This window comes from Acinonyx jubatus, chromosome B4 (assembly GCF_027475565.1).
Source record: "Acinonyx jubatus isolate Ajub_Pintada_27869175 chromosome B4, VMU_Ajub_asm_v1.0, whole genome shotgun sequence".
NCBI classification, from domain to species: domain Eukaryota; kingdom Metazoa; phylum Chordata; class Mammalia; order Carnivora; family Felidae; genus Acinonyx; species Acinonyx jubatus.
In genome coordinates, this window is record NC_069387.1 from 76263777 (window position 1) to 76507569 (window position 243793).

The 243793-nt window shown below is 46.2% G+C and overlaps 6 protein-coding genes, 1 long non-coding RNA gene and 1 pseudogene across 28 annotated transcripts; 3 read left to right on the forward strand and 5 right to left on the reverse strand.

The window, feature by feature from the left end:
- The first annotated feature begins 12389 nt into the window (after positions 1-12389).
- On the forward strand, positions 12390-16478 carry DAZAP2 (DAZ associated protein 2). Of its 2 annotated transcripts, none has more exons than XM_027036175.2 (4): positions 12390-12555; positions 13591-13709; positions 14101-14269; positions 15024-16478. In XM_027036175.2, exons 1-4 carry the CDS (start codon positions 12543-12545, stop codon positions 15344-15346), a joined length of 624 nt encoding a protein of 207 aa, XP_026891976.1. In that variant the 5' UTR covers positions 12390-12542; the 3' UTR covers positions 15347-16478. The 2 variants fall into 2 exon arrangements, with proteins under 2 accessions (XP_026891976.1, XP_026891975.1); XM_027036174.2 differs by having other exon boundaries at positions 12397-12555; positions 14101-14346.
- A 1386-nt stretch (positions 16479-17864) lies between these two features.
- SMAGP (small cell adhesion glycoprotein) lies at positions 17865-34725 on the reverse strand (the record flags this gene model as incomplete). Its single annotated transcript, XM_027036177.2, has 4 exons — positions 17865-18624; positions 19341-19421; positions 33477-33535; positions 34427-34725. Coding segments are annotated over 4 exons (618 nt in total), but the record flags the coding sequence as incomplete, so codon positions are not given.
- Positions 34726-38898: 4173 nt separating this feature from the next.
- On the reverse strand, positions 38899-73474 carry BIN2 (bridging integrator 2). Of its 8 annotated transcripts, none has more exons than XM_053226256.1 (15): positions 73342-73474; positions 73006-73129; positions 64848-64928; positions 54617-54671; positions 54231-54325; positions 53506-53601; positions 51725-51832; positions 51326-51411; positions 49884-49959; positions 48352-48434; positions 43933-44653; positions 41895-41975; positions 40210-40281; positions 39268-39403; positions 38899-39212 (listed from the first exon to the last, which is right to left on the reverse strand). In XM_053226256.1, exons 2-14 carry the CDS (start codon positions 73084-73086, stop codon positions 39380-39382), a joined length of 1659 nt encoding a protein of 552 aa, XP_053082231.1. In that variant the 5' UTR covers positions 73087-73129; positions 73342-73474; the 3' UTR covers positions 38899-39212; positions 39268-39379. The 8 variants fall into 8 exon arrangements, with proteins under 8 accessions (XP_053082231.1, XP_053082232.1, XP_026891972.1 ...); XM_053226257.1 differs by lacking the exon at positions 73342-73474 and adding an exon at positions 64319-64484 and having other exon boundaries at positions 73006-73022; XM_027036171.2 differs by lacking the exons at positions 73006-73129; positions 73342-73474 and adding exons at positions 64319-64484; positions 72400-72900.
- Positions 73475-73506: 32 nt separating this feature from the next.
- Positions 73507-87794, forward strand: LOC106969210 (uncharacterized). The gene is made up of 6 exons (XR_003413114.2): positions 73507-73780; positions 76610-76667; positions 79307-79427; positions 83453-83539; positions 86376-86492; positions 86927-87794. It is a non-coding gene; the product is annotated as an uncharacterized LOC106969210 (long non-coding RNA).
- Positions 75930-93506, reverse strand: CELA1 (chymotrypsin like elastase 1). The gene is made up of 8 exons (XM_053226259.1): positions 93361-93506; positions 92598-92680; positions 91362-91462; positions 90143-90268; positions 89211-89347; positions 87789-87934; positions 76884-77033; positions 75930-76087 (listed from the first exon to the last, which is right to left on the reverse strand). Exons 1-8 carry the CDS (start codon positions 93398-93400, stop codon positions 76070-76072), a joined length of 801 nt encoding a protein of 266 aa, XP_053082234.1. The 5' UTR covers positions 93401-93506; the 3' UTR covers positions 75930-76069.
- A 3090-nt stretch (positions 93507-96596) lies between these two features.
- Positions 96597-138547, reverse strand: GALNT6 (polypeptide N-acetylgalactosaminyltransferase 6). Of its 7 annotated transcripts, none has more exons than XM_053226254.1 (12): positions 136360-136572; positions 128272-128394; positions 122911-123504; positions 121185-121357; positions 110280-110429; positions 108981-109215; positions 106678-106795; positions 105084-105284; positions 104446-104577; positions 103537-103638; positions 102373-102525; positions 96597-96743 (listed from the first exon to the last, which is right to left on the reverse strand). In XM_053226254.1, the coding sequence occupies exons 3-12, from the start codon at positions 123399-123401 to the stop codon at positions 96720-96722; spliced, it is 1779 nt and encodes a 592-aa protein (XP_053082229.1). In that variant the 5' UTR covers positions 123402-123504; positions 128272-128394; positions 136360-136572; the 3' UTR covers positions 96597-96719. The 7 variants fall into 7 exon arrangements, with proteins under 7 accessions (XP_053082229.1, XP_014921195.3, XP_053082228.1 ...); XM_015065709.3 differs by lacking the exons at positions 96597-96743; positions 136360-136572 and adding exons at positions 100807-101121; positions 138234-138547; XM_053226253.1 differs by lacking the exon at positions 96597-96743 and adding an exon at positions 100807-101121 and having other exon boundaries at positions 136360-136565.
- Positions 138548-140676: 2129 nt separating this feature from the next.
- On the reverse strand, positions 140677-153990 carry LOC106969249 (actin-related protein 2/3 complex subunit 3-like; annotated as a pseudogene).
- Positions 153991-163659: 9669 nt separating this feature from the next.
- Positions 163660-243555, forward strand: SLC4A8 (solute carrier family 4 member 8). 8 transcript variants are annotated; one of them, XM_027036180.2, is made up of 25 exons: positions 163660-163884; positions 178982-179063; positions 189611-189778; positions 190279-190414; positions 192157-192317; positions 195842-196030; positions 196838-196929; positions 197886-198043; positions 198977-199064; positions 200230-200376; positions 201215-201315; positions 207191-207365; positions 207965-208098; positions 209123-209368; positions 212805-212910; positions 213516-213677; positions 216555-216668; positions 219044-219205; positions 220089-220340; positions 223949-224017; positions 225304-225477; positions 228518-228655; positions 234650-234741; positions 236887-236994; positions 238162-243555. In XM_027036180.2, the coding sequence occupies exons 1-25, from the start codon at positions 163840-163842 to the stop codon at positions 238172-238174; spliced, it is 3312 nt and encodes a 1103-aa protein (XP_026891981.1). In that variant the 5' UTR covers positions 163660-163839; the 3' UTR covers positions 238175-243555. The 8 variants fall into 8 exon arrangements, with proteins under 8 accessions (XP_026891981.1, XP_026891985.1, XP_026891986.1 ...); XM_027036179.2 differs by lacking the exon at positions 163660-163884 and adding an exon at positions 178655-178855; XM_027036181.2 differs by lacking the exon at positions 163660-163884 and adding an exon at positions 178655-178855 and having other exon boundaries at positions 236899-236994.
- The last annotated feature ends 238 nt before the right edge of the window (positions 243556-243793 follow it).

Consider the following 243793-nt stretch of genomic DNA (forward strand, 5'->3'; position numbering starts at 1 on the left):
TTTCTGGAGAACATATTGGTTTCCCCACCAGATGTGGGGCAGGGCCTTCTGTTTCCTTTTTTGTCTGGTCTCCACCAAGCACTCAGCACATCAGGGGGATAGCAAGAGTCTGTTGACGGCTCCCTTGGCTTGGTACTCCATTCCTAGAAAGCTCTGGGAATCGAAGCAGATAGTCCCAGGTGTCCTATCTTCCCTGGCTTGAGAACTCACCCAGTTTCAGGTTTTCAGAATTGTGGTAGAACAACCAAATTTCCCCAGGATCCATGCCTGTTTTCCCAAACATCTTCCTCGTGTCCATAGTTAATCTTGCCTCTCCCCCCCGCCCCCCCCCCCCCCATCACCAGATTAAAGGCATCACTGCTGTTGCTAAGGGAATGAGGTTTGGGCAGGTGGGAGTGAGTTGGAGGATGATCCAGCAGGGAGTCAGGTTGGTCAGCAGGAAAAAAAACCCTCAATTGGGAGGAGACAAAAGACAGCCAATGCATTTCCAAGTGCTTCTCCACCAGTTTTTCCCCTCTGTGTGCTACCTGTTTGTTCTCTCTGAAAGCTTTTAGAATTTTTTAGAAAAACGTCTCTGGAATCTTAGATTTTGCCATGTTATGGCCGGTCGCGGTTGGCCAGTTTTCACGAAACCAGGAAGCTGCCGTCCATCTTGACTGGTCCTGTGGAAGCCCTTGGGAAGAGAATAGGTGGGAGAGGGGAAGGTCGCTGAGTACTGTTAACAATGCAGGGATATTTTAAGGTGAGAAGCCAGAGGTATTTTGCTGTCGTTGTTTGCTTGTTTTCTGAGAAGCCAGAGTTTTTGAAAACTTGTATGTGACAGAGTGTGGCTTGCAAACTCCAGTTTTTACAGACCTCCCACCCTGAAATGCATGTATTTTATTCTATTTACTGTAATCTTAGCAATGATGTAGGACTGTATTACTAAGCTGCTGTCACTCTGACGGATCACCCTACCAGCTCAAAGGGTAAATATGTTTTTTTTCCCATAATTTTTGTACAGTAACAAGGTGAGGAACATTTTAGCTCATAAATTATTTACCAAACCTCACAGGCATAATAGGCTGTGTGCATATTCATCAGGCCATCATCCATTATTCATAAGAAGTTCACTTCAACTGTTAGAAGAAAATGAGGTTGTTGATTGAAATGCAGAAGAAATGTGGTCTTTTGTTCTCCTCCCCCCCTTTTCTCCCATCTGAGTAAGTCTAGAAGTTTCCATCAAAAAAATGATATTGTAGGAAACAGAAATTTATTTCTGACATGCAGATGTGTAGATAAGAGGGAAAGAAAAGCCTGGAGTAGGAAATAAATTGGCAGAATCAACCACCATTCATTTAACTTGGCTAAAGGCCCCTGATTCCTGCTTGCACAGAGATTGTGCCCAGGAAGTGGCCAGAGGGGGGTATCCTTCCTTGCAATTAAAGAGCAGCTTCAGTAAATCTGATAGAGTTAATACTTAGATTAACTAAGATACAGGCTGATTTCTATAGCTCCAGAAGTATTTATCATTTATCTTCTTATTTGACCTTCACACCATATCTGTGAGGTAGGAATAATATTCAAGATGAGGAAAACTGAGGCTCAGAGAGGTCAAGTGACTTGTCTAAGGCCAAATATCTGGTAAGGAGCAGACCAGGAGTAGAGCCTAAATTTTCTTTTGTGTTTCATGTTCTTTATATTCTGTCTTCCTAAGTCCTCTGGGTGATAAAGACCACCAGTCCCAAGATAGAGGCATTTTACAATGTTTTCCGCAAACCATTTTTGATTATGCCCCTCCCTTTTAAAATATTTTTATTATTTCTGTGAACTACAGAAGCAATATAGGTTTGAAAGCATCGAATAATACAAAGTTCTATAGAACAGAGAATAACGAATGTCTCTGGGGCATGGACAGGCAGCCAACCCCCATTGCCACAGGAACAACTAGGAGACATTATAATCCAATCAGATGCATAGATTTGTGTTCAGATGTGACCATGGTCACTTACGAGCTGTGTAACCTTGGACAGGTCTTTAAGCCATAGCTTCCCATTTGTAAAATGGGAATAACATTCACTCCTAGGGTTTTTTTAAGTGTTCAAGGAGATAATGTATATAAATCCAAGTGTCAGCATTTTCCTCCTTCCCCCCCCCCCATATTCTTCCATTTTAAGGGTCACCTGTCTCTCTCTAGTGTATTTGGGGAAGTGGAATGAAAGGCAAGGTTTGTCTCATGCCTGTCTCCCAAGTCTTCTGCTTGACCTTCTGTTCCATTCGGTCCTGGGCCCTTCACCTGGCTGCTGGCCATGGTCTAAAACTCCTGGTGTGGTTCCTCTGGATGAAATGCAACTATATTCACAGTGGAGCAGAGCTGTAAGTTCTCCTCAACATGACTGTACAAAGTGTTCTTTGCCAAAGGGTTGGGGGAAGACTAAGGAGAATTGCAATGAATAAGGGAAAACACTAGAAATTTGCCTTTGGGGGGGTACCTGGGTGGCTCAGTTGGTTGAGTATATGACTCTTGATTTAGGCTCAGGTCATGATCTCATGGTTTATGGGATCGAGTCCTGTGTTGGGCTCTGTGCTGATGGTGCAGAGCCTGCTTAGAATTGTCTCTCCCTCTCTCTGTGCCCCTCCCCAACTCCTGCTGTCTCTTGCGCGCTCTCTCTCTCTCAAAATAAAAATAAACTTTTAGGGGCGCCTGGGTGGCTCAGTCAGTTAAGCGTCTGACTTCAGCTCAGGTCATGATCTCGCGGTTCGTGAGTTCAAGCCCCGTGTTGGGCTCTGTGCTGACAGCTCAGAGCCTGGAGCCTGCTTCAGATTCTGTGTCTCCCTCTCTCTCTGACCCTCCCCTGTTCATGCTCTGTCTCTCTCTGTCTCAAAAATAAATAAACGTTAAAAAAAAAAAATTAAAAAAAATAAATAAACTTGTAAAAAAATTTTGCTTTTGGGTGCCTGGGTGGCTCAGTCGGTTGAATGTCCAACTCTTGATTTTGGCTCAGGTCATGATCCCAGAGTCTTGGGATTGAGCCCCACATCAGGCTCTGAGCTGAGTGTGGAGCCTTCTTAAGGTTCTCTCTCTCTCCTTTTGCCCCTGTCCCCCGCTCACACTCTCTCTCTAAAATAAAATAAAATAAAATAAAATAAAATAAAATAAAATAAAATAAAATAAAATAAAATAAAATAAAATAAAGTAAAATAAATAAGTTTGCCTTTAACTTTCCCTATAATCCAAGTGAAAAACAGCTAAGAAATTCAATCTTTATTAAAGGGTCTGTACCTTTCATGGATGTACCCCAAACACTAACCTGGCTCCCTGTCCTCAGGTCTGCTTCCCTCCCTAGAAACTCTTTCAAACCTGCACTTCTGGGGCGCCTGGGTGGCTCAGTTGGGTAAGCATCCGACTCCTGGTTTCGGTTCAGGTCATGATCTGGCGGTTTTCGTGAGTTCGAGCCCCGCTTCGCGTCGGGCTCTGTGCTGACCGTACAGAGTTGCTTGGGATTCTTGGTCTCCCTCTCTCTCTCTGCCCTCCCCCACTCAAGCTGTCTCTGTCTCTCAAAATAAATAAAGTTAAAAAAAACCTTTTTTTTTAAAAACCTCCACTTCTTTCTGGGAAGCCCCAGGGCCTTCCTCCCTCATGTTCCTCAGCTACTGTCAGCAAATTTCCCTAAATCTGACAAATCCAGTCTGGAAGAGGTGAGTGTTGGGGGGGGGGGGAGGGTGCGTGGTGCTATGAGATGGACCAGGGGAAAGGCGCCACAGAGCATGTGTCCCAGTGAGCTCTGGCACACAGAGTTCACCCAGCAGAACTGTCTAGGGGCCGCTGGCACCCGAGTCCAGAACCCTTCCAGTCTCTTGGCCAGACTGAGATGCAGATGAGGCTTTATTCTTCTGACTGTCCTTTGGGAAGTAAGTAACCTTCGTGACACATACCCGTACCTCGAAGAATAAAATGAGATCTCAACCCCCAAACAGGCGAATGTGTGTTAGTATCACTGCATTACTTTGCACTTTTAATGAGCACGGAATGATTCTGGTGCAGGTGGCTTGGGATTTCACACTGAGAAAAATTGGTCAAAACCCCCAAAGAAGAGCCGCTGCCCCCGCCACGGTGGAATTAGCCCTTTGCATTATTATGCAGAGCGGTGTTAGTGCCTCTCCTACAAAGCCTTGCCTGGAGTAAGAAAGGAGGGTCCATTTCTGAGTCATATATCTTGTAATCCTTGTTCCCTTAGTTACACAAAAACCAGCCAAAGCTTTGAAAAGGCTGCTTCAAAGAGCCTGATTGGATTCTTCCACAAACCACTACCCTCCTTCTTTGGGCTGGGAAATAGGAGGTGGTTTTGTTCTTCCAGTTACATAAGTCAAGAGCACAACACATAGTAGGTGTTCAATTAAGGTACATAAAAAGGGGCGCCTGGGTGGCTCAGTCAGTTAAGTGTCCAACTCTTGACTTAGGCCCAGGTCATGATCTCACAGCTCTTGGGTTTGAGCCCCGCGCTGGGCTCTGCACTGATAGTGCAGAGCCTGGTTGGGATTCCCTCTCTCTGCCTCTCCCCGACTCATGGTTGCTCTCTTGCTCTCTCTCAAAATAAATAAACTTTTTAAAAAAGTTAAAAAAAAAAAGGTACATAAAAAAGCTCTACTCGGCCTAATTGGAAGCAGGGACCCAGCAGGAAGAGGCAAGGCCATTCTCTGAACCCTCAGACCACGGCTTACCCATCTGTACTCTAGCATTTGCTAACTTCTGCCCTAATTTTGCTCCACATCCAGCTCGGAGCCTGATGTGAGGCTTGATCTTATGACCTTGAGATCATGACCTCAGCCAAACTCAAGAGTCCAATGCTTAACCAACTGAGCCACTCAGGCACCCCTAACATACCTTTACTGAGGTATAATGACACACAATAAACTGGACATTTAAGATGTACAATTTGATAAATTTTGACACACATATACACCCATGAAAACCATGATCACAATCAAGATAATTAACATATCCATTACCCGCCAAAATTTTCCTGGAATCCATCTTTCCTTCCTGTCCCTCCCCCTCCCCCAGGCAACCACTGATCTGCTTTTTGTCACCGTAGATTAACTTGTATTTTCCAAAATTTTATATAAACAGAATCCTACAGTATGCATTTTTTATTTTTCTTTGGTCTGGTTCCTTTCACTCAGCATAATTGAGATTATCCAGTTTGTGTGCATCCATAGTTCCTTTTTTTTTTTTATGTTAAAAAACCTTCTTTCATGTTTATTGAGAGACGGAGGTTGAGTGGGGGAGGGGCAGAGAGAGGGAGACCCAGAATCCGAAGCAGGCTCCAGGCTCCGAGCTGTCAGTGCAGAGCCCAACGCGGGGCTCGAACTCACAGAGTGCGAGTTCCTGACCTGAGCCAAAGTTGGATGCTTAACCGACTGAGCCACCCGGGGAATTCCATAGTTCATTCCTTTTTACTGTATAGCAATACTACAATTTGTTTACCCATTGGCCTGTTGACAGTCATTTGTGTTGTTTCCAACTGGGAGCTGTTACAAATAAAGCTGTTATAAATACCCTTGTAAGTCTGTGTGTGCCCATGCGCTTTCATTTCTCTTGGGTTAACAGGATTGGAATAGCTGGATCATATGGTATGAACTTTTAAAAAAATTGTTTTGTTTATTGTTTGTTCATTTTTTATTTAAAAAAAATTTTTTTTAACATTTATTTATTTTTGAGACAGAGAGAGACAGAGCATGAACGGGGGAGGGGCAGAGAGAGAGGGAGACACAGAATCTGAAACAGGCTCCGGGCTCTGAGCCATCATCGACGCAGGGCTCGAGCTCAGGGACCGTGAGATCGTGACCTGAGCCGAAGTCAGACGCTTAACCGACCGAACCACCCAGGCGCCCCTATTGTTTGTTTATTTATTTCAAGTTTTTGTTTAAATGCCAGTTCGTCAACATATAGCGCAGTATTAGTTTCAGGAGTAGCATCTAGTGATTCATCACCTACACACAATACCTAGTGCTCATCACAAGTGCCCTCCTTAATACCCATCACCCGTTTAACCCATCCCCCCCTCTCCAGCAACCCTCAGTTTGTTCTAATTAAGAGTTTGTTTTATGGGTTTGCCTCTCTTTTTGTCTCCCTATGTTCATCTGTTCTTTTTCTTAAATTTCATATATGAGTGAAATGACAGGGTATTTGTCTTTCTCCGACTGACTTATTTCGCTTAGCATGATACATTCTAGCTCTCTCCACATCATTGCAAATGGCAAGATTTCATTCTTTTTTATGGCTGAATAATATTCCATTGTATGTATATGTGTGTGTATATATATGTGTGTGTGTGTATATATATATTTAATTTAATATATACATGTGTATATATACATGTGTGTGTGTATATATATATATATATATATATATATATATATATATATATATAAAACAACTTCTTTATCCATTCATCAGTTGATGGACATTTGGGATCTTTTCATAATTTGGCTACTGTTGATAGATGCTGCTATAAACAATCAGTTTTTTGTATCCTTTGGGTAAATACTTAGTAGTGCGATTGCTGGATTGTAGGGTAGTTCTATGTGTATGTTTAACTTTTAAAGATCCTGCCATACTGTTTCCAAAGTGGCTGGACCATTTTATACTCTTACTAGCAGCATATGAGAGTTCTAATAGCTATACATTCTAACACTTGAAATAGTCAGGCTTTTTATATTAGCCATTTTATTGTATTTATTTAAAAAAATTTTTTAAGTTTATTTAGCCATTTTCATAGGTGTGCCAACATTGCTTTAATTTTTTGACTTGGTAAGCATTCATATGGTTCAAAAAATTTTATTTATTTATTATTTGTTTATTTTGAGAGAGAGAGAGAGAGAGAGAGAGAGAGAGCAGAGAGGGGCAGAGAGGGACAGAGAAAGAGAATCCCGAGCAGGCTCTGCACAGTCAGCATGGAGCCCAATGTGGGGCTCAAACCCATGAACTGTGAAATCATGACCTGAGCCGAAATCAAGAGTTAGACACTTAACTGACTGAGCCACCCAGGTGCCCCAATTTTTAAAAATTTTAGAGGTTATACAGTGAAAAGTCTCACTTTTCCTTCTGTTTCCCCATGCCAACCAGTAGCCACTTTTTGTAGGTAGCTTGTATGTTCTTTCAGAATTTCTTTACTCAAATACTAGAGTATTCTTGGTTTTCCTGCTCTTTTACCAAAGGCATCATGCTAACCACACTGTTCTGAAGCTTTCTTTTTCTTTCTTTTTTTTTTTTTAATTTAAAAATATTTTGGAGAGTTTTCTCATTCTTTGTTACAGCCACGGAATATTTAGCTGTATGGCTGTACTAGGATTTGTTTTACTGCTTCCCTATTATTGGACATATGGGTTATTCCTAATCTTTTGCTATTACAATGCTACGGTGAACACTTTATACGCAGTGTTTCTCACGAGTGCAAATATCTGTAGGAATCATTCCTAGAAATGGGGATGGTATGTGTATTGATAGATAGATATCGTGTATCAATAGATATTGCCAAATTAACCCAGTAGGAGTTATACCAATTTACATTCCCACCAGCAAGAGAGTGTAGTCAGAGAAAGACAAATACTGTTATGATTTCACTCATGGGGAATTTAAGAAACAAAACAAACAAGCAAAATGAAAAGATAAGGGAGAGCAAGACAAATCAAGAAGCAGACTTAATTATGGAGAACTAATGGTTACCACAGGGGAGGGGGGCTGGGTGAAGTAGGCGATGGGGATTAAGGACTTGTTGTGCACTTGTTGTGGTGAGCACCTAGGGTCATAGGGAAGGCTTGAATCACTGTATCATACACCTGAGACTAATATTACACTGTATGTTAAGTGAAATTAAAATAACAGCTTAGGAAAATAAAAACAAAAAAATAAATTAGAGTGTCTGTTTGGTCACGGTCCTGCAAATTGAGCGAAGTTAGCAAATGTTTGGATTTTACCAATCTGATAATGGTGTCTGCACGGTTTTCGTTTGCCTTTTTCTTATTAAATAGAATGAAGTTGAGGGGAGCCTGGGTGGCTCAGTCAGGCGTCTCTTGGTTTTAGCTCAGGTCATGATCTCAGGGGTCATGGGTTCAAGCCCACATCAGGGTCTGTGCTGACAAGCGTGGAGCCTGCTTGGGGTCCTCTCTCTCCCTTCCTCTGTCTCTGTCCCTCCCCCACACTCACTGTCTCAAAATAAATAAACTTAAACCAAATAAGTGAAACTGAACATCATCTCATATGTTTAAAAGCCACTTATTTATATTTACTTTTCTCTGAACTGTCTGTAAATGTCATTTGCTACTTTTTCTAGTGGCTTACTGATCTCCGTGAGTTCTAGGACAGGGAGCTTAGCCGCTTGTGATACAAACTGCAAATATCTTTTCTCCAATTTGTCATTTGTCTCTTCACTCTCTGTAGTTTTCATCCCTCACGGTATTTCTCTTAACTAATCCTGGACGTTAATCCTGAGTATTAGCCTGCTTGTTTCTGCCTCGTAAAGAGTTCTGGAACGCCCTCCCCCCACCCCTGACTTCTTTCTACCCCACCACTATTTCTGTGGGCAGTCTGCTATCATCACTCACTTAAATTACTCATTGGTATTCTGACTGCTCTCCCAGACACACTTCGACTCTTGTCCCTTTCTAATCTAGTCTACATTTTGGAGGCAGAAAGCTATTTCTAAAATTAAAACAGGATCGTGTCACTTTTCTCTGAAAGCTCTTCAGTGGCTAACTGGTGCCCTTAGATAGAATCCAATGTCTTAAGATAGGATCCTCTGTGAGTTCCAAGGTCCCTCGAGTGGTCTGGTTCCTGTTGACCTCTTCAGCATCACGTCTTACCAGTTCTCACCTCCCATTCTACGTTCCCGCCATACTGAACTGTTTTCATGTCCTCCCTCTCTGTAAGCTCTCTCACTTCCCAGGCCTTTGCATAAGCTGTTCCTTTGAGGAATTCCCTTCACTTGCTTAACTTCCGCTCACCCTTCAGATTTCATCTCAAACATCACTGCCAGCAGGAAGCCCTACTTGACCCCAGTAGAGGAGATTAGGTACCTAGTCTATGTGCTCTCCTAACACCCCGTACTGTCCTCATGTCAGCGCTAGTCACACTGCATTATGATTATCTGTTTACTTCTCTGTCACTCCCATTAGTTAGACTAAGTTCTGGGAAGGTAGGGACTAAGCCTGCTTCTTCACTGTTGTGTCCCTAGTGCCTATCACAGGGCCTGGCGCATAATAGGTGCTCCATAAATAGTTGTTAAATTAATTCAAGAAAGGATGTTTGATAAATGACAAAATGAACATTTCATCTTGGTTGGGGGACCCTGGAGAATGAAGAAGACAGAAAGCCTCTTGACTCTTGTACAAGAAAGTAGCCACTTTCTCTTTAAGCCCACCTGCCAGAGAAGCTGTGCTTGTACCCTTCCATTTCTCTTGGGAATCTCATTTGGCTCTGCCCTGGCTTGCTCTATGCCCAGGTCCCAGAGTGGTAAGCAAAATACCTAACATCTTGTAGAGGCAGCACTGACCAATCTGAGGGCAGCTTGCCTTCGCTGGAGGTAGGGCCTGGAGGCTTCCTGGGTGTCATAGTTTACCTTTTCATCACTGGACCATGGAGAGATCCTGGGCAGGAGATGGATTCCAGTGGGGGTCAGAGCAGACAGGTGTGCTTGGGGAGACAACTTAGGACAATGGCTGTTTACCATCCACTAGAAGTATCTGTGTGTGTGTGTTTTAATGTTTATTCATTTTTGAGAGACAGAGAGAGACAGAGTACAAGTGGGGGAGGATCACAGAGAGAGGGAGACATAGAACCCGAAGCAGGCTCTAGGCTCTTAGCTATCAGCACAGAGTCCGATGCAGGGCTTGAACCCATGATCCATGAAATCATGACCTGAGCCAAAGTCGGATGCTCAACTGACTGAGCCAGCCAGGCTCCCCTGTGGTTTTGTTTGTTTGTTTGTTTGTTTTTGTTTTTTAAAGTAGGCTTCATGCCTAGCACAGAGCCCAACATGGGGCTTGAACTCATGACCCTGAGACTGAGCCTGAGCTGAGATCAAGAGTCGGACACTTACCTGACTGAGCCACCCAGGCACCCCAGTGTTTGAGTTTTTAACACTGGTAGGGCCTGAGCAAAATGTACAACCTGATTATCAGTTCTGCCCACTTCCCCTCTGTCTTCTCAGGCTTCCCTTTGTTCACGTCCTTCCCTAAAACAGTCTAGAGCTGGAGGTGACACAAGGATTGTGTGACCTTTTTGGCAGATGATAAAACTGAGACTCTTGGGAGGCGATGGAATTTAAAACAATGTAAACAGGTTAAACAGTGTAAATAAATTAAAAACGACGTTGGACGGTCACACAAACCTGAGTAGGACTACTGGCTTTGCAGCTGTGTAACTTAGTTCAACTACTTAACCCGAGATACTGTTTCCTGACCTGCAGCTTTCTTCAGTCTGCTAAAGGCCTTCAATGGATTACACCTGTAAGGTCACCGTTGCAGGATCTGATTAAGAAATAGTAGGGAAGGGCGCCTGGATGGCTCAGTTGGTTAAGTGTCCATCTCTCGGTCTCGGCTCAGGTCACGATCTCTGGTTTCAAGAGTTCGAGGCCTGCGTCAGGCTCCGGGCTGGCAGCGTGGAGCCTGCTTGGGATTCTGTCTCTCTTCCTCTTTTTCTGCCCCTCCTCCCACTCATGTTATCTCTTTCTCAAAATAAATAAACTTTAAAAAAATTAAAAATAAGTAAGTCATGGAGAATAAGTGGGAGCTGAGTAGAAGAGGACTAAAGTCAGTGGGTGACAGAGTGAGAACAGAACTAGTGTCTTGATTTAGGGACCATATACTCTCATTGATGCAGACTGCTACAGTCAACACACTTTTAGGGTCTCTGAGAGCCCACAGAGAGAAATAAGGGAAGTTCCCTTTCCTAGGTTCAGTTCTGTATTTTCTGACACCTTGAGCGTGAGTAGGGGTTGGGATAGATTAGTGACTTCTCCAGTTTCAGGCTCTGGGGTGGAATCAAGTTGGGATTTGATTTGGAAAAGTTAGGGCACAGGGAAGGTGTGATCTGACCTTCAAGGATTTATTCACTCCTTGACTTCCCAATTACTGATCGCAAACTTCAGCCTAAAAAAAGGTGCAAGGCTCTGGAGATAAAAGTCTACTAAAAAAGGTGTTTTTCAAACTGTGGGTCCTGACTTGTTAACGGGATGGGAAACTGCGACCAGATTTGAAAAAAATAAATAGAATATAAAAGACTACAGTGCAGTTGTACATACAAGGATAAGTACGAGGTCAAAAAATTTTGTTGTAAACGTGTGTGTGCTGAGTCATGATTTAAAGCATGTTATTGTGGATTTGTGGCCAAAAATTTTGCAAGCCCCTGCATAGGAAGGTGAGCTTCAAGAGTGCAAGAGCCTTGTTTTGTTTTAGAACAGTGCCTGGCATTTGTTAAGCGTTTCACAAAGAGGCTGAAGGAGTGAATGTCTAACACCACCCTGCCTTCAAGATTAGAGGCAGACATACAGGAAAAGGTAAATATAGGCTTTTCGATACTAGTCTTAATCTGAACATTAAAAATGTCTTGCTCAGTTCCATCTCTGTACTTGCACATTGTTGGCATATTTTAAAATGAAAGATGGAAGGAAAACCTTAATTGCTGTCCTGAAGGATGGCATCTTTGCTCACCAGGAAAATAAGGTTAGAGGCGAAACACCGATATAGAGAAAATATAGACAAAGCACCATACAGGTCACCTGTAATAAGTGCCGAAGTTAAGGGCAGGGCCACAAGCACTCCTTGGGGACCGCGGGCGTGCCAGTTTTAGTGCTAGCTGCCGTGGGGGACGCACGGCAGAGCCTGCATGCCCTGCCTTTTAGTAACAAAGAAAGGACACAGAAGTAAATACTGACAGCCTGTCGGTAGAACAGACAAGGCAGCGAAGACTGGACTGAGAGTCTACCACAGAAAAGGCTAGATGACAGCTGGACTGGCAAAATACATCTTGACCCAGCTGAAGCTTAAGCTGGGTTTCCTAAGAGGGAAACTGCGCGATAGGCCAAGGTTTGGGGAGCACATTTCAGGGCGGTAGAGAAGTAAGTAGCAATCTATGCCCTTTATGGAAAGGCTGTTAAGGTGGGGTGACCTTGAGTTGCTGCGCGTAGGTGGAAAAAAGTTCCGGGGAACAGTTTCATGGTCCTGCCTCCGAGCGCCCAAAAGAGAAAAAAAAAAAAAAAAAAAATCCTGTTTTGAGACAATACCTGTATTTGGTTTTCTTCGCGTCTTGGGACGCGGGTGGGGGTTGGAAGACAAGACACAAGGGGCGGAGCCAACGCGCGCGACGGGCGGGACCACGCGAGCCCTCCCTCTAGCTACTGGAGGCCGGGCAAAGGGGCGGAGTTTCCGGTAGCAGCGGCACTCAGGCGTCGGGTGACGCTAGGCGGACGAGTCGTCACGTGACACGGAAGTGACTACGAACAGGAAGAGGACGAAAAAAATAACCGTCCGCGACGCCGAGCCGAACCGGACCAGCAGCCACCATGAACAGCAAAGGCAAGGACAGGGGGCGGCTGGGGCCGTCGCGGGGAACAGCGCTAGCTTGGAGCGAGCGGGCCCGGACCCCAGGGTCGCCAAACGCCAAGCTTGGGGCGAGCTGAGCCTCGCTCCTGGGCCGGCTGCAGTTCCGGGGGCTGCGCCAGAAGCCTTCGTCATCCCCGAACTACGGCTGCTCGCTCCTTCCCGGCCCTTTCCCCCTTAAACTCTGTGGCGCAGTTTGGAGCTGCGGGCTCGGGTGGAGGGGTGGGGGGTGGGGGGAAAGGCTTGTCATGATAGGCATGTGCAGGAGCAAATGGGGAGCTAGAGCAGGGATTTGGGCAGGCCAATGGAGAGCCAGCGGAGGCGGGGCGCCGCGCTCCGGAACCAGAGGCTGGCGCCCGGGCTTAACTAGTGAGGTGCCGGCGCTGGTGGGCGGGCCAGGGGGCCAGAAAGGTCTCTTTCGCCTTTCCCTCCGATGGAGGCCTGGACTTCTCCCGGCTTCTGTGATTGCACTAGTGTTTATCAGAATACGATCCTTTGTTGTTCCTCAGGACATTTACCTTCTCTCGGGTCTGAAGGTTCAGTTCCACCACTCACTTTATTTGGAAGTCGACCTTGAGTAGGAAATCGATGGGGTAAATAATCGTAGCCACTGTGACTCAACGAGGTCTTGGCCAGTTACAACCAGGCCTATGAAGACCACCTAGAGCAGAGGCAGGATAGACCGTTGGTACACTGGCAGGCACGGGTGCCCAGACCTGCCCTGCATTGTGAAAGAAACTTGGGCCCAGCTAGACTTTCCCTTACACCAGTATGCTAACGGGAAGAGCGCCTTCCTGTCGATTGAGAATCCAGCATCTTCGGGTATAGGCCGGGAAGAGGGTGCAAAGAGAATGCTTATTTTCCTGGTTCCAGAAATCAGGCCCTCCAGAGCAGTCTGTTCCCACATCTCCTGCTTGTTGCCGCTAGGTTAGTTACCCAGTATGCTCTGCCCCATTTTGGTGGTTCTGTGTGATAGGCAATATGCATTTTCCCCCACCCCTTGTCTTCCAGGTCAATATCCGACACAGCCAACCTACCCTGTGCAGCCTCCTGGGAATCCAGTGTACCCTCAGACCTTGCATCTTCCTCAGGCTCCACCCTATACTGATGCCCCGCCTGCCTACTCAGAGGTGCTCCCAGTTTATTCGACTTGAACTGAATACTCTTCGGATCACATTTTCAGCCCTGAGCTAAGCCTGACTTCACATATTTATTTACGCTCCACACACAGGAGAGAGTGCTGCCATGAATAACTGAAACCCTGTACACTTCAGCAGTTGCTTTTGGGGTTGAGAATGCGTTATCTGATTATATCTTTTGGCACAGGCTGAGGTTAAGAAGATGAGTGTGTGTTCCTTGAGTCTAACATTAGCTATAGCAGGAAGCGATCCAGGAGAATATTGAGTGGCAATGGAAAGGCAGCCTGTGTAACTTAGAGTGTAATCTACCTAAGGAGAATTAAGAGCTCTAAAATTGGAATGTCATGAAGTAACATGTGGCCTTCTCTTCTGCCTCTTGTAGCTCTATCGTCCGAGCTTTGTGCACCCAGGGGCTGCCACAGTCCCCACCATGTCGGCTGCGTTTCCTGGAGCCTCCCTGTATCTTCCCATGGCCCAATCTGTGGCTGTTGGACCTTTAGGTTCCACAATCCCTATGGCTTATTATCCAGTTGGTCCCATCTATCCACCTGGTTCAGCAGTGCTGGTGGAAGGAGGGTACGATGCAGGTGCCAGATTTGGAGCTGGGGCTGCTGCTGGCAACATTCCTGTGAGTATGACCTTATCAGAAAAACTCAGCTCTTGTGTCTTCTAACTTTCTGAAAAGATTACATATTCATCCTTTCGCCACGCCTGGGCAGTAGCTGTGGTACTGGTGTGAGCACTGATATCCAGGAGTCAGGTGTGAGGGGGCAGGAGAACTGTGGCAAGTCAGTAGCCTCGGGCACATTCCCTGGGGTCTCCGTTAACCAGATTCCTTTGTTTTCCTGTCTTAGGAGTGCTGTCTGCTGCTCTTCCTGCTCCATTCTGGTACCGGGCTAGTAATACTCCTTATTCATTCCATAAGCATTTACTTCGAATTTGCCATAATCCCTATTAAGTAGCATTTGGAAAGATACTGGAGATTTTAGTTATGTTTCCTGCTTCGCTCCCCCTTGCATAAGAATTAGAGCCCAAATGGCTCTTGCTAGGGCCAGCCACTCAAAACCATATACTAGAAATGAGGTGGGAATGCCTTTGGATGAGTGGTAGGCTCTTTCCTGTTTGCATCTTTGGGTTCACAGAAAATCCAGACCTGCTTTACAATCCAAATTGGTGGCAGAACTAGCTCTAAGATGTGATTGGTCAGCATACTGCCGTCTTCTTAACGGATCCCGTTTTCACCTGTGCCCACTTCCCTCGTCTCAGCTGCCCTATGCCCAGTCAACCTTTGTGTTTTCCTTTCAGCCTCCACCCCCTGGATGCCCTCCCAATGCTGCTCAGCTTGCAGTCATGCAGGGAGCCAATGTCCTCGTAACTCAGCGGAAGGGAAACTTCTTCATGGGTGGCTCAGATGGTGGCTACACCATCTGGTGAAGAACCAAGGCCACCTCTGTGCCGAGAAAGACATCACATACCTTCAGCACTTCTCACAATGTAACTGCTTTAGTCATATTAACCTGAAGTTGCAGTTTAGACACATGTTGTTGGGGTGTCTTTCTGGTGCCCAAACTTTCAGGCACTTTTCAAACTTAATAAGGAACCACGTAATGGTAGCAGTACCTCCTTAAAGCATTTTGAGGTAGGGGAGGCATCCATTCATAAAATGAATGTGGGTGAAGCAGCCCTAAGGATCTTCCTTGAATTCCTCTGGAGTAATACTGTACCATACTGGTCTTTGCTCTTAGTAATAAAACATCAAATTAGGTTTGGAGGGAACTTTGATCTTCCTAAGAATTAAAGTTGCCAAATTATTCTGATTGGTCTTTAATCTCCTTTAAGTCTTTGATTTCTATCACTTGTTATAAATGAAACGCATTAGTTGTCTGCCTTTCCCTTTCCGTCCTTTGCCCCACGTCCCACCCTCAACCCTAGTTTTCCAGTTCCTTCCCGCCAATCTCCATTGAATCAATGGTGCAGGACAGAAAGCCAGTCAGACTAACTTCCTTCTCTCCTTGCACTTCTCCCCACTTGCCATCTTCTAACTAGTCTTTCACAAGGATCCTCTGAAACCCCTTCTGTGCCCCAAGCACGGACCCCATCACTTCTGTGTCTTGCGTCTCCTCAGGCAAAAGTGGAGGGTGCCTCTCGGACCTTCCTCGTAGGCTGTCTCTTCATCCGTGAACTAAACCCAAATTTGCTTCGGTGCCAGAAAACCTGAGAGCTGTATTTGAACAAAGGGCATCAATGCAAACTGTACTGTAAACAAGTTTGTTTAAAATGTCGGGGCAGGGAGGGGGATGCATTTCAAAAGCCTGATGACGTTAGAGCCAAATTAGGGGACGGTTTCCCATCCAAAAATTGGCCACCGTTTATCGTCAGAGCATCTGATGTAGGCACTCACGCACGGCTCCCAAGAACTCCTAAGCTGGGTTAATGGGGTCATATTAGGAATCCCTCACTACAAAATGACTTGAGTCCAGTGAAATCTCATTAGGGTTAAGAATATTTCAGGGATCCTTAATATTTTGATTTTTGTTTTCTGAAATTGGGTTTTATTTTATCTTATAATTTCAGTTCATCTAAATTTTGTGTTCTGTACATGTGATGTTTGACTGTACCATTGACTGTTATGGAAGTTCAGCGTTGTATGTCTCTCTCTACACTGTGGTGCACTTAACTTGTGGATTTTTTATACTAAAAATGTAGAATAAAGACTATTTTGAAGATTTGAATAAAGTGATGAAGTTGCATTACACCTCACTTCAAGGATTCTTTACTCAGCTTGTTTTTAGGTTTCTTCTCTATATATCGTACATCCCACCTAAAATTCAAATAGGTACTGTTGTCATTCTGTTGGGTTTTGTTTTGTTTTTTAACGGAGCCTTTGAAATAAATGCAGGAGTGTAAGGCCAAGATTTGACCGTTTTCATGAGTCCCGTTCTAGATGTTTTCCTTTTCTTTATTTCCTAAGCTCTTTCAGATTTTTAGAAGCCTGTTATGTCAGAGGTATTCAGAACATAAACTTAAGGGGGCGCGGGCGCCTGGGTGGCTTAGTCAGTTAAGCATCCCACTCTTGGTTTTGGCTCAGGTCATGATCTCATGGTTCTGGAGACTGAGCCCCAAGTCAGGAGCCTCGCTGACAGCGAGAAGCCCGCTTGGGATTCTCTCTCCCCACTCCCTCTCTCTCTGTTCCTCCCCTTCTTGCTCGCTTTCAAAACGGGCTTGAGCTCACCTGATGTAGAACTCGAACTCATGAACTATGAGATCATGACCTGAGCCAAAGGCAGATGCTTAATGCCTGAGCCACCCAGGCGCCCCTGAGAAAAATGTTTTAGTGTAACAGTTTTTGTTAAGTTCGGGGTGACCTTTCAATTTCACCAAAGTTCTGTGTGGAGAAATACTGAAAGCAGATTATCAAGACTGATTCCTCAACACCTGGGTCTTAACCGTGGGAGGAACAGAGTTTGGATGATGGAAGCAATACAATTTATAGACTTCAAAGGAGATTTAGCTTAATTCCAACTAAACAGTACCTGGGGAGCCAGGATTCCTACTGAAACACTGTATCTTTTAAACCCCTCTAATTTTTGGGACTAAGATCCAAGAAGCTTCTCTGGGCTTGATTCAAAGGACATTGGTGGGTAAAGTGGTAGGGACGTAGTTCCTGGTGCCCTCTCTGTATACATAGAATGGGTCTGAGAAATTCTGGCCCTTGCCAGGATGGAAGGTAAACCAACTCATCACCCCAGGGATGTTTCTAATGACACGCCTCTGGGACAAGCTTCCCACCACCATTTTTGTTTCAATCTCGTGAGATGGTTCTGGAACTTCTGAAACTTCCCTGGGGTTCTTACTGCTTGGGAGAGAACATACGCAAAAGAGTTAAATAAGCAAAAAAAAAAAAAAAAAAGCCTGGGGGTACCTGGGTGGCTGGGTTAAGCGTCAGACTTCAGCTCAGGTCACAATCTTGCAGTTCATGGGTTTAAGTAAGCCCTGTATCTTCGGATCCCCCGTCTCCCTTTCTCTCTGCCCACCCCCACTCTCTCTCTCTCTCTCTCTCTCTCAAAAATAAATAAACATTAAAAAAATTTAAGTCTGGATAAGTCAAAATATAAAGGTAGTTATTTCTTGCACACGAGAATTGGATTTCTATTATCAATAAACATTTTTAATTGTGAAAAAACAGTAGCATCAGTGTAAGGTTGTTGGGGAATATGGAAAGGAAGAAGGCTCAGGAGATGGAGCACATTCATCAGGAGGTGAGGTCTCCATAGTCTGTCCCTCCTGGTCTGGCCTTTTACTGTGGTATCCAGCACCTGGCAAGAACTAGTATGACTAGACACTATCTCTGCTCAGGCTGTCAACTAGTTGACCAGGTAAGGGATAGGGGAGCAGCCAGCGACTCTTAACTGTCCTTCCCTTCAACCTTGAAAACACTGAAGATGATTGGGCACATACTCATGTTGTCTGGTACAGCACCACCTTCTTGGGCAGCCACAGAAACCCGCCATATTAGAAAGGCCTGGCTAACGACAGCATGAGCAGTTTCCTCTGTGTCCCTGGTGTCAGTGACGCTGGCATTCATTTGGGCCTGTGTCCTAGAAAGAGCTCAGGTTTGCCTATATCGATCAGTGCTTCTCACTGGTTTCAGATAAAACTTGCGCCTAATAAATTAAATAGTGTGTTAACACCGGAGCCTGGATAAGCTCCTTGGGGCCCGGGAGTCATTAGATGAAATATTCCTCCTTCTCCCTGCCCTTGGCTGAGTCACTCTCCATTTGGAGGATGGCGCTGGGCTCGCCTTCTGCAGGTTCGTAGGTGACGTAGCTGCCTTTGTTCTTGTACAGGTAAAAGAAGATCAAGATCACGACCGAGAGCAGGGTGAGGAAGACCACGGTGATAACAACTTGAGAGGGAAAATGCAGACATGTTTCAGGACTGAGGATGTCTCAGCAATTCATGGGGCCCCCTGAATTCGGCGATTCCCTCACTATTTATAAGCACCCTCACTATTTCTAAGAACCAGGGTTCTAATTAACTGGTGGCCACTTGCAAATCCATATTCCCCAAGTCCAACTTCCATGGTGCATGACCCCCGGAGTACCTTGGTACTTAAGCTAAGGACACAAGGCTTTTGATTTCTGACAAAACAACTCCCTCTCAACCGGTTCCTGATGATTAGGATAGAAACAGGAAGGAGGGAAACAGGAAATACCTTATCCCAAGAGGAAGGCATTTTAAAACCCACAGCCTCCTGCAGGGATTTCTCTGATCCCTCCCATCCTCTTCCTCACCCACTTGACAAACCACACACATCCTCATCTCTCCCCGCACAGTGGAGTGTAGTGCCCGTACGCGCTTACATCTGTTTGTGGCCGCTTCCCACATTTACCGGCAGTGTCTCTGGCACAGAGCCTCTAAGAGTCTTTTACAGCCTTGCATGTGTGCGTGTGTAAGATAACCTATGTGCCCAAACGAGCCCATTACTGGATTTGGTCTCCAATCTGTGGTGCTTTCCTGCATAGGGAAAATCCTAGTTCAGCCACTGGGTTCCCCATCTGTGGAGTGAGATAGCCGTGGAATTCAAGAGGTCTCTCGGATTTGGCTCAGGGCGTTTGTTACCTGCTATGAGTGCTGTGCTGGCCTCGGCTTTGGGGGACAGGGCTTCAGTGGCCTGCAGGATTGGGGTGGTCATCGGCTCTTCTGGAAAATTTAGAAAAGTGAAAAGGGAAATGGGGTGAATTCTTCTGTCCTAAAACATACATCCGTCCTTCAAATTTTACCACCCCACCTCTTCCCTAATAAAGAAGTTATCATTCAACTCCTGTAGTAAATCCGTATAGAAAAACCTGGAGAATAGAAGAGAAAATAAACTACCATCCAAAGACCATGAACAAGTTGATGGGTTTCTCTCTGCCTAATATAGTGGTTAAGAGTATAGGCTCTAGAGCCTAAATGATGAGGTTCGAATCTGAGCTCTGTCCTTTACTGGCTGTTACCTTCAGAAAATTACCTACCCCCCCCCCCCCCCCGCCCCGGATGTGCCAGCTTCCTCACCTGCAAAATGGAGATAAAAGTATCTACTTTATAGGCTTGTTGTGACAGGTAGTAAGTAACTCAATAAAGGTAAGCTATTGTAGGGCACGTGGGTGGCTTAGTTAAGGGTTCAACTTTGGCTCAGGTCATGATCTCACAGTTCGTGAGTTTGAGCCCCGCATCGGGCTCTGTGCTGACAGCTCGGAGCCTGGAGCCTGCTTCAGATTCTGTGTCTCCCTCACTCTCTGCCCCTCCCACACTTGTGCTCTGTCTGTCTGTCTGTCTCTCTCAAAAATAAATGAGTGTTAATACATGGTCTTACAAACTCTTTGTAAACATTATTTTAAAATAATGAAATGAATGCTCCTCTCTTATTAAAACCCTTTCCTACACTTCCAGAGTAGGCCCTGTAATTTAAAAGATTCCGAAACAAGGCCTCTCCTACCCTAAAATACATCTCCTACCTCCTCCTGCTATTGTTCTATCCGTCCTTTAGAGCCTGAAAGTCCCACCACTAAGGTCATTACCTAGGGTGGGAACACTCAGAACTACAGGTCTCCAGAAGTCCCTTTTAAGTGTTTATGCGGGCAGTCAGGGAGACGGAGCCCGTTTAGTTCTCGCCCCAGTTAGCATTTTCATGTAGGGATTTGAAAAGGCACCAGGTTCAGTTAACTGCAGGACAGAGGTATCCTGGAGAAAACAGGGGGCATTATTCAATATTCATTCAATAAATAATAGCAGCACTCATTAACTGCCTACCCTTTGCCAGGTACTGTGCCAGGCACACTGGAGATGTAATGGTGAGCAAAATGGTGTCCCTTCCCGGAGCCTACCCTCCACCATGCCACGGTTCACAGTTAATGACTGCGATACATGAAACAAAGGAAATTGCCGGGCACTCGGGAAAGCATGTGACTTGGGCTTGATCTAGTCTTCCAGCAGGCGTAGCCTCCACAGGAAGTAAGATTTGAGGTGGGAGCCGAAGCAGGGGTAGGTGTTTACAGGGGAAGAGGGACAAGAGATGGGGCACATTCTAGGCAGAGAAAAGAGCCCAGGTCAAAGCTCTGAGACAAGAGCTGGTGCGGCTGGACCACAGGGCAAGAGCGTGACTCCTGTCTAATGCCTGACACCTGCGGGTTTCCATTCAGGGCAAGTGAAATGAAGTCACCAGTGGTGGGCCTGGGAGCCTGGGAGCAGTGTTGAAAGGGGCCAATGGTGGTGAGGGGTCTTTTTTTTACACAGGCCAAGAAGAGGCCTGATGAACCTGGTCTTGCAACAAAGCAGAGGTGAGTCGCCTACAGCACCCACCCTCCCCACGCCAGGCCAAACCCTTCTCCACTATTCTCCACTCTTTCTTTAGGAATGGATAGCTCAGCCACTCCATGGCCTTGGGCAAATGGTTACATCCCTCCCATTCACTCAAGTGCTCTAGTGTTGCTGATGGGGGGTGACATTAACCAACTTTGCAGGGTGAGGGTGAAGCCTGAAAGAGCTTGGACGTGTCACAGAGTGCTTACTACTCAATATATTATTTAAGGTGACTTTGTTCATGTGCTCAGTGATTAAAACCTGCTCTCAGTTGGAACCCTGCACCGACAAATTACTAGGTGACCCTTAAGGAAGTTACTAAATCTCTCTGAGCTTCAGTTTCTTGATTTCCAAAATGGGAGTATGGTGGGCAGCTGGTGAGATGGCTCCAGACGATCCTTGCCACCTGGTATTTACACCTTTGTGTAAGCCCCTCTCCCTGTGCGTGGGCTGGACCCAGCGACTTCTAACAAACAGAATACAGCAAAAGCAATGGGATGTCATTTCTGATAGACGCCCTGAACTTACCCTCCTGGTCAGACTCTGACTGCTGCCTCTTAACACGTACACTTTCCTCCCCCAAACGTCCCAGGGCTGGCTGCACTCCTTTGCACTCCACCTTCTAGAATTCTGTACAGATGCTCTTAGTTTTGACTCTTTCTTTCTTTCTTTCTTTCTTTCTTTCTTTCTTTCTTTCTTTCTTTCTCTTCCTTTCTTCTTCTTTCTCCTTCCTTCCTTCCTTTTTCTTCTCTCTCACTCTCTTTCTCTCTTTCTTTTAAGTAGGCTTCATGCCCAGCGTGGAGCCCAATGTGGGGCTTGAACCCATGACCCTGAGATCAAGGCCTGAGCTGAGATCGAGTTGGACCCTTAACTGACTGAGCCACCCAAGCATCCCAGTTTTGCCTTTCCTAAACATGAGAAAACATAAGACATACAAAAAGCCCTGAGAAGAACAGTTTATGTACAGAATCTTAAGTATAAAAATTAAGAGGATTCCGTTCAATCCACCAACAGCAATTTACTTTGTACCTACTGGGTACCTGAGGCAGAGTCATAGATGCTGGGAAAGGTGACAGTGATGAGGTCAACCAGGGACCGGACCACGGAGCTCAATCTCAGTGAGGGTTCAGTGGACAGATACATATGACTCCCTGGAAAGAGTCTGGGGCGGAAGATGATTCCTATTTGGGAAATTCTGCAAACAATCCGGATTATGACAGCTGCTATTTCCTAAGTCCCTGCTTTGTGCTGGGTGCTTTATATACATGCTTATTAATCCTTACAACATCAATCACTTCCAAGTAGGTGTTTTTATTTGCTAATGTGGACCCGGAGGCCCTGGGGGAGTTAAGTGACATGAGTCACGTCACACATGAAGGAACAGTGCATGGAGCCAAGCTCTGAATCCAGGACTACCCGCTCCAAAGCCCGAGCAAGGTATTTACACTAACACTTCCTACTACCCTCCTTTGCTCTTTTTTCCAATAGTGAAGGAGAGGAGGAGATCATGAAAGGTAACCATGAGGCAGCACAAGAAACTTTCCAGAAAGTTCAAGGGTTTAAAAGATACGGATAAAGGCGGAGGAAGAACCAGCGGGCCACAATCAACGACACACTGTGGTGCCACAAAGAGTGCATCCTTAAGGGCAACTGGTAAGCGGGGAGTGAAGTCAGCGTGATGTGGGAGCCACGTTGCTTCATATGCAACCTCCCTGACTTTAATGTTGGATGTGATCAGAGGCAAGCTGGCTACAACTAAAGGGTACATTTCAGCAATAGACCTTCACAGACAGAAGATTCAACAGAAGTGCCTTCCTTGGATGCCGTTCTTGGTCGGTTTCCATTTACGCAAAGCCATCTGGTGAGGCAGGAAGTACGAATGAAGGAGGTACAAAGAAATTTACCTCTCTATGAAGACAATGGATTAATGAAGAAGGCAGACCCAACATCAGATTTTTACTTCTGATGCAAATGGTCTCTTTTGGAAGTGAAGGCTCTTGGGAATCTACTTCTAAAAGGAGGAAGCACACCTCTCAGGAACAAAGGCTCATCCATTTTGTTGCACGTGTCGGAATTTCCTTCGTTTTAGGGCTGAATAATGGGACACAGGAAATTCTGACACGTGTTACAAAATGGATTCCACTTATAGGAGGTACCTAGAACAGTCAAGTTCATAGGGACGGGAAGTAGAATGGTGGTTGTCAGGAGCTGGGCAGAGGAGGGATGGGGAGTTGTTGTTTAGTGGGTACAAGAGTGTCAGTCTGGGAAGACGAGAAATTTCTGGAGATGGATGGTGGTGATGGTTGCACAACAATGTGAATATACTTAATATACACAATATTGTAAATGTTATGTATAATTTTACGATAGTTAAAAAAAAAACCCTTTTCTTTATACAGTTTACATTCTGAGAAGGGAAAGATGGACAATAAACTAAGTAAGTCAAAGATATACTGTATTAGATGATGATTGGTGTTATGTAGAAACAAAGAGCAGGAAGGGGGTTGGGGCATGGCCTGTGGATAGGGGTAGACGGAGAGTCTTCCTGATGAAGTGACTGGAGTAAAGACCTATGGAAGGCGAGGAAGGCAGCCAGGCAGAGATCTGGGCAGAGGGAACAGCAAGTGTGAGGTGAAGGTATCCACAATATTGGAAAGCACTGGGGCTGTAGAACGCTTGGCATGCGTTAAGGCATGGCATGGAGGTCATGGTGGAGGGGAGGGTGCCAGCAAGAGGAGATGGAATTAAAGGGGCTGTATATTTTGGCTTTTTCAGTGACTGAGATGAGAACCTTTTAGAGGTTTTTGAGCAGGGACTGGATTTATATCTCAAAGCAGTGCTTTTCAGCCTCTGTGGTGCATAAGAATCTCCTGAGGATCTTGTTAAAATGCAGATTCTGATTTGGTGGGTCTGGGGACGGCAGGGGGGTGGGGTGGGGCTGAAATTCCTAAGACCACACTTCTTCTTCTTCTTTCCTTTTCCTTCTCCTTCTTCTTCTTCTTTTTAAATGTTTATTCGTTTTTGAGAGAGAGCGCTCAAGGGGAGGGGCAGAGAGAGAGAGGGAGATAGTGGATCTGAAGCGGGTTCTGCACTGACAACAGACAGCCTGACTCCCGGGGGCTCGAATTCATGACATGAACTGAGCTCATGAACACGATTACATGACCTGAGCCAAAGTCTGTCGCTTAACCAACCGAGCCAGCCAGGCGTCCCCAAAGACCACACTTTTGAAACGATGAGACCACCATGTTGTGAAGAAGCCCGATGTAGCCCACAGGAGGATGAGAGGCTCCACGTGGGGAAACCGAGGCACCCCACGCTCAGCTGACAGCTAGCAGCAGCTGCTAGATGTGTGAGGGCGCCTGTTTTGGACCTTCCAGCCTGGCAGACCTTCCAGCCAACTGAAGCTGCGGGAATGGGCACAGACGAAACCAGCAGAAGTATGCCAGCAGTCCCACAGAATTGTTAAGAAATAATAAAATTGTTCCAGTTGTAAGCCACTGGTTGTTGAGGTTTGTGATGCAGCAATGGGTAACTGAAACAGAAGCTGATTTTTTTTTTTTAGAGCCCCAATGTGGGGCTTGAACCCACAACCCTGAGATCAAGGCTTGAGCTGAGATCAAGAGCCGGACCCTTAACCAACTGAATCCCGACCCTGCAGGTGCCCCCAAACAGAAACTGATTTTAAAGGATCCCTTTGACTGCCGTGTGGACAAGGGGCTGTGGGAAGATAGGACAGGGGTGGAAGCAGGTTGTTGTACCCTCCCCAAGGCCACAGCTGCATCCACCCAAAAGGGGTGACTTTTTCTACTGGCTTGAAAGCACTGACTGGGTCTAGCGGCAGCCCAGTGAGAAAGTGGTGGGATTCTGGCAAGGGCAAGGTTTTGGGACTGAGTAACTGGAGGGAGGGAGGGCATGGTGTCACCCGAGATGGGAAGCCTGCAGGAGGAACAGATGTGGAAGGGAAGATCAGAATTCAATTCTGGACACGACTGCTTATTAGACATCCAAGTGCAGATGTTAAGACTGGAATTTTGGGAAGAGGATCTGGACTGGAGGTTTAAAAAGTCAGCATATTGAAGCCCATGAGAGTGTGTGAGATCACCAAGGGAACAAGTACCAATCTGCAGGCCCAAGGGCTGAGCCCACAAAGGAAAGAGCAAAGGAGACTGAGGAGTAACAGCCAAACAGATCAGGTACTAGCATTACTGGGTTTGACCACGCAGGGCTCACATGTTGTCATGACCCGGACAACACAAGCTGTGGTGAAATCCGGCGTCAAAGGCCCTGGTTTACAGTGGATTCAAGGAAAAAAAAAAAAAAAATGGAAGAGGAGGAACTGGGAGCAGAATATAGATAAACTTTTTCCTGTAAATATGAGCAGAGTAATGGGGCTGTAGTGGGAGGGGGATGGGAGTTCAGGGTTTTTGTTTATTTTTTTTAAGGATGGGAGAAATGACAGCATGTTTATTTATGGATAGGAATAACTCAGAGAGGGAACAGCTGGTGATACGTGAGGGAGGAGAGTGGCTCCAACCACGTCCTTGACGGGGACGGGACCCAGTGCACAGAGAGACTGGCTGGCTGCAGGAGGAGCAGAGATCTGGCGTCACTGACACGCACAGGGGCACGGGGGCAGGCGGCAGGTGCGTGGGGGCGGTGGGAGCCTCTGGCAGAGTTCTTTCTGAGAAGTTTAATTTGCTCAAGAAAATAGAACGCAAGGTCATCAACTGAGAGTGAGGATGGGGACTGGAGTTTAAGGAGAGTTGAAAGGTGCTGTAGGAGTAAATAGCCTCTTATCACAGAGCGTGGGTAAGACTGTTTCTAACGTCCTGCGGAGCAGTACAGGCTGGCTCTAAGGCCTAAGTGCAGAAGTGACTGACCATCGAGGAACGAAGCGATGCACGTGTAACCACAGGGCCTTCCGCTGGGATCTGACCTCGGTTCTTTCTGAATTGATACTATTATGTCAAACCACGCCGGTTCTAAATTTAAGGTCCCTCTGTAATTCAAAATAAAGATCTTATGTCGTAAGATAGGTATAAGAAAGTTCAATATCATTTTTCCCTTCTGATAGTAACTCTGCCTTTTTTGTTTGCCTTGTAAGACACTGCACGGTAAATCCTTTGCAAGATCTTTAGGATCTTTTTTTGGTGATCCGCGTTACTGGTGCCTTCTACACGAGCTCAGTGTTTAAGGGCTCAGTGCCCTTTGGGTAAAGGCAGACTCCTGCAGGCCCAGGGAAGGTTCCACAAATTTGTGCAAGTCTCCAAGCAAGAGGGGCAACCAGTAAACTGATGAACAGAGAGATTTCAACTGACTGCAGAAATGGGCCAAATTGAACAAGATGAGAATTCGACAAGAGTCCTCGGTCTTAGGTTCAGCAAACCAACTACTCACGAAGAAAGAAGGGGGGCTCCATGGCTTAGCAGTAGCATATATAAAGACTTACAGTGAGATCAGTGGAAAGCAACTGGTACTAGAAGGATATACCCCAAAATGGCAACAAGAGTGATAGCTAGGTGGTGGAATTTTCGATGATTTGTAATTTCTTCTACATGCTTTCCTTTATCTTCTCAATCTCTTACAGTGATAACTACAGTTGACCCTTGAACAACACAGGTTTCAACTGCGTGGATCTACTTCTCAGGAGGACTCCCCCCCCAAAATACAATATAGTACTGTAAATGTATTTTCTCTTCCTCATGAGTTTCCTAATAACATTTTCTTTTGTCTAGCTTACTTTACTGTAAGAATACAGTGTATAGTATGCATAACATACAGAATATATGTTCTGTGTGTGTGTGTGTATATATATATATATATATATATATACACACACACACATATATACATATGTTATATGTATATACAATGGACTATTATTGGTAAGGCTTTTGGTCAACAGTAGGCTATTAGTAATTAAGTTTGGGGGGGGGGAGTCAAAAGTTATACATGGATTTTTGACTGTGTGGAGGTTGGTGTCCCTAATCCCCATGTTGTTCAAGGGTCACCTGTTCTTTTACAATCTTAAAAAAAGTTAGGGGCGCCTGGGTGGCTCAGTTGGTTAAGCATCCGGCTTCAGCCCAGGTCATGATCTCACAGTTCATGAGTTCGAGCCCCGCACTGGGCTCTCTCTCTCTGCTGTCAGCAAGAGTCTACTTTGGATCCTCTGTCCCCCTCTGTCTCTCTTCCCCTTCCCTGTTCATGTATTTTTTTTCTCTCTCTCTCAAAAATAAATAAAATAAATAAATTTTTTTTAACTTGCTGTCATCTTAGGCCCCCGTTAATATAAATATGGTCTCTAATAATGGAGGTAACAATGTGGACCTACTTTGTGCCACTCTTAGACTGCAGAGCTGCATCAGGGTGTGACAATTATGTGGTGAGCAGCCAAAATAATGAAAGGCTTGGAAACTGTATCAGATAAGGAAAGCCTGTAAGACAAAGTCCAGACAGAACACTTAGGGAGAGCCCAAAATTTGAATGCTATCTTCAAATATGCCGATGGATGGCCTGTGCAAGAGGACCACTGGCGGAAACTAATGGGAGAGAGAGGTCTCCCCTCCGGGCAGGAAAAGCAAAACGGGTCACATGCTTCATGGGGTACTGGAGAGAGAATTTTAGCACAGAATGGGTGGGTGAACTAGCTGACCCGCAGGAACTTTCTCAGCCTTAATTTTGGAATTAAAAAAAAAAAATTTTTTTTAATGTTTATTTATTTTTGAAAGAGACAGAGCACAAGCAGGGGAGGGGCAGGGAGAGAGGGAGACACAGAATCCGAAGCAGGCTCCAGGCTCTGAGCTGTCAGTACAGAGCCCGACGCGGGGCTCGAACTCACAAACCTTGAGATCATGACCTGAGCCGAAGTTGGGACACTTAACTGACTGAGCCACCCACCCAGGCGCCCCAATTTTGGAATTTTTATAAAGTGAAAGTGTTCCTTTAGAATTTTCTTCGAAATCAAATTTCTGAACTGGTGAAATCTCAGTGAAGTCTCTAGTTTAGTTATCAGGATTATACCGATGTTGATGTGTTGGTTTTCGCAACGTGCCATGGTCGTGTAAGATACTGACATTAGGAAAACCAGCTGAAGAGTACATGGGAACTCTCTGTATTATTTTTGCAACTTTTCTACAAATCTAAATTCCTCCAAAATAAAATGTTTACTTTTTTTTTTTTTAAATCAAATTTTGAACTCCACTCCACTAAAGGTCACGGGGTATCCTAGGTGCTAATGAGCTAGGGTCTTCAGGCTTCAAGTGTCACAACTGTAACCTATGGGGGTGCCTGGCTGGCTCAGTTGGTAGAGCCTGTGACTCTTAATCTCAGGGTTTTGAGAAAGAGAGGGAGCAAGCAGGGGAGGAGCAGAGAGAGAGGGAGAGAGAATTCCAAGCAGGCTCCGGCCTATCACTGCAGAGCCCAAAGACGATGTGGGGCTCAGACTCACAAACCTCGCGATCATGACCTGAGCCCAAGTCCAAGAGTCAGACGCTTAACCGACTGAGCCACCCAGGTGCCCCTTAACCTCAGGGTTGTGAGTTTAAGCCCCATGTGGGGCATGGAGCCTACATAAAATTAAAAAAAACAAAACTGTAGTCTATATTTGCAATTTATACTTTATAAAACGTACATTATTTTCTCTCCACCCCACGGTGGTGATGTAAGCAGGGTTGGTGTTATCATTATGTACGAGCTCAGCAAACTGCATCAAGCAGCCCAGAGTTACTCGGCAGTTGGCTGAGTTGGGCTTCAAATCTATCTCCTTATTTCAAGGTTCTTTCCACCGCACAGTACCAGCTCTCCAGGTTCTGGAAACATCTCCGCTCTGCTCCCAGCTAACCATTTTGTTTACATGTCCACTGGGTTTGGTTCCCGGAGTTTTACTGCAGAACGGAAAGGGTGTTCACTATAGCACTGTTCGCAAGAGTTGACACGTATCTGAATGTCTATCAGCAGGGGGATGATTAAATAAATTACAGGCCATTCATTCTGGAAACACTATACAGTTGTTAAAAGGAATGTGGTTAGATCTGCTATTACTGACACAGGATATACGGTTAGATGAAAGAAGCAAATTGCTAGGGCAGTAATGTGTAATATGATTACATGTTTGAAAAAAAGTAAATTAAAATGAAACTATAAACGTACACACACACACACACACATGTCTGCGTATACACAGAAAAGGTCTAGAAGGCTACTCCTTAAGTGGCATGGCACAGCTTTTTTTAAAAAAATAATTTTTAAAATTGTTTATTTATTTATTTGGAGAGAGAGAGAGAGAGACAGACAGACAGACAGACAGACAGAGCGAGCACCAGCAGGGGAGGGGCAGAGAGGGAGAGGGAGAGAGAGAATCCCAAGCTGACTCTGTGCTGTTGCCGGGACGCAGGGCTCCATCCCACGAACCATGAGATCACGACCCGAGTTGAAACCAAGAGGTGGACGCTTAACCGACTGAGCCACCCAGGCGTCTTGCATGTAATAGCTTTTTAATGAAAAAATAAACAACAGGGGCACCTGGGTGGCTCAGGCAGTTAAGCGTCTGACTTTGGCTCAGGTCATGATCTCAAGGTTTGTGGGTTCGAGCCCCACATCGGGCTCTGTGCTGACAGCTCGGAGCCTGGAGCCTGCTTCGGATTCTGTGTCTTCCTCTCTCTCTGCCCCACCCCTGCTTGCACTCTGTCTCTCTCTGTCTCAAAAATGAATAAACATTAAAAAAAAAATTAAAACAAAAGGAAAAGGAAACAACAACCAAGTAAACTTAAGTTCAGGAAGCCTGGCAAAAAAAGGGGGTAAATGGCTTATAGCTTTCCCACCATCATCTCCTGTTCCTACCCTGCTTCTCTCCTGTCTCCCTGTCCAAATAAAGGAATAATGATGTTACTCTCTTCCTTCCCTTCTCAGACATGGAAGGACTGTAACACCATTTTTCGTTCAGGCGGGAGGCTTAGGGTATGGGACCACAGTAAGATTTGAGGCTCCACCCAAATCCTAACCAACAGCAAATGAACTTCAAGATCTATTTTGCCTATTTACCCTTTTTTGGTTCTTGTTAACCCAGATACCTGTCGGTTTCCTTGTGACCCCTGTTTCCAGGCTACATCTCTTATCACTGAGGCATCAGATCCTTTGCCACTTCAGTCTGCCAACCTACTTATTTGCTCTAAGCTTGCCCAACAAAGGGCGGCTCCCCCAGTTCTCCTTTCTATGGGAACCCGCCCTGGAAGTCTGCTCCCTTTCTCCTTCCTTCTCTTTCATGTGCCTGGGCCCACAGGGTGGAGTGAGACTCTGAGAGCGATGTACGATGGCAGAAAAAACACAGGCTTTGGAGTAAATCAGACCTGGCACAAAATCCTGCCTCGGCCTTTATTAGGCACATGACCTTGGGAGAATTTAATCTCTGTACATTTCTTCATTGCCCCGAAAGTCAGTTTTTGCTTCTCCAAAATGAGAATAAAACCTGTTCACAGGGCTGTGAGTAGGAATAAGCAAGATGAAAAAGGTGGGGGGGGTCTGATTCAGAGTGAAGACAACCTAGGATGTGGCTGTGTAATTAGGTGGCAAAAGAGATGGGCTTAACCTGGCGAGGGGCAGGGGGAGACACAGCCCACAATGCCAGTTTCCACTCCACCCTGCTTTCAATAGGGCGGCCTGTGTGCTGGGCACAGCAGGCACAATGCCTAGGGTCTACAGTATTTTAGGGGCCCATCAAAGTGTTTTCTGAGGATTTTAATTGTAGCGATTTTAATTTCTTTTAAAATCAGAAGAAAAAAATGGAATGTTAGGTCAAGGAAACTGTCATATTGTTATATCAATCAATTATTAATTATAAATATAAAATAATGGTTTCATTATATCAATATTATGTTCTTCTTTATACCAACACGGTTGTAAAACAATTTTTCAATTAGCAATAGTCACACCTTCAATATCATAGCATTGGCTGTGATACAGCCACTATGCAAGCTTAAAAACTACAATTTTATGTAAATGTAAATATATTTTTTAATGGAGGAATGGGCTCACAAAGGCAAAAGTACCAAGGGCCTCTGAAAGCCATAACGTGTCCTCACTTTCAACACTCCCAAAGGATCTCCTTTAGGACATCTTTATAGATTAGGGAAAAGGGATGTGAGGCGGCATAGGTGGGGAGGCGGGGAAGCCACAAGCAAGACTCTCAATTATCCCATCCTTCAAAGTACAAGCCCTCCCCCTGTCTGTAATTTCCCTGTCCTTGTCAAGGAACTTTTGTTTGCTTGAACCCCATGAATGGGGGGCTGTATGATACATCCCAGAATACCACTTCATTCATGTCGCTCGTTGGGTCAAGAATACAAATATAAAACTCAACGACAACCACAAAACCAGCCAATTAAAAAACGGCCAAGGACTTGAATCGACATATCTGCAAAGGAGATATGCAAAAAAAAAAAAAAAAAAAAGAAGGAAAGAAAAGAAGAGTGCCATTAAGGATGCAGAGAAATTGGAACCTTTGTGCGTCGATGGCAAACAGTATGGCCGCTCCTCAAAAAATTAAACAGAATCACCACATGATCTAGCAATTTCACTACTGGGAATGTACCCAAAAGAACTGAAAGCAGGTACTCGAGAAGTCATTCATATTCACAGCAGCCTTATTCACAGTAGCCAAAAGGTGAAAGCAATCTATTGATGGGTGAATGGATACACAAAATGATGTATCATATATATATGCATAATGATGTATGCGTGCTATTATTCAGCCTTAAAAGGAGAGAAATTCTGACACATGGTGCAGCATGGATGAACCCTAGACATGTTAAGAGAGCCAGACAGAAAAGGACAAATATTGTATGATTCCACTTACATGAGGTACCTCGTCAAATTTCTACAGATAGAAAGTATATTGCTGGTCATTAGGTGCTGGAGGGCGGGGCAGTGGGGGGTTATTGCTTAATCAATACACAGTTTCAGTGTGGGAAGATGACAAAGTTCTGGAGATGGGCCGTCACGATGATTGCACAACAGTGTGAATGTTAATCAGTATTTAATACTACTGGGCTACCAAAACGTGGTTAAAATCGTAACATTTATAGTATCTGTATTTTACCACAAATTGAAAAAAGGAAAGAAAAGAATTTACCCAGGTCCTAATTCCTCAGTTAGCTGCCCAAGCATCACCTCTTTTCCCTCGGGGAGGTTTATTCTCGCGGTCCTCTGCCCTCTCCTCCAGAACAGCGTCCAGGACAAATGCAGTCTTGGTGGTTTCGCACAAGGCACGAACCTGATCCAGAACACCCACTGTGCCCTTCTTGCTGTGTACAAACCTCATCGATTCTTTAAGCGTAAGTACTCCATCCCATTCCCCACTCACGAAGCCTTTGCTGACCAATCTGGACTTCTAGCCACTTCTCCCTTTCCTCATCTCTCACTGGACAACGAACATTGTGAATAGTGCGCATCACCAGTTACAGAGGACACTGTCTTAGACTTCCCTGGGGTTGTCACATGCCACATCAGTATAGTAGATAATGTCGGTCCTAATGACGAATGAGGCTGTGTATATGAAAACAAAGGTGTATAGACCAACCAAGGTTTTGTCCCCCCCCCCACCCCGACCCTAAATGAGTACACAACGAAAACACAATCAGTGACTATCTGATGTTTTGTCTGGCTCAGCTTGGTTACGGAACAAAAGGCGGGAATCTGTTCTCAGAGTGAGGAGAGGTGGATCCCTGCCTGCAAGAAACAATGGGTTTTGATCCTGGAGCGTAGGATCAGAGGAGTGGAATTAAAAAGCAGGCAGGGGCACCTGGGTGGCTCAGCTGGTTAAGTGTCCGACTTCGGCTCAGGTCATGATCTCACTCACGATCTGGGAGTTTAAGCCCCACATTGGGCTCTGGACTCTGGGCTGACAGCGCAGAGCCTGCTTGTCTCCCTCTCTCTGCTCCTCCCCCACGCTCTCTCTCTCAAAAATAAATAAACATTTAAAAAAACAAAACAAAAACAGACAGAATTCCTTTCCAGGAAAATGTGGGTCTCTAACAAGCACTTGTTTGTTACCAATGTTACTGAGTGCTTACTAGATATGAGACACTGTTGCTAGGTGTTTTATATGTGGTATCTCATAATAACCTTGCAAGATAGGCACTATTTCCCCCATTTTACAGATGAGAAAACTGGAGCTTTGAGGGTAGATCACTCACTCAAGGTCACAAAGTTTTAAGTGGCAGTGTCAGGGACCAGCGCAGGTCCCCATGATTTCAGATTCAAACCGCACCAAAGTAACCACTCTGGTTGCCCTCTGGGCCTTCCAGGCCCTTTGGAGGTGAGCACGGGAGATCTGGGCTGAGGCCTCAGGGAATTCCAGGCCTGGGCTGGGGGTAGACGAATGTCTCTACCATTAGTATTAGAAAGGCCTTCACCTACCTCCTGGAGAAGGCGTGGTTAGCAGGCTAGTCATCGCAGCAAGTGGAGAGAGAGCAGATCTGTAGGAAGAGGGACAAAGACTGGCATGAGGTGGATGGGCCCCTACCTGGCGCTGGAGAGCCTTTGGGGCCAGGTTTTCGTGGGTCCCTTCCCTCATCGGGCTAGTCCTAAACTCTTCTCTTTGGGTTTCCCTGAGCACATCTTCGGGCTGGAGGTACCAAGAGCAGAGCCGAGATCTCTGGTACTTGGCGGACGCTGCCTTTGAACGTGCCACCCCGAGATCCTTTCACTCGGCCACCAACCACATTTACCTAAAGGATCTCTCCCGGCCTGAGAAACTTAGGGGAAGGTATGCAAATTAGCAGCGCACCCAGTTTCGACCGGCCACAGGCACGGGTGCTCTGCGCTTCGCGAGCCTGGCGGCTGCGCCCAGCCGTCCACTAGGGGTCAGGAGAGGGCCGGGAGGGCAGGACGCACCGGCTCCCGGGCCCGCGTGGGGGCAGGGCCGGGGCCTGGGGGCAGGGAGCCAGGCACCAGAACGTGGAGGTGAGGGGCCTCAGTCGCCTTCGGGCCCGTCCCCGACCAGCCGCCGTCGGGCCCTGGCCCGCTCCCCTGAGTCGTCCCTTCCCCGTCACGCTGCGCCGTCCGCGCACCCCCTGCCGCACCCCGCCCGCCTGCCACTAACGCCGAGCCCCTCTTGGCCCCGCGCGGACGTCGGGGCTGGCGCGGCGTGGACCCGGCGACTCGGCCTCGGCCCCGCCCCTCCAGCGTTACCGGCACACGGCTCCCGGGGCAGCCCGCGGCGGGCGTTTCCGAGCGGCCGCGACGGGAGGCTCCGGCCGCTCTGGGCTGGCGTCGCTCCCGCGGCCGAGGCGACTGCCGTGTGCTCGCGGCCCCCGGGTTCGGCCGGGCCTCCCGCCCTCCCCAGGTGCCCTCCTCCGCGTGCTCACCTTCCCAGTCGGACGGGCTGCCGCGGAAAGGGCCCGGCGCCGCTCCGCGCGTCCTTTTGAACTCTCCGGGGGGCGGGAACGGCGGAGATTCGCCGAGGGCCGCCGAGGGACACCGAGCGGGAGGAAGCCGCGGACCGGGGCGCGGAGCTAGCTGCGGAGGCCGGCCGGGAGTGGGGGTGAGGGGGCCGGCCGACTGGGTGGGACAGGAAAAGAGGAGAGAAACCGCCCTCTGCAGGTTCCCTCTGCCCGCCCGGCCGCCGCTGCTCCCCCGGGAGGAAAGGCTGCTTTTCCTCGTCCGATTGTCACTTTCCTCTCCATCCGGAGCCGCTTCCTCCCTCGTCCCGAGGCTCCAGACGGCGTGGGATCGGAACTGGGATAACTGAGATCTGTCCGCTTTCCCCCGATCGACGGAATTTGAACTCCCAGCAAATGCGGAAAATCACGTTTACTTGCGTTTGCGTCTCATTTACGTAAACAGGTCCGCGTCCAGAAAGCTTGGAGCTTCCCGCGGCCGGGAAGCCGGGAGGCTCGGAGGGGGAGGGAGGGAAGCGGGGCCCCATCCGGATCTTCCTCCTCTGACATTTCTTCCGAGGCTGCATAGTACAGAGGGTAAGAGCGTCACGGACTTTCGATTCAAACGGTCCCAGCGCCGCGGCTTGTTAGCTGTATGACTTTTGGGCGAATTACTTAACATCTCTAAAATCTGTTCTCTCATCCCTGAAATGAAGCCATTTCACGGCCACACTTCTAGCACCTGGTAAGAATCTCAACCTGTTAATCAGTGCCACCCTTAAGCCATCTTGACTCACTTCTCTGTGGCAGGAAATGTTCTCATATTAATGAACTCAATGACTAAGGATGTAATAGTATAAACACAGGCTCTGCCATCCGCCCTGCTGTGTGATCTTGGACAAGCGACCTTGGTTTCATTTCTCCATCTAGGGCAGTACCTCTTTCCTGGAGTTACTGGGGGTGGTGGAGGATGGAATGTTAATACACCTAAAGCATTAGAACATTACCTGGCACATAGTAAGTGCTCAATAAATGGTAGCCATTTTTATATTGACTTCCTACTTAGAACTCAAGTGGTTTATTCTGCCTTCCATTCCAGTGATACAGACTTCCTTGCTTCCTTATTCCGGTGAGGAGTTCTCTGGTTTTGGAAATCAGTATTTATATAGACTGATGGACCGATCTTGTGCATGTTCATTTGGGGAACAAAGACTGACGGAGAAAGTCTCAGAATAGAGGCATAGTGGGAGAAAAAAAGCAAAGACACAAATAAGCAAGGGTAGTTGCTTTCATTCCTAAAGATATTATTTGGTTGGTAAAAAACAGAGGGAAAAGTGTAAGTTGATGAAATTCATTTTATTTAAATATGTCTTTAAAGGCACAGTAGGTATCAGTGAGGCAAAAGAAAGCCCATGTGTGGGAAAACTACCAATCCAGCCAAGAAAGACAAAGAAAGTCACATGGAGGCAAGATGTATATAAGTTAGCCGGTGCCTGGGTGGCTCAGTCGGTTAAGAATCTGACTTCGGCTCAGGTCAGGATCTTATGGCTCGTGAGTTCAAGCCCCATGTCCAGCTCTGTGCTGACAGCTCAGAGCCTGGAGCCTGCCTCGGATTCTGTGTCCCCCTCTCTGCCCCTCCCCCACTAGCAGTCTGTAACCTCCAAAGGTTTGCAGGTACGTGATTTTATCCGTGTTGGCACATACCTACCATTCATTTTAAAAGCATAAACATGCAGAAGAAGGAGATCCAATATGCATATGCTCAGCACCTAATTGAGCATAAAACAGCAATACCGTAAGCATCAGGTGTATTCTGTTCTTCGGTATAGCCTATATATCCTGGATGTGTCATGTTTCCAGTGTTCTCTAGGTATCTCACCTAGTCTGTCAATACTGTCCTTCACATTACTGGAAGGCAGGGACTGGGTGATGTTCTTGCAATTGATTTTATATGGAGATGCATACAGACAGATGACGAATGGAGCCTCATTGGTGGTGAGTGTTCTCTAAGGATTAAATGCTAAACTTCAGAAACTGGAGCAGCCATTCTTTGGTCAACAGACCTCAGGGGCCTCAGGGCAGGGAATAAGAGATACTCATCTCTGCCCAAGGTATTGGCTTCTAGCCCCTTCTTGTGCTGCTGCCAGGATGGCAGTCTTCTCAATCGTAGCCTTTCCCCTGGACAACTTTACCATTTTGTAAATCAGGGTAAACGATTTGGTTCTTTGTCGGGACTATCTTGCCTAAATAAGCAAAATTCTTCGTTAATGCCCAGCATACTGGCCCTTTCCCCTGTCTTCCTGGAACCTCCTGTAGGACCATATGCAGATCAAGTGTCCATCTCACAATCTAGTAAATATCTGCATGTCAGTAGTGCCTCTGTGGTACCAGTTACTTTGGGTGCTTCCCCCCGCCTCGCCCCCCCCCCCCCTTAAGACTATAAGTCCCTAGAAGTCCTCTCTGGCACACCCCTTTCCTAGGCAGGAAAGCCTTGCGGAGAAAAGGCATGAATTGGATTTTGCCAGATGAATGTGGGAGGGGCGAGTCCAAGCAGGTCATGGAAGGCCTTGGACAGCTAAGGGCCTGTATTCCCAGCGTCACCCCTGCCGGTAGCCTTGGAGCATCGCTCCTGGTTGTGATTCTGAGTGCCACAGGGATGGGATGCCTTCTAGGAGAGGTGTCAAAATACAGGCAGTAGGGCTCGTACAGGGCGGCATGCAACCTCTTGTCCGTTTTGGCAGGAGCGACCTTTTGAAGGCTTTCAAATAAGACCAGCAGGATTAGCTCTTAGAAAAACAACTCCTAAATACAAACACTGATTTCCAGCTCCCCAACAGACGTATTTACTGGAAGGTCCTGCAAGTTCTCGAGCTCCTTGTAGCCCGTGGTTGTAGGGGACACCCAATAAACCGCGCAGAAAGCATACACTTTGATCAGTTCTGATGCATGTGGGTACTCATTAAACGATCACAATACTGTGGATGTTTCCATCGCTCTAGAAGTGTCCTTGTGCTTGTCTTCCATCTTCATTACCACCGCCTCGTCGTCCCACCACCCCCACTGGTCTCCCTGTCATCGTAGACGCTAACCTGCCTCTCCATCAACTGGGCCAGATTCTTTCTCCAGGCGGTCTGAGTCTGGAAAGGACACAGTGGCGGAAGGTGGTGGAGGCTGAGTCCTCCCTAAAGGACAGTCCACATATTCCTGCCACAGACACCCATGGGCTGGCTCTTGTCCTTTCCTGTTCTTTCTGTTCTGTGAGCTGCCTGATATCCCTCCAACGTTGTGGGGTTTTTTTTGTTTTTTGTTTTTTTTTTTTTTTATGTGGAGCTTGAACTCACAAACCATGCGATCATGACCTGAGCCGAAGTCGGATGCTTAGCCGACTGAGCCACCCAGGCGCCGCCCCCTCCCACGTGTTCTTTATTGCTCAATTGTGGCCGTTTGTTGTTTGCAACCAGAGAACCCGCACGCAGCCACCACCTTCCTCCCGTGATCACCATTTCAGAGAATGGCACCCCCAAATCTTTGTCTCTCAAGCCTAACCCAGAGTAATTCCTGAAAAACTTCAGTCATGTGTCCTCCTCTAACCCATTGCTAAATGCTGCCCATTCTGCTCCCTGATCAATATTCTGTCTCTATAAAGTTTTAGCTTCTCCCTCATCATTATTTGTCTAGTACCTAGTACAGTACTTGGTGCAGAGTAGGTACTCAGTAAATGCTTGCTGAATGACTGAATTGTGCCGTTGTCCATAACCCCAGACACAAAAGCAAAGATGTAGGCGTGTGTGTTTTTAGGCTGGCAGGAAGTCGAAGTGAGTTTTTAATGTTTTCACAGAAGTAAATGATAGGACGTGAATCCTGGATTTCGGACTCTAAATTCAATGCTGTTTCCGTTATATTATTGTATTTTGTCGGGAGTTCCATTTCTTCTTCCATCCTGCTGAGATGCCTTTTTTTTTTTTTTTAAGTTTGTTTACTTATTTTTGAGAGAGAAAAAGAGCATGCAAGCCAGTGGGGGAGAGGCAGAGACGGGGACAGAGAATCCTAAGCAGGCTCCGCAGAGCCCAACGTGGGGCTCAAATTCATGAACTATGAGATCACGACTTGAGCCGAAGTCGGAAGCTCGACCAACCGAGCCACCCAGGCGCCCTTCAGATGCTTATTTACGCCAAGGACCACATTGTAAACACTAGACACAGCTCTAACTAAAATGCAACCCCTTTCCAAGGGCATTTGCTTATTAACTGAAAGTGAGAGAGGGCATGCAGTAAAGCGTCTGGATTGAGGAAAGGAACCTGTGCACCCCCCCCCCCCCCCGCCCGCAGCATTCTGACCGAGCTGGGGGTCAAGGATGGGACTGACGCTTTCTGAACAAGGGGTACATGCAATACGACCTAAGCGGAGAACAGTGTGCTGGGCTGGAACAACTTTGTGTTAAAATAAGGATCCACACACGGTTCGAATGATACTTTTATTTAACTGTCTGCAAATCTGTTCTTCTGGCTGGAGGTCTTGCCAATGAGTGGTGAGTCAAAGATTTGTCCGCTGTTCTCTGAGTACGTGTGGTTATGGGTCTCTGTGCGGACGTGTCTGTGTCTATAGATGCTTTTGCTAATGTATGGTCATTTTCCACCTACTTTAATTAACATATAAAGTCTTCTTATTCTGACAATGCTAAAGCCTGAGTTCAATACTCCCCGAGTCTAATGGTTTCTTCTCCCAAGCCTGCCTCCCTCCCTCCCTCCCCTAAGTCTGCTCCTCAGCCCCCATTAATGCTAGATCTTTAGAGACCATCAGCATTCACACGGGTGGAGAACCTAAAAATGAATGCTAGATCTTAAGTCCCTCTGACCTGTATACCCTTGAGCTGAGGAGCTTCTTGGGGAGGTGTGTGCTGCGGGGGGGGGCGGGGGGGGGCTCGGCAGTCCCTCTTCAGAGTTAGTCGTTTTGCACTGTAGATACCTGGAGAACAAACAAACGTGATTGGGTTAGATGCCGACCTGCCCTCTCACCAACCACTCCCGGGGAGGAGGGGGTGGAGGAGCTCAGTTTGCTTCTAGCAAATTGTATTTCTTGTAAGGCACTGGGCTGTACTCAGGGAGGCGATGTAAAACTGGTTGCTGGGATTACTGTAAAGACTGGGTGCAGATACTGTTCATCGCATCATTTGCCATCTCTTTACGAGGACTCACAGGGGAAACTTCTTTTCGTCTTAGTAACAAGAGCGGTTGCTCTCTTGAGGAGTGGGCAGCACGAACTAAATGAGCGGATCATGTTTTCCTCTTCTCCTTGGATGTTAGAAAGTGTTGCAACCACCTTTGTGGTCCATCCTTGGTACTTTTATTTTATAGAATGATTTTTGTCTTTCCCTAGTTCATGGCTCCATTTTATGTCATGGTTACTAATATACTTCTGAGTATGCTGTGCGTGTGTACGTATTTACCTTTTTGTGTGCCTTTTATATATATCTCAACTCCTTTTTGAAATAAGTTCCCATACAACTAAACACATATTTAGGAGATAAGGCTACGGCGAGAGGTCCAGAGGTTCAAGGTCAAGGGCTGGGAAATGGGCACAGAAACCACAAAGGCCCAGGTTATTCTTGGTTCCTCTGGCTCCCACCTGCCTGACTTTGCCCGGAGGATACTGTTCACTGCTGGCTTCCCCCTGTAGCCCACGGTGAGGTTTCCAGACTGTAACCAAACCTCTGTCCACCCCTAGTGCCCAATCTTCCCACTCATCCCATTCCGTGGATCTGGCCTCCTTACCTCTTCTTGAGGCTCGGGTGCCATGACGTCGCTCTTTTCTGGAACTGCGGAGACGTGAAGCTGATCTTGGCTCTACAAAAAGAAGAGTTCTGCTGGTTAAGAGGTGGATCCACCTCCCCAGCCTCTCCCCAGCTTAGAAGGGTCTTCTGTGCCCTACACTTTACAAGGGGCAAAGACAACACAAAGGGCAAACGTACAGTGTTGTTTCACTATGGCCTGAGAGCATCGGGGAAGGCTTTACTGTCATGCTCTGTTACAGATCAAGAGACCCAGATTCAAAGGTGAAATGACAGGGAACCGGGTCTTGGAACTCCCGTTGTCTCCCTGATCAGACACTGTGTGATCCGTGTGACATGCATCTGTATATAAATCTATGTGGGAGTCTAGGAGGGTATAAATGTAGGTCTTTTTTTAAAAATTTGTTTTGAACGTTTTATTTATTTTTGAGACAGAGAGAGACAGAGCATGAATGGGGGAGGGGCAGAGAGAGAGGGAGACACAGAATCGGAAGCAGGCACCAGGCTCTGAGCCATCAGCCCAGAGCCCGACACGGGGCTCGAACTCACGGACCGCGAGATCGTGACCCGAGCCGAAGTCGGACGTTTAACCTACTGAGCCACCCAGGCGCCCCTAAATGTAGGTCTTAAAAACACAACCCACCACTTTTAGACTAACCCTCCTTGAGAACGCACTGCTGCTCTCACGCTGAGATGATCGTCGGCTGTGCCAGTTTGGAAAGGCCAAGTGGTATGATGGTTTCTTTGGGGAAGAGTTCTGGGTTCTGAGATGGGAACCCGAGGTACGGAAAGCCCTGTCCAGGAACTGCTAAGCCAGGGGGAGACCTTGGCATTCTAAGGTTTGGAGTGAATGTATTTTTTTAATTGAAATTTAACCTACACACTATAAAATTCACTCGCTCGAAAAGCAGGACCAACTTCTAACAGTCTGGGACAGCCACTTGGAAGTCTGTGGTTTCTCCTTTCAGGGATCTTTCTTCTTCTTCTTCTTCCCTCCTCCAGTTCCAGGCTGTGAATTACCCCAAAGGTAATACTGCTTCCCAGAAAAGTACTATTCTTTCAGAGAACCTTCATTCTCTCTCAGGCGATTAAGCAAAAATATGCCTCCTTAGCTGAGGACTGAGCAATCCCCCAGGAGAGGCTGGGAGTAAGGAAATACTATAAATCTCAAACATAAGGAGGGGAGGAGCGGGGAGCAGGTTGCGTCCTATATCTCTTTCCCAAGGAGGACAGTGTTACTAGCGCATTCCTCAAAAATAGAGAGCATCTCAGCCCCTATAATCGCCCCTCCAATAAGATTACTCCAAAGAGGCAAACCTGTTTTATCCGCCAGAGCCAAAGAGGCCATTCTATTGTTGACCCCATACCAAAATCATGTAATATGTTACAGTCACACTTAAATTGATCTTGGACCTTCCATGCCATTGAATTGCTCTTTGTGGTGCAGGCAAGTGAAAAGTGGCTACACTTTACCCATTCAAAATCCCACGGTTAGCCTGCACTTATTCACCGTCCACAAGTCCTGCCTATTTCTCCCAGTCAGCATAGCTTCCTCACACGAGAAGCCAACAAGGGGCAAGTTCTAGATCTTGCCCCGTTAGGACCTTCAGTGGCTCACGTGGATCAAGACCGAGAGCATAAGGGCGTTGACGACTTAGATGTTAGTACCTCAGGGGAGTCAGTGAAGCCCAGCTTCTTGTTCTCTTCCTTGTCTTCTATCTTCTTTGCCTTGTCAGACTCTGAAAAAACCTGTGGATCAAAGCGGACAATGTATGAGGAAGTCCCACGCCTTCACACCCTGGATGCCACCCTGGATGCTTTGTCTGTTAGCTGGTGCCCACAGTACTGGCATGGTGCCTATGTCCAGATACCAGGAGGCTCTCAAGGTAGCCTGGTCAGCCCTCAGTGAGGCACAGGCAGTCACGGGGTGGTGTGAACCGAGGGGCACCAGGAATCTCAGACTCCCAGATATCCACATGGCTCATGCCCCGGCCTCCTTCATTGCCCAAATGTTTCCTTTGGCCACTCTGTTTAAAACTGCAATTTAGCCGGGGCGCCTGGGTGGCTCAGTCAGTTGAGCGCCTGGCTTCGGCTCAGGGCATGATCTCATGGCTCCTGGGTTTGAGCCCCGTGTCGGGTTCTGTTGCTGACAGCCCGGAGCCTGGAGCCTGCTTTGGATTCTGTGTCTCCCTCTCTCTGCTCCTCCCCCACTCATGCTCTGTCTCTCAAAAATACGTAAACATTAACAAAAATTTTTTTAAAAAAAACCTCCAATTTAGCCTTCGCTCCCTGTGCCTTCCCCTACTTAATTTCTCTCTAGATCTCTTATCAACACTAAATTGTAATTTACTTATTTATCGTTTCTTGCCTATCTCCCTTATTTTCCCTACCCCCTAGCCACTAGAATGTAAGATGCAGGAAGGCAGAGAATTTTGTGTTTTGCTCACTGTAATATCCCACCTCCTAGAAGAGTGCCTGGCACATAGCAGGGACTCAGTAAGTAATTATGGAATGAATGAATGAATGAACCTCGGTGCCATCTAGTGAGGTGTCTCACCATAATCTTCTCTATAATGCACCTGACAGGTGATCATATATTCTTAGCTTTCAACAGCAAGGGACGGGGGCTATTTCTCAAGGTGGCCTATCCTATTTTGGTTTTTGGAAGTTTCTGTGCTTCCTTCTCCCTATATTTGAAATGGGTTTTCCATATCATTTTTTAACAGAGCTAATCACTGAACGTTTACCTTATATTGATCCAAAATGTACTTGAAAAAAAAATTACACACAGTTCTGCCCTCAGAAATCTCATAGAACAAGTCAAATCTCTCTTTGATATGATATAGCCTTTCCGTGTAATTTGAATACAATACAACTTGATTTCCAGATCCTTTACAGAACTGGTCGCTCTCCACAGGTCTCTTTCTCTATTTTAACACAAGCCTTTTCTCATCCATATCCTCACCTTTCAAAAGACAATCCCTTTTGCCTTACTTTCCCCCTGTGAGTTCCTTCTTCTATGCCTCTCTCATCACAGAAGATGCACCTTGGAAATTGGCATTTTTCTTACTGTAGTCACAAGTATGATGAACTGGAATGAGACCCTCCTCCCTGTCCCTACTAAAAAATGTAAAGCCCAGGGTGCCAGTTGTAGATTCTTTTTCTTTAAAAAAATTTTTTTTTTAATCTTTATTTATTTTTGAGAGAGAGAGAGACAGAGTGTGAGCAGGGGAGGAACAGAGAGAGAAGGAGACACAGAATCTGAAGCAGGCTCCAGGCTCTGAGCTGTCAGCACAGAGCCTGACACGGGGCTCGAACCCACAAACTTTGAGATCATGACCTGAGCCGAAGCCGGACCCTTAACCGACTGAGCCACCCAGGAGCCCCGTTGTAGATTCTTTACCTTGGGAACTCCCAGAACTTGGGAGCAAAAGAAAGAAATGAATAAGAATCTGTTCATAACAATAATAATAATATGAGAGATAAGCCCTTTGCAGAAGTCAACCACCCTGAGAGTACAGGTCACTAAATTAGTCGCTATGAATCTGTGAAACGATGCCCAGGACCAAAAAGGTGTCCGAGAATATCCTTGAAACTGTGACCTAATGACAGAAGATCTTATCACCTGGGGCAAGCTGACTGTAGTAAAGGTGATCTACATGGAGGATGTAAAAGGGAATAAAGACTCAACCAGACCCAATCTCACCTCAGAGGACATCAAGGTAGGGGAAGTACAAAGTTCTTCTGGGTTCAGATTGCTGATGTTCTCCTTTTCTCTGGCCTCAGGAGTTCTTACTGGCTTCTCTGGTGGCTGGGGGTCAGGAGAAGCCTCCAAGAGGGCCCTAGGACTGGTGGGCGAGCCCTGTTCAGAGGCTGGAGGGCTGGAGGGGAGGTTCCCCAAGGAGTGCCTGGGGCTGGGAGTGGCTCTGGGCGGAGGCGGCCTATTAGGAGGTGCGGAGGTCCTCTGGACAGGGGCTCTCTTCTTCGGTTGTTCGGACCCTTCACTTGAGGTGCGGGTTCGGAGGACCACTTCTGGGGGAGATGAGGGCTGTTCTGAAGGGAGAAGGGGTCCGCCTGGTGATGGAGGCGGGGAGCCGGGGAGCGCTTCCTCTTGGGACTTGCCGTCCTCAATGGTGGGAGAGGGCTGGGCCTGGGCGGGGCCGTTGCAAGCTGGCAGAGGCTCTTCCTCCTCGGAGGAGCTAGCTTCAGACTCTTCCACTTCTTCTTCCTGGTCTTTTAAGGGCTCTTTAATCTCAGCATCATCTTCTCGCTGGGCCAGATCAGATGCCAGCTCTTCTTCACTTGCTGAGATGGAGTCCCCTTCATTCTTCAAAGCAAGCGCGGAGGGACTGGTAGGTGAGGTGAGAGGGCTGGAGACTGCGGATGTTCGAACTGGGGAAGAGATGACTAAAGAGCGTCTGCTGCTGCTAAAAAAGTAAGAGCGTTCAGATTCAGAAGAGCTGAGACCTGGAAGCAACCTAAATACCCCCACGTAAATAATGATGCATGCACATCATAAGAAAATAGAACAAAGCCATCTAAGATATGAGAAAGCTTGGGGACAGCCAGGGTGGCTCAGTCGGTTAAGCGTCCGACTTCGGCTCAGGTCATGATCTCACGGTTTGTGAGTTTGAGCCCCGCGTCGGGCTCTGTGCTGACAGCTCGGAGCCTGGAGCCTGCTTCGGATTCTGTGTCTCCCTCTCTCTCTGCTCCTCCCCCCGCTCGTGCTCTGTCTGTCTGTCTCTCTCTCCTTCAAAAACATTTAAAAAATTTAAGACATGAGAAAGCTTGTATACTTTGCGATAATGCTTCTGTTATATGGTGCAAAAGAGGCTATAACATGTTATATATATCACGATCTCAATTACGTAAAAAAATATATAAAGAAAGCAAGACTGGAAAGAAACATAGCAAAATGCTGACAGGATGTTTTCTCTGGGGAAAAGATTCACAGGTGATACACAGTTGATTCTTGTGGACTCTCTATTTGCAAATTCACCTGGTCCCCAAAATTGATTTGTAACTCCCAAATGAACACTCACGATGCTTTCTTTTGCAGCCAGCCACGGACACGACGCGAGCTTTGAAAAGTGGGTGCCTGAAGGGCACTTTCCCAGCCAAGGTCTAACCAGGCAACCCTCCGCCTGGTTTCAGCTCTTACAACCGCAAACATGTCCTTTTTGCCATGTCTCTCACAGTGTGCTTTTCGTTGGTGATTTTGCTGTTAGAATGGCCTCCCAAGTATAGCAGTAAAGTGCTTAGAGCGAGACGACTGTGATGTGCCTCACAGAGGAAAAAATGCCTCAGATAAGCTTCCCTCAGGGAGGAGTTATGGTGTTGTGGGCTAGGAGTCAACAACAAGGTGTCTTTCAACAGAAACACACACAAGACAAGGTTACGTACTGATTGGCTGATGAAAATGCTAGGAGTGGGGTCTTATGGGAACCTAACTCCGTGTCTCCCTTAGGAGTAATGGTTCAGTATTCGCTAATCCAGTGGTCACGGTGACTTTATGGAACACAATGACCATGAATAATGAAAACTGACTCTATGTATTCAGTAGGCTGGACACTGTGCCGAGTGCTTGTATGGCCAACGTCAGCTTGAGTCCTCCTCACCTCAGGGGCCTCCTATGTACTGTCTACAAACTGATTAAGCAACCCACAGATATTTACTTGACAGATACCAATTATGTTGGTGCAAGGATGTGAGATGGGAATAGGCAGAGAAAGAGAAAAACTTCGTTCTGGCCTTGTGGCAGTTTCTGATGTGAGATAATAAGCTGAGCAACAGAGGTTATTTCTAACACTGACATTCTAGGGTCAGTAGCTTTAGAGGCCCAGGACATAGCCAGAAAAAAACCACATTTCCCTACGAGGTTCTGGGACATCTTGGTGTCAGTGATAGTAAGTTTCAGACAAATGGACCACTACAGAGAATTCTGTCTCTAAATGCTGAGAAATGGAGAAACAGAATTTTTGGAGCAAAAAGGGAATTTGTCTAGGAAATCTACATTGACCCTTTAGTGATGATTTGTAATCACTAAACAAATTGCTGTAACAGATTGCTAAATGGATAATACAAATAACAAATGTGAGCCTGATGCTTCCTTTAAGTCCCAAGATCAGTTTCACCACCTCCTTTAAAAGTCTACCCTGACCATCCCTGCATTGGCAGATACTTACTTCTCTGGAATTCCTACTGGTCTCATTGAGTACTTATGTGTGCAAGCTTATATTGTTCCTTGTCTCCATGGGTACATTTTCTGTCCTTTCAACTTTTGGTAAATCACTTCAGGGAAAGGACAAGTCTCCTATGTCTTTGGGTCTCTAACTCTCAGCATAAAACCTTGTACGTAGAAGGAATCAAAGGCTTCAGAATGAGAAAGTGATCACATTCTGAGGGACCACTGAACTGCTTATGTTTACCAGCATAAAGAATGTATGAAGGCAATAGACAACACACACACACACACACACACACGAGAAGAAAGTCATAAAATTGAGAAGATATTTGCAATGCATAGCATTAAAGTATTAATATCCAGAACAAACACAAAAAATACCTCCTACAAATCAATTTTAAAAAAGGGTAAACAGGGGCGCCTGGGTGGCTCAGTCGGTTAAGCATCCGGCTTTCGCTCAGGTCATGATCTCACAGTTTGTGAGTCTGAGTCCCACATTGCGCTTACTGCTATCAGGGCAGAGGCGGCTTCAGGTCCTCTGTCCTGGTCTCTCTGCCCCCTCCCCAGCTCACGCACTCACTCTCACTTTCTCAAAAATAAATACACATTAAAAAATTTTTAAGAAAAAGGTAAGCAATCCAAGTGAAAAATGTGAAAACAAGGTTAAACTGGAAAGTCACAGAAAGGAACCTTAAACGGCCAGTAACACGAAAAGATGCTCAGGGTAACCAGCGATTGTGGAGTGTGAATTAAATTGCAAAAATTCCACTTCATACCCATTAGTTTAGAAAACTAAATAGGTCTGACAGTGTCATATGTAGCAAGAACATGGAGCACTGGGGGGCTTTTACTACTCCTGGTGAGTTGTAAATTCCAGCAGTCACTTGGGAGAGCCATTTGACAATGACAATCCCTAGCAAGGCTGAAGAAGCCCATGCGCAGACTATGACTCAGCAATTCCCCCCCCAAATGTACACCCTAAAGAAACTCTTGGTGATACACACAAAGAGAAATGCAAGATGTGTCCGCTGTAACATTATTTGTAATAGCAAGAAACTGGAAAACAACCCAGATGTCTATCAGCAGGAGGACAGAAAAATAAATTGTGGACAGCCACACAACAGCATCCATCACAGTCAGGGGAAAGGAAAGACAAGAGCTGGTAACACGTAGCAACAGGATAAACGAATGTCACAAACGGTACGAAGAGAACAGAAAGAAGTTGCAAAAGAACACGTCAAGTATGATTCCAGTTTATAAAGTTTGAAAACCTGCAAAACGGTATTTTCTGTGCGTGCGTGTATGTGTATAAGAAAAGTAAAAAGACATGCATGGGAAAAAGAAATACGAAATTGAAGACAGTGGTCACCTTTGGAGAGGGGGCAGGAAGAGAAAGTGAGTGGGGAAGGGACACCGTGTGCTTCAATAATACATATAATAGCTGATTTCTTAAATCTGGTGGTAACTGCATGGCTATTTATTGTATTATTCTTTTTTTATTGTATTTTTTTATACCTTTAGTGATAGCTGAAATATTTCATACAAAAAAAAAAGAATTTATAGGAGGCATAATACAAACAACAAAGTGGGGCGCCTGGGTGGCTCAGTTGGTAAGGGTCTGACTTTCGCTCAGGTCATGATCTCGTGGTTTGTGAGTTTGGGATTCTCTCTCCCGCTCTCTCTGCCCTTTCCTCCCCTCTTCCCCCCCCCCCCCCCCCCCCCCCCCGCTCTTTTTCTTGCCTGTGTGTGCACGCATGCTCTCTTTCTCAAAATAAAAACAAAAAACAAAAAAACCAAACCCAAACTCTTTACAAAAAACAAGTAACAACCAACATCATGCACATGACCGTGAAGGGAAGGCCAGGACCGGGGATGGAAACGGGAGTGCTGCGAGTGTTCACAGGACAAGGGAAGCAGCCAAGAGTCTCAGAAGTTGCTCACCTTGATACTCCCTTCACCACAAAGACCTTGTTGGAATGTTGCTTCTCCAGTTTGCTCATCACCTCGTAGAGACTGTGGTTCAGCTAGAGCCAGCAAGAGAGACGGTTGCTAGCCAGAGGGAACCTGAGACTGGCATATCCCTTCTCTTCTCCCTTTCAGACAGTTCCCCAGATAAAACCTCCCCACGCTTAACTATAAAACTCCTCCTCATCTCTTTTGCACTAGTGTCCAGGGTCCTGTCCTGCCACCCCTTCTTCCTTGACTTGTCTGTGTCCTAAGTTCTGTCTCTTCCATCAGACTGGCAGCTCCCTCCCTCAAGGCTGGGTCCTTGATGTCTGACGTTTGATTTGAGGTTCTAGCTTCTCTCAGGTAATCCAGGCAATAAAAACCCACTGTAATATTAACGAGGCAAACCATAATTTAGCTCAAGAAACTGCGGACAGGAACATGTGGATGTGTGCACGAATTCAGTTAATGTTGTTAATAGCAAAGAGTCTTGGAATCCCAGGACTAGAAAAGACCCCATGAGGTCATGTTGTGTGGCTGCCTGTCACTGCAAAGGACTGGCCTTCTCCATTCACGCCCGACTACCTGAGAAACCGACCTGTGTTTAAACACCGCCCTCCTTGGGGCGCCTGGGTGGCTCAGTCAGTTGAGCGTCCGACTTCGGCTCAGGTCATGATCTCACGGTCTGTGGGTTGGAGCCCCACGTGGGGCTCTGTGCTGACGGCTCAGAGCCTGGAGCCTGCTTCCGATCCTGTGTCTCCCTCTCTCTCTGCCCCTCCCCCGCTCTCACTTTGTCTCACTCTGTCTCTCAAAAATAAATAAATGTAAAAAAAATAAAAAATAAATAAAAAAACCCACCGCCCTCCTTGCTCCCTAGCAACAGAAGATAAAGATTTCCACAGCCTGGGACTCCTGGCTGGCTCAGTCGGTAGAGCATGTGACTCTTGGTCTTGCGGTCGTGAGTTTGAGTTCTGCATGTGGCACAGTGTTTACTTAAAATAAAAAATAAAGGGGCGCCTGGGTGTCTCAGTCCGTTAAGGGGTTCGTGAGTTCGAGCCCCACATCGGGCTCTCTGCTGACAGCCCAGAGCCTGGAGCCTGCTTCCGATTCTGTCTCCCCCTCTCTCTGCCCTTCCCCTGCTTGTGTGCGCGTGCTCTCTCTCTCAAAAATAAATAAACGTTAAAAAAAAATAATAAATAAAATAAATAAAAATAAAAGATTTCACAGCTTGGTTCCCCAGGTCAGCTATTCCTTCCAAAGGCCTACCTCCTTTATTCATCTGAAGCTCAAGTTTGGCTGCCATTATTCAGTTGTTAATGGAGATGGGGAGGGGCCTCTGAGGTTGTGTACAGGTGCTTTAACCCAGTTCAACAATGTCAGTCAAGTGCTATTATCTCCTCATGAGAAAAAGGTAAAAACCCGTGCTGCCAATATCAATATTTAATGAGCTTATGTAAGTTAGGGCTACTTTCACATTTCCTAGGAAGACCCACCTAGCTGTCCAAATTCGCCATGATGTTTCTCACCTTGCTCATCTCCCTGTAGAAGACATCCCTCAGGTTGGAGATGTTCTGGAAGATGGTCACGTAACAGCCAATACGACTATCAGGGGCCAAAAAACAAAAACAAGACCACATGCAGGTGAGCGGTGGTAAAGGAAGTCTTTGAGATACAAGGGAGGAGCTTAAGCCAACACCAGTGGACACGAAGAGTCCTCAGAGAAAAGCACCCTGCACCCTAGACTCAGGATGTGATCTGGATTTGTCAGGGTGAGGCCAGCAGCACACTGGGCTCTCAGAAGAGTGGGAAGGTCAGGGGAGACACTTATCGGCCCAGCCTGATGCCAAAACATGAGACCTCTAGGTGCGTGAAGCTATCTTGATCCAGGCCCTTTAGGTACTAACGTAGATACGAAAGTACTCTAAAGACTTTTTAAAGTGCTGTAAAAATATAAGGCCATGCCATTATAATTATTATCATAAATAATTATTCTTCTCATTGTGCAATACCTGGGCTTCGATGAAGCCGAAGGCACATTGGCAGAATTCTACTGTGAGTGAATGGGGGAAATTTACATTTAAAGAAACTGTATGAAATTGCAACGCTATTTATATTAGGAGTCACATAACTGGTGTCTTAGAATATGTGTAGTGATTAAAAAGTCTCCACCAGGGGCGCCTGGGTGGCTCAGTCGGTTAAGCGGCCGACTTCGGCTCAGGTCATGATCTCGCGGTCCGTGAGTTCGAGCCCCACGTCGGGCTCTGTGCTGACAGCTCGGAGCCTGGAGCCTGCTTCACATTCTGTGTCTCCCTCTCTCTCTGCCCCTTCCCTTCTCATATTCTGTCTCTCTCTGTCTCAAAAATAAATAAACATTAAAAAAAAAAAGGCTCCATCATACAGAGACTGATATTAAGTGGCAATATAAAATACCGACTACAGCTGCCATTACAGCATATCTTGTACAATGAAAAGTCGGACACAAGACAATTTCTACTCAGACGCCTCCTCCCAATGTGGGAGATTTACGTCTACAACATGTTTACCTCCTGTGAAGCAAAGACATCATTAATAGAAATAATCAGCCCGTGGCTTAGCGTCTCCATCGAGCCGGATGTTCGTGAGGCAAGCCGGCTTAAGACAGCACACACCGAGGCACGGAACCATATACTCCTGGCTCGCGTGATGACGGCCATCTACTTGCCAAGATCGCTCCTGTCCAAGAAGCACCTTGCCTTTAAACTGGAAAAGCTGGCAGGGCAGGCGTGGTTAGCTCCGCACCGCGGGTGAAGTAAGCAGGGTCTGGGGCCATAAGGCAGCTTGCCTAATGTCACCCAGCAAGGCAGTGGCAGGGCTGAGGCTACACATCCCACGCTTGCACCAGAGCTCAGGTGACACGTTTGGGTTGCCAGGTAACCCGGGCCTCCAGCGGCCCCGGGGGTCCAGGCCTTTTCTGAAGGTCAATCATTACCTGTGATACAGAGCAGGCAGTTCCTCCAGCAGTTCCTGGTTCAGGTCTTCAAACACACTCTGGGCTTTGTTGAACTCTTCCTCTGCCTAGGGGGTGAAACAGACAGGGCCGTTGCCCTCAGTCCCGGGTCTAAGGCTGGAGAGGCTGTGCCTCCTTGATCCTCTGCGGCTTTTCAGGGACTTCCTGGGAACCGAGCCTCTCTTTCCCCAGACCCGTGCCCTCCCAAGCCATGAGTGTTTGACTATCCTGAGAGCATTGGTGTCAGGGAACACAGGATTTCCTTCAGGACACGCTGGATGCTGGATTTATCGTTTCTTAAACCCAGCCTGGCCCAGCAGGAGGGCAGGAAGGTTTTATCAGGTTTTTTTTGTTTTTTTTTTTTTGTTTTTTTTTTTTTACCTTGGCAGTCTTGGCCTCATCTTTCTTCTTGGCATTCTGCAACGCCTCCAGGTGGTGTCGGGCACTGTCATAGTCCACAAGTTTCCGACCCCGCTTGGCAATTCTTTCCTAGCCCAGAGGTAGGAGAGAGGCCTCGAGAGTCACTTTTCGGTGGCCAGGATGCAGGTGACAGAGTGTCAAACACAGAGGCACGATGACTGGCTCCTATTATCGCACTGCACTTTCTAACAGTTTTGTGCCCAAGGGATCTCCCTCGCTCTTTGGAAAGAATGGGAATTCTCGGGAAGGGGGGCAGAGTAAAGGGAAACCCTACAGAGCATGTGGAAGCCTGCACTAAACATCACTACTTCCTATAAACCCACTAGAATCTGGTTCAGCCTCCAGGAGACATGGCCTTGAGAATCTAACTAAATTCAAAGTCAGGGGTGCTGGGTCTTACTCCCAGTGCTGCCACTTATTAGCCCCGTGATGGAGGGCAAGGCACGTCTCTTTTGGAACATCAGCAGCCTCATCTGCCCCTACGGTGTTATTTGAAAGCTCAAACGCGGACTATAAAGTGCTTTGCAAATCCTGAAGCATAATAAAAATGGTAACTTGTTATGTGCACTGAGAGACCGTCTACTCAGTCTCATCCAAACTACATATTCAATCATGGATTTTATTTTATTTTATTTTTAATTTTTTTTTAACGTTTTTATTTCTCTTTGAGACAGAGAGAGACAGAGCATGAACGGGGGAGGGTCAGAGAGAGGGAGACACAGAATCTGAAACAGGCTCCAGGCTCTGAGCTGTCAGCACAGAGCCCGACGCGGGGCTCGAACTCACAGACCGCGAGAGCATGACCTGAGCCGAAGTTGGCCGCTTAACCGACTGAGCCACCCAGGCGCCCCTCAATCATGGATTTTCAAAGGACTAGTGATGATCTGGCCCAGCTTCCTACTGAACACGTGGAGCTGCAATATCCCAAATAAGTAGTTTACCAATTTCTGCTGGAACAGAGAATGGACAATTCCCAACTTCACAGCAGATTTCATTTTTTGAAAGCTTGATGACAGACTGAAGTCAGGACCCCTCTAATTTCTCCCTATTAATCTAAAAGCAGTGCAGCGCCTGACAGAGTAGATGGTTAATAAATAGGAGTTGGGGCGCCTGGGTGGCTCAGTCGGTTGGGCGGCCGACTTCGGCTCAGGTCATGATCTCGCGGTCCATGAGTTCGAGCCCCGCGTCGGGCTCTATGCTGACAGCTCAGAGCCTGGAGCCTGTTTCCGATTCTGTGTCTCCCTCTCTCTGATCCTCCCCCGTTCATGCTCTGTCTCTATCTCAAAAATAAATAAACGTTAAAAAAAATTAATAAATAGGAGTTGAATGAATAAATGAACTCTAACTCTGCTTTCTGGAACAGCTTAGAAGAGGTTGCATCCCTCTTTTACCTAGCAGACTTCCAAGTATCGGATGTAGTTATCATGACTCCTCCAAGTTTCTTCTTGTCTACAATATACAGATGGGCTGGGTTTTTTTTCCACAAGTAAAAGGGATGCCCTGACCTAGATCTAATTCAAAAACAGCTCCAATCTTCTTCACCCAAATCTAATTCTAAACATGCCCTTCACACAGCTCTAACCTTCCACCTTAACCTCCCGTCTGACCCCAGACTTTTAATCCTCTTTCCTGAGCTTCATTCCCGACTGTGGGCTCAAACTCTACGTAGGACGTTTACCCTGTATGTTCTCTAACTTCCAGGGGCCACCCGTGACCCATCCTGGACTCTGCAAACCGATTACCTTGATCTCGCTGAACTGGGCTACGTAGTTTTCCATGGTTCTCACTGCCTGGTCAGCTAATTTCTCTTCGTAGTCTTCCCAAAGGAGATCATTGTTCTGTGGGGGCAGAGGCAGAGGGCAGTGGTGAGGGCCCCACTTCTCAGCAACAACCGCCTACCAGGGGAAAGCCCAAATTCTGCCTGCCACAGACTTCCTTTTTTGGAGCACTGTATTTAGAATATCACGTTGGGTTCCGGTGAAGACGTCAGGTGAAGGAACCGCCCTTCCCGAAGGGGCTGCCCTATAAGACACTGGACAAGTGAAGGAACCGCCCTTCCCGAAGGGGCTGCCCTATAAGACACTGGACGTACATTCAGGGATTAAGAACAGGAAGAGATGGTCAGAGTTTTGGACTCTAGAGCCTGGAGGACAGGCAAATTTGGGAGCACAAAACTGCATGAAGTTAACTTTCAAAACCAACCACTTGGGTTTTATGGAACGGAAACTTCCGTAAGGTTTTAGGAGGGGGAGAAGGGCAACAACGGAGGAATCTGTAGACTAGGGAAAACTTGTTTTGACCTCCATAGTTATTGCTTTTTGCTACCGCCCGTGACCGAGGCTACATAAATGAACGATGCGGATTGGCTCCTTTGTTTATCCATTTGCTGGGATACAGAAGCAAAGATGAGGCTGAGATGAGGGCAGGAGTCAGTGCCAGAAGAGGTGTCTAGTCCAAACGCTCTTACCCCTACGATGGCCTTCAGCTCGTCGTGACCGTCCCACTCGTTGCTGTAGATCTCCTGCAGGGTTTCTGACACTCGTTTTGAGCTTTCATGCATCACTGAGAGGAGAGAAGTCACATCTACCATAAAGTTTCCCCCAAAGCAGGCTGGTATAATCATACGGGTGGACAGGCAAAATCAGTGGGTCTACTTCAGAAGGACGCAGACCAAGAAGGTTTGGGTTATCCGTGAGGAAGGTTTGGGTTATCCGTGAGTTGCTCTTGCTCTGCCCACAAGCCCCAGGACTCAGGGGCAGGCAAGTAAGTGATCAAACACCTGAGAATGGTTGTTTTTCTTTCCGCACTCAGACTTCTCAGGAGCTCGAATCCCCTGTGCTACGCAATACCCACCTTTGACGGCGCTAAGGAAGTTCTTCAGGTCCTTGTAGAGCTTCTGGCCTTCTGCCTGAAAGGGGGAAGTGCTTTCAGTGACTGAACAGATACGTTTGGAAAGACGCCTTAGAGGTCAAAGTTGAAAAGTAGGTTCAAAGCAGACGTCAATCCTGGAATCCGCAAATGTTATAAATGAGCCTCTGTTCTCTTTACCAAGAAGTTGTAGGTTATCTTTTTGGGGGCGATCTTTAAGTTGGGAGATTGTTCCCATGGCACTGGAAGATTTTCTTTCCTCTGTTTGTTCTCCCATCCAGTGAACAAAAGCCTACGCCCCGGGTTCCTCTGCTGGAAATATGTGTCCTCCGTGACCCTGTGGGTTATACCTTCCTCTCTGGGTTAAGTACATTGCTACCATCTTCTTAAGACAGTAGGTCTTCTCCCTCCTGTGCACGCTGACCATTCCTCTCCTCTCCTGATGTCCTTCTCTGCCTTGCCTCATTTTACCCTTCCCTTCCATCAGTCACATGCTTTACACTCTCCTTCAAACAGCCTCATCACTGATTCTCCTCCTGTTCCAATATCAATAGCTTCATCCATAGCTCTATCCATCTACCCAATTCTTTCTTTGTTCCCGTGTCTGAACTCTCATTTTTTAAAAATATTTAATCTTGAGAGAGAGACAGAGATAGAGACAGAGAAAAAGTGTGTGAGTGAGTGGGGTAGGGGTAGAGACAGAAAGAGGGACAGAGGATCCAAAGGGATCCAAAGTAGGCTCCGTACCGACAGCAGAGAGCCTGATGTGGGGCTGGAACTCATGAGCCATGGGATCATGACCTAAGCCGAAGTCGGATGCTTAACTGACTGAGCCACCCAGGTGCCCCTGAATTCTCATTTTTTAAGGCTAGGACTCCCAAGCACAGATTAGATCTCCTCCCTAAAAAAAAAAAGGGGGGGTGTGCCTGGGTGGCTCAGTCGGTAAAGCAGCCGACTTCGGCTCAGGTCATGATCTCACGGTCTGTGAGTTCGAGCCCCGCGTCGGGCTCTGTGCTGACAGCTCAGAACCTGAAGCCTGTTTCAGATTCTGTGTCTCCCTCTCTCTGACCCTCCCCTGTTCATGCTCTCTCTCTGTCTCAAAAATAAATAAACGTTAAAAAAATTAAAAAAAAAAAAGGGGGGGGGGAGAAAAGAGAGGAAGGTATCATTTAAGTTTGGAAGTTTTTCTCTCAACCCCACAGGTGACCCACTTCTGTTTTAACTCTGACAAATGTTCACTGAGCCTCTGCTTCTTGAATCCAGCAACCAGAAACTCGTGACTTCTTGCTGAGACTGTGCTTCAATTTAAAATAGCCCTAGGGGCACTTGGGTGGCTCAGTCTGTTAAGCGTCTGACCCTCAATCTCAACTCTGATCGTGATCTCTCGGTTCATGAGCTCGAGCCCCGTGTCGAGCTCTACACTGTCGGTGTGGAACCTGCTTGGGAGTCTGTCTCTGCCCTTCCCCCTGCACTGTCTGTCTGTCTGTCTGTCTGTCTCTCTCTCAAAATAAATAAATAAATTTCAAAAAAAAAGGTTCTATTAGAACTTTTGCCCACTGGTCTTAGGCTGGCCTTCTGTACTCAGAATAGATCTGCTTTCTCTTGCACATATGTTTGAAGACATCTGTCACATACCCTGCACCAAGTCTTCTCTTTCAAAGGCTTCCTCTGTTGTTCCTCATGGTGTTATTTAAAGCTCCTTCCGACTCTGGTCTCTTGCCTCTGTGTGAACTCCAGTTTCTGGGAGTTGAGGCTAGACCATTGACCTCTTGGAGCCTGACTTCAGGAACGTGGGCTTGGACTGAAAGGTGCAGTCCATTTGAGGGGGTTTCCTGGGGCCAGACCTGTGGGTCAGGACAGTGACCTTCACGCCAGCTCAGGTGAAGGGGTATTTAAGTTGCGATGCATTATTATGAAGTATACCCATAAGCTACTTGTGAACTTGCTCATTTATTTTATTTGTTTGTGGTCATCACTAGATAGGCTATTGAGCATACCAAAAGTATAAAGAAATGTATGGGAGGAAAAACTGAAAATTCAGAAAAGTCTAACAACTTAAACTTTTTTTTTTTTAATCTGTGGAAATCTTTGCAGGAAGGATGATTACTGTGAACACAGCAGAAAATCTAGGTCAACTCAGTGTCATAGTAAACTGGACTAATTATTTCATCCATCTTTTTGCCTCCAGCGCTTACTTCTAAGCCAGTCCAAACTTAAAAAAAAATTTTTTTAGCATTTATTCATTTTTTGAGGGACAGAGAGAGAGCATAAGCGGGGGAGGGGCAGAGAGAGGGGGAGACACAGAATCGGAAACAGGCTCCAGGCTCTGAGCTGTCAGCACAGAGCCCGATGCGGGGCTTGAACTCATGAAATGCGAGATCACGACCGGAGCCAAAGTCAGACGCTTAACTGACTGAGCCACCCAGGCGCCCCAGCCAGTCCAAACCCTTCACCATACTTCAGGTTGAAAGTCCTGGGAGCTGGGATGCCTTTAAGCATCTGACTTCAGCTCAGGTCATGATCTTGCAGTTTGTGAGTTTCAGCCCCACATCAGGCTCTCTGCTGTCAGCACCGAGACCACTTTGGATCCTATGTCCCCCTCTCTCTCTGCCCCTTCCCTGCTTGTACTCTCTCTCTCTTAAAAGTAAATAAACATTAAAGAAAAGAAAAAAGAAAAGAAAAGAAGAGAAGAGAAGAGAAGAGAAGGGAAGAGAAGAGAAGAGAAAAGAAAAGAATAGAAAAGAAAAGAAAAGAAAAGAAAAGAAAAGAAAAGAAAAGAAAAGAAAAGAAAAGAAAAGTCAAGTCCTTGGAGCTGAATGCCAGGGCTCTAGGGACATGAACACGCAGTCTCAAGGGCGTCTAAGACACTGTCAGGGAAGTGGGAAAAGAACCTGCATTGTGCGGTATTTCACAGCAAGTGAGGATCAGGAGAACATCAGAGAAATGACCGGCGGGGGGGGGGGGGGGTGGGTTCAGATGTTATAGAGAGGTTAGAGTGCAGGAACAACTGGTCACAGTAACTGGACTTGGTAACTGGAGGTCACTGGTAATCTTGAGAAAGTGCTTTCAATAGCATGATGGAGACGGTCAGTCAGCCACCAAAATTCAGAAACACTCAGCATTCATCAGGAAGGATGTTTCACTTCCTTCTTGCTTTTTCATTCATGGGAAAAAAGTTGACACAGCCTAAGATGTTAAACGTGCATAAAAGCTTTTAAAGATGGAAATGGTAGGTGGGTGTAAGTTTGAGAGTTTTAAAAATGTGACAGCCAAGGTTTGAAAGAGTTTTGAGGATTATAAAAATTAACAAGGATTTCAAGTTCCTTTTTTTTTTTTAATTTTTTTTTTCTTAATGTTTTTTATTTATTTTTGAGACAGAGACAGAGCATGAGCAGGGAAGGGGCAGAGAGAGAGGGAGACACAGAATCGGAAGCAGGCTCCAGGCTCTGAGCCATCAGCACAGAGCCCGATGTGGGGCTCGAACTCACAGACCGTGAGATCATGACCTGAGCTGAAGTCGGATGCTCAACCGACTGAGCCACCCAGGTGCCCCTCAAGTTCCTTTTTGAAAGAAAACAAAATGAACTCAACTTTTTACTTCACCATGAAGATTTGGTCTCTAAATATTGGAGTAACAAAACCTGTTAAACCATCTTGCATAATTTCTTTTTTTTTTTTAATTTTTTTAAATGTTTATTCATTTTTGAAAGACAGAGACAGAGCACAAGCAGGGATGGGGCAGAGAGAGAGGGGGGACACAAAATCCAAAGCAGGCTGCAGGCTCTGAGCTGTCAGCACAGAGGCCGACGCGGGGCTCGAACCCACGAACTGCGAGATCATGACCTGAGCTGAAGTCGGACGCTCAATGGACTGAGCCACCTAGGCGCCCCCATCTTGCATAATTTCTACAAATGAAATTCAAATTGTTTTTATCCCATTAGACATTATATGGCCCAACAAATCCGACCAGTAATCAAGGCTACCATGCATGACCATGCACTTGTATGTATGCTGTTCAAAACCAGGGGGTTCTACTGATACCAGAGTCCATAAAATGTGAATGCCTTCTGCCTTCCGTGGCACCTCACAAAAGCCTAACTCCCCTTCTGTGTTTTAGGATCAAGCTTCCAGGTCAAAATTCTTCCTTTAGGCTCTTGCTCTTTCCTTTGAGGAGATGAAGTGTGTGTGTGTGTGTGTGTGTGTGTGTGTGTGTGTGTGTGTGTATGGGGGGGGGGAGCGGTAATGGGAAGTGGGGTAGCGGGACGCCTGTGGGTGTCATTTTATTTCACTGACCTGTCTGCCCTCCTACCCTGAAATGTCTCCAGGCTGAAGAATCCTAGCCTTCTTCTTCAGGTGTGACTTTTACGGTCTTAGCTTCCTCCCTGTCTGTGAGTCAAAGACTTGCAAGTTATTCCACTTTTCCGGTTCCAGTTTCCTCATCTATAAATGTCGGGTCAGACCATTTCTAGCCCTAAATCTTATCATTTTAGCACTTCCGCTCTCTGAATACCCGGCCAAATTCTTGGCATCACCATAAAGAGTCTGACTTGGTCCTTCCAACCCCTATATAAACAGCCCCAGCACTCAGGTAACGGACCATTCGCTGTGGAAGCTTGTCCTAAACCCTCAGGTAGACAGAGCTGTGTCCTAAGAGACTGCGGTACTGAGGATGGAGAAGAAAGTCCCTGTCCTGGGGCTCTCCACTTGCTGGAGAGAAATGGACTCAGAGAAACCCAAACGCTCAGCACAATAGTAAGTAGCCTGAAGGTCCAGGAGCAAGCTCTAGAAATGCTCCATCTAATGGAGGCCCAGAGGGGAGACGAGAAGCTGGATTGTTGGGTTTGATTTTAAAGGCAATGAATTGGAAGCAGCTGTCACTACCAGAAATAAGAGATTAAAATGCTGCTTGGGGAAAACAATTCTTCCTCTATAATATGTTTTGAAGGGGGGAGGGGGAAATGGGGAAGTAAACAAAGCCTTCAAAGAAAACTTACCTATGGAAATTTGATTAGGAACCTGGGCAAGCGGCCAGGCCCTTGAAATCAGGCTGGGAAGTTTGGGAGTGATATTTATTTATTTATAAAAAAATTTGTTACGACGTTTATTCACTTTTGAGAGACAGGGAGAGACAGAGTGCAAGCGGGAGAGGGGCAGAGAGAGAGGGAGACACAGAATCCGAAGCAGGCTCCAGGCTCCGAGCTGTCAGCACAGAGCCCAATGTGGGGCTGGAACTCACGAACTGTGAGATCGTGACCTGACCCGAAGTCAGATGCTCAATGGACTGAGCCACCCAGGCGCCCCTGGGAATATTTATTTATTGATAAAAAATATACCTACAAGCTGATTGCGGTAAGGGACTGGGTACATGACCAACTGGTCCAACTTCTGGAATACTTCACTTTCAATCTCCTTGACCTTGTCTTTCCCCCCTCTGTTCGTCTGAGCTATCCGAGGTCCCGTCTCAGAGCTGACTGTGTTGTTACTGTCTTTTTCCTTAAACGGTGAATGCCTGAGGGCAGGCGTATTGTCTTCTTTGTGTTGAAATACCAGGATCTAGCCTGGCATACAGCAGGCTCGCTTGTTAAGTGAACTTTTCAGGCAGGCTCAAATACCAGTCACTACGGGTAAATCATTCTCTCAGGAGAAAAGCTTCCCTTATTCCTAATCTACCTCCATTTCCTTTCTCAAACAGACCTCCACCCCCCCTTCAAGTGATGTTCAGCTGGTGGGCTCACCCAGGAGATTCTGAGGGGACTGTCTCATCTGATCCTCTTATTCTTCTAGATGGCCCTTCCTTCATCGCTGACCCTTCCTTCCCACACACCTGCCATTGGTAGATCCAGCCTTTAAGGCCGAGAGGAGGAGAAAGGACCGAGCTACAGAAACCTTTCAACGTGGGTGTTGACTTACTGACTCCTGTTCTTTTCATACTGGGGTTAAAAGCTGAAGGGTAACCTTGATTGAGCAGAGGCCCAGGGAGGCCTCCTCGTGCGGTCCAGGGGGAAAAGCACAGGGTTCACGTTTGAATCCTCGCTCTGTAGCCCTTGTGCTTTACCTTGATTGAATCACCTCCCTCTCAGATCCTAGTCCCTGCCCTCCATCCCCCTCCCCCCCAATTCAGACTAAAGTCAGTGGTTGCCAAATGCTGTTCTCAGACTGGCTACCACCTCATAATTACTAGAAGCTTAATATACAACATAGACTCTCCAGTTAATGATCAACTATGGCTGTTAGTGTCACATAAAAAAAAGATAAGAACATGTTATGTGCCTCCAGATGAGAGAATATCCCACCTAGAAAAATATCAAGTATTCCTGCCACCCAAACAAACAAAATCTGAATCTCATCAAACCTCTAAATCTATTCATTTATGGAAAATTCAAGAGACAGAGGATCATGTTAAACAGTACCACGGGGATTCAGTCAGCCTGCAGGAAACTTCAGGAAAACAACCCGGGATCAGCAAGTAAACCACAAAAAGGGAGGGATTAGAAACCTGCAGATGAAGAGATTTAACTTTAAGGGACTTAAACATGTCCACAAGGTGCTGATTTAAACAAATCAGGGGAGGGGCGCCTGGGTGGTTCGGTCGGTTAAGCGTCCGACTTCAGCTCAGGTCATGACCTCGCACTCCGTGAGTTCGAGCCCCGTGTCGGGCTCTGTGCTGACCGCTCAGAGCCTGGAGCCTGTTTCAGATTCTGTGTCTCCCTCTCTCTCTGCCCCTCCCCTGTTCATGCTCTGTCTCTCTCTGTCTCAAAAATAAATAAACGTTAAAAAAATTTTTTTTAAACAAATCAGGGGATTAAAAAAATAGGGGAGTGAACATTGGACATTTTGAATTATGAAATTATTGCTATTTTTTTTAATTTTTTTTAACGTTTATTTATTTTTGAGACAGAGAGAGACAGAGCATGAACAGGGGAGGGGCAGAGAGAGAGGGAGACACAGAATCTGAAACAGGCTCCAGGCTCTGAGCGGTCAGCACAGAGCCCATGCGGAGCTCGAACTCACACACCGCGAGATCGTGACCTGAGCCGAAGTTGGACGCTTAACCGACTGAGCCACCCAGGCGCCCCCGAAATTATTGCTATTTTTTAAAGGTATCACTTAATCTTATGTTTTAGTGGGGTGATTAACCTGAAATATCTGAAAAGATATTTGTATTATGTTGTTAACTGAAAAGGGCAAGTTATGAAACCGTTACAAACAGAATAATCTCACTATTGTGAACCTTATATTTATTTATTCTGGATTTACTTGGCTACCATACACATACATAGCACAGTGACCGTAAGGATATGAAACAACAGTGGTTGTAGCATGGGAGGGTGCAAAATCATGATTTTTTAATTCATATTTTTCTTGTCCTTTCTGGTTTGTTGTAACGAGTAAACGTCTTATAGAAAAATATTTTTAGGCGTGATAATGGCTTTGTGGTTATATTTTAAAAGAGTCCTTATCTTGGGGGCAACTCAGTGGCTTAGTCAGTTAAGCCTCTGACTCTTGATTTCAGCTTAGATCATGATCTCACTGTTCGTGGGTTTGAGCCCCATGTCGGGCTCTGTGTTAGCAGCATGGAGCCTGCTTGGGATTCTCTCTCTCCTCTCTCCTCCCCTCCCCAGCTCTCTCTCTTTCTAAATAAATAAATAAACTTAAAAAAAATTTAAAAAACTGGGGTGCCTGGGTGGTTCAGTTGGCTAAGCATCCAACTCTTGGTTTTGGCTCAGGTCATGATCTCACAGTTTTGTGAGATTGAGCCCCACATCAGGCTCTGCACTGACAGTGAGAAGCTTGCTTGGGATTCTCTCTCTCTCTCTCCCTCTGCCCCTGCCTCTGCCCCTCCCCCTCCCCTACTCACGCTGTCTGTCTCTCTCAAAAAAATAAATGAACTTAAAAAAAATTAAATTAAAATTAAAAAATAGAGTCCTTATCTTTAGAGATTAATAATGAAATATTTATGGATAAAATGATATGATATGCAGAATGTCCTTCATAGTAATCAAGGATGGGGGAAAGTGGGTGGAGACATAAATGAGTTGATTAATTATTAAAGCTGGGTGATGGGTACATGTGGATTAATCATACAGGTTTTCCTATCTTTGTGTATATTTGAAATCTTCCATTAAAACAAGTTTAAAACTACGGATTCCCAAGCCCTACTACAGGTGACCTTGCATTTAAAAATATTTCCCAAATGATCCTGATATACAATCAACTGCTGAATTAGATTATAGCTAGGGGCGCCGGAGTGGCTCAGTTGGTTAAGTGTCTAACTTTGGTTCAGGTCATGATCTCATGGTTCACGAGTCTGAGCCCCCCATCAGGCTCTCAGCCCTTGGGGCAGAGCCCGCTGCAGATCCTCTGTCCCCTTCTCTCTCTGCCTCTACCCCGCTCATGCTCTCTCTCTCAAAAATGAACATAAGACAAAAGATTTCTATAGGATATAGCTAGTGTCCCTTTAATAGCATCATAAAGAATTACTTTCCATATAATTCGATGCACTGATATTGTGCAAGAATGAATTTGGCTGGTCTTTGTCCCCAGTCCTGGGCAGTTAACTTCTAAATCCTTGGGAATTCCTGAGTGATGGGAGTGTGTTCATTTTTCATGGTGGGCCTCTTTAATCACGTGTGACTTTATAATAAACAAATGGCTCAGGATGGTGGCTGGTCAGGCTGGAAAGATGAACCATGTGATTAGAGGGCTGGGGCTTTGAGACAGGTGATATCAACCTGACCTCCAGCAGAAGGGAGGGAAAAGGGAGCTACGGATTAAATTCAATCATGTGGCCCATGATTCACCATGTAATGAAATCACAACAAAAAACTCTAGACACCTGATGCTTGGGTGAGCTTCCTTGCTGGGTAATCCTATATCAACGTGCTGGGAAGGTGACACATCTTGAGAACACAGAAGCTTCTCGTTTGGAATTCTCCTGGACCTCACCTCATGTCCCTCTTCACTTGGCTGGTCCTGATTGGTGTCATTTACAATAAAAGTGTAATTGTAAATAGAGCGCTGTCCTGAGTTCTGTGGGTTGTTCTTGTGGATTACAGGAACTGAGTGGCTAGTAGGACCCCCCCCCCCTCCCAAAATTTGTAGCACTGGTCAGCAGTGTGGGTGTCCTGGGAGCTCTGGAGCCTGCAGCTGGTGTCCGAAGTGAAGCAGTCTTGTTGGGGATAGTGCCCTTAACCTGTGAAATGTGGCCGAACTCTGAGCAGTTAAGTGTTAGGACCACATTACAACCGGGTATTCACGTGAGTCAATAACCCCCTTCTATTACAAAGAGGGGACTGCAATCTCCAGGGCTCATGTAAGAATTAAGTGAGATCACGTGTGTAAAGCACCATGCACAATGCCTGGCACGTGGAGATGGAAAGTGAAATATCTTGGGGCACCTGGGTGGCGGGGGGGGGGGGGGGGGGGGCTCAGTCGGTTGAGTGTCTGACTTTGGATCACGTCAAGATCTCATGGTTGGTGAGTTTGAGCCCCGCATCAGGCTCTGCACAGACAGGGCAGAGCCTGCTTGAGATTCCCCTCTCTCTCTCCCTCTCTTCTGCCCCCCCCCCCCATTCGTGCTTACTCTCTCTCAAAATAAATAAACTTAAAAAAAAAAAAGTGAAATATCCCATGGAAGCCTACACCTATTGCCCACTTCTCAATGTAAATTTTCTGTAAGAGAATTACCCATAGCAGCCAGTGAAGGTAGAAGGAACCGAGACAATAGGAGGTTTGCTGGTGAGAATGACAGGTGAAAGATGGACGGATCATTTAGAATTCTGGGCTTCGGCGAGGTAGATGTAGTGGCCAAAGAGGCAACAAGGAAAATCGGGGGCTACTACGATGGGAGAGCCTAGTAGGGTGGGAGAGAGGCACCCTGAGGAAGTGATCAGCCAAAGACTAAAGTGGCAGGGGCTCATTCCAACTTTGTCCAAGGACCTAGGGATGCCACTGTACCCCGGGGGAACCACTAAGAGGAAAGAACACTTGTCTGTCTCCCAAAACCCAGGGTCGGTGGGAACAAGAAAGGGAAGTGTCTCTGGTTCCCAGAGAAACAAGAAGCAGCAGGTTACTCCGTGGCCCTTGCCCCCCAACCCCGGGGGGGAGGGTGGGGTAGGAGGGATGCCTGTTGGCTTGCCCAAACCTACTGTTCTTCTGCTACCCGGCCCTCAGGTCTCCCTTCCTCCAAGCTCCCCCTCCCCACCCTCCAGATTACCTGTTGCTGGTGGAAGTTGTTGGCACTTTGTTCAAACCGTTCATCTTTGGTTTCCACAGTCTTCCCCAACTTCTGCAGAACCTGGGAATATAAGTTGGAAAGGTCAGTGAGGTGGAGTCAAGTCCCTCTCATCTGTTGGCCTCCTATGACCCTAGCTTCTCAGAGTCTCGGATGCAATTAAAGGGCTGTACTCATATCAGCCCAATGGAATTTAAAAAATATAGAGTGCACTGTTGGAAAAAAAAACCGTATTTGGTGGTTCTTCTCAAATTGGGGTATGCCTGAGGGTATCTGGCAGTGTGCAGGGGTGTATATACAAAGCCCAGAATAAATATGGCATACATGCCTGGAATTACATTATTATTTACCGTGGGGTTCCGGGGGTGGGCTGGGGTAAAGTATTATATTAAAACAAGGATTAATAAGAATGTAAAATATGCAGCCCTAACGATAAAATATGAGGCCTTGAAGGTACTTTTCACTTGAGAGATGGTGTTCCAGCCACAGCCCCAGATTCCTCTAGATAGATGAGGTTAGAGGCAGGCAGGAGACCGTTCTCTTAGGAGAGCCCTTGTGGAAAACGCTGAAGAAGACCGACACAACGCATTTAGAACCCAGCTCGAAATGAATGCTCTCTATCTCCTCTCTCCTGGGAGCCAACCACCATATTGGTCTCAGCACTAATATAAAGGACAGGAAAATGAAAAAGATATGGTGCCTCTTCACACAGGGGACACTCACTTGTATACAAGCAAGAAAGCCCTGCATCTTCCACCTGTAGCCCCCATGTTGGGAGGAGGCACTGTCATCACGCTGCCCCTGGGCCGAAGTTAGAATCTCAGAAGTTGCCCTCAACTACGTCTCCCTCACCTCCTTCATCAAATCCCTCAATATGTCCATCTCTGGAAACCGTCCCATGCTTTGTAGTCTCGCGGTCATAACTGTGTTCCAGGCCCTTCCTGTTACTCTCCTGCATCTGCTTAAAACCTTCTAATGATTCTCCACTTGCCTGCTCAACAAATTTGCATGAAATGCCCAATACGTGTCTCAGTTACTCTTGATCTTGGGGTTGTGAGTCTGTGCCCCACGTTGGCTATAAAAATTATTTAAAAAATTTTTTTGAACATTTATTTATTTTGGGGAGACAGAGAGAGACAGAGCATGAGTGGGGGAGAGGTAGAAAGAGAGAGGGAGACACAGCATTGGAAGCAGGCTTCAGGCTCTGAGCTGTTAGCATGGAGCCCAATGAGGGGCTCAAACCCATGAACTGTGAGATCATGACCTGAGCTGAAGTCAGATGCTTAACCGACTGAGCTACCCAGGCGCCCCTAGAAATTATTTACATGCATACACACACTTTAAAAAAATTAAAAAAAAAATTCATACTCTATATCCTTTATGACACTTAACCGCTTTATCCCATTAATCGAGTTAATCACTCCCTTCTAAGTGTTTGCAACTTCTACACCTTGTAGACATTTCTATTACCGTTTTTTTTTTAATTTTTAAATGTTTTTATTTATTTTTGAGGCAGAAAGAGACAGAGCATGAGCAGGGGAGGGGCAGAGAGAGAGGGAGACACAAAATCCGAAGCAGGCTCCAGGCTCTGAGCTTAGCACAGAGCCTGACGCGGGGCTTGAACTCACAGTCTGTGAGATCATGACCTGAGCCGAAGTTGGACACTTAACTGACTGAGCCACCCAGGCGCCCCTCTATTACCATTTTCTGATTTAGGTTTATCTAGCTATGTCTCCTTCTAAACTGTAGGCTCCTTGAGAACTGGGTACTTGCCTTACTCATCTAGATTTCTCAGTACCCAGCAAAGAGATACTTAATACTTCTAACGGGAGGGAGAGTGGGACTGACAACGGGAGGGGACTGACCAATGGGCTGGGACTTGAATTAAGATTTCGCTAGACTGGAATAGAGTATAAGGGGGGGAGGGTGGAAAGAGGACAAAGTCACAGAAATACCCACCCACATTCACACCCCTTTGTGAGATGACTCAGCACGGCTGGTTTAGGGTGTGTTATGGGGAGTAGTGGGTAAGGGAGCCAGAAAGGGAAACTGGAGTCTCGTCATGAAGGGCTTTGAATCACGTGCAAGAGTGCCCAGGTCTTGGGGAGTGAGGAAGGCTCTACATAGATACTTGGGCCCACATGTCCCCATTCTTTCATTTTTTTTTTTTAGGGAGAGAGAGAGCACACGCAAGCTGGGGAGAGGGGCAGAGGGGGACAGAGAGAGAATCTTAAAAAGGCTCTGTGCTGAGTGTGGCTCCATCCCACTACCCTGGGATCATGACCTGAGCCAAAATCAAAAGTTGGAGGCTCAACTGACTGAGCCACCCAGGTGCCCTGACCATATGTCCCCATTCTTTTTTTTTTTTTTTTAATGTTTATTTATTTTTGTGAGAGAGAGAGAGAGAGAGAGAGAGAGAGAGAGAGACAGACAGAGTGTGAGCAGGGGAGGGGCAGAGAGAGAGGGAAACACAGAATTGGAAGCAGGCTCCAGGCTCTGGGCTGTCAGCACAGAGCCCGACGCGGGGCTCGAACTCATGAGCCTTTGAGCCATGAGATCATGGACTGAGCAGAAGTTGGCCGCTTAACCTACTGAGCCACCCAGGCGCCCCCACCCCGCCATGTGTCCCATTCTTTTTTTTTAATTTTATTTTTTATTTTTTAAAATTTACATCCAAATTAGTTAGCATACAGTGCAACAATGATTTCAGGAGTAGATTCCTTAGTGCCCCTGACCCATTTAGCCCATCCCCCCTCCCACAACCCCTCCAGTAACCCTCAGTTTGTTCTCCATATTTATGAGTCTCTTCTGTTTTGTCCCCCTCCCTGTTTTTATATTATTTTTGCTTCCCTTCCCTTATGTTCATCTGTTTTGTCTCTTGAATTCCTCATATGAGTGAAGTCATATGATTTTTGTCTTTCTCTGACTAATTTCACTCAGCAGAATACCCTCCAGTTCCATCCACGTAGTTGCAAATGGCAAGATTTCATTCTTTTTGATTGCCGAGTAATACTCCATTGTATATATATACCACATCTTTATCCATTCATCCATCGATGGGCATTTGGGCTCTTTCCTTCCATACTTTGGCTATTGTCGATAGTGCTGCTATAAACATTGGGGTGCACGTGCACCTTCGAAACAGCACACCTGTATCCCTTGGATAAATGCCTAGTGGTGCAATTGCTGGGTCGTAGGGTAGTTCTGTTTTTAGTTTTTTGGGGAACCTCCATACTGTTTTCCAGAGTGGCTGCACCAGCTTGCACTCCCACATGTGTCCCCATTCTTAACCCAGTGGTTAGCATCTCCAACTTCTGGAGCTCTCTCTGTAGTGGTTACGATCAAGGGCTCTGGAGTCTGACAGATATATGCCCCATCTTGGCCTTTCAATTTATGGCTCTAAGCCTTTAGGCAAATAAGCCTATCCGTCTCTTGAGCCTCTGTTTACACAACAGCATCTCCTGGCGTTGTCCGGAGAATTAAATGACATACATTCTCAGTGCTGCCCTTTGGTGAGTGCTCAATACAAATCCATTAGCATTATGTCCAATTGCACTCCCTTCCCTATGAGTGCGTATTTCCTTCTCAGTTCAGCCATATGTTTGTGTCTCTGACTCCAGCTCATTGAACACCTGACCCTGGGTACACCCGGTCTGCCATCTTCCCTGCACCCCCACCCCCCACCCCCACCCCAGACAACAGAAAGTTGCAAAACCACCTTGTCTAAGTGGTAATTGCAGCGCTCACTTCCTTCCTGCTACTCCTCCCTTCCTTTGCCTGGAGGGGCTGGGGGGTGTTCTTAGGTAGAAGGGGCTGAGAAAACCCCGGCTAGAGTAAATGTGGCATGCCCAATATCCCCAACCCCCAAAAGGCTCAAGGCAAAAAGGCTTAGAAGGGGTGTGAGCATGTGAACTGAACACTCCCACCTTCAACTGTGAAACTGAAAGACGAGTGTGATCGCCCTCAGAGCATAACCAGTGCCCTGGGCCCAAAGTCCTTTGTTGCCATAAGCAACAGGGCTGCGTATCGAGGCACTTACGCCGTGTTGTAGATGTTCTCCCGCAACGAAAGTTCTCTGACGGAAGAGAATGTAGAGTGCTGAACAAACATCTGAAAGAATTAATACATTCTACCTTTGGTTCACTTCCTAATGACAGTGCACCCAATGCCAGTTCTCTAAAGTTCTACACTAAGAATTCTGCGTTTAGAGAGAAAGAAGAGGAACAAGAGAAAAAGCGATTACAAAAAAATTCACCGCAGATGTTTCGTGGCTATAGGTCCCTACCAGGACCCTTCCCCCTAATCATTTATTATATTTTAGTTAACCCTCTCAATTGGGGTCATTTGAATAGGGCCTGGCTATTAGGGATGACAGGTTTTTGTTAAAATTTTTTTCTTAGGTGTGATAACAATATTGCAGTTTCTGTGAGAAATCCTCATTTTCGGGATATACGTTAAAGTAGGCTTTTCCTGGGGCGCCTGGGTGGCTCAGTCAGTTGGGCGACCGACTTCGGCTCAGGTCATGATCTCGCAGTCCATGAGTTCGAGCCCCGCATCGGGCTCTGTGCTGACAGCCCAGAGCCTGGAGCCTGTTTCAGATTCTATGTCTCCATCTCTCTCTGACCCTCCCCCGTTCATGCTCTCTGTCTCAAAAATAAATAAACATTAAAAAAAAAATTAAAAAAAAAAAGTAGGCTTTTCCTTAGCGTGGTCCTAAATTTCCTCTCCCGTCTTTTCTGCCACCGATCCCTGTACTCCAGCTCACCTGCATTTCTCACTATTCTGCCTCAACGGTTTTCCACACTCCCTGCCTGGCTCATGCTGGCATTTCCTCAGCTAGAATGTTCCATCCCCCCACTTGCCTGAGGAACTACTAATCGGCCATCATTCCTACCTCAAATTCCGCCTCTGCTATAAAACCTCGCTCAATTCTCCTCAGTCTTTCTCTCCTCTGAATTCCCACAGACTGCAGACCTCTCAGGTGACTCATTTCACCAATTTTTTTTTTCTTTTTTTAACTAGACTGTAAGCTTCTGGCAGGCGAGAGTGCCTCTTATTCATCTCTAAATTCCTTCCTGGGTCCAGCCCAGTATCCCGGGCAAAGGAATTTCTCGGTTAAGTATTGTTGACAGAACCCTCTGGGAGACCGGTTGAGTAAAAGTCAGTAGAGGAAAAGACCAGCAAAGGAGGGGTAACACAATGCCCCTTCCGAGCCATTTGCCACAGAGCAATTGTGGATGGTGAAAGCACTCATCTGAACTGTGAAGACACATCTTCCTGTAAAGACACAACTCAGTCTCATGTTGCGTCTGGGTGGAGACTGGAAAAAAAAACAAGAAGAACGCTTCATCTCCCTCGTGTGTGACGGTCACTGGACCTTCATGCCTAGATTTTCAGAGGAGAGGGACTGAGCAAAAGGTGTTTCTACTCCCAGCTTTGCTCCTGAGAGAGAGGGTCAGCAGGAAGTGGGCAGGCACAGATGTCACAGTGGTTTATCAGGAGGCTTGTAGAGAGAGCGGGCCTGAGGTTGGGATCCAAAGGCGGGACACCTGGGTTTCAGTGACAGTTCTGCCATTTGCCGATCTCTTTTGAGCCTCGCTTCTTCATTTCTAAAATTGGGATATTAATAACATGCACAAAGGGCGGCAAAGGTGAAATGAGATCCTATCACGAGAGCGTTGGCTCCATAAAGAGAGAGAGATCGTGTCTTTCCTGAAGTCCTCTGCCTCGACCATAATCGGCACTCGATATCTGACACATCTATTTGACACTGTGGTTACTATGTATTACTTAGATTACAGCCAACTGCTTATACAAAAACTACAAATTGTTCCAGGGAGTCCTTTGTTTTGACTGTAACTTTCTCCCTCTCTCTCTTGCCTTCAATAACGTGTCAAGACTCAAGGACTCTGGCAGGCTGGGCTGAGCTCCTCCTCACATTCCAGGCCATTCCCACTCTATCCAGGCAGCAGCCGCTGCCTCTATGGTGCCAACTGTACTGCTCCAAGTTCAATGTCTGCCCGCCCTTGTGTTTATGTCTAGGTTCAGAGCATCCTCCCGTTTTCTGCCTTAACCTGGAAAGGTCCCCAAGGCAGAGGTGAGGTAGCTCCTCTCTCTGCATTCTCAGGGTTCAGACCAGGAAGAACAGGTTACCTGGGTGGCTGGTTCTCTCTTTGGGGAATATTTGCTTCTGAGGTTCAAGGAACCCTCTACCCTTCTCACTCTTGTATCCTTACCACGTTGAATTTCCAAGTCACTAAGCAATCACCACTCTCATTTTTACATGTGCAGAACCTGAAGCCCAGAGCAGAGACGTTACTTATCTAAAGCTTTGGAGTCCATGCTTAGAAAAGGAGACAAATCCCCAAGGGCATAGTGTTGATGATAGGCTGGATGAGGACAGAAGGTTTAACAGTGAGCTAAAGTCAACTGCTGTGTCTTTTAAAAATAACTATTATCGGGGCACCTGGGTGGCTCAGTCCTTTGGGTGTCCGGCTTCAGCTCAGGTCACGATCTCATGGTTTGTGGGTTCGAGCCCCACGTCGGGCTCTGTGCTGACAGCTCAGAGCCTGGAGCCTGCTTTGGATTCTGTGTCTCCCTCTCTCTCTGCCCCTCCCCCGCTTGTGTTCTGTCTTTCTCTCTCAAAAATAAACATTAAAAAAAATTAAAAAAAAAACCAAACTATTATCCATGAATTTTTTTGTCTCCTGGGTTTTCTTGTTTTTTCCAACCCGTCACGTAGCTGGTAGCTCCTTCTCTTGCACACCACTTCTAACTAGACCTTCCCACAGGCTCTGATCTCTATCAGATTTGTAATGAGACAGCCTTCGAAGGGGCTAAAATCGTGATCAAGGTGAAATCAGAGCAAGGTGAAGTAATGAAGTCGAGCCACACAAAATCTTGCCTTTTCCTCCACTCTTTCATATGACCCCGGCTTCCTCAAAGGCAGAAAAAGGAGATCCATCTATCAGAGTGTTGCTACGTGGAGAGCAGAGGTTCAGGTTCAAGGGGAAGGACACACCCTGGACAGGTGGAAACAAGAATGTCATGGGGCGCCTGGGTGGATCAGTCAGTTAAGTGTCCAACTCGGGCTCAGGTCATGATCTCGCAGTTTGAGGGTTCAAATCCCCACCTCGGGCTCTGCGTTGTCAGTGCGGAGCCTGCTTTGGATTCTCTGTCTCCTATCTCTGTCCCTTCCCCACTTGCACTCTCTCTGTCTCTCAAAAATAAATAAACACTAAAAAAAAAAAAAAAAAAAGGAAGAAACAAGAATGTCACTAAAATGTGTCGAGGAGCGCCTTGGTGGCTGAGTCAGTTCTGCCTCAACTCTTGATTTCAGTTCGGGTCATGATCCCAGAGTCTGGGACGGAGCCCTGCCTCAGGCTCCAGGCTCTGGGCTGGGTGTGGAGACTGCTTCAGATTCTCTCTTCTTCTCCCTCTGCCCCTCCCCAGCTCATCCTTTCTCTCTCTCTCAAAGTAAATAAATAAATAAAAATAATAATGTGTAGAGAAGTGTTACAGGCGGACAGCCTACCTCAATGTTGACGCTGGAGTAAGGCCACCCAGAGCCAACCAAGGACCCAATCTAAAAAGAGATGCTCCTTCATCATCCTGGACCGTGTACTTTCCAACGCACAGAAAGCAGATACGGGCTACTGCTCACATCAGCTTAAACACTGCCCAGAGGCCAGGCGGGGTTAGGTTACGGAGTCCTTGTGGACTGGGCGGTCCCCGCTGGCAGCACAGCTGGTCATCGCTGTCGTCACTTTGGGGAGAATGCCCTCTTGCAACCTTCAATTTCATCCTCTGTGAAAGAGCACCCTGGCTGGGTTGCTAGGACAAATCTGCCAACGTTGGTTCCTTTCTCCCACCTTTCCTGGGTCGCCTGAGCGGTTACTTAGGGTTCCCGAGGGAGACTGCGGTCTCCTCTGCTTCCCTACCCTTGCCCAAGAACGGGTAGCTTTTTTCTGTTCTCTATCAACTCTTTGTAGTTTAAGGAAAATCCACTCCCATTCCCGTCTGCCTGGGACCTTCTGTTCAGCCCAGGCCCCCCGGACACCCCCCCACACCCCCACCGCACACCGCTCTGTCGCAGAGCCAGGCCGGCCGGAAGGGCAGGTGGTGCGACCCGGCCACATACCTTCTCCTGGGCCCTGCTGAATTTCTTCTGCACCTGCTTGGCGAAGAGGCCGGCGGCGCCACCCGCCTTGCCCTCCGCCATCCTGCCGGCTCCGGGTAGACTGGGCCCAGCGACCTGTGGTTTTCTGGAGGCCCCCAAGGAGGAAGTGCGGTTCCCAGCATGCCTCGCATCCGGCCGTGGCCGCCCCGCCCCACGCCGCTCGAGACCCCCACGGGCTCTCCGAGAGGCCCCCTCCCAGCACCGCCACGGTGGCCCTGAGGCCCCCACGCCCACCGCCGCTCAGCCCCCCGCCCCGAGGCCACCGGGCACTTCTGGAGCCCAGGTTGGGGGCTGCACCTGTTCAGGAGGAGGCTGGAAACTTGGGCCTGCCCTCAGGCGGCGCTCAGTCAAGCCCAGCGTCAGTGCTGCGCAGCCCCGAGGGACAGGCGCGCCAGCCCCCGGGGAACCGAGTTTTCTCCTGCCAGCCAGGACACGTTGGCGCCAGAAAGCCGATTCGCCGAAACCCTCAGCACCTGGAAGCCACTGGAACGATGGGGTAGAAAAGATCGCGATCTCCACTTAGCACGGGGATTGACCACATCGGGGAAACGTGTTTCACGTCCGCGGGCACGTCTCCTGGGTTGTCGAGTAAAATGCGCTTCTGGTGCCAGGGATTTTCAAGATGGAAAGCCTCTGCGGAGAGGTTGGCAGTAAGCCTAGAACTGGTAGGGATAGAGCGCGGAAAGGGACAGGACTCCACAGGCGGATTTGAAAGGGAGCAACAACTGAGCCAGAGGTAGAAATGGGGGTCCCCCGGAAAGGAGAGGATCTTATTGGAAAAGGACTGGGGAGGAGAGAATGGAAGCTCGTGCTGGGGTGGGGGGGAGGGGGCAGACTTTCTGGCTGGACAGACTAGGGCCTGTACTGGGTGGAGGCAGAGTGAAGACAGACCAGGAAAGTGGGGACGAGGCTGCTGAGATTACATCTGTGCCTTCCCGAGGGAGAAGGTTCCCGAAAGGAAGTTACTTCCTGTCTCCCTTGAGGGGATAGCTGGAAATTAGGAACAGTAGGTTTGGAGGAACCATTTACTCACGGATTTTACAGCGGAGGTAACATTCCTCCAGGACAGGAAGAGGATCAAAATAATTTCCTGAGGAGTGTGGAGAGGGAGGCTTGTCTTCGATTGTTTTACAGGCCATTCCCCCAAACAGACATACTGCCCTCTGGGTCAGCTGTGTGTGGGCATTGCTGGGTGTTGGGAAACCAAGATAAAATTTAAAAAAAAAATTTTTTTTTAACATTTGTTCATTTTTGGGGGGGGGGGGGGGGAGAGGCAGAGAGAGGGAGACACAGAATCCAAAGCAGGGTCCAGGCTCCCAGCTGTCAGCACAGAGCCCCACGCAGGGCTTGAACCCATGAACTGTGAGATCATGACCTGAGCCAAAGTTGGATGCTTAACCGACGGAGCCACTCAAGCGCCCCAAGATAAATTTTTAAAAATGCAGTCTCTGACCTCAAGATGCTTGAAGTCTGAAGGTGGAGATGGGCTGGTCATCAGACGATTATACTATTATGTGCTTAATGCATTTATAGAGGTGGATACAAAATTGTCAGGTTCTACATCATTAGGGTTTATTCTGGATGTTCATCGTGGGGCTGTTCTAGAAGGGGTGAGAGTACAGAAAATGGAAGGACTTGATGTTGGATGGGAAGAAGAGGGGAGAAGGCCAGAGGATGGTGGTGCTGTGGGAACACTGAGAGAAGATGGTGATGATAACAGGTCTGTCACTAGCAGAAGGAGGGCAACACACTCACAGGAGTCCACGGCATCCTCAGCCACACAGCCCCCAGCCACTGCTTCCTAAGAAACTCTCTTCCATGCCAGTCTCTTGGGAACTGAAATTGATGATCACCAAATCCTGTGGTTTTAGAGCACGGACGATCTTCAGAAGTTAACTAGAGGAGGAAAGTGAGTCAGAAAAAGCTGGTGACTTGCCCAGAGGCTCCCCAGTTCCTCGGTGTTGGAATTGAGATGGGGACGCAGACGTCCTGACCCAGCTTCTTACAGTGCATGCCTACACTGTTCCAGAGGCCTCTGCTGACTTAGCAGCCTGCACATTCCAGGACCAGTCTTAGCCGGTTTCTCCTGTTATAATGTTAACTACCTATTCCCTCTGGTCTGGTCCTCTGTGATCGCTATGAAAAGCTGCTTCTCAACCTCTTAGCCTTCTTTCGGTTCCCTGTTCGGTTGATTGTAGGCCACTCCAACAGACTGAGCCCCGGGCAGGATGAGGCAGAATTATCAGCTTCCCAGTTCTCTGTGGTTTACAGAACCCTGGATCCGGTGGTCTATTTCAGTCCTGGCCTTGACATGCTGACTCACACTTAGCTGGAGGCCCTGTATTGCGGTCTCTTCTCCCTTTTTGTTCTGCTCAACCCTTTCCTTTCTTCGTTCAGTATCTTCTCCTTTTTTTTCTATTCTCGCCTCCCTAGCCTCCTTTGTAATTTGTCACTTTCTTTGTCTGCTGGCATCTGACCTACTACTGAAGCCTATCCTCCGATCTGTAGTGTTTCCTAGCAGTTACCATCGCCCAGAACCGTGGGGCGAGCGCCTGTTCTAGGCACTGGAGGGGGGAACAAAAGAAGGATGAGCCCACAATCTACCTGGGAGAGTCAGGGCACGCTTCGTCACTCAAGAACATTCGAAAGCACTCTGTGCCTTTGCATATAGCAAATGTACATGGGAGAAAATACCAGGTGGGCAGATTAATGGCTAGGTGGGTCCTAAAAGGATGCAAAAAAGAGTAACGTAAAACCACTCCCACTTGGCGTAGTTTGTGAAATGGCAGTAAACGGAAGATCCAGCACAGAAATGTGAAATCCAACTTGGGTCCTATAACTCCATTTCCTCTAGAGGGCCTAATGGTGAACAAAAAGACTCAGGATGATCATGCATATTCAGTTTTATTTGCTTTTCTGGATCTGGCTCAATGGCCTCTCAGAATGTTTTTTTTCCTTGATGGCCTCAAGTCCTTTCGTGGGTCTAAGCATCATCTTGGGAAGGCCATGGGATTCAGGAAGACGTTCAGTTGGAAGCAATGACCTGAAGGAAAAGCCAATATGTCCACAGTCAGTAACTTCTGCCTCCCTCCCTTCTGTTTTCTTCAGGGCTCCTGGTTGAGTGTAGCCCGGCCCTGGGTTTCTGAGGGGAGTTGAGGGAGTTGGGTGGGCGGGGGGCAGGGGAGGGAGGCTAGGTGTATGGTAGGAAGTAGGTCTCAGCTGTGTCAGGACAATTCAATGTTCTAGGCACATATGTAGCACCTAGTGGCAAGAATAGGCCTTGAAATGGTTGTGAATCAAAGTTCACGCCACGAGACTCCAGAGTGTGTTTGAAGGCTAGAGGGCATAGGTGGGATGATTGTGAAGCTACCACTAGGTCAGTGTAGGTAAAGCCTCATCTAACCTTCAAGCATCATCTAAGGTAGTAAAACCTCTTGCTAAAGGGTAGAGCAGATTCTCATAATGCCCTTAGAAAGAGCTCATGGGAGAAAATGTTAGTGACTCTTCCCTTTCCCAGGTGCACGCAGGACTTTCTGAAGCTGTTTTTCTCTTGGCTTTGACTTAGGACAGCACTGCCATATGTCCGGTTGAGGTCTGCTGTTGTCACCACCTTACCCTAAACAGTAAGCACTCGGGTGATGTCGGCTGAGCGGGTATGCCGAGGGGAACTTGGGATGGCAGCATTATTGAGGGGAGATGCATCATGGAGGCAAGGGAAAGGAGTAAACGAATGTGGTAAGGAAGATGATGGCCTCCCTGTCCAATTATCGCTCCCTAGCCCCGCCAGTGTTTGGGTCTCCAGGTGACCCTGTTTCAACCTGTCATTTGAGAGCACTTACATTATTGATCCAGGAGATGTAAGCAGAGACCCGTGTGAAGACTGTGGGCTTCCTGGAGACGTTACAGCCCAGACTGGACACGAAACTGGTCACTCCATGGACAGCATACTTGCCGTTCACAAGGCAATGGAGAGGGCCCCCAGAATCACCCTGCAGGGAGGAGAAGGAGGGTCCTAAAACTCCATTTAAAAATCTTTGGACCTTTGCTTTTGCTTATACCCCACTTCTGCATGCAAACCCTGTGCAGTTTTAAAGCTCCAATTCAAATCCCTACTTCCTTCATATCCCCACAATCCAGATGAATCTCATCTTCCTGTCCTTTCTTTTGCTGCACTTAGGTCATGTTCTGCCTTGTATTTTGGTTTCATAATTTGTTTCTACCTGCCACACCTATCTATGAGCTTTTTGAAACAGCTTTTTGAGACTGTGTCTTACTGACACGTTCCCTCTCCACAGTGCTGGCATAGAACTTTGAATTCTTAAGCTCAATAGCTTTTATTGACTTAAATTGAACCTGGGAGTGGGGGGAGTAGGGTGTCCTCATGATGTCTTCATCCCCAGCATTTAGACCAGTGGTTCTAATTAGACTTAGCCTTTAGACACAGGGTAAGTAGTCAACACATGAAACTAAACTGGGGTGAAGGGGAGAGAAAATGATACATTGGGTAATGGTTACATGCTCAGGCTTAGAATCAGAGGAACCTGGGTTTACCTGGACACTCTCCTCCTTACTCAGCTCCCAGGATGCCAGTTCTATAATTCCAGACAGAAAATCAAAAGGTAGTTCTCTGGACAATCTGACCAGCACAAGAAGGAAGACCTAAAGATCCTGCCATTAGAGGTCCTCCACTGAAACCACCAGACCTTCACTAGGTCACCCAACAGACCAGTTCAGCGTGGATGAATCCCACTGAAGGCTCACGGCTACTGATCAGCTTTTTATTACCTCACTCTGAAATGAAAGCAGATGGTCAAGGAGTACCACACATCTGAAGAAAGCCTCTAAGATAAAAATAGAATTCAAAACCAAGAGACAAAGAAATAAACAAAAAATGAAGGGGCAGCCAAGGGTATGCAGGGAGAAGGAAACAAGCAATAAAAACCTGTGATTAGTATTGCATCCATGATGCAAGAACAGCATACTGCAAAACGAAACATTCAGAAAACAAAAAGAGCCTTCGGAAATTATGAGTATGATAGTAGAAATGAAATGTTGCAAGGATTGGAAGATATAGTAGAACAAACAAACAAAATATAGAGAAACTAAGAAAATAAGAGGACCGTCTAAGGAGGTAAATAGGTGAATAACAGAAATTCTAAAAAGAGACTATAAAAAATGGAAGGAAAGAAGTCATCAACAAACAAACATTTTCAGAACCAAAGTTCTGGAGTTTCTAAAATGAGAAAACCCACCAAGGCTCTCTCACGACGACTGCAAATAAACCCATACAAAAACACAAAATACTGGGGTCAGGAGAGGGTAAAAGAAGTCACTTAACAAATTAGTGGGGAAGTGTGGGGCCGAATCAGTGATAAAATGGGCATATATTTTACCGATTTAAAGACAGTTTTTAACTCCAGGGAAAACAAAGTCCTGCAGGAAATGAAAAGTGATTTTAGAATACAACATGGATAAGAGTTCAGGCCTTAAAACAGAAGGAAATCTTGCCATTTGAAATGATGTGGATGGACCTCTAGGGCAGTGTGTTCAGTGAAAGCAGTCAGAGAAAGGCAGATACAGGATGATCGCTCTTACTGGTGAAATCTAAACACAAAACAAAACAAGCTCATAGATACAGAGAACAGAGTGGTAGTGGCCAGAAGGGGAGGGGGGAGGAACGGGGAAAAAAAAAAAAACCCCAAAACGCTTCCCTTTCTCATGAACTCACTGAAGGATTTGCAGCATCAAAGAAGAAACAGAAATACAGGAACACAGGACTAGCGACCCACAATAAAGCATATGCGTGCTTGTGTGTGCCAAGCCTGTCTCTGAAAGGATGGAGACAGCCAGGAACAGCCGTCAACTCCATGAAGATATATGTAATCTCACTTATAATGCTGCTTTTGATCACAACGCACTCTTCCAAAATGTTCCAACTGTTAAAAAGGAGACAGCAGGCCCAAAATAAAGTCACTTATGCTAAACTCCACCAAGACTTAATACCTAACCTAACGGTAGCTTCAGTTTCTCCCAGAAATGTGACCTTTAACCAGCCAACCTGGAATTTTTAGGTCAACGCTAGGCGGCAATGTGCTGATAGACCCCTTAGGAGGGCCACTTTGCCTAAAACAAGGCATTCTTTGCCACAGCTCAATGAAGCTGCTTTCTGTTCGCTCGAGGAGATGCTATCTGATTCATGAATCATTGAATGAAGCTACTTTGATCTTTAAATTTACTCAGCTGAATTTTTGTTATTTAACAGATTTGGTGGCAGAGGCCAGAGCAAAGGGCACTTCTGACAGCTTTGGGGACACCAAGAAACAGGCATAAAACTCTGCAAACACTGAGTTTACTGTCTTTCTCACCATTTCCAAGGGCCATGGGTAAGTCCCTTTGTCAATTCCATTAAGAATGAACTCTCATCACATCTTTAATAATGGGCATTTCTGGTCTTTTATCATGTACAGAGAGTTACTGTTTTACAAAAGCTTCCTGCAAATGTGTTTTATCCTCAGAGAAATTCATGGAAAAGAATCTGACGGGTACTCTAGAATACAGGTTCCTGATAACTTTCAGATCAAGCAAGTGAACTGGGTGAGAACTTCCAGAACTAGTGGGAAAAATGGATTCAAATAGGACAGATGTTAATTACATGGGCATGAGTGAATTGAGGAGGAGAGGATGATTATCATTTGTATGACTTCTTGTTTAAAACACTACTGGTTGTCTAATGTTTTCTTTTCCAGATTTTAGGAAACCTTTTTATCTTTTCTCTTAAGCTATCAACAATTTGGTAAGATATACATTTATGACCAAAGGTGAAACATTTACTTGTTTTTTCCCTACCTGATCCCTCCAGAATTAAAAAATTCTCAGGTAGTCTTTTCATGACAATATACAGTTGACCCTTGAACAACATAGGGGTTAGGGACACTGACTGTCCCTCCCTGTGTAGTCAAAAATCCCTGTATAACTTTTTATTCCTCCAAAGTATAACTACTAGTAGCCTACTATTGACCAAAAGCCTTACTGATCAGAGAAACAATTAACACATATTTTATATGTTAGATGTGTTATATATGGTATTCGTGCAGTAAAGTAAGCTAGAGAAAGTAAGATGTTATGAAGAAAATCATAAGGAAGAGAAAATACACTTACTGTTGTATATTTATTGAAAAAAGAATCCACATATAATGGACCCACACAGTTCAAGCCCATGTTGTTCCAGGGAAGCTACAGTTAGTTGTTTACATAGGTTCAATGAGAACCTGATCTCCTTGTAACAAGACACAATTAGAAACATTGGTTATATTACCAAAGCTCTGACTGGAATACCATATTTGAGAACATTATGCATAGACTCAGATATGACCAGACACTTTCAAGAAACTAAGATCAACTTGGGGTGCCTAGGTGCCTCAGTTGGTTAAGCATCTGGCTCTTGATCTCGGCTCAGGTCACGATCACACAGTTCGTGGGATTGAGCCCCACATTGGACTCTGCACTGACAGCATGGAGCCTGCTTGGGATTCTCTCTCTCCCTTTCTCTCTGCCCCTCCTCTTTCTCTCTCTCAAAACTAGAAAGAAAGAAAGAAAGAAAGAAAGAAAGAAAGAAAGAAAGAAAGAAAGAAGGAAAGAAAAGGAAGGAAGGAAGAAGGAAAGAAAAGAAAGAAAGAAACTAAGGTTGACTTTACAGAGCCAATAAAGCCTCATGGAAAGATTGACCTGGCACTTTGCTTGTAAGATTCCAGCAAAGCAGTCTTAAAAAGAACTTACGTGGTCAGTCACTATTCTTGCTGCACTTATGTAAATAATCAGGCAAAGTTTAATGTAAACAAAACTAATTCTTCTGTAAAAAAATGAAGGTAAGTGTAGAGAGACGAACTTATGTTTACACTATCATCTGTATTAGATTCTAATCCTGTTAATTGTCTCCGAGGTTCTATTACATACTTATAAACTGGATCCTGAATTCTTCTAGTTTCCTAAAAAAATCTGGCTCTGGCTCTTCAAATTAACATTTCCAATGTTCTCTCACCGTTTTGATTTGGAATCAATAAGAACACAGATTGCTGCTGAAAGTCCTTGGAAGGGACTACCCCAGGTCCTCCTCACCACCCAGATGGTGGTCAGACTCCAGGGACTTGGACATGCATCTCACAGCTGAAGAAGGTCCCACCTGACATCGGGTCCTACACAAACACTGGAGATGTTCCAGTCAAAGTGACTAGGAAGAGAAGTAGCTGACATGGAGGTAGACTGCTTCCTCCCAAGATGCCAGATCAAGACTTCATACTTTAACTGACTAAATACGAAACCTTTCTTCTTCCCTTTCTTTCCTTCACTCTGGAGCTGGCCTAGAAAGATCATGCCATCATCCATATCTCCTGGGCCATGGCTAAGGGGGATAACCTCTGGAACTTAGAACAACTTTTTATTTCAGGCTGAGAGAAGACCTAACTGACCCCTGGCTTGAATGGACAAATGCAACAATCCCTGAGAATGAATCCATTAACAGTGCCATCTTACTGAGAAGTGTTTTGTGCCCTGAGAGGGGTTGTCTTTGTGGTAATTATCACTCCCCTTGGGCCTATGAATGACAAGATAGCTAGCACATAGCCAGGAAATGCCTTTTAGGTTATCCAACTGTGCCCCTAGGCTCTCCACAAATGAACTAAGACACCTCATTGTACAGTTGCCCTGGATTTACATCACCGAGTTGGAGAAAGAATTGAGTTAGAAAGGAATCATCGAGTTAGATCATTGAGTTAGAAAGGAATTTTTCAGGATTCAGGATTCACTTCCTTCGGCAGGGCTACACTTCCCTGGTTAGGAGTAAAGGTACATGAGCATATGATCAGAAACCTCTCTTTAACTCTTAAAGATACTGTAGAATCTGTTGCCAAGACAATAGCTGCCCAATAAAAATCCTTAGACTCTCTAGCCAAAGTTCTTTTTTTTTTTCTTTTTTTTTTTAGGGAGAGAGAGAGAGAGGGAGTGAGTCAGGAAGGTCAGAGGGAGAGAGAGAGAGAGAGAGAGAGAGAATCTCAAGAGGCTCCACACTCAGCACAGAGCCCAATGCGGGGCTTGATCCCGTGACCCTGGGATCATGACCTGAGCCAAAACCAAGAGTCAGACACTCAACTGATTGAACACCCAGGCGCCCCATAAGTTATTCTTGATGATAGGATAGTCCTTAATTATCTTTAGCTGAGTGAGGGGATGTCTGTACTGTGGCCAATACCACCTGTTATGCTGGATTAACACTTCTGGAGAAGCTGAAACTCAATTACATAAGATCACTGAGCAAGCCAACGTGGTTTACAAGGGTGACTGCTACAACAGGGTCTTTCTTTGACTTATTTGATTTTGATTGGTTTGGATGTTGGGGACCATGGCTCCAAAGTGCATTCTAAACACTGGGAATTATTCTGCTTATAGTAATCATAATAGTCTCCCCTGTCCATTGTTATTCTGTCAAATGTTTTATTTATTTATTTATTTATTTATTTATTTATTTATTTATTTAAACATTTATTCATTTTTGAGAGACAGGGACAGACTGCAAGCAGTGGAGGAGCAGAGAGAGACACAGAATCCGAAGCAGGCTCCGAGCTGTCAGCACAGAGCCCGATGTGGGGCTCGAACCCCCGAACCATGACATCATGACCTGAGCCGAAGCTGGAGACCCAACCAACTGAGCCACCCAGGCGCGCCCTGTCAAATGTTTTAAATGCATGTTCACAGCCACTAACCACCAAGAAAATGATCTCCCCAAAACGGGAACATCAGAAAAAGAATGAAGAGAACGAACAACTTACAGATCGTTGAACCTGAAGTCATGGCCTGTGAATATCACAGAGATTAAGCAAAAAACCATATGACCTGTGAATACCACACAAAGGATCAACAAAATTTCACAAAAAGGTGTGAGAACTACAGGGCAGTTGCTGAGAGTAGCACTAATGCCATAAATTTTTATCATACCTGTCAGCTGAGAATCTGATCAAAAGCGAGGAATTGTTAAGGAGACAGTAGATCCAAAACTGAGTCACTTGTGCTAAACCCCACCAAGCCTTAACACCTAATCTAATTGCAGCTTCAGCTTCTTTCAGAAACGTGACCTTCAGCCAGCCAAACTGGAATTTCCTGGTCAGCACGAGGAGGTAATCTGCTAAGAGACCCTCTCTGTTCCCCTTGGGAGGACAACCTTGCCTAAAACAAGGCATTCTTTACTAATAATTTCCTTTATTCCAGCTCCCTCTGTGCCTTTAAAACCTTTTCCTTTTCTGCAGCTTGATGGAGCTCCTTTCTACTTGCTAGATGGGGTACTCCCCAATTCCTGAGTCCTTGAATAAAGCCACTTTGATCTTCAGATTTACTCAGTTGAATTTTTGTTATTTAACAGGTACCTCTGTGAAAAAGGAAGAGAGGTCCACATCACCCATAATGCCTGAACTGAAAAGTAGGAATACAAGCATTTATTTTTATAGAGGTATGGAGACCCCAAAAGAATCAGCTGACAAGAGTTGAAAGTGGTCCCTTCTGGGGAGGGAGATCTAGAAGAGTGGAAGGAACACAATGATTGTTCTTTTCCATCATTAAACTCATAGTTTTATTTGTCACCTTAAGCAATTTAATACATATAGCCTCGTTAAAAATTGAAGCTTAAAAGGAAAAGACACCAAAAGTTCAAATTGGGGATGATTCTTTTAAAAAGGAACTAGCCGTACCACACCCCAACTACTGCTTAGGAAAAGAGGATGTTTTCTTTAGACTACTGCACTCAAAACAAATCAAACGAAACAACCTAAAAATCTTCCACCCAAATTCTAATAGAGGGTTGAGAGTGTTTCTGGGCTAGAGGAATGGAAGGTAATTAAATTACATATAACACTATCATCTTATGTTAATTGACTTGAAAAGAAACCCAGGCTCTGGAGAGATGGAAGGTGTGGCTGAGGATCTGAGGGCAGAAGGAAGAGCTGGGAAGGAGCTCGGTGGGAATGAGTGGATCCATTCTGAGGTGAAGAGTTGGGGGACCCAGAAGTCTGAAAACCCAGAAGACACACTCTTGGGAAACTCCAGTGGCAAGGGATCTGGAGACACAACTGCCTCAGAGAATTGTCAGTTTAGAGCGGCTGCAGAAAGAAAAGTACTCTACTTATTCAGACTTTTAAGACCCTGAGAGAGCAGAGGGAAAGTGAATTAACTCAGAAAGGTTAAACCTTAAGGTAATAGGGGAAGCTGGCTGGTGAGGACCTGGAAAAGAACTGCTTACCTATCAGTCTCTACCTGCATGTAGAGCTCCCGGGATACAGGACTCCTATGTTTTCACACTAGGAAGGTCCTGGGCAAACTGGGATGAGTTGGTCACCTTACTTCCATGGTTCTAGGTGCTCACCAGAAACCTTTGGTCCTTTGAGTCTACTCTTTCAGTCAGCCTACCATCCTACAGCTGGCTTCTCTTTTTCCACTTAGCTCGGACCTTGCATTTGGTCTGCAGTCTTGTCCTTTAGCTCCAGTAATGCAGGAAAACCCAGCCCTGGATTAACGCATCCCTGCAACTGGCTCTTGAGTGAAATGGAGTGAATCACACGCTCACTTAGTCATTGTGCGGTCTGCAACCTCACTCTATCAGTAACATCTTGGAGGTCAGTCATCGTCCTACTCACTTGAATTAATCCAGACCCATACAACCTTTGTACCTTGATTATCAGCATCCAACCCGACTCCTATTTCACAAGTACATAGACAAAATAATGCAAACACCTGCCATGCTCCAGCCACCCAGCCTGCACACTCTTTCATATCTGCGCACATTTTGGTGTCTCTCTTCCTGTGCTCTTGGTTCCATCGCTCCTCCTCTGGGATCTTGTGCTATCCGTTATTTCCTCTCGCTGACTCTACAAGATGCTTTCTTCTCTGCCTATTAACACACTCAATTTTAACATACTATATTCAGCCCCTCCATGACTTGTCATCCTCCTTAAAGGTACCAGACTTTTATTTTTTTTTTTTTTTGGTCCCTCTCTTTCACCCAAGATTCTTGGAAGAGCATTCTCCATTCCTTACTATGTTTCTTGTTGCCTCTTCATTTCTTACCTTCAGTAAAACTTCTACCCCCTCCAGTCTACTGAAACTGTTCTTGCCAGTTACCAGTGACCCACCAACTGTCCAAGTCGGCACTTCAGTGATCTACTGTGGCTCCTGGATGCACTATGTCATACTGTGTATGACACGTTAGTATTTCCTGAGACTCTGGAAAACCCTTATCACCTCTCATTCCTCTTAGGTCTTATGGGTTCTTTGTCCTCCACCTACCCCTGCAGCATTCAAGTATTCATGTTATCATAGTTTTTCCTCAACTCACTGTTCTTTTCTCATTCTACAACCTTTCCCCTGCAGGATGGGGGTGGCTGGGGTGGGGAGTGGAGCTCATCTGCTGTATCTCTAGCCCAGCTCTCCCCACACTCTCTTCTTCTTTATATCTAATTACTTACTGGTTAATTATACCTGAATGTCCCATTGGGATTTCAGACTCAACTTGTTCAGAATCAAGTTCATCACCTTCTTTCCCAAATCCTATAAACCTTCTGTCATTGGAGGCAGCAAACCCCTCCCCTAAATCACTTAAACCGGATGCCTGGAAGTCACTCCAGATCCTCCTTCTTTCTCCCTCCTCTCCACTGCCCTAGTTCAAGCCCTCAAATTTATTGCCTAGATAATTACAATAGTCTCCTAACCTGTCTCTCGTCCACCCTTCCCCTCTTCAAAGACACGCTTACCTTGTCATTAGACGATACCTCTAAAAGGCACTCTGATAATGCTATTCTCCTTTTTAGAACTCTTCAATGGTTTCCCGGTGCCCAAGAGATAAAGTTCATGTCCCTAAGCATGTGATGGAGATTTAGGGCAGGCTGCCCCAAAATATACCACCTTGGGACATCGATTATTTTGAATTAAAGTTACTGAAGCACAGACAATGTAAGAAGGATATTCTAACCCTACTTTGTTTCTCGGAAAGCAGAAAATAAATGTCCCATGTGAAAGGTACCCCCCCCCCCCACCCCGCACCAGGAGGTAAGGAGACATCCTTATGGCTGGATATAGGGAATTCAGGGCTATAGAACAAACCCTCTTACCTCACCTTGTTGGGTCTTCACTAATTTGCACCAAACCCAAACTTCTTTGTCTTGCCAATGCTTCACAGATTTATTATTTCTTTGTCTAAAAGGTCTTTGAGTCTCATATTTTTATGAGCTCCTGCACATATGAGATTAAATTCGTTTTTCTCCTGCTAATCTGTCCTATGTCAATTTAATTATTAGGTGAGCCAAAGAACCTAGAAGGAAGAAGGAAAAATTTTCTTCCCCTGCACATGGCACTTGAAGCCCTAAGTCATGTGGCTCCTGCTTGCCTTCAGTGTCCTCTCCAGACCTTCTCTGGTATGGTAATAGTTTATTTCTAGCCCAACGGTCAGCCAACTTTTTCTATAAAGGGCCAAATAGTAAACATTTTAGATTCTGCAGCCCGTGGAGTCTTTGTTTCAACTATTCAACTCTATCAAAGCAGCCGTGAATAATATGTAAATAAACAAGTATGGCTGTATTTGTTCCAATTAAATGCTCTTTAATGAACATTAGAATCTTATATTTTTCATGTGTCATGACATTATTTTTGTACATTTATTCCCAACCATTTAAAAATGTAAAAAGCATTCTATAGAATGGTTGCAGAGAAACAGGCCGTGGATTTGGAGGCTTGTGGGCTCTGACCTCTGCTCCAGCTGTAGGGAACGCCCTGTAATTCTCTAAGTGTTCTAGATGGTTTCTTGGCCCATGCCCTCATTCATGCTGTTTCTCTCTCTCTCTCTGAACAGCTTTTCCTCTTTATGCCTGGCTTTCTCCCATTTAACCATCAGGACTCACTACAGGCTCCACTTTCTTGGGGGGAAGCAAGTCTTTTCTGACCCCAACAGGTACAGGTAAGTGCCTATCTTTTGGGCTCCTATATCACCCTACGTGTATCTTTATTATGATGCTTACCCACGTTGTATTACACATTCTATCATATGTCTGCTCCTGCCATTCCTCCACTAAAACACTGTATTTGAGTCATCTTTGTATCCCTAACACTTAGCACAGTGCCTGGCCTCTAATAGGTAACCAAGAACATTTGTTGAACTGCATCAAGAAATCTATAAGATGGTACGCTGCTGATTGATTTTGTCTAAATAGAAGAGGATCCCATGTATCATATATATATAAATGATTATAACACTATTTTGTGCGCTCTCCCCTGCCCCATTCATCCGTATATACTCCTGGAAATACTGCTGAGGTAAAGGGTTGGTGGAGAAGGAGGTACAAGGAAAGCTGGGATCGATGGGAACAGAGCTTTCTTATTCACAGTTACGACCACCACCACTCCAGGCTGTAAAAAGTCTAGGTGACAAACAACTTCCAGAGAACGTACACATACACCAACACGCAAATGTTGGGCCACATCCAAGCCTCTGAGGTCAGGGCATTAGGCAAGGTGAATTTCAGGAGATTCCTTGACTGCCGAGTTCCTGGCACAGACTCATTCTCACTGAGACGCTAGAGTAGCAAGCGGAGTCTGGACAGGGGGTGGGAGCAGGTGTGGAAAAGGGAGTGAGGAAAAGGTTGGGGGCGGGGGCTGGGAGGCCAAGAGGGGAGGGGCCCAGCCTGCGATTCCTGATGCCTCCTGCATGTGTTCACCTGGCATCCAGAGCGAATTCCGTCTCCTCCAGCGCATACCATGGTGCTCTTCACGGTGGAGCCCCAGTAGCTGGAACTGGAGCAGGTGGCGTAGTCCACACTGGGCAGGTAAGCCTGCTGCAGGGCCTGGGCCAGCTGCCCGTTGGCTGAACAGGACACACAGCGTTGGAGGTCAGCCCCAAACCCTCTCGGGGGCGGGGGGGGGGGGGGGCCTTCCACACCCTCCCAAGCCTTCCCAAGCTCCAGTGAAAGCTGAACTCAGGGCAAGCTCCTTCCAGGGCGTGCCACAGATCCTCTCCCCTCCCCACTTTATATGCAAGCTACAGGCCCCTTCCTTCAGGGCTCATCCTTGATCACTGTTCCCAAGCTCCAAACCACCAACCTCCAATCTCCCTACTGCTGCTTAAAAAAAGGAAAGCACTTTAAAGTCACCGGAATGGTCGTACTTGTCGAGAACTCCCCTGCTTTCACTTCACACTGTAAATCCCACGAAGCAGAACCGGGACCATACACCCTTCTTTTCATTTCCTAAGAGCTTGCTGCAGCTTTCCTTTATCTGGCTCTTTGGACTTTTCAAAGCCTTTGCACATGAATTACTGCTCTGCATCCTTACAACGATGCTTTCATGTTATAGAGATCAGGAGGTCGAACCACTATGATATTAAGTGAACTGAGAGCAGCTGCATTAGAAGCATGTCTCTCTCTCTCTCTCTCTCTCTCTCTCTCTGTCAGCTCCAGGTTTTCCCAGCAGACTGGCTGCTTGTGGCAAGGCCTTGCCTCTCCCCCAGAGCTCAAATACCGCCTCCTGGCTGACAGATGTCTGTGTCAGTCCTAATGTCCCTGCCCTTCTTAACCATCTCTGCTCATACCCCGTCCTACCTTTCTGTGTTGTCTGGATGGCATTGCCTACCAGAACTCTTCCCGCGATGAGAAGAGAGCTAGCTGAGTTCTCTTTTGCCTTCACTCCTCTGGACCTACGGCTACCTCTGGTTTATTCACCCCAACCCACAGCCTGGCGACTTTGGAGGTAGTGTGATGGTGTAACGACCACCAGAGTGGGAGCCAGGATACCCGGGTCCTGGCTCCAGCAAACTTGTTACTAACCAGTCATGTGGTCTTAATTTTCTTGGGCCTCAGTTTCCTCAGGTTATAAGATGAGAGGCTTGTAAAAATACGCCGTGAGGGAAGGTGGTATGTGGTATGTTTTGTTTTGTTTTGTTTCTCAGTTATAAGATTCGATGAATCTCTGACTCGACTGTTCCATGGCCTATTCTTAGCTCGATTTCACGCACCAGTTCTTCGATCTCTGGTTCCTCGTCCCTGACTAGGGCTGCGACCTAGGGCTACAGAAAAATGCTCCCCAGAAGCCCAGCTACCTACTCAAGACCCATGTGGTGGATTTTGCCAACGCAGGCGACTTACTCTTGGTCATGCCCCAGCCTGTGATGTAGCAGGGATTGTTGTTGGCCAGGATGGTTCCTGCCGCTGGCAGGACACCCAGCTGCACATAGTTGTTGAGGGTAACTCTCTGGGCCAGGCGCAGCAGGGCAATGTCATAGCTGTGGGAGGAAACGAGCCTGCTCAGGCCTTCCGTCAAGGTCGGCGCGCGGGGCGGCCCTCACTAAGCCTTTGTGTGCCCACAGAATTCGAAAGGAACAACTCGGAGAAGGGCTCGGGAGGCTGGTTTGCTCGGCCTCAGACTCAGTCAAACACAGCTGGATTGTAGGATATTACTTGTCGAACAGCAGCACCTGCTGGTGAGGTCTTGGTGTTGTGGTCTAGCTGTGGCCTCTGTGGCCTCTGCGACCTGGGTGGTGGTAGTGGGGCTTACGTCTCTCAGTAATGAATGGGGAATCAGAAAGGAGCCGAGTGCTGTGATCTTGGCCGTAGAGAAGAATTCTCAGGGAAGAAAGACCTACCGTGCTGCGTGGGTCTGAAAACTCCGCGGCGATATCCCAGCTCCTTGAACCCGCTCCCCGCCCCCCATGCCCCCCAGCACTGACCACCATTTTAACTACCTCCTTTCCCAAAGCGTACGGCTCAGTCTGGCACGAGTTTTCTCAGATCAGATTCATTTTAAGACATTTACTTTTGCTGACCGAGTCGATTCCCTAAAATGAGTACTAAGTAACAGCAGAAATGGAAACTTTGAACGCTGCAGAGGAGTTTCAGGGGACCCAATCACGCAAACCAGCCTAGATCAAACAAGTGACAAAGACCTGCCAAAATTCTCAAGCCTCCCAAAACCTAAATTCTCAGAGTCCTTCCGAATGAACGTGAGGGAAGCCAAGCCCCTGTTGCTGGCCAGTCAGCCCCCTACCTCCAGCCCAAGGCCAGCCCAGCGCTGTCCCTACCCGGCGGCCACGTTATTGCTGTTCCAGTAGGGATGCACCACGATCTTCTGCACACTCACACGCTGCTCGGTGCCATCGTTCTGGCTCAGGTTGTGTTCTCCAGCCACCACACGGAAGGTCATTTTGCTGGAGTGAGAGAAGAGCAGGAAGCCCTGAGTGATCCGGGGGGCTCTTTTCCATCAGAGAAGAGTTGGGAAGCCATCTCACATCTTATCTTTAGAAAAAGAACTCATCGTAACTGGCCCAGGCAGAGGGCAGATGAAAAAGCCTGGAAGACGAGGAAGTAACAAGCCCCCTCGTTCTCGAATTTACTAACCTGTGGCGGTGACAAAAACTACTAGCAACTTCACTGCCCCATTTTTATTTATTTTTTTAATTTATTTTTGAGACAGAGAGAGAGCATGAACGGGGGAGGGGCAGAGAGAGAGGGAGACACAGAATCGGAAGCAGGCTCCAGGCTCTGAGCCATCAGCCCAGAGCCTGACGCGGGGCTCGAACTCACGGACCGTGAGATCATGACCTGAGCTGAAGTCGGACGCTTAACCGACTGAGCCACCCAGGCGCCCCTCACTGCCCCATTTTTAAAGCCCAGCAGCAGAGGCTGAGTATAACCTGGGAGAGGTATGGTGAACATAAATGAAATAATGGCTCTCAGCCCACAGAGAGATTTTGAGGGAAGGATAAAGAAATAGTTTAAAGCATGATCCCTGGGCCAGCAGCGCCAGCATAACCCGGAAACTTGTGAGAAATGCGGATTATCAGCCTTCAACCTGAACCCACCAAATCAGAAACTCTGATTTGTGCCTTCCAGGTGATTCTGATCCATGCTCAAATTTGAGAATAGTTGCTCAAGACACATACGAACAAAAATGATTGCCAGCCAGGCATTGACCAGGCACTTAAATATTTACCTACTTAATCCTCACAATAACTCGGCAAAGTAGGTATTATGACCCCATTTTAGAAATAAGAGAATGAGAGCTCAGAGAAGCTAAGGAAGTCATCCAAAGGCACAAAGGTAGAAGGCGAAGCAGGATGGGAACCTAAGCTTGCCCGATGCCAAAATCTGTACCTTTCATTATAGTCTACTACCTCCCCACAGGCCCCCCAACACCCCCTTAAAGGCTTGTCCTGAGTGCTCAAAGATACATCTTCCTCCAGAAAGGCCAGACTTTTTCCCTTCCAGAGGCTCAGCAAAGCTGGGTTTTGTTTTTCTCACCGGTCCACGCAGTGAGCAGCTGTCATCACCCAGTTCTGTCTGATGAGGGTCCCCCCACAGGTGTGATACCATTTGCCCCCAGAGAGGTACTGGAGGGAAATCTAGAAGGGGAGGAGAGAAAGGAGGGAGAGGTTGGCGTTTCTTAAAAGGCTTTGCCCCAAACTGCATATTACACTTCTTTCCATTCCTTCCATCCTTCCAAACATTCTCCAGCTTTGTGGGCCAGAGATGGCAAATGGGTTTCATTTGACCTGTCAGTTTCTGCTGATCGGTCGCTATTGGCTCCTCGGAGTGGCAGTGAGAAGGGGTGTGGAGACGGCCCCGGGATCAGCATGGAGTGCTCCACCGTTGGGTGATGTTTGCTGTGTACGTGGACGGGGGAGGAAAGGCACACACACAGCATATTTGACATCCCCACTCGGGGTTGGTGCAAAGGGCCGAGAACCCAGGTCCTTTGACCTGCATTCCCTCTTGGAAGGAAACGTGGCCATGGAATGGCTCCATCACCTAAGCCCACAGGCTTAGGTCTCCAGAGCTCCCCCTCCAATGACCTCCAGACATGTCCTGTCCCCCCACTTCAGGGAATACTCAGAACCACCACTGGAATATTCATTTTTATCAGTTCATGTCTTCCTCAGCACCTCGTATTCCACCATCGCTCTACTTCTGAAAATTCGGGTGCAAACTTCAGTGAACTGAATTGAATTCCAATTGGAGTGATTCCTCTCAAAGTGTGGTTATTCACCAGTTAATTTGCCAATTTTACGCATTTAGAATTGCTTAACTCAAAGCCTAGCTGCCCTGTGACGAAAGTAGAAACGCTTTAAATAGCCAAATAAGCTACATGCTCTACTTGGCGGTGGGGTGGGGGTGTGCTTGAATGCAGAGGCACACAGTGCAGAGTGATGTGTGTGTGTGTGTGTGTGTGAGGGTATTGGGACTCGGAGCTGTGGGTCTGGCATGCAGTCTTGCGCGTGCCACTGGGAACATACATGTGGTTTGGGTTTGGGTGCGGGCCTGGGAAAGTAAGTGTGGCTGGTGTTCAGATCCCCTCCCCCAAACCTTTTGTATGCTTTTTCCACCTTAAGCCTGGACCCATTCAACCTTTTACCTCTAGAATCCAGACAGTTAGAGAACTTGTGGGTAAGGATGTGCACAAACACACATGATGTTGTATACCAGCACACATGCAGCTCTCGTTTTGTTGGAAGTCTGGGGCTGTGAAGGAACACCCACCTGCGAGGGCCAGGAATTCTTCCGGGCCTCAGTCCCTCCAACTACCCGGGCGTTGGTTTCTGGAAAGTCCTGGGTGCTGTGTCCTTTGTGGGGCAGAAGAAAAGTGAGTGATGACTAAGCATGGGGTCAGCTCAGGGTGTGGGGCAGGGTGGCTGTTGTGCTTTGTCTGCGAATTCACAGTTCCTCCCTAGCAAGTGAGGGGCCCAGCTGAGAGTTATGGGAGCCCTTTCGCCAAACAGGGGAGTCTGAATGGCTTCTGCTTCCCCCCACCCCCCAGGTGTCCCCAGAACTCTGGCATGCTACGAAGGACCCATCTCACATCACTGGGCTAGGGCCCCAGAGGCTCCCTGTGGTCTCAGCCTTGCTCGGGGTCATCCCAATGGCCCGAGGTGACCTCTCACCCCTCTACCCACACATACGGTGCTTTTGGCAGGATTCTCCAGGGGGCAAGGACGGCAGTGCACATCCCAGCCAGACACCTGCTGAGGATGTCCTCCTGTCGATGAGGGTGGTAAGGAAGCCCAGACCCATGAAAGGGGCTTCTCTGTTTCGTGGCTCAAGGCCCTGCCATCCAGAGGGTCCTGCATGGAGAGTGGCCCTCACTGCTCCTACCCTGGATTCCAGGAGGGTAAAGTTTTTGCTAGACCCACAGGGTGTCCCATCTCACCCTGGGATAGAGAGCAGGCCTGGACTTCAGGACAGCTTTTGGCTCTGCTGTCCAAATCCTCCGCCCTATAGAAGTCAGGCCCGAGGACCCACTTACCATAAAGGACCAGGGTGGCGAGCACCAAGAAGCATAGCATGTTGCCGGCCGAGTAGACCACTGCCCCCTTGCCATGAACCAAGCCCTCTTTGTACTCCTCTTATCAGCAGCTTTGCTGACCGTCTTGCTGCCAGCTGTCAGGGCTGCAGATGGAAGGCCGGGGAAAATCACAGGTGACGTGGAAATACAAATGAAAAGATGTATTTTCAAGTAAACTAATTTATCTGTTGTTCAAAGGCAGAACAAGGTCAGGTTAGGGCTGACTTAAGCATCTGCATTCAGTGGAAAGGCATCCAGTGAACTCTTTTTTCAGAAAAAAGAGAGGGAACCAGGGCTGGTCTTTCCATCAGGGTGCTCCCTTCACAGTCTGTCACTGCCTTACTGTCCTCAGTGACACTGTAAGTGCAGAGATCCATTCAGTGCACCAGGAGGTGGAGGCAAGGGATGTGGAGGAGGGAAGAGTAGTTAGCAAAAAGAAGAGACCACGACCTCCCCCTGCCCAACGAGGAAGGTGGGCTATGCCTCCAGGACAGAGGTGTAAATGCAGGAGGACTAAACCAAGTAGGGATAGTGGAGAGAATTCTGGCGGAAGAAGGTACTAAGAAACGGGTTTGGGGAGACTCAGACAGAAAGCCAACCAGAGAGCTCCCAGAGAAGGAGACCATGAGGTGGGTTAGAAGGGGGAGCTGCAGGATAGGGAGATGGTCTGAGTGCTGTGAGCATGGAGGGCAGAGGGAGCAGGTGAGGAACAGGCCTGGCCTGTAGGTGATGAAGGGCCTTGACTGTCAAAGTCAGGAGAGGAGAAAGGAGGGAGGGGCAGGGCGCCTTGAGGCGGGCAGAGGACTTTGGGTCGGGAGGCCCAGAGCAGAGGGCCAAGAGCGGGGCTGTGATTGAGGCAAAGAGAAGCCAGGAAGCCTGGAGGGAGGCAGGAGAGTCATCTGGTTCACCTGGGGGTCTTTGTGGCCTAGACACTTTCCAGAATCCAAGGTTCATGCCTGCAGTTGCAAGAGAGGCCTGGAAAAAGCTGTAGGAAGGAGCTCTGTAGGCCATGACATAGAGTTCGGGGCCATCACATTATGGCTCTCGGGGCACCCGGAGGACCCCCTTTCCAGTCTGACTGCCAGGATTCCAATAAAAGCAGATGGGGAAGAGGCTGAGCTGAGCTGGGCTGGGGAACTGGGCCTCTTTGGCCATCCTCTCCCCACCTCCCTAGTTAAGAAGCCAGCTCTAGGTCCAGGATGAGAAGCCCAAGAGGAGGCCTTTAGGGCCACCTAAACATGACCCCTCAATATCACATACTCCAAAGTAAGCCTCTAAGGGCGCCGTCGATGTCACACTCACCTGCGTACCCTTGGCCTAGGGCCACCCAATCTGTGTTTGCATAAAAACCAAAGTCTTCAGGGACGACACTTAAGGCCCTCGCAACCAGCAACCGGTGCCTAGTCTGCATGCCCCAGCCTCATCTCCACTGCTGGTCACACTCCCATTTTCACCGTTCGGGCCAGACGTAGACAGTAGTTGTGGTTTAAATGTTGAGGCATTGTGTTTCTTCTGGCCAAGCAATTCTAATTCTAGGATTGCAATCCTTTTGAAAGAGACACAGGCACAAAAATAAATGTACAAGGACGCGGGTTATGGTAGAGGTTGTCACCAAGTTGTCGCAGGATTGGGAAAAAAAATCCCAAGTGTTCATCAGCAGGGAAAGGTGAAAGAAATTAGGTTTAACCAAATGATGGGGCACTCTCCAGCTTTTAAAAAGAATGAGTTAGACTTTAATGAACTGACATGAAAAGATGTCCTTGGGATATTAGATGAAGACATCAAATTGCAAATGATACGGTACTGGGTATGTGTGTACTTGTTATTCACAGAAAAAGGGTATGAAAGGGTTTATACCCGGAAGTTGGTACTTCTAGGGAATGAGTCAAGAGGTATGGAGGCATCGTGAGGATCAATTTCACTTCTTAAACTCATGTTTTTCGGTATCGTTTGGCTCCTCTACACCATTACTTTTGTAATTAACAATAAGAATCTCTCCTGGGGTATTTGGCTATTTTGGGCAATGGCGCCAATATTCTTCAAGTAGGAAATAGAGCCCCAGGAGGGACCAGCCATTTAACGCTACAGTGAGAATCTTCGGGAATCGGGATAGGAGCACAGCATCAAGGTTTTAAGGAAGATGTAAGCAAGGTGTTAAGGTTTTAGGTGAACTCTGAGAATGAGCAGAGGGGTGAATCTTAAGGAACAGTGCAGATACTGGGGTAGGGTGAGGCCAGCCCCAGCTAAGGGGAGGCCACAAAGTCTTGTATCACCCCATCAGTGCCCTCTCCCTCTTCTTGACCACCTATCTCCCCTAGTCCTCCCCTCACTCCCCAATCTGGACCTACTCTCTAGGTGTCGTATGTGGTTTCTTCCTCTCTTCTGCTGCACCTCTCATTCCCTGTGAGTTACTCTTAGCTGGGAGTAACTGCCCCTGGGAGAGATTATACTGCTTTTGCACAGGGGTGAGGAAACTTGGCACTAAACAGGCCACCTTGGTTGGGCGTATATCATAATATTGGCTGGAGAGCTGTTGAGTGAAGCCATAAGAGCATGAAGGATATGGGATAAATGGCAAACAATCAACACCTGATAAATGTTTGGATCCTTAATGCAACCAAAGATAAAGCAAGGATTAGAGTTGGGATCTCTGGCTCCCTATGGTTTACCCGAATTAGCATGGCCTTCAAAGTCTTCTCACTTGGGTCCCAACCCACTGTTCTGCAGGGCGACTTATCCCATAGGCACAGCAGGCACAGTGCCTAGGGCCCACAACACTTTTAGGGCCCACAAAGTTTTCATTTCTTTTAAAATCAGAAGAAATAAAATGAATACCATCAGCCTGGATTATATTCATTTTTATACCAATGCGGTTGTGAAACGTAATTAAAAAAAATTTTTTTTTTTTTATGAAGACAAAAGGGCTTAGGTCCCATGAAAGTCACAATGCGGTCCCCATCCTCTAGCTTCTACATCCACCACTCCTTCACCCTGATGTCCCCTTGGTTTGTCAGATCCACTTGTACCTTTGTCTCTCTGTGACTCTTCTGAGTCTCGATGGTTGCTTGTGTGGGATCCCACCTAAGGACCCACCCCTGAGGTCAAAGGTCAAATGTCACCATCTTTGTGAGGCCTTCCCTGACTCCCCTAAATGGAAGGAGTCGTTCTTTCCATCTCACCTGGCGCATCTCTGAACATCTCCAGGCTGGTCCTGACTTGCTTGCAGCTGCTTCGCCAGCTCTAGGGTATGAGCTCCGTGGAGGAGAAGCCGCATCTTACACCTGCTCGTGTCCACATGGGCTTGACACACACTATGTAGGCTAGATTAGGGGCCACAGGGATGTCTGGGGACAAGAGACAGTGATGTGACAGAACTTTTCAGAGGTGATGTGTGTGGCTCTACACAGCCTGAGCCAACTGATTCTCCAGCAGATCAGCTAAGGGACACTATGGGGGAGGAGGAACCAGTGGTAAGTTTCCTTTACCAATGCCATAAACCCTTTATTTTCCCTGGGACCTCGTGTCCAATTTTTGCCAGCAAGTTTTTACTTTGCCCACCCCTGGCCACATCCTGGCCACATCCTGGCCACTCTCCACTCTCCCTCTGGCTAGGCTACCCCCAGAATGTTTTCTCCACAGGGTCCTGAAGGCTCTCAGCAACTTAGGAGACCTCCTGCCGTGGGAGTTGTGCAGGGAGAGGCAGCTGCGGTCCCATGGCACCCTCTTGTGGTAATGCCCAAGATGACAGCCTGCTATGGAAAGTCAGAAGCCCTTCTGGAAGGAGTGTGAGTCTTCCTCTAGGCAGCTGGGCTCTCTAGTTCAGACAAGGTGGCCACGTATGGTGGGGTCCAACTTGCTTGGAGAAGAGCTGACATGCATGCTGGGTCTGCTCAACGTGGAAACTTCATGTGGGCACAGCACTCAAGGCCAGTTAAGCAGTCCTGCTCAATTCTACACACTGTCCCTACTGCCTCAGACTTCCCAGGGCCTCAGGTTGCCAATACCTTGCTGTGTGGCATTGGACAAATTACTTCCCTTATCTGGCCTCGGTTTCACAATATGAAAACGATAGGGCTGGACTAAAACGATGGTTTCAAATGGTGCTCACAGACCTTTAGAGGTTCAGGGGCTGCTGGGCATTGCCCTCACCTGCCCTCAACTTCACCCATTGCCACTTGGCTTTTCATCTACAGTATAGATGGGGCACTGAAACAAGGCTTCTAGGACTTAGACCTGAGAATCCCGGGCTCCATGAGCTGGCTTTCAACACGAACGTCCCAGGATCCCCAAATATGGCCTCCCTCATGGCTACCTGGCTCCACCGTTCTAGGCTTTACAGAGACCCGCCAGTCAGAAGTGATTGGCATGGAGGGACGAGAGAATGGGAAGGCTGATGGCTAGGTGTCTAGCATTACTGTGGTGTGGTGCAAGGAGCGCTGGCTCAGCCGGCATTCCAAATCAAGTCTCAGTCTCCGCTCCCGCCATCCACTAGCTGTGGGACTACAGACAAGCCCCTTTATCTTTCCCTGCCTCTACTTTCTTATCTGTAAAATGGGCAAGGTGGTTCCCCTCCTGTCTTTCTCACAGGGTTACTATGCAGACGAAGTAAGCTAAAGGATTCTTGTTAGAGTGTTTTCTGTAAATTACTCAGCTCCAATATTCGCAGGGAGACTGCTGTAGACCTCTGTACTATTTCACTAGTTCTGTGGCTGCTCTACATGACCAGGGACCCAGGACTTGGCCTCAGAGGTACTTTTCTTGAACTCAGCATTGCTGCCCTGGGCCCTACCCAGCCTGCCTTCTCTGCTTGGAAGTATGTTTCTAGGACAGAAGGCAAGCTCTAAGCCAAGTATCACATGTTCTGAGTGTTTCTTCCATCAATGTGGAGCAAAGAGAATGGGCTCTGTGATGCTGCAAGGAATAGGAAGGTCCTGCCTTGATATCCACTGGGTTTACAAATCCATCTTTATACTCGACATGGAAAACCCGAAAGACTCCACCAAAAAACTGCTAGAACCGATACATGAATTCAGCCAAGTCGCAGGGTATAAAATGAACATACAGAAATCGGCTGCATTTTTATACACCGATAATGAAGCAACAGAAATCAAGCAATCGATCCCATTTACAATTGCACCGAAAACCATAAAATACCTAGGAATAAACCTAACCAAAGAGGTAAAAGATCTATACACTGAAAACTATCTAAAGCTTATGAAAGAAATTGAAGAAGACACAAAGCAATGGAAAAACATTCCATGCTCGTGGACTAGAAGAACAAATATTGTTAAAATGTCGATACTACCCAAAGCAATCTACACATTCAATGCGATCTCTATCAAAAGAACACCAGGATTCTTCACAGAGCTAGAACAAACAATCCTAAAATTTGTATGGAGCCAGAAAAGACCCCAAATGGCCAAAGCAATGTTGAAAACAAAACCAAAGCTGGAGGCATCACAATTCTGGACTTCAAGCTGTATCACAAAGCTGTAATCATCGAGACAGTATGGTCCTGGCACAAAGACAGACACATAGATCAATGGAACAGAATAGAGAAGCCAGAAATGGACCCACACATGTATGGCCAACTAATCTTCAACAGAGAAGAACAGCCAATGGAAAAAAGACAGTCTCTTTAGCAAATGGTGTTGGGAAAACTGGACAGTGACATGCAGAAGAATGAATCCGGACCACTGTCTTACACCATACACCAAAATAAATTCAAAAAGGATGCAAGATCTAAATGTAAGACAGGAAACCATCTAAATCCTAGAGGAGAGAACAGGCAACAACCTCTTGGACCTCGGCCACAGCAACTTCTTACTAGACACGTCTCCTGAGGCAAGGGAGACAAAAGCAAAAATGAACTATGGGACCTCATCAAGATAAAAACGTTCTGTAAAGCGAAGGAAGCAATCAACAAAACTAAAAGGCAACCGATGGAATGGGAGAAGATATTTGCAAATGACATGTCGGATAAAGGGTTAGTATCCAAAATCTATAAAGATCTTACCAAACTCAACACCCAAAAATCAAACAATCCAGTGAAAAAATGGGCAAAAGACATGAACAGACACTTTTCCAAAGAAGACATCCAGATGGCTGAACACGCACATGAAAAGATGCTCAACATCACTCATCATCAGGGAAATACAAATCAAAACCACAATGAGGTACCACCTCGCACCTGTCAGAATGGCTAAAATTAACAACTCAGGAAAAAACAGATGTTGATGAGGATGCAGAGAAAGGGGATCTCTTTTGCATTGCTGGTGGGAATGCAAGCTGGTGCAGCCACTCTGGAAAACAGTATGAAAGTTCCTCAAAAAACTAAAAATAGAATTACCCTACGACCCAGCAATTGCACTACTAGGCATTTATCCATGGGATAAATGTCCATCAACTGACGAATGGATAAAGAAGATGTGATACACACACACACACACACACACACACACACACACACACACACACAATGGAATATTACTCCACGATCAAAAAGAATAAAATCTTGCCATTTGCAACAATGTGGATGAAACTAGAAACGTATTATGTTAAGTAAAATAGTAAGTCAGTCAGAGAGAGATAAATATCATATGATTTCACTCATATGTGGAATTTAAGAAACAAAACAGATGAAAATAGGGGAATGGAAGGAAAATTAGATAAAAACAGAGAGGGAGACAAACCATAAGAGACTCTTAAATACATAGAACCTGAGGGTTGCTGGAGGGGAGGTGGATGGAGGGGGATGGGCTAAATGGGTGATGGGCATTAAGGAAGGCACTTGTTGGGGTGCACCTGGCTCAGTTGGTTGGGCATCCAACTTTGGCTCAGGTCGTGATCTCACAGCCGGTGAGTTGGAGCCCTGCATCGGGCTCTGTCCTGACAGCTGAGAGCCTAGAGCCTGCTTTGGATTTTGTGTCTCCCCCTCTTTGCCCCTCCCCTGCTCACACTCTGTCTCTCTCCTCTCTGTTTCTCAAAAATAAACATTAAAAAAGAGAAAATGATGGCATTTGTTGGGGTACTAGGTATTATAGTTTAAGTGATGAATCATTAAAGTCTCCTGAAACCATTATTACACTATATGTTAACTAACTGGGATTTATTTATTTTATCTTATTTTATTTTATTTTATATTTATTTTAGTTTAGTTTAGTTTAGTTTAATGTTTAGTTATTTTTGAGAGAGAGACACACAGACCACAAGCAGAGAGGGGCAGAGAGAGAAGGAGACAGAATCTGAAGCAGGCTCCAAGCTCTGAGCTGTCAACACAGAGACCGATGCAGGGATCGAACTCACGAACTGTCAGATCATGACCCGAGCTGCAGTTGGATGTGGCTAAGCCAACCAGGCACCCATTAACTTGGATTTAAATTAAAATTTTAAAAACTTATACAAAACTTGTGGAAAAAGTGTTTAATCACCAAGAAATGCACATTAAAACAATAATAAAATACCTTATTTTACTTAAAAAAAAAAAAAAAAAGAAACCCATCTTTAAGGCCTACTGAGAAGCTGATAATCAGGTTCTCAAACATCAGGTTCCCCAAAGTCCTGTTTCCTGAGAGGCTTGTGGGAACTCCTGTGGGGGTGATGAGGAGCTTAGACGAAGAGCCAGTGCTGGTGGGGGTCACTGGGATTGCAGGAGGCCATGGCTGGCTTTTTGTTCTCAGATGTCAAGCAGGTACCAGATCCTGAGTTCCTGATTAACTGGTCCTAAAAGATGACACAGCAAAGGGTCAGCCTGGGCCTCAGATCTCTAACAGTGCTACTAGGCGGGGAATTAGACAGGGGGCAATAAATAAAAAGCAAGGGAAATGCAGCAAGGCCCAAAGAGGACATTTCCAAATTTCTTTCTTTGGATGCCAGATACCCTGATGGGATGCATTCCTGAGTTTCCACCTGTAGCCAGTGTCAATTCCCCACTGCTGGCTTCAGCTGAACGGCAGGACCGTGGGGCTCATGCTTTCGAGAACCCCTCCTCTGGACGGCCAGGCTCAGAGCCCTGAGCCGCTGCTGCATACCCCCACTTTCTGCCTTTGATCATATTTTGACTCTTCCCTTCCATGCAGGCCCAAAATTAGGTTCCTTTTCCCCTAAGCCAAGGCCTAAAGATTGGGGTAGGGTGGGGTATGGAGGCTCACTGGCGGTGCTAGTCTGGGACCAGTATTGTAGAGATGACATTCGGTACCCTGAGGCAGTGTAGTGTACTAGAAAGAACCTGTGCTTTTAAGCCAGAAGGATCTTGGTCTGAATCCCAGGCCAGCCATTTACTAGTGATGGGGCTCGGGCCAGTCACACACTTGCTGAGCTCCAGCTGGCTCATCTAGACACGTGGGGCCACCACCCACTTGGGAAGAGGGTCTGCAAGATTACCCACACCCAGTGTATGTACCGGCACACGGAGGCCAGGCGGCAACCATAAGTGACTTCACCTTCATCTAGTTGGGTTCGGCCTAAAAATACTGGAGCCACGACAGAGATGGCCATGGACCACAACTCCTAACCCCAGCTCTCTATCAGCTGGAACTAAGACTTCACCGGACGCTACCTGGGCCCTGAGGACCCTGCCTGTGACCGAGCCCACTTTCTCCACACTCCCTCCGTCGTTTTTTTTTTTTTTTTTTTTTTTTTTTTTTACGTTTTATTTATTTTTGAGACACAGAGAGACAGGGCATGAACGGGGGAGGGGCAGACAGAGAGGGAGACACAGAATCGGAAGCAGGCTCCAGGCTCTGAGCCATCAGCCCAGAGCCCGACACAGGGCTCGAACTCACGGACCGCAAGATCGTGACCTGAGCCTAAGTTGGACGCTCAACCGACTGAGCCACCCAGGTGCCCCTCCCTCCGTCGTTTTGATCCACCACACGGCATCTCAGGCACAAGGTGCAGAAAACGAGGAGGGGGTGGGGGGGCAGTCGTGGCCTCAGGTTCTAGATTCCGAGCCTCCCGGGGCTGCTGACTCACCTGGGTCAATTCCCACTCCTCATCCTTGGGGACTTGGCTGTTTTGGCCAGTGAAGTGACAGCTCCGCAGGCCCAGAGTGCCGGCACTGGCGTGTAGACACAGCTGCTTCGCGATGTTATGGCGTAGGTCCCTCTGGGTTGTGTACTCAAAGTACTAGGAGTCAAGACAAGGGGAGGCGGAGAGTTTGCCCACTACCTTCCGGGGCCAACCGCCCTAAGATTCCAGCCAGAGATGACCTCTGAGGGAAGAGAGTGACTGAGTGCCAAGACTGCCGCGATCCCCGCGCCACCTTCGGGTCTCTTACCGTATCGAGGCTTTACCGGAATAATCATTGCGTAAGATTTTTTCTTTAAAATCATTGAAAACTGAACTCCATTTTACATGCGATCTGTGAGATCGTGGGCTTGATATGCTAGTTCCTTGGTTTAAAATTAAAAAAAAAAATGCTCGCCAACGTACCACCTCAAATCATCATGCAGGCCAGCGGTACAGGAAATGGCTTATAATGATTTTGTTTGGATTGAGTATGTTGGCAGCCTGTTCAGTGTCCCTTGCCTTGCTTTGGCTCCGTGTCAGGTGCCTCTTACTTACCCAAACACTGAGGGACTGGGGGTGGGGGAGGACTGAGGACTAATTATTGCTCAGGGAAGCTCTGGGCACTGGAAAGCACGGGGTACATTCCCAGGATGCCAGGTTACTGTGACATGTCGGTAGATGGTTGTTTTGGGGTCACTGCTGGGTGACAGAATCAGAGCGCTAGCTTCTGGGCAGGGGAGGCTTTGAAGCAGAGCGCGGGGGAGAGCAAGTGCTCAGAAAGTTTCCACGGTTCCTCTCAAACTTTGCCTAGTAGCTGGCACCCTCCAGAAGGCCTTCCTGATTGACAATCGTCCCCTCCCACTCCCTCTCTAGCACCTACCACTGATGCCCAGTGCTCCCCAGATGTCCCTGCTTCATCCTTCAGACCTTGTCTGCCTGCATCATATATTCCCCCTCGGACTGGGAGCTTTCTGAGGGCAGGGGTGGTATCTCCTCCTTTCCCTGGATCTCCCTGACCCCAGTCCTCAGGAAAGGATGATTCTGAGCGGAGAAAGGGGTCTGTGAAAAGAGGAGTTGTTCAAGAAGCAGGCTTCTCTGGGGCCTGCCCGGTAAGGTGCGGCTGCGTACCTGGTTGCCACCAAGGCCGTGGCAGGTGTACATGATGAGGGGTTTCCCCCCATGGTTGTTCTCACCCACATCCAGGCACTGATCGATGCCAAGGTTCCTGATCTGCAGAATGGTGAGGACAGAGGGGAACGAGGATAACACAGTTAGGAATTTTCTGGTGTGCGGTGTGGGGCTCAGCTGGAATAAATTTGCAGGGCTGGATTTCCCCTCTGTGATTTTCCTCCTCTGCTCATCAACCCAGATGCCAGGAGTTCATAGCGAAGTGAGGGGCTTCGCCTAAAGTCTGGGCACAGGCAGGCTGGGCAAGCTCCCGGGCTGCCAGGTCTCTGTGAGAAGCCCCTCAGCATGTGTGAATTTCCTTATGAGCAATGGTTCTCAAAGTGGGATCCCCAGACTGTCAGTGCCACCTGAGGACTTGTTAGAAACAGGAACTCTCAGGCCCCGTTCCAGTCCTACTGAATCAGCATTCTGTGTGTGTGTGTTTGGGAGGGGGGGGGGGGCACAGAGGGAGAGAGAGAGACTGAGGGAGAGAATCCCAAACAGGCTTCGTGCTCAGCGCGGAGCCCGATGTGGGGCTCGATCCCACAACCCTGGGATCACAGCATGAGCCAAAATCAAGAGTTGGATGCTCAACTGACTAAGCCACACAGATGTCCCAGCAATCTGTGTTGTAACATGATTCTGATGCAGGTGAATGTTTGAGAACCACTGCTTATGGGCTGTTTCCCCCTTGCAAGGTTTGAGCTATCTCTAGAAGCCCCAAAGTGGCCTTCCAGTACTCCTTTGGATAAAGGAGTGTAGAGAGTAAAAATCAATTCTTGTTTGCCATCCGTCTGTGGGGTAAGTGGTCTTGGACCACTCCCCGGGCTTCTGTGATGATGGGTGGGCAAGCTGGTTTTTAAGACTTACAGCTCCGTAGAAGGTGGGCTTCAGGTCGGGAACAAACATCTCTGGGTAGATGTTGTGCAGGAACCACGAAAAGTTGCGACAATGTAGTCGTTCCTTCAGCTGCAGTCGTTCCGAAATGTCACCGAAGGATTTCTGTCAACCGAGCCAGCCCCCAAAGGGTGAGTACCACCAGCCTTGACCTTCTTGTATGGTTGAAGTAGGCAAGAGTTTCTGGGGCCACTTTCTCCCAGAATGGGTCTCCTGCTCATCCCTGCTCAGATCCTGTTGGGGCTACTGGCTTAGCCCCACATCTAAACCCAAGCTCCCTGTCTTGGCTTTGGGATGCCCACCCATAGCTCCCCTCCTCCTGCATCTCCTGACTTTCCTATCAGTTTTCTCCCAGACCTCAATTCCAAGTCTCTCAGAGCAAAGCCCTTCTTAAAATGCCAAGACTCTCTAGGCGGGACCAACAAAAGCTCCTCCCATTCACTAGCCTTCAAAATCTGGCCTCTCTGGGCTCTAGCTCACAGGGTCTGAGGGGTAAAGGAAGGCACCAGATGGTAGCGATGGGTGGGCCTCCACCACTCAGCCCTTGACTATGGTCTGGGATTCTGCACTTCTCTTCACCCAAACACGTCCCGAGCACCATTTCCTCTCACCTCTTGGGCCATCTTTGCTGCCTGCAGATTTCTCCGATAGAAGATCTCCTTGTAGCTATCCATCCAGACCTCAGCCAGGCGCACTTGGTTGCGAGCAATGACACTGATGCCCTTGGGGAAGGTGTGAGGGCTCTTGGTGCGGAACACGTGGCCTACCACAGAGCAGGGGATGATCTCCATTTGGCCCCCACACTGCCACACCTGCCACAAGAGGACACCAGATAGGGCCTTCAGGGGAGTAGTGGGTCACTGTCCCCTCCCCCAAGTAGCTCTGTTCTGTCCCCAGGGTACTAGGGTCCCAGGTCTAAGAACTCAGGGCAATGTTGCTCTCTCTTCCAAGGGGGGCAAAAAAAAGGACATTGACCAGGATTCTTCCTAGGCCGTGACTATGCAATTTCTAGCTCTAGTGTTAGTTCAACTCCGATTTAAGCAAATGGAAATTTGTGGGGTCCTGAGGGTTGTCAGGGCCCACTGTAGAGAACGGACAGTCGCCTGACTTTGTGTCTGAATACCTCCTCTAAGCTCTAGGCACTTGGCGTGTTGACCTGGGAATGCTGAGTTTATCCGCTCACCCAGGCGTTACTGAAAACTCAAGCTCCCTCAAACCAAGAGGCTTGTGACCCCATCAGAGCCCTGGCGCATCAATCATAGCAAGGGTAGTCAACTCCCGGGTGCGCTGTGGTAGTCGCCCGGACTTCTAGCACATTAGCTGCCTAGGGAAGAGACTGAACAGAGATCTGAGGCTCATGGATGAACCTGCAATCAGAATCTTCTGATTCTGGTGACTGACCTGGCTACCCTTCTCTATGCCAGTGGGCTGGTTTAAGACATCCCTCCCACCCGTGTCCTCTTTCTTAGGTTTTAGATTAGTAAGCATGTTGTTATTCGTTTTAGTATAGCAGCGACAGAGCTCCATGACCACAGTCACAGTCACACAGGCATCAATGATGTGATTAATCTGTGCAGGCACGGCGAGAGGTGACTTCATGAACGAGCTCATCTACTTGCTAATTACCTCTCCTCCGGTGCGGGGATCTGTGTGGATTTCACGGAGAGGAAATTCTTTCTTCCTAACCTAGTCCTGAGTTGCCTTATTCCTGGAATCCCTCAGAGTTCTGGGGTCCATGAGAGTTTGGGCCGTCACCTTCAGTAACACAGAGCTTTCTGAGCAGAGGGTAGGAAATTTCCAAGGCTACCAGGGCTTGTGCCCTCTAACTTGGAAAGGGAAACCCGACTTTTCCTGAGAAAGGACAGCGACTGCTGACTGCCCTGTTCCACCTTCATGCTCCCACTTTTCCCACAGACCTCACAAAAGATGTCTCCAGTCCCCAGGTATCCAGGTCCTTTACCACTAGTATCCCTTCTCTCTGAGGAGGTCTGCCCAGTAATTTGGTCCACGTTGTCCAATCTGATTGCCACGGATGGGGGTGGGGGAACAGAGGAAAGGGGACGGACACCAGGACAGGAAACAGCCACCCTTCTAAGTCCACCTCCAGATGTGATATCCCCGAGGCTGCCGCTGCCTGAGAGACAGGGCCTCAGGCTGTCCCCCCGGGACACCGTGGCTCCCCCATGAAGCCCTCTTCACTCTCACCCGGAAGGACATTTCCACGTTCTCCCCTCCCCAGATCTCCATCTGATTATCATAGGTACCGATGTGCTCAAAGTAGGACTTGGAGATGGAGAAGAGGCCGCCAGCAAACGTCGGGGATCTGGGGAGACAGAGGGAGAAGCATCTTTTGGCGGGGACGACGCGTAGAAGCCTGGTGCGGAAAGCTGAGGAGCCGGTGTTAGCTAAAGCCCGGCCACTCCCTGCCTCCTTTCTTCCTTCCTGGGATATGCAGCCCCTCTTCCATGGACTCATTCCTTCAGCAAATATTTACAGAGCTCTGTTGTGTTCTCTCCACCTTCTGGGACCAGGTCAAGGAGAGATGTGATTATCATCACTCCTTCTGAAAGGCACTGATGCGTTCGTTCAAGGTAGGATCTATTAAGCACCGGCCACCAGGGCCCATGTGCACGTTAGTTACGCAGCCTAGAAAGCTCTCACTGTCTGAGAGCTCAGTCTAGAAGCAGACTGCTTTTGTCTGCTTTGGGGCAGCAAAGTTCCTAGAGCACAGTAGTAACTCCATTATCAGAAGCTGGGTGGAATGGTCTTTGGAAATAGGATTCAAACCACGAACGAACGAATATGACCTGGATGGACCCCCTTCTGTTTCAGAATCCCCAGTCCTTTCTAGGGATTAGAAAGGCGTGTTAGTAGGGCCTAGTCCTTCCGCACCAGAAATTTTAGCTTTCAGGAAAGCTGCCAGCTGCTTTGAACAAAGGAAACCGGTAACAGGTGCTCCTGGAAACAGAGTAGGAAGTGAGGTGAAATTAAGCTCAGTTTGGACTAACGGGAGCATTTGGAGGTTCCAAGGAGCTTCTGGCTTTCAGACAAAGGCAGAGAGGTACAGATCCACTGTAGGGGAAATTGGTAGAAACGTCCCATTTCTAGATTTCAGATACCACGTTGCTCATAAGACAGGCGGGGCCAAGAGTTGAAGGCAGGGTCGGAGCCTGAGGAAGACAAGGGCAGGAGTCTATATATAATCACTAGCTGTTGGCATCTGCACCCTGGCCAGCCTGGCTTGGATTGGGCTTTGCTGCCCTCAGTGGGCGGCTCCATGTGCTACAATCAAGCAGAAAGATCCTAAAACCTTCTCTATCCACCTAGAACCTATCAAGGTGCTTTCTATGCAGCAGGGGCTCAGTCAGTGCTCACTGGACTGATTGGTCAAGGAGCCTGACCTTAGTGTTACCCTATGGATGCTCTCGCCACCCTGAAGTAGGAGTTGGCTCCCAGAGCCACTTTCTGGAAGGAGTTTCAATCAGGAGTCATGCTCAGGCGGGCCTTCTGTCACTGCTTCTGACCTCTCCCAGGCATCCTAAGCCATCCCAAGTAAGGCCTGGAAAGCCTCAGAAAGCCCTGGGACTCAGGTGAGCACTTCGGAGCTAACCTACTTCTTCTTGAGGGTCTCCCTCAACTTATTTATTAAAATAAAATAAACTTGTGGTCTCTAGCAACACCAACCGGCAATCCGGAGAGGGAAGGGCAGGAGGTGAATGAGGGGCAGACCTAGCTGGGCATTAAACAGAGGGTAAACTTTTAAGCATCCACCCTATAGCTCAGGGGTGGGCAAACTATGGTCTATGGGCCAGAGCTGGCCTGGCTTCACAAGGCTCTGGGCAAAGAAAGGTTTCTACCTTTTTAAACGGCTGTTAAACGAAAGCAAACGAACAACAACAAAAAAACCCCAAACCAACAGAGAGTAACGTGCAACAGACTGCATGCAGCTGGAAGGTCCTAAACTATACGCTATCTGGCCCTTTACCAAGAAAGTTCAGGGCAACTGTACCCAAGTGCAGAACACTTGTCCATTTTCTTTTAATACGTTTTCAGTCTTTTCAAAGGTGGTGACCTACAAGGGCTATTCAACAGTGACCTCTACCCACCATCTCTCAGCACCTCTGCAGGCGCCAGTCACAGCCTTCCACGTGTGGGGAGGAATAAACAGAGGACCTACAGAAAGCCTTCGGTCAGCGCCTGGCACACACTAAGTGGTGAGGAAGAGCAAGCAGCTATGGCGTGAGGCAGCGCGCGGTGTTGCAGTTAGCAGCATGGGCTTCGGGTCAGGCCGGCCACGATGGCTTTCCTATTCCACCAACTGCTAGCTGCCTAATCTGAGGCTGATTGCTCATCACTAGGAGCCTGTACAGCAGCCCGTACCCACCTCAGAGGGGGTGAGGATTAAGGAAAATATGTCAAGTGCTTCCTAGAGTGCCTGATAAATATGGACGTAAGACGGTCCAGGTCCCCCGGGGCCGGCGTGGGGCTCAGCAGGCCATGGTCCTTACTTGATGGGGTAGGTCTCATCTTTGCGCCTCTGCTTCTCATGTGCGGGCAGAGCCTCCCAGCCAAAGGTCAGACTCCAGTCAAAGTTGCCACGGCTGTGGACCCTGCCCCTCGGGACGGGCTTGGAGAACTCGAAAGTGTTCAGGTCGATGGTGACGATGTCTGGGCTCACCACCACCGTCTCGTCCTCAGCAATGCGAGCCAGGAGGGGCTCCAGCCAGCCATGGAAGCACTCGCCTGCAAGCCGGGACCGGGAGACAGCAGTCAGGGTCGCACCCACAGCCAAGCCCAGGCCCCACGCCCGCAGGGAGACTCGGGAGGACGAGAGAACCTTCCACACACTCCCTAGTGTTAGAGAAACGTAGGCAAGCTCCACAGCTATAGGAAGCAGAGACGTCTCCCGAGACCCTCCTCTCCGGCCCCCGCCCCCAACCAAAAGGCGGAGGTAACTCTGAAGAGAAGGATGGAGGGCTGGCGGGGAGTAACATGGTCAACTCAAACGATCCAAAGCACAGGGAAGGCCCCAGATGGGTGACTTCAGGGTTTCTAACTATCCACTGTGTGGATTTCAGAAGGGGGTGTCTCCTGTCCCAGAGGGACCACACCCCAAGCTCCAGCTCCACTTGTGGAATAATAATCCCTTTCACTTGTCTGGCCCTTTGAGATCTTCAGGGAACTGCATAGATTACTTTATTTGGAGTAGTAAATCTGTTGGTGAGTATGGTCGACACCCTCATTCCCACTTTACAGATCAGGAAACCGAGGCGGTTAGTGACAGAGTCAGAAGGCAAACCCAGGTGTCCTGACTCCCAGTCTAGAGCTTTCCCTAATACATATCACCACTTCTAGGGAACAATTTCTTTCCAGACAATGGCGGGGAGGTGTCTGGGTTTGGGGCAATGGGGGGGGGGGGGGGGACCTTTTTGTCCCCATGTGGCCCTGCGGGAAAGCTCCACACAAACCGCTTCCCAGGGGTGACGGGAGGCCTGAGGGGCTGAGCTCAGAATGAGGTACAGAGCAAGCAAGGGAGGGAGAGAGGAGTCTGGGGCTCCAGAGCACAATGCCAGCAATTGTGGGGTCACCGTTGTTTTAAGGCCATGGGTGCCTGCTGGTTAAACATCCTTGGGATTGGGACGAGAAGAGGGCACGAGAAGCCGAAGTGAATCCCAAGCCACCTCCAGTCCCAGAACGGCAGGGGCCTCGGGGATGCCCCGGCCCTGGCTCCTCGGTCCACCAGGGGACGGGGGAGGGGAGCAGACACTCCCCCACCCCCACCCCCTACCAGGTCCCCCCATACTCACAGTGGGCGTCCAGGAAGGTGAGCACCTCCGCCTGCGCCACGCTGGCGCCCAGCAGCCGGGCAGTGATCAAGCCCTTCCGCTCCTCCTGCCGCACCACCCTCACGATCTGCAGCTTCTTTACGTACTGCTCCAGTTGTTCCTTTAAGTACTCTGGAAGGGACAGGGGCATCGGTGCCAGCTCACTGCCGTGTGGCAAACCCAACCCCCCTGTGAGTGCCAAGCCGGGCGCTTTCGGGCCCCCAGCAGGCCTGAACCCCTACCGACCTAAGCAATTCCACGGGCGCCGAGGATGGGAGGGGGTGGAAGGAGGAAGTCCCGTGTGTGGCCAAGCAAACCCTGCCACGCCGAGCCCACCGTGCGAGGAGACTGGCTATGCCGTGCCAATCCTGTGCCTGTTGCCCTAGGAACCTTCCCTAACCTCCGAGCCGGGGCCTCCGAGCTGTGTTTCTTTGGTCTCAAATCAAGTTTAAACTTCCGACAGAGGCTCCCAGCTGCCCCTTGGTCTCTGCATCCTCTGGGTCACCATGTCTGGGAACCGTGATTCCGGCCTCCTTTCCACACCTGGAGGTTGTGGCAGTCATGTCTCGGTATCTAGGACTCCCCATCTCCCAGGCTCCTCTGAGTGAGCCGACAGGTGGAGCACACACCAATGTCGATTTCTGGCTTGCTGGATCAGCAGCCAGAATCGTACTCGAATCCTCTCTATTTCCTCCTCTGCATGGAGGAATCATTAAGAAGATGAAAAGACACTGAGCCGCTTTTCAATCAAATTTAAAACCAGGTACCAAGGGCCGGCCCTGTGCTGGGCACAACGGTGAGCCTGTTGCCCAGGGAAGTGGCGATTACAGGGCAGGTAATCAGTGACCTGCCAGAGCAGTGCAGGGCTGGGGGTAGCCTGCAGCCGATGCAATCATCCTGGATTTGGGGAGAGGTGGGGAAGGCTCTCTGAAGGGAGGGAGGGACGGGTCTGCTGAGATCTCCAGTTCCTTCTGAGTGCGGGCTTACTTCACAACCCTGTTATCCATTCTGAAATCCTCAGGGCTTTAAAAATAGCTCTATTCTGAAACAATCCATCCTGAAACCTATTCCAGATCCTCCTTATGTCTTATTAACTGCTATACTGCAGTGGCCTACAGTTTCAGAAGAGGAGGTTGAAGGCAGATGTGACAGATGAGTGTGTCCTTTCTGTTTTGGGCTGTGGGATCAGCCCAGGGCTTAGGCCTTGCTTTACATGCAGTGTTATTACACAAATTGTGGGGCCCCAAATCAATTTTGGGGGTGTGTGATTGATATCTCTCTCTCTCTCTCACACACACACACGCTATGCCCAAATACCTGAGCGCCTACTATGTGCCAGTCATTGAACTAGGTGCTTGCACGTTGACTTTCTTACTTAATCTTTTCTACGAAGATTAAAAATGTTCTGAAATATCGAGTACTGTCCCTGATGTTTATAAGTCAAAATTAGCCTCACTCGGCAGCTTGAGTCTAGCACTCACTCAGCAAACACATGCTAACACACTGCCCAGGTGTCAGACATTATCCAGGGCAGAGTCGGGCCTGGTCCGGCTCTTGCCCTCAAGGGGCTCCTAGACTCATCATCTAACCATAGCCCCAAGGGTCGGCTCTAACAGGAAGGAGGAGGGAGGAACCCCAACCAGGAGCCTCACCTTCTCAGCATGGCTGATGTTTCCCCTTAGGGCTTAACTGCGCTCAGAGGAAGTTCATGGTGGTGGAGATAACCCAAGGACAAAACATCACAGGAAGTGGGTTTTGTGGTAAGAGACTGCAAAGTGCTGAGCTGTGAACCCCACGGGGTGCTGAGCTCTACAAAGCCCTTTTCCCACGCCTTCCTTCCAGTCTCAGGTGGTTAGGCTGGACCTGGGGAGTCTGAGCATCACCCTCAGGCCCTTCTAGGGGTGGGAGACAACTCCCCTCCTTCCTGTCATACCCTTGGACCCACTGGATACATGCCCCAGAGATGAGTATAGCAGAGCTGAAGGTGGAGACACAGCTGAGCCCATCCATACTCTCTTATGTCCCCTAGATGTTATCCTCCTAATTCAGGTTCAAAACCCCACCACCCCAACCCAGCTCCGTTCCTCATGGCTGGAGTCTATGAGACCCCTGTGACCTCTAACACACCTGCCTGACTCAGTCCCATGGTTTGAAATACCATCTCTCTGCAGATGGCTCCTAGGTCTTTTTCTCTCGGCCCTGCCATCTTCACTTGGGTGTCTAATGGAACTACAAACCTAACACGCCTAAAATGAAACTCCAGATTTCCTCCCCTCTCTAGTCTCCCCATGTCAGCCTGTGGTAGTGGCATCTCTCCAGCTGCTTTAACCTAGGAGTCATGCTGGACTCTTCCCTCTTCTCACCCACCACAATCAGTGCATCAGCCAGTGCTGCCAGTTCGTTCTCTCCACCCCCACGGTCACCCCAGCAATGATGTCTTAGCTGGCCTCCTGGCCTCTACTCTACACCACTCTTTCCAGCCATTCTTGACATAACAGGCGCAGTGAGCAGCAGAGTTATCTCTTCAAACTATAAATCAGATCATCGCACTGCTGTGGCTTAAAATTGCACTTAAAGGGGTGCCTGGCTGGCTCAGTTGGTGAAGTGTGCAACTCCTGATCTTGGGGTTGTGAGTTTGAGCCCCATGTTGGGTGTAGTGCTTACTTAAGAAAAAAAAATGCACTTAAAAACAAATCTGAACAGTATGGGGGCTCCTCAAAAAATTAAACACAGAATTACACAAGATCTAGCAAAGGGTGGATGAATCAATAAACAAATGTGGTATATACAAGCAAGGAAACATTCAGCCTTTAAAAGGAAGGAAATTCTGCCATAATCAATTGAGATTTACCCCAGGGATGCAAGGATGGTTCAATATATGCAAGTCAATCAACAAGATACACCACATTAACAAAAAGATGGTTAAAAATCATACAGTCATCTCAATAGATTCAGAAAAAACATTTGACAACATTTAATATCTACTCATGATAAAAATTCTTAACATTAAGTCAGTAGAGAGGGAATATACCCCAACACGATAAAGACAATACATGACAAACAGACAGCTGACATTACACTCAATGATGAAAAGCTAAAAGCTTTTCCCCTAAGATCAGGAATAAGACAAGAGCACTCTCACCACTTTTATTGCACACAGTACTGGGAATCCTAGCTGCAGCAATTAGACAAGAAAAAGAAATACAAGACATCTAGATTGGTAAGGAAGAAATAAATCTGTCACTGTTTGCAGACACGATATTGCACATAGAAAACCCTAAAGACTTCACCAAAAATCTATCAGAACTGATAAGGGAATTCAGTAAAATTGTGGCACACAAAATCAATAAACAGAAATCTGTTCTGTTTCTATACACTAATAATGAAATAGCAGAAAGGAAAATCGCAAAGACAACCCCATTTAACACTGCATCAAAAAGAACAAAATACCTAGGAATAAATTTAACAAAAGAGGTGAAAGACGTGTATTCTGGAAACCATCAGACATTGTTGAAAGAAATCAAAGATGACACAAATAAATGGAAAGATCTACCATGCTTATGGGTTGGAAGAACTAATATTGTTAAAATGTCCCTACTACCCAATGCAATCTTCATTAAAATACCAAAAGCGTTTTTTTTCCCAGAACTAGGACATATAATTCTAAAATCTGCATGGAACCACAAAAGATCTCAAATAGCCAAACCAATATTGAAAAGAATAACAAAGATAGAGGTACCACAATTCTAGATTTCAAACTATACTGCAAGCGATCGTGTTCAAAGCACAAAAACAGACACATAGATCAATGAAACTGAACACAGAGCCCAGAAATAAACCCATGCTTATATGGTAAGTCTATGACAAAGGAGGCAAAAATACACAGTGCAAATAAAATAGTCTCTTCAATAAATGGTGTTGGGAAAGCTGGACAGCTACATGCAAGAGAATGAAACTGGACCGCTTTCTTACACGGTACACAAAAATAAAATCAAAATGGATTAAAGACCCAAATGTGAGACCTGAAACTATAAAACTGCTAAAAAAAAGACACAGTAATCTTTTGGACACCAACTTTAGCAATACTTTTCTGGATATGTCTCCCCAGGCAAGGGGAACAAAAGCAAAAATAAACAAGTGGGGCTACATGAAACTACAAAGCTTTTGCACAGAGAAGGAAACCATCAACAAAATGAAAAGGCAACCCACCGAAAGGGAGGAGATATTTGCAAATGATATATCCAATAAGGAGCTAATATCCAAAATATATAAAGAACTCCTATACCTCAACACCAAAAACCCAAATAATCTGATTGATTAAAAAGTGGGCAGAGGACCTGAATAGACATTTTTTCCAAAGACAGATGGCCAACAGACATATGAAAAGACACTTAACATCGCAACTCATCAGGGAAGTGCAAATCAAAACCACAATGAGATATCACCTCACACCAGTCAAAATGGCTAGGATTAAGAAGACAAGAAGTAAGTGTTGGTGAGGATGTGGAGAAAAGGGAGCCCTTAAACACTGTTGGTGGGAATGTGCACTGGTGTAGCCACTATGGAAAACAGTCTGGAGATTCTTCAAAGAACTAAAAATACAAGTACGAAATAACCCATTAATTCTACTTCTGGGTATTTACTTGAGGAAAACAAAAACACGAATACACCATTATTTGCGGCATTATTTACAACAGCCAACATATATATGGATGAAACCTAAATGTCCACTGAATGATGAATGGATAAAGATGTGATATATATACACAATGGAATGTTGCTCAGCCATAAACAATCATGAAATCTTGCCATTCGTGATAACCCAGACGGACCTAGAGGGTATCATGCGAAATGAAATAAGTCAGTAATAGAATGCTAAGTGAAACACTGTCTGATTTCACTCATGGGGAATCTCAAAATCAAAACAAACAAACAAAACAACAGTAACAAAAAAGAGAAAGACTCATAGACACAGAGAACAAACTAGCGATTGCCAAGGGGAGAGGGGTGGAGGAACAGGTGAATAGGTCAAGAGGATTAAGAGGTATAAACTTTCAGTTATAAAACAAATAAGTCACAGAGATGAAATACAGCATAAGGAATATAGTCAATAATATTGTAATAAATTTGTGTGGTGATAGATCGTAACTATGCTTATCGTGGTGAGCATTTCATAATGTGTATAATTGTCAAATCACTGTTATAAACCTGAAACTAACAGAATATTCTATGTCAACTATACTACAATTAAAAACTTAATAAGGAAGGAAATACTGACACATGCTTAAACACGGATGAATCCTGAAGACATTATGCTAAGTGGAATAAGCCAGAAACAAAAGAAGAGATAGTGAATAATTTCACTTACGTGAGGTACTTAGAGTAGTCAAATTCATAAAGAAACAAATGTGGAATACTGGTTGACAGTGGTTGGGGGGAGGAGGGAATAGGGAGTCATTGTCTCATGGGTACAGAGTTTCAGTTTGGGAAGATGAGGGAGTTCTGGTGATGGACGGTGGTGATGGTTTCACAATAATATGAAGGTATTAAATGCCACTGAATGGAGGGGCTCCTGGGTGGCTCATTCAGTTAAGTGTCCGACTTCGGCTCAGGTCACGATCTCATGGTTCGTGAGTTCGAGCCCTGCGTCGAGCTCTGTGCTGACAACTCAGAGCCTGGAACCTGCTTCGCATTCTGTGTCTCCCTCTCTCTCTGCCCCTTCCCCACTTGCACTCTGTTTCTCTCTGTCAAAAGCAAATAAACATTAAAAGATATTTTTTAAATGCCATTGAATGGCACGCTTAAAAATGGTTAAGATGACAAATTTTATGTGATGCATATTTTACCACACATACACACATGAAAAATCCAAACACTGACCACTGTTTACAAAGGTCTTGGGATTCAGTTTTGCTCATCTTTTGAGCTCACTTCGTACCGGTGTTCTTTTTGTCTCCTTGCTCACTTCTCTTCAGCCACGCTTGTCCTATTTCTGCCCTATTAACACACCTAGGCTGAAGGCCTTTCTAATGGCTGTTCCCTTTGCACGGGACCAGAGTAGCCTTTCCTGGCTACCTTGACTAAAACAGCTCTGTAATTATTCACGAGCTTATTATCCTGCATCTTTTCTTTTTTTTTTTTTTTTCCCCTCTAATTTCTTCATAGCCCTTATTACCCGAAATTATTTATTTTCTGTCTTTCCCATTAAAAAAGTAAGCTCTAGGGGCACCAGAGTGGCTCAGTCAGTTAAGTGTCTGACTTCAGCTCAAGTCGATATCACGGTTCGTGGGTTCGAGCCCCACATCAAGCTCTGCACTGACAGCACAGAGCCCGCTTTAGATCCTCTGTCTTCCTCTCTCTCTGCACCTCCCTCACTCATGCGCACACACGCGCGCACTCTCTCTCTCTCAAAAAAATAAAATAAAATAAAATAAAAATAAAATAAAATAAAATAAAATAAAATAAAATAAAATAAAGGGTGCCTGGGTGGCTAAGTTGGTTAAGCTGTGGACTCTTGGTTTCAGCTGGGGTCGTGATCTTGCGGTTCCTGAGTTCAAGCCCCACGTTGGGCTCTGTGCACATAACACAGAGCTTGCTTCAGATCCTGTCTCCCTCTCTCTGCCCCTCCCCCACTTGTGCTCTCTCCCTCAAAAATAAAGTGTTAAAAAAATAAAAAAAAAGAAAAAGTGAGCTCCAAGAAGATAGAGACCTTGCCAACCTGTGCACTGCTGTACCCCCATGGTCTGGTACAGGGTCTGGTGCCTGGTAGATAACTAAAAAAAATACTTATTAAGCAAATCAGTGAATGCCGCCTTTATTTACTGTTTTCTTGTGGGCTGTCCCCCTCTTCCTTGGCTTCTGAAAAATCTAGAAAAGAACAAGAGAAAGCCTTTCTTATAGGGAGGACTTCCTCACTAATTTTTCCTGTTTTGTTTTTATTCTGTGTTCATGCCCATCTGTGTTTTATTCAGCCTTCAATCTAACTGCAACTGGGAGGTTTTTCTTGATGAATCCATTTGGAAGGATAAAAGGAGAAGTAAACGAGTGTGACACCCCATGGGAATATCCTACAATTCACGGGTCCAGATAGAACATGTGGACACAGGGCCGTACCTTCAAACCTAAATCAAGATTCGCTGTCGGCCGCTTTCCGTTTCCAGGTGTAAGAAGTAGACTGGCAGATGAAAATAACATGTGGGAACAGAATTTCTTTATGGGCAGAAACGGAAGAAAATATGGAAATGGAAACCTTCCCAGAAAATCCAGGACATAGAGTTACTACGGGGAAGTCTTATATTTTAAAACAAGGACAGAGGTAGGAGATAAAGGTGATAAAGCAACTTTACCTGTTGAAATACACACCTGAAGTTGTAATTCAACTAAAATCAGAGGCTTTGAATAGTTTCTGACTTGCATTGCTTAGGAGTTTAGGAGGCCACGAGACGACCTGCTACTTCAGTTCTGAGCAGCAAGTGGAAGTGAGGGAACTCTTGGGCTAAACCAAAGTGCTCCCCAAATGTCTCCTTCCCTGGGCTTCGCAGTGTATTTCCTGACTTCAGGGCTGCCCTTCACCTGCTTCCCTTCCTACAGCACCCCCTGCTGCCCAACGGCACCTCCTAACTCCTCTCTCCGTGAGCAACTTGCTCACTGAGAGTCCTGTTCATTTCCTGACTCTCTGGGTCCTAAGTGTGTCTGATTTCCTCCCATCCATCTAGCAAATTCCCACAGGATGAAGGTGGAGGTTCTCTCCCCCTCCCCCTCCCCGAGGGGCAGGGCAGGACTTTCAATATAGGGATGCCCGGTTGGGGGCACAGGAGACCCATGGGCCTCGAGGGCCAGTTTCGAGAAGCTTGTAGAGCGTGCCAGACCGGGAGTGGACCTGACCGCTGACCTGGCCATGCAGGAATGAAATATGTGCCTGGGCTTCAGACTCCAAAGTGGGAAAGAAAAAGTTCCCCAGCCTGGCACCAGGCCTCATCTCCCGCACCCTAGTATCAAATGCCTGTATAGTCATGGCCATAAATCTGCTGCCAGGTGCCTGGGTAGAAGGGCAGGAGAGCATGGACATTGTGTTTCAGCAGAGACACAGCCCTTGTTTGTGCGTGTGTAATGAGAGCCAGTTAATCTGATCAAACGGTCAAACACGGGAAATTGTATCCCGCGGTGGACTGTGGAGATTTCTGACCACGGATCTGAGTTTCTTCCTTTTCCCCGCTGATCTGAACGTTGAAAGTATGTCTAAGAGTCCGAAAGCCCTCAGGGTGGGGTTGTTTATCGTAGGGTCCACAAATTCCCTGGAATCCCCTGCAAAAATGTGGGTGTGTGCACACTGATGTAGCAATTGTACACTATTCTAGGGAGGGGGCATAGTTTTAACAGATTCTCAAAGAGGCCAGGATGTAGAAAAATAAGAATGACTGCCTTAGTTTTTCAGGCAGGTGATTCTGAGATACTGGACCAGGCTCTGAGACAACCAGAGAGAATGGGAGCATGCATCTGGTGGCCGGCGAGGGGCAGGCCCTTTGGAGGAGCCACGGGGGTTACTGCAAAGTCCATCCTACCAGGCATAGGCTGCGGTGCCATTCATTCATTCATTCATTCATTCATTCATTCATTCATTCATTCTTCATCAGAGAGAGCACAGGCAGTAGAGGGACAGAGAATCTTAAGCAGGCTCCGAGCTCCACACCCCGTGCAGAGCCTGGCAAAGGGCTCAATCTCACAACCAGGAGATCATGACCTGAGCCGAAATCAACGGTCAGATGCTCAACCGACTGAGCCACCCGGGCACCCCTGCTGTGCCCTTTAGACACCACCGATGCCAGGCTGGCCTGATGTTACTTGTCTTGCCTGGTCGGAAGGGTTGTCCTTTACGGACGCCCAACATTCTGGGTGGCAAGGTGAAACAGTTTGGAACTGCCACCGCATGTGAGTCAAGCTCAGCAGCTTCTGCGGGATGGGCAGCACAGGGCCGGGGGGAGAAGGGTTTCCTGTTCGAGAGGAAGGGCAGCTGGTCCACCTGCTCTCACTCCAACCATTCCATTGCTACCGAGTTTCCCTGCAGGAATCTATCGAGATGCCCCTTCCATCTCTGCTAAACTCTTTGTTCCTCCCTTCTGGAAGGCCGATCTCTAGCTCCTTGTCCACTAGACCCTTCCGTTGCATCCCTGAAACGGGCTCGGTCCTTGCTTTGTTAAGTGCTGCTGCCAGGTGTCTGTTCTCCCCGGGGAAATGTGAACACCCTGACTCAGTGGGGCTCACACTCAGTTCCTTCTGCTGCCTTCCCTGGCCCTATTCCAATTTTTGGCATCAGTCCTACTCGAAGGCAGGAAGGAGACTGGGGAAGGTAAGGGGACAGCGGCTCTACTGGAACGGCCCCCGGGCACACACTGGGAAGTGTGGAATCAGTTCCTGCCCTTGAGAAGGGAGTGCGGGCCCTGGAGGCCAAGCTGAGAGAGCCACAGATGGCTGTGTGCCGCAGAAGGAGGAGGAGAAGATGCCCAGTGCCACAGTCCCTGTCCTCTTCTGGCCCATCATCCCACTCTCGAGTGACTCTAAGAACTTCCTCCCCGGAGCTGGGGTCCTCTGCCTCCCTTCCTGACACTTTCCCTCCCCCCAGAACGGCCACCCTTCTAAGACAAGGTCATTCTCCAGCTTAAACACCTTCATTGAGTCCTCTTTTTTTCCTAAATACTTTTAGCATGGCACCAATTTCAATGCAGCATCTTTTATAGTGTCATTTCCTACAACGAACCTAAGCTTCGGCCACGGCAGACCTCTCAATTTTTCACAAACACACCTGCCACACACCTATGTCTCTAGAACATTCTGCTATGCCATTCTCTCTTCTAGAAATACCGTTCAGTGCCTCTTCTCTCCCTAGACACTCCTGCCTAAGGGCCCAGCTTCAATCTGGTCTCCGCTGTGGACGGTCCTCGGCATGCCATGCAGAGATAACATCTGGCTAGGTGCTCCCACAGCGCAGCGTTCCCATACAAAGGGTGAACCAAAACTAATGCTTACGGAGCCCTTCCTCAACACTAAGCACTCTTTGGCACACGGATTGTCTCATTTCTTCCCCATCTCTGATTCCTCACCCAACATGTGAGGGAGTCAACTGTCTTCATTTTCAGAAGAGGAAACGGAGGTTCAGAGAGTGTAAGTATCTTGCCACAGAGCTGGAAGAGTCAGGGCTAGGATCTGATTTCCTGGGTGTCAGACCCTCAAGTCCATGCTCTTTCATGCGTGTTAAGGCCATGTTATGGGCCGTATGCGGCCGTGACTGGTGTTATAAGAGGCCATCTGACCTGTGGGGGTTGTTGGCCTTCTCACGGCAAGATCTGTCCCATGTCATTCGCCACTGCAGCCCCTCTGCCTAGGTCAGTGCCGGGCAGCGTATTCAGTGGATGTCTGCGGAACTGCTTTGAAGGGTGCAAGTTTGGAGAGCAACCTCACCTACCTCTTACCAACTACCACAAAGAGAGCTTCCGAGGTAGATTCTCCCAAGAGTAGTAGAGGAGTTTAGTAGGTAGGAGACAGCGGGGAAGGCCCATCCCCACCGTCTGCCCCGACTTCTCCCCGCATTTCTGACTGGGGGTTGGGCCTGGCAGCTCCAAGGGAGTCTTAGAAGCCAAAACTGCAAAGCTCTTGGAGCTCTTTGGCTGAAGTGGGAATAAAGTCCAGGCTCTAGGAATGTGGTCTACCTGCCCCCTGTCCCCTACCTTCCTGTCCCTCACCTGCCTTCTCCCTGCTCCTGGACTTCATGGTGAGCAGTGACGCCAGGCAACAGGTGGTGAGGGTGCCTGCTCCCTGGAGAGAACCTGCCCTCCTTCCCCGAGGACCAGGGGAGGCACTGGCCTCCTCCCCGGGGGCCCCCTCCGGCCTTACCGTCGGTGCTGGCATCATCCACCAGTATGATCTCCTTCAGCAGGATGGCGGGGCTGGTGTGCAGGACGCTGTACACGGTTCGCAGCAGCGTGGACCAGGCCTCGTTGTGGAACACAATGATGACGCTGGTGGTGGGCAGTGGAGGGCAGCGGCGGAACTTCTGGTCGACACACCTGGACAGACAGAAGCATACAGATCGAGCTCTCCAGGTCCCCGGGAGTTCCAGGGGCAGGAGGGCTCTGTCCATAAGCTTTCCATAAGCATCCTCTGCTCTCTGCTGTGCTTGGGAATGGCTGTTCTCTGTTCCTGGCTTACTCTGGTTTTCTACCTGCTCTGAGCCTCTGCACAGGTCCTAGCCGACCCACTCCAAAACCTGTCCGCCCCACAGCTGGCTCCGTACACCAGCCACGATGCGGAGGGGCTCCCCTGCCCGCTCCCCCCGCCCCCCGCCCGGCTTCTCTCATCTGCTCTAGGACGTCCCAGGGCTGACTCTCTCTTCCTCGGTAATGAGCGTACTGCATAGAGTGTAATCCAATCCAGAGGTCCCAGAGGGGAAGTAATAGAGCGCGAGTTTGACATCCAAGAAAAGCGACTACAATTTCCACCCTCAAGGAGAGAATAAGGCTCTTCTCTTTGCAATGTACGGTTCTTCTCTAACCCATTTCCTCGTTAATTACCTGTCATCTGATGCTACTATCACACATGATTTCCTGTGGCCTCTTCTCCACCTTCATCTACTCCAGCTACGCTGGGCACATGGCCACACCGCTGCCCTCCTGACATTCCGCCTTGGGTGGGAGTGGGAATGGGTGAATCCTGGATTATCAAGGAATCACGTGGCCTGACAGCCTCTCTTATCCCCCTCTGCAGGTCACAGAGATTTCTCATGGACCCTCCAGAAGAGCCTCCCCAACTTCCTCCACTGGCTGCCCTCATGCCCGACGCCCCTCCCTGCTGAGGAGCTCCCGATAACTCCGAGTGGCTCCTTCTAGGACTAGACTAGCTGGTCCAAGTCCGAGGAACCCTGAACCTGAGGATGGGAGCTGCCACATGAGAAAAGGCCAAAAGGGTGTATAACTCTTGAGTTGGGAAAAAAACAACATCTTTGACTTAAGGGCGGTGTGAACATGGCCACAGCAGCCTCAGTGTGAGGTGGCCGAGCAGGGATCCAAGTGCTGGTCCACTGCCCAGGACTGGAAGTACAAATGGCTTCCTAGAAAGGTTGGAATGAATTCATGGCCCCGTGGGCCTTCATGGCAGGAAACCAGGAGGTGCTGGGACAGTCCTGACCATCTGGGCTGCCGTCAGGAAATGTCCCTTTCTCAGCAGCTCAGCAGCAGAGTGCTCCAGGCTCAGGTAGGCCTCAGCAGAGGGCAAGGCCACCGACATCGCAGCCTGGAACCAGCCCTCCCAGATACCCTTGTGTCAGGCCCTGGCCCCAGGCCCTGAGTCCCTCCTTCTGTAACCTGTCACTTTCATAACTGTAACTTCATAATTCATCATTTCACTCGCACAGTATCCCTGGGCCTCCGGCATGACCACAATACCAACCACCAGCATAAGGGCACTGGCCAGGAAAAGAAGGGAGGGCTTAGAGGAAATCCTTGCCCACATCATAAGATCACCATCAGCTCTTTAACCTGGCATTTGGCCCGTGGCCATGACCATACCAGCCACGCTTTTGGCGGAGCCCTGGCCTCACCCCAGGACTTTGGGTGCTACTTACTCAGGGGGTCGGGTGTCCGGCCCCAGGGCCCTCTGCAGGGAGATCCGGTCACTGGCAAACGCATTGAAACAGTGTTTCTTATAGCCTTCTTCCTTCTCCTGGGTCTCCAGACTGGTCCACTTGTCCTTCTGAAATGCTTTTCCATCTGCCCCAGGGCTATTGGGATCCTGTGGTGGCCGTTCCCAGAAGGGCCTCAGCTCTGCTGGGGTATAGAGCCCAGGTAGGCAGGACCGGTTTATGGAGACCGGTGTCTCCTGGGGCTCTGGGGCCCGGATCTGGAGCTTAGGCATCGAATCTCGAAGGTTGTTCACGGCCCCCAGCATGAGGTCCAGAACATGGTCCTTCTGGCTCACCAAAGACTTCAGCCACGGTTTCTCTGTAGCCTGTTCCGTGCTGCTGACATCCCTGTGCATGATGAAGAGAAAGAGCACGAAGGCACTGCCCACCATGGCCAGGCGCATGGGCATGTGGCGTCTACGGAGGAGACGCATCCTCGGGGACCGATGGGGACCCCGGCTGGGTCAGCTCTGAGTGCCGGGCCCGACCCTGGAAACAGCTTGATCTGTTGCGATGGCCACACCTTGGGGCCTCAGCCTGAGAAGGGAAGGGATGAGAGAGAGAAATGAGCCAAGGCACAGGTGTGGAAGGGGCTCGAGGTTTGAGGCCAGGCTCTGTTGCTCAATGCTGACAACACCCTGGCCCAGTCACTTCACTTTTCTGTGCCTGACTTTGCTCTCTCCGTAGAATGAAGAGGCCAGACTCAGTGTCTCTTTCCTGCTCTAAGACTGTGCCACTCATGGGTCTAGGACACCGAGACTCTGCATGAAGAGGTTTAATCGACATAACCACCTTGGGAAACAATGTGACATTATCAAGCAAAATCGGAAATGTACACATCTATGACCCCGCAATTCTACTCCTGGTTTTACATCCCAGATAACCTCCTGCACACGAGCCAGGAGGCACGCGCAGGAAAGCGTCTAGCAGCGTTGACTCAGATGGCAAAAAGGAGAAACAATCCAAGTGTCCATCCACAGAACGAGTAAGTGTGAAATACCCACAGAACAGAGGATTCTACGGCAGTGACACAGGACGAGCTGCTTCCACAAGCAGCTACATGGTGTAATTGGTGAGTCTAGACAGCAGGCTGCAGAAAGATACATACGGTATGAATCCACTTACAGAAAATTCAAACACCTAAAACTAAACAATATATTGTTTATGAATACAAAAATGAACATGTAGCGGGGCGCCTGGGTGGCTCAGTCGGTTAAGCGGCCGACTTCGGCTCAGGTCATGATCTCGTAGTTTGTGAGTTTGAGCCCCGCGTCGGGCTCTGTGCTAACAGCTCGGAGCCTGGAACCTACTTCCAATTCTGTCTTCCTCTCTCTCACCTTGCCTACTCGCACTGTCTCTCTCTCTCTCTCGAAAATAAATAAACATTAAAAAAAAAAATTTTTTTTAAATGAACATGTGGTAAAGCTATAAAGAAAAATGAGGGGGAAAAAAAAACCCTGAAGGAATAACAAAACCAAAATTTCTGGAGACGGAGGAAAATGTATGGGGACGGAGGCGCACGTGGACTTCAAAGTATTTTTTTTTTTTAATTTTTAAAAAAATCTTTATTTATTTTTGAGAGAGAGAGACAGAGTGTGAGCAGGGGAGGAGCAGAAAGGGAGACACAGAATCCGAAACAAGCTCCAGGCTCTGAGCTGTCAGCCCAGAGCCCGACGCGGGGCTCAAACTCACCAACCGTGAGATCGTGACCTGAGCCGAAGTCGGCCGCTCAACCGACTGAGCCCCCCAGGCGCCCCACAAAGCATTTTTTTTTAAGTGGATGGTGGCTGCTAGTAGAACTATTATTCTTTATACCCTTACATATGTTTTATAAATATTCTTTTCTATCTACTCATATTTAATTTTTTAATGTTAAGTTTTGAGAGAGAGAGAGAGAGAGAGAGAGAAAGTGGGTAGGAGGGTAGGGGAGTAGGGGAGGAGCAGAGAGAGGGGGACAAAGGATCTGAAGAGGGCTCCACGCTGACAGCAGAGAGCCTGATGTGGGACTTGAACTCACGAACCACGAGATCAAGTCCTGAGCCGAAGTAGGATGCGTAACCGACTGAGCCACCCAGGCACACCTATCTACTTATATTTAGTTAAAAACAAACCAACCAACCAACCCAGGGGCGCCTGGGTGGCTCAGTTGGCTAAGCGTCTGACTTTGGCTCAGATCATGATCTCACGGTTCATGGGTTCGAGCCCCCGCGTTGGGCTCTGTGCTGACAGCTCAGAGCCTGGAGCCTGCTTCGGATTCTGTGTCTCCCTCTCTGCCCCTCCCCCGCTCACGCTCTGTCTCTCTGTCTCTCTGAAAAATAAATAAACATTAAAAAAAACCAAACAAACCACAAAAAAAAACCCCGAAGGTTCTATAACATCTTCCAGACAGAGATGGGCTTATAGGTTTACCAGCTTCTGTCCTCAGGCACGTGGTCCCATGGCTCAGAGGATGAACGTTTGCCAAACTTTCTGTGGAGAACTCTAGATATTGGTGACAGTAGACCTGGGTACAAATTCTGTTCTGCCTCTTCTAGCAATAATAACACCTACCTTCTACGGTCGTTGTAAGGATTAAAGTACCATGTAATAATTCATGGAAAAAGTTTAGCAGTCTCTGCACATAGCAAGTTCTCAAAAAGTGTTAGTTTCTGTTATTAGCATCTTGTGTGACCCTTGGACAAATTCATCTCTCGAAGGCTCAATTTCCTCATCTGTAAAGTGGGAAGTAACTAATACCTAACGCACAGGGTCACCATGAAGATTAAATCAGCGATAACGTAGGTACAGTGCTCGGCAGAGTGCCTGGCACGTACTAAGCCCTCAATAAATGCTATCAATTATTTCTATTATTACAATTAATAAATCCCTGCTTAGCTTCCCAGCAATTATCCTTGAGTACCTGGTCCTTGGCCAAAGCCACACTCATTACCCGTAGCATGTCTTGTTGAAAAGTAATTCCGGTTGAGCTACTTAATGCTGTTATTTAAACACACAAGCTCCTTCCTGCCTGTGGAGAAAAGCCTCGTGTCTGGAGTCACTGGGATCTGTGGAATACGCATCCATCATGATCTCCAGAGGGAGCGGGGCTACACAGGTGGTTTTCTTTTACAACGTCAGATTCGACAGCATCAGCAAAAGTCACATAAAATGAAACCTCTTTGAGCAACTGTTTTGTATCAGGAGTTGTCTAGGAGACAGGAGAGGAAATGTGTTAATTCCGCCAGCAGTGATTGAATAGGGCAGGTACTCAGCCAGCCAGATTGGGGATGGCGAGAAGTGGGAGCTGGTGCATTGAAAGAAGAATATGCGGATTATGACCTGCGGAATGAGGTGGCCCAGACCACCCACATGGCGTCTGTAGGTAGCTCCCTCAGCATCTGAGGTCCCACTTGGGGGAAGTGAAACCTGTGGGGTTATTCTGATTGAAGGCCGAGTTTCAACACACCCACACAAAGGAAGCAGAGGCACAAGATTTGTTATTACTTACAGGTCCCAGAAGCGAGGGGGCGCAATGAGCCAGGGGGAAGGGCTGTCCTCTGTCTGGGGTCACCAGGAAGCAGGAGACAGACATAGCTAGCTAGCACCTATACTTAAAGGTGACCGGAGCAGAGGTCACTATCTTCTCCCAGGCTTAACTCTAAGTAGTTATTATTTTTTTTAATGTTTATTTTTGGAAGAGAGTGGGAGCAGGGGAGAGGCAGAGAGAAAGGGGGACAGAGGATCCCAACTGGGCTCCACACTGACAGCAGAGAGCCCGAGGTGGGGCTCGAACCCAGGAACCGTGAGATCATAACCTGAGCTGAAGTCGGATGCTCAATGGACTGAGCCACCCAGGCGCCGCCTAAGTGGTCATTTTAAAAGGTGCTCTGCTAAAAGCAAAGTGGGAACTTTTGGCAGGCATCCTAAACTCGAGTCCTTATCTAAATGTCCAGGCTGTGGATGTGAGAAGGGTTATCATACTGTAAAATGCCGAGGCAGCAACTCAGAAAAACAAAGCCTTCTTTCTCGAAAGTTGTTTTTCGCATCACACTGGGGGAGGCAGTGATGGGCAAGTCCAACCTTCAAGGAGCATACAGTCAATTGGGGAAGTCAGATTTTTTTTTAATTGAAGTATAGTTGACCTGGGAAGTCAGATTTTCAATGGAGATCAGCCAATGAGACAGGCATCCTTGGTGCCCAGGGAGAGTGGATGCAGGAAACTCAGCAAGTGGGGGAAGGTGACGTCTGTGAAGAGGTCTCATGGGGGGAGGAGCTTGGGCTGAGCACTGACTCACAAGTAGGAGCTGGCCAGGCCAGGTGAGTATCTTTCAGGCAGAGGGAACAGCACCAACTACGGCCTGGAGGTGGGAGAGAGCATGGCCAAGCAGAAAACTGCCAGTAGTTCGGTATGGTGGGAGCATGAAAATAGCCGAGGATGGGCCTGGAGAGGTGGCTGCAGGTAGGTCCCCATGCCAAGGAGTTTGCCCTTGACCTGAGGTATGGGAGCAACAAAAGATTAGCCAGGGCCCAGCATTACAGGAAAACAGTATGACAGCTGGTGGAGGGTGTCTAGGAGATAGATCTGATTGGCAGGTGGATGGCCAACCGAGAGGCGTGTCGGTGGCGGTGAGGGTCTGACCCAAGAAAGCAGGAGTGTGGATGAGGAGGCAGGACCCGGTGCTAGGAAAACTCCCTTGGGTGATGGGACGGGACAATTTGCCCCAGTTGGGACACAGAGGGTACAGAGCGGTATGAGAGAATTCCTCTCTCCAAGAGATCTTAAAATCTAGTTGGAGAATAAGAATTGCCAGCACTGGGTCCAGGTAGCACCTGTCCAGGGAAGACACGGGAACAGGGAAAAAAAAAAAAAAAAGGTCTTTCACTGAACACCCTTCTGCACTTTGAACCCTGACTACATTATCCATTCAAAAATTAATAAAATTAAAACTTCATAATAACAGCACAGGCAGTAAGGGCTGAGCTGGGAGACGGATCTCTCTGTGGGCTTGAAGGAGGCTTCAAGGAGGGAATGGGGATTCAGCGCAGACGCAGGTCTCTGCCCTAGAGGTTGAGCCGTGCTGGGCCAGCACAAGGGGTTGAGCTAGACATCTCCTCAATTCTGGAACTGCCCCAGCTAAACACAAACAACAGGGCCCATAAGTGGGGAAGTGTTTGCCATGACAGTGTTGCCCCATCCTGCAGGCTGCATCTTCCCTGATATTTTCTGTGTACCTTCCGACTCCAGCAAGAAAGAGGGCGCACAGTTAGGAACAAAGGCTTGGTAACAGCTTAGTTACCAGATGCTGCCAAGTGCTCAAGACTCACCTCCTCCAGGAAGGCCTCCCTGACTGATTCACTCAGAATCACCCAGGTCACTCCAACTCCCTCGTCCTGGCATTGCCTCTTGGTCCTTTGCAGTGGGGTTCACCTTTGCTCCTTTTATTTCCCCTGGAGAAAGAGACCTAGGGTTAAATTGAGTCCTTCCCAGGCATCTGCTCTCTCTCAATCCAGTCTGCCTGTCTAAGCCTTGCTCTCCGAAGTTTGCAGTTCCTCAAGGTACTAACCACATCCTGAAATGAAACGAGACACCTGTGATTAGCCGTGGCAGGAAGGGACTAGGTCTCTAGTTCGCTTGCTCAGCATGTGGGCACTAGGAAAGAGTCCCTTAGAAGAGACACACAATCGGATGGAAACCAGAAGACTTTGGGATGAAGGATTCCTGGCCTCTGCGTAGGAGATTCCCAGAAGTGTGGTTAGCAGGACTGGGGAGTCAGCCCTCCACTAGCCTGGTGAAGGAGTCGTCCCTATTGTATGTAGTACTTGGCGAAGTCCAGGGCTTCCCAGGATCCTCACCCCAGTGTCTTCTATTGCCCCTCACCTTGAGGCTCCCACGCCTGACTTTGAGGCTCCCACGCCTGACCTACAGGACCACTGGGCAAGGGTGCCCATAGCCCTCATCCACTCATTCCCCTCCTGCTACTGCTGCACATTCACATTCCCAACTCTTTTCCCTCCAGCCACCCTTGGTATTGCCACACATAGAACCATCTTGGTTTCAGTACTGACAGGACGCCGGAAATCCTCTTCTTCCAGGAAGCTTTCCTAGATCGAACAAATGCAACCAGCTTCTCTGGCCCCACCAGCCAGAACACGAACTCACCTTCTGTCACTGGTATAAGGGAATTGAGGTTTTACCCACCCGAGTGCCTGTCTAAGCACTGATTACAACCCATCATAGGATTGTGGAATAAACTTCAGGTGTTGCAAATCGGCATGAAAAACATTCTTTAAAAGATCAGAATAAAATAGAACAAAAAAGAAAGTCTCAAAGCGCCTCATATGCAATAGGGGTGAGTATTGTTTTGTTAAAATTTCATGTCAGTTATTACATATACATACAGTACAGTGAGTGTCTTAGCAGTCTGAAGCTTTAACAACTTCAGAAGGGTAAATACTATATACTTAACATCATTTGAAAATTTTTTACCTGATTTTTATGAATTTTGAATAACAAATTTTTATTTTCTTTTTTTAAAAAAAAAATTTTTTTTTCAACGTTTATTTATTTATTTGGGACAGAGAGAGACAGAGCACGAACGGGGGAGGGGCAGAGAGAGAGGGAGACACAGAATCGGAAGCAGGCTCCAGGCTCTGAGCCATCAGCCCAGAGCCCGACGCGGGGCTCGAACTCACGGACCACGAGATCGTGACCTGGCTGAAGTCGGACGCTTAACCGACTGCGCCACCCAGGCGCCCCAACAAATTTTTATTTTCCTGCTGTTCTCCACCCATTGGAGACGATAAACATATCCCGACACAAAGTTAAAATGAAAAATGTGTTATTTAAAATTCATAAAACTTTGGGGCGCGTGGTGGGTGGCTCAGTCAGTTAAGTGTCTGACTTCAGCTCAGGTCATGATCTTGCGGTCTGTGAGTTTGGGCCCCACATCGGGCTCTGTGCTGACAGCTCAGAGCCTGGAACCTGCTTCAGGTTCTGTCTCCCTCTCTCTCTGCCCCTCCCCCACTCACTCTGTCTCTCTCCCTCTCTCAAAAATAAATAAACATTAAAAAAAATTTTTTAATTCATAAAACTTAAAGGTTAAGGAGATTTAAATTATTACCTTTTTAAAAAAAAATTTTTTTAACGTTTATTTATTTTTGAGACAGAGAGAGACAGAGCATGAACAGGGGAGGGGCAGAGAGAGAGGGAGACACAGAATCCGAAACGGGCTCCAGGCTCTGGGCTGTCAGTACAGAGCTGGACGCGGGGCTCGAACTCACGGACTGTGAGATCATGACCTGAGCCGAAGTCGGACGCTCAACCGACTGAGCCACCCAGGTGCCCCTAAATTATTACATTTTAAATGAGGCTTTTTCTAGGGGTGCCTGGGTGGCTCAGTCGCTTAAGCGTCTGACTTTGGCTCAAGTCATGATCTCGCAGTTTGTGAATTCGAGTTCTGCATCGGGCTCTGTGCTGACAGCTCAGAGCCTAGAGCCTGCTTCGGATTCTGTGTCTGCCTTGTTCTCTGCCCCTCCCCCGCTCAAGCTCTGTCTCTCTCTCTCTCTCTCAAAAATAAATAAACATTAAAAAAATGTTTAAATGATGCTTTCCTGTTAGTTTGTAGAATTCATACCTCTGACGTGATTACAGTGTAAAGGTGAGACTGTGGGGATACGCTGTCACATGGAAGCGGGCACTAGGTCTTGTAAAATGTCTTTCTTAGGGGTGCCTGGGTGGCTCAGTTGGTTAAGTGTTGGACCCTTGATTTGGGCTCAGGTCGTGATCTCATGGTTTGTGAGTTCGAGCCCCATGACTAACAGTGTGGGGCCTGCTTGGGATTCTCTGTCTCCTTCTCTCTCTGCCCCTTCCCACTTGTGTGTGCGTGCTCTCTCTCTCTCAAAATAAATAAATAAACTTAGGGGCACCTGGGTGGCTCAGTCGGTTAAGTGCCCGACTTTGGCTCAGGTCATGATCTCATGGTTCATGGGTTGGAGCCCCGCATCCGGCTCTGTGCTGACAGCTCAGAGCCTGGAGCCTGCTTTGGAGTCTGTGTCCTCTCTCTCCCTGCCCCTCCCCCACTTGTGCTCTGTCTCTCTCTCTCTCTCAAAAATAAATAAACATTAAAAAAAATTTTTTTAAATAAACTTAAAAAAAAATGTCTTTCTTATTTTGGCCCAGTCATAGAAGTTTGAAAGCAGGGCTGCAAGATCTGTTCTGTCACACCTTTGTGAACTCCTGGGCCAGACAGGCAGGTTGTTTTCACCTTTGTTCTCACTTGCAAAGCCTAGCACAGGGTTTTTTCTGGAGTAGATGTTCCATAAACTCTTGTTACATGAGATGATGCCTGAGGGGTTAAAGTGAGCTGTTCAAAGCTCCGAGGGAACGCACTGCACTGGCTTCACCGAAAGATATTTTGGATGCGTTTACCACAGCAAGCATGTGAGTTACAGGATATTCTGTGGTCACACATCAGCGTGCCGCTTTGGCTAGGTCTGTCCGCGAACCCAGCACCCTCATTTTACAGGAGAGGCCAGAGTGGCCAGGTGACTTCTGTAGTATCACACAGCCTGTGGCTCCCGGGGGCCAATGCCAGTCTCCCAGCTCCCAGGCCACTGCTCCGTTCCCACACTCTGACCTCCCGGTTGCAGGTCGCCTGGGGGAACTGGAGACCGGTTTAGGCTCTTCCGCCCCAGGGGCCAGGCTGTTCCCGCCCCCCCCTCCCCAGCCTCCCCACTACCCACTGCTCCGCTCTAACACCGCCCCTCCCCTCCCTGGCACCTGCCCTCCCCCAGATCCTACCTAGGACTACAGACAGATGCTTTAAAGATGCCAAAATTCTAAGTCCCAGGCAAAGGCTCAGCTTTTGTGAAAACCAGCGGCAGCCAACCAGAACACGCCCTGGCCGGCCAGTGGCCTTTTTGTAACAAAGTTTCTTTCTGTTTATCAGCAAAGCTGCTCACCTCCGGGAGACGTGGCAGCCAGGAAGTAGGCAGTCGACACCACCACGGAGATGTTTGCTCAGGTTACTCACCCTACAGCTCAATTACAGGTTCTTCGACAAGTGCAGACTGTTGCCATTCTCTCACCGAGGGCACAGGTGTGTGGAGCTAGACATCCCGCTGGGGAGGGGACAGGTCAGGCTACTGGCGAGGGGGAGGGGGACCCAAGAGGCCGTTTGGGGCCAGAGGATTCTTTCTTCGCCACCAGCACTTCTTGCCATCAAACACAGCACGCATTTCACTTCCTCTGTTCTCATGAGTAGCAAATTCTCTCCTCCAACCCGCCCCCCTGACCCTTCAGATTACAGAAGGCTGGGAGGTTTTCACTTTCCCCATAATTACACCTTCAGGACACTTCAGTTGTTCCTTAAGACTCAGGCGGCAGTCCTGTGGCTTATGTTCCCAGAAAGATGCCCCGAAAGTTATTTCTGTAACTAGTCTATCAAGTTTTTTTCCCCATGGTGTCTAGGTTCATTTTATGTTTGCATAAAATGTTAAGCCTAAATTACCCAAACACGGATATTCCATTGAAAAACCCACCCCAAACTGGCTCACAGGGTATACCTCGAACCGTGCTCGGCGAATGTTCGCTAATTTACTCCGAGGCTGTAAAAGCCACTGCAGATCAAAATAATACGTGACCGTAGTTGAGCAGCTCACAGGTTTTTCACCGGAGGACTTCCAGGCCTGTCGGGTGGGGGCAGGGACTGAGCCTGGAGACTGCTGGCTCCTTCGGGGGTGCGGGGGAGGGAGGATGGAAGGGGGGGAGGGGTGGGGGAGGGGTTAACCGGAAGGGTACTCCCGAGGGCTTGGGCTGGTCCCCAGATTTGAGGAGGGGGTGGTGAGGGGAGAGGGCAGAATGGAGGTTTTTCTTTCCCTCCTCACCGCACGCTTTGCTCCAGGCTGTAGGACTGCGGTCCAGGACCACCTATCCTCACACACACCACACCCTGAACTCAGGGTCTATACCCTGCCCCCTTGGTGGGCCGGCCTTCCCAATTTCCCCAAGGCTGCCAGGAGCCTCGAAATCTTTGAAACAGCCCCTGCCCCTGCCCTTGCCCCGCTCCCAGGCAGGTACAAGGGCTTTCAGTGCCTTCTCAACGTCAGGTTCACTCCACGCCCACTCCCGAGTCCTGCTGATTCATTCCCTGCCTCCTGGATCCTCCTCTTCCTCTCTCTCACTCAAAACCGTCCTCTGAGACTGAATCCTTATCTCCCAACATCTGGAGGATAAGCAGAAGCTGCCGGCGGCCTCCTTTGCCTCAGGCCTCTCTCCCTTTTACAATCTGAACAGCTGTATTCTTATTCCTTTAGTGACATTTGATTGTAGCAGAGACAGGGCCTGGGCTGTCAGCTTCCTGCTTGCCACTCACCCTCATTGGCCTACCTTTTTCTCCTCACAGCCTTTTCCTTATATTCTTTTTTTTTTTAATTTTTAAATTAATTTTTAAAAATTTTTAAATTGTTTAATATTTATTTTTGAGAGAGAGAGCATGTGCGTGAGTGGGGGAGGGGCAGGGAGAGAGAGACACAGAATCTGAGGCAGGCTCCAGGCTCTGAGCTATTAGCAGAGACAGATGCAGGGGCTCGTGAGATCATGACCTGAGCCCAAGTCGGATGTTTAACCGACTGAGCCACCCAGGTGCCCTTCCCTTATATTCTTGCTCAACAAGCTGTGTTCTATTCTCTTTCAAATTCTTCCTCAGGCTCCCCTCCTCCAAGAAGCCTTCTTAAGACTAAGGTGCCTCTTATCGCCCTCAGGATCCTGGTGCGTTTGTTTCCAAATTTCACTGCCCAGGCTTCCCCTGGTGGGACTTCCCCACTAGATTTTGTGAGAGAGGGAGAGCCGGTAGGCCTAGACTCAGGTTACCTACATCCTGTTTGCTTTCTCCTTCCCAGTCCTTAAATCTCCTGGGCCTCCGTCTTCTGCCTCCAGAATGGTTTTCCCCGACAAACCCACCGAGCCTTCTAAGCCCCAACCAACCCACCTAAGCCTTCTAAGCCCCACAGCATCCCACAGCCCTGGGGAATTTGGTTGTGCTATTCTACTGCCTTGTTCTGTCTGTCCTTTGTTCTCTCTTATGGGTAGAGCTGAGGGTGAGGATTGGGTTTCTTCCTTCCTTCAAATCTATCTAGGGCTCAGGACCAGGTTGCCAAGGGTGTAGGAGAATAATGTGACCCCACAGGGCTCTCAGGTGCCACAAAAGAGTCTTCTGACGGTCCCTTTTCTCCCCAGACTGAACCCAACCTTGTTCACTGTGCAAGCCTTTGACACAGCACAATTACAGCATTGAGCACAACACAGAGACAGGCACTGCCCTGCACTTGACCTCTCATTTATTCAAACCCTCACTCTCATTCCCATTGAATGAGAACGGACATTTTGGGCTTTCTCAGAGTGGGACAGAGGGCTGGATGAAGAGCCAAGTTCACCCAAGTCTTTGACACAGCCATTCATTGGGTCCCTCTGGTGTACGGACACCCTCTCTGATCCTCAGATTCACTTCCAGAGCTGGTGAAGTCTGCATGAGCCAGAGGAGGCTAAGGGCAATACCACCACCATTTTTAATATCACCGCTCACCACGTCAAGTCAAGGGACAGTTATCTTTTCCATTTTACACAGAAGGAAACTGAAGCACAGGGAGGTTAAGTAACTTGACCAAGGTCACATAGCAAGGAAGGGGCAGAGGCAGGGTTTGCACTCAGTCCCACATCTCCAAAGCCCACTGTCTTCACCATGACCCTGCACTGCCTCCCATTTGGCTGGTGCTTGGAGCTTTGCCAAAGCACTTTCACATACACCTTCTCATTTGCTCCCCACCCAGGGAGTGTTTATGTGACTTGGCCAGAGTTAGACAGCTAAATTAGAGACAGAGCTGAGTCAGCCGCCTGGATCCACAATACCTACTGCCTCCCTGCTCGGGGAGACCCCTGGTCCTAGGGTTAGCTGCCCCCTCCTATTCCTGACTTCGGTTCTAGGCAATGGTTAGCTGGACTAAGACTGTGGCCATATCTCCTGTTCGTTTATCTCCCACCTGAACCTGGGCTAAGATGTTTCTGATCTCAGAGGGCATCCAGCATGCATCCGTGCCTCCCCTTATCAGCCGTGATGTTCCTCCATGCTGCTGTGGGTGGGCATCTGCTGTCCTGAGCAGTGATTACCAAGGACCAGGCCATCTCGGGCAGCTCAATATCCTTCACGGTTCTACCGGCTCCAGATGAGCTCTTCTCTGTCTTTGACAGTCCTGTCCTTTCCATCCTGACACCCCTGAAAGTAGTTTGCTCTTGTTCTTTCTGTGTGTCTAATGGTTGAAGAACAGGAAGGAACTGTTGAGGAACTAGGGAAGTACCTGCAAGGATACTGGCTTCTGCAGGATAATTTGAACCAAAGTCTATTTCAACCCCCTCACCTTACCTTGTACTATCCATGGCATGAATTTGCCTGTCTCATCCTTTTTACCCTTCCTAGGAGGGGTAGGGGATGAGGCTCCTGTGTTGGAGAGGTGAATAGGGCCTGTGTAGTGCACACACATCTCTGGTAAAATGAGCCTCAGGTTCCTTGGTGTGTCCAGAGTTATTAACCTCACCCAGTGCCTGTGAACTGCATCTGTGGATCTGGAGGGGCAGCATTAAAACCTTTCCCCCATCCTACCCTCCGCAGAAGTCAGGGTCTGGGGTGACTAGCTTTGGGGGCAAGTAACAAACTGTTCCTCCTTTCAGTTAGCCTGGGGCTTGTCGGAACAAGTGACGGGGAAATAGGGAAGTTGGGGACAGTCACAGTCATGAACACCCATCAGACTCCCTTCCCATAAAAACCACACAGCTCCCACTCCCCAAAGGCCCAAGACTCCAGAGAGAGGACATCTGAGACCCCACCTCTACTCAGGAGCAAGGTGGCGCTGGCAGGAGGGTGGCTCTCTGAAAGATTTCCGAGGTGGAGCACGTGGGGTGGCCCACTCTGGGAAGAAGGGGGACGGAAAGAATACGGGGACGTGGGTGGGTAAAGGGAAAAGGCTGTAGAACCCCGGAGGGGCTGCTGTGGCTCGTCCCTCTCCCACCCCACCCCTTCACGTCCCAAAGGTCTGAACTTTTCATTCGTCTTTAAGCGAGGCGCGGAGGTGGGGGGGGGGGGGGGGTCGTACCGAGGGAGGAGCTAGAGGCCGCCACCACGGACGAGGACCCGTCTGGCCCAACCCCTTCATTTCACTACTGGGGGTGGCGAGGAGGAAGTGGTGAAGGAGAAGGTCGGCGGAGGAGGGAGGTGGGGAGCAAGGACCTGGCAGAAGCCAGTCCGACTGGGGGAAAGTCCCGAGCAGCGGGAGAGCTCTGAGTTCCAGGCCCGGCGGAGGGGGGGGGGGGGGGTCGTCTATCGCGAGGGCCTGCGAGGGTCGCCGGCAGCTTCTGCCACTTACCTGGCGCGCGGAGGGAGAGCCGCAGCCGCTCGGCGGTGTGGCTCGCGGGTTTCCCGACGGGACGCCCTGGAGGGCGGGGCCGGGGCGGGCCCTGCACGGCCGCTGGGGCGCGCACTTCCCGCCGCTCCCGGGCTAGGGGCAGGCGGCCACCCGCAGCGCCCGGAGCTCTGCTGCGGGAGGCCGGCGGCCTGCTGGGGCGCGCCCCCTGCCCCAGGCTACCCCCGCCGCTGCTAGAAGCTTCTCCAGCTTCTCCTGGTCTCAGCCCACCCAGGGGTACCGTCCCCGCGGCCAGGCTCTCGGCGCCGAGAAAGATCCGAGGGTCCTAGTGGCTCCGAAGACGACAGGCATTAAGCCGAACCGCCGGCGGCGCGGAGCACTGTGCGCAGGGAACCGCAACGTGCGGCGCGCCGGCTCAGAGCGCTCCGGGCCGGGAGGCGGCGGCGCCGGAGGGCCAGAACGCGGCCGGGCGGCGGGAAGCCCCGGGGCTCCGTCCCAGGTTTGCTTCTCATTGGCGGGGTGGTCTCGGGCACATGACTCCTCCCCTCCATCCCCCGACGACTGCAGGTGTTAACTGTGGGCCGCGAACAGCGCTCGGGGCTTCTGACGCCAGCTCTCGAGTCAACCCCAATCCCAGCGAGCGCGAAGGTTATGAGCCAGAATGTACCCGGGACGCGGCTGATCCCACAGCTAGAGTGCTGCCCTAAGTGTGGTTTCCGGAGCTGCAGCATCAGCATCCTCCGATAAGTTGTTAGAGACGTAGATTGTTGGGTCCCACCCCAGACCTAAATAATAGGAAACTCTGGGGGATGGGGCCCGGCAACTTGGGTTTTTAAAAGTCCGCCAGGTAATTTTGGTGCCTGCTCAACTTTGAGACCCACTGAGCAAGCAGGGGCAGGGCTAGAATTAGAGTCAATACATTCAGTTCCGAAGCACAAGCTCTGAATCCCCCTGCCTTAGCCTGGGGCTGCCCCAGAATTTCCCTCCAGCTGTAGGGTCCTGTGATGTCATCTTTTGGGTCCTTTATCGCAGTAATAGAGAAGTAACGTGGATGACCACAAATAGCTAGTGATTTAGAAATTTTCTATGGTAGAAACTTGGACCACTAATTCTGGTTTTCTTTTTGTTCGAGTGTTTGTTTATTTTTTTTAATGTTTATTTATTTTTGAGAATGAGAGAGAGAAAGAGGCAGAGTGTAAGCAAGGGAAGGGCAGAGAGAGAGGGAGACATAGAATCTGAAGCAGGCTCCAGGCTCCAACTGTCCGGACAGAGCCTGATGGGGTGCTCGAACCCACGAACCCCGAGGTCACGACTTGAGCCGAAGTCAGTCGCCCAACCAACTGAGCCACCCAGGCGCCCCTCGTCTGAGTGTTTAAATGCATTTGTGTTTCTAAGTCTGTAAGACCTGGGAGCCATCGTGTACACAAGGGGGTAAATCTGAGCAAGAAGACTGCTCTCACAAGAACTGGGAAGGGCAGGGAAGCCCCTTGGGGATCCACAGTGCACCTGAGGGAAGTAATCTTGTTTTCAAATCTGGGACCCCGAGGCAGGATGGAGTTATTCAGAAGGAGGCCGGAGGTTTTTGGGTGATGGAGTCTGGAGAGATGAGATGAGGCCAGTGGAGGCTGGAGAAGACCTTGCCCAGCCATGAAGGATGGACTTCCCCAAAGGAGGCGAAAAGGGAGGCACCCATTCACTCTTGGCATGGTCCCCTCTCTCCTAACTCCAGGCCCTCCCATCCCCAACTCCCTTGCTTTCACATTAGACCCTGGGGTGTAAGCTTTTGAAGACAGATCTACAGAATTTACTTTGATCCTTTACAGACCCTCCGGGCTGGAAGTCCCACCGCTCCAGCTGCCACCATTCTTGTCACTTACCTTATTCGACAGGTGTCTTACTCAGACGAATGGCATCTCCTGTGAAAGACTGTGGGCTGTTGCCCCTCGTTTGTGCTTTCTGGGGCTAGACAGTCCTGTACCATCTGACCCTTCGGTCTTTGGGGTTCCTCTAACTCTGCTCTGGGACCCTTGGGGTTGTGTGATCCTGGCCGGGCCCTTGGGCTTTAGTCGGGACTCAACTTGACCTGAGGGTGATAGGCTCGGCTGGACTCACAGCCTCCGTTCCTCCCCCAAGTCATGGCAGAGTCACAACCACTAACCCTAACCCGGAGTTCCCGAGAGGGTGGTGTCGGGCTTCTCGAGGAAGCCTCATCAGTCTGCGTCGTGTGCGCCGCATTCCAGAAGCAAATTACTCATCCCATTTTACTTCAGCTGACTCAAATTTCAGATATGACTTTGAGTCCTTAGAATAATTAGCTGCCTAATTTGGAGGTGCATGTAGTCTGCAGGATACGTGACCCACCCCTGATGTGTCATACACTGAGCTATTCTCTCCTAGCTGGAAGGATGGTGTGGAGGTCAGGAAGGTCTGGAGGTGAGCCGCTGCAGAATGGTGACCGTGACCTCAGCCAGCCACTGGTTGCAGCCGCTTAAGAAAACAGTGTTCTTTTTTCTTTTTTAAAAATGCTCATCTATTTATTTTGTGAGAGAGAGAGAGAGAGAACACAAGCAGGGGAGGGGCAGAGAGAGGGGGAGACAGAGAATCCCAAGCCGATTCCACACTGTCAGCACAGAGTCCAACGCGGGGCTCCCATTCACAACCGTGAGATCATGACCTGAGCCAAAGTCAAGAGTCTGACGCTTAACCAACCGAGCCACCCAGGTGCCCCAAGAAAACAAGTTTTCTTTAATTGAAGAACTTATATAGGCATGTGGTTAAAAAATTTTTTTTCAAGCACTATAAAAAGGTATGCGGTGCAAGTGACATTTTTTTCCCCTCCTTAGACCTTTAGTCCTCTCCAGAAATCACCTCTGCATAGTCATCCACTCTTCCCCATCACTAAGCTCTTCTGTAGAACAGGTCTGAATTCCTTGCTCCTCAAGAAATCCTGTGAATTTCATTATTTTCTCACAGTCTTGTTTTTATTTCTCGGTCATTTTAGATTCTGTTTCTGGGCGTTCTGAGTTTTGCTTTTTACATTATTGTGCTTTGGGGATTCCCCCCAGAAGGCAGGAAATGTGGTGGAGAGGAGATCGGTTGAAGCAAGCGAGACAAGGGCAGCTGACAGGACATCAGCTCTGGCCCTTATCAGGTGTCTTCCTTCCACATGTAGTCCCTGGTGAGGGGGATGCCCACCTCTAGGTGGGGCAGAATGACCGAGACTTGCCCATTAGGGCAGGTGCTGGCTGCACTTCGCAGGCCAGGGTTACAGAGGAAGCGGCCATGACTTTGCCAGGCAGGTAGAAGTGGGGTTAATGATGCCCAACATTTCTGTAGAGCTTGAGCAAATAACTGATGTGAAAGCATGATAATTTGGTTCTTCTGTTACATCTGTTTCTTTATCTTCTCTCCCCATATTCCCCCTTCCTCCTTCTCATCTCATTTCCACGCCCCAAAGAGAAACACGCAAGGCCAGAAACGTTCTAGGATCCCAGGCAGAGCTGTCCCAAGTTCTGCCACAATCCCTCATGTGGTATAGTTCACTCACCTCCTAATTCAATAGGAATTACAGATAATTTCCTTATCTGTAAAATGGGTACTAGGGTAAGGTGAGTGAGGTATTTGCCTTAGGTGCAAAATTGAAGGGGACATCAAACCTCAGTTAATCGAGTAATATTTAATATGATATTTTAATACACCCAAATTAGTGCAAAAAATCTATCTTGAACAAAGTATCAACAATGGTCTTTTGAAATGTTAGAAAGTTTCTATTTTTTCTGTTTATTTATTTTAAGAGAGAGAGAGAGAGAGAGAGAGAGAGCGCGCGCGTGCAAGTGGGGGAGGGGTAGAGAACGAGAGGGAAAGAGAGAATCCCAAGCACTGTCAGCGTGGAGCCCAGTGCGGGGCTCAAACTCATGAACCGCAAGATCGTGGCCTGAGCCGATGTCAGACACTTAACCGACTGAGCCACCCAGACGCCCCTGGAAATTTTTTGTAATTATGTTTTTTTTTTTAATTTTTAAATGTTTATTTTTGAGAGAGAGGGAGAGAGAGAGACAAAGTGTGAGTGGGGGAGGGACAGAGAGAGAGAGGGAGAGACAGAATCTGCAGCAGGCTCCGGGCTCTGAGCCATCAGCACAGAGCCCAACGCGGCGCTCAAATCCACAAACCATGAGATCCTGACCTGAGCGGAAGTCAGGTGCTTAACCGACTGAGCCACCCGAGCGCCCCTAATTATATATTCTTATTAAGCACCAGCTTAATATTGCAGAACATTTCAAATTATCTTTCAACAGCCCATTCTTCCCTCCCTCACCCAAATTCTTTATAATAAAGAGCTCTTGAGGTAAAGACATACTCCCTTGTCTCTATATAACCCTTTATCAAATAAAGGCCAAGAGCCGTGTACATCCGCCCTCAAATGCTGCCCCCGGCTGTGGAGGCAGCGTCTGCCCAGACTCAGAGCCTGAAAGACTCTTTGTTCAGGAACTGTGTCTTTACGAAGCAGGTCCACCACTTGCCGGGTTTATCCTCCTGAAGGTCAAAACCTTTCTCGGCGTCTCAGAGCCAGAGTCCAGTCTCTTGCCTTAGCTGCTATACGTGGGCCCTCATCACTTCCCCTTCCCCTTTGTTGACAAGTTTGGCATAAACCGAATTAAGTGGAAGACCGGGTTTCCAGGCATGGGAAGACTAGAGATTCCCATGGTGTGCGTTTCTCTCTCACTGTGGCTTTTGGAATCGCATTTTTGGGGTTCCTTGAGACACCAAGATGCTCCAAAATGTAGAGTTCTGAATACCAAGTTTCTGTCAGCCTCATTCTAATCTCACGGTTTCTGAACAAGACATGGCCTCCAAGCAATAGATGGCTTCGTCCGTCATATCTATATCCTTTTGTCTGTCTAGGGGTGGGTTGTTTGAACTGACTTCTGATAGGCAGCAGCGCCATGATTCCAATGAGTTTGGTGCAGGGCTCGCGACAGAGGAGTGATCAGCTGACATCTTGGGGGTGCCCCGAAGTATCAATTTAAAATAAACGATAGTGACCTGCTGGGCCGTATAGAAGCCTGAGGCAAAAAGAAAAGGTGTACCTCATATACATTTAAAAAGATTTTTTTTTGGATGCCCAGGTGGCTCAATCCGGGAAGCATCTGACTTCGGGTCATGATCTTGAGTTTCATGAGTTCGAGCCCCGCATCAGGCTCCTGCTTGGGAGCCTCTCTCTCTCTCTCTCTCTCTCTCTCTCTCTCTCTCTCTCTCTCTCTCTCTTTCTCTCTCCCTCTCTCTCTGCCTCTCCCCCATTTGCATTTTCCCTCTCGCAAAATAAATAAATAAACTTAAAAAAAAAAACAACTTTGAAGTCTACAGCATAGAAAATTTGCCTGAGTCTCCAGCCTGCTGGCCTGCCCTGCCAGTTTTGGACTTGCCAGTCCCCACAACTACATGAGCCAATTCCTTAAAAGAAATCTCTCTCTCTCTCTCTGTATATCTTGTGTCTCCAGAGAACCTGACCAATATAGTGGTTATGCATGAGGTGAGACTGCGGACATCGGGCGAGTATGGAGAATCCACTGGAAAGTACGGCTGGTCACAGGTTTAGGCCCAGCCTTCTAGGCCTCTGCCCCGTTTATGGCAGAACTGGCTGGCATCTTCATCCTCTGTGGAACCTGGTTTAAAAAACTTTTTTTTTTAAACATTTATTTATTTTTGAGAGACAGAGAGAGACAGAGCAGGAGCAGGGGAGGGGGAGAGAGAGAGAGAGAGAGAGAGAGAGAGAGAGAGAATGAATTCCAAGCAGGCTCCTTGCCGACCTGGGGCTCAGTCTCATGAACCGTGAGATCATGACCCGAGCCAAAATCAAGAGTCAGATGCTCAACTGACTTAGCCACCCAGGTGCCCCAATCTCTTGGTATTTTATATTTTGGGTGCTGTTGTAAATATTACCTACTGCAGGAAATGCTTGGTCAGTTTGTCTGCTGTATAACAGAAGCCTCCTTCTATCATTCAATGAGTAATTTTTCTTCTCTTGGAAAATCACATGGGATTGGTGAAGGGTGACTATGGACTCTTCTAGTTACATCACACAACGGCTTCTTAAAAGCACTAAATGTTGTATGGAAACCAATCTGACAATAAATTATATTAAAACAAAAAAAGCACTCAAGATGCCCAGGATCTATCTTATGTGGACCTTTGGCAAAAGAGAACTTTAATAATTGCAAAGAATAAAGCATCTAAATGCTCACAAGGTTTTGCTGTGAGAACATTTTCTGCCCCAAGTTAATGATATCTTATTGTTTAATAGCTTTCCTTAAAAAAAAAAAAAAAAAAAAAAGATATGCACATTGAACCTTCTGAGACAGAGGTAATTGGATCTTAGCCTGACAGTCATTTTACCCAGAGGGAAATAATAAAAGGAATAATAAACTGTCCCCCAGGTGACAGCAAAATCTTCGTTAATCTATTCCGAAAAGATAGAAGAGGTTCCTATCTTCTTAAACATTTGAAAAAACAGTAAATTTCATTGGAGAGGGTTGAAATGCTATCTGATATAATCTGAATGTTGTTTAATATTGTTTTAGGTTGAAAATGATTGAGAGGTGATAGAATAACTCAACAGTAGTTTTTTTTTTTAATGTTTGTTTATTTTGTGTGTGTGTGTGTGTGTGTGTGTGTGTGAGAGAGAGAGAGAGAGTGAGAGACAAGGAGAGAGTGAGAGACAAGGAGAGAGGGAGAGAGAGAATCTCCAGCAGGCTCCACACTGTTGGAAAAGAGCCCCATGTTACCTGAGCCGAGATCAAGAGTCTGATGCTCAACTGAGCCACTCAGGTGCCCCAACTCAACAGTAGTTCTAATGTCCTTTTATTTTTATTTTTTAAATAAAAGGACATGATATATATTTTTTATTATTTTATTAGAGAGAGAGGGAGAGAGAATATGAATCTCAAGCAGGCTCCACACTCAGTGCAGAGCCCTGGATGCAGGGCTCGATCTCACAATGGTAAGATCATGATCTGAGCCAAAATCAAGAATCCGGCGCTTAACCGACTGAGTCACCTGGGTGCCCCCTAGTGTCTTTTTAATATCCTGAACTTTTAAAAAAGTTTTTATTATTATTATTATTTTTTTTTTTAGTAATCTTTACACCCAATGTGCAGCTCGAACTTACTACCCTGAGATCGAGTCATATGCGCTTCTGACTGAGCCAGCCAGGTGCCCTGCACTTTTTGGCTCACTGCTTATTAATCCTGTGGAATTTTGATTTTCAATAGGTTACACATTCATATGGCACAACAATCAGACATTGAATAGTCAGGTGTGAGTTTCCCTCCTACTCCATTCCTGGTTGCTTAGGTTTGCTCCCCAGAGGCAGCCACCGTTACCAGTTCCTTTTGATTCCTTCCAGAGATATAGCCCAGAGAGGGAGTCACCTTGATTGTAGCAGTTACCTTACCTAGTAAATTGTTTCACTATATTGTCTGAAATGGTTAAAGTTGTTATTAAAAGAAGTCAGCTGGGGCGCCTGGGTGGCTCAGTCGGTTGGGCGGCCGACTTTGGCTCAGGTCACGATCTCGCGGTCCGTGAGTTCGAGCCCCGCGTTGGGCTCTGGGCTGATGGCTCAGAGCCTGGAGCCTGCTTCCGATTCTGTGTCTCCCTCTCTCTCTGTCCCTCCCCCGTTCATGCTCTGTCTCTGTCTCAAAAATAAATAAAACGTTAAAAAAATTAAAAAAAATAAATAAAAGAAGTCAGCTTACTGAGCTCTCTTTGTGGCTCTGCTTTTTAATGGATTCTCTGGGGGTTTCTATTAGACAGACATATCAACAGCATATAATATTGGCAAGGTGGAAACAGTTTTGGAGCGAGAACTGGGTTGAATTCTGGCTCTCCCAGCTACCAGATGTCTGATTTTTAAATCCAGCCTTCATAAAATGTAGCGCTCTCCAAAGGCAGTGTGTAGGTACAAAGTGGTCCTTCCTTCCCAGGTGTGGTAAGGAGTAGGCAGAGGCCACACAGGGCCAGGTCCCACCCCTCCACCCCCTTCTGGGTTTGTTCAACGTGGACCTGTGGATAAATCCGGGGCGCTTTGATCTCAGTGATTTCTAAACACCCCGAGATCAAGAGCGGAGCCTGAAAAGGCAGTCCTAAACTAGAATAACCTTTTCTTTCTCCGTGAAAGACTGGCGGTCACGTTTGCTGAGAGCAAGTGAAAGTGGATTTTATTGTTTAAAATTAAAGATTTACAGAAACTCGTTGAAGAGCTACTGATTATCAGTGAGGCCCTATGAACTCCCCACAGTGGTAAGTGGGTAGAACAGTTGGACACAGTGGGAATGTGCATGGGTTTTCTTAGAGGTGGGACCTATTGCCAGAGAGGGGGTTGGTATTTAGTGGGGAATGGCATAAGAAAAATCCATGCTTAGTGAGGGGGAAAAAAAAACCCACATATTCTTACTGGTCCGTGGTGTTTTATCAACTTGAAGGGATGCTCCAGAACATCTCAGGGACTCCTGATCCCTTTAACCACTCCATGGTAAAAAATGATCTGGGATGTAGATTATCTCGCTTGCCTACACATGATTATTCTTGCAGAAACTCAGAGAGGAACAGGAATGCACTTCTTCATATCTTCTACTAAAGAAGATGGACCTGAAGAGGTGCCTTGATATATGCGCATTCTGCCAGACTACAGTAAGATGTGACAGGCGTTTTGCCACAATAAGGGGTGAACTCAAACTTTGAAAAGGTACTGGCTCCACTTATGAATGATCAAGACTTAAAATAGCCTGGGGTTCAGCTGTTCTAAGAGGTTCATGGAAAACTATTCCAGGCTTAACCAAACCCAGTGACTTAGCAGGTACAAAACAAGGATGCCTCAAGCATAGAGGCAGCGGGCCCCCTGCAGGGAGCTGGGGAGGGAGTTTTAGGGCCCTGATGGACTCTGTGATGTGTCATCCTGTCCTGGCATTTGATATCTTGCTGAACCCACAGGCGCTAAGTTTCAAGGTAAATTAAGTTCTTGGCCCCACTTCCAACACACGCTCGTACCTGCATGGGTGTGCGTGTGTGTGTCCATGTGTGTGTGTGCGTGTGTGTAGGCTTCCTCCCACCAACAAGTGGTTCTCAGACACCTGCTGGGTATCCTGCAATTCAAGTCAGTTCTGAAGACGGTGGCAGTATCAGATTCACAGGTTAGTGGTTCCATCTTATAAGACTGCCCCCCTCCTCCACTTCAGAAGCCAGTTGCAAGCCTGTGTTGTTACCTGTGCTTCTGATGGACTGGTTTTAAATCAGAGGTTCCCAAGACCCCCTTTCTGGCTTTGATTAACTTGCTAGAATGGCTCACAGAACTCAGAAACATTTCACTTGCTAGATTACTTGATTATTGTAAAAGGATATAACTTAGGGATAGCCAGAAGGAAGAGTTGCATAGGGCAAGGGATGTGGGAAGAGGTGTGGAATTTCCAAGCCCTTTCCAGGCACACCACTCTTCCCAGATCGTGTGTTCACCAACCTGGAAGCTCTATGAACCTTGTCCTTCCAGGATTTTATGGAGGCTTCATGATACAGGCAGGGTTGATTAAATCATTGACCATTGGTGAAATGATTCAACCTCCAGCCCATCCCCCCTCCCTGGAGGTCATAAGGTAGGACCGAAAGTTCCAACCCTCTGATCACATGGTTGGCTCCCGTGGCAACTAACCCCTATCTTTAGGTGCAGTGCAAAAGTCACCTCATTAGCATTACACAAGAGACACCTTTAAGCTCTCAACACTTCCAGAAATGGCAAGGGTTTTGGGAGCTGTGAGCCAGGAACTGTGGGTGAAGACCAAATATATCTATTTTTTCTTTCTTTTTTTTTTAAACTTTATTTATTTATTTATTTATTTATTTATTTATTTATTTAGAGAGCATGCTCACGAGGGGGGGGGGTGGAGAGAGAGAGAGAGAGAGAGAGAGAGAGAGAGAGAGAGAGAATCCCAAGCAGGCTCCGCACCATCATCCGAGCCCAATGTGGGGCTCAAACTCATGAACTGTGAGATCATGACCTGAGCTGAAATCAAAAGTCAGACACTTAACCGACTGAGCCATCCAGGTGCCCCCCCCCCATATATATTTCTTATCAATCATAATATCTAGAGTGGTCTGGGCAGTTTACCCCTTGGCATTTATTGGTCCCTTGGTGATTAATCTAAGCTCAACCCTGTGGTCCCATTCTCCTTGCCAGGGATGGGCAAAGAAGAGTATCTGCTGGGAACCTCTGAGAAAGCTCTCATTCCTTTTGAAAAAAACAGGTTCAAGAATAAGACAGCCCCTGAGAAGCCTACCTGAGAATAAAGCCCACACAATGTCAGGGTGGAGCAGAGGGACAACAGAACCGGGGTCCCTGTTGACACTGTTGAGCTGGAGCTGATGCTGCTCACGGGGTCCATCCCTCCCTGGTGTCTCTGATATGAGAGAACCCAGTGGGCTGACTGGATCAAAGGGAAAACTGGGGGCACCAGCCTAAAGGACCTAGACCTCCTCTGTGGGCTTTAAGATTTTGCCTTGAGTCTACGAAAACTAGAATTATCTACAGAACCCATAATGCAACAGGGGAAACAATCCTGCTTGGGGAGTCAAAGGACCTCAGAGCCCCAATGGCTCAGAAAGTCATGTCTGAATGGGAACTGTAGCCTGCTGCCCATGTGAGCGGCTTCTCTGAGACCTTGTAGAGGAGTCCATCCTGGAACTGGGGCTCAGGCACGTCTCGCCTTTGGAAGCAGAGAGTTCGAGTCCAGGGAATGATCTAGAAGAGCCAAGTCACTTCACCTGGGTTATCCCATGGCTAGATGCTATGGGAGAGGCACAGCTCGGTATATGGGGCTGGGTGGGGGGGAAGGGCTGATAGAGCTACCCCCAATTCAAGGAGACAGAGAGTGACTGCATGAAGTCCCTCAGTTGCTGGTGGTTCTGTAATGTGGGCAAGTTGTTTAACCTCAGAGATGATAAGGGTCTGCTGTGAAATTTAGATGAGATAATATTTACAAATCGCTTACTTGCTCAGAGATGATAAACACTCTGTTCAACAATAACAACAACAACAACAACAACAACAACAACAACAACACCACAGGCACGCCAGGCCACTCCTCTCTCCCCACCTAAGGAGAGCCATTGAACTCTACTAAAACTGCTGGGGCCACTTAAGCCTGAGTAGGACAGTCAGTGGAGCCAAGGTGTGGCTTTCTTGGTAGGTGACTATAACTCCACCCGAAGGTTTTATTTACTCATTTTCAGAGTTTCAGTAGGAGCCTTGCAGCTCCATGAGCTTGACTGACCCATGAAGTTTGGTCTGGGATTGAGAGTGGGCAAGAATGACCACTTGGATCCTGCTCAAAGTTCTTTCATTTTGGTTTACTCCTAAAGCAGCTGAAAGCAGTACACAGGAGGGAAATGAGACAAAGGTACATCCAGGTGGGTGGCTGCCACTCCCCACGGCCTCTTGTGTCTATTCCCAGAGAAACACCTCACTCCAGAGTTTGGAGGTGTCGGCAGTCAATGGGGAGCAAGATGTTGGCCAGACCAGACAGCCAAGACCAGACAGAAAGGGTTCGTTACCTTTCTACCTCTGCCACGTCATACCCAGGAACAACAAAGTATCTCATAAAGCAATCATTCTGATACCCGAGCCATGTCGCTCGGGTCTAAGTCCAAGCCTTGAAATTCTTCCTGTATCACCCTTGGTGCAAGCACTCCTTATCTGTACCTATGTTGCATACAGGTGCTTATTAGCCTGGAAGGAGCCTGGTGAATTCTTAAAAGCTGTATGAATTGTGAAAAATTCCCCCTTCCTCTGGGCCAGTGCAGAACTGTGTCAGGACACAAGCTGTACAACCACATGTTGGACAGAGTTCCCGTTTCTGTCCAGGGCCTGCCGTCGTGGACTCGGTCTCCGGGTAGACAAGGGAAGCGGGCTTCACTCAGGGTGAAGCCTGACTTACGGGCAAACTCTAGGAATCCCACTGCTTAGTCAGTGTTGCTGTTTCCCTAAGAATACACCCAAATCTGATGTCAGGAGCTGCATGGAGCCTGATGACAGCTTTGGAACCCGGGGCTGCCTGCTGAGCACAAAAATGTTAGTCTGTGGAAGTTGACTCCTGACCAAATGCAGGAGAGATTGGGAAGCTTGACTATGCACAAGGACACACAGGGGTTGGGACAGTCAAGTGTAAAGGACCACACCTTCTTTGTCTGGCATATCATCAGGGGACTACCTCTCTTTGATTCTTAGTCCATGAAATTCAAATGAGGCCCAACTCACTCCCCAGCACCAACAGTGAACCTGTGATCCTTTGGCCACAGTGTTTGGGTTAGGGTTAGGCATAGTACCCAAAGCAGACTACTCAGAGCCTCCTCTGAGATATTTCCTGAAACCAGCATAGAAAACAAAACAAAACAAAACGAAACAAAAAACCCTTCCCTCCTGCCCATACGTCCTACCCTCCACCCACGTGACCACTGTGCAATCATTAGCTGAGAAGAGGATTAAGTTGAGAGCTGCTAATGGCTAGCTACCATGGCCGTAGCAGGAGAAGGGGAGTCAGCCTGAACATGAAGCCAATACTGAGAAAGCAGACAATAAAGGAAAGAGTGAGAGGAAGTGTGTCTGAAGTCATTTATTCCTAGACTTCTCCCTTTTCAACTTTGTTTTCTTTCTTTCTTTCTTTCTTTCTTTCTTTCTTTCTCTCTCTCTTTCTTTCTTTCTTCCTTTTTCTCCTTCCCTCCCTCCCTTCCTTCCTTTCTCCATCCCTCCCTCCCACTCTCCCTTCCTCCCTCCCTCCCTTCCTTCTTTTCTTTCTTTCTTTTTAGAGGGAGAAAGCACTCACAGAGGGGCAGAGGGAGAGAGAGAGAATCCTAAGCAGGGTCCATGCTTAGCTCAGAGCCCAATGCAGGCTCGATCCCATGACCCTGGAATCATGACCTGAGCTGAAATTGAGAGTTGGATGCTCAACCGACTGAGCCATCCAGGCCCCCCTTCAACTTTCTTTTCTTTCCTTTTTCTTCTTTCCTCCTTTCCTTTTCTTCTTTTTCCCTTGTTTTGGTTGAAATTTTTTTGAGTGTGTTTTTGTTACTTGCAACCCAAATAAAGAATCTGACCAATAAATAGTGTGTGCACTGAATTAATGTATTGCTAGGGCGGGGAGCTATGTTCACTTAAAACCAGGCCTGGCAGGGAGGAAGCAAAGAGAAACTCCCAAGAAAAACTTAGAAAATGATGCTTTTGGATCTCTAGGGAGCAGAGGTAGGGAGCTGAGTGGTGACTAATAGTGGAGAAGGTGAGGACATATTGGAGTGGGAGGGATGGACCACCCATCCTTCTAGGCTTTATCCTATGAGATGCCCTTGAACCAGCCAATCTCCCTGGTAGAACTTGGAGATACATGGGAAGCCAGGAGAACTGGTTGACTTTCCCTTGGGGGGTGAGATGACCCCAAGACTAGAGAGGCAAGAGCCTGGTCAGGTGTCTGGCCTATCTCCAAGCCTCTCAGGGCATGCTGCACCTCAGTCCCTGTTAGTGCTGGCCAACCTAGGGACATCACCATTTCTCTACTTCATTACAACCTTGGGCTCAAGCCTGTTGATGTTCTATGGCCAAATATGTCCCTCATGTTTGCTTTGGAAAGGTTATACCCAAATTCCCCTCTAGAATCTCTTCTGTTGCATGTAAATAGTGCTGCTGTAAACCCCCTGGGTGCATGGGTGTGGTCATTTTCCTGGGGTAAACTTCTAAAAGTGGAACTTGTTGGGTCAAAGGTTATGAACATTACCAAGGTTTTTGATTCTTATACCAGCAGAAAATATTATCCATTACTAGAAAACAGACATACAGATTTCCACGCTTGTCAACTAGGAGAAGGCTGATGGCCAAATAAGTAATGTAAGAGGTGACCTGTTTTTCAGAAATACAGACTCATGTCACAATGTCTATAATAAATTAAATTAAGACCATAATATGTGCTGTGGATGCAGCAGATCACATGGCATTAAACAAATTGGACTGCCTGGTTCCCTGGAGACAAGGGCTAGAAAGCACCGGAGAGAAGTAACGGGGTTCTCAGGGTGCCTTCTTGGAAGTAGGAAGTGTTGCAGACAGCAGCTGTGGTTGCATTTCCTGAGGGTAACTTCAGTGCAAGTGGGGGTAGCACCAGAGGAAGGCAAAGGACATTTCTCTCAGGGAACTCTTTGATGAGGGAGATCACCAGCTACAAACAAAATGATCTCAGGAGAGAGATTTTGTCCTGGAACAGGCGAGAATGTTCTACCATTCTGTCCACAGTTGGAAAGATTAATGTATTTGACAATGTCTTCAGAATGTGGGAAGAGCTGTAACAGAAGAACGTATGTAGGGGATCCGGGGGTGGCACAAAGGAGAGAGCCATTAACTTTGCCTGTTGGAGAAAGAGGGGCCATGACCTGGTTTGTGAAGAATGAGTAAAAGTTTGCCAGGTGGGTGAGTGGGAGAGACGCAGGTAGAGTGAGGGGTGTATGTGTCACCCGGGTGGCCCTTCCAATTTGGGCTACAAAAAACATGCCCCGGCGAGTCCACAGAATTTAGTGCTCCAGGCACCATATGCAATGATGTCAGATCCCGAAGTACAGTCTGGGGTCCTCTGAGGCCCACTCTCTCCCCAAGACCCTTGGGTTACCAATGTTGAGTAACCACAGGGCCAGTGTGGTGCTGGCCCAGCAGCCTTGCTGCAGCACAGGGCTGGTAGTCAGCCAGGGACTGACTTCCACCCGTCAGTCCTTAGGTGGAAGCTGGGTGAACTGGAGGCATTTGAAAGGACAAAGGTACTGGGGTGATGTCATGCCCTGAGGGTGTGCCTCTCAAGCTTGGGCTCCTTGCTTAGGAAAGCACACTCTTAGCTGAACTGGTCAGCATTCCCTGTTTAAAACCCTCTGTTTTTCCACCAGGAGCTCCGTTTCCTGCCCCGGTGGGGGAGAGTGCACAGCTTCTGATCATAGACGTGTGTTAATTTCCAGGGCTGCTATGAGACAAAGTACCACAAACGAGGTGACTCCAAACAGAAATGTATTGTCACACAGTCCTGGGGAAATCTGCAGGGCCACGCTCCTTCTAAAATCTGTAGTTGGTGGGGGGTTGGTGCCTGCGTGGCTCAGTAGGCTGTGTCCGCCTCTTGACTTTGGCTCAGGTCATGAATCCAGGGTCCTGGGATCAAGCCCTGAGTTGGGCTCTGCGTTGAGCGTGTAGCCTCTCTCTCTCTCTCTCTCTCTCTCTCTCTCTCTCTCTCTCTCTCCCCTCCCTCAGCTCCTCTCCCCTGCTCACATGTGCCCTCACTCTCTAAAATAAAATAAAATAAAAAATAAAGCTTGTAGGAGAACGCTTCCTTCTTTGTGGTTCCTAGGACTGTAGACACAACCCTCTAATCCTCAGTGTTCACGTGACTGTCTCTCTGTGTCTTCATATGGCTGTCTTTTTATAAGGACACCAGTCATATCGGATCAGGGGCCCACTCTACTGCGATGCAACCTCATCTTAAATAATCACGCCTGCAGTGACTCTATTTCCAACTAAAATCCCATTCTGAAGGTACTGGGAGTTAGAACTTCAACATATTTGGGAGAGGGTGCGGAGGGCACAATTAAACCCCTGACAGCGTCTCTCAGACACAAGGCAGAGCTTTCCGATGATAAGGACCGGAGCTGCCCGTGCTCTGAAGTGTCGCTCAGAGGTGGCAGCTCGGGAACATGGTGTTCCAAGGCTGTTACAAGATCCATGGCTGTCCAGCATTGTGGCCACAGGAAGGTGTGGGCCGCAGGGAGCTGGGGCTGCCAGAGCCAGACCTCGGTGCTGTGGGTCTGGAGGGAGAGGGTAGAGTTGAATTCCCGTCAAGGGACCCATCGCGGGGGCCCTTTCTCAGGTGTTCTTCGAGGAAAGAGGCTCCCAGTGTAAAGCTCATTCTGGAGCATATTCCTTCCAGAACTGGTAAGGAGTGAGGAAGGGATCTCACTAGATACTTGGGTTTTTTTTGTTTGTTTGTTTTGTTTTTTTTTTTTCCTGAGTTTCCTTGGATGTTTTTGCCCTTAAAAGAAATAGAGAGTATTAGTATGGGGTACAGTGCTATGTGCTAGGGAGCACATATCAACCCAGCTGATAAGTTTATTGTGTTCTAAAATTTATAGATGAGTAAAAGGAGAATTAACATCTTTAATAAAATAAAAGTTTTTCCTACCAAACAGGGTGTGCCTTTTGGTTTAGTCAAGACTTTTGTGCCACTCGGCAGTACTTGATTTTTTCCCTATAGTTCTTGCATATTACTTGTTTGCTAAGACCTTTGATCTCTTTGCTTATTACTGTAACAAGAATCTTCTCTTGTTCTAATCAGTTGTGCTTTGTGTTAATAGGAAAGCTATTGAGTTTTGTATAATAATCTTGTGCCCAGCCACTTTTCTGAATTGCCTTATTGTCTGTGGCAGTTTTCAGTTGATTCTCGTAGGTTTTCCAGGTTTACGATTACATAGTGTATTCCTTTATGATTTTTTATATGTTCTATGTTTTTCTGTTGTTAATGTCCATTGGCTAATCCCTCCTACCCATTAAGTAATGAGGGCGACTGTGATCATCCTTAACTAGTTTCTGACTTTCCTGGGAATACTTGTAGTGTTTTCCTGCTAAGAATAATGTGGCTTTGTTGTTCTGGTTAGAGTCACACATGAATGCATCTGGGCTTGAGTTCATTCATCTTTTTTTTTAATGTTTATTTTTGAGAGAGAGAGAGTGATGCATGAGCGGGGGGAGGGGCCCAGAGAGACAGAGAATCCGAGGCAGACTCCAGGCTCTGAGCTGTCAACACAAAGCCGATGCAGGGCTTGAACCCATGAGCTGTGAGATCATAACTTGAGCCAAAGTCAGATGCTTAACCGACTGAGCCACCCAGGTGCCCCTCATTCATCTTTTCAGTGGAGAGTATTTGAAACTTTCTTGTCTCTCCCTCTCCCCACTGCCATCCACTGGATTTTCTTTTTCTTCTAACAGTCTTCCTTTTTATAGAGCATTTGCCATTTAATTGATATTTTTACTTACACAGAGTTGAGCAAAATTTCTTCGCATCAAAGAAATAGTCTCATTTACATATTCTTGTTTACTATTTTTTGCATTTATGTTTTCCCCTTTACCTACCCTTCCCCCACGCTATGATTTGGTTAGCTGATGGTTTTTTCCCCCTAAAGAATTAGTTTTGAGGGGCACCTGGCTGGCTCAGTCAGAAGAGCATGTGATTCTTGAGCTGGGGGTTATGAGTTCGAGCCCCATGTTGGGTGTAGAGATTACTCAAAGGAAAAGAATTAGTCTTGAGTATATATTTTCCCAGATTTATTGAGATATAATTGACATAAAACTTTGTGCAAGTTTCAGGTGTACAACGTGATGATTTGATACATGTATATATTTACAAAATGATTACCACAATAAGGTTAGTAATACATCCATTACTTCACATAACTTTGAGGTATATAATACAGTCACCATGCTGTACCTTAGATCCCCAGAACTTATGTATCTTATGACTGGAAGTTTGTGCACTTTGGCCGACACTTCCCCATTTTCCTTACCCTCCAGCCCTTGGCAACCACCATGGTACTCTGTTTCTATGAATTTGGCATTTTTAGATTCCACATATAAGTGATATTCTACAGTAGTTGTCTTTCTCTGACTTATTTAACTTAGTGTAATGCCCTCAAGGTCCATTCATATTGTTACAAATGGCAGAATTTCCTTCTCTCTTTTTAATGGTTATATAAGCTAAGTAATATTCCAGTGTGTGTGTGTGTGTGTGTGTGTGTGTGTGTGTGTACATGACATTGTCTTTACCCATTCATCTGTCTATGGATACTTAGATTGTTTCCATGTCTTGGCTATTGTGAATAATGCTGCAATAAACATGGGGATGCAGGTATTTCTTAAACATAGTGATTTCATTTCCATTGGGTATATATCCAGAAATGGGATTGCTGGATTATATGGTAGTTCTATTTCTAATTTTTTTCTTTTGAGGAAATATCATGACTCTTTTCCATAGTGGCTGCACCAATATATATTCCCACAAACAGTACACAAGAGTCCCCTTTTCTCCACATCTTCACCAACACTTATTACTTGTCTTTTTGGTAATAGCCATTCTAACAGGTGTGAAGTGATAGCTCATTGTGGTTTTGTTTTGCATTTCCCTCTTGATTAGTGATGTTGAGCATCTTGTCATATTCCTGTTGCCCATATGCATGTCTTCTTTGGAAAAAATGTCTGTTTATATCCTTTGCCCATTTTTAATTGGATTTATTTATTTATTTATTTATTTATTTATTGCCATTGAGTTGCATGGATTCCTTATACCTTTTGGATATTAACCCCTTTACCAGATATATGGTGTGCAAATATTTTTTCCCATTCCCATAGATTCTACTTTTAATTTTTTGAGATTTTTCTCCCATTGACTGCCTTTTCCTTTTGTTGATAATTTGTTTTGATGGGCAGAAGCTTTTAAGTTTAATGTAGTCCTACCTATTCATTCTTACTTTTGTTGCTTGTGCTTTTGGTGTCATATCCAAAATAATCATTGCCAAGACCAATGTCAAGGACCTTTTCTCTATGTTTTCTTCTAGGAGTTTTACGGTTTTAGGTCTTACACTGAAGTCTTTAATGCATTTGGAGTTAAGTTCCGTGAATGAAGACTTTCATTCTTTTACATGTGAATATCCAACTTTCCCAACTGCATCTGTTGAAGAGACTATTTTCCCCACTGAGTATTCTTGGCTTTCTTGTCAAACGTTAGTTGACTGAATATGCATGAGTTTATTTCTGGGTTCTTGATTCCATTCCATTGGACTATGTGTCTGATTTTATGCCAGTACCATACTGTTTTGATCGCTATAGCTTTGTGATATAGTTTGAAAAGTTCCCAAATACATTTATAAGCTCTATTGTTTTTCTGTTTTCTCATTTAAGTTTCTAGTTTTATCTTTAGGAAGTCTTTAGTTTTTCTGTGGCTCCTTTTTTAACTTTGTGAGTGGGATGTTTAATTCATTTATTTTCATTTTCACATTTATGTGTTTTACTATTTAAATCAATAAAATATTTTTGTCTCCAGGCTTCTGCAATTTCAGTTTTAATTTCTCTTCTTATGAATTAATTACTTAAGACTTTTTAAAATTCCATGTAGTAGAGTTTAAAAAACTTTGTGTTACCTATTTCAAGTTTAATTACATTATCATAATAGAATGCCTATTAAGCTATAGAATTTATTCAGTTTTCTTTTGGTCTAATAGTCGATTCTGGTGAATTTTCCATAAGCCCTTCAAAAGATGTATTTTTTGTTTTCAAAGTATAGAGTTCAATATATATCAATTAGATCAATCATTTCAATTTTGTTACTCAAATGTACGTCTTTATTTTTTGGTATTGTTCTGTCACAGGCTAAGAGGGGTAAAATAAACTCTTACAATAATAATATGTGTGTTGATTCCTTCTTGTTTTTTCAGTAAACTTTGTTGCTATGTTATTTGGTTGCACAGGTATTTGTTAAATCCTCCTGGTAAAGTAAATCTTTATTGTTATAAAGTGCCTATAATTTTTACCTTAAACCAGTATTAGCAAGGTAGGATCTTGCTTTCCTGCTTTTCATTCCTTCCATTATTCCTTCCCCCCCGCCTTCCCCCACATCTTTCTTTATTTTGTCTGTGTGGTATATTTTTTAATGCTTTTAAAAAAAATGTTTATTTATTTATTTTGAGAGGCGGGAGGGAGGGGCAGAGAGCGAGAGGGAGACAGAACCCCAAGCAGGCTCCTCACCATCAGCACAGAGCCCAGTGCAGGGCTCGAACCCACAAACTGTGAGATCACGACCTGAGCCAAAATCAAGAATTGGACTCTTAACTGACTGAGCCACCCAGGTGCCCCTATGTGGCATACTTTTGCCCATCCTTTATCTTTAAAACGTACTGAGTCATCTTGCTTTGGGCGAGACTCTTCTATTTCGGTGGCAATCTGTACTTTTGTCCTTTGGCCAATTCAGGGCAGCGATGTCCTGAAGTAGTGCCCACTGGCCTAGGGATTTGCCTGTTTGATGGAAGCCTTTTTTTGTTTGATTATTTGTGTTTTTGAAAATGTCTTTATTTCACTTTCATCCCCTGCCTTTTTTGGCTATTTCCCGACATTTTTTTCCCCAGGAGAAAATTGTGTTTCGTTTTAAGAGCTAACGGTGTGATTTTAATATTTAAAAAAATTGCAGTATAGTGGATATAAAATATCACATTAGTTTCAGGTGTACAATATATAATTAGATCCAACAATTATATACATTACAACTTTTAATTATGAAAATTTCAAACATAGTGGGGAGATGAAAAACAAGGACAATGGACATCGGTAAAGCCTCCTCTGGATTCCAGAATTGTTAACATCTTGCCATATTTACTTTATTCCTCTCTCTCTCTCTCTCTAGTCATATCTGTTTCTATATCTATACTGATCTATCATTCATTTTTAAAAGTTTATTTGGGGCGCCTGGGTGGCTCAGTCGGTTAAGCGGCCGACTGCGGCCCAGGTCATGATCTCGCGGTCCGTGAGTTCAAGCCCCACGTCGGGCTCTGTGCTGACAGCTCAGAGCCTGGAGCCTGTTTCAGATTCTGTGTCTCCCTCTCTCTGGCCCTCCCCCATTCATGCTTTGTCTCTCTCTGTCTCAAAAATAAATAAACGCTAAAAAAAAAAAAAAAAAAAAAAGTTTATTTATTTACTGAGAGACACAGGCAGAGAGAGGAGAATGAGAGAGAAGAGAGAGAATCCCAAGCAGGCTCTCCACTGTCAGCGGGGAGCCCGATATGGGGCTTGAATTCATAAAACGTGAGATCATGACCTGAGCCGAAATCAAGCACTAGACGCTTAACCGACTGAGCCACCCAGGCGCCCCTATATTGCTTTATCATTTAAAAATAATTTGTATAAAATTTACATACATATGTTTTGTAAATCCCTTCCAACAATTCTTAGGGGACAGGGACCAGAAGTTCTGGAGAGACCCAAACTAATAAGTTAGAATTAAGTTGTGCTGGCATTAGTTCATTTTGCTTATGCCAAACAAAGTTGATTGTTTCTATATCTGTTTTAAGGCTGGATTTTTTTTTTTCTCAGCTCTTCATTGACTGGCCATCTCATAGCTCTGGGTGTCCTTGGTAAATCTAGCAAACACTCTTTCTTATATTTTATGAGAAAAGACCAGAGAACCTCTGCCTTCTTTAAAGAGGAAGCTGGCCTTTTCCATGTGGCACAAGATTAGGGGTAGAAAAAGACATATCAGGGAAATACGTTCAAATTCTGTGTCTGTTCCCTTTTGCCCCAGCCCAAATATCTGAATGGGTCTCTTTTTTATTAACTGCAAAATAAAAGGCCTCAAGGGATGTTTCCCTAGGAGCAAGAGTAGCTTGGCTTGGATTTATATCTATGTCAGATAATGCGATTCTAGAGATAAGTAGGTAAGAGTTATGTCCCTATTCCAGCCACACTTCAGCTTTAGAATCTGTCAAATGTTGTGTGCATTTACAGATCCAAATAAATAAATAAATAAATAAATAAATAAATAGAACTACCATATAATCCAGCAATCCCATTTCTGGATATATACCCAGCGGAAATGAAATCACTATGTTTAAGAAATACCTGCATCCCCACGTTTATTGTAGCATTATTCACGATAGCCAAGACATGGAAACAACCTGAGTATCCACAGACAGATGAATGGGTGAAGACAATGTCAGACAGATCCAGAGAAGGGGATACAGAAAAGTTAAGAGTATATAGAATTCTAGGAATGTGAGCTGTTGAATGTGCTGCCACCTTAAGGATATCCTAGGCATACTGGCTAAAAGGGAAGGGAAGAACTTGCCTGCTTAGTATAATAACAAGCTCGAGAGGTCTTATCCCCAAGCAGATAAGATGTGGAATGAAACTGCCTGATTTCTAAGCATCTGCGTTTGACTAGAAACGGATAAAACAGGTGTATTTCATTAATACAGATGTGTTTGGATCTGATATCAAGGACTTGGCAAATGGATCTTGGTTAACACCCACTTCTCCTAAATTCCTGAATGATTGCCCACCTGGATCTGGAAATCTCAAGGCTTCTTTCCTCAAAGGCCTGCTTTTCTCTTGTGGTCTGCTCCCTCCTACCTCTGCCTCTGTGCAAATATCTTACTCGTGATTCCACATGAGGCAGAGTGTTGGTTTTTGCCATCTTATGGGGGTTCCCTCTACTTGGTCTGGAGCAAGGTGTGAATGAGTACAGTCTGGGGAATTTCTGTGGACCACGTTGATGATGACGAATGGCGGGGGAGGGATTTTCCCAGTCAGGAGTCCACTTTCGTGGCGTTTCATTGTTCTTCCCTTATGATGTGTAGTGTTTCAGGCTGGCAGCAGGCTGTGAACAAAGAAATTGTATGCGGTAGTCTCTTCCGATATGCTGTGACTTGGCAAAGGGCTGAAGGCAAAACCATGCACCTGCATGACCTTTTTAGCTAGACAAAGAATCCTCTCTCCCCCCAGCCCCCCAGGAAATACTCCCAGACCACAGCACAAACAAGCCCTAATTAAGTCTTTCCTCGGATCCTGATGTCTTTTCCTCTAACCTTTCCTTGGGTTTAGATGTGTAATTAAGAAGAAAGGGTGGGGGAGAACAGAATCAGGTATAAGACACAGCTGGAAATTGGGAGCTACTTAATAGCAAGTGAAGTCTGGAATCTGTTCTGGTGGCTCTTCTGATGGTTTGAACACAGCAAGGGATATGGTAAAATGATGGGGAAATTAAGATGCTTTTGATGAAAAAATTGGTTGCAGTTATGTGACTGAGCAATTTGCTCAGACATTTTGAGTTTCTTGTGTTTTTGCCTTTTTGTTTCTGAATAAAAGAATTTCAATGTTTTTCAGCCAATATTTAAAGATAATATAGGTGCTTGGTGCTTCCCTGGGAAGGCTGTGAACACACCCTTACAATTATATGCAAAATTTGAGGCTTTGTGTAGTTATCTGAAAAGAGAGTCCCATAGATTTTAATCATGTCCCCAGTGGGTTCAAGACCTGTTCTCTTCCCCCAGAGTTTAAGAACTACTGGTATTAGGGGCACCTGGATGGCGCAGTCATTTAAGCGTCCAACTTCCGCTCAGGTCATGATCTCGAGGTTTGTGATTTCAAGCCCCGCGTCGGGCTCTGCACTGGCAGTGCGGAGTCTTCTTGGGATTCTCTTTCCCTCTCTCTCTGCCCCTCCCTGCTCGTGTGATCTCTCTCTCTCTCAAAATAAATAAATAAAAGCTTGAAAAGAAACCCCGCTGGTATTAGAGAAGGATCTGGAGACAAAATCTGGAAGGATAGCCATATTTGGAAGCCATGGAGACATGATGGAGCCTATAAAAGTTGGGGAAGGAAGCCCCGGACAGACCCATGGGAGGCAGTGAGTGGTTAAGCCTGTGTACTCTGGAATCAGATACACCTGAGCTCAGAGCTTAGCATCCTCTTCACTTATTAACCGTGCTGGCTGTATGATGGGGCAAGTTGTATCTCTAAGCTTCAGTCTTCAGTTTTCTCATCTAGCGAATGGGATGATAGAACCTACCTCGCAGAGTGATTGCAAGGATTGAGGTCATCCATGTAGCATGCCTCCTTGCTTCCCTGTGGACGTGTGTGTGCACGTGTGTGTGTCTTTGTCTCTACTCGTACTTTGCTTTTTCCTGTGCATCGTATGCCTCCTTCTGGGCCAAGCACCTGTATAGGCCTCAAGAGGCCCTGCATTCGATCCCACTGTTTTTTCTGCTTTCTTTGGAAAAGTGATCATTGCGACGTGGTGTCCTTGGCTGATTATCCTCCTTCCAGCTCCTCTAGAGACCGCTTTGCTGGCCGGGTTGAGAGCTGCATATTTGCACTTTTCCAAGCAGTTTAGGGAGAATTAGAGCCTAGGAGCCTAGAGCCTGGAGCGTGGAGCCAAGTGAGCCAGCCTCCTCTGGGAAGGAGAGACCAAAATAGTGCTGCTAGGGGAGAGCCTGTCTTCTGCAGCGCCTCGGATAGTGGCTGCCTCAGGCAGCCTCAGAGGCAGGTTCTGTGGCCTAATTCCTTTTGTAATTTGCACAATAGACCAGAAGATGGGGCTCTTGACCTTGGAGTCAAGGGCCAGAGGCTCTGACTTTTTCCACATTTGAACTCCAAGAAAATAGACCCACCAGAGCTCCCAGGAATGGTCTACCTCCTTAGGCCTCTCCCTACTCTACCCACTCATGCCCACTCCCATGGCTGGGAGCCGTATTTCTGGGGAGTGGGCAATCTGGGGGCACGTCTTCCCTTTGAACACCGTTCTTGGCCCCTCCTCAATTACCATGTTGCCAGAGTCCTTCCATCTGACCTCCTGCCCCAGGTTTTCCCCTGCAACCCACCTTGCCCCTGTGGCGGATCCCAGCCGTGTTGCGTAGTGGCCAAGAACTCCAGAGTCAGACAGGCTCATCCCTGACTCACGTCCTCAGAGGAGCTCACCCTACCCCTCCTTGCCAATTACCATCTATCACATAGCCTTGCTATTGAGTTCCTAGCAGCCCTCATGATCTGTGATTACTGTTTGTTTACTTGCTTACTGTCTCCCCACTAGATCCTAAGGTTCAAGAGGGCATGACCCTGTTTTCTTATTCTTTCTCTGCCGTGTAACACAGGCCTGAATACACAGGTTCTCGGTAAATGTATTTTGAATTAATAAATGACCAAAGCCCAGCTTCACACCTGCCCGACCTTAAGAAAGCTGCTGAACTTCTCTAAGCCCCAGTTTTCTTACCAGTGAAACGGAGAAATAATGGAGATATTGTAACTATTACATAACACGATGCATGTATACCACAAAGCCTGGGGCCTGGTACATGGAAGCACTTTCCAAAACCTTTAGCAGTGTCTTAGTTGCTATCATATGAGAAAAATAAAGTCTGAATTAATTAGCTAGTTCTCCATAATTTGGCCATAGGTTTTATTTATTATTATTATTATTAATTTATTTATTTTTAACCACAATTGGTACTTCGCTACTACTCTTCTCTATAACTTTTTGCTTTGGCTCAAATCATGGCTACTCTGAATGGGCCACGTACATTTCTGTTATTAAGCCTTTGCCCAGTAGCTAAGATGCTTGCTCTCCTTACCTTGGCTCAATTATTTGCAGATTTAGCTGTAACCCATGTCCTCTGTGTCATGTTCCTGAAGTGTCCCAAGTCATAAAGATCATTTTCTTTTCTTTTTTATTTAAAAAAAAATTTTTTTTTAACGTTTATTTATTTTTGAGACAGAGAGAGACAGAGCATGAACGGGGGAGGGTCAGAGAAAGAGGGAGACACAGAATCCGAAACAGGCTCCAGGCTCCCAGCTGCCAGCACGGAGCCTGATCTCACAAACTTTGAGATCATGACCTGAGCTGAAGTCAGTTGCTGAACTGACTGAACCACCCAGGCACCTCACTCCTATCACTCTTATTTTATGTCTTATCTTGTCGTTATGTTCACATGTCTTCTGTTTCCCTGATTAGATTGTAAGTCTTTTGGAGATAGTATTATATTTTAAATTTGTCTGCATCTTTGGTGCCATTTGGGCTTGTAAATAGCAGGCATTCAAAATATTTTCAATTGAATTAAAAGCACGTATATTTGTTAACTACTTTCTGTATGTCTAGCCTTCTTTGAGACTCCGTGGAGTATAGAAGGACATAAAAATAATTACTATCTTCAAAATACTTACAATATTATTGTAAGTTAAAGTCAACATATACTAAAGTACTTAACTGGGGGCACTTGGGTGGCTCAGTCGGTTAAGCGTCCAACTTCGGCTCAGGTCATGATCTCACGGTTGGTGGGTTCGAGCCCCGCAACAGGCTCTGTACTGACAGCTCAGAGCCTGGAGCCAGCTTCAGATTCTGTTTCTCCCCTCTCTCTGTGCCCCTCCCTCACTCACACTCTGTCTCTGTCTCTGTCTCTCAAAAATAAATTAGAAAATAAAGTACTTAACTAACCACAGCATGGTAACTGATAGAAGAAATGTATGGAATGCTATGAGGATTCACAGAAGGGAGACATGACATCTCTAAGAAGTGTTGGAGAGAGTGGGATAAAGAAAGGTTTCTTGGAAGAGGTGGCCTTTGAGATTGACTTTGAAGGATGCTTAAGATTTTGATGGGCAAAAATGGGCGGGGAGGGGGGTGAATTCCAAATTCAAGACAGGATTAGTGAAGAGATAGAGACTGTGGCAATGAATGCTAAGGCTCAGAAACAGGACCAGGGGCTTATACAGGAGATCAGAAATATGGTTCTGCCCCAGGGACACTGAAGCACAACCTCGTTTCAAATTTTAGGGCCAATGCAAGGTGTGGTATGCAGGGGTTGAAACTTTAACGTGGACCCGACTATGTTCTCCAGATGGAGTTTCTTTCGGGGCTAAGGATTATTTGCAACCTTTTTTCCTCCTCTCTGATAATATGGATTCACCTACAGTCTGATGTTATAGTGCGTGTAAAGCAGAGACTCCTTTCCTCCTCTTGGGGACAGAGGGTTGGTCGGATTATAGCCAGCCTCTTTTCTTTCAAGCCCAAATCAAATTGAATGCATTACTTACGGTTTTCTAACCTTGCCTTAGATCAGTAGTTCTGTTGTTAAATCATAATTTGTCTTACATCATTTCTCGGAAAAGTTGGAAGCGTTTTTGTGGAATTATTTCAACCATCAGCCTGAGCTCAACTCTGTGCTTTTTTCCTTGCCAACCTAAGACCCACGGAGAAGACCTAGGTCGTACGGAGTCTGTGGAGGGGGGTCGGATCACTTCCTGCCCGCTTCTCTTTAATGCTCTTTCTTCTATCTGGCCACTAGTTCAGAGATTGACAAGTAATTTGAGAAGGGCCTTTCCCCTCATCGTCAGTTACTTCCTTCTTCAATTCCAAGGGATGCTTCCCCAGAATTTAAGAACCCTTACCTAAGGAATAACATCAGAATTAGACAGAAACTTTCTCCGTTTTCAAGGGTCAGGTGCAGCCGCAAACAGAAGCATGAGATTTTCGATTTCTAGCAAGCGGTTGGAAGGACCTTTAAGCCCAGAGGCCCCTGAAGGGAGGGAGGCGGTTTCCAAGGCAACCGGGCCGGGAGCGGTAGCCTCCCCGGGCTCCCTCCCTCCTTCTCCTCCTCGCGGTAGCCCAGGGTACCGCCGGACAGCGTCCTCCGGTGCTCCGCGCGCTGATTGGCCGCACAGGCCGCACGCTGATTGGCTGCGGCGAGGCCTCGCGGGCCGGTGGCAATGGAGGCGGCGGCGGTTGATGGTTGACCGTTGGCTCCGGGGTAGGGGTCGCCGCTCGGGCGATCGGCTCAGAGCCGAGCGGAGCGCGCGGGCTGCTGACGCTCGGCCTGGAGCCCGCGGGCGAGACCTAGCTGGGTTCCGCCATGCCGGCCGGGAGTAACGAGCCGGACGGCGTCCTCAGCTATCAGGTAGGGCCCCGCCTCCCGCCCCTCCCCGGGGCTCAGCCTCCTCATCCTCTGCCCACCCTCCTGCCTCTGCCCCCGAGCCGGGCTCCGCAGGCCACTCCCTGAGGGCGAGGGGAGGCCGGCCCGGGACACCAGGGGGCGCTCCGGGCGTTTGGGGATCGGGCCGGGGCTGCGAGAGGGTGACCTTGGGCCGAACCTGGGAGCCGGCGGATCACTGCCGCATCCCTTGCGAGGCCGGCAGAGGAACCCTGACGGCGGCGGGCGGTGACCTCTGTTCTCCTCGGGTACTCCCTCTTGGGAGAGAGGCTGGCTTCTGGCCTGGCGGTGTCCTGTTGGAACGTGGGAGAAAGGGTGGCCAGGGACCTCGCTCCGGTGGGGCAGGTCTCCTCTTTGTGTTGTTTCTGGAGACTTCTGGTTCCTCAGCGGCTCAGAGAAAGAGCTGGAAAGGCTGGAGGCTGGGGCCAGACTCCGTTAGTGTGGCCAGCTTTATGAGTCTCGCCATCCCATTGGGCAGACAGCTGACAACTTCTGGCAAGGGAAGGGGGAATGGGCTGGGGAAGTGTTGAGAGGTCAGGAACAGGTGTTTATTTAAGGGAATGAGGAAACCAGGCTTAAGTAAGCCACAGCTCAACTGTTGGGGTGGCAAATGTAAGGAAAATCATCGGGCTAGGTGTCAGAGACCGCAGGCTCAAATCCTACATCTGCCTTGCGCTGGCTTTGTGACCTTGAGTAAGTCACTTGCCTCCTTGAACCTCAGTATCTCCATCTAGTAAAATGCGAATGAGAATACCTGCTTTGCTTTCACAGTGTCGTTTTGAGGACTGAATGAGGTGCTATTTGTCAAATGTCTATTGTGTGACAACCAGTAAGAGAGTGGTAGCTCACTGAATTCTCACTCCCCCCTTTCCTGTACCGTCAGGTGGTTGTTACTGCTCTGGAAAGAGAGATTGAAGGGGGGGGCAAGTCTGAAGTGGGGGGCTGTGGCGATGATGGATGGGCCTTCTTAGGAAGGATGGTAAGTCTTGGAAACAAGTGCCTTGTTGATGTCAGGGATGGTTTCTGTAAGGAGGCAGGGGAAACATTTTGAGTTTGTACCAAAATAGGCATCAGGCATGGACTCTCTTCTTCCTGGTACTAGTTTGCCTCTAGACAATCCATGATTCCCTCTTTGCTTGCTCCATCAAAAAAGGAACCACATCTAAGATTTTGGAAAATCTTTCCATATCTGATCCCCCTAAGGCCTAAAAGCGTACTCAATCTATGTGGTGGGGATACAGTGATGAGCAAAACTATGCAATGTTCTTGTCCCCTTGGAGCTTCCTGTCTTGGAGGGTGGAGAGAAATAACCATGTTTAAATCAAATAACCACACAAGTGTATTATTATGAACTGTGATAAGTGTTTTCAAAGACAGAGAGGCAGTCTCTCAGTGTTTCCAGCCCTGGTCTCAGACGAGAGAAGATTTTGCTAAGGAAGAAAATTAGAGATCTAAAGAATAAGTATCAACTGAGGGAAGAGGGAGATCAAAGGACCTTGGAGACAAAGAGAATAGCAGAAAGGGAACACATCTAGTTAGAGGGCCTGAAAGAAGGTCAGCGTGGCTGGAGCCACAGAGCAATGAGGGGAATGGTGTGGGATATACTCTGGGGTCAAAACACAGAGCCATTATAGCCCGTCCTGAGAAAGTTGGTATTTATTTAAGCAGCGAGGGGAAGCCACTGAAGGGGTTTAAGCAGGGAGGGGAAGGAGAAAGCGAGAGCGAGAGCGAGAGAGAGAAAGAACGCTCGAGCAAGTGCATAGAGTGAGTGGGGAGGGGTGAGAGAGCAAGCGCCAATGAAATCATGATCAGATTTTCCTGTTGAAAGATTTCTCTGGCTGCAGTGGGGAGAATAGAATAGGCTGGAAAGAGTGTGAGGAGACAGTGTGCTTAACATGCAGAATGTGTACCAGTCGTATTGTCGAGATCATAATAACCCATAAGCTTCTGTTAGTGCTTTGTGAAATTGATAATTCCTGAGTGCTTCTGGGGTCGCACAGAAAATAATTATCTCCTTTACATCTAGTTCATGTAACTTTCATGATCAGTGGGGTGAGGAGACAAAAAGGAATAGGGTAGGAACAGTAGGACCTCATGAAGGCTGGGTCAGGTGATGGGCAAATGGATACTTGAGATATAGGGAGGAAAAGAAAGGAGGACAGGAGGGGGAAAGGAAGTAGGGGTGATTTGGGGGACAAAAAGTCAGCCGATTGAAAATTGCCAATGAAGCCTCCTATGTGCCAACTAGCCTGTGGGGGGTGGGGTGGGCGGAATGGACCTTGCAAAGAGAGGGATTGTGCAACTTGCTGTAAAGAGATTCTAGGCATCACATCTAAATATCACAAGTCTAGGCTGTTTTTTCTGGTTTGGACTATTGCACTAGCCTCCTACACTTCCCTCTGCTTTCTCTCTTGCCCTTCTATAGTCCACTTTCCACATGGCAGCCAGAGAGAGCTTTCAAAAACACAAACCATGCCTGATCCCATCTTGAAACCCTTCAGTGGCTCCCCAGTGCATTTTAGAGTAAAATCCAATCTCCTTATCATGGCCTACCAAACTTTAATGTGCTCAGGGACTTGTCCACCCTTTCTGACTGCCTCTCCCCCATTCTCTCACCATGCACCCCTGCACTGGCTTTCTTTCTGTTTCTTCAATATGGCAAGCTCCTTCATACTTTAGGACTTTTGCTCTTGTTTTCTCTGCCTAGGACATGATTCTATCCAGGGTTTTATGGGATTTAATTCAAATATTACCTCCTCAGAGCGGCTTTCCCTGACCCCCACAGTCACTGTCTTTCATATGATCCTGTTTTATGTTCTTAATAGCACTTATGACTTGTCTGACGTGTTCTTGTTTGATCTCTATATTTTCTTTTTTGGAGAGAAGCTTGACGGGGGCAAGGACTAGGAGGAACATCTTGCCATATAGCACAGTTCCTGGTATAAGATAGGCGCTCAGTTGCATGAGTGAATGAATGCCTTTCCTGTATCCAAAGTCAACGTGCTTCTCCTTCAGGAGCTCGCGGTCTTGGGGTTAGCACGGAACATCAGGTGCCCATGCTTGCTTACACAAAAGCTGTCCCTTGTGTGCGGCTGTGCCTTTACTCAGGTGTTCCGGCTGGGAAATCCTTCCCCTCCTCTTCACCTAGAATATCCCATTTAGCTTTCAGGGTCTGGCTCTTTATCACTCTCAGAATTCATCACTCAGTCTTCTCTGCTCACAGCACCCACCAAGGGCCATTACTGTCTCCAAAGTATGTGCCTTTAATCACTCTGCATTACTGTAGCTTGGTCTTTGACACCTACACCAATGCCTGGCTTGCAGCGAGCACTTAAATAACTGTTTGGGAAGATATATGTGGCAAGGTATACAAAGGTTACATTGGAGTGGGAAGAGACTGCACTGAGGGAGGCCAGCTAGGAGGCTGTAATTTAGGATGAGTTAATGAAGGCCTGCCTTTCTGAATTTTGATGGGATCTCTGGAGGTGGTTATCGAAATTTTAGGAGTCAGTGAACTCTTAAAGGGGTTAGGTAGTAAGGGAGGAAGAAGGGCAGGGGCGCCTGAGTGGCTCAGTCAGTTGAGCGTCTGACTTCAGCTCAGGTCATGGTCTCACAGTTCGTGAGTTCGAGCCCCGCGTCGGGCTCTGTGCTGACAGCTCAGAGCCCGGAGCCTGCTTCAGATTCTGTGTCTCCTCCTCTCTCTGTGCCTCCCATGCTCATGCTCTATATCTGTCTGTCTCCCAATAATAAATAAACGTTAAAAAAAAAAAAGAGCAGAAAGCTCTAGGGAGAGCCCCTAGTTTGGACTGGAACTGAGGACATCTTGTGTCTTCTGAGTCCTCCTGATCAGCACTTTCAGAACTGCGCAGAAAGGAGTACTGGAGGAGAAGGCCGGAGTGGTTGGAACCATCAGCACTCCGGCCAAGTGGTTCTGGGAACTGCAGGGAGGTTCAGGGACGGTGTAAGTGATAGAGGGGGGAGCAAGTGAGTTTGGGTATTCACCAAGGTTTTTATGTGAATCAGGCCTGCTCAGAATGGAAAGCTTTGCAGAAATCTTCAGCATAGCGAGCCCTGGGAAATGGGTGATGATTGGGAAGGGTGGCCGATGAGAAGACAGTCACATTCCGTACCTTATGGTAGACCTGGAAAAACTCCTCTAAGCCAAGAGTTCGTGACAGAGACTGAATGCTAGCGCCCAGTGACTGGCACGTGTCGGAGCCCAGTCAACACCTGCTGATTGTTGTCGAATAAGAACATCAGCCATAGCGGTTTCGCCTCGCACTACATTGCAGTGTACAAATCCGTATGGCCCCGCCCCCTCCCGACAGACGGGAGGTGTTCCTTTCCTAGGAGGGAGTGGGGAAAACCGAACATTCTCTGTACCTGGCTTTCCCAGCTCTGCTGGGGAGCTTCGGTAGGGGAGGGGTGGGCGGTCCTGACAAACAGAGAACTGAGGTAGTCTGGGGGACAATGCAGGCTGCAAATTTACTTCCTTCAAAATTTGTGGATAATTGCCTTAGCTCATAGTTTGCCTTGGCAGGGTAGCCGGGGCTCCCAGTCAAGACTGCCGTAGTAGTTAGTAATCATTAGGACACAGAAAGCAACCGTGTTTATTCTAGATCTGCTGCCAGGTTACGGCAACAAATCTTAGATAATGGGGAGGTTGGTTGTTCCCTGTAAGGTAGTAAGTAATAAGTTTACTCTGGTCTTGGTAGTTAGGGAACCCTAATGTGTGTATTAGTTTCTATTGCTGCCATAGCAAATTACCACAAATTTAGTGGCTTAAAGCAACACAAATTGATTATCTTTCAGTTCTCTACTTCACAAGTCCAATGCAGCTCTCACTGGGCTAAAATCGAAATGTTGGCAAGGCTGTGCTTCTTTCTGGAGGCTCTGAAGAGGAATCTGTTTCCTTGATTTCTTCAGCTTTTAAAGGCTACCTTGTTTCCTTGGCTTCTAGTTCCTTCCCTCCACTCCAAGCCGCCAGCATAGGGTGTCTCAAACCCTACTTTTGGTATCACATCTCTTTCTCTGACTCAAGTCTTCTGCCGCCGCTCCCCCCCCCCCCCCCCCCGGCTCTTTAGGGATTCTTGTGATTGCATAGAGCCCACCAGATAATCCAGGATAATCTCTTTATTTTAAGTTCATCTGATTAGCAACATTACTTCCGTCAGTAACCTTAACTGGGGGGCCATTATTCTGCCTACCACAATGTACTAACTAGCAATCTTAATACAGAACAGGAGTTACTCTAGGTGGGGCTCAATAAAAGAATCACTTAGAAACCATAGCTACTTTGAAATTTGAGGCCCTAGCAGGTTGCTGAAGAGTCAGAATAGGAAGCTCATGGGTATTTAGGAGCTCATGGCCACTGAGAGGAGGTCCGGAACAGCTGCACGAGTCCTTGCAGAACCTTTTTTTTTCCCCTCGCTATAGCAGTCTGAATTCAGCGAGGAAGTCAAATTCATGGGCATCTGTGGGCCAGATTCACTGACAGGGTGTCTAAGGGACCAGAATTCAGAGACTTTGCTGGCTAAAGAGAAAGGAAATGAGATGGAGAACTCTTGGAAGTCTGGTCAGTAAAAGGACAAAGTACAAGTTTGAAGTACAAGGTTCTGGCACACTATGGGTTTAAGATGGCAATAATGTAGATCTTGAACTGTGGACATGAATGCATGATTGGGTGACTTGAGCTCTCTGAAATGACTGGGTTCTTTGCTTTTGGCAATGATAGCGTGTAATGTTAATTGTAAGAATACAGAGAGGCTTGAGTTTGAGTTCCTCCTATCCCACTTCCCTCTTGTGTGATCTTAGCCTTGATTTTAAGACTGTTGTGAGGATTAAGTGGGGTAATATACATATGTAAGGCACAATGCTAGGCGTATAGGAAGTGCTCAATAAATATTTGTTCCTGATACTCACTGTGTCAACTCAATTTGCTGATCAGAAACCCTGGAAGTCACTTCTGTATTTGCTGTTTTAAAAATGGTTAAATGTGTCAGAACTCAATAACTGCTTGACTCTTTTTTGTTGGGGGTAAGGATGGGAGGGTGGAGGGGTGGAAGGATGTCATACACCATGTCTGAAAACATCGGATCTTTAGGAAAAAAGATGACAGGGGTCTCTGGAAGTGAAAAGTCGGAGACTGACTGCAGGCATGGAAGGGGCAGTTGAGTTGGGCAGGTCCACCACCCCACAGGTCCGGAGTGGCGCTGCAGGGGGCACGAGTCAGAGAGAGGGCTCCAAATGGACTCCACTGCCTGCCACCTTCCCCCTCCCCTGCAGCCTCCGAGGCTGCTTCCAGAAGCTGGAGCCATTATGTAAGACTCAGCCCTGACCCTGCCTTTTAATTTGTCCATTAACTGTAAGTAAGAATCTGGTCTGCTACTCAGGTATAGTTCATTCATTTTTCAAGGCTCATAACAAGATGTGCCTTGAAATTTCAATGTTTTAATGTGTATTTAACCCCCTTAGTTCTTTTTATCTTATCTAGTCCTTGAGGTAGGCACCCAAATCAATTCACATTTACATAATGGGTCATTGTCAGTGAGCTAGGAGGAAGGACAGAAAAGAGGAGACTTAGAAACATTGCCTTTTCTCTAGTTCACTCTCCTCTCCCTCCTCCCTTCTTTCCTTTTTCTCCCACACTTATATAACGTGGTTCTCATGATTTTAATCTTTTCTGAGTCACAAGCTTCCCTGAGAATCTGGTGAATGTTATGGACCCTCTTAAGAAAAATGTACACTCACACATAATCCTCTGAAGTTCATTCATGGGAACCCTGGAAATCTATGGATAAGAAATCCTCTCTGCCATAAATAATGGTGGTATCAGAGGACATAATAGCCAACTGGGGAGGAATCTGTAACAAGCACAGACCAATGAGACTTGATATTCTTTACTTTTTTTTTATGATTTTAAACAAACTTTGTATACACAGTACTTGAAATTTATGGAACATTTCAAGCAGACAACGAAGTAGAAAGACTTGTAAAAGTGACTTGCTATGTACCCATGACCTGGCTTCAGCAATGAACACACACCTGTGTTGTTTCATTATGTCCCCACACACTCTCCAAATCCCAGACATCATATTATTTCATCAGTAAAAACTTCAGTATGGGGCGCGTGGGTGGCTCAGTCGGGTAAGTGTCTGACTCTTGGTTTCGACTCAGGTCATGATCTCATGGTTCATGGGATAGAGCCCTGCAACAGGCTCTGTGCTGACAGCATGGAGCCTGCTTGGGATTCTCTCTCTCCCTCTCTCTCTCTGCCCCTCCCATGTTTGCTCTCTCTCTCTCAAAATAAATAAGCTTAAAAAAAACCTTTAGTATGTATCACTAAAGATTAAGGACTTTCTTTTTATGATATCACTACCATGTCACAATATTGTTATTATTTTTTTAAATTAACAGTTAACTCCTTAATACAATCAAATGTCCGTGTAGTTGTTTAAATTTATGAGTGCCGGGGTGCCTGGGTGGCTCGGTCAGTTAAGCATCTGACTTCGGCTCAGGCATGATCTTGCGGTTCGTGGGTTCGAGCCCTGTGTTGGGCTCTGTGCTGACAGCTCAGAGCCTGGAGCCTGTTTCAGATTCTGTGTCTCCCTCTCTCTCTGTCCCTCCCCCCCCCCGACACTCTATCTCTGTCTCTCTCTGTCTCTCAAAAATAAATAAACGTTAAAAAATAAAAGATAAAAAAAATTAATTTAGGAGTGCCTTTTAGTTTTTTAAATAGTTGGTTTACTTGAACCAGGATCCAAATGAGGTCCACACATTCACATTCAAGCCTGACATTTCAAATGCTTTGGCTAATGGTGTTTGACAGTGGCTCTGTTTTCTTTGGCAAGACAAAGAAAGTGGATGAACAATTATTCAGTGAATGTAGGCTGTGGTTAACCAATCTAAATTATGGAAACAAGTCGATTTTTCAACCTGAATATTTCAGGTGATTGACCTTGCTCTCCATATTTTGCTTTTATAGTTCTTAGAGTCATAAAATCAATTATGCCACCCTCCCCTCCTTCTTCTAGATTCCTGCTGTGTTCTATGTAATGCCAGGTATCTGTGGATAGTGCTAAGCATTGTTACCAATTGGTCCCTGTCCTTTGGATATTACAAACCTGCGGGGAAGCCAATACGAAAAATTATTCATATATATGAAGTTTTATGAGAAAATATATGATCATATGATAAAGAGTTCAGAAAACTAGTATTTATTCATCACAATTTTTATTTTATTTATTTATATATTTTTTTAACGTTTATTTATTTTTGAGACAGAGAGAGACAGAGCATGAACGGGGGAGGGTCAGAGAGAGGGAGACACAGAATCTGAAACAGGCTCCAGGCTCTGAGCTGTCAGCACAGAGCCCGACACGGGGCTTGAACTCACGCACTGCGAGATCACGACCTGAGCCGAAGTTGGCCGCTCAACCGACTGAGCCACCCAGGCGCCCCTCATCACAATTTTTAGATACTTACCACATACCAGACATTATACTAGCTGCTAGGTACATAGTGGTGGACATAGGGACAGCACCCCCACTTCTGGAACTTACAAGCGTGCAAACTACTTACAGTGGTAAGCTACTGTATTGGGCTCTAAGAATATAAAGATGGCAAATTGTGGTTGGCACCATCAAGAAATCCATGATCTAAAAGGTAAGCTAGGCCAACAGGCACATGAAAAGATGTTCAATGTCACTCCTTATCAGGGAAATACAAATCAAAACCACACTCAGATATCACCTCACGCCAGTCAGAGTGGCCAAAATGAACAAATCAGGAGACTATAGATGCTGGAGAGGATGTGGAGAAACGGGAACCCTCTTGCACTGTTGGTGGGAATGCAAATTGGTGTAGCCGCTCTGGAAAGCAGTGTGGAGGTTCCTCAGAAAATTAAAAATAGACCTACCGTATGACCCAGCAATAGCACTGCTAGGAATCTATCCAAGGGATACAGGAATGCTGATGCACAGGGGCACTTGTACCCCAATGTTTATAGCAGCACTCTCAACAATAGCCAAATTATGGAAAGAGCCTAAATGTCCATCAACTGATGAATGGATAAAGAAATTGTGGTTTATATACACAATGGAATACTACGTGGCAATGAGAAAGAATGAAATATGGCCTTTTGTAGCAACGTGGATGGAACTGGAGAGTGTGATGCTAAGTGAAATAAGCCATACAGAGAAAGACAGATACCATATGGTTTCACTCTTATGTGGATCCTAAGAAACTTAACAGAAACCCATGGGGGAAGGGAAGGAAAAAAAAAAAAAAAGAGGTTAGAGTGGGAGAGAGCCAAAACATAAGAGACTGTTAAAAACTGAGAAAAAACTGAGGGTTGATGGGGGGTGGGAGGGAGGGGAGGGTGGGTGATGGGTATTGAGGAGGGCACCTTTTGGGATGAGCACTGGGTGTTGTATGGAAACCAATTTGACAATAAATTTCATATATTAAAAAAATAAAAAATAAAAAATAAATAAATAAAAGGTAAGCTAGATAAACAAAGGACAAATCTAAAATAAAGGCAAGTTTATCCACCTAAAAGTTATTCCTTAGAAAGATCTTTACATGAGAGTTTTTAGAGCTTAGATAGAAGTGAAACTGACAAGCTTTGGAAAATTGACCCAAAGTGCCTATGGTGGTGGGGAAGACATTGATGTTAAAGATGTATTAGAAGGTTTTTTAATAATTTTAACTAATTATAAAATGTGAAAAATTAATATTTCTAAATTAATATATTATTTTACATATCTGTAATCTTTCAGTTTTATTGAAATATTTAGTATTTAGTAAATATTTATGTATCACTCAAAGATAAGAGTTATTTTTTCAATTAAATTTTCAATTGAAATATTTAGTATTCAGTAAATATTTCTGTATCACTCAAAGATAAGAGTTATTTTTTCAGTTAAATTTTTAAAATTATTTTAATTTCCGTACAGTTAGTTTCAGGTGTACAATATAGCAATTTAACACTTCCACAAAAAAAAAAAAGATAAAAATTCTTTAAAAAATAAGCATAGTATCACCTAAAGAAAAAATAGCAATTTCTTTACTATCATAAAAGATCTCGTCAATATTCAAATTGGCAGTTGTCTCACAAAAATCATTTAAAAAATAGCTAAAAAATTATTTGTTTGTTTGAATCAGGATTCAAATAAAGTCTGCACATTGAGATTGGTTTTTAAACCAATCTCTTTTAAACTACTGGTTTACTTTCTTTCTCTGTCTCTGTCTTTCTCTTCTTGCAAGTGTTTGTTTTAAAAAAGGGGTAGGAGGAGGGAGAGAGGGGATTTGTTCTATAGCTTTATAATTTTGCTGATTGTATTCTCATGCTGGTGTTTTTCCGTGGAACTCTGTTTCACTGTATTTTCAGTAAATTGGTATTTCGATTTAGAGGCTTGATCAGATTCAGGGACAATTTATTTGTTAAGATTACCTAATGGGTGGTGATATAGTCTCCCATTAGGAGGCATATAATATCTGGTTGTCTCTCCTTGTGATGTTAGTGGCTGTTGAAAATCAATGCAATCCATTAGGGATTGAGAAATGGTGATGTCCTAATTCTACCATTCCTTTTTCGTTTATTCTTTTCTATAATAGGAAACTTCTCTCATCTCTTCTATGGTACTACTCTATGGCACAATTTATATAGGAAAGCTAGGATACATTTTTAACAGTTTTGAAAATAATGGGTTGGTTTGTTAGCATTCTTCTCCAATGGTGACAATTAATTTTTATTTTTTATGTATTTTTTAACGTTTATCCATTTTTGAGACAGAGGGAGACAGAGCATGAGCGGGGAACGGTCAGAGAGAGAGGGAGACACAGAATCTGAAGCAGGCTCCAGGCTCTGAGCTGTCAGCACACAGCCTGATGCAGGGCTCGAACCCACGGACTGTGAGATCATGACCTGAGCCAAAGTCTGACGCTCAACCAACTGAGCCACCCAGGCGCCCCACCAATTAATTTTTAAAGTGACTTTGTGAACTCATAGATTTTAACATATCTGATCTATTCAATCCGTTGCAGTTACTACTCTTACTGATGCTCAAATTATCCTAAAAGGCAAGGGATCTCTTTAAGTTGACTCCCTAGTGGTCTGTGAGTGCCTTTTAGTAGACAATGGTATTTTAAGAGACCACAGTCTGGGTGCTAAGGATACTCATTGCTACTGGCTGATCATTTTTTCTAGGGCTTTTGAGTGGACGGAGCTAGGAAATGTAAATTTATAAATTTAAAAACATTTAAAGATAAAAATGTATTCTATATTCTTGTTGACCCATCCAATTCAAAATCAGGACTGAATGGTTTTTACTTAACTTCTGTCCTAAGACTATATTTCCTTTTACCCCTGCTGAGAATGCCAGTTCTCAATGACATTGAGAGTGACAGAACAAGTTGACATGATCACGAATATGTTTATCTCACAATGCACAACAGCCTCAGAGTGATAGCACCAACACTCCCACCAACAGATAACTAAACGGTAGTTTAAGATATTCTTAAACTCTTTTTGTCTTAGGGTATATACCACTGAGGATGTTCAGGCAGCTTATTGTATTTTACAGTTACTTGGAATAATATCTCTTGGAATAGTTATGCCATCAATTTGGCATTTGCTTTCATTTGATTTTTCATTTCTGGGAATTGCTTTTAAAATTTTTAGTTGTTTTAAAATTATGTGAGATATTGGGGCACCTGGGTGGCTCAGTCAGTTGAGTGTCGGACTTTGGCTCAGGTCATGATCTCGTGGTTGGCGAGTTCAAGCCCTGCATCTGGCTTGCTGCTGTCAGCCTGTCAGTGCAGAGCCTGCTTGGGATCTTCTGTCCCCCTCTCTCTGCCCCTCCCCCATGTGCACGCTCCCCAAAAGCAAATATTAAAAAAATAAAATAAAATTATGTAAGATATTTACAAAATAAGGTATTTTCAAAGAAGTCTAATTTTCTGTCCTTTTCTCCTCTAACCTATTCCCTCACTCCTCTATGGGTAACTCTTTAAAAATTTTTTTCATGGTGGGGCAGCTGGGTGGCTCAGTTGGTTATGCATCCAACTTCAGCTCAGGTTATGGACTTACGGGTTCGTGAGTTCAAGCCCCACATCAGATGAGCTTGTGCCCCACTTCAGGATTCTCTCTCTTTTTCCTTTCTCTGCCCCTCATTGGATTCTCTCTCTCTCCCTCTCTCTCTGCCCCTTGCTCACTCATGCTCTCTCTCTCTCTCAAAAAATAAGAAAAGAATAAATAAATAAATAAACAACAGGAATTTATTTCCTAAAATTTTTTTCATGACTTATTCTTCCTTTATAGGTTTTTAAGTATAAGCAGATGCTTATGTTCTAACACCCTTTCTTTTTTTATATATAATTTTTTTAAAGTAAGCTCTATGCCCAATGTGGGCTTTGAACTCACAACGCTGAGATCAAGAATCTCATGCTCCACAGACTGAGCCATCCCAACAACCTTTCTCTGATAAAAGTTAGCAAACAGCAAACAGTTTTCTCTATGTTGCTTTTTAAACTTAATATTATATCTTGGAGACTATTCCATGATAGTAATAATATGAAATTTTAAATGTCTATAAACTAAATTCATAAGTAAAACACTATAAGTATTGGAAACAATCCAAGTGTCCATCGATAGATGAATGGATAAAGAAGACATGGTGTATACACACACACACACACACACACACACACACACACACTGGAATATTACTTAGTCATAAAAAAGAATGAAATCTTGCTGTTTGCAACAACGTGGATAGATCTAGGAAGTATAGTGCTGAGTGAAATACATCAGTCAGAGAAAAGAATACCATATAATCTCACTCATATGTGGAATTTAAGAAACAAACGAATAAACAAAAAACCCAGACTCTCTTTTTTTTTAAGTTTATTTATTTTTGAGAGAGAGAGGATACAAGTGAGTGAGAGGCTGAGAGAAAGGGAAAGAGAGAATCCTATGAGGCGCAGGTGGGGCGGGGTGGGGGGGCAGCGAAAAAAATACATATATATGTAGACATTTGACTTTCATCTACTTCCCTAGAAGTTAGTCTATTCAAGTTGCCCTCAAGAACTTTTTTGAATCTTCTTATCGGGGAAATGGATTGCTTTATATTCAGAGTTGCCTCGTTTGAGGACATAGATGATAGCTTGAAAAAGTGTTAGAACAGTAAGCTGGAAATTTGAGCAGGATCTGGAAGATGATAAGGATTTGATGGAGAGTTGGGGGGCGGGTGGGGGAACGTTAGATGCAGGACATGTGAGCGAAGGCGTGAAAGTGGGAACATGCAGAGTGCCCATGGGATCAGTGAACTTGGCTGGAGCTGCAGGTTTGATCAGAGAAATAGACTGACAGGAAAATCAGTTAAGATTAAAAAAAATAATAAGGGGAGGGTGGGTGATGGGTATTGAGGAGGCCACCTTTTGGGATGAGCACTGGGTGTTGTATGGAAACCAATTTGGCAATAAATTTCATATATTAAAAAAAATAAAATAAAATAAAATAAAAATAAAAAAAATAGTTCAGGGTCTTGATAAGGTAGGTGCCATTATAGTCATGATTTTAACAAAGAATTATTGAGCACCTACTCTGTGAAAAGTCTGTGTAGGGTGTTGGAGGAACAGTGGTGAGGAAGGCAGACAGGGTTCCTCCCTCAAGGAGCAGAGACATGTCATTACAGAGAAGCGCAGTGTGCAATGAGGGCTTATCAATGGGGGGACCTCACTTAGTTCAGATGAGGGAAGCCTTCCAAGGAAGTGCATTGAGGCTGAGATCTGTGGGATGATGAGTAAGTATTGGCCGCTGGTGGTAGGAGGTGGGGCTAGCAGGGAGAGGATGATAGTTCTAGACCGAGGGAGCAACACTCAAGGAAGAAAGTGAGTCTGGTTCCAGAACTGAAAACACGTCCAGTATGACTGAAGGGCACAGGAGTGTGGCATAGAGTAGATGAGAGATGAGAGTAGATTTGAGAGCAATCGCACAGGAGGACCTGATAAGAAAAGGAAGCTATCTCCCTGAAGGCATATAATAGACACTTAATACACGTGGAATGGATAAATAAATGCATTTGAAATTTCAAATGTGGACTAAGAAACAGTCCTGCCGTGGGTAAGTGTAAGTAAATGAGCACAGGGTGCTTGTTTTGGAAAGAAGATCAGTTTGGTTTTAGACAACGTGGGTCTTGTGGTCAACATCCCAATGGTTTGTCAAATACTGAGTCAACAGTCTCAGGCTGTAGTTGAAATTGGAAGACTCAAGTGAGGGAAACCAAAGGTAGAGCGCTCTTGCTTGGGATTTATGGTTAGAGGAAGAAGACAAGCCTTAGAATGAGACAGGGGAGACTTGATCAAAGGAGCAGGATGGAGAATTTCAAGGACAACAGGCTCAAATACTGAAGAGAGATCAAGGAGATAAGTCGACACTAAAAAAAAAAAAACAAAAAAAACATGTGGTTGACACCGCTTGCAAAATGCAGACATGCTATGCACTTGCATTTCTGGGGAGGTAGAAAAGGCGTGATATCTGCAGTCACAAGACCAGAGTTCATCCCACCCCTGCCTTTTACCACATTTGTGCCCTTGGGCAATAATTACTTAATCCTCTCTAAGTCTTCGGCTGTTCATTTATAAAATGAGAAAGAGAATGGCTGTCATTAAAAAAATTTTTTTTAAACATTTATTTATTTTTGAGAGACAGAGAGCAAGAGCGGAGGAGGGGCAGAGAGAGGGAGACACGGAATCTGAAGCAGGCTCCAGGCTCTGAGCTGTCATCACAGAGCCCGACGTGGGGCTCGAACTCACAAACTGTGAGATCATGACCTGAGCTGAAGTCGGTTACGTAATCGACTGAGCCGCCCAGGCACCCCTGAGAATGGCTGTCATTTTTGCATCTCAAAGTTATTGTGAGGTTCAAATGAAAAACGTATGTAAACCATTGTGTTTTCTCCCCCAAGGGTTGCAAAAAGGGTCTAGCATACATGTGGTACTTAAGTGGATGTCTGAATGAACGTATGCTTATTACTATGGCTACTTATTTATATTTCAACAGAGACCAGATGAAGAAGCCGTGGTGGATCAGGGTGGGACCAGTACAATTCTTAACATTCACTATGAGAAAGAAGAGTTGGAAGGTAAGAACTGCCCTTCTTTGTGGTGGGGAAAATAAATGAGAGGCAGCCTGGTGTGGGAGGAGAATTTTGCCATCAGGAGATCTGCGTTTGAGCCCGCTGACTCTTTTCTCACCTGTCAGACCTTGGGGGAAAATCACTCAATTCCCCTTAGCCTCAATGTCCTCATCTGTTAAATAAAACTAGGGATATTAATACAGAGAACAAACTGGTGGTTGCCAGAGGGGAGGTGGGTGGAGTGGGGATGGATGAAATAGATAAAGGGGACTAAGAGGTACAAACTTCCAGTTATAAAATAAATAAGTCATGGAGATGAAAAGCACGGGGATGTAGTCAATAATATTGTAAGTGACAATTGACAATAAATATTGTAATAATGTTGTTTGGTGACAGATGGTGACTGCACTTAACCATGATGAGCACGGAGTAATGCACAGAATCGCTAAATCATCATGTTGTGCACCTGTATGTTAACTGTATAATTAACTGTATGTTAATTATAATTCCATTTTAAAAGTAGGGATATTAATACCTTACTAGTAGGTTCTAATAACATGTGAGACAGCGCTTTGAGCACTGTTAAGTCCGATAGAAATATTAACAAGTGATCTCTTCTTGAGACTGTGAAGGACTCGGGTCAGCTTGTCAATTCCTGGCAATTGCCCACAAATATAAATGTAAACATGTACACAGTTTGTACAAGAAAATAAAATACGGATAGTTTAAAAAATTCAGCTTGGTTATAAAACCCTGTTTTTGCCCCATCTCCAATGTTTCCCATTCTAATGATACCCATTTCTGCCTGGTGTTTTTATCTAACTAAGACAAGAGAAGACATACACCCCTATTCTCTAATTCACAGCACAGAACTGTATTTACAAAAACCCAAGTGGGGACGCCTGGGTGGCTCAGCCAAGGAAGTGTCCCGCTTGGTTTTGGCTCAGCTCATGATCTCATGGTTTGTGGGTTCGAGCCCTGCATCGGGCTTTGTACTGACAATGCAGAGTCTGCTTGGGATTCTCTCTCTGCCTCTCTCTCTGCCCCTCCCCTCCCCTCTCTCTCTCTGAAAATAAACAGGCATCAAAAAAACCCAGTTGAGGGGCGCCTGGGTGGCTCAGGCAGTTAAGCGTACGGCTCTTGATTTTGGCTCAGGTCACGATCTCACAGTTCATGAGATGGAGCCCCACATCTGACAGCATAGAGCCTGCTTGGGATTCTCTCTCTCCCTCTCTCACTGCCCCTCCCCAGCTCACATGCACGCTGGCTCGAAAACACACACATACTCTCTCTCTCTCTCACTCAAAATAAATAAATAAACTTAAAAAAAAAACCCAACTCAAGTGCAAGGGAAAGGAGAGGGGTTTTTATTGATCTGCTCTGTCTACTTTACCTTATTAAGGCTCTTTTTTTTCCTGTCCCACCCCTAGATCCCCACATGACCATTGGTAGTGCCCTTCCATTTTTCTTTTTCCCATAGGACCTGGTTTCCTGATAAGTGGTGATGTTCGGTTTTATTAGAGAAAGGCTTGTGTCCAGTATAGCTTTAATGAGAACCCACATTTGGCTCAAAAACCTTTGTTAAGTCTCTGCAGCGTCCCCTGCAATGTGGAAGACTATGATACAGCAACTTTCTAATGACTGAAACAGCATGTAAAATGTTCTCTCTGTACTGCTTGTTCCCGTGACTTTTTTTTTTTTTTTCATCAAAGTTGTGTAATCCTCAGAGAAAACTTGTCCTCTGGATGGGGAGAGTGAGAGCTGTAGAGGCTGACTCAGCCTCTGGGTTTGTTACCATGAGAACTTATGTGGGTGGCTCCTGGAGGTCAGTGGAGGTTGGACATATCAAGGTCAAGTTTTCTAAGTTATTTTTGACCAGATGGAAGAAGAGCCAATGTGGGTTTCAGCGACCGGGAAAAAGTGGAGAAGGGGAGGGTGTGGAGGTGAGAGGCTGACATGTGTTGAATGGCCCTCATGTGTTAGGCATTTGATGAGGCACTTCGTACCCGTTGTCTTTTTCATCTTCACAGCAGCCCCGGTGGGTAGGTATCATCCCTATTTTACAGGTGGAGAAACTGCTCAGGGTCATTTAGCCTCATGGCGGGTGACACTGGGCTGGAATTCTGCCCTTTCTATTCCAGCACACGGCCTGCGAGGGAGGCCAGCACTCAGCATTAATGCAAGGAAGGACAGTACTCAGCATGAGCCCCACAGCCTCAACGTCTTGCTCCGTCACATACACATTGTTATATGGTATAAACATCATAGGGAATTTCTCTCGTTGCCTCACCCCTCCCTCAGCCCTGATAATCCTGTTGCCTCTCTACCCTCTCACTGCACCGTGAGAGCACTGTTGTTCTCCGTTCAGCTGTCTGTGCTCACCAGACCTTTGCCCTCAGCAAGGAGGTAACCGTTGATGAACACTCTTGTCTGCCTGGGAGTAGAATAATAAACATGAGTAAATCCTCTTGGATCCTGAGGACCGGGTTCCATTCACAGAGGTCAGCTGAGTAATTGGCAGTGGGAGCATCTTCTCCAGACGACATCATCTATTCCTTATGCGCTCACCATTTTGCTCTAAAAGAAAGCTATCTATCACGTCATTTCTAAGGGATAGTGTCTTGGGAAATGGTCCTTTATACATACACCTTTTTGAAAACTAGAATCTTATCTTAGCACTTTTTAAAAAAGTTTATTTGTTTTTATTTTGAGAGAGAGAGTGTGCGTGCATGCGGGGGAGGTGCAGGGAGAGAGAGGGAGAGAGGGGATCCCAGGCAGTCTCCGCAGTGCAGAGCCCGACACGGGGCCTGAACTCACAAACTGTGAGACCATGAGCTGAGCTGAAACCAAGAGTTGGACACTCAGCCGACTGAGCCAGCCAGGTGCCCTGTTAGCACTTTTAAATCAAACACTGTTGGCAAATGGAGGGCAAATGGTGCCCACTTCTCAGGCCTCATGTGGCTCTCGAGCAGCTCGGGAGAGGGAGCCGGGGTCTGCTATAGGCTTGCTCATGCTGTAGGCTCTGCCCTGACTGACTGTGACGGAGGCCCTAGGACTCGGGCTGCACTTCAGTGCTGTCATCTCGAAGGCATGAAATAAAGTCAGTCCCACTTTGATAGAAGACAGAAGTAAATTGTGTTCCACCTCAATGTGTATGCCGTGATACAGGGTTCTGTGGCTGCAGATTAATCTCTGGGTCTTCTTTCCCCTTAATTTTCTACCTTCTGCTCCACATCACATAAATCATTCCCTCGCCCTTTTTCAGAATTACTTCAGAGATTTAGTCTTGGGACGTCGCTACAGACTTTGGAAGTGTGCGTCTTTTGGCGTAAGCTAATTCCATTAGTAGGAGAAGGCACATTAAACCATGACATTGATTCTTTTTATATACAAGGAGAGTCCAAACCAAATATTGGAACGGATTTCCAAAGATAAACTCAATGAAGAGCAGTAGTCGTCCATGATGTGCTCCAGTGGACTGTCCTGCTCCCAGAGGGACACGGAACATTGCTTTAGTTACAGGAATAATGGCTTTTTCCATTTTTCCTGGCGGATCATTATTCCTGATTCACTACTAGACTTAAGGATCCTAGAACAGGTTTAGTGTCCTCTAATAAGTTTGTAACAGAGGTAGGAGCCTTTTGATCCTATTTATAAATTAAAAAAAAAAAAAAAAAGGCTTGCATCTGCTTCGCATGTTAGATTCCCCCCTGTGGTTATTGACTTTGAGTCATCCTCTAGCCCAGGGGGTGGAACAGTCTTCTGTATGTGCTAATGAGTTCTGCGTGGGCACTGGCTAAACAGTGTGTATGACATGCCCTCTGTGTTGGTAGGCCTGGTCTCCATCTGCAAGGTAGGTCACAGCTGTGACTTCTGTCCTGCTCCACACGATGCAGCGCCAGTCCACTGATGGTTACTCTCTGTACGTGTATGCGTACTTATTTTGGGCTTGTTGGAGGGGAGGTGGGTTAAGTGGGCGACGGGCATTACTCTTGAAGCCAAGACTACACTGTACGTTAACTAACTTGAAAATAAACAAATAAAAAATAAAAATAAACACACTAACGTCACACCTTTCCCATAAGTCTTTCAAACGAATACTTGTATTTGCGTACAGATAGCCCCCTTTGCACCTGGGTGGCTTAGTCAGTTGAGCATGTGACTTCGGCTCGGGTCATGATCTTGCGGTTCGTGGGTTTGAGCCCCACATCAGGCTCTGTGCTGACAGCTCAGAGCCTGGAGCCTGCTTCGGATTCTATGTGTGTGTGTGTGTGTGTGTGTGTGTGTGTGTGTGTGTGCCTCTCTCTCTCTCTCTTTCTCTCTCAAAAATAAATTTAAACCACCATAAAAAAAAAAAGTAGCCCCCAAAGAGTAGATTTAGAAGGTGGAGTCTGGGTGAGTTGGTAGGTAGGTAGCGGGAAGAAGACTGTGGATGGGAAAGCAGTTGAATGGCCAGCGAACTGACCATAGGATTCGTTTAGTGAAGTCACCAGACGGCCAGAGTCCAGTTAAATGGACTAGATTTTATTGACTCTGTGTTCATTTCCTAGTGTCCATTTGTTTGTCTTCACCTCTGCTGATCTCACCCAGAAAATCCAAGCCCCTGTTTCAGAGTCCTCAGCCTAGAAACTGAGGCCTGATTTTCTGACAGCCGCTTGGCCCTTCTTAGCTCTGACCCCTGCTGGGGCTTGTTTTCATTTCCGCCTGTCTCTGGCATTTTCAAAAGGTAGGCACTGTGGTTGGTTAGTGTTTGTGAGAACTGATCGGACCAAAAAAATTCTTAGAGAAAGAAGAGTCTTCCTTCCCTAAGATTTAAGCTTTACCTTCCTATAAAGGCGCCAAAGGCATCTGAAGGGTGTCTTCCCCACTATCCTCAGACTTGCCCAGTGGGAATTTTGGATACCAAGCAAAACCATGCATCAGTCTCTCAACATTTACTGAGACTCTGCTGGAGTGCCTTTTTGCAGCAACAAGTAAGAAGAGTGGGAAGAAGTGAACCATCTTGGCTTCTCCAAAAATGACCTTGCCTGAGCCTTTCCTAGTTTGGACGTAGAACCTGGACTGGACATGAGAAGTCATTTGATCCAACCTCTTTGTTTTACTTTAATAATGACAGCAAATTCACCGAGAAAATGAGATCTGATAAAACAGGTTCTAACACCTAACCACTGCCCCTCAATTCCTATTTAGAATGTACTTAAAATTACATAATACTAGCAATATACCAACAAAAGCCCCCAGTGGAAGTATTTAGAATGTGCTTAAGGAGAAGTGGGGGTCCTAGCCTGCCCAATAATCCTCTGGGGGAATTACTGGGAAAGGAAGCTAATGGTTGGGATGCCTCTGTTGAAGGACTGAGAGTCACCCCTCGGTGAGGCCTTTCTTCACGCAAGCCAAGCTCGACCTGGACACAGTTTTACAACACGTAGGTCACTATTTTATTTTTTATTCTTGTTAAAAATTTTTTTTTGAAGATTTTATTTTTAAGCACTCTCAACACCCAACATGAGGCTGAAGCTCATGACCCTGCGATTAAGAGTTGCACACTCTACTGACGGAGCCAGCCAGGCAACCCCCTAGGTCACTATTTTAGGGGCTGGTTGAAGTGGTTCTCTGGGATCTAACTATGCTTTTCACTGCCCATGGGTTCTTCATGATCCGTCCCTGCCTGCCTCTCTGACCTTTTCCTCCTCCTCTTCTTTCCTCTTTCCTCTTGCTCTGGCCCTACTGGCCCTACTTTGGCTTTGGAATTCACACATTCCCACTGTAGAGCCTATGCACTTGATCTTGCCTTGCCCTGGACTGCTCTTCTCATGGCCTCTCCTCATCACTCAGATGTCGCCTGTGATCATCTTAGCTACAATCTCTCTTCTTCATCCTACCCTCTACCCCAAACCCTTCAGCATGTTTTTACTTGGGATAATTATCAATACTTGAAATAATATGTTGTTTTCATGGTGTCTGTCTCCCCTAACTAGAATCTGTGTCTTGAGGACAGGGACCTTGTACTTTTTACTGTTGTATCCCCAGCCCTTGGAACAGGACCTGGAACAGTTATGTGACTCCAGCCCAGGTCGGTCTCAGCGGTATACTGCGGGGAACTAATTAACATACTATAGTGGAACATTATTAGTTAACAGATGGTATTTTATTGAGATGGCATTCAACTTAGTCATTTTCACATTTTATAGTTTTCACTGACAATGTCAGAGGTTTGGAATCCCACATCTTAGCAGACGACTTCTTCTGGCTCTGTATTTTTATTTCAATAAAGTTATGAGGTGACTACACTATGTTCGGAGATCTGCCTGTCAGAAATGTCCTGAGATGTGCATGAGTCAACACAGGATTGCCCTGAGACAGGATGAGGATGGGAGGTGTGATTCCACTGGATACTGAATATTTTATCCTCCTGCCTCTCAGCATTCAAATAAATCTCTCATCAGCTTTCCCTCCAGTACTGTTCCTTTTTTTCTTGAAGTATAGTTAACATACAGTGTTACATTAGTTTCAGGTACACGATGTAATGATTCAACAGTTCTGTATAGTACTCAGTGCTCATCATGATAGGTGTGCTCCTTAATCTCCATCATCTCCCTCACCTGCACCACCACCTCCCCTTTGGCAAACACTAGTTTGTTCTCTGTATTTAAGAGAGTGTGTGTTTGGTCTGTTTCTTCTTTGTTCGTTTGTTCTGTTTCTTAAATTCCGCCCAGGAGTGAAATCATATGGTGTTTACCTTGCTCTGTCTGATTTACTTCACTTAGCATTATATACCCTTTAGGTCCATCCATGTTGTTGCAAATGGCAAGATTTCATTCTTTTTTATGACTGAGGAATATTCCATCGTTTGTATGTAAATTGGTATAGCCACTGTGGAAAACAGTATGGAGGTTTCTTCCCCCCAAAATTAAAAATAGGATTACCGTATGATCCGGTAATTCCACTACTGGGTATTTACCCAAAGAAAATGCAAACACTAATTCAAAAAGATATATGCACCCCTGTGCTTATTATAGCATTATTTACAAGAACTAAGATATGGAAGCAATCCAAATGTCCATCCAGAGATGAATGGATAGAGAAGATGTATATATAATCCTGTTTCTTTTTATTTTTCTTTATCGCTTTGGAATTTGGAAGGCAGGAGAGGTTAAAGAAAAGGAGGGAGACATAGAGAAAGGACTGTTAGAGCTGCACTCAAGGGCATGTTAACTCCACTTGGAAGTGGAGAGCACTTACTGAGGAATCCCTAAAGAAGTTGAGCGCAGTCTTAGGAAACCCCATTGCTATGGAAAGAAGATGAAGAGTTGGTAACTCTTTCCATAAAGTTCCCCTATCCAGGAAGTCTTCCTGGATTAAGGTTTACATTCTCAGGTTGGCTTGGACCTTCTCAATCCTCTCATGCTTTGGTGAGTCTTTCTTCTACCCTAAACACATTCACTTTGGTGACACATTCCTTTTGTGGCTCCTTGCAGATTAGAGGCCCTCTTAGGTTAGATTTTGGACTCCTGAGAAGTTATCTTCCCAAGAGAGGCTCTTAAGAGACGTTCCATTTTCTGTACATTTGTGCAGCAATGGCCATCTGTAAAACACTGTGCTTTGTTATGTGAGGGATTCCAAGAGGAAGAAAGTCTGACCTGGGACCTTGAGAAGCCTGCAGGTGAATAGTGGGCGGTATTAATTCTAGTTCAAGGCATAAAATAAGTGCATGAGAGAATGTTAGCCAAGGGCTCTGGGGATTTAGAAGGAGGAGACAGCACATCTGATTGGGGAGATCAGGAATAATAGCAGGAAGGAAGGAAGGTGCGTTTGCTGTGAATCTTGTGGAGGTGAGCCAAGTCCGTGTCTGGAAGGCATTGGCACATTTGTGGAATAGCAGGTTGGTTCAGGTAAAGAACGTGAGATGGTGGCAGGTGTAAGCATCTGAGGCTGTGGAGAGGAGACAGGGTGTCTGGGGTGGATGCAGAAGGGGTACATCTCTAGACCTGCACCCCCCACCTTCAGAATGTTTAAATGAGGTGGCCGTGTGTGGGATTTCCACTTGAGTCTCTCTTGAGCTGATCACTCAATTCTTTTAGAAGCCCCTTCCCTTTCTTTTCCTAGTGAATGCACGATTTGTCCTAGTAAAGAAACGACTAGAAAGGAGACTGGGGCCTGAGGGTCCTGGCTGCACAGAAGTGAGCTGTGATCAGAGCAGTGCTTCAGGAAGACTCATTTGTAGGAATGAATCGATATGGGAGGAGGAAGGAGACTCCTGCTTTGTCAAAGTGGGAGGAGAGAAAGCCTTGACATCCCTAATCTGGAGGATGTAACACTGAGGGGCATGGGGAATAGCTCTGAGGTTTCAGGCCTGGAAAGTGGAGACAATGGTGATGCCATGAACAGAAACATGGAAGAAATGGGTATGAGCCTGACTTGAAGTGGAGGATCGTGGGTTTGCTTTGGGATGTATTGAATTGCCATAGATAAAGATTTGGGTGTTGTTTGAAGAAGTAAACTTTCAAATCGTGAGAGTAGATGCCAATAGAAAAAGGGAAGGGCCCAAGACCAAAACCTAGGGATTTTTCCTTTGTGGGATTGTGGAAGGGATGGAGAAGCATAGTCAGAGGAGTGCAAATGAGCAAGGGAGGGCAGGGGTACAGGAGCTAAGGGACCCTGGACCATCCATGAGAGGAAGTAGTCTAGGGATTTGGATACTGGGATAGCCTGGCACATGGTGGGCTCTCAAGAAAGGCTTTTGAGAGAGACATAAGATGATAGAGATTTGGTGATTAAGTGGTCCCTAATGAGGACTTTCATGACTACTTTCATGAAGTCATGAAAGTCATGAAAGTCATGAAAGTTCATGACTACTTTCAGTGGAAAGTAGCCACATGTAGATGCTATGGAACAAGGAGATGGTGAGGAAAGGGAGCTAGGTGGGTAGACTGTTCCCAAAAGTGGTTTGATGGAGAAGGGAAGAGGACAGGTAGACGCTTAGAGGGTAGCACCATATTGGGAAAGTTTCTTTTTAAGATAGGAGAGACTTGGGGTACCTGGCTGGCTCAGTTGGTAGAGCATGCAACTCTTGTTCTGAGGGTCATGAGGTCGAGTCCCACGTCGGGCCTAGAGTTTACTTAAAAAAAAAAAAAGAGAGAGAGAGAGACTTGTAATCAAGAGAAAGCTGTGGAAGGGGTAGATAGAGAGACTGGGGATAGCTGATGGAGTAGGACTCCAGATGCATGGGAGGCCACGCTCATTAGCCTGGCAAAGAGGAGAAGCTGGGGGAGAAAGCAAGCCAGGCTGAGATGGACAGAGGTCACATGAGACAGCCTAAGTCTTCTTAGTAACATATGAAGTGAGGTCACCTGCTCAGAGGGAGGAAGTGTCAATCAGGCTTGTGGATTTAAGGACAGTGACTGAAGATTGGAATGCTTCTGTAATGGAAGAAGCAGGGGATCAGTCCGGGATCTAGAATGCTAGTGGCAGTAACTGGGCAGCACTGGGGGGAAGACTAAGGCTCTGCGTGTCGGGGGTGGTAACATCCCAGAAGCTACTGATTTTGCGCCTTAGGCCTGGCAGGAAAGCAGGGAAAGCCAGTGGAGGTGAGAGAGGCCTAGAAGTCACGAGCAGAATAAAATATTGCCTATAGAAGGAACAAATGAGTAGAAAAGGAGGACCTATGCAGGTATGCTGCGGGATCACTTGTTTTCTCATGTTCTTCTCTTCTTGTACAATATTTACTCTCTCTCCCTACAACCGCAGACTCGTGCTTCTTATGGTTTGTAACTAGTCTCTCACTTCTATTTGAGCTTGTTTATTCTACAACGAAGGAGAAAAAAGTAATGGAAACTGGTTCTAGAATGTATTGGTATTGTGTTAAGCATTGTACATACGTGATCTTATTTACTGCTCATAAAAACCCTCTGAGTTTAAATAATAAGCTTTTAGTATTATTTTTTTAAAAACAGAGAGAGATTAAATAACTTGTTCCAGGTTACATGGTTAGTGAATGGTGTCGTCGAGTGTAGGACCCAGGCAGGTTAACTTGGGCATTTAACCACTTTTCTAAACTACCTCCCTTCCAAGACTTGCTGCGGTTGTCAGAGTGACTGTATTGCTTTTTTCCAATTGCTCAAATTGTCATAACAACGACTAGCATCTGTGTTGACCTTTATGGTTTGCAAATCAGGTTCATGCACGTTACTTCCTTTGATCTTAACACTCCTGTGAGGCTTGCAGCCACTGTAGGGTGAAGGAGTCCGTCAACTCCAAGGTCTCTATACATCTTTAGTCCTGGAAGTCTTTGAAGTTTTGCCACTAGAGTTGTGACCAGGCCAGAGAACTATGATTTTCTTTCTGTCTTAAATATGCTCAATTCCTTTTACTAATGGCATTCTCTGGGGCGCCTGGCTGGCTCAGTCAGAGGAGCATGAGACTCTTGATCTTGGGATTGTGAGTTTGAGCCCCGTGTTGGGTATAGAGATTACCAAAAATAAATAAATAAAAACCAAAAAAAAAAAAAAAAAAGAAAAAGGCATTCTTTGCACAGACCTTCTGCTTTGTTCTAGGTCATAGAACTCTGTATGTGGGGGTTCGGATGCCTCTGGGCCGGCAGAGCCATCGTCATCACCGAACCCATGGCCAGAAGCACCGGAGACGGGGGCGGGGCAAAGGAGCCAGCCAGGGGGAGGAAGGCCCAGAGGCCCTGGCCCACGGTAACACTCTCGGGACAGAGGGTGGGTGTCCATGGCTGGGACCTCGGTGAGGCTGAGGGAATGTGTGATGGACGTCAAGTAGGTGGTCTTGCTTCTCTAATCCTTTTGTAGAGTTTTCAGAGCTTGCTTCCAAGAAGAAATGCCTCTAAGAATCAAAAATACCTTCCTGAAAAATTCATATAGTTCAGGTCCCCCCAAATCAATGACTATATAGATGAAATCATTTGCCGGAAAATTATCCATGCTTTTTGATCAAATTAATCAGATTTCCAGTTTGTTGTGGGTTTTCTTCAAGTGGTCTTAGCTCATAATTTTTCCCTCCCTTCAACTGCTTGCATAGAATAGCATTTTGGGGGTGGGGGGTGGTAGGTGGTAAAGAAATGTTTTTGATCTACATTCAGGATTGTCTTCTCTATGTTCCTGAAGTTATAAGGCCCCCAGATGTGCTAAGTATAGCAGAATGCTATTTCTGTTCTAAGTTGAGGCTGGGAGCAGACCTTTCTCTGTGGTTGATTTTCCAGACACACCATCTCAGCGTGTTCAGTTCATTCTGGGCACTGAGGAAGATGAAGAGCATGTACCTCACGAGCTGTTCACAGAGCTGGATGAGATCTGTATGAAAGAGGGAGAAGATGCTGAATGGAAGGAGACAGCCAGGTAAGGCCCTAAAATAACCTGGGTCAAGATTTGCTTGGGTAGACCAACTTGGACCTTTCAGCAAGTGACAGGTCTGCTTTTCGTTTATTTCTTCATGGGAGAAGTAATGACTGACATGGGGATTAATGTTCCAGAGTCTTCTATGCGAAGTCTTGATGTCGGCCTCTTTGTGATGTCTCTGGTGACGTCTGTACCAATTGGCCTTGAGCCTGGGATTGGTGGCAGGAACAACAGAACCTTTAGGGAGTCCTCAAACTTATTTAGGGCCCAGAGTTGTTCCTGGGCTATCTTGATATGATAGGTCTGGCTTAGAAGATGCTTCATGGGACCGCCTTGGTTTGGACCCAGCCCAGAAAATATAGCATAGGTGAAGACTTTTCTGCAGGTGAACCATAGAATTTTAATTCATTTGGGTTTTAATTTACTGGGAGTTTCAGAATTTTTGAGACAGCCCAACCTCACGGAGACCCCTGAGGTTATAGCTAACCTGACTAGGCTTCTGGGGGTAGCCGCAGAGTGACCAGGCTTGCTTGAGGCTCAAACCCCAAAAGAGCCCTCCGATTAACCAGGGCCATGTCTGGGGGCTCCTCTGTAATTGACCAGTGAGCCTCACGGACGATACAAAGCCAGCATGCCTGAGCCTCAGGGAAGAAGGCAAATTGGGTAACTAGCAAAGTGTGGCTCTAGCTCTTATTGGAACAGCTCTTCCTGGAACCCTGCTATATCCTTGGACGTTTGCCATGGCTGGAGAGGATTAGACAAGCCAATCAACCTGATACCAAATGAAAAGGCAATTCGTCTTGTTATTCTGTCTTTGCCAACTTCTAAAGGTCACACAGAGCTTTTTAAAAAGAAAAATATGATCATTTTATTAATATACCGAAATGATACCGATGAGATCTATCTTTTTTTTTTTTAATGTTTATTTTTGAGAGACAGAGAGAGACAGACCACAAGCAGGGGAGGGGCAGAGAGAGAGGGAGACACAGAATCGCAAGCAGGCTCCAGGCCCTGAGCTGTCAGCACAGAGCTCAATGCGGGGTCTCAAACCCACGAACCACAAGATCATGACCTGAGCTGAAGTCGGACGCTTAACCGACCGAACCACCCAGGCGCCCTGAGATCTATCTGTCACACAAGTAATATGTGCTCATTATACAAAATTGGAAAATAAAGATAAGCAAAAAGGAGAAGATGAAAATTATGTATAATTTTACTACCCCAGGTATAATGAGGGATACAGCATTTGGTGTCTTATACATGTGTGTTTGTATTTTTAAATCTTTCTTTAAATAGAAATGGGATCAAACTGTACTCAATTTTGCACTGTTTTATAACCTGCTTTTTTTTCATTTACCAATGTACCCTGAACATATAGATTCAATTACAACGTTCAGTGTGATTATTCAGATGTCTTTCTTTGTGGCTTACATTAAAAATTCTCTCGTAAGGGGCGCCCGGGTGACTCAGTTAGTTAAGTGTCTGACTCTTGATTTCGGCTCAGGTCATGATCTTACGGTTCGTGAGTTTGAGCCCCGCATCGGGCTCCACGCTGACAGCTCAGAACTTGGAGCCTGATTAGGATTCTGTCTCCCTCTCTCTCTTCCCCTCCCCTGCTTGCTCTCTGTCTGTCCCTCTCTCAAAACAAACAAATAAACATTAAAAAAAAATTAAAAGAAAATTCTCTCGTGAAAATCCTTCATTTTCTACCTCTGGCATCTAGTTGTTTGTCACGCTTTCAGGTGGCTGAAGTTTGAAGAAGATGTCGAGGATGGGGGAGAGCGCTGGAGCAAGCCTTATGTGGCGACCCTTTCACTGCATAGTCTCTTTGAGCTAAGGAGCTGCCTTATAAATGGAACAGTCCTTCTGGATATGCGTGCAAATAGCATAGAAGAAATTTCAGGTAAGCGTAGGTGAGAGAAAACAGAGGAATGTTTGTTTAAATTAAGAAGTGTGGTGTGGAGGGGCGTCCGGGTGGCTCAGTCAGCTAAGTGTCCGACTTCAGCTCAGGTCATGATCTCGGGGGCCATGAGTTCGAGCCCCGTGTTGGGCTCTGTGCTGACCGCTCAGAGCCTGGAGCCTGCTTCCGATTCTGTGTCTCCCTCTCTCTCTGCCCCTCCGCTGCTCACCCCCTCTCTCTCTTTCTCTCTTAAAAAAATGAATAATCATTAAAAAAAAGGAGTGTGGAGGAAAGAATAAAGTAGCTTTGTGTCATTACAGCAGTCACTGAAACTTCTCGACCTCAATGTCTTCAGCTGTGGGATGGGTTTTAATTTAATTTTGCTTTTTGTTTTTTTTTTCAATCTATGAAATTTATTGTCAAATTGGTTTCTATACAACATCCAGTGCTCATCCCAAAAGGTGCCCTCCTCAATACCCATCACCCACCCTTCCCTCCCTCCCACCCCCCATCAACCCTCAGTTTGTTCTCAGTTTTTAACAGTCTCTTATGCTTTGGCTCTCTCCCACTCTAACCTCTTGAATTTTGTTATTTTTTTAAGCTTATTTATTTTGAGAGAGAGAGAGTGGGGGGGGGAGGAAAAGAGAGAGAGAGAGAGAGAGAGAGAGAGAGAGAGAGAGAGAGAACAGTAGGCTCTGTGTTGTCAGTGTGGAGCTCAATGCGGAGCTTGATCCCATGACCCTGGGATCCTGACTTACGCCGAAATCAAGAGTTGGACGCTCAACCGACTGAGTCACCCAGGCGTCCTGTGGGATGGGTTTTAAACTAAGAAACCACTCTACCTATTTCATAGCCTATTTCAAATGACAGGGTGTTAAGTCCTCCATTTGCCTATTCATTTAGCACACATTTATTTTGTATCTGTTTACACTTGGTAATATGCTAGGCACAGGGAAATAAGATATAGTTCCTACTCTCAAGGAACTCACCTTCTAACGGGGGAAATAACCGTGGAACAATTTAAGTAAGTGCAACAACAGAGATATGTCTTGGTAATAATTAGAGGAAGGGGCAACTGGGAGTTGTGCAGAGAAAAAGGGGTTAAGGAAAGATTTGTAAACATGGCAGCTGGGGAAGACATGTAAGAAACTGAGCCACAGTACCCCCATTTTTTCAGCAAGATGCAATGGGAGATGTCTGATGGGGTTTCCTGATGTTGAGTGTTGTTACCATGTTTTAGGAATGGCGTTTGGGAAACACCTGGGTGCATGTGAAGGTTTTTCCCTCAGCTTGGCTCTGTTTGGCTAGACAGTGAAATAAAGATTTCTTCAAGCTTTTCTGCAAGTGTCCAAGAGATTCTGCCTCTCTGGGATCACTTGGGGAAACGGGAGGGGTCAGCACTGATGAGACCCTGTGTCCCCTCTGAAGGCTCTAGGGGAAAGTTATTCCTTGCTTCTTCCAGCTTCTAGTGGCTCAAGGTGTTCCTTCTCAGGAATGTGTAACTCCAGTCTGCCTCTATCTTCGCATGGACTTCTCATTTGTGTCTCTCTTATGAGAATATTTGTCAATATCCTCCACGATGATCTTGAGATCCTTAACTGAGTTACATGCGCAAAGACCCTTTTTACAAATAAGATCACAGTCACAGGTTCTGGGGGATTAGTACATAGAAGTCTCGAGAGGGCCACCATTCAGCTCGTTACAAAAGCTAAGAAGGGAGAGAGTTTCAACTCCTCAGTGTCAAATGCTGCAGAGAGGTCACGTAAACATCCACTGAATTTAGCAACTGGAAGGCCATTGATTTTATCAACAGCAATTTCATTGAGAGAGCCAAATTGCAGGGGACTGACAAATTTTTGAGAACTTTATTTTTTGATTTTAATTTTATTTTTTTAAGATTTTAAAATTTATTTTTATTATTTTTTATGTTTATTTATTTTTGAGAGAGAGAGAGAAGATGTGCACGTGCATGTGCCCACAGCATGTGGGGGAGGGGTAGAGAGAGCCGGAGTGGGCAGAGGATCCCAACTAAGCTCTGTTCTGCCAGAGCAGAGCCTGACAGGGGACTCCGACTCATGAACCGTGAGATCATGACCTGAGCTGAAGTTGGACGCTAACAACCTTAGCCACCCAAGTGCCCCTCTTTTGAAAACTGTAAATGATAAGAGAGAGAGAGAGAGACAGACAGAGTGCCAGAGTTAAAGGAGGGTCTGGGTTGGACATTCTTCTTCTTTTACATTTTTTTTCAAGATGAAGGATCTTGGGACACCTGGCTGGCTTAGTCAGTGGGGCATGTGAACTCTTGAATTCGGGGTTGTGGGTTCAAGTCCCACATCGGGTGTAGAGATTACTTAAAAATAAAATCTTAAAAAAAAAAAAAAAAGATGAAAGATCCTGAAGCATGTTTATAATATGGGAGCAATAAACCCATCAATATAAAGGTTAAATATAGAGAAACCATGGATCTTCAGCTTGAATATTCAAAATAGATTTTCTTCTAGACTTGGATAGTCATGGAAGGAGTTGGGGTTGAGAATAGGTTGAAGTTTTGGGGAGGCTTGGGGATAGGGATGTAGGACTGAAGTGTAATTGCTATAGTTCTTTACATTAGGTACCTGATGTATTCATGTTGGTGATAAGGATAGGTAAACTGTATCAAGTATTTACTGATACAGCACTTTGTATTTATTATCTCATTAATTTTCTGTAACAACTTTTGAAGATGGTTAATAATATTAGCGCCATATTACAGATGAGGAAACTGAGGTACGGAAAGGTTATGTAACTTGCCCAAGATCACACAGAAAGTGATAGAAGTGGGACAGAATGTGGGCCTCTAGAACTCATACTCATTATTGGGATTTTTTTAACCCCCCTCAACTGTGTTGGTCTGACAGGTTAAAGGTTGATGGTAATTGCCTGGGGCACTTAGTTAACTGAATCATACACGTCGGTTCCACCTTCAAATTGTCATTCGGAGCGTTCTACAGTTGTCGTTCCTCTTGACGAGTATAGCGATGTTGAAATGTTGGAGGAAGGGACTATAGAGGAACTTTGGCAGATAACAGAACAAAGTGGGTAACGGTGTGGGCTTTTGAGTCAGATAGTCTTGGGATTGAATCCCAGCTCTGCGATTTACTAGATGTGAGATCTTGGGAAATTTTGTAACGTTTGGGCCTCAGTTTTCTGGATCTGTACAAATTGTTACAATACCACCTCCTTCTCAGAGGTTTCATTAGGATTTGATCGGATAATCTGTGTAAAGTTCATAGTATAGTTCTGGCACCTATTAAATGCTTGATTGTTTCTGATTATAATGATCTGTTATATGCATAAAGTATAACTTGTCACAGCTGCTGTCGTCAAATAAATCTTTCAGGCCCTGAGGTATGATTGTACCTTGTACCTTAATGACCCTCGTGGAACTGTTTCTCCCACTCCTTGCCCCTCACCCCTCATACCACCCAACGCGGGCCTCTTTGAGTTCACTGTCAGTTTGAGTGCTCATGTTAGCACCTGCTTTCCAGACCTGATCCTGGACCAGCAAGAACTGTTCAGTGACCTGAATGACAGCATGAGGGTTAAAGTACGGGAAGCCCTTCTCAAGAAGCATCATCATCAGAACGAAAAAAAGAGAAATAACCTCATTCCCATTGTTCGCTCCTTCGCTGAGGTTGGCAAGAAGCAGTCAGATCCACATTCGATGGATAAAAATGGTAAGATTATTAGGAGTGACTGTTCTTTTATTAATAAGACACTTAGGAACTGGTTGAAGATGCTAAGTTACCAGAGGGTACAGGCTATATTTGTCTAATATGTTTCCATGCTTACTAGGGATGGATGCCTCAGATTGATCTTAGATTAGGGACACAAAATACAGTAGTATAGGTTCTTGAGTCAGACTTCGAGGCTTGAGATTCAGGCTCCACTATTTGCAAAGTGTGTGACCTCAGGCAGCCTCCTAAACCTCTTAAAGTCTCACTTTCTCCTCTGTGAAATAAGGATGATAATAGCATCTGCCCCATCAGTTTAATGTGAGGTTTCGATACGTGATTCTACGTCAATCCCTTAATCAGGTACGTGACGGGTTGTAGACATTCCATGAATCTCAGCCGCTGTTTGGTTTCCTTCTCTGTGGCCAGGCAGGGTCTAATCTCTATGTCTCCCTGTCCCCACATTTACTGAATCACAATGTGCAGGGGATATGCCTGGGAATCTACGTATTTGAAACATTATCCAAAGGAGTCTCTGATATGCACTCCTGGTTAAGAATTCCTGCCTTAATAGAGGAAGAAAAGAGGACCACAAATATGTTCAGGAAGAAGGTGCGAAGTAGTAAGACTTCTGCCCTCCCTTTGCTAGTCCGTAAGGAGACATGTATGTGTGGGTCTTATCTGCATAGTCTTCTTAGCTCTTCTCTATGGGCCTTGCAGGACAGAGAGCCATAGCCAACGGGTGACGGATGGGGTGTGTCAAAGGGGGGAAAGGGCAGAGGCTCAGAGGATTCTGTCTTCTCTGAATAGGTCAAACTGTGTCTCCTCAGTCTGTTCCAACTACGAGTCTTGAAGTAAAAAATGGCGTGAATTGTGAACACAGTCCCGTGGATTTAAGCAAGGTGAGCAGAGACACGGGAGCTTGGCTTGTAGGCCTAAGAGTATTCCTAGTGGAACCGAGAGTCCAATCGCTGGAAGCCGGGTAAGCTTTGGTAGCTCAACACCTTTTGTCTAAGACCAGAACCCTTTCTGCAGAAAAGGAGGCCCCTCTGCCTGGGTCTTCTCCCTTGCACTCCAGCCTGCATGGGGCGGACTCAAGTTTATTCCACCAGGTTCGATGCTAGAACTGAGAGGAGCCCCCGATAAGCCTCCTTGACACAGACCTCCCGATTCTTCCAAAGTTGTTTCTGGTGCTTACTCTTCAGCAGCCCCTTCTCACCTCCCAGGGTTTTGCGGAAACAATATTTTTGCTCTTGTCTCCTAAAACTACTTTGCGGTCGAGGCTCTTCTTGGGGACTGTGACTTGGGCATCCTAAGATTTCTGCGGTAGCAGTGCCTCGCTGCAGCTTCTGGCTCAAGCCTCGATCTCCCTGCCTCCAGCCTCTCATTGGCCTGGTCTGTCCTCGACACTAGCCAGAACACAGATGGGGTCGCGTCACTTCTCTGCTGGGAAGGCTCCCTGTTTTATTTAGAAAAGCTGAAACCTCTGACAAAGCAGTCAAGTGTTTTAAAAGGGAAAAAATTTGACCGAGAGCTTCAAAAACAGTCGGTGAGAAAGCGTGTGTGATGAAATTCAAATCAGAGGACCTGGATTTAAATTCTCTCTCTTAAAGGCTCCACTGGGCAAGTCAACTTCACCTCTCTGGGTTTCAGTCATTTCGTTTTTTTTGTAAGTAAAAAAATGAGGCTAATAAGACCTATTTTATCCACTTTACAGAGGTATTGCAAGGGTCAAATGAAAGAGTGTGAGCAAACATTTGTTAAATCCTGAGATGACAGGTGAATGTAAGGTAAGGGAGGTGGTTGATGTGTGAAGTGACAACTCCTAGGTTGTCAGAGGGTTCTTTTGGACTTTCAGGTGGATCTTCATTTCATGAAAAAAATTCCCACTGGGGCGGAGGCCTCAAATGTCCTGGTTGGTGAGGTGGATTCTCTGGACCGCCCCATCGTTGCCTTTGTGAGGCTCTCTCCAGCCGTTCTTCTCTCGGGTCTGACAGAAGTGCCCATCCCAACAAGGTAAAGACAAGGGCAGCGAACCTCAGCGCATTCTGTCTAAAGCACAGATTTGTGTGAGCTCTGGTAGAAGAAACCAGCTAGTGCCAAAATTTGGGATTAACTGGGGAATGCTGTTTAAAATTCAGCAGCGATCTCACTGGGGGTATGTTGGATTAACCTCCACGCAGAAGAATTCTAAGACTTTTAAGGCTATGACTTCTAAGTAACTATAGCCTTGGGAGTGGAGAACTAAAGAGCATCCCAAGGGCGCATCACAGGCTAATCACTTGTTATGGTGGGAAGCCTGAGTCTTACCCTCTCAGTTCCACAGAGCCGTGTCTCAGGGAAATATGTCTGAGCAAAAGTGCTGATGTCTCTTTCCACGGTTCTGGCAGGATTTGTATGGTTTGCAAACATGTCCACATTTGTTCAAAAGGCTATTCGTGCACTCTGAAGGTGGTGATTCAGGTGATTCGGAGCCCCATTAATTACAGAGTATTCAGATGTCCAGAACACAATTTCAACTCCTCTACAGGGCTTGATCATGTCAACTTCCTTATCCCTCTCCTCTCCCCATCATTTGCTTATTAGAGCAATGAATGAGATTCAGAAAACCTTGAATTTGCACAACAATGGCATGTTTTAAAAAAAGAATTAAAAAAAAAAGAAATTTTTTTTTCCTATAGCAAGGAATTGTGTCTATGGAAACCCTAACAATTATAACCGCATTATTGGATGGAGTCATACAAATACGTCCAATGCTCAGAGAGGAGCTGTTAGGTCAAGGCCACTTATATTGCTCCATCATTAGTCTGTCTCCTTTTATTAAAGTTACCACAGTGATTTCTGGTTGATAGGAGAGAGAAATGTTTCGCTGTTTGGAGAGGAATAAGATGCCACTTCTTTATGTCTGCTTACATAGTTTATAATTTCATCCTCTGTGTGTGTTGCCAGATTTTTGTTTATCCTATTGGGTCCAGTAGGGAAAGGTCAGCAGTACCATGAGATTGGCAGATCCATGGCCACCATCATGACAGATGAGGTATGCACCATTCTGCTTTTCATTCATGCCGTAAATATGTATTGAGTATTTACTCTGTGCTAGACCCTGAGTTATCTGTTGGGGATAAAATAGTCACCCTTGCAGTGTCTTCTGGGAAGCAGGGCAGGTCACTTCTCTGAATGCTTTTTGTGGGAAGCCCAAGCCTTCTGGGGTTATTTCTTCCTATATCATCTCTCCCAAGGATGCAGAGAAATCTTTTTCTGGGAAAATTATCATTGGCTCTTAGGATGCCTAGAGAGAAAGGTGTTAAGGCTGACAACCTTCTAGAGAGGATGGCTAATTGCATACATAAAAGCTATTTACATAAAGAACCCTCACTCTTATTCCACGTGAGGGTCAGGGGTATGAGCTTGGGTACTGAGATGTGAATGTCCCAAGCAACCAGACATTGTGGCTGCCATGGTGCTGAGTCCCCACTACATGCCATAGCGAGGACTGTACTGCTCCTGTAAGCTGCAGGGTAGGGTTTTTAAGGCATATGTGTTAGCAGGCAGAGGGAGATGGGGGTTGTGTTTTGTCATCTGTCTTTGATTGGGAAGCTTATTTCATGGGGGACCTTCATTAGGAATTTCATCCACTTTTTCCAACCATTATGATAGGAAAATTTTCCCATGTATCTTGTCTTTTGTCCCATTCTTTGGGGGGATAACAATTATACAACTTTAGAGTCTCATCTTTTCTTCTACTAGCATACAGATATCTAGTTCTTTTTTGACCCATCTCATCTTTAGTTTCATTTTTTTATGCTTTTATCCTTGCACTTTTTTAAATGCTGAAGTTTTCCACATTGTCATGTCATTCCCCATGACAGATAAAAATCATGAGGTTGTATGTGTCCTTCACCACATTCATTGGTGATTGTTGTTGTTGCTTTTAAGTTTATTTATTTATTTTGAGAGCAAGAGCATGAGCTGGGGAGGGGGAGAGGAGAGGGAAAGAGGGAATCCCATGCAGGCTCTGTGCTGTTAGCGTGGAGGCTGATGCAAGGGCTCGAACTCATGAACCGTGAGATCATGACCTGAGCCAGAATCAAGAGTTGGACGCTCAACTGCACAACCGACTGAGCCACCCAGGTGCCCTTCATTGGGGATTGTTTTAAGTAAAGTTATTTTCAACTTTCCTAAGGGTTTTTTCTTCTCTGTAGATTTTTCATGATGTGGCGTATAAAGCAAAAGAGCGAGACGATCTCCTGGCAGGGATTGACGAGTTCCTAGACCAGGTTACAGTGCTCCCTCCAGGGGAGTGGGACCCCTCCATTAGAATCGAGCCACCCAAAAATGTCCCTTCCCAGGTAATGTATGCACATTAGCCAATGGTGGCTTAAGTGTCACTTACTGAGTACCCACCATGGACAAAGCAAAGACCATGTGGGTATATACTAAATAACTCAAGCTATAGCCCTGTTTTGGGCACCTAGAATGAACAGAGCAGTTATAAAAAATGAGTATACAGTAACATAGATTGGCTCAGGTGTGATGCGATCAGTCAGGATTACTCTAGGATAATTTTAAAGCCAGCTTTTGGAGGTTCAATGTGGGATGGGTTAGGAGAGGGAAGCACATTTCTTGGGAGTATATTGTGAATGAAGCCATGCGACGAAAAGAGCAAGTTGTATAGAGAGAACAGGTGGAATTCCGCATACTTTGGGACAGATCAAAGGTGTCCAAGGAGCCCTTGTACACGAGACACCAGGCCTGGCGCTTTACAGATGCTAACTCAGCCCTCCTGGCAACATCCCCACACAGGCATTTTTATCCTTAATATTACAAATAAATAAAACTATCTTCAATGAAACTATCTTCAGAGTTTTAAGGTGAAGTGAGATTATACAGAGGCAGATTTGAAACTGGAACTTAGGTCCCACCTGATGTCCAGGCCTCCATATTTCTGTCTCTGAGCAACGCAGGTTTAGGAGTTAAGCACTAGTAGAGAGGGCGAGAAATTATATGTTGTTATTGTTTTTCAGGAAAGTCAATAAACTGCCCCAAATCAGTAAATGCATTTGAAAACTACAAACACATGGGTATTTGGGGGCTGTTTTTGGATGATCTCATTATCACTCCCCGCTGTTAACAGGAAGGACAGGATAGATGGCTGACTTTACTAATTTTGTGTTCCTCTGTTGAAAGGAGAAGCGGAAAATGCCTGGAGTTCCAAATGGAAATGTTTGCCACATAGAACCGGAACCACATGGGGGCCACAGCGGGCCAGAACTTCAGCGCACCGGGCGGTAAGTTCTGAGACGTTTCACAGCTCATGCTGCTTACTGGGCTGAAGTTGTGTAAAGGAATGAGTCATAGTCTTCACTTTCAGCCGTCTTCTCTCTAGTATTTTGGCTGGGAATGACTTTTCAAATGGAACCACTGACTGTAATAAGTATTGTGAATTTATCAGATCTTGTATTCATTCATTCAAGTTTCTCAAACCACTGACCACAGTCTGTCTCACCTCCAGTCCTTTCCACACGTTGTTCCTTCTGATTTGAACACTCGTCCCCTCCCTCATCTCCTGGCTAACTGCTACTTACCTTTGTCTCAGCTTAGGGGTCACTTCCTTTGGGAAGCCTTCTAAGACTCTCTCTAGATGAGGTTAGGTATTCCTACTGTGTGGTGTCACAACTTTGAGCTTTGTCCCTCACCTGTCTGCCACCTTCCTCCTACCCCTTGGTTTACAGCCCTTCCCATACTTTATTATTATTGCTTCATTTGTTATTATTATTGCTTCAATAGCATTATTGCTATTATTGCTTCCCATACTTTATTATTATTGCTTCATTGTTCATTATTGCTTCATTATTGCTTCATTCCTTCCTGCTAGAATGTTTGCTCCGTAAGGGCAGGGTGCCCATTATAATCCTAGCACCCAGCACGGTGCCCTGCACAGAGTGGGCACTGAGTATCTGATGAACAAATGAATGAATACTTTTAGAGTGATCCCTGTTCTGTAGCATGAGTGGACTAAATATAGATAAATATTTAGTGGTTATTTATTTATTTATTTTTAATGTTTATTTTTGAGAGAGGCAGAGAGAGAGAGAGAGAGAGAGAGAGCATGAGTGGGGAAGGGTAGAGAGAGAGGGAAACACAGAATCCGAAGCAGGTTCCAGGCTCCGAGCTGTCAGCACAGAGCCTGATGTGGGGCTTGAACTCACGAGCCATGAGATCATTACCTGAGCCAAAGTCGGACGCTTAACCGACTGAGCCACCCAGGTGCCCCTTGAGTGATTATTTTAAGTAAAGAAACTCCCTTAGGGTAGGAAAATAAGTAGTATTTTAGGGGTGTGGGTGTGTCTCAGAATAGTCAATCTACTCTTCTAGGCCCAGACTCTAAAGACAGATGTCCAAGGAGGAGGTTCTCTATGGAAGTTTAGGGAAGCAGGTTCCCAGACTAACTTTGATTTGCCAGGTAAGAAGGTGGTGAAAGAGGATGGTATTTTGGGTTGGAGTGACATCTAGGGTTTCCCCAGATGGTGGGAGATGGTTGAGACCATAGTTCTGGTTCCATAAGTTGTACTTGTTTCTGAGGATCTGCTGGGTGAGGACAGGACTCAGATCATGGAGTGAAGCTTTGTAACGTCCTCTACTTCCTAGCTTTCACCTTAGTTTTTTTCTTCTTTGCTTGAAGTTGCTTTCCTTATTTTTCTATCCTCAGTACCCAGTGGAAACTCAGGGTTTTCTAGAATTGTAGACAGTCATCTATTTTTCTACTCTTAGAAAAGCTAGGAAGCTAGGAAAGGGGGCTTAGAAGCAGGAGAGATGGCACTTAGCTAGCAGTGTCCAGAATGGGGGTGTGTTTCCTGGCTGGAGGAATGTATTTGAGGGTGGGGAAAGATAATTGGGTTCTGGGGAGTGATCATGGAGGAAAAGAACAGTTCTTTGATGGAAGGGATCACTGAAATGAGGGAGCAACCTCTAAGAGTAAATTTAACATTTTCTTTAAAGTTGGGAGAGGTCTGAATTGGGTGGGGAGGCCTGGTATTGAGAAGCAGTTCAAGGGAAGCATCTGTCCCTAGATAGGGACAGATTGAGGATTGAGACGGTCCTAGAGGAGGTGGTGTTTTTTAGGGAAAGGGTCTTGGGTGTTTGATGGTATTTCAGGGTGGTGATATATCTTTTGAATATAAATGGTGTTCACACCCCAGGACTTAGAGTTTGAAGGTAGTGGAAATGAGGGCAACAGGGTTTCCTCCAAATGATTTGAGGTTTCAGGTTTCTTTTGGTGTTAGAGGAGAATAAACTAAAGTCCCAGGCCTTTTGAGGGGGTCATTTATAATCCAGTCCACGTGGGAGTTTGGGAGACCATTAGATTAGATCTCAAGAATTGTCGATTCTCAGAAATGGTGCCTGACATCCCAAAAGAAGATCTCATGTGGCCAGGATCATCACATGCTTACTCACAGTGTCAAAGTACCTTTACTCACAAACTCATCTAGGGTTTGAGGAAGTTCTCCCTTCATGTCTTGTCAGGAAGTTAATGGAGTTGATAAAGCTGAAAGGAAGGGTTATCTAGATTCAGGGCCCAGGGCTGCTTGGTATGGGAGATACCTCCTCTTCCTGAGTTCCCCAAATTTTCCTCAGAGCCCTTAGTAAAAGACCTCAAGACACATGGCCCTTCTCCTATTATAGCCTTGTAGGTCAGGTGACTTCATGCCTGCATCAGAGATTATGCTTCTGTGCCAACCCTTTTCTCTTTCCAAATCTCAAAGTTTGTAGGGAGTCAAAGCAAACCCTCCCCCATAGATGAACATCCTAGAACTTTCTGGACCCGCCTGGACTGCACAGACAAAATATAGTTCTTCATACCATTAGCTGTGTTTCTCCGAGGTGGAAAACCTGCCTTGTGTGTACCATGTTGCAAGGCCTGGGGCAAAACCTGGAGACTTAGGGGATGTTCTATTTGTCGGACGGGGAGGTATATGAAGATGGGGGCGTGTAGACTCTTAAGGCAGAAAAGGAGGCAAGTTGAAAACAGTCCTGTATTAACCTGAGGCCGGGCTGGAGCACAGTGTGTTGGACCTCCGTGATGCTGATGCATTCCCGGACATAACAAAGACAAAAGTCTGACTAGAGTGTTCCTAGGTCACAAGTTTCACCGCAGGGAAGAGAAGGGTTTTCCAAGAAAGGGCTTTTCTAAGGCATATTTATGTACCTCGTTGGGGATGCCGCTTTTGGGAAGGGTTAATGAAAAAAAGAACCAGGAGCTGCTATCTCGATGATTCCCCGCCCCCCCAACACACACACTTCAAACAGGTTTCTTCTAAAGCACACCAGACAAATGGATGGCTGGCCTGTCCTTAAAACCCTCCAGAGAAGGTCTCCCTAAGTCAGTGCTCCAGAGCCTAGTGACCCTCTACACGGGTAAGTCCTTTCTTGCATCAAGCTGAAATTCGTATCCCCGTGTGCCTCCTACCCCCCAAAAAACTTGAACATCAAAGGTAGTGTTGAAAGGGAAAGGAAGTCTCAAATGTGGAGAGAAGCATCCATGCCTGATCTTGTGGTAGCTGTGCAATTATGGTCTGATTCTATGCATGAGTGAGGGATAAGGCTGACTCCATAAATAGTAGTCAGAAATCATTTTATTAATTTATAGTTACATTATCCATAAGAGCCTCAGATCTTTTCTTTCCCCTTTTAATCACTATTAGGCATGCAGATGCCCCCCCTTTCTATGGCTTCTTATAAATCCATTTCACATACATCTTTTGTCTGTGACTCACAGACGTTCCTCCCTGGAAGGGTCTCCTGCATCCAGGGGCTGAGCAATCGTGGCAACATCTCAGGTTGCCAAGTGGGGTGAGGCTCATTATTACAGAAGGAGATTCTTCTCCCAGAATAATACCCTTCAGAGGAAGGTCATGGGTGGTCAAGAGGTGATATTCACATGGTACTAGTTCTGTCTTGGTAAAGACCCAGAAACAGTTGTGTCTTGCCCCAGACCAATCAAAACTGCCTATGAGGTCCTATTTGCACAGAGGAGAAAGCAAGGCATAGTGACACTTTATTACAAACTGGAGCCTTGGTTCCAGACTCTGAGGTGGAACTCTCACACTCTAGGTTAGACCCTATAGATAGCCCCTTACCTAAGCTAGGTTTGCCAGATAAACTAAAAACAAAACGAGCTTTGCCTCTCTTCTCTAAGCCAAGAACCAGATTGTGATGTTACTGCTATAAACTGACGACGGTGAATCCCAACTATACCCACCCAAACCAGAGGAAAAGAACAAATAGGTAGAATAGAACAGTGTCCGCCCCGTGTCCACGAACACACTCATTGCACCTGGCTAGGGAGAGAAAGCATTCAAATGGAAAGAGAGAGCTGCCTGGGCCTTTCCCCCTGGTGTACAGGCCCCAGGTCGCATGGTTCTCCTCCAGGCTCCCAGGCAGAGAGATGGAAAGAGCTGGCCAAGCCTCCTTTCATGAAAGAGTAGCTCATTTTTTGCTTTTGGCTTATTATAGAAAGTTTCAAACACGTAAGAAGAGAGAACAGTATAATGAACCCCCATGTGCCCGTCAACGGTGATTAACATTTTGCCAGTCGTGTTTTGTCTATTTCTCCCCACGTAATTGTTTTATTTTTATGTTTTCTAGATTATTTTAAACCAAATCACTGCTATCGTGTCATTTTACCTGTAACTACTTCAGTATGTATCTCTGTTTGATAAGGACATTTTAAAAAACAACGGTCATGCCATTATGAAATCTAACAAAATTAACAATAATTCTTTAAATTGTCTAATGCTCAGTTCACATTTAACTTTTTGTGATTGTCTTAGCCACATCTTTTTAGAGTTTTTTTTTTTTTTCTTCACATAGCATCCAGTCAGGGATTGCATTTGGTTATTATGATCCCATTCTGTACTAGCTCTCTTTCCTTTTTTTCTATGCCATTGGTTTGTAGAAGAGACTAGATGATCTGTCCTGTGATGCTGAGTGGCATTTTTTGTGACTCCCCTATCAACTTTCACTCTGGTGCAAAGACCTCACTCTAGAAAAAGTGACCCAGTTTGAGAACGCTCTTTCTTGGTGTGGGATATCTTGCTCTTGATCTGTCTCATCCTTGGGAACTGGAGAGGGGTCCAGAAGTCCTGCCACCACGTCCTGTGGACTCTACGACTTCCTGATTCAGCCCTTGAGTCCTTCCACTTCTCCTCCTCCCAATCCCCTGCCTCCAGTCTTGCCCCGCGTTCCATTCATTACACCCCCTCCAGAGTGATCCTTCCAGAATGCACGTTTAATTATGTTGTTCTCCTGTTTACAATCCTTCGGTGACTTGACATGCCATCAGGATAAAGTTCTAATTCCTTGAAACAGTTTGCAAGGCGCTCTGTGACTTGGCTTCTCCAGCTTCACCGTTCCCGTCTGTTGGTATTTGCCCCTCACACTGTCTTACCGAGCTGTATCTGCGTTAGCACTTGGACCCCGCCATGCACTCTCACCTCCAGGCGTCACCCACGCTAGCCCCTCTGCCCCATCTGGCTAGCTCCTGGTCCGTTCTCTGAGTCCCCGTTGAAATCTCCCTCCTGTTCTATGCTGCCGTGGCACCCTCACAGCACTGCCTATCACCTGTGCTAGAGAAGGGCTGCGTTGTCTTGCTCCCTGCTGCATCTCCGGTCCCTGGCACAATATCTGCTACTACTTGTCGACCACATGAACGAATTCTTATGCTAATTTCTCAACAGTAAGGTGGGTAGCTGTTCAGCGTAGGGAAGTGCATGTGATGGGGCTCTTTGGCTAGAATACATATATAATAAAACTAACGATTTTAATACCTTGAATGGGTTTTGCACATTTCCTCCGAACAGCTCAGAATTTGCGGTTTGAAGCGATTACTTAATTTCACGTTAATTTTTTTGGGAACTCTTTACTGAATGGGCAATATGCACTCCCAAAGCAATTCTCTTTATGCTCGGGATAATCATTCAAATTCTTGCCCTTGTTTGCAAATGGAATGTGTGCTGACCCCGGAGAGATTTCTTGTACTGGGGCTCAAATCGAAGCCAAAGCATGTCTTCAGAGCACATTTGAAGTGGCTTTCAAATGTGTGCTGTTCAAATACTTCTGTGGAAGAGGGACTGCGTTAGAGGCCTGTTTGCCATGTTTCCACAGGCTGTTTGGGGGCTTGGTGTTGGACATCAAGCGGAAGGCCCCCTGGTACTGGAGCGACTACCGGGATGCACTCAGTTTACAGTGTTTGGCCTCCTTTCTGTTCCTGTACTGTGCCTGCATGTCACCTGTCATCACCTTTGGGGGATTGCTCGGAGAAGCCACTGAGGGACGCATAGTAAGGACTTTTTACCACTTCTCTTGGCCCCAACAGGAGTTAAAACATTGTGTTGGCAGGGAAGTCTGCTGAGAGGAAAATCCCCCGGGCGAGGGCTGAGGAGATTGGATTCTTTCTACTGAATACTGTGGTCTTCTGATTTCATACCAAGCAGCAGCCTAGTTTTCCCTTTAGAACCGACTCTCGTCTGCTAGCACATCAATGTCACTAGTTGACTGCCCGGTTGAATTGCCTGGTGCTCAAAAGGGTGGAAAATGATAGATCAATGTCATTTGAAATTTAATGTGACTCTGAATGACGGCTCATAGTACAAATGGTATCACTGTGCTTTCTGTGTATATTTAAGTACTGAATTGAGTCACTGAAGAACAGGACTTAGTTAAGGAATCCTATGTGGTTGGATTTGGGCACCTGGATTATCAAGACGGTATCCGTTTACAGGAGTATTAGACCGTGTGTATACTTCACTCTTGCTAAAATGAAATACAAGCAAATGGCTTGTCAGGGCACACACGAGAGCTAAGTCAGGAATGTGTATAAGCCCACACTACTGGTTACAGATGGGCTATGGACTCTGATGATTTTTTTTCCCCCCTCAGAGTGCAATTGAATCCTTGTTTGGAGCCTCCATGACTGGGATTGCCTATTCCTTGTTTGCGGGACAGGCTCTCACCATCCTGGGAAGTACTGGGCCAGTGCTTGTATTTGAAAAGATTTTGTTCAAATTCTGCAAGTAAGACATTTGGTTTTCTGAAAACTCTAACTGGATGTGTTATTGTGCCATTAGGGTTGAATGCCAGGATCCCGGGTGAGCATAATCAGGCAAATATTACTCTGGATTGTAAAAACCTAACGAAAGAACATCATTTGGTTTGTTGCCCTGCCCCCAGGTAGTACTGTACCTAAAATAGTAGATCTCCTAATCTTAAAGAGCTTTATTAATGTCCCTCAGCCATTGTTGAAGTCTTGACTTTTTATCTTTTTTAAAAATTTATTTATTTAAATTCAAGTTAGTTAACACACAGTGTCGTACTGGAGTTTTCTTTCTCTAGCTAAGTCAAATTCCTTCATTTTCATTTCAAATTAAGTTTTTTAAAGTTTATTTATTTATTTTGAGAGAGAGAGAGCGTACACAGAGGGGACAGAGAGAGAGAGGGAGAGAGAGATAATCCCAAGCATGCTCCCCACCATCAGCACGGAGCCCATGTGGGGCTCAAACTCATGAACCGTGGGATCATGACCCGAGCCGAAGTTGGACGCTCAACCGACTGAGCCACCCAGGCGCCCCTTTCAAGTCAATTTTTAATTTGGCCTAAGACGCCCCCTTCATATTGTGGTTGCTACTGATGGTAGGGGCTTAGCAATGCCTCCTTTCCCTATCAAATTTTTTCTTCATTTTGGATTGGATGTAGGAGCATGTGGAACATGGGCCAGCCCCTTTTTCCTAACTGTAAGAATAAGATCTGAATCAAGTTGGGCAGTAATGGCAGAAATGCGTGTGGCCGATTCCTTCCTTCTCCACTTTCCGTGTCCTTGCTGTGGCAGATACTACCTGTGGGGCAAATATTACCCGTGGAGCAAATCTTTGGTCACAGCTGTCCCTGGGCAGCATTTAGGAGTAAAATACAGTCAGAATTAGGGGTAAACTGGGTTGTGGTACTGGAATGGATGAGATGCGATGAACTAACCACATTTCTGACCCTTTGTCTTGTAATTCACCCATCCGTGCTTTTTGATGAACTTTGGTTTTGTTTCAGAGATTACGCTCTTTCGTACCTCTCCCTGCGAGCCTGTATCGGACTGTGGACTGCCTTCCTGTGTATTGTCCTTGTGGCAACTGATGCCAGTTCCCTTGTCTGTTACATTACCCGCTTCACTGAAGAGGCATTTGCCTCCCTGATTTGCATTATTTTCATCTATGAAGCAATAGAAAAGCTCATTCACCTGGCAGAGACCTACCCCATCCACATGCACAGCCAGCTGGACCACCTTAGCCTGTATTAGTAAGTATGCTTTCTGCTTGTCTTTTTTTTTTTTTAATTTGTTTTTTTTAACGTTTTATTTATTTTTGAGACAGAGAGAGACAGAGCATGAACGGGGGAGGGGCAGAGAGAGAGGGAGACACAGAATCGGAAGCAGGCTCCAGGCTCCGAGCCATCAGCCCAGAGCCCGATGCGGGGCTCGAACTCACGGACCGCGAGATCGTGACCTGAGCTGAAGTCGGACGCTTAACTGACTGAGCCACCCAGGCACCCCCTTTTTTTTTTTTTAAAATTGAGCAGTGGGCCTGCGTTTACTGGCTGATGCAGTGTACCCGGCAGTACTTGCGCCTTTTGTTAAGGAAGTGTCTTGCCCCTCTGGGAAATAAGGCTTAGATAGGGATGTGGAGACCCCAGGGGGCCTGCCAGAGAACAGCCAGAAGTGATGACAGAGAGGATGGACTAAGAACGAAACTCAGAGGGGACATGAGGAATGCTTTCCAGAGCACGGGCTTTTGGTTCCAGGCACGAGACAAAAGTAGGCTGCAAAGGTAACAGGGAGAATTCAAGTGAGTTATTGGGAGGACCTTCTTTTTACAAGGATTTGTGGGTCCCTGAAGCATGTTATCAAGATCGTCTGAATGTATGTACAGGCTCCTCTTAGGAATCGTTAGGTAGAGATATACTCACAATTCTTTGCAGATCCACAGGTCTCTTACTCTGTTTCCTAAGGATCTAGTAATCTATTTACTTACATAGATTTCAACGCAGGAGACTGTTTTCTTCCCATGCCTGATACAGTTTGGATCAGGGGGAGAAGAAACATGGTATTTCGCCATGTTGTCAACCATCCGGGAGAGTCCGGTCCTAGAAACACTTCTTCTCTGGAATAGTATTCTCCAAATTATGACTAAAGATCCTCAGCCTTTAGCTCCATACATCAAATTCCCTGCCTTCTGGCTGTAATTTCTGACGTGGAGGGCCTGGTTGTAAAGCGAACAATTTCAACCCGAAACTGTCTGAGCAGAGAGCACACTGTATGGAGGGGTCTGCCAACTAGTCACGGATACATTTTTGTAGGTTCTACGTATTCATTTATTCCCCTTTTTAAGGTCAGAATTCATAAAAAACTTTTGTTAGAATTTGAAATTATTTTATTACAAAATAACAACCATTAGGGGAGTATAATCTTTGAAGCCTAGTGGATTGCTGATTGGCATTGGAGTAAGGTTCATTCTTCGACCTTTTTCTCAATCATTCATTTATTTGTTTGACAAACATTTGTTGAACACTTACTATATGCCGGGCATGGTTTTAGGCCCTGGAGACAGCAGTGAACATGGCAGACAAAGGATCTGCCCTCATGAGACCTAGTGGGGGAAGATTGACAAAAGTGACCAGCCTTGGACTGAGTAGACTTTGGATCTGGACACTGTAATTCTGTGTTAATACAGCTCAAGGTGGGATTTTTCTTAGTTGCATTCTACCGTTGGAGCTGTGAAGCTAGAACTCCTTAGCTCTTTAAATCATTTTATGTTAGTATGTGGAACTGATTTTTTAAAAAATATATTTTATTGTCAAATTGGCTTCCATACGACACCCGGTGCTCATCCCAACAAGTGCCCTCCTCAATGCCCATCACCCATCTTCCCATCTCCCCCACCCCCCATCCACCCTTGGTTCTCTGTATTTAAGAGTCTCTTGTGGTTTGCCTCCCTCCCTCTCTGTTTGTAACTATTTTTTTTTTTCTCTTCCCTTCCCCCATGGTCTTCTGTTAGGTTTCTCAAGATCCACATATGAGTGAAGATATATGATATCTGTCCTTCTCTGACTGACTTATTTCACTCAGCATAATACCTTCCAAGTATGTGGAACTGATTTTTTAAGAGCAGTTTTAGGTTCACAGCAAAGTTGAGCAGAGGATACAGAGTTTCCATCCACCCCTTGCTCCCACACATGTGCAGTCTCCCCCACTATCAGCATCCCGTGCACCAGAGTGCTAAGTTTGTTGCAAATAATGAATTTACATGGAGACATCATTATCACCCAAAGCCTATAGTTTACATTAGGGTTCACTCTTGCTGTTGTACATTCTATGAGTTTTGATTAATCTATAAATAATATATCCACTATTATAATATCATACAGAATAGTTCACTGCCTTAAAGATCTGTGCTCTGAGGGCACCTGGGGGGGCTCATTCGGTTAAGCCTCCTACTCTTGGTTTCAGCTCAGGTCATGGTCTCACAGTTGATGAAATGGAGCCCCGCACTGGGCTCCACACTGAGAGTGTGGAGCCTGCTTAGGATTCTTTCTCTCTTCCTCTCTCTCTGCACCTCCCCTGCTCATGCTCTCTCTCTGTCTCTCTCTCTGTCTCTCTCTCTCAAAAAAACATATTTGGTGCTCTGCCTACCCATCCCTCGGTACCACTCCAAACCCTGGCAAGCATTGATCTTTTTACTGTCGTCATCATTTTGCCTTTTCGGCAATGTCATATAGTTGTAATCTTGCAGTATGTAGGCTTTTCTGATTGGCTTTGTGTACTTAGTGTTATTGCCTTAAAGGTCTTTAATGCCTTTTAATGGCTTGATAGTTCGTTCTTTTTAGTGCTGAATAATAGTCCATTGTGTAGTTATAGATATAATGCATCCATTCACCTACTGAAGGACATCTTCGTTGCTTCCAAGTTTGGGATTGATTTTGTAGACCTAAATGTAGGACTTTATGGCTTTCCCTATTACGTTTTATTTTGTTGATTTCCTCCTATTACAATCTACTGAGATCTTTTTGCATTTTAATTCTGTTGTACTATATCCTTAGAAGGTATGCTCATTAAATCCACAGAGGATGCAAAGTTAGTGGGAATGGCTATGTTCATTGTGGGACTGGGAGGCCGCATGTTGGCCAGAGGGACAAGTCTGATCTGGTCTGGTTAGGTACAAGGGGAGGCCATGGTGGTGGGATATTACCAGGAATAATGCAGTGTCGGGACAAGCTTGCATCACAATTCCAGGAGCCTCTGATATTGAGAGCATATTGAGAATGTGGCAGGGTATAGATAGCAGGAGATATCCAGGCTTGGAGAAGACTGTTGAGAGCCAAATGGGGTAGCAGGTCCTCCTTGCTTTATAGATTGAATTTCACGGGAAGGGCCTAAGCGAAAGAAACTAAGCAAGGAGACCAGCAAGAACCATTCTGTGCCAAGCTTGGTGGTCGGCACAATTTAATTCAAGGCCAATGTGCTGATTTGTGTCTGTGTTTATAATGGCTGACTGAAAAATAAGGATGTGGTTGGGCTTACCCATGGGCCTCAAGCAACAGGACCAATCTCAGGGACCTGAGATGGGCAAAGGAGAAACGAGGCAAGCTCTGACAGGGGCTTTAGTCCAGTCATGGCTAAAACTATTTAATCAAACACTTGGCTGCTTTCCTCAGGAATCCTTTTTTCTTGTTCCCTCAGCTGCAGGTGTACTCTCCCAGAAAATCCAAACAACCATACCCTGCAGTACTGGAAGGACCACAATATCGTGACAACAGAAGTCCACTGGGCCAACCTGACTGTTAGCGTAAGTCTGGGAGTTGTATTGTAGCACTGTGACTGCCAAGTTTAAGTGTGGTAGCCCTTCAGCATGGTCTGGCGTTTTCAAAAATAAAGGTTGTTTGTTTGTTTGTTTGTTTGTTTATTTATTTAAACTATTCTTGCTGACCCTTTTCCCCAGCAAAAGTTCTCTTGTACATAAAGGGAAAAGAAGATTGCCTTTCTCTTCCCTCCCACGTACACCCTACCCAGGGTCCCTGCACTAGGGATATGTGGGGATGAAACCAGGCAGGGCGGGGGCACACCCAGGTTTCTGAGGCTGGCAGAACATTCCGACTTGGAAGTCCTCTGTAAGATAAACAATACGAATTGCCAGAGCCCTCCCAGAGCTTCATGCTTGCTTGGGACCATCCTGGTTTCATTTTCCAAAGCGTCTAAGGACTCTAAGTAGTCACCGTACTCAGAAGGGGCCTGTGCAAGCGAGAGCGCCACAAGCACACGGGTCAATGGACACTGCCGGCAGCCTGCGCTCCCCAGCAACCGTGGGATGACAGGGAGGGGTGGGCTCAGAAGGCCAGAGCTATTTATTCCCTTGTGCCTGCCTTTCATCACCCAGAATGCTTGTTCCCGCAGGAGTGCCAGGAGATGCACGGAGAGTTCACGGGATCTGCGTGCGGCCATCATGGACCCTATACTCCTGATGTGCTCTTTTGGTCCTGCATTCTCTTCTTCACCACCTTCATCCTCTCGAGCACCTTAAAGACATTTAAGACAAGTCGCTATTTCCCAACCAGAGTAGGTAGCACCCTCATACATTTCTTCCGCGTTAGAATTCTAATATAACAGAGTCTACTCTCAGCTTCCATGCTGCTTGCTGAGTAGAGTGGCAGGTGGCAAGTTCCAGATGTCCCGGCAAGCCCACTGTGGCATTCTCTTCTAGTGTCTGGCAGCCTTTCGTAAATGTGTGGTGTGCGCTGAGGGGTTAATACTCAGGATTTTTTCGATTAAAAGTGCCGGGCGATGGGTGCCTTGCTGGCTCATTCAGTAGAGCACACAACTCTTGATCTTGGGCTCGTAAGTTCAAGCCCCACATTGGTGGGTAGAGATTGCTTTAAAAAAAGAAAAAAGTGTCAGGGGAGTTTAAGGGGGTTCTGCAAAAGCTCTTAACCCTCAATTTCCAGAGTGCTGTGAAGTGTCCTTTCCAGGATGCTGGGAGATGGAGTATGCAATAGCTGGAGCTGGCTGCTAAATATAGTAAAGCGGGATGATCACTTTGGATACGTAGGGGACCCCAAAGTCTCTTCCCAGGGATGTCTCTTGTGGCAGTTTGTGAAATCACCAGGGACATTGACTGCAGCGGCCAGAATACTCCTGACTTGGTTTGCTTGACTCTTTGAAGCCTCAGTAATCTGATACAAATGGTGCTGTTTGATCATGACCAGTTCTAGTAGAGCGGAATCAAGAGGCTGGGTGTAGAGCGGCGAAAAGGGGCCACTTTTGCTTTGAAAAGGAGTTCAAAGCATGAGAAATGGTGGGTTTTCTGGAAGTGAGGGTTCGGTCAGGTACATTTGCAGGGCAGGAAGTCCGAATGGGTGGGGAGCTCAGTTGATTAGCTGTCTATGGTACACTCATGCAGGAAAAACAACACATTCTTAGACTTCCGCGATGCTACATTATAGTTAAGGGAAACATATTGACTTAGTTCTGGGTCATTGTTTCTGATGTGGACAAATAGTTAATAAGGGCAGTTCTCTACTAGCTACTTGCTGAGGCCTGGGTTAAGTGCTGTCAGGGATATAGAAGTTTAAAACATGGTCTCTGCCATCGTATAGGAAGGAGAAATATACGAAATGTACAGGTCCATATGATACAGTGTAAAGGGTTGGGCGCCAACCTGGGATGCAAGGGGTCATAGGAGTTCAGAGGAGGGAAGGGCCACTGGGCCCCAGGATGGTCAGATGGACCCAAGATGGCTCATGACGGTGGGGGCAGGTACAGGTTCAGAGAATTGTGTAACATTCAGAAGAGAATTGACAAAACCAGGGCCAGGAAGCTGCAAACCTCAGGTTTCAAAGGAAAGCAAAGTCAGGTTAAGATATATTTTGGCTAAGATATATTTTGCTCTGTCTCTGTTGGAAGTTCAGATTAAGGCAGACACTGGGCGTTTTAGAGGCATTGTATTTTATTAAAGCTGAACTAAACTATAACGTCCTCCTAGGCACAAAATGGTGATGAGTGCTATGGAGAAATTTTTTAAAAATTTACATCCAAGTTAGTTAGCATATAGTGCAACAATGATTTCAGGAGTAGATTCCTTAATGCCCCTTGCCCATATAGCCCATCCCTCCTCCCACAACCCTTCCAGTAACCATCTGTTCTCCATATTTAAGAGTCTTTTATGTTTTGTCCCCCTCCCTGTTTTTATATTAGTTTTGCTTCCTTCCCTTATGTCCATCTGTTTTGCTATGGAGAAAATTAAGCAGAAAAGGAGCATAGGCAGTGCTGGAGTAGAGAATGGTGACCAATTGCAAGTAGGATCATCAGAGAAGATCTCATAGGGAAGGTGATCTTTGAATGAACATAGGGAGGTGAGGGAGCTACCCAAGAAGTTACTTGGAGAAAAAGCATTCTAGACAAGAGGGATAAGCAAGTACAAAGACCCTAAGGTGGGATGTTTAACAAACAATAGAGTTGGGGGGGGTGCCTGGGTGGCTCAGTCGGTTGAGCGTCCGACTTTGGCTCAGGTCATGATCTCGCAGTTTGCGAGTTCGAGCCCCGCATCGGGCTCTGTGCTGACAGCTCAGAGCCTGGAGCCTGCTTCCCATTCTGTGTCTCCCTCTCTCTCTGCCCCTCCTCCGCTCATGCTCTGTCTCTGTCTTTCTCTCTCTCTGTCAAAAATAAATAAACATTTAAAAAAAATTTTTTAAAAAAAGAAAAGAAAATACACAACGGAGTGGTCTGTATGGCTGGAGCAGAGTGAACGAGTGGGAGAGCGTTAGAAGCTGGGCTTCTAATGATTTCAATGTGTGGGCCTCATAGGCCGAGGCCTTTTGGGTTTTTATCTCAGTGAAATGAGGAACCATTTCAGGGTTTTTGTGGATTGACATAATCCAACTTGTATAGTCAGTCCAATGGCTTTAAAGGGGGGCTGAAGCAAGTGTCTGCTGTACTTAAGAGAGACAAGAGCTGATGGTGACCTTGGTCTGGGTGGGAACAGTGGAGGTGGTGAGAAGTGCTCAGATCCGGGATTTGTTCTGGAGGTAGAGCCAACAGGGCTTGGATGCAGGTAGATGAGGTGTCGGGCATGAGGGCCGATGCTGTCACCAAGGCCCTTGGCTGGTACAAATGGACCTTAACTGGCCCCAGAAAATCTTATTCCAAGTTCTCAGAACTATTGCCCAGACCTGGGCACAAATGCTCCAAATAGAGCTCTTCCCAGTCAGGGTGGTTACATTAGAGTTTGCCAAATGGTTCATTCTCTCTCATCATATCCACCCTTTGGGGGTATTAACTTGGGCATATTAACATATTCCTGTTGTTTACATGTGGTTGTATTAATTCAATTATAACATTAAAGCATTCTTCTGAGGACTTTAAAACTTTTACAATGCAAAATTCTCTTCTACTGCATTGAGCCTAATAAAACACTTTTCCAACCCTTTCTCATGCCAGGTACGCTCCATGGTGAGTGACTTTGCTGTTTTCCTCACTATCTTCACAATGGTGATTATTGATTTTTTGATTGGAATCCCATCACCAAAACTTCAAGTTCCCAGTGTGTTCAAGGTAAACAGCTTTCAGGGTACTTGGTGCCCTCATGTGGTTTCCTAGAATCTGGTCCCAAGTGAATTTCAAAGGCCTTTCCGTATCCTAATCCTGCGTTCTGCAGTCCCCGAAATCTAAACTTTGTCCCTCATGCCTTACCTTTCAGAAGAGCAAACTCTTAAGGCTTGGCTGAGTTCCAGCCACAAAACTCCAAGAACAGAACATCTAAGGTGGTTTAATGAATGAAAAGTTAAGACTTACAATAGTGGGATGTGCACGTTTACTTAAATACATACCTCATACAGTGGAAATGTGGGTCCTTGGAACAAGTCTGATTAATAGCACTTTCCTTGAGCTTCAGCTGTGTATGGGCACTGGGAAGGTGTAAGAAGTTAAATCAGGGTTGGCCCCTCTCCTTCAGGATCTTGCCTTGTGAAGAGGTGAGCCGGCCTGGGGGCTTCACCCACGGTCTAATGCTCCTACCAGAGTAACCGGGACAGCTCTTCAACCCTATTTCATCGTTTCTTTATATAACTCTCTACAATCTACAATATGTTGCTGAAAATGTATACATAAAAGAACTAAAACAAATGATCTGTATGTGGGGACTCCAGATCTGTTTCAGTGTAAGGGCACCGAGTAACAGAGAAGATGGGAAGGCTGAGCTGGGTTCCATAGAGCCCCACAGACCAGAGGGGAGGGAAAGCCTGGGCATACTCAGTGACTGGAGAAGAATCATAAGATGAGAAGAACAGGAGAGGCTGGGGAAGAGAAAGAAGACAGGAAGAAAGGCAGCCCTTGACTTGTAAACATCCCTGTACCCTGTGCCTTTGTCTTCCCTTTCTCCCTCCCTCCCTCCCTGAAATAGGCCCGGTTAAAAATATCTCTTTCCATATTGCCTGAAGATTTTTTATTTTATTTCGTTAAATGCACTGAAATGCCATCAGCTAGAAATTTGTGGATTGAAAAACACCCTTCTTAAAAATATAATTCCTTTGAGAATATGTCATTCTCACCTTTGTGTGAATGAGCACAATCAGCTTTCTTTCTAATACCTAGCTGAGGTCAGCCCTCCAGGAGGAATGGATTTTGTGTAAAAATAAGTAATTTGAGAACCTTAAGCAGTCCTTGGAAAGGTTCCCTGATGGGTAGGCTTAGATAGCCAGAAAGTGCTGAATTTCTGGGACATCTGGGAAGAAGGCCCCGGGAGGTAGGGGAGAGATGGGAAGGGAAAATGGGAGAATGTCAAAGACAATGCTGCTTGTTGGCAGGCCTTGCTTTCAGGAAGCAGAGGAGAAATTTTCTTCCTTCTTTCCTTCCCTGTTACACCACATGGCCCCCAGTGATGAAAACCCAGTCTGAAGGCTAGTACTATTACTAATGTGTTAATGTCAGTCAGAGTTTAGTAAATTTTTGTGTTGGCCTAAGAACTTAACTGTCACATAGAACATTGTTACTAAGGAGACATAGATCCTATAAACTTTCAGAACTTAGCGCATTCATGATTTGGGATCTGGTGACATTGTTGAAGAGTCTTTGAATCCTAGAGTCACGACCAATGGGGAACCAAGTACTTTGGATGCAACAGTCTTTGCTTTGTTCATTGAATTTGGTTCAATTCTGAGCCAGTTTGTATGCCCAGCCTTTCATCTTCCATTACTACTTGCCAAACAAGGGGAACTTTTCTTCCCCAGAGTACCTGGGGGAGTTTGAGGATGTCAAAAGTACCCTAAGAGAGTTTAGGTATGTCATGAACACCCAAATAAGATTTATGAACAGTAGTGGTCTTATAGGAGCATTGGAGAGGGTCCTAGATTAAACAAGCCCCAAGTTCAGTAATCTTGGGCTCCTCTCTCAAATCTCTAGTACCTGGGCTCCTGTTTTACTGCTGATGGGAGAAGGCCCCTGGGCCGACGCAATCTAAGCCCATGAGATTCCATGCAACTGGCTCTACTTTGCCTTTATTTGTGCTGTAGACATGCATTATATGGCTTCTGGAGGGGAGCAATGAGGAGGATATTCTAAATTATTTATATTTGCTTTAATTATAATTGTGTTAAATTCTTTTTTGGCAATAGACTTGTTATTTTACTTGGGCTAATGTTAAGTTAAAGGTGGTGGCGGGTTTGGAGAGTAGGGGCAGGAAGTGAAGTATTAATGAGTGTTTCACAGGAAGTTGATAATCGAGGATTGACTCAAAGAGGATTTGGAACAAGATCATAGATTTCCTAAGAAGTTGCTACTAAGGAGTTACTTTCTTGACTTTTTGTTGTTGTTGTTGTTAGGATTCTCATTTAGGAGTAAAAACAATTTGGATACTGTGATTCAGTTTAATCTCTTTTGCCCTAATGACTATAGTTAAAGTACAAAACAAAACTTTATTTTTTCCCCTTTAGCCAACAAGAGATGATCGAGGGTGGATTATTAGTCCCATTGGCCCCAATCCCTGGTGGACTGTGATAGCTGCAATTATCCCAGCTCTTCTCTGTACTATCTTAATATTCATGGACCAGCAGATCACAGCTGTCATCATTAACAGGAAGGAACACAAGCTCAAGGTAACAAAAAGTTCTGACCTAGAAGGACGAATGGTAGCCGGTTCCTTTTTTGTTTTTTTAGGGTAAGCCCCTTCAGACAAGGAACTATAGAACCTGGATAAAAGCAGTCATAGAAGGAGCTCATAAAATGTTCCAGAGGTTCTGATTCCTCAATTAGTGACAAAAGATTGGTTTGGAGATGAAACCAGAGTAGAGCATGATGAAATGGTGTGAAAGGAGCTTGGACTCTGTTAGTTTCCTCTCAAACCTGTGCGGCAGGTGGGTGGGCACAGTTCCTTGTGGTCCCTATACAGGCTTGTCTTTCTGAGGTACAGGTCAGGGCTTGGGCCACTGTTTCTGAGAGTCAAGTATTCTCCCATTGGTGTCCTTTACTGGAGTTTCCAGACTGAACCTTGAGTCCAAGGATTCCAAGGAGGTAGGTTTGAGCCCAGCACATTTATCGGTGAGAGGCTTCATGCCTTCATCTCTGTTCTTTCCTTACTTAGAGTAGGCAAATCCATATTTGGCAAGGATCTGGGGGTGTTTGTGTGGAGCCATTTACCTCCAACTCCTATATTGTCTACCACTAGAATGGTCAAGGTGTGCCTTGGCCTCTGGTTACTCTGCCAAGAAAGGATGAATCTTTGAATGCATGAGACTCAGGGTGAAATCTGGGGGCACTTGAATGAAAAATGGATATGGCATGTATATGACAGGGTAAGGTTTCTCTTTTTCTTCTCTGTTCCCTCCAAACCAGGAGGGGCTGGAAGACTCATCTGGGATCTCTGGACCCCTTCTTCCTTACCCACTCCCTCCTGCTTTGGGCCTGAGGCTCTTAGCTCACTGTTCTGTGCCCCACTACAGCCAGCCCATTGGTGGTGACAGAGACTCTGTTTCCCCACAGAAAGGCTGTGGCTACCACCTGGACCTGCTGATGGTGGCCATCATGCTGGGTGTCTGCTCCATCATGGGCTTGCCCTGGTTTGTGGCGGCAACTGTCCTGTCCATCACACATGTGAACAGCCTCAAACTAGAATCTGAGTGCTCTGCTCCTGGAGAACAACCCAAGTTCTTGGGCATCCGAGAACAAAGAGTGACGGGCCTTATGATCTTTGTGCTGATGGGCTGCTCAGTCTTCATGACGGCCATATTAAAGGTAATTATTCATTCACTCGTTAGATGGATATTGACTGGTGATTTGTGTCAGGAATTCTGGGAATACAGTGATAGTCAAACAGATACATGTACAAATATCTGTCCTGAAAGAGCTAACTCTAGCAGAGTAAAGCAGATAAGGAAGTTAGTTAAGAGGGGCACCTGGGTGGCTCAGTTAAGCATCCAACTTTGGCTCAGGTCATGATCTCACGGTTGGTGGGTTCGAGCCCCACATTGGACTCTGTGCTGACAGCTCAGATCCTGGAGCCTGCTTCGGATTCTGTGTCTCCCTCTCTCTCTGCCCCACCCCCACTCATGCTCTGTTTCTCTCTGTCTCAAAAATAAGTAAACATTAAAAAAAATAAAAAAAAAAAAAAAGGAATTTAGTTAAGAACACAAAAACGAGGGGCGCCTGGCCGGTTCAGTCAGTGGAGGGTGCGACTCTTGATCTTGGGGTGGTGGGTTGAAGCCCCATGTTGGGTGTAGAGATTACTTAAAAATAAAATCTTAAAAAAAAAAAAAGAGGAGGGGGAGGATAAGAAAAGAAAGAAAACAAACATAGTAATTATAGAATATGATAAATGATTAATGGAAATATTTGGTGCTCTCTGGTGCTATAGAGAATTAAGGGAGTGCTGTTTTAGTCCGTGTGGTCGGAGAAGGCCTCTCTGCAGAGATGGTATTTAAGATGAGATGGAACTGGTCATGCCATGGATGGTGGGAGATGGCATGGGGGAAGGGAGAGAAGCAGTCTAGGCAGGCCCTGAGATGGGAAGGAGTAATATGTATACTAAGAAATATCAGGGCCGGGGAGCCTGGATGGCTCAGTCAGTTAAGCGTCTGACTTCAGCTCAGGTCATGATCTCGTGGTCCGTGAGTTCGAGCCCCACATCGGACTCTGTCTGACAGCTCAGAGCCTAGAGTCTGCTTCCGATTCTATGTCTCCCTCTCTCTCTGCCCCTCCCCTGCTCATGCTCTGTCTCTCTCTGTCTCAAAAATAAATAAAAACATTAAAAAAATTAAAAAAGAAAAAGAAATATCAGGGCCATGTGGCTCAAGGCAGGAACACAATGAGATGAGAGTGAAGACTAGGTGGGGGCAGATCATGCAGGGCCTTGTTGAGTCTGGTAAAGGTAACCTTTGAAGAGTTTTAGCAGGCAAGGGACATGATCTATTTAGTATTTTTATTTATTAGGTTTTTTTTTCTTTTTAAAAAACATTTATTATTTATTTTGAGCATGCGTGCAAGCCGGGCAGGGACAGAGAGAGAGGGAAAAAGAGAATCCCAAGCAGGTTCCACATTGTCAGTGCGGACCCCGATGTGGCACTCAGTCCCATGAACTGTGAGATCATGACCTGAGCCGAAATCAAGAGTTGGACCCCCAACCGACTTAGCCACCCAGGCACCCCCCTCCCCCATTTAGTATTTTTAAAAGATCACTCTGGCGATGTCTAGAGAATAAGTTTTTAGGGTTGGGAAAAACAGAGAGACTAGTGAGGCTATATTATAGGTGGGAGATGATGGTGACTTGGCTAAAGAAGGTTGTAGTAGGGCTGGATAAAAGGCATGTCTTCTGTGTATCTTGGAGGCAGATCCAAGGATCTTGCCGGTTGACTGGATGTGGAATGGAGTGTGGAAAAGGGAAAGATCAAAATGCCTTCCAGGTTTTGGACTTGACCATCTGGATGGAGAGTAGTGATATTTAAGATGGAGAAGACTGCCTGAAGGAGGAAATGATTTTGTGAGAGGTGGTGGGGCTATGGGCAGATTTTGGGTGAGATATCCAGGAAGCAACTGAGTGAAAAAGCTAGAGGGAGGCTCTGGATTAAAAATATAAATGTGGAAGTCAACAGCAGTTAGTGGTATTGAAAGCCATGGGAATAGATCAGATCGCTCAGGGAGCAGGGTATAGATGTAAAACAGAAGTAGGACCAGAGAGAAGAGCAGAGTCTAAGGAGCTCCAATATTTAGAAGTTGGGTAGAGGAGGAGACAGCAGCACAGACTCAGAAGGAGCTGCCGGAAAGGTAGAAGGGAAACCAGGAGGGCGTGGTGTCAGGGAAGCCAAACGAGGGGAATTTTTCCAGAAGGAGGGATTGGTTAGAAACTGTCTAGAAAGATGAAGACTAAACCAAGCCATTGGATTTGGCAATGAGGAGGCCTAACATGACTTGACAAGAGCAGATTCAGTGGAGTGATAGGGCAGAGGCTGAATTACAGGGGAGTGAAGAGTAAATAGGAGGTGAAAAGTAAAGACAGCGTGGGCAGACAACTCTTTCAAGAGATTTTTCTGTGAAGTGGCATGGAAAATGGGCAGTGGCTGGTGTGAGGTGTGGGGTTAAAAGAGGATTTTTTGAAAGATGGCAGACACCTCAAACATGAGAAAAAAATATTTAGTTTTGTGGGTGGAAGGCTTGTGTCTGGGAAAAATGGGGTGAAAAGGAAAGTTCTATGGCTGTAACGCCAAACCCCAAACATTCTGGAGCACTTACTTGGCTCCCTTGCCTCCTTTCCCCTTCTTTTTTGGTGAATCTTCAACCACCCCAGCCTGCACTGCAAGTGCTATTTAGGGGTGACACCTGAGAGAAATGGGAAAGGATTTGGAACCATCTCCCTGGCTCCTTACTTTCCACCCAGTCTCGCCACCTCTCCTCATACCCCCTGCCCCTTCTACTCTCTGTCCCCAGCCCAGCCCCTGCTCCCACCTCTGGTCTGCCTGCCATCTGGAGGAGCCCAAAGATTGCCGCTCCTCCAGGAAGGTAACCACGAAGCCATGGGAGTAGGCATCGCCTAGCCTTCCTAGAACTGGCTCAGAAGGGTTCTTTCAGAAAACCATTCAATAGTTCCGACAAGCAAGGTTAGCACCAAACTGAGATGTCTACTCACTGTACAGTTGAAACAGCGTAAAATCCAATGGGGACTTTCTAGTTCTGAGAAGAATTATGTTTGAGAATGTTCTTTAGCCTCAGAATAAAAGCAAGTCAAGTTTAGTCTTCAGCTATGAGACTTCCCTTGCCTTAATTCCATAGGCCTCATTTCCCTGCCTCATAGCGTTGCCTTGAAGATTACCTAGATTGCTAGGTGTGATATGATAGGTGCGTATATATATTCAAGTGCAATATAATAATGTTGCTGTTTCTCCCCAGATCATTCTTCCTCTGATACCTCCCCATTTCTACCCTCAAGTCTCTGGTTAGCAAAAAGGAAACTTTTTAGTCCATGTTAAAATACACCAAATCCCTGAGATGATTGCTTGTATGATTAGAAAAAATTTGAAAGGTATCGGTTCTGTACAAGAGGGATGTGTGTGTGTCTGCCCATCCCCATGGAGGAAAAAGAACCTGACGGATAAAATGTGAGGCCTAGGATTTAACTAGGGCTGGATTACACGTATGTGTAATCATTTCATTTCAGAACAAAATAATTGTTACCATTGTCAGCTTCTGGTTTTGCTTCTACTTCTAAATCATGCAAAGGCAGCAGAAACTAATGCAATGTTTACGTGGTGATTTTGTGACTTTGTTTCCTTGGAGATTTAAAAGTTTATGTAGTCTTGAGTGCATTATGGTACCAAATTTAATTTCTGGTCTTTCTGCCCTTTTGTCTTCAGTTTATCCCAATGCCAGTACTCTATGGAGTTTTCCTCTACATGGGAGTTTCTTCTCTACAAGGAATTCAGGTATGGCATGCTTCTGCCAGGGCAGTGTTTTTGCACTGGGAGCTCATCTGTCCTGACCAGGGAGGGAGAGCTCTCCCAGAAAAGCACAAATCCATTCTTGAGAAACTATTTCCTAGTCTTACTGGTTAAGCTATTTTAGATATTTCTTTGGACATTCGCTAAGTCATTTGGACAGTCAAGTTGGCATGATGATGGTACAGAGACTTATAGGATGACCTGGCTTGATTTCAGGGTACCCGTCATCCATTAATTATTCAACAGACAATTATTGGGCATGTATTAACTGCTAGGTGCTTTGTCAGATGCTAGTAACTTAGATCTGAAAGGCTTGTCAAGAGCCAAACTGGCTTCCACACTTGGACCACACTAGTGTTAGCGCTAGGCTACAGTGTGAGAGAGGGAGCTCAACTGGGGGTCTGCTGGTGAAGAGATCGGCAGTAGTGGGGGCTGCTCCAGGTAAGCAGACATTACTTCCTGCCCTACTCTGCCTTTTCCCATCCATCAACTCATTCCTCTGAGTCCTCTGCATGGAAAATCAGGACTGGGCACTGATCATTTGGGTACCCCAGATGATATGATAACTTAGTTTCTTCTTCTATTGGTGGCTGGTTCCTCTTTGTTTTTATGGAATATCCAGTGGTCACTCTTACCCCCTGAGTTTTAATGTGACCTTCGGCAGGTTATTCAATCCCTCTAGCTCTCTGTTTTCCTATTGCTAATATAACGCTGGTCATATATTCTATCTCTAGAATGTTATAAAGTTTTATTTTATTTTCTTACTATAAATGATCAATGAAAAGCTCCAGACTCCTCAAAGAACAAGTAGGAGATTTGGTTTGGATACTAAGCAGAAATATGGAACTGGCTTATTTTGTATTCAGCACTCCCTGAGAAAGATCTCTCAGGAGCCAGTGTAGGATAGAAGAAAGACATTTTCTGATTCTAGAATTAGAAAGGATGGATTTAGGGGTGCCTGGCTGGCTTAGTAGGTAAAACACGTGACTCTCGATCACAGGGTTGTGAGTTCAAGCCCCAGATTGGGTGTAGAGATTACTTTAAAAAAAAAAATCTTAAAAAAAGAAAAGATGGATTTAAATTTTGATTCTGTCATTTACCAACCCTTAGCCAAATTACCTGTCCTCTCTGAGACTCAGTTTCCATTCTGTCCAGTGGAAACTGTATTACCTACCTTTCAGAGCAGGTGATATAAGAGACGAGAATGGGCCTGACAAGGCTTCTGACCCAGAGAAACCTCCTGAAAATACATGCCGGTTCCCTCCTTTCAGTTCTTTGACCGTCTGAAGCTCTTTGGGATGCCTGCAAAGCACCAGCCAGATTTTATCTATCTTCGGCACGTGCCCCTGCGCAAAGTGCACCTCTTCACCCTCATTCAGCTGACCTGCCTTGTCCTACTCTGGGTCATCAAGGCCTCTCCGGCTGCCATTGTCTTCCCAATGATGGTGAGTTTTAAAAAAATTATTATTATTTATTTTTTAAAATAGTGGTGAAACCCACACCACATAAAATTTACCATCTTAACCATTTTCAAGCGTATAGTTCAGTGGCATTAGGTACTTACATTGCTGTGCAACCGTTGCCACTGTACGTTTTTGGAACGTTCTTATCTGGCACAACTGAAACTCTGTACCTATTGAACGATGACTCCCCATTCCCCCTCCCCTAGTCCCCAGCAACCACCATTTTGTTTTCTATCTCTATGACTGACTACTCTAGGTACCTCGTATGGGTGGAACCATAAAGTATTTGTGTTTTTGTAGCTGGCTTATTTCGCTTAGCATAATGCCTCCGGGGGGCTCATCCATGTTGTAACATGCGTCGGATTTCTCTTTGAAAGGCTGATTGATATTCCTCTATGTGTACCTATGTATATAGACGTATGTATATGTATATACGTCTATATACATATGTGTATGTGTGTATCTATGTATATATACGTATATATGTATATGCCACATTTTGTTTATCTGTTTGTTCATTGATAGACTCTTGGATTGCTCCCGATTTTTGGCAATCGGGAATAATGCTCCTGTAAACATGAATTGTACAAATATCTGTGTTCCCACTTTCAGTTCTTTGAGGTATATACCTAAAAGTGGACTGCTGGATCATATGGTAATTCCATTTTTACTTGTTTGAGGAACAGTCGCATCATTTTATATTCCTGCCAGCATTACACAGGGTTCCAATTTGCCAATGTTTGTTTTCTGTTTGAGGGGTTTTTGTTTGGTTTGTTTGTTCATTCGGTTGTTGTTGTTGTCGTCGTTGTTGTTTGATAACAGCCATCCTCACCGGTGTGAAGTGCTATCTCATTGTGGTTTTGATTTGCATTTCCTAGTGGGGCTGAGCATCTTTTCATGTGCTTATTGATTATTTGTATATTTTCTTTGGAGAACTATCTTTTCAAGTCCTTTGCCCATTTTTAATTTTTATTTTTTAATGTTTTTAATGTTTTTATTTATTTTTGAGAGAGAGACAGACAGAGAGACAGTGCATGAGCAGGGGAGGGACAGAGAGAGAGGGAGACACAGAATCTGAAGCAGGCTCCAGGCTCTGAGCTGTCAGCACAGAGCCCGATGCAGAGCGTGAACTCGTGAACCACCAAGATCATGACCCGAGCTGAAGTCAGACTCTCAACCAACTGAGCTACCCAGGCGTCCCCTTTTGCCCATTTTTAAATCAGATTTTTTGTTGTTGTTGAGTTTTAGGAGTTCTCTGTATATTCTGGATATGAATCCCTTATTAATGGTGAGTTTTTTGTTTGTCTTTTGCAGGAGCAGTATTATTTGGGGACTTTGAGGTGTGAATACATGTGTGTAGCAGGTTGCCATGTTTACTTTCAAGTCCGTCAGCCTGCCTTCCTCCCTCCCTTCCTTCCTTCTTCCTTTTTTCCTTCCTTCCTTCCTTCTGTCTTCTCTCTCATGAATCTGACATGGAGAGGATTCTTCATGTTTATAATAATTTGCATATTATAGTTCCAGTTTAGAATTTATTACAGTCAGAAGTGTCTAAAGTGGTGGAAATGCATTGTTTTAAGCCACTGGAAGAGAGGAAGAGGTTGGTCCATCACTGATAAGTGACTGGGACATCCATACCTTCTTTCGAACTGAAGCAGAGGCTTTGGAAAAGGGACCAGGGAAGCTGAACTGTGTATGGTGTAACAGGTGATAGGCTGCTTCCTGCCACTGGGATGGTGATGAAATTCTTGCCACCTGACCAGCACACTGTCTCATCTTCTCCTCCTGTTGCCTCCTCTCTCTGGCTCACCCTGTGTCACGGGGACGCTGAGAATTGTGGGCTGTTTGAAAACTACCCAAAGGGTGGGCCTCTAGAGAGAAAAGTCAATGAGGCTAATGTTTGGTATTTGTTTAGGGACTTTTGAGCTCTGTCTTACTCGGAGAATATTCAAAGGTGAAGAAACTAGGGTCAGGGAATTCTTTTTCTCTAATCTTCTGCATGTATACCTCCTGATGGGTTTCTCAATTTTGTCAGAGTACACATAGGTTTCTGCATTTAAGTGTTATATTCAGGGGTTGACCATTTGGTTAAAGAAACAGCAAATTCCTGACAACTTCTTGGGAGGGATACCATCAATTTTGGATTTGTTGGGGAAATAGTTATGGAAATGAGGGAGAAATATGATTGAATGTAGTAAGCCTGATTTGCCTCATTCCTTCCCTAAGCCACCAGATGTAGCTAGTGAGCACCTGTCAATCCAGGCAGGTCATTCTGGGTTATTATGAATTCCCCTTTGGCAAAAATGGCCTTTTACGGGGGAAAAAAAAGTGGAACAGCAGTTGATACACCCTGTCCTGTAAAATTGAGGAAATTAGCTGTCAGATATTAGAGGCAAGTCACTTTCTATTCCCTGAGCCTCAGTATCCTCATTTATAAAATGAGTGTCAGGCCAGACCAGAGGGCGGAGACAAAAAACACTAGTGATTCATGATGCAGGCATAAAGCAAGGAGTTTGCAGGGAAATGTATAGGCAGAGGATCAGAGGGAATTGAGGTGATCCTTCAAGGTCCCTTCATCCCATGGTGAGGCATGCTTGGGCTGGGTGCAGCTGGCCTCACCATAGCTGTGCTCCCGCAAAGGCTTTCCAGCCCACTGCTGCCCAGCAACCCTTCCTGCTCATCCCATGACAGGGAAGGGCAACTCTCAGGGCCATCTGAGGATGAAGGGTTTCTCTTTTCAAGGAGGGAATTAAGTTGGTTGCTTTCTAAGTTGTAGGGTTGTTATGATAGTTTAATAAAATATTGTATATAAAACACGAAGGTGAATATTTAGTATCTGGTACAAAGAAGGCACTCAGTAACAGGCAATTATTATTATTATTATTATTATTATTATTATTAATTATTATTATTAGTTTGATTTTCCTTGACATGTCCTACCTAGTGTGCTGTGAAGATAAGACTTTGCTTTTAACTCCGGGAAGAAAATGAGCTCTTTTCATCCCCTGTCTTTATTTTTCTTCAGGTTTTGGCTTTGGTCTTTGTCAGGAAAGTCATGGATCTCTGTTTCTCTAAACGAGAGCTGAGCTGGTTAGATGATCTCATGCCTGAAAGTAAAAAGAAGAAGCTGGACGATGCCAAAAAGAAGGCCAAGGAGGAAGAGGTCGTAGTTCTTGGACCAACTGTACATTTGGGGGCAGCTTCAAATTACAGAACATAGGAAGGGCCACATGAGAAGTCAGCATGTCTAGAATCCCAGGGGTTATATTTAGGAGTTGGGAAGATTACTCCAAAGATGTTTTTAGCCGAGAATGGAGCAAGGATTCTTGTCCCTATCTGTCCTTTATTTTTAGACACGGTAACCCGTTGTGTTTCCCTTTGTCTACAGTCTACTCACCAGGTTCATGCTTACAATATGAACATAGAGTCTGTTCTTATTATCAGATCTAAGGGTTCGTGTTCTCCTAAAAGGCCTAATTTGACAACTATACGAAACCTATTATCTGTCATGTACCTATTGGCAGATGGTATTGTGGTTGGCACCATGCAAAGACAACTTGCATAGGACTTTCTGTCCTTCCTCATTTCCCTCAGCGCTTGGCATCTGCTGTCCATACAATGGACCCTCAATCAATGGCCTGTACGTGCCAAGAATGGATGTGTAGCAAAACAAAAATCCCAGACCAAGAAATGAATGAGCCGGAAAGTGTTTCCAAATACAGTTAGGGCCTGAAATAGGGTCCTTTGAAATGCATTTTAAATGGCATTTTTTTCTAATATCTTGAGTTTTTGAAATCTTGTATTATTTTCTCCAGCTTTGTTGAGATATAATAAACACATAGCCCTGTGTACGTTTAAAGTATACAGCATAACGACTTGATATAGGTATATATTGTGAAATGATCACCACAGTAGGGTTCGCTAACACATCTGTCACCTCACATAGTCACATTTTTTGTGTGTGTGGTGAGAACTTTTAAAATTTACTCTCTCGGCAATTTTCAAATACACAATACAGCATTGTTAACTATAGTCACCATGCTGTACATTACATCCCCGGAACTTACTCGTCCTATGACTGAAAGTTTGTCCCCTTCAACCACCTTCACCCTTTTCCCCCACCCCAGCAACAACCAGTCTGTTCTCTGTTTCTATGACTTCAGTTTTGTTTTTGTTTTTGTTTTTTTTTTTAGATTTCACATGTAAGTGAGATCATATAGTATTTGTCTTTCTCTGACTTATTTTACTTAGCATGATACCCTCAAGTTTCATTCATGTTGTTGCAAATGGCAAGAGTTCCTTCTTTTTTTATGGCTGAATAATATTCAGTTGTATATATATACCTTTTCTTTGTCCGTTCATCCACTGATGGACAGTTCAGTTGTTTCCATGTCTTGGCTATTATGAATCATGCTGCAGTGAACATGGGCTGCAGATATCTCTTCAGGATAGTAATTTCATTTCCATTGGATGTATACCCAGAAGTGGGATTGCTGGATCATATGGTAGTTCTATTTTTAATTTTTTGAAGAACCTTTATAGTGGCTGCACCAATTTACATTGCCACCAACAGTGCATAAGAGATCCCTTTTTTCCATATCCTCACCGGCACTTATCTCTTGTCTTTGTGATAATAGCCATTCTGGCAGGTGTAGGGTGATACCACATTGTGGTTTTGATTTAAATTTCACTAATTATTAATGATGTTGAGTACCTTTTCATGTGCTTTCTGGCCATTTGTATATCTTCTTTGGAAAAATGTCTATTTAGGTCCTTTGCCTATTTTTAAATTGGGTTATTATTATTATTATTATTATTGCTATTGAGTTGTATGTATTCCTTATATATTTTGGATATTAATTCCTTACCAGGAGTTAACTCCTTACCATCTATGGTATTAACTCCTTACCATCTATGGTTTACAAATATTTCCTCCCATTCCATAGGTTTTTTCATTTTATCGACTATTTCTTTTGCTGCACAGAAGCTTTTAATTTGATGTCATTCCACTTATTTATTTTTGCTTTTGTTGCTTGTACTTTTGGTGTCGTATCCACAAAATCATTGCCAAGAACAATGTCTGAGTCTTTTCCCTATCTTCAAGGAGTTTTTACTGCTTCAGGTTTTACATTTAAGTGTTTAATAACATTTTGAGTTGATTTTTGTGAATGGTGTAGCTTATGAATATCCAGTTTTCCCAGCAACATTTATTAAAGAGACTGTCCTTTCTCCACCAAAGGCTCTTGGCTCCCTTGTTGGATATTAGTTGACCGCATATGCATGGGTTTATTTCTGGACACTTAATTCTGTTACATTGTTCTATGTGTTTTCTGTTATTAAATTTTTTTAATGTTTTTATTTATTTTTGAGACAGAGAGAAACAAAGCATGAGCAGGGGAGAGGCAGAGAAAGAGAGGGAGACACAGAATCTGAAGCAGGCTCCAGGCTCCGAGCTGTCAGCACAGAGCCTGATGCGGGGCTCGAACTCATGGAGTGTGAGATCATGACCAGAGCCGAAGTCGGACGCTCAACCGACTGAACCACCCAGGCGCCCTGTGTTTTCTATTATTAAATAAGCTTTAACAATTCGATGCACAAAAGCAATGGAGGAAAACTTTAAAGATTGCTGAAAATCACTACACAAAATGTGAAGTTTTCAAGCATCCCAAAACTCTATAAACAAAATTTAAAAATTACACACTCACACACACAGAGGCTTACCTTGTTATATTATGCTTCACTTTATTGCATTTCATAAATATTGTGTTTTGTACAAATTGGAGGTTTGTGGAAATCCTGCATCAAGTGAATCTATCAGCATCATTTTCCCAACAGCATTTGCTCACTCTGTGTCTCTGTCTCATACTTTGGAGCTCTTGCAGTATTTCAAACTTTTTCATTATTATTATATTTTTATGGTGATATGTGATTAGTATTTATGATTCACTGAAGGCTTAGATGGTGGTTAGCATTTTCTAGCGATAAGATATTTTTTCATTAAGGCATGTACGTTGTTTTTAGACCTCATGTCTTTTAGACACTTAATAAATTATAGTATAGCACAAACGTAACTTTTACATGCAGTGGGAAGCAAAAAATTGATTTGATTTGCTTTATAGTGGTAGTCTGGAACCAAACCTACAATATCCCTGAGGTATGCTTGTACATACATACATATGTACATACATACATTTATTTCCTGATTTATATAAAATTTTAAGTAGTGATATGTTTTTTTAAATTTTTTTAAACTTTATTTTTTATTTTTTAAAATTTACATCCAAATTAGTTAGCATATAGTGCAACAATGATTTCAGGAGTAGATTCCTTAGTGCCTCTGACCCATTTAGCCCATCCCCCCTCCCACAACCCCTCCCATAACCCTCAGTTTGTTCTCCATATTTATGAGTCTCTTCTGTTTTGCCCCCTCCCTGTTTTTGTTATTTTTGTTTCCCTTCCCTTATGTTCATCTGTTTTGTCTCTTAAAGTCCTCATATGAGTGAAGTCATATGATTTTTGTTTTTCTCTGACTAATTTCACTTAGCATAATACCCTCCAGTTCCATCCATGTAGTTGCAAATGGCAAGATTTCATTCTTTTTGATTGCCGAGTAATACTCCATTGTGTGTGTGTGTGTGTGTGTGTGTGTGTGTGTGTGTGTGTATATATATATATATATATACCACATTTTATTTATCCATTCATCCCTCGATGGACATTTGGGCTCTCTCCATACTTTGGCTATTGTTGATAGTGCTGCTGTAAACATGGGGGTGCATGTGTCCCTTCGAAACAGCACAAGTGTATCCTTTGGATAAATGCCTAGTAGTGCAATTGCTGGGTCGTAGGGTAGTTCTATTTTTAGCTTTTTGAGGAACCTCCATACTGTTTTCCAGAGTGGCTGCACCAGCTTGCATTCCCATAATTTTTTTTTAACATTTATTTATTTTTTTTTAATTTTTTTTTTAACGTTTATTTATTTTTGAGACAGAGAGAGACAGAGCATGAATGGGGGAGGGGCAGAGAGAGAGGGAGACACAGAATCGGAAGCAGGCTCCAGGCTCTGAGCCGTCAGCCCAGAGCCCGACGCGGGGCTCAAACTCACGGACCGCGAGATCGTGACCTGAGCTGAAGTCGGACGCTTAACCGACTGAGCCACCCAGGCGCCCCTAACATTTATTTTTTTGAGAGACAGAGACGGAGCATGAGTGGCGGAGGGGCAGAGAGAGAGGGAGTCACGGATTCCAAAGCAGGCTCTAGGCTCTGAGCTGTCAGCACAGAGCCCAACACAGGGCTCGAGATCATGACCTGAGCCAAAGGCAGATGCTTAGCCAACTGAGCCACCCAGGTGCCCCAGTAGTGATATGTTTTAAGAAGAAAGTAAGGGGTGAGGGAGTTACTCTATTTAGGGTGATCAGGGAGGACTCTAAGGACACATCCTAGCTGAAATCTGAATAAAGTGAGGGCAAGTCGTGAGACTATCTGGGAGTAGGAACATTCTAGGCCAGGGGCATGGCAAATGCCAAGGTTTTGAAGCAGGAATGAGCTCAGTGTGCTTAAGGAATACAAGAAAGCCAGGGAGCCTGTAAGGGAGAGAGGTAGCAGGACACTAGTTAGAAGTCTGTGACAATAGCTCAAGCAAGAGGTGAAGGTGGCCTACATTAGGGGAGAAGTAGTGAAGTGGCTGGTTTGGGACTTATTTGGAAGACAGAGTTGACAGGCTTTGCTAATGGATAGCAAGCATGAGAGGAATCAAGGACAACTCTTAGATTTTTGGCATGAACAGTTGGTTGAGCGGTCATGCTACTTATGAAGCAGGTTTGGGAGAAAAACCAAGGCGTCTCTTTGGGATGTTAAGTTTGAAGTGGCTGGTAAACATTCTACTCCATATTTTTGCAAAGTTTCTGAAGTAAACATGTATTTTTTTAAATTATTTTTTCACATTTAATGTTTACTCATTTTTGAGAGGCAGAGAGAGACCGAGCATGAGCGGGGAAAGGGCAGAGAGAGAGAAAAGGAGAGACAGAATCTGAAGCAGGCTCCAGGCTCCGAGCTGTCAGCTCAGAGCTGACGCAAGGCTCAAACTCACAAACTGGGAAACCACGACCCGAGCCGAAGTTGGACGCTTAACCAACTGAGCCACCCAGGCGCCCCAATATGTATTTGTTAATACATGGTTTACTTTATAAAGTTATTTTGAAAATGAAATGAAAGAAAAATAGTGAAGACTTCACCCCAAAATTTCACATCAGCATCCAATATTTATGTTCATTTCTTTATGTTCTCTTTACGTCCTTAACATAGTTTTCATGTAACTGTAATAATTGTTTATTTGTGTGGGGGAGGTGTTTTTTTCTGATTTTTTCTTCTCATCTTGATTTCATGACACTTTCATGTTTCTATGTGTCTATATAATAGATAATCATATTTATTGTTTTAATGGCTGCATAATATTCTATAGTGTTTTCTCATAATTAATTTAAACTTCCTTCCCTTGTGAAAATTTACAGTTGTTTTAGGATATATTATTAAATATACTACTTCAAACATCTTTGTATGTATTTTTTTCTCTGTAATTTTCTTTAAATTAGTGGGATTCTTTTTTAAGACAACATTTTGTTATAGAACATTCAAATAAATGCAAAAGTAGAAAGAACAGTCAGTACTCATATTTCCCAATTGCCTTATTATTATTTTTTTTAATAATCTGTTTGACTCAGGATTCAAATAAGGCCTAAATATTGCAGCGGTTGATATGTTCCTCAAATTTCTTTAGGGGTCCCTTTCTATGTTTTTTTCTTTTTGTTGAAGAAACTAGGCCTCTGACCTGTAGGATTTCCCACCATTTAGATTTTACTACCTATGTCCCTTGGTGTCATTTAACATGTTCTTCTGTCCCCTATGTTTCTAGTAAATTGGTAGTTGGATCTAGAGGCTTATTCAGATTCATTTTCTTTCTTCTTGTAAAAAACACTATTCCGCAGGTACAAATATCTGGTTGTCTTTTTTTTGTGATGAGTCAGATCTATGAAAGAACATAATTACACTCTTTCATAATAAATGTGAGAGAAATTAGGTAGAAATTGTGGTAAGAGAAAAATGGGTGGTGTAGACTCATGGTTTTCCTTGGTCTCAGATGTAATGTCTTCTCTTGCAGGAGGCTGAGAAGATGCTAGAAATGGGGGGAGACAAGTTCCCCTTAGAGAGCAGGAAGTTACTAAGTAGTCCTGGAAAGAACAACAGTTTCAGGTAAAACTCCCCAAACTCCACAAGGAGTTGACTGTCTTTTTTGGTTGTTCTAGAAACAATCTGGCTTTGTGGTGGGGGGTGGTCACAAATGCGATCACTGGTATAAAGAGCTAATGTTGAGCCTCTCCATTCCAACCTGGGAAAACACCTTTTCCTTCCATGCTTTACTGAGCACCTGCTAGACGCCAGGTACCACCCCAGATGCTGGGAAAGGAGAACAGAGGTAAGGGAGCCCACATACTGAGCGTCTTCTCTGTGCTAGGACTGTGCTGGAAGCTTTACTTATGTATTCTCATTTGATCTTTGCAGCAGCTCTCTGATAAAAGCCTTATTATCCACATTTGTCCAATGAGGAAACTGAGGCTTGGATGGCTTTAGGTAATTTCCCCAAGGTCACAATGCTGCTAAGTAGAAAGTTTAAGAGACAAACCCTAGTCTTTGTATTCATCAGATCAGTGCTCCCTCTGCCTTTCTCTGCCATTTTCCGGAGATGAATAGGATATGGCCTTTGTTTCCAGAGAGTCTTCAGCCTGGGAGGTGTGGAATTCCCATGCTTGGGCAAGCCTTTGTCGAGGGGCAGAGGCAGCCCCTTCAGTTTGACTCATGGCATCTGTGGTCCTAGGAGCCAAGGGGGAACCAAACTGGGGTCCCCCAAATTCCTTAATTTCTGCCAAGGCTCTTAGCTGCCTTCTCTAGCTAAGCTATTGCTCACCACAGGACACGGGACACTAAATTGGTCCGTTAGTGGTTTTATTCCCGGCATTTTGTTTCCACTGTGGAAGAGGTACACATAAACTGAAAGAAGCCCAGAGGCTGAGAGGGGGCAGAAAAGGAAGAGAGAGGGGATCTGGGTCATCTAGATCCTGGATAATTTATTGCCAAATCATTGAATCCATTGTGGTTTATACTGAGGGGAAGATGGGGAAAGTCACGTCGTTGGGATTTTTTTTTCAATTTTGATTTATTTACTTTTTACAAATAAAAAAATATATTTAAGGTGCACGACATGGTGTTTTGATATCTGGACACATTGTGAAATGGTTACTGTCATCAAAGTAATAACATATTCATTACCTCTTATAGTTATCATTCCTTATTTTGTGGTGAGAACACTTGACATCTACTTTCTTAGCAGATTTCAAGTATACAGTACATTACTATCAACTATGGTCACCATGCTGTATACAGGTCTTTAAAAATTATTCACCTTATAACTGCAAATTTATACCCTTTGATCACTATCTCCCCTTCCACCCCACCTGCCCAGCCTCTGGTGACCACCAGTCCACTGTCTGTTCCTAGGAGTTTGACTTAAAAAAAAAAAAAATTTTATGTTTATTTATTTTTGAGAGAGAGAGACAGACAGGCAGAGTGCTAGAAGGGGACGGGTAGAAAGAGAGAGAGAGAGGGACACACAGAATCCGAAGCAGGCTCCAGGCTCTGAGCTGTCAGCACAGAGCCCGACATGGGGCTCAAACTCAGGAGCTATGAGATCATGACCTGAGCTGAAGTCGGATGCCGAACCAACTGAGGCACCCAGGCGCCCCATCTTTTGGCCCTTTAAAAAGAGACTGGCTTGTAGAAAATTTCCTAGTACTCTGGGCTTCTAGGAGACCAAGGACTCGATTCAAGGCCTTGATTGTCCTCTTACTGACATTTGACCTTGGGTGATCACTTAGTTCTGAGAGCTTTGGTTTCTGTACCTTCAAAATGAGGATGTTAATCATCTCTGATTGATAGTGAAGATATTGTAACGAGTGCTTTGTTAACTACAAATGGCAAGCATTTGGCCATGTAAGTGAGAAAACCAACGAAGACTGCTTAGCCCCATGCCCGGCACACAGCGAGCCTAGCACACAGCAAGCGTTCAGTAGGGGGTGGCTCCTGAGGCTCCTGTTGACATCATAGCACTGTCAGGGCAGGATGGCGGTGGCACGGCTGCCTGCCACGTGGCACAGCAACCCAGCCCTCAGCACCACCTCGTGGGCCACCTTGCCTCTCTACATTCCAACCACCTGGCTCCTGGTGCTGCTGAGAACTGTTAGCTGAGCCCCCTCAGACCTACTCTTTCCCGCCTGGTGGGGTGTGATCACTATAGACTGAGATACGTATTTTATTTGTGTGTCCTATGTTTATTGTCCTAAGCATTGATTTCAGATGTGACCCCTCTGAGATTAATATATCTGATGAAATGCCTAAAACTACGGTCTGGAAAGCTCTCAGTATGAACTCTGGAAATACAAAGGAGAAGAGGTAAAGAGAACTATAGTTGCTGATTTTTGTTTATTTCGTGCTTTTAAAAATAGCAATCATGTTGAAAGTAAAATATATCTAAGTTGTAAAATTAAATTTGTCTAAAAAATATCCCTTCCGGGACTGGGGCCTAACCCCTGGCGAATTGCTATATGCCTCAGAAAAGGAAAAAAATGTTTTTTTAACTATTTGCACAGATGTGCTGTTTTGAGCTGCCCATTTACACAGCCAGCCCCCAAACCAAGGAGTATGTGGATGCGTACATTGCCTTTCTCTATCTAGTCACCTGAATCCTCTTTCCAAAAGTTCCCATTTCAAAATCTCTCTGGTTACCGGAACCACACAAACTGGAAAATGGCCAGAATGTCCAGAGAGTGTCGATCATGCCAATACAGACTCCACCTATTTCAGTCATTCCATAATGAGAGCTGTTGCCAAGGAAAGATTTGAAATATTAAACTATAAACAGGTTTCCGATTTTGGAAATGAAAATTCTGTGTATCGTTTGCCAATAGCATAGATCAAGTTTAATCAGGTTGCTGAAGAAAATGCAAGGACTTGAGGCATCTTTGCCTGCACCGAGCGAGGGTGGCTATGTACCCAAACTACTTGAATAATTTAGTCCACACACCATTTTAAGAAGTCAGCCTTTAATTAAAGGCAAAATCTTAGGTCTTATTAAAGGCAACTTTTCTAGTTAAAAAAAAAAAAAGCAGTAGGCCAGGAATTAGGGGGCCTGGTCTAACTGTTTATTCCGTGTGTAACCCGGTAGGCTACTGTTTCTGGCACTCAGTTTACTGAGCGGTAAAATGGGGATAATAATAACTGCCTCACTCATAAGAATGCTCTGAGGAGGAGCTGAAGTACTTTGAAAAGTCACAGCCACCAGTGGGTGGTAGTGGGAGGTTATTTCTTCATCGAATGGGTTAAAATAAATCTGTGCTGAATGTGAGTGAAATATAGAATCTTGTTTCCTTCAGAGGAAAATCCAGGCAGCTGTCGAAATGTATAACGCACACGGTTATTTTTAGTTGAGAAGTAGTCTACTTGTAAATGAACTTAAAATATAGCCAGATCCAAATTGTGGTGACATCTTCAAAGTGTTGTGTTAAAAGCAGGAATGAATCATGTGTTCCCTTTTTGTCTAATTGTAACACTTTTATTCAGTCTCTTCAACTAAAAGTCTTTGCTGGGAAGGAAGATTTGGGCCGTGAGGTGCCTCAGGGAAGTTCTGGTTACAGAGAAGATGTGAGTCTCTCAGAGAAGAAGCAAGACCGAGTCTGGCCCTGCCCGTGGTCATGTCAAAGCCATGCCGAAGCATTCAGTTACCCGTGCTGTGCATTGGAGGGCACCCAGCTATCCCCATACCAGCAGCCAGTCACCAGATGTGGACGTGAAGCAGAAGACCACCTCCTGTTGGTACTTCTTCCTTTCTCTTTCTCTTCAGAATTGCCACCAGTGAAGACCCAGCTTCCCATTTTCCAGACATTTTCTCTGAAACTCTCTGCTGGTGAACAGAGCCGTATGGATCCATGCTGCCGCTGAGGGTTCCTTCGATGAGTTCCCTCTTCCTAAAGGATGGGATGGGGGAGTAGGAGGAGAGCAGAGAGGAAAGGGAAGGCTCTCCCGCCCTGTAGAATCTGCAGGCTCCCAGGCAGCCCTGGGCCTGGGTTTGATGCCTACTCTGGGGGATGCTGGTCAGACCCAGAGGCTGTCAGGAGGGTCTGCCGTTAGGACAGTTGGTGACCTGGGCATCGGCAGGGGCCCACCACCACAGCCAGAAGATGCCTCTGCCTCGGAAGCATCTTTATCGCTCCCTAGCAGCAGCCTGTGTGACTCGGCGAGAGCCTTGGATGATGAAAGGGCCATGAGGGACACCGGAGTTGTTTAGCTCAGACAGGAAGAAGGTCGGGGGAAATCGATAATGATAAGCGAGGATGAGCAGCTTCTCTTGGTTTCGTTAAGGATAGACCAAGAGAACGAGCTTCGATTGCTACAGAAGGAGTTGGTTTAGACACTAGGAAGGACTTCCTAGCCTGAAGAGTTGTCATGGTGTCGGCTTTCTAGACACCTGCGAAAGGTTTGATGATAGTTGTTTGTGCAGAAAAAGAGATAAGGTGTTTTTACTGGCCACGTTGTGGAAACATCCATGTCTTGCCGCTGTCTCTTGAGGACGCATTCTGATTCCACTCCTGGAGAGATCCAAGTGCTTACGTAATGTCTCCCTAGCTGCCTTAGTAGCGAACGGTCATCAACTCAATGGACCAAAACCACCTTCAGCCATGTGGTTTCTTCATCATCATGAATTTCTTTCGGTTGACAGATGTATGACTCTCAGATGTAAAAGACCACACTGGGAAATGAACTGTAAGTGGTGAGATTAATTTTGGTATTTGGTTGAAAACTATATTTATAGTTTCTCTCTATTTTTCTCTGTTGCAATGAATATCAAGGGTTTGGACTCCAGTGTGTATATCTTCCCTTCCTTTGTGCACAGAATGTGACTAGTAAGCGTGTCGGTACCCAGGGAAATCGATCCTATCAGTTTTCCATCCTGGAAGACCTTTGTACAGTGGGATGTTCTTTCAGGTTCCTCTCCTTTCGTAGGTGAAGAGTTGGCTACAAAACTTCATTGAATGTTGCATTCCTTAGCCTCTTAAAACATATCAGTGTATTCTGGCCTTGCTCCTTGGAGTAAGACTCCTTACGCCTTTGAAATGGAAGGAATCCCGCATTTCTTGACCATTTCCACATCTCCTAGGACCACACCTGTTTTAATACACAGATGGTTTTCAAAATATTTAACAACTGGTACAGGATGGACACCAACCACTCAGAACGGATGCCTGCTGTAAGCAAGCAGTGTGCAAGGCGGTGCCAGTGCCTCGTGACCAAACATCATGCTACTTGTGGACATTAAAGTGATATCCCGTTGAACTGTGGGTATTGCTCCTGGTTTGTGTAATTTCCGCTCACAAGGCTGTTTTATGCAGAGCCTTGGCTTCCCTTTATATAGTGCAGACAGGAACAGGCATGCATCTTCGAACTATACGGGCATTAAAATCTTGGCGAACCAAAGCTTCACATTTGATCACTTTAGGAGAAATGTAATAATTGTACCCATTTACCTACCTAGTGTAGAAAAATCAAAAGGCAGCCTGTCAATGGGGAAAGCTTTCCTGCTGGCTGACTTTCCCTGCCTCTCTCCGGCAGCTTCCTTGAGCTTGCCTCCTCCTTTGGCTTCCTCGTCCCCTGAGAACACTCCCACTTTCTTCCTCCATCTTGTCCCTCCCATCTTTTCCTGCCACCTCTGTGTAGGAAGGTTGGTGGCTGCTTCTCCCATCCCCCTAGTCTCAGCACAGCTGGAAGGAATGTGATAGGGAAGAAGAGCCCATCGTACAACAAATGAGGTGGCAATATCGCTCAGAAAAATCTCTCCTATTTCATCGATGTCTCACGATGCCTTCCTTGTGTAGGCTCTCGAGAGCAGAAACCTGTCTTTATTAACTCTGTGCAGTGCAGTTACCGGACCATGTGTGTACTTTCAGGCCTTCCTGAGCCACATCCTCCCAGGTTACTGCGCCTTAGGAACGTTAGTTACTCTGGAAGCCTGTGCCAATCCTTTTAGGCCATTACATCTTTCTCAGATAACAGCCAGCCTCATTTCTGCTACATCTCAGTGGTAGAAACCATTCCCCCCTACTCTCATTGTCTCCCTTTTCCCAACCCCCACCCAACCCTCAACCCCGGTCCTACCTGCATGCTTCCTTGCTCAGGACTGTGGCCGGTGGCTATGGTGGCACAGTCAGTTTGGGCAGTGTTGGGGACAGGAAACTGGGAGTGGAGGTGAAGAAGCAGCAGCAGCGTGTATGTGTGTGTGTGTGTGTGTGTGTGTGCGCGTGTGCATGTGTGTTCATCGACAAATACGAGTGTGTCCATGAGGTGTCACTGCTGCTATTAAATAGTTTTGTGTACCTAAGCTGGGAGGGGGACATCAAAAAAACATGATCATTCCCCCCTCTAGGGGTTCTCTTCTCAGACTCCTCTGATAGAATAGCTTGAGGGCAAATATAGGCAGATTAGTCTATAGGAAAAGATGTTTAAACTCAACGTTAAGCAGAAACTGACGGTTTCTCCTTGGGCCAGAGAAGCAGTCCACTTCTTTTATGACAAGGGAGATTTCAGGAACGGTTTGAGCGTTTGCAGGCTGGTGCCCTGATGGGCTGGTGACGTCAAAGTAGGAAGGGAGGGAAGCCAGGGATTGAAGAAACTGATGGTAAGTGAAATCTTGGTTCTAATGGTAAGAACTGGTGTTGCTGAGTGGTCGGGTTACTTCCTAGCTCATGACCTTTAAGGGAAGGGTTGGTCTAGAGAGAAGGTAAAGCCTAGCAATCTAGTATGAACTTGCCAAATACGTTCGGTTGCATAAAATGCAGGCTAGCTCTTTGTGGCTACATAAGATTTCCAACTTCTGATGACGGGCTTCTCGGGAGATCTGATCTTTACACATACAGCTCCTGTCCCCATCTCCTTAGTCATATAAGTTTGCCTTTGGGATAGAGGGGCAGGGAACCATTTATTCCAAAAGATGGTGTGAATCGTTGCTATTTCTCTTTGTCTGGGATGTGATTGGCTTTTAAGTTAGTCACAAATCTTTGGTAAAAATCTGGTAAATGCTAAGTCTCAGGCTTGGTTGACATCTCAGGCTGTGAGAGCTGTGACCTTCAAGAAGTCTCTGTGCTTTCTGGGCATCCAAACAAGACAGTTCCCGAGTCTACTTTATTTTCTACCCACTTTGCTCTCCAGACTTCCCTCTTAGCAGAGGAACCAACGGTTCTCCCTGCGTCTTCTCTATGGACTTTCATGTCTGTGTTCTGAGCCTCTAGGTTTTCCTGAAGCAGGGGAGAAGGTAGGGACCCTGGCTTTCCTTTCAACTGGCATCAGAAGTCCCATCCAGTGGGTCCTCTCTGCTGCTGCTTCAGCCTCCTCATTTCTTCTTCTACAGGAGCGTTAGCACCGCCTCCTAGGACTGTTCAGCGGTCTTTGCTGGCTTGTCACTGCGTTTCCCTCGGACTTCTCAGGTTTCCAAGCCACATCCTGGCAGGACATTCAGGAACCCTGCACTGAATGTTCTCAGCCTTCTTGATTTTCTTTTGGTTGTGGCTGTCAGGCCTCCGTGATGTGGAAATCCTTCCTGCGGGCTCTGACTGGCCAAATGAGACATCATCCAAGTTCCGCCCCTTTTACTGACTCAGCTTCCTTGGCTTCCTCACTTTGTCGAGCAGCCTTTCTTCTCCTTTCTGCCTCAGTCTTTCAACTCCTCCTTGGATGGCAGTCAGAGGTCCTAAAGCCCACCACCAGTTGGGGGTGGTGAGAGAGGTGAGGATGTTGGGCAGAAAGGGGACTCTCTGTTTTCCTTGCTTGGGCTGAGGGGCTACAGATTCTCAAGCCCTCACACTCATCCATATTTTAATAGAAACAGAAAAAGATATCCCCAAATCAAATCGGAGTGGTTTTTCAACCACATCTACTCTTTTTGATTCTTGGTGCCCTTGTTCTCTTACACGAATTATAGAGAATGGGCAGCTGACTCCGTTAACATTTCTTTGCTAGAAAGGAGGCTGATTTTCATAACCAGAAGAGATGTGAAGGAACTGTATCAGTGCGTGAAGCATGAAAAGAGGAAAGGAGTGTTATGTGGGTCTCTTCAATAGGAAAATTCAGAAAGTGGAATGATTCATCCATAGGCAAAATTCCTCTAGGACGTTCTGTGCTCAAAGGGAACGGAATGGTTTCTGATCCTTCTGAAAAGGAATGGCATTTTTCTTACACCTAACCCACTTTCAGCATTGGAGAGTACAGAAGGCTTTCTTTGAGCTGATGGCGTTAATATTTCGAGAGAGAGAGAGAGAGAAAAGCTACCCACGGCATGTCTCCAAGCCCGGCAGGAAGTAGCTTGGGCTTCTCTAGCAGGTTTGCAACGGACCCCAACGTGCAGGTTTTCGTACATGCGATCATGCTGGAAGCAGAAGTACCAAACTGAATGTGCAATGACTCCTTCTGCAAAAGAGGCCAGAATCCTCTTCCCCACTCCTTTCTCCCATATTCCCTCCTCCAAGATGCTGAGCCTCCCTCATGTTGATCTCTGTCTGTCTGATTGGTTAGATACGGCTGCCCTAAGCGAATGGTGTCAGGTGGAGAGCAGAGCACGCTTCCCGCAGAAGGGGACAACTCGAGGTGCTGGTACATTTCTCTTGTTTTCTATGTTCTTCTTTCTAGTAGGTCTCGTGTAGAGATAGAGATATTTTTGTTTTAGAGATTCCAAAGTATATATTTTTAGTGTAAGAAATGGACCCTCTCCACCCTCCATGGTGTAAATAGAACCGAGAACAAATGTGTTGTGATAATCCCATAGCAATCTGTGGTAGGAATAGGACCCTCTCCCTTGCCACCAGGTCTCACGGTGTGTGTCTGTGAACCAGGGGAGGTGATTGTGACACCTCTGCCTGCCCAGACCTTCCTGTGCTCAGTGGGTGAAAAATAAAGTCTGTGTAAACTGTTCACACCTGTGGTATTTTTTGAGCCCGAACCAAGGGGCTGAGCCAAGGCCGGCCAGTTTCAGAAGGTGGGAAAGAGTGAAGGGAGGTCATGAAGGTGGTGGAGAGAGGAGGGAGGGGTGTCTGCTGGGCGTGCGTTAAGCAGGGCACATGCACCTCCTTGGGGTCGACGCCGCGCAGTCCTTGGGGCAGAGCCACGGAGGGAGGCTCTTAGGGCCCTTTCCCTGGGGACTGCCTAGACT

Bases quoted from the DNA above. Each gene is read 5' to 3' on its own strand.
- DAZAP2 (XM_027036175.2), top strand. The intron at 13,710-14,100 runs GTGCTCCCAGTT...TGCCTCTTGTAG, and splicing joins CCCCGCCTGCCTACTCAGAG to CTCTATCGTCCGAGCTTTGT. The intron at 14,270-15,023 runs GTTCAGCAGTGC...TTTTCCTTTCAG, and splicing joins TGGTCCCATCTATCCACCTG to CCTCCACCCCCTGGATGCCC.
- BIN2 (XM_053226256.1), bottom strand. From the start codon at position 73,086: ATGGCGGAGGGCAAGGCGGGTGGCGCCGCCGGCCTCTTCGCCAAGCAG. The intron at 54,326-54,616 runs GTGGGTATTGCG...CTCTCCTCTCAG, and splicing joins CTTCCTTAGCGCCGTCAAAG to TGATGCATGAAAGCTCAAAA. The intron at 39,404-40,209 runs GTAAGGAGGCCA...TTTGTTCTCCAG, and splicing joins CACCCGAGCCTCAAGAAGAG to GTATCTACAGTGCAAAACGA.
- CELA1 (XM_053226259.1), bottom strand. From the start codon at position 93,400: ATGCTATGCTTCTTGGTGCTCGCCACCCTGGTCCTTTATG. The intron at 87,935-89,210 runs GTAAGTCGCCTG...TGTCCTGTTCAG, and splicing joins AGGCTGGGGCATGACCAAGA to CCAACGGGCAGCTGGCCCAG. The intron at 77,034-87,788 runs GTGAACACATGC...TCCTCCCTGCAG, and splicing joins GAATTCGCTCTGGATGCCAG to GGTGATTCTGGGGGCCCTCT.
- GALNT6 (XM_015065709.3), bottom strand. From the start codon at position 123,401: ATGCGTCTCCTCCGTAGACGCCACATGCCCATGCGCCTGGCCATGGTG. The intron at 106,796-108,980 runs GTAAGGACCATG...CTGTCTCCCCAG, and splicing joins GATGAGACCTACCCCATCAA to ATCCCCGACGTTTGCTGGCG. The intron at 105,285-106,677 runs GTGAGAGTGAAG...CTCTTGTGGCAG, and splicing joins ACGTGGAAATGTCCTTCCGG to GTGTGGCAGTGTGGGGGCCA.
- SLC4A8 (XM_027036179.2), top strand. From the start codon at position 178,805: ATGGCTGTCATTTTTGCATCTCAAAGTTATTGTGAGGTTCAAATGAAA. The intron at 201,316-207,190 runs GTAAGTTCTGAG...ATGTTTCCACAG, and splicing joins GAACTTCAGCGCACCGGGCG to GCTGTTTGGGGGCTTGGTGT. The intron at 207,366-207,964 runs GTAAGGACTTTT...TTCCCCCCTCAG, and splicing joins AAGCCACTGAGGGACGCATA to AGTGCAATTGAATCCTTGTT.